The sequence below is a fragment of the Emys orbicularis genome, chromosome 1, assembly GCF_028017835.1.
Source record: "Emys orbicularis isolate rEmyOrb1 chromosome 1, rEmyOrb1.hap1, whole genome shotgun sequence".
Taxonomy (NCBI): domain Eukaryota; kingdom Metazoa; phylum Chordata; order Testudines; family Emydidae; genus Emys; species Emys orbicularis.
In genome coordinates this window covers 246,744,506-247,032,863 of record NC_088683.1, presented here as the reverse complement: position 1 = coordinate 247,032,863, position 288,358 = coordinate 246,744,506, and the positions used below count along the sequence as shown (strand labels likewise).

The following is a 288,358-nucleotide window of genomic DNA, read 5'->3' as shown; positions in this document are numbered from 1 at the left end:
TTTCTAGGTTAATGGAAGAATTCTTCTGCTGACATAGCTTCCGCCACTTGGAGAAGTGGATTACGTACAGCAATGTCAAACCCCCTTCTTTTGCTGTAGGAAGCGTCTACACTATGCTGCTACAGCAAAAGAGCTGCAATGCTGTAGCTGTGCTGCTGTGGAGCCCATAGCATAGACATGGCCTAAGACAAGGTCCCTTCCCAAGGAATGTGCAATGTCATTTATACAAATAACACAACAAATAAGGATAGATTATCAATATCGGTGTGTGGTGGGGGGAAGGAGAGTAGTAAGGTAGGAAGTTTGTATTGTATGTGTTGATTTGTGCATTGTCACTACTATAAACACAACACCTGTAGGATATATAAAAAGGATAACATTAAAGGGCTACATTTTCAGCACAAGTATAAAAATTAATCTCTGCATTCTCTCTTCCAGCAAATGCTTGCTATGAAATATTTGGTAAAATGCTGTTTTATTATAGTTTCCTGGTTATTTCTCCCCAATAAATTCCTGAACTGTTTCTGCTTTGAAGACTCTCTCTCTCTGTTTTGAATGGCCAAACATCACCATAGCATGGGAGTGACTTTCCTGTAAAATAGATTGGCGGTAAGAAAGTCCCTAGTGGAGTTCCTGTCTTTTTTCCTTTTTCAAGGTTAGAGAAAATTCTGCTTGTGGAAGTGTCTTTTTTCAGAATATGGCAAGAGGGGAGTGGTTGATGCTGTGAATGTTATTCTGATTGTGGTGGGAAAAACTTTATCAAATAGCAACATTTTGAAGCATATCCTACAGGTAATACAGATTTTTCTATCTATTTTTTCAGTTGTACATCTCTCTTAAAGAGGAGTCACTGATGCAGCAGTTACTTAGACCAGGAGAAAATTCTCTTTTGGTAGGTGAGGCAACTTCTGAAATACATTTCCCAAAAAGAAATAAAGACAACTCCTCAATTAAATTTGGTCCTCTAGAAACAATAACAGAGTATCATGCTTCAGACCACTGGCAATTGAAGTCCTGCCAAGGTAAAGCATCATATGCAGTAACATGTCAGCTTTCATACTTGAGAAATCCATTTTTTTGTTAGAAAGGAATGCTATATTGCCAGCATTGCAGATGATGTGCTAAGAATGGACAGGAGAGCACTAGCAGCACAGTGCCGATTAGTGTACAATAAAATCTTTTGTTGAGCCATCTCCCTTCAGAAAGTGACCATGCCTATGTATTCTACGCCATGTGCAGCAAGATGTCTCTGTTGTCTTTATGTCTTATGCCCACAGTTTATTGGTATCATAACAGTCCATATGTTTTTAATCTCACCAGTGCATAACAGCATCTGCACAGCCATTTCATATTAATCAACTTATGCCTCACACTTAGAGGGGCCTTCTGTGCTAAACACCATCATGCCTGTTCCTCTGCTACTGCTAAATGCACCCAGTTTGTTTTATTTTCCTATTATAAAGCCTCTATGACTCCCAAAGCACATTTGTTATATCAACAGATTTTCCTAGAGTGATCATTGGTTAAGGTTACGATTTTGTTATGGCTCCAAGCCGTAAGCAGCAGGAGATGCTGGAGCTCGAAGCCGCTGGGGGCCCCCGGAGCTGCCCAGCCACCGCGGGGGGTGGGAGATCCTACAGCCCCAGCAGCAATGGGTGCTGAAGCCTTCTCCCTCTCCATTTTGTCATGGATATTTTTAATAAAAGTTACGGACAGGTCATGGGCTTCCGTAAATTTTTCTTTATTTCCCATGACTTGTCTGTGACTTTTACTAAAAATATCCATAACAAAATCTTAGTACAGGTTGAATCTCGCTAGTCCGGCACCCTCGGGAACTGACTGGTGCCGAACCAGAGAATTTGCTGGACCATGGGAGGTCAATATTGTAGTGAGCAGGTCTCTTGTCATTTTTATCTTGCCGAGGCAAATAAATGGAACAACACTTGCAACACCACCCAGCCAAGGCTTCCCAGCTCTCTTCATAACAAAGTGTTAGTGTTGTTACACAATTGTACTGTATTGGCCCAAGGAAATAAGTAGATAAAGCATAAAAAAACATAAAATAAAATCATGCCGGACCACGGATGTTGCCAGACCAGAGAGTGGCAGACTAGAGAGATTCAATCTGTAACTGGTAATATGTGATAGGGTATGCAAACCCCACACTGGACAACAAAGGGTTAAGGAACTGCTCTGGGCTCAGCCAGCTCCATCCTTCAACACCTGCAAGGCTTGCACAGGCTGGAGGAGGGGCTAAAAGGAGAGCAGAACAGCTCACTTGTGGGCAGCCCAGGGAAGAGAACCCCTAGCTTTTGAGCAAAGGGCTGACTGAAAGCAAGCTATTCCCAACCACCGACTGCCTGAAGGCCTCTCCTGGAGGGAAAGGAGGGCCAGATCCTGATACACCCTGAGAGGCAGGCATTCCCTCTCTCTCTCACTGACTCAGTTTGTTTGTGTTAGTTCCCCCTTTTTTTTTTTTTTTTTTTAAATGGACTACCCTGGATGGGGAAGACACTTTGAACTGAACAGGCTAGACGGCCGAGTCACAGAAAGCGGCAGGCCACCGCAGAGGCAGAGCAGCCCCCAACAGGAAACTCCTGTGAGAGAGAGCTACCACACCAAGTCTCGCCATGAGGAATTGACCCCTTCACATAATGTAGATCTAAAGCGTTTTTTCCCCATGCATGAATGTCAACCTCCATGAGGCTTTCATGGATCAGATATGCAAGTGCCACCACTTAGTTATATTGGGGGGAAAGAAATCCATCTCAGAAGTTGCTATAAAGAGCTCTGAACCTTATTTTCCAGGATTCAAACTCATGCTAGGGCCTTGCTTATCTCTGCAGAAATAATAAATGTAGGGAATCCGATATAGCTGCAGTACACTTTTATCATCAATAAAAATTGACAGCTCTCTTTTGTTAGTACAAACAAACAACGAAGTATAAGCTACTGTTTGTTGTGCTTCAGCTTCATACACTCATTCTCCACCTTCTTATCATTCCCTGACCTCTTTTCCCAATTATTCTTTTACTCTTTCATAGTAGATGGCCTCCTATAGCTTTTCAACATGGCTCCCATCATCTGCGCTATCTTTACTCATGCTGAGTAGTATTTTACGATGCAAATTGCCTAATTGAAATGAATGGGTCCCCTTGTGGAGGAAGGGACTACTCAATGTAAGGTACAGACTAAGGCACACAGAACTGAATTCTGCAAGGTGCTGAGCGCTGTGGTCCCAGTCCAGCAAAACACTTAGGCACATGCTTCAACTGAAATCCATGGGACTACTCAAATGCTTAAGGTTAAGTATGTGGCTAAGTGCTTTGCTGGATCGCACCCAGAGTGCTGAGCGCCTTGCAGGATCTGGCCCAAAAAGAGTGGAGAAAGTGTACTGTGTGCAGCGTCTAATGAAGATATACACTATGCGAAAAAGTGAGTAACACAGCGAAAGGTAAAATAAACCTGGCTGGAAAAGGCACAGCCTGGCTGCTTATGTGGGTGAGCCGGCCGTTTTGATATCAGAGAACAACAGATTAGGCTGCTCCATTCCCACCGTTCGGTTTTAGCAATATTCTGGAGGCAATTCTTTTATACATGATACAGGGAAAATTTGGGAGCAAACAAAGATATTGCTTGGTGCTCGCTATAAATTACGTCATTTGGATTCCAGATATCCCTCATTTGCTTTTAAACCTTAATACCCTCAAGTTTTCATGTTCTTGTGGATTCTGGCACTTTTTTCTTTCAAATGTGAGCGTATTGACCCTGGTGTCTTTATTTCCTCCTCCCCACTTCCACTATACCAGTTATTTTTTAAAAATTTGAAATCAAAGTAGTAGTCTCATTTTCCTACTGCTGTGCACAAAGGGCAACAAATAATGGACATTTTCACCATAATTTTGAGTAGTTTTATGCTCCTTGATTTTCCCTTTCATCAAAACCAAATGAGGCTTGTATTATGGGCCTGATCAGAAACCCACTATAGTCTATGGGAATCAAATATTTAGTAGTGATCAACCTAGGTATACTTCTGAAGTGCTAGTACCAGAAGTCTCTTGCAGGACGGTTATTGTGACTATTTTTATTTTGAGGAGATAGAATCCTTTTCAAACTGAAAAATAAGGAACGTGTATGCTAGGAGTCAGGCTAGACATATGTTTCCTGACTTTTCCAGACAAATGCAGGTATGTATTTGGGAGGAAAACTGGATGTAATGTAAGCCAGGTTGTGTGTCTTGGAACTCAGCTCTTTGAGGTAGGTCTCTTATGTCACCTAAGAAATGTTGGGAAATTTGAATCTCCTAAATTTATCATCTTATTGATTATTTAGTCTTCAAGATTATGTTTAGATACATTTAAAAAGTTTCTGCAGTATAAAAAGCTAAATCAAACATTAGAAACAGATTCATCACCATATGAGAGAACCTGAGCCCAACTTTAAGCAAACCTAGGATGATTTATAGTCTTGTAATGAAATCGTGCAAAATTCACAGTTTTATATGCTTTCAAAGCAAAACCTGGCAAAATTCCAGTTTTGCTTTTGTTATATTTATACATTTAATATTTTAAAAGCCAAAACAGACATTACACAGAGGAAATCTGAGTAATGGAAATGAACAAAAATGATTGTGGATTAAACCACAATCAAAGGGGAAGGTTACAGAAATGTAATATATAATTTTATACATTTGAGATACCACAAATATATAACAGCTAACATTACCTTGACTTGAAGAGTTGCACAAAGGAAAAACCACGACTAATTATATATAAAGAAAAGGAAGAACAATTCTTATCCACGGTCTGATAAACAATAGTTTTAGGAAGAGGCCACCTCAATAGACATAATTTGAAGTTGTTGTTCATCCTTTTGATCCTGAAATAATGGAGTCTTTCCATATAAAAAACCATTTGGCTTCATCAAATTATATTTAGTGCATTAACTACAATACATAATATTGTCAGACATAGCACACATGCTCTTGCTCTATCCTTTAAGTATTCATGACTTAGTCTGACTCAAAGAAAAGTATCATTTTTATTATTTACAATATCCTATATTTAAAAAAAATATTGGGAGATGGTTCTCTTTCCCAGTTTCAGTACCATGAGTTAACTTTTGACTACCAATCGGGAGGAGCATGGGCGGGGAGGGCATGCCGGGCTGTTTGGGGAGGCACAGCCTTCCCCAGCCTATGCGATGCGCTGCCCATGGCACCAGTGAACTTTCCCAACAAACCCTCCAGTGCCCTCTTCTGCCACTCTCTGCAACCTCCCCACTTAACTAGCTAACAGCCTCCTTCCTTATTCCCAGTACTCACAGCCCCATACAGCTCTGGGCAGCAGTGATTATATTCAGACTCTAATATCATGTTCGTCAACATGGTACTTAAACACCAAATTTGGATCCTGCTGTCGATAGTAATGCATTTCCCAAGTCGAAAGAATGCTTAAAGTCAGTGGTAGATTCAGAGAGAATTAACCCCAGCAAACTGAAACCAAACCAAAGAACATATTCACAACTAACCCATACAAAGGGAGACCAACAGTTTTTTTTTTGCATAGCATGCCCAATCAGTCAGTCAACCAAGCAGCCTTGCAATTAGAAAGGAAGAGGGGCCAAATGCAGCCCTGCAGTAAGCATGCATGACTCCTGTAGAAACAAATGGGAGTTCTATCCACTTACAAGGACTTAATTTGATCCAGAGAATGAACAAATGACTAGTTGTATAGCAAATGACTAGTTTTTACAGCAAATGATATTGTCCTTGTTTCAAACATTCTTTCAAAAAAGAACTCCAGGAAATAAAAAGAAATGTCAAAACAATGCACTGTTAGGGAGATTATTTTTAGAGTTATCTGATCTTTTATGTAGAGGGAAATGTACCATCAGAGTGTTATGAGAATTGTCATTTTTCTGCAGTCTTCAGCAAACAGTCTAATAATCAGTTTCTCTCTTCACCTTGGTGCAGTGTGCTGAAACATAGTATTATTGTCACCCAGCAGATGGGAATATTTCTCATCAGGAGATGGGAAAGACAAGTTGCCAATATATTAAGAACAGTTAAAAAAAAGAGTCAGGTTAAAATAGCATCTATCATATTGTATTGGTTTTACAATATCAGGTTAGCAATTTTAGACTGGGATCTATTAATTGTACCAATAACTACTTTTTACAATAATAAAAGTGCAGAAAAGCCTATGCTATGGAATACAGTCTGTACTATGGTATGCAGTATGGAGAATACATAAATACTAGGGATGGAGTGAATTGTATTAATATTGCATTAGTGCCCAGAGGCCCAGTCAGGATCACCACCTTGGTATACTACACGCTGTAGAACAGATGACGGTTCCTGCCAAAGAATTTATCCAATATGGATTCAATTTGGACACAAATCTGATCAAATTCAAATATTTCAGACTTTTTGCAGTTTAATCTAGAATGCAAGGGTCTCAGTTCACCCCTGTAGGTACAGGGGAATGCAATTTCCCCCATATTTTGTCTGTGGGAGCAGCCTAGTCCAAGGGGAGATTTACCTCAGTGATAGGCAAAAGGCAGTTTCTTCCTCATTTTTTCCCAGGAGTTCTGCCACGAGGAGCAGATTACATTTACAGCTGAGGCTCTGTGGGGCCCACTGGCAGAGATTGCCCAGGGATGTGCTGAATCCACATTGGAGTGGCATTAGCTTGGCCCGCAGCCCCTTCTTTCCTAGAATGTCAGAAGTAGCATATGGCCCCCATATCCTCTCAGAGTGGCAGCAGTGCCTTCATTTCCTTTAAAGGTAGGAGGGGCAGTTTCATGGGTTCACCTCCCCTCTTCCTCCCCCACCCCTCCAAAGTGACAGCAGGGGGTGTTCCAGTACTTACACCCTGGCTGCTGGGCTATCTGCTTGGGCAGGGGACCAGGTCTGTGGCATTGTTCTCAGTGCCGGGTTTACAATGGTGCCAATGGCACTGTCGTGCCAGGCCCACACTCAGAAGGGGTCCATTACGCTTGCCAATCAGGAGTGCCGGAAGTTCCCTAGAAGTGTGCGTGTGGGGACATCCGCTCTCCCCTCACCCCGAGGCCCCACTCACACTCCGCCTCTTCCTGCCCCTGCTCCTCCTCTTCCCCCAATGCCCCGCATGACTCTCTCCCCTTTCCACTCCCTCTCTCCCTGTCACTCACCCTTAAGGCAGGAAAAAGGTGGAAGGGCATAGCACTCCCACTTTTAAAAGTTTTGGGGCCATGCCCTCCCCCTGTTCCAGCGCCCCTGTTGCCAGGTGTCCAGTTTTCAACCAGAAAGTCTGGTCGAAAAGTGGGCCTGGCTGTGTCTGGTCAGCACTGCTGACCTGACACTAAAAGTCCAGTTACAGGAGTAACCGCAATCAGCCTCCTCGCTAGGAGGGCAGGAAGAGCAGCTGCTGCTGCCTGGAGGAGCTACAGTTCAGCTGGAGAGAGAGTGAGCTGTCTCCCAAGGACCTGGCTCTGGTGGAGAGAGGTAGGTACTGTCTCCACGCCACCCCGGGGGAGGGGGGATCCTGTCCACTCCCTACCCTACCTGCTGTTCTTGCCCCTGGCACCCTGCCTTGCTCTGGGGAACACCCCTCCCACCCCGCTGTGCTCTTGTCCCTGGCCCCTGCCTCTCTCTCGGGGACCAACCCCCCCTCCTCCCTATGCCAGACCCACAAAAAGTTAATACAGCCCTTATTGTTCTCCTGCCACAGAGTCCTCTGTTGGAGTGTGGTGGCAGGCCTTCCCACAACAGTAGGTCTAGACATTAACATCCTATTGATCTGAATGAGGTGAATCTGTGACAGAATGTACCGGTGTCCACACTCTATACACTATTGTAATAATCTTTGTACAAGGTATGTCTGGTGTATCATTTGAAGACTCATAATTTGCTGGTTGATATTGTCCTGATAAAATATGTGTGGCAACACTGTGAAGTTATAAGATTTCCTTGTATGATGTTATTAACACGTTCCAAGCTGAGATTGGCAAAAAGATCCCTCTCAAACAGAAGAATGTGTGCTCTGCTTCATTTGCATTTAAACAGAGTCTTCAAGCAGGAAGGGAGACAAAGGGAGTTCAAACAGGTGGGAAAACCAGCAGGGAATATCCTTACATATAGACACTCTGTCTCTTGAATCACAGCTTGAAATGTTTTCCAAGGGGGGGACTCACACTACAAAAGGGAGGAATAAATGCCTCTTTTCTCCCTCCCTGCCCATCACATTCATGGCATCTGAAGCCATAGGACAAGGAGGCATTCGCTGGATTCTGGGGAGAAGAGGTCCTGACCTAAGAAGTTTGGTCAGTAAGATTGCTAAAGCATGTGGTGAGAAAAACTTTGTTTTGAATTTAACAATTTGTTAAGTTAGACACCAGCTGCATTTTACCTTTATTTTCCTTGTAATCATTTCTGACTTTTATGCCTCATTACTTGTACTCACTTAAAATCTCTCTTTGTAGTTAATAAGCTTGTTGTACGGTTTTATCTAATCCAGTGTGTTTAAATTGAAGTGTCTGGGAAATTCTATTTGGGGAAACAAAGTGTGCACATTATTTCTATTAAAGAAATACAGGCTATATGGATGTGTATTGTCCAAGAGAGGGCTGGACAGTACAGGACATACATTTTTGGGGGGGTAAATCTTGGATTGGAGGGTGTACTGGGGTCACCCTGCAATATAAACAAGGCTGGTAAGAGCCAAGCTGGGGTTGGCTGGCTAGAGCTCACACATAGACACATGTGGGAGTGACTTACATGCTGGAGTCTGTTTGTGAGCAGTCCAGGCTAGAGGCTACAGCCGCTAGACTGGGTAAGGGGCAACAGGTTAGAAGGCAGGGGTGACACAGCTATTTATTAGTCTGGATTGTCCCCTGGGTATGTCCCAAGATCATTCCTCTCAGAGCTATTACTTCAGGCTGGCTGCAGACTCAGGTAGAAATCATTTTGGTTACACTCCAATTCCATTTTGAAGCTTCCCTTTGTGACCATGTGGCCTAGAAGTGTTAAAAAATATGAAGGGTGAATTTCTGCCCCCATCATGAGACTTTAGCATCTGAGACTGTGGGCCTTAATCCAACCCTGCTGCCCCATTCAGAGGGAATGATGCTGCAGAAGCGCTGTGGTTTTAAAGCCATAAGTTTCTAGTTAACTTTGTTCCCTTCTGTATCTTTTTCTGTGGGAGGCAACAATCTGGCCCTTAGTCAGGAAACTACTTCTCCCAGAGGATTAGCCACATAAATTTGCCTTTTCCTGTTCAGCTCCTTTTGGAACTATTAGCGAGCAAACAAGTCTCAAGCTGAGAAGATTTGATTTTTTTTTGAAGCAGTGTGTTTTAGTCACTGAGATAACTCCAAACCAGCTAAAAGAATTTCCTCTCTCTCCTGAGACCATGCATGGAACATATGAGATTGATGGAGAATATTTCAGCAAGTTAACAGCCTGTGCAAACAGGTGGTTATAATGGAGGTTTCTTAGGTGTGAAATCCAGAAGGGAGCATTAGGATCATATAGTCAGTCTTACCTCCTGCATAATCCAGGCCACAGATTTTCACCCAGCAATTCCTGCATCAAAACTATAGCTTCTGGCTGAGGTAGAACATACCTTTCTAAAAAGGTATCCAGTTTTGATTGAAAGACTTCAAGTGAAGGAGAATCCACCACATCCCTTGTAGAAGCTGTTCCAATGGTTCATTACCCTTACTGTTAAAATTGTGTGTCTTCTTTCTAGTCTGAATTTGTCTAGCTTCAGCTTCTACCCACTGAATCATGTTATGCCTTTGCTAGTTTAAAGCACCCTCTACTATCAGAAGGCTTCTCCCCAGGTAGGTACTTTTAGATTGTGATCAAATCACCTCTTAACCATCTCTTGGAGAAACTCAATCTCTCTGTAAGGTCAAATTTCCAGCCCTCCAATCAGTCTTGAAGCTCTTTTCTGAATCTTCTTCAGTTTGTCAACATCCTTTTCAAAATGTTGATGCCAAAACTAGTCACAGTATTCCAGTAACGGTCTCATTAATGTCATAAATAGAGGTAATACCACCTCCCTACTCCTGAAATCTCAACATGACCTTAGCTATCACTGGCAGTGAATGCTATAGCTATCACTCATCTGTGGTCCAACAGGTGCAAAACAGGGAGCAAGACAAATTCCATTCCTTTCTGAGCCTGACCTCTCAAACTGCTTCATCATGTCAAGTTCTGCCCCATGTCCAGCTACTCAGCAGGAAGCCCATCATCCATACCTTGCATACCACAAACTCCTAATGAAGTCAAGAAGTGCAACAAGATCAAGCTGAAAGAAGGACTTTCCAGGTGTCTCTTATAGACTCTGCAATCACCTATAAACCTACTGATGCTGTGCTATATTCATATTGCACACACCAATTGCAATTATCTGCATTTCTTGGTCTCTCACCAGCAGGTATGAATTTTTCTGGACCACAGAGACATAGTTGCTTATTGATCTTTTCATTATAGGTCAGTGACTGAAATTCAGGTTTACAGGTGGAAGGACTTGGTGGCTGGTCTCCATTAGCTGCTTATGAACTGTGTGTGAAAGCAACTGAATCAGATGCAGAATGTCTTTGGAGTGTCTGTTACTTGGTGCTAATGAATCATTACCTGGTGGAGTCTCTGGTCATACATGAATATTTTAGGTATTTATCAGATGGGCCCAAACTGCAACAAAACCCTCTTTAAAAGTTGGGGAAATTCAGATCTAAAACGTGTGGCTTGTGCTATAGAAGATAGATCCAAAGCCCCTTCAGACTTTGTGGAAGTTTGGATCTAGATTTGAACTTTGCAGCTCAGACCCATTATTAATAATAAGAAGGCTTCTGAACTATTTAAATCATGTATCCTTGATCCTCAGTGACAAAAACCAAAGGCATTGTATTGCATCTCAGACACATTACAATGGCAAGAATTAATTCAGTGATGCATAGAATGCCCAGTGCATATACTATGAAAGTTGAATTTTCAGATGAATCTGTAGCTCATCCCTGTGATGGGTCCCCCCCCGGGTGCCACCTGGAACTGAGGTACAGCTGAGTCCTCTGTCTCACCAATCTGGGTTCCCTCTTGCATTGTGATGTTGTGACAAGCTGCAAAGCCTTCCAAGCTTGCACTCATACCAACATCTACAGGCAGGGACCACAACCAGCTGTGTTCATGAATGCTCTGGCCAGCTACTCATGAACCCAGGATAGAGAGGCTACAGCTAAAATATTCCCAGCTCCCGAGCCAAACACCCTAGAGCTGTACCATCCTGCCCTGGTCAAAGCCCGATCAGTATGAATTTATTACTCAGTCTGCCACTTCTACAAAGGAAAGTGGACGTGCACCAACCCTTGATCATGAGCTGAGATTTATCCCCTTTGCACTTCAAACACCACAGGTAAAATGTTTTAGGTAAAATATGAAATAGATTTATTAACTACAGAAAGATAACTTAAGTGATTATAAGTGATAGCAAACAGATCAAAGTAGATTACCATAAGAAATAAAACAAAACCACAATCTAAGCCTAAAGTACTAGCTAGTATTTGAATCAAGCAGTGTCTCACCAGGTTAGCTTTTGCATACACAGGCAGGCTTCCTTCTTTCCTGCCTGGGACACCACTTTCCCCTCTCCCCCCAGTTCAGCCTTTTTCCTCCAGTACTTTCAGGTGTGTTGTTGTACGGAGAATGCGGTACCATCATGATGGCATTTCCCCTTTTTATACCTTCTTCCAACTTGCTGGAAAGCTCTTTTGCTGTGACCTGGGTCAAACAATTCTCATTGTGCAGTGCTATCTCTGAGAGGTTTCTATTGTACACAGTTCCTGGGGTAATCCTTGTGCTTATTTCCTCAATAAGCCATTAACATTGTTTGGCCTTTTTATTGTTGTACCTGAAAGGCTGCTTGTGGGTGTTCTCAACCTCACAACATGTTTCAGTAGCACATACATAGCCAAACTTCATAACTTCACATACAATGATAGCACATACAATCCAATGAGATATTAATGATTAGCAGATGAAGACTTTTAGAATGATACCTCAGAAGGTACAGTTTGTACAAAACTTATAATTATATGACAATGGTGAATATGGGGGTTCGAAAGTGTCACAATCCCATCTACAGATAAGATAAGCAGTCATGCAGCTGCATCCATTTAATAAAATATGTTTGGAAAGAAAAGGAAAAAAACCCCACCACTACCACCACACCAGCAACGTCCAAGTGCTTCTAATTCATCTTGCATTTTAAGATATGGCCTGTTCCATGTTTCTAGACATTTTCACTGCAAAAATGAACCGAATTAAATTTGCAGGCCTACCATAGTAGCTTGAATAGTTGTTGAGGTGGATTCAGAGAGGGGGGGAAAGTAGCAATGCCTCTAGAACAGGGGTCGGCAACCTCTGGCACGCGGCTTGCCAGGGTAAGCACCCTGGCGGGCCGGGCTAGTTTATTTACCTGCTGACGCAGCAGGTTCGGCCGATCGCGGCCCCCACTGGCTGCGGTTCGCCGTCCCAGGCCAATAGGGGCGGCGGGAAGCGGCGTGGGCGAGGGATGTGCTGGCCGCGGCTTCCCACCGCCCCTATTGGCCTGGGACAGTGAACCACGGCCACTGGGGGCCGCGATCAGCCGAACTTGCCGCGTCAGCAGGTAAATAAACTGGCCCGGCCTGCCAGGGTGCTTATCCTGGCGAGCTGCGTACCAGAGATTGCCGACCCCTGCTCTAGAACCTCATAGAAACTGTCAGCAACAGAATTTTTCCTTTAATTTCAGTAAAGGCACCATAAGAAAGTCAGTTTCCAGTGTTTGGTCAATCTGGATTCCTTACACCATTTGTCTACCTTTGCTTTCCCTCCTCCACCACAGTCTTTTTGCCAGCGACTATTTCAAGGAGACAATATCTAGATAAATGGATAGCTTTTTTTTCCCCCAGGATGAATATTACATAGCAGCTAAGGAAGTACTTCACACAACACAGAGCTATGAACGTCCTCTCACATTCCTTTTCATGCTTCATGTGATTTTGTTTCAGGTGTATCATTTTGTAATGTCAATAAGCAACACTGCTACTATCAATCATATTTAAAGCAACATTTTTTATTACCATTGGGAACATTTTAGCTTTACAGGATGATATTACATTCTGGCTAAGAAATACTATCTTTACTTGGGATGAACAGCACCTTACATAAAAATAATTCCACTGACGTCAGTGGCACCACTTGTGGAGTGAGATGAAAAGGGGGCCAGGGGAGGGGAAAAATAAGCTCCAGATATTTAGCAAACTGTGAATAATGTTTCCCAATAAATCTCATGCACTTTAGTTTCCATTTATCTGTCAGGACCTGTAATGTGGACTGCCTGACCTAGTGGTTGGAGCCAGGAGCAGAGCTGGGGTTGTGGTCATGCCAAGAGTCAAAGCCAGAGTCAGCAACCTGAGTCAGGGCAAGGAACCAGGAACAAGATATAGGAACAGGGATGAGGCAGGGGAACAGGAACCAGGGACTTGGTCTCAGGTTTGGGCAGCAACAGGCCTAGCAACTGCAGGCTCAGACAAGGGTTGAGACAGGAACAGGAAGCTTTATATCCAGTGATGTCCAATCAGCAGTTTCTTGTTAGTCATCTGACCCCACTGTGTCGGTGGGGGTAGCTTCTAGTGGTGGGGTATTAGCAGCAGTTTCCTCATCAGCCCTGACTGTGCAGGTGCAGCAGGTAAGACTCCTGATCAGATGGCACCTATATCATCATACTCAGGGCCGGCTCAGGCTTTTTTGCCGCCCCAAGCGGCGAAGGAAGAAAAAAAAAAAAAAGCCGCGATGGGCAGCACTTCGGCGGCAGCTCAACCACGCCGCTTCATTCCCTTGGTGGCAATTCGGCGGCAGGTCCTTTGCTCCGAGAGGGACTGAGGGACCCGCTGCCGAATTGCTGCCGAAGCCCCGGACGTGCCGCCCCTTCCCATTGGCCGCCCCAAGCACCTGCTTCGTCCGTTGGTGCCTGGAGCCGGCCCTGATCATACTGTGCCTGTAATGATGCGTCTGGGAAGAAAATTAGATGAAGCTTTACTTCATCATCCCATCCAACTGTCATGTGGTCAAGCAGAAATGTGCAGACACGTTAGGTGATTTTTTCAATTACACATACCAGCTGCCTGGAGAGAGAGAGTGAGTGAGTGTGTGTGTGTGTGTGTGTCAAATGATTTAATATATTGGAGGAGGAGGATGAAACACAGAGCAGGGGGAAGTAGTAGTAGAGCACACAGGTTGGCTGGGCACTTGACCACAGCTGTTTTGCTGGATGTGGCACTACATCTTCAGATTGCTTTAGCCCATCTTACAAGAGTGCACATATCAGTTAATACCTTAAACTAGAAGCCTGGTGTCATTGTCTCTAGGTAGGCTTCACCTCCTGAGATCCCTTTCCAGTCCCCCACCTGCAACCTTGTCAACTTCTCTTTGGGCTGGCCCATACCTCAACTTCTCTTTAAGGTGGGACCCTGCAATCCAACCACTCTGCAACTGGGTCTCCTGGTTACACTTCCCAACCATGTTACCTAGAAAGCCCAATTGGCTGGCACCTGCCAGAGTTTCCTTTCGGGAGCTTGTGGGCAGTAACAGTATGCAGAGACACAGAAGCAGCTGCTTCAAAACAAAGTCTGTTTTATTTGCCCAAAAGGTGCATAGAGCTTAGAGAAATGAGTTTGAAACAAGAGCTGCATACTGTCTTACTTGCACTTGGCACTCCCTTCAATCCCCTAGAAAACACAATTTAGCCTTGGCACATTCCACCTCCTTCTCCATTCCTCCCCTGCCCATTCTCTTGGGGACCAAGCTAGAGCCTGCTGATGCAGATCCTGGCTTGCAGTCAGTCTTTGTTAGCCTGCAGCTGCTGACAACTCCACCCCTCTCTCTCCATAGGGTGGATCTCTTAATGGATCAGCCTCTTTTGATCTCCAGATTCTTAGCCGTGGCAAAACAACCATGTCACCAAGGTTGGGTCGGAGGAGTCACCTCTGCACAGCTGTAAATGGAACTATTATGATTGAGTGTTTGCTGGGATGTTTCTTATCTAGGCCATTGTTTTACCTTTCCTGCTTGGTTATTAACAACCCCTTTTGATCTAACTCTGTAGCAAGTAACACATCATAAAACACACACATTCATGCAAAATGATACCAATATTCCTAGTTCTCAACGCCTGGTATCCAGAGTCTGTACCAACACATTTTCCCATCAAGAGTAGGGTGACCATACGTCCCGTTTTGGCTGGGACAGTCCCTTTTTAAAACCCTGTCCTGGCAGTCCTGACTTTTCTTGTAAAAAGAAGGCATTTGTTCCGTTTGCGCTTGCCAACTTGATTAGTTGGCAAGAGCAAACGGGACAAATGCCCACTTTTGTCAAAAAAGTGGGGTGCAGAGGAATGCGCAGGGGGGTGAGTGGTGATGCCAGCCTGGCGTGGGGGTGTGGGAGGGAGGTAGGGCTCGGGCAGGCAGAGCTTGAACGAGCAGCAACACCAGCCCCAGCCTTTGGGAAATACGGTTACCCTATCTAGTATGTGTGTTGCTGCTCGCCTGCAGGGGCGGCTCTATGTTTTTTGCCGCCCCAAGCACGGCAGTCAGGCGGCCTTCGGTCCGCTGGTCACGCGGATTCAGCGGCGTTTCTGTGGGTGATCTGCCGGTCCCGCAGCTTTGGCGTACCCGCCGCCGATTTGCTGCCGAAGCTGCGGGACCGGCGGACTTCCTGCAGGCAAGCCGCCAAAGGCGGCCTGCCTGCCGCCCACACGGCGACCGGCACGCCGCCCCCCGTGGCTTGCTGCCCCAGGCACATGCTTGCTGAGCCATGCCTGCCTCCTGCGCATGGAGAGGAGCTTGGCCAAGCGGCTTGGGCCAGCCTCAGGGGGAGGGAGAGAGAGGGAGTGCGGGTGAGTGTGAGTGTGGCCAGCCCCACGCAGTGTCCCATTTTCCCTTTGGGAAATATGGTCACCCTAATCAAGAGGAAATAACCCACTTCTGCAATTTATGCTTTCCTGACTTCTTGGAAACTCGACAATAGAATTTTAAATAATTTTTTCAAAGTATTCTGAGTAATTTCTCTTTGAATCAGCCCTAAAATATTTTATAGGATGTCTGACACTTTATGAAGGTCAAAAATTTCTGCTGCTATAATTCTACTGAAGTTGATGGTGTTAACCAGCAGAGAATCAGGCTCCAAATTTCTCTCGGTTATCCTATAATGAGATGCCCCACTTGAGAAGGGTCACTATACTCGGTAAGTCCACTTTAGTTCCTTTAAGAGGCTGGAGAGATTAAAAAACCCACCCAACAACCACCACCACCATGCTTTGCCTTCCCCACCCCTTCTTTCCTGGGCTGTGCATGGCATTCCACGTAGTCTGTCACTGATATGTCACTGCTGTGATGATCCAGTCTAGAACCCCAAGATACACGATCCTGCAATCGCAGGGGAAAGAGGCATTTCTCAGAATCCATGGAAATGAAAGTGTGACACTACACCCCATATTCTTCACAGTTATATTATGATGATATGATTATGACATAATCATAATGTATTTTATGCAAGATGGTGATAGGAGATATCATTGGGAAGGTTATGAATATGATTATCCTATTTGTATGCCTGTATCATTTTTGTATCTGAAGTTAGGAATATTGTCTATGTATCTATTACAAATGTATTTACACATGGGGAACTCCCACTAGGCAGAAGACACTCAGTCCAGATGGCTGGCAGGAAAGGGCCCATTCAAGTCAATGGACCATTAGGGAGAATAATAGGTTTTAGTAGAAGCTACTCTCCCACCGGGGAGCCTTCCTGAGGATGCTACAAACAGCCTCCAAGTCATGGCTACTATGACACTACAGGGACACGTGACCAGATTACCTGGTACTGGAACCAAGCTTGGAGACAAAGGGTTCCCGCCATCTGCAAAATCTATTTAAGGCAGGGGAGTGACATCATCGTGGTTCTTCACTGATTCCTCACCCAAAGGAGACTTGGAAACAACTGAGGAACAAGGACTGAACCAGGGGGAAGTGCTGGACCCAGGCTAGAGGGATTTCTAGCTTGTGAAAGGAATACCTGGGATTTTAAGCTGCAAGCAAGTGCAGCTTGCCCCTTAAGAGCCTGCAGCCATCTTAAATCATCATTTAGGGTGAGAATTTGCTATTCATATCCAATCTCTTTAGTATATTGTTTAGATTGCATTTTTATTTATTTGCTAGGTAACTTGCTTTGATCTGTTTGCTATCCCTTATAATAACTTAAAATCTATTCTGTGTAGTTAATAAATTTGTTTTTGCTTTATCAGAAACCAGTGTGTGGGGCAAAAAGCTGTTGTATATTCCTCTCCACATTGAGGGAGGGGGCGAATTTCATGAGCTTATGCTGTACAGATCTCTGTGCAGTGCAAGCCGGTATAATTTTGGGTATACACTCCAGAAAGGGGTGCATGCCTTAGGAAATGGGAGGTTCCCTAGCTGTGCCTCCCCATGCAGAGCTGATCATAGCGTCCATATGTTCTGCAGCTTGGTGTGTCCCTACCTGTATGTGTGCTGGTAAAGTGCAGGCTGGAGCCTGGGAGAGGGCTTGGTAGGCTGCTCACAGCAGCACAGTGTAAAGGGAGCCCAGGCTGGTGGGTCTGGGTGGGCTCAGTGGTACCTCAGTTCTAGGTGGCACCCCAGGGGGAACCTGTCACAGAAAGGTTAAGTATATCTGACTGGTTTATATTCTTCTGGTGTCTTCTTAAAGAAACAATCAGCCTAGAACTCTTGTCCTTACTGCTAGAGGGGTGAAATCCTTACAGAAGCAAACCAATAGCATGTGAGTGAGTTATTCATAATTTCTTTATATATAAGGTAAATAAACCGTGTCCCTGCTCCTGTAGGTGCTTAAGCACAGATGTAACTTTGCAGAGAGGAATGTGTCCTGGGACTACTCATGAACATCAATTCAATCTTTGCAGGACCAGAGTATATATGAAGTGTATATCCAGGAAAAGATGAACCTCTTTGCCAAAAACGGCTTGAGGAATAGCAGTTCTTTTTAACAGGGCTTTGGAGCGGAGCCCGGAACTGGAGCACGGAGCAGCTCCGGAGCAGTGGAGCTGCAGGTTTTTGCCTGGAGCTGGAGCGGAGCTGGAGCACAGCTCCAAAGCCCTGCTTTTTAAACACACCTACTGCACAGACATATGTGCACATCTCTGCAAAGGGAATTTTTGCATAGAATTTAGGATTTTAACTTATTTCTCTTTTAGGAAAATCTGCTTCCCACTTAGGATGATAAAGGGAGATATTTTATTTCTTGACATTTCATTTATTTATGTACTGATTGTTTGCTTAGGCAGACAGTGATGACAGTAGATGGGAAAAGGGAGATAAGGATACCACATAATAAACTGCTCTTTATTGGCTAGCTAAATCTTTGTCCAAAAGGTCATTTTCCATGCCCCTTGAAATGAACATATCAGCTAAACTGCAAATTTAAAATCAATCAAATCAAAATCACCCACAACAAAGAGCATCAGAGCCTGAAATCCTGTGTCATGCTAAAGTTTGATGCTGTTGCTGTCAAAGTCCTCTGCCAGGGCAGTTCATGGTTTTCAGGACTAAATTCATTTAAAAGAAAAATTGTCAGGTATATTTTACTTACACACACACACACACACACACACACACACACACACACACACACACACACACACTTACTTACTTACTTTTAAGTATGAATCAAATTGATGTATGGCAAACTTTAACATGAAAAATTGTCAATTTATGAAACATATTGCCTTAGAGTCATATACAGCTTTTTAGTCCTCACACATCTCTCCTATTGACAGATAAGCAAACCCAGCACTCATTGACATCAAGGGGCCAGAGGATAACAAAAGGCCCTTATCAGTTGAACAGGCATTAAAAAAAAAAATCAAATTGAGGGGTAGTGTGTAGAGTTAACATGTTCCGGCAGATCTCTGGTAGCTGTTAGCAGTCAATCCCAGGCCTGAATTGGAAAAGGCTGAATACTCCCAAGATTTCCTACCTTCAGACTCAAAGCTCTTCATTAAAATATCTCAGCTGCACATCATGCACTTTCAATATACGTTTATGAACTCCAAAAATCTCCTCAACATCTAACTTTTTACCACTCAGGACAATGAAGATCTCTTGTAATGCTCACACTGTTGCTACTGGAAGGAGCGAATAAAAAAATCAAAGGGGGGGGGGTGTCAAAATTCAAAATATTAATGACTCATTTAATTAATTTGAATGTATTTTTCTATTAATCCCTAGCCCAGACACACATGACTGAACCATAGCCTAAATAATTCTTGGATGCTGCCAAAGTTATCGCATCAGCGAGTTACCCTTTTAGGCCAATGCCAGTACAACAAAGGGGACTGATAGACCTTGTAAATGTAAGCAGGCCCCTGGCCATGCTCAAACCAGAAAGATATTCTGCTCCCTCAAACAAAATCTTATTATCAACATTTTTGTCAAGAAACACCCAGTCAGTGTGCCACTGTTCCCTTCCCAGCACCCTGTGTTGCAACTGCTGTAAAAAAGGCAGACACTCCCATGGCACTCAACATCTTGAAAGAAAACCCCCAACTTGTTAGCGTAGATGTCTCGGGGGAAAGGTATGTATGTGAGTGTGTACATAACTGGCATTCTCATTTCATGTACAGTAGAAGAAAATTTTGTGCATGGTGTCAGATCATGGCGGGGGAAGGGGTCATTTGATTTCACTTGTAACCAGTCTATCTGGCTGATGTATATGGTGCCTTTTTCTTTCATTAAAATAATCTAGGTAGAATATAGGCCTCGCTGGATCTGGACACCATAGCAGCATTGAGTAATGCTTTTGTCATATCCTGCATTGATTCTTTTAGTCCTTTTTGTGCCCATCTCAGGTGTGGGCTGCAGGTGCCTTGATCAAAATAACTGTAATCACTATGACATGAACAAAAGTACATGTTTCCCCCATGAACTCTCACCCCCACTAGAAACAGTGACATCCCATTTGAACATGGATAGATCCATGTCTGGCATATCCTCATGATCTCATTCTGGAGTGCTAATCTACCTATGTTCCCATCCTCCAGCAGGCACACTTGGTTGCTGTATTGACAGCACCAATGTGCTATTCATCCACTGTTGACGGGGGTCCTGTTTCTGTAGTGATGTCTCAGTTCTAGAACTGCCTCCTTACTTTTGGGGGGGATTTTTATTGCCTAAGATTACTTAGAACTCATAAAAAGTTAGAATATGCTTTTATATCTTCAGCTTAGCATATATTGCTTTCTTCCTTCATGTGGTATTGAGAGATTTGGTTATGGCACCATAGAAAAAAAAATATATGCAGACAAAGAATATGGCCAGAGTTGGTGCGGGCGGGGGAAGAAAGAGGAGAAAACCAAGCTTCCTACTCATCTAAAATAACCAGGACTTAATTCTGTCCTTGGACATGTATGCAGCTCCCCTGGTTCAACAGATGAGTGTGGCTATATGTACACACATTTATTTGAGGGCATAAGCTGACCCATATTTTGGTATGTCCTTTTATAGATCATACAGGGCTGAACTGCAGCTTTGCCTCCCTCCTGCTCCAAAGGGGGAGTACTCTGCACACAGTGTATTTGCTGGACAGCCCAAGAGCATCGGTACAGATACGCTAGCCAGTGCATTGGAGCAGAGCCAAGGTTCCATTCACCTCCTAAGCCCTCCCACCCACCTATATGGTGCATACCTAAAGTCTTTGCGGTGCCTGTTCTTCTCCCTGCGAGGCAACCTGTGGTACAGGTAGCTGGTACAAAGGAGTAAGTGGGCCCACAGTTTGTCCCAAGACACTGATGATGCATAATAAGCCTTTCAAATAAAACTCATTGAGTATGCTGGGCACACACGGAACCGGATAATTAAGCACAACATAGAAAAAAAAGGATCAATAATGATTAATTATTGTGTGTAATTTTTTTAAAAGAAGCTTAAGCAATATTAGATTTACTCTTCTATATAGCTATCTCCTTTGCCAGTTCTAAAATGAGTTTATATTAGCCAAAAGGTCACTTTCTGGTTAAGAATGTAAAAGCTGTATGTTTATTTTCAATATGAATTATAGCCTTGCCTTAAGGCATAGGAATCATTTTTCACCACTGGCAGAGACTTCCTCTGGTCTAACAAAGATAGCACAACATTTCAATAATATTAAAGCAAGATTGGAACTGTCATAATTAGCAAATCTAATATTAATCAAAGACGTGCATAATGGAAATGATCTACTGGAAACTAAATTGCACATGAGCAGAAATGATAGTGATCATAAACTTTCTCAAAACACTTGTAATTTATCACCTGTGTCCCCTGGATCACATGAATTAAAGAACACTTCTCTTTCTAGAGATGTTGCACTCGCATCAAACGTTGCACAATTTGCCAGCACAAAGTGGTCTGGCGAGTTCTACACTGGAATATCATTTTTTTCTTAATCTCTTGTTGCTCATTGTATCCTGGATGAGTGTTTGACCAAAGTGTCTATGCTGTTGTAATCTTCCATCAGAAGGGTGCTGTGATCGACAATAACACAGTGCTTTATTAAACGATAACCCAAAATACCACAGTAACCGCCAGCAATAGCCCAAGTAATATAGTGTCACAGTTGTAAACTGCAGTATTTTGAACTATTAATGCAGAATACTATATTTGTTTTCATTAAAGATGACATGGACATTTTCCAATCATTGTTGAAGGTTTCCAGAGCAGCGCAGCTATCGGAGTGAAGAATTTTAAAGAGAAAAAAATAGAGTATATTCAGATTTCATGCTTCACGACTCATATATTGTAATTGTCTGTACAGCTCAGCAAACCTGAAGCAAAAGGAGAACAGGAAGTTGGCTATGACTTCATCAATGATAGGTTTCAGAGTAGCAGCCGTGTTAGTCTGTATCCGCAAAAATAACAGGAGTACTTGTGGCACCTTAGAGACTAACAAATTTATTAGAGCATAAGCTTTCGTGGGCTACAACCCACTTCTTCGGATGCATAATATGATATGCATCCGAAGAAGTGGGTTGTAGCCCACGAAAGCTTATGCTCTAATAAATTTGTTAGTCTCTAAGGTGCCACAAGTACTCCTGTTATTTCATCAATGATGAATGAGAAGGCAGCCTTTGGTCATAACAACAGAGAAACTGGTTTGGAAAGGCTTCTGTGTCAGCCAACCATCTTAAGGAAGAATTCTGAGCTCAATTCTGAAAAGGTACTATTAAAACAAACAGTCTTGATATCATGAAATACCTAAAACCTTGATCCTACAAGGAGATCCACTTGCATAGACCCATGTGCCCAGGTGGAATCTGATTCAAATTTCCAGAACAGAGAGATTTGAATAAACATTGAAAAGGAACCAAATCTTTCAACATTTGCCCATCATTAGTTTAGCAACAAATTCTAAAATGCTGAAAAGAAATAATTTTCCAAAAAGGATTAGACCTTTATATGGGTAACAAGAAGATGCAAAATTACATTCAATAGGACGAAATTAGATGGGCTGTAAACTCACATGCTTCAGGGCATAAACTGGCCACTAAACGAGGCGGCTTACTAAAAATTTCTTGTTTGCAGGTTATTTCATAGTTGTCCATTATGGGATTTCTTTCATTTTCCCCTGAAGCACCTGATTACTAATCACCATCAGAGACAGGTAGGGCTGTTCAGAACACTGATTTTTCCCATGAGAAATTTTGGATGAAAAAAAATCTTCATTCTAAGTATTTCAGTTGAAAAACTTCAGTTTTCCCATGGGAAGTGTTGAATGAATTCTAAATAAAAATTCTCATTTTCAATTGACCTTTCAAAATGAAATGACAATATTCATTTTATGTCAGCTTAAAGTATTTTTCCATTCTGAGCAAAGAACTGAAAATAATTCTAAGACATGGTTGTTCTTCTTACTTTGATGGTTACAATTTTATCTTTCATTTACAATTGATTTTTCAGTTCAGCAGCTTAACAAAAAGCTAACAACCCTCCTACCAACCCCAAAAGCCATAATTGATGTTCATGAGTAGTCCCAGGACACATTCCTCTCTGCAAAGTTACATCTGTGCTTAAGCACCTACAGGAGCAGGGACACGGTTTATTTACCTTATATATAAAGAAATTATGAATAACTCACTCACATGCTATTGGTTTGAAATTACATAGTTACTAGACCTAAATGGCTTGAACAACAAATTTACTGCTAATGAATTATCATCTAGATGAATTTTTCTGTCTTTGTGTTTCTTTGGTCTTGAAAAAACAAGTCAAAATTAAAATAATCTGTGTTGAAGTGTTGCAGTGACAGTTACTGCTGAGGAGACATTTTCATAAGAACATAAGAAAGGCCGTACTGGGTCAGACCAAAGGTCCATCTAGCCCAGTATCTGTCTACCGACAGTGGCCAATGCCAGGTGCCCCAGAGGGAGTGAACCTAACAGGCAATGATCAAGTGATCTCTTTCCTGCCATCCATCTCCATCCTCTGACGAACAGAGGCTAGGGACACCATTCTTACCCATCCTGGCTAATAGCCATTTATGGACTTAGCCACCATGAATTTATCCAGTCCCCTTTTAAACATTGTTATAGTCCTAGCCTTCACAACCTCCTCAGGTAAGGAGTTCCACAAGTTGACTGTAGAAAAGGTCTATTGCTACGAAGTCCATTGAAATCTGACACTGAATGAACTGGGAGGGTGGGGTGAGAGCATTTTAAGTAGCATGCTGTATTCTTGGGACAGTGTAACCTATGATGAATACAACACTTTAATTGCATCTTGCCATTTGTATGTGCTCCAAACACAAGTGAGAAGTATGGGATTCTAGCTGCAGGTTAACATTCAAGAATTTAAAACTGGGTTCAGAAATAAGTCGGTCTTCATGGTCCTAAAGATAATTGAGGCACAGTGAAAATATGTAAGGAATATGCAGCACTGATCATGCACATCCTTTAGGGGAATTCGCCCATCAGTGGAGGCACATAGTGTTCATTCGTACTAACTGAAATTATCTATGTGCTCTAAGGGAAGAAGAGACCTCAATATAGATGCACAGCTCTTGAAAAGGTTTAACAGATATACAAGGCCTTTGGCCAACAAATGTTCTTGCATTATCAAATGTCCTGTTTTATAATTATTGGCGCTTTAGAGACCACTCTAAATATATTGTGAGCTTTCCTCTAGTGCCCGCTGGCTTTGTTAGCTACATCAAGGAACTTCTCCAGTCCATCAACTAGTGAAATGCTAGCCTGTCAATGATTCATCCTGAAAGCAGATCTTCTGTTTTCTGGGTTACCATGCCTCCTTCAGTTACATCACTGATTAGCTTTAAAATTATCAGATGGACTGATGTGGGATGTCAAAGCTAGTATCACAAAATTTCTAGCTATGTCAACATTTCAAAGCACAGAAATTAATGTCAGAAACTTCAAAGTGATGGAATGAGTTACCACAAAATTATGGTTTAACCTGCCATTCATGATTTTCTGACATTAAGGAGTAGCCAGTGAAAAATTAGACACCCTTCTATGTTTTGTGATGTATAGCTTTTTTTGGCCTGGATAGAATGCCTGAATCCCATTGCAAGGTCTTTATTGACTTTTTTAAACTATCCTTAATCTTAGCACGTTATGTACATTTTCACATTTCTTCAGTTGCTCTCTCTCTTTTTTTTTTTTTGGCAAGGTTATCTGCTCTGTAATACTATCCTTGTGACCTGCTGCTGTCTTTCAGTGTTAATGTCAGTGATGTTTAGCTTTGTCTCTCTGCATCTGTATTCCCATCTATAAAATACATCTAATAAAGTTGGAAGAACCCAGGAAAAGCCCTACATCCTCATTTTATCTTCACTTACGCAATCCATTAATGATGGGCCAGATTGTGAAGTCTCTGTTCAGGGCCCAGGCTTGTTCTCATTCAAGTCAGAGGCAGAGCTCCCATTGATTTCAGTGGACACAGGCTTCAGTCTTTACTCAGCCCAAAACTCCTATGGGGCAAATCCTCAACTTGTTAATCAATTTTTTAATCCTGCCTTACTCAGTCAAAACGGGGTGAGTAAAAACTAAGTCAGGACTTCAGGTTTTGGCCTCGTATGAATAAGTGAGGCACATATCTTCAGGATTTTCTGAAGTAATTTCAGTTATGGCCCACTGACTTGTGTCATCTTGTACACTGTGCGAAGGGGAGGGATAGCTCAGTGGTTTGAGCATTGGCCTGTTAAACCCAGGGTTGTGAGCTCAATCCTTGAGGGGGCTACTTAGGGATCTGGGGCAAAATCAGTAATTGGTCCTGCTAGTGAAGGCAGGGGGCTGGACTCGATGACCTTTCAAGGTCCCTTCCAGTTCTAGGAGATAGGATATCTCCATATAGGGGGGAGGGATAGCTCAATGGTTTGAGCGTTGGCCTGCTAAACCCAGGGTTGTGAGTTCAATCCTTGAGGGGGCCATTTGGGGATTTAGTTGGGGATTGATCCTGCTTTGAGCAGGGAGTTGGACTAGATGATCTCCTGAGATCCCTTCCAACCCTAATAATCTATGATTCTGGTTTGGTGGTATTTTACATCTGTAAGATACCCAGGTGTAAGTGACTGTACCAAGGGCAAAGCGGTGGGGAAATCAGGCTCCACATCTAAAAGAGGAACAAAGCTGCAGCACGTACCTTTGCAGTTTTACAGAGAAACTGAAGTGCTCTTTGCTCATTTCGTTATTCCAGAACAACTAGTGACAGGCAATGGACCACAATTCATTGCAGCGGAATTTAAGTCATTCCAAACTAAATATGGTTTTGAGTGTATTAATAACAGCCCACATTACCCACAAGCGAACGGAGAGGCTGAGTGGCCTGTACAGACTGCCAAGAGAATCCTACAGCTGCAAGATCCATTCCTTGCTCTACTGAGTTATGGATCAACACCAACAACAACTACTGGATATAGTCCAGCACAACTCACAATGGGGAGACAACTCTGGAGATTGTTCCAACATAGGTTCTTTTCCAGTAGTTCAAAGTGGCCAACCATAGAGAGTAGCCAAATCAAAGAGAAAAAGAGCTTACAAACACTTTTATAAACAGACATCACTCAAATATAAAACTTTGTGACCATGTTTGTGTCAAACTAGATGGAGAAAAGGGATCGTCACAGGGTCCACTCACTACTGGTCTGGCACGTCCTCCTGGTCACTCTGGGAATTAGCTCTTGAGGTTGACGCCCCCAGCCACAGTTTGCACACTGTTGCTCTATTTCTCCCTCTGGCCTGGGCCCCACTCTCACTCCTGGAACTGCAGTATCCTCTTTGTGACTCAGCCTTCTGGCTAGTCCTCTAGCCTTCAGTGTTTCCCCCTTCTGGGGTAGCAAAGTCCCTTCTCCCTAGAAGTTTTAGTCAGTCTTCCCTTTCACTGGCCCTCAGTGCCACTCCCTCAGTGGCTAGTAGGGGAACCTGGGCCTGCCCTCTACTCTGGGCTCCAGTCCAGGGACCCACAGTTCTAGGCTTTCCTTTCTTAGCCCTCACTGCTCCTTCCCAGGACTGCTTCCTACTACACCTTGTTCCCCTCCTCTCTGGTTATACCAGCTACAAAACCCTCCTCCCTCTTCCCAGGGAGTGACTGCTACCTGCCTTCCTGCAGCCCCTGTCTGTTGCCAATTACCTGGCTTTACATAGGCCCTTCTTGTTCCTGCACAGCTGAGCCTGCTCTCAATTAGTTCCCTGGTCCCCGACTCCTACACCAGGTGCAGCCTGTGGAGTTATTTGGCCTGCCTGGCCATCTTAACCCCTTTCAATCCTGTGTGGCATGGACACCCCATCACAAGGATGGAGAACTCCAGCTGTCATAAAGAAACAAAATTAATCAATCAGATCATATGTGATCGAGGCTGATAGTGGAGACTTCGGCAGAAATCAACATTTATCGTTTGTTCCTCAAAAATAACAATCAACGGAGCAGAGTCTACAGATGGTGAATGCAGAACAAGAAGACAATTCAGACTCCAAACCAAGCTTTTACACTTTTGGGTCATGTAATTAGAAAACTAATACAATTCAGAGACACATAATAGACTGATACATACTGAACTTTAAAAATAGCATGATACTGTACCTGTAAAATTTATACCTTATCTGAGCATACCACAGATATACATGGCAGTGCATTAAAAGATGTCACGGAAGATGCATCTCTAGTATCTCTCTTCAGGGAGGAAGCTCTGTAGCCAGTTCATATGTATGACAAGCAATGGATAGTGTAGTTGCTACAAACATGGACAAGCCGGTGTAATCTCTCTGTCAGGTGGGTTTTGTTTATTTTTACAGTAAAAAAGCTAAGCTCATGTGACAACACTATCCCTTTGGCTGCAACTTAGTGGCACTTTTAAAGTAAATAAAGATTTAGCTCAAGCTAAAAATTCAGCCCACCTAGAGCACTGTGCTTTAGGGTGTAATTCAACCAATGTTTATGTTCCATTTAAACCATTTTGAGGACTGAAGTGGTGCAGAGTCCTTGTGCTGACTCTCTGCATGGGAGAAAAGATCACCTTCAGAAAATAAAATGGCTTGGCTTACTAAATTGGTCATTCCCACCTCAGCAAGTGCTGAGAGTCAAGTGTGGTTTGTAAAGAAATCAGAGGGCCACGACTTTTTGACTCAGTTTAACAAACAAAAGGAAAAGCAGGAGGAAGTAGCAGTAACAATGAACAGTAAAAGATGGAGCATAAGGTACACACAAGAAAATAGGGAGGCAGTAAAACATACATTTAGTGATAAGTCTCCAGTCTGTGCCTAGTTGGAGCTTAAAAAAGTCAGTTCCTTGGAACAAGGAAAAGTCACCTCAGCAGGCAGTGTAGATGAGGAGGAGTGCACCTTTGGTTGGAAATGCCAACTCCCCTTGAAGCAGAGAAACAAAGGCCGAGCCACCTCAGATTTCCAGTGGCAGGACAGACCAAGGAGACTCCTTCCCCATCTCCCCATAGGATCCCCTTCTCCTAAGGAGGCCAGGCTCCTCTTCTTACCTTGAGTTATCTTCTGGAGGGGGATTCAGTGTCTCCTTTGGTGTTTTCAAGGTTTGGCTGACTGGCCTTGATTCTGTCTGTTTTCCTCCACTCTTTTCAGAAGCAGCTGTCTGGCTCACTCGCCTTTTCCTGCTTTTGGGGGGAGGTAGTCCAATGAGTGTGAGAGTAAAGTGATCTGGATTTGGCCCTTAGTATGTTGAATTACGATTTCAAGAAGCCACTAATCTCAGTTGTCTGCTTCTGGTTCTTGTAGGACCTGGCCAGAATGTGTGAGAATATGTATGTGTGTGTTTATAATCTGAGGCTGATTTTCAGAAATCCTGAGCACCTGCGACTCTCATAGAATCATAGAAATGTAGGGCTGAAAGACACATTGAGAGGTCATCAAATCCAGCCTTCTGCGCTGTGGCAGGTCCAAGTAAACCTAGACCATCCCTGGCAGGTGTTTGTCCAACCTGTTCTTAAAATCTCCAATAATGGAGATTCCATGACCTCCCATGGAAGTCAATTCCTGAGCTTAACTACTCTGATAGCTAGAAAGTTTATCCTAATATCTAACCTAAATCATCCTTGCTGCAGATTAAGCCCATTACTTCTTGTCCTTCAGTGGACATGGAGAACAATTGATCACCATTCTCTTTGTAACAGCCCTTCTCTTATTTGAAGGCTATTGTCAGGTTCTCTCCTGAGTCTTCTTTTCTCAAGACAAAATATGCCCATTTTTTAAAAAAAAGCTTCTCCTAATAGGCCAGGTTTTCTAAACCTTTTATCATTTTTGCTGCTCTCCTCTGGACTCCAATTTGTGCACAACTTTCCTGAAGTGTGGCACCCAGAATTGGACAAAGTACTACAGCTGAGGCCCCACCAGTACTCAGTAGAGAGGGACAGTTACCACCCATGTCTTACATATGACATTCCTGTTAATACATCCCAGAATGGTTTTAGCCTTTATTGAAATTGCATCACACTGATGACTCATAGTCAATTTCTGATCCATTATAACCCCCAGATCCTTTTCAGAACTACTATCACCTTGCCAATTATTCTCCATTTTGTAGATGTGCATTTGATTTTTCCTTGCGAAGTGTAGCACTTTGCACTTGACTTTATTGAATTTCAACTTGAGTTCAGACCATTTCTCCAATTGGTCAAGGTCATTTTGAATTCTGAGCCTGTCCTCCAAAGTGCTAGCAACCCCTCCCAGCTTGGTGTCATCTGCAAATTTTATAAGCACCCTCTCCACTCCCTTATCCATACCATTAATGAAAATATTGACTAGTACAGGACCCAGGACTGAAATCTGCAGGACCCCACTAGATACAGCCTCCCAGGTTGATGACAAAACATTGATAACTACTTTTTGAGTACAGTCTTTCAACCAGTTTTGCAGCCACCTTACAGTAATTTCATCTAGGCCACATTTCTGTAATTTGCTTATGAGAATGTCATGTGAGACTTGTCAAAAGCCTTATTAAAATAAAGATATATCAAATCTACATCTCCTCCTTTTCCCCATTGACTAGGCCAGTAACCCTGTCAAAGAAAGAAACTAGCTTGGTTTGCCATGATTGGTTTTTGACAAATCCATGCTAGCTATTCCTTATAACCCCATTATCCTTTAGGTGCTTCTAAATGGATTTGCTCCAGTATCTTTCCAGGTATTGAAGTTAGGCTGACTGGTCTATAATTCCTTGGGTTCTCCCTATTTTAAAGGTAGTACTATATTTGCCCTTTTCCACTCCTCTGGGACCTCACCCGTCTTCCAAGATTTCTCAAAGATAATTGCTAACTGTTCCGAGACTGATTCAGCTAGTTCCTTAAGTACTCTAGGATAAATTTCATCAGACCCTTTCACCTTGAACACATCTAATTACTCTTGAATGTGTTCTTTCCCTATGTTGGCTTGCATCCCTTCCTCCTTGTTGTTAATATTAATTGCGTTGAATATCTGGTCACTATTAACCTTTTTAGGTTAACCTTTTAGGCTGAAGCAGTCAGCCTTTTTAATGCCATCAATTATTAGCTCTCCTTTCCCACTAAGTAGAAGAATTACACTTTCCTTCATCTTTCTCTTGCTCCTAATGTATTTAAAGAACCTCTTCTTATTGCCTTAATATGAGAGGCAAAAGTTCAGTATGACTCAAAATCAGGCCTGAGAAAGAGAAGAAAAGGCCTCTTGTGGGGGCAGTGGATTTTCACAAATCTTCTCCTTCTAAGTGGTGGGGTTATGTCATTCCCTAGATTCTTACTCTCTTAGTAGGCTAAGGAAATGACCTGTGGAATTTTCCTGCCATTATGCTGCTTAGGATAGCATGCTAGTGCAGACAACTAAAGCTCCCACCAATCAGTCACCCTGCCCAGACCTTCAAAATGTTTTATTTGTGCAAGTGGAAAGGAGGATCCAACAGTATTCCCCCTCCTCCTCCCCTTAAATTTCACTCATGATTGTTGATCTCAACTAGATCTTGCAGAGCTTTTCTCTCATGCAGGCCCTCAGGCAGGGGCGGCTCTATGTTTTTTGCCGCCCCAAGCACGGCAGTCAGGCGGCCTTCGGTGGCATGCCTGCGGGAGGTCCGCGGTCACATGGATTTGGCGGCGTTTCTGCGGGTGATCTGCCGGTCCTGCGCCTTCGGCCTACCCGCCACCGAATTGCTGCTGAAACCGCGGGACCAGCGGACCTCCTGCAGGCACGCCGCCGAAGGCCGCCTGACTGTCGCCCTCACAGCGGCCGGCAGGCTGCCCCCCGTGGCTTGCCACCCAAGGCAGACACTTGCTGCGCTGGTGCCTGGAGCCGCCCCTGCCCTCAGGGCAGATACAAAAGATTAAGTAAATTAACACGTTTGCTTTTGCAATCCTTCCTCCCAGTCCCTTCTCAACTTTAACCTCAATTTAGATCACAAAACATTCACAAAACAAAAATAAAAAGCAGGAATTTTCCATTTCTCTATTAAAAATAAAGGGCCAAATTCAGCAATAGTAGAATTATGCATGCTTAAACCAGGATTGAGTATGTCTCAAAACAGCCATGTAGCGAAGGGAGGAGCTTTTTAAATTTACTACATTTAAGAAAGTGTAACAAATAGATCATTTCTTTGGCAGTCAGGCAGGAGTCCCAGCAGCAAAAATCCATGAGATATTCAAAAGTTTAAAGAGGAAAATGTCAGCATAATGAAAAAAGGGGGTTCCTGTGCTCACTCTATGCTGCTTAGAAAATACAGTGATCTCAGATAAGATACACTCACTTAGCAAATAAAGACCATCCTTAGCAATGTGAAAACTTACCGGGGCGTTCTCAGAAGCTGCAAGCACTTCAGATTGCAGTATTTCTGAATACTAGCTTGCCAACAGCTTCCTGATGTGTTCAGTTGTGTCACCAGGATTAGACTGTCAGTTCTCCTTTGCCCTGGCTTGAACCAAAATCTTCATAACTTTGTCAGTGGATTATTAGCAGCACTTCAGAGTAATCAGTCTGTTTTGGGAAGTTACCAGGTGACTGTCTCACTTGCCCTTACTAAGGAATACTATAAATCATTGACTTGCCTGGCTGCCTTTGGTAGAGTTGCAAGTATGCCTGTCAAGGCTTGGTGACTGGAGAGGAGGATGGTGGAGGGGATAGGAAATTAGCTTCTCTTGAAGAAGGGGGGGAAACTGTTCAGAATGGTAAAAACAAAAAACATTCTGCCTTTTTATTCCAACTTAAGTAAGTGAGTCTACATAGTTATAATTTCTCTTTATGTTATAATATTTCAGAACTGTAGAAGTATTATTTTTAAATTACTTAAGCCTATATTCTAATATTAGGGACTGCTAGCAGATGAGCTGAAATTAATCTTAAATAAAAGATTTAAATAAACCCTAGATCCTAAGTCAACAGCAGACTGCACAGGCAGGTCTTAAAGTGACAAAGTATTTGAAAATGATTTCCTATTTCTGGCCAGGAATCTAAATTTAGGGTTGTGTATTTCTTATGCAATAAGTAATGACTTCAGAAACACCCGAAGGAGAGCTCTCTGCTTTAGGTGTTTGCGAGGGGCAGCAGAAACACAGAACTAAGCAGAGTTACCAGAAACGGATGGGCCAGATTCACTGGCGTGCTTCAGTGACACAGAGCAGCCATACCCCGAGCTGAAACGAGTGAGACTGGGTTTCTGGCTGTTCTTTAATGTGGAGTGCTGCAGAGCAGCCGGAGTAGAGCATAGATTCCAAGGCCAGAAGGGACTGTGATCATCGAGTTTCACCTCCTCTAGAACACGGGCTAGCGACGTTCCCGGAGCGAAATTCCTCTTTGAGCTAGAGCACGTTGGTTGAATCCCGACCCGTTTGTTGCTACTTTTTTAATGTACACCTCTACCCCGATATAACGTGACCCAATATAACACGAATTCGGATATAATGCGGTAAAGCAGCGCTCTGGGGGGGCGAGGCTGTGCGTCCTGGCGGATCAGTGCGTCAGTGTGTCTGACTCCGATACGCTGCTTTGAGCGGCGTGTTAAGGGTGCAGGGCCGGGGCCGAGGGGTTGGATAAGGGGCAGAGGGTCTTGAGGGGCGGTCAGGGGACAGGGAGCGGGGGGGGAGGGGTTGGATGATTTATAGGTTCTGGGGGCGGGGAGGTCAGGGGACTGGGAACCGGGGCATTGGATAGGGTGTGGGAGTCCCAGGGGGCCTGTCAGGGGGCAGGGGTGTGGATAGGGGTTGGGGCAGTCAGGGGACAGGGGGGGTTGGGTAGGGGGTGGGGTCCTGGGGGTGATTAGGGATGGGGGGGTCTCTGGAGGGGGCAGTCAGGGGACAAGGAGCAGGGGGGCTTAGATAGGGGTGGGGTCTTGGGAGGGGGTAGTCAGGGGAAAAGGAGCGGGGGGGGTTGGATGGGTCGGGGGTTCTGAGAGGTCAGTCAGGGGGCGGGAAGTAGGTGGGGGTTGGATATGGGGCGGGGACAGGCTGTTTGGGGAGGCACAGCCTTCCCTACCTGGCTTGATTTGCTGACTATTAATAACGGAAATGCTCGAGGCCAAAGCAAGTTGGATATAACGCGGTTTCACCTATAACACGGTAAGATTTTTTGGCTCCCAAGGACCGCGTTATATCGGGGTAGAGGTGTGTTTGTTTTATTAAGGCTATATGTGTTTTGTTTTGATATTGTAATTTAAGTTCTTAGAACTATTGCCTGAAGATATGCTCTCCTGACTACCTCTTTCCCAGACTGAGCGCAGCACATGCTTTAGGAGTTTACTCTGTGCTAGGGGAATGTTCTTTAAAAGCCAGATTTTCTAAAGAACTCACCTTGCTGGATGCTGAACATCCAACCATAAGTGTCGCCTTTGGAATTGCTGAGTGCTAGAAAGTCTGCACCTGAGCTTTTGAAAATTTGGCCCATATGGTTCTATTCTGCTCCCATTAAAGGCAATAGAAAGACTCAGATTGATTTAAATACTGTACATGTTGCGTGTACATATTGCAAGACTTCTATTGATTTCACTACATGTACATGTACTGTACATATTGCAAGCACGATCTATAAAAATAATAGTTTATGATCCTCACTATTGAGTCAGAAGGCTTTGATTTAAACATTTTCTAGTAACACGAGATTCACAGGTTTTTTGTGAAAGTATTTCATATCACTGTAACTTTATTATCCCCAACGGTCCTCTCCCTATGATGAATGAGTTATAACTGAATACTCTGGGACCTTTTTATAGCAAAGCTTTTTTCTTTTCTTACTTTTTACTTTACTTACACAAAACATCTTCATGATAGAGATTCACTATAAATGGAATTGCAGCTAGCACACTGCAATTCACTGAAACAATTTTGGACTTTCATCCTGTATGTCTTTGCTATATATGGAGTTTCAAGGTCCTGAATTTTAATGTCATCATTTGCAAAGAGTCAAAGAAAGGTTGAAATTTTAGACCCAGTTATGCTGTAGATAGGTGAAGGCAGAATGTAGCAGTTTATCACCTCACTAAGAAGCACATCCGTCATTTTAGACCCAATTTACCTCCATCCCATGCAAAACATTGTTATCTCACTTCTAATATTGACAACTATTGATAGCTAAAATGCTGAAGACAAAAATAACATTTTTTTTATGTTGAATAAACTATTCCCATCTCACCTTCTATACTTCTCCTACTAGAGATGGAGTCAGATTGCAAAATTTGGATCCAGACTTCAAACACCCAATAGCGTGAGGGTTGTTCAGATGTTTGGTTTGGTTTGTAGTGTTAGTTTCACTTCTATCATTTCTCTATAGAAACTGTACCATACTCGGTGTTCAGCCTGTGGAGAGAGACATTTTTTTCTCTCATATGCCACACACATACTGTAACACGTGGCATCTCCTGTGGATGAAAAGCTAATGACCACAAATTAAGGAGTCTCTAGCCAGTAGCAAAAAGAATCCTTGAGGAAAGCTGTGGGAGAAAAATAACGGTGATGTGGAGGCGTGACAGGAAGAGAAGGAAGAACTCAAGGCTAGGGTGGGGAGGAGGACATTACTTTGCTGTCTGGCTGATTATAACCAACATCTCCTCCAACTCTTGTCTTCTGTTTGGTCATTTAGCCTTTCCCCCTTGAGTTTTGCCTGCTGTGGCCTGATGGCAACACAGCACTGTGAGCAGACACCTCTGCCCATGTCTCTTGACCAAGGCTATGTGGGAGAGAGTCAGAAACTCAACCTTAGGAGAGGTGTGCGGAAGAGTAACAGGATCTGTGATGTTGTGCAGTCTATATGGTTTTATAAAAACATGATAATAAGTGAATATAATGTAACTGGGATAGTTTTAGAAAAATATGGTAATAAGTGAATATAACGTAACTGGAATATGCTTCATGCAAAAGGTCTCTTGTAAGGTATCATTACAAAGTTTATAATCTACTGAGTGTGATCATCCAATTTGTATAAATGTACCACTCTTGTATCTAAAACTAGAAATATAAAATATAACTCTGAGGGCCTATTGTAATTATGTAAAGTGTGGGCCATTAATGATGGTTTGGAATCTTGATGACTCCCATTAACAAGGACCATTATCCGCAGATGGCTGTGTTTACCTGTGAGTCTTCCTGTATGTGTGTGTGCTGGCAAGTGGGCAATGAAGTCTTGCAGTGACATGTGATCATGTCATCTGAACTGGAATCCATCTTTAACCTGGTGCTTTTCCAGTGAGGGGGGGTGGAAACCCAGAGAGACAAAGAGTTCCCGCCTTATGCAAAAGATATATAAAGGGGTGGAACAGAACAAAGTGGAGAGAGGAGCCATCATGAAGAATCCCCTAGCTATCACCTGAGCTGGAACAAGAGCTGTACCAGGGGAAAGAATTGTGCCCAGGCCTGGAAGGTGTCCAGTCTGAGAAAAACTTACTGAAGCATCTCTGAGGGTGAGATTATCTGTATTCAGTTTGATTAGACATAGATTTGCGCATTTTATTTTATTTTGCTTGGTGACTTACTTTGTTCTGTCTGTTACTACTTGGAACCACTTAAATCCTACTTTCTGTATTTAATAAAATCACTTTTTATTTAGTAATTTACTCAGAGTATGTTTTAATACCTGGGGGAGCAAACAACTGTGCATATCTCTCTATCAGTGTTATAGAGGGCGAACAATTTATGAGTTTGCCCTGCATAAGCTTTATGCAGGGTAAAACGGATTTATTTGGGTTTAGACCCCATTGGGAGTTGGGCATCTGAGTGCTAAAGACAAGCACACTTCTGTGAGCTGTTTTCAGGTAAACTTGCAGCTTTGGGGCAAGTGATTCAGACCCTGGGTCTGTGCTGGAGCAGACGGGAGAGTCTGGCTCAGCAAGACAGGGTGCTGGAGTCCTGAGTTTGCAGGGAAAACAGAAGCAGGGGTAGTCTTTGCACTTCGGGTGGCAGCTCCCAAGGGGGTTTCTGTGATCTAACCCGTCACAGGATCCTCTTCTCCGTGGGGCGCCTGCATGAAATCACCCTTATGATTATAACAAAGTTTATTAAAAACAGAGAAAAAGAAATGGAAACAATGATAGTTTGCTTAACATAGCTTGATTTAGACTCCTCATATGCCTTATCTAATTTATCTTTCTCAGCAGGGAAAGGCTCTGCTCTGACATCCCCTTGTCCCTGGAGCCAGAATGTGCTGTTGTGTCCAGAGTGACTCCCTCTCCCTCACTCAAATGAGTTATTAAACCCTGCCTTTGGGTCAGCTTGCACGTCCAGACAGGCTTCTCTTGATCAGGAGCTGCTACCCCTGCTTTCAGAACTAGTTTTCTGACTTCACCCCTTCCTTCTCTCTATCTACACCTAGGCTCGCACCCACACAGGTTTGGATTCACTGCTCTCAGAGGATGTCTCCGCCAGAGACATAACAAACAGTACACTGAAAGGCCAGGTTGTATGCATTTGAGTGCATGGATATCAAGCACATTCTGTGGAGACCAAATCTATTAACACGATTACTATTGTCTAGTCCCCAGCTTCCTTACCTTGGGCATTCCTGAAACCCAGGTAGGAGCTGAAAGGGGGCAGATTCAGAACCAATCCCTTTGATTGTTACTATACACAGCTCCTGACAATGCAAAAAAGCTTTGAAAAATACCGTCTTTTGGGAATCCAATTTCTGCATCCCCCTTTTTTTTTTTACTTTGCAACTGTCTGCAGTGAAGCAAAAATGGTAGAAAAAAAGATGTCCTTGAGAGTATGTTGCATGCTAGGATTCAGCTGCAACACTAGATTTCAATGAGCCAATGAAATAAGACAATAATGCTACATTCCTGAATGCTGTTCAGGTCAGAGTGGGGAAAGTGCACCATTCAGCTATACAGCCTCTGAGTTTCTGAAGCTCTCGTTTGTTTTTGCTGTTATCAGCTACACAATGTGTTGTAAAAAAATGAATCCCCCCACCCTTCCATATACTTGCTATTTTGCTTGCTTCTGCAATTTCATGGAGACACTTATGAAACTGCCACAGATAGGCAGAGTGACCTTGCTATATTAATAGATATGAAGGATTACAAATACGTGGAGAGGGAACCAAGATGTGAAGTTTGGATCTGAACGTCACCACATTTTGTTTGATGCGCACGGAGAAAGGGGCCTGCTGAGGCATTCATATCTGGAATCAAAGTTGACCAAAGTCCAGGGACATTCAGATCCTGGTGCTTGGGTGTTCAAACCCATTCCCAAATCCCCAAATATGTACCTACAAAACATGTGATTAAACACAGCTTTCTGGAATCCTAAGTGGTAACTACACCTGCTGTATGTTATCAGGGGTATTCTTGGCATGAATAGACATGACAAGAAACAAAGGATTTATATCTTTTAGTTTGTTTGTCAATGCTTATACCATACTAAAACCTGGAATATGAACAACATTCCCCCGTTAGGAATGGTTTTGAAAAGCACTGGGTGTAAAAGATTAACTATGTATCGATGTGGCCATTCGATGCAGAAGGGAGGGCTGGCTGGAAAACACTTTAAATTAAAAAAAAAAAGTTTCCAAAATCTGTGTGTTCTCCACACTGGAACACAAACAAGTCCTATTGATATTTTCCCATGAAAACTAGACATCCACTACCCCAGAATAGCCACTTGCCTGGAAGACCTGGGTTTAGGTCCCTACTCCAAATCAGACTGTGCAGGGATTTGAATGTGGGTCTCTTGCACCACAGACTAAAGCCCCAGCCTGCAGGTTGTAGAGTCAGTCTCTCCTTATATGAATGATTAAATGGTCATTGGCCAAGTAAGAGAGAGAGAGAGAGAGTGCCACTGCTCCCAGAATAGCCAATAGCTTAGTGGTTATGGCATTAACTCGGGACATGGTGGAGGGAAATGAACATGGGTCTCCTATAGCCCAGGCTCTTAGCTATTCTAGGGGTGATGTGTCTTTCTCGGACATTTCACCATGGACCTGAAAAATCTTCCTAATGAAAATTTCACCGAAACTTACATCTTTCTGCAAAACATTGTGATTTCAACAACTCACCATTTTTCAATGGAAATAATTTTAATTGACCAGCTCTATCAAAGGGTATGAATGAACCTCCAGAATGAATGAATGTGTTTAAGGAAAACAACTGCTGGGAAAGTCAGTTACCAAATTAGCAGACGATGTTATTAGGGTGAAGAAAGCATTTTTCTCCCCTCCATCAAAATCAGAAGTAGGCCTAATTCACTGACCATGGCTCCAAATTTCTCCAGAATTCCATAGGGCTTTGGACCCATGTCTAGTTAGTATAAAATCAGCTCAGCACACGGTATACTTTCACCTTGTCTCCCCACAGTGTGGATGGGTACAGGAAGCTACTTATTCATGGAGAAGGGGACTAGCTGTTATTATGAAAGAGTGGACAACCCTCTCCCCAAAATACAAACAAAAAACAAAAAATTGGTGTCACTGTATGTGTTATTGCAATTCTCCCCTATGCAGCTAGTTCACATTGACATCAACAACACCTCCCTTCTTCCTGACACTCTCAACCCCCACACCCCCAAATTAAAACAGCGAGGAAGGTTTATTCATGAGTCTGGGTAGCACTATTACTATTAGCTAATAGTGGTACATAAAAGATAAAATGGGGGAAAGAGAGAGAATGTGTTCCTGAGGTATTTTAACTGCAGAAAGCAGCAGCAGCACAAGTGTCAATTCTCACATCTGATGCATGTTTTAGGGGCGTAGTAGGCTGTCTGGGAGCTGCTCCAGGCAGCTGACCTTACTCTCTATTTGTGAGAGAGGGGATAAATCTCTCTCTGTTTGTAAGGCTGGATCCAAGTAGGTGAATTTCCCCTGAAGAAGCTCAGTCTACCAGCCCCCCCTTCTGCTGCATCATGTTTCTACAATTAGATTGAGTATATTATATGGTAATATCCCCTGGATTGGTATTACATCCAGCAGAGAGGCTTTGTATGTCACTACGGCTGGGATGGACACCCTGGGACCTCTGCCAACAAGAACAAGAGTATAATCTCTTGGCAAACAATGCAGCAGGCAAGAAAGAAGAATGAGTTCAGGAAAACACATGACCAGTGCTTACTTTCTCAACTCAAGTTCTTGCTTTTGACCCTTCAGTCAATGACCCATTAATAAAAAGCGTTGGATTAACTGCATTTATGAATTTCCCTTTTCTTGACAAAAAAAAAATATCATCTGTCATTTGCCAGACACTGGGCCTCATTCTGATCTCACTTACATCGGTGTAACTCCATTGACGTCAGTGGAGTTACTCCTGATTTATACCAGTGTAGTTTCTCCCCATCATTCTCGGAAATCCTCAAAGGACTGAATAGTTCTTAAACAATAAAAACTAAGGCCTTGTCTACACTTAAAAGTTGATCTATACCAGTATAAAGTGCCTTACACTACTATACTGCATCTACATTGGGGTTCTTATCAGTATAGCTATGCTGGAAAAAAAAATTACATCTCAGCATTTTAGTTATGCCGGTAAAACATTTTAAGTGTTAGGTATAAAAGGGAATTTTAAAGTGATCTGATTGTTCAGAAGAATCTTCACATTTTTCCTTTACTTTAAAGATGTTCTCCTAGGCTTTGTTCCAGCAGGTTTAACTTCTAACCCCACTTGCTGCAATATTCAACCATAAAACATTTATCTGCCCTGGGTTTGAGCCAATTGGAACCATGAAGAGCAGACAGCCTCTCAAGAATGTGGTGCATTCTGCAGCCTGCCTGCCAATCACATCAAGAGCTGCTGCACAGATCCGATTCTCTTTAAGTATCATCCGTGGCGTGAAAATTCCTCAGAGAGAAGTTTTGAAATTGGCCTAGCACAGGTGGCATTTCAGTGCTGGTGTCATCCTCCCTCAACTCCCACACACTTTGCATTAGATAGAATTTTGTATATACTTTTTCTAACTAATACTGAATAAACGGACATCGCCCCAGAGCTGCTGTATAACTATCAAGACCTCTGGATCCTTGCAGCAAAACAAATGTCTTGAGAAAGGGAGGAAGTGCGTTATTTCCACAACACTAAGGGATTCAGCAATATAGACTGTTTACTTAAGCGGCAATAGTGGTGTTTTATGAGGTAATAATGCAGTTCCCATGTGGACAAACTATGAGGCCAAAGACCAAGTAGTGTATTATGATCAGAGAATTGAATTGGTGCTGTACTAGCTATAATAAAACCTTACAACAATACACTAACATCACTACAGTGCGAGCAGCATTTGGTGCCGAATTTCAGTTTGTTTGTTGTCCCCCATTTTTTAGCTCTTTGTTATTTTCATTTTTCCAAATGTATTACACATGTGTGATACATACAAGTGTTCACATACTATGGGATAGACACGCTGAACTGTTTAACTCGACAACACATCCGACTGGCTCTTTGTTGCCAAGGGTAAAGTCATCAGCTGATTTTCAAGCTAATGGAAAATACTGGCTAGTTTCTCTTGCCAGAAGAGCTCATTTCTGCAACCCTCGCTCACAGTCAGCAGCACTAGCTCCCAGGATTCGTCTCATTGCCTTCAAATTCACTAACAGCATTATTCAGCACTAATGAGGGTAAGGGTAGGAGAATCAGGTTCTGTGAACCTGATCCTGCACCACTGAAGTCAACGAGAGTTTTGCCAATGGGAGCAGAATTGGCACTAGGTGGATAAACACATTAAAGAACTTACCTTTTAAAAATCATATTAGCTCTTTTTCCGGCAAGTGTAGTTTGTTAGCTAGGTTGTGCCCCTAGGCTAACCTGCCACAGAGAGGGGTAAGGGGAGGTAAGACACCCCTGCACACTCCCTTGTGAAGCTGCATTAGCCTTGATTGTGGCTCCAGATGCCCGGGGAGAGGACAGACTGGGCACCTGATACATCCTGTGCGTAACTGTGCAGAGCAGGGCATAGAGAGAGATGGGGAATGGGTAGGGCCATGGCTATGCCCCACCACCCACCAGTTAGCAACACTGGCCAGGCATGAGAAGGGCAGTAAGTGCCCTGAAAAGCAAGTATGCTCCCCGCTTTACACTGGACTAAACTGAATGGCTCCCTCTAGCTCACAGTGACATTGAAACAAACATTCTTATTTATTTTACTAAAAAGCAACAGAGGGTCCTGTGGCACCTTTAAGACTAACAGAAGTATTGGGAGCATAAGCTTTCGTGGGTAAGAACCTCACTTATTTTACTGTTTATATTTTAGACAAATAGTTAATTCAGTGAAGTGAAGCTTGATTATATCGCACATGTATGGGTGTAAAGGGGCATTCAACATAGGGTTTATGCTATGGACACAATGTAAGGCCTATACAGGGTTCCCCATTCTGGTTGTTTGACCCCAGATGGTCCTTCAGATATATCACCTACTGAAAAATCTGCTAGCTTAGTCAGATCTCTCACAACCTGGGAACACCTGTATGCTTTGCTAACAGAGAAAACTGTGTGAGAGCACAACACAGAATGTAGGGCTTAGTACTGCTACTCTTATTCACATTGCGCCAGATCACTGGCTGGTGTAAATGAGATCTTGAAGTCCAGGCAGCTAAGCCCATTGAATAGTCCCTTCTGTGTGAGAAGTCCCACTGAGTCCAACAGGACTGACTGCACAGGAAGCTTGTCACAGGAGTGTCCACCCCACAGCACCTCTTCCGGGGGAACCATGGTGCTGCAGGTGCTCCCTGCTCCAGTTTCCTCCTCCACGGTGGCTCTCCAGCTCAGTCTTTGTAATGTAGCTTGTCCCTCCAGCCAAGTCACTAAACAAATTTAACCACTTCCAAGGTTACAAAAGCCCAAACAACCACCATATTCTTCTGACCCCTTGGACTGTTCTTCAGCCCACCTCCTCAGCTCCATTGTCAGCCCCTTCTGAGCTACCTTTGTTTTCCTCTGTTCTGTTATACAGGGCTAGCTCCCAGGCTGCCCATCTCACATGCTACTACTTATTGGAGCTTCCTGCAGACCAGACTGTAATAATCTTGGGGTTCATTAAATAACAAGCCAGTGAATGAGAATGTTATATTAAAGTTTTATTCCTAACTCAAGAGCATCCCTGGTGAACTGCTGCCCACAGCCATGTGGTGATCCCAACCCCTGACTCCATGGCACATCTCCAAATTCCTATGTTCATAATACTGGCCCTTAAGAGGGAGCATTTCTAAATTATAATCTTCTACAAACATGTCTCTACACTGACCTCACTGCCTGCTACAGGAGCCCAACCTGCTCCCCACAGTCCTCCCCACCTGAATTCTCTCAGCTCTTATGAGATACAGGGGTTCTTCAGTCCCCATTAGTCCCACACCCTCAGGCTGGGAAGCAGCTAATTATGGAACAGGTGAGGTCAACTGAACCAGGTTGACTGGCCTAAATCCTCCTGGCCCTGAAAGGGGCAGGCTGTCCTGTTCCAAAGGTCCTGCTCAAATTAAGGACCACTGGTGTCGTGTGCTTCTGGCATCATTCACCACTTAATCAGTGGGGAGGGAGGGACTGTGTTTTGCAGCAGCTTCAGTTTGCAAGTGGAGTTAAGATGTAGCCTGCACTGAGTGCAATTTGAGAAGACTAAGATACGGATAACTCTAGCAAGCTCTGTAACTGATCCAAAACAGTCAAAGCTTTCTGACCAGACGTAGGCTGAAATAAAACCCTCATCCTGACCATGGTTACAAAGTGGGGATCCTAAGCTGTGGACTCAACACTATCCCTGAATTGTGAACTTGGTGACTAAGGGAATATGAGCACCCTCAGTCAGAGGAGTAGATATTATCACCATAAGCGTGCACACGGGGTGTGCCGGGTGTGCCCAGGCACACCCTAATGCAGGGGTGGGCAAATGGCCCCCCTCTCCCGGCACGGCAAGCCGCGGGGTCTGCGCTCCCGGCCCGGAGCGCCCGGCCGAGAGCAGCAAACCGCCGGCCCCTCCCCCGTCTTCCCCCTCTCCCCTGGAGCCATGCCGCCGCGCGCGCAGCGCTCCAGGGACCGGGGCTGTGCGCTCTCGCGGGGCAGTATTTGGCTCCACGGGGAGGCAGACATGTTCCTCCCTCTCCTGGAGCCATGCCGCCGCACGCGCAGCGCTCTGGGGGCCAGGGCTGTGCGCTCCCGCAGGGCAGTGTTTGGCTCCGTGGGGAGGCTAGGAGCCTCATCTCATGGTAAGTGGTCCGGGGCCAGGGGAGTTGGATAAGGGGTGGGGGCAGTCAGGAGACAGGGAGCAGGGTGGGTTGGATAGGGGGTGGGATCCCGGGGGGTGGTTAGGGGCGGGGAGTGGATAGGGGTCAGGGCAGTCAGGGGACAGGGAGCAAGGAGGGTTCTGGGGGGGCAGTTAGGGTGGGGGGGTCTTTGGAGGAGGTGGTCGGGGACAAGGAGCTGGGGGGGTTGGATGAGTCAGGAGTTCGGGGGGGGGCTGTCAGGAGGCAGGGGTGTGGAGGGGGTTGGAGGAGGCAGGGAGCAAGAGGGGTTGTATGGGTTGGGAGTTCTGGGGGTCCTGTCAGGGGAGCGGTTGGATAGGCATGAGAGTCCCGGGGGTGTGGATAAGGGTCGGGGCAGTCAGGGGACAGGTAGGGGGTAGGGTCCTAGGGGGGCAGTCAGGGGACAAGGAGCAGGGAGGCTTAGATGGGGGTGGGGTCCTGGGGGGAAGTTGGGGGCAGGGGTCACAGGAGGGGGTAGTCAGGGGACAAGGAGCAGGGGGGGTTGGGGGTTCTGAGGGGGGAAGTCAGGGGGCGGGAAGTAGGAGGGAGTGGATGGGGGCAGAGCGGGGGCGGGGCTAGGGCAGGGCTCCCTGGGTGCACACCCTAATGAAATGGGCTGCGCACGCCTATAATTATCGCTGCCAACGCCTACAGTTACTTTCCCCACAGTCTACCATTACCACTTAGTCTTATCTAGAGCGAGCCTAAACCAGATTGCTGACATCTGTTCTTCCCACATTGACTCGGGAAAAAACGTGAATTCAACTTTATGCTTCAACTGATTGCCTTTGGCACAATCAGATTCTTTTACTGGTGCTCTAGCCATCTTCCTCCTCACTTCATTTGTTGCATGTCCTCTTTAAACCAGGTTGGTTTTTGGCCTCATCCTCAAAGCCATTGAAAGAGAGGTCTGCTGAAAGTACAGTATTTTCCTTGAAATCTCTGGAAATGCACTGGTTCTACTATTCTCTGAGGGCAGGCCATCAAAGCATGTCCCTTGCCTCAATGTTGGTCCATGGCATCAGTAGACTTTCCAGTTTTTAGTTTCTATTTTTTCCTCTATATTATTCCTGAAGAGACTTTTCCACAAAGAATGGTCAGAGTAAAAGAAACTGGAACATGCCCATTTCTGGGCATTTTGAACAAACTTCTTAACCTCACATACGTCTTTCAAGTTTTAAGAAACTACGGCCTTGATCCTCAGGTATACTGGGGATGCTTTGTACTGCTCTGCTCTGAGCATGCAGATCCAGTCCCTGGAGGATTCTCCCTGCAAATGGGGGAACTGTGGTTGTCATAGAGCCATCATAGCAACTCCTAAGGCATTCTCCTCCTGGCTGCAAAGTACAGTTGATATGACTGGGGGCGGGGAAGGAGGCCTGGCAGTGGGTCCTTTATGCAATGGCAATTCCAGGCTGTCATGATGGCCCTTTGGGACTGTTGGCTGCTGGCACAAATTAGAATAGCCTTCAGGATGTTCTGCTTACATCGGGTACCAGTCCTCTGCCTTGATGGCCCCAGAATTGGGGGAAGTCAAGGGAGACCTAAAGACATCTCTGCACCACCTCATTGGCACAGGACTCTTCTCAGTCACCCTTGAAGTTCTGATCTCATCACCTGGTTCAACTGGCCCCACATGTGCCATAATTAGTTGCCTCCCAGCCTGAGGGTGTGGAACTAATGGGGCCAGGCGATAGACTGAAGAACCCAGGGCCTCATAAAAGAACTGAGAGAACTGCTCACTGCAACATAACAAGGATTTAATTGGTGTTCGTGGCATTACAAGAATCATACATTTATAAACAGCAGAATCTCTCTTGAGAGTCTCTGACAAGCTGTAAGAGCTGAGACTCTCCAGCCCCGCTGCTGCCATAAAGTTCTGAAGTCATTTCTCAAAGGTTACTTGATTTGATTACTTTCTGTATATTCTTTTCACCCTTAAAGATTATGGCAGAATGAAAACTGCAATAAAATGAAATCTAACTAACAGAATTCACTCTAAGAGCACTGTAGCTGAGAGAAGTCTCTTCGGACCCAAGAGACCCATTCTACTCTATTTTCAGGTCCAGGTTTAATTATTTTCAACCTACGAGAGCAAATATCTCTAGTTTAGCCATGTTAAAAAAAAAAAAAGCCTCCAAATTACTTGTACAAACTGAACAAACAGCAAAAGAAATTCCTGCTGGGCTTTTAAATGAAAACTTTCTTCTACTCACTGCTTGAGGCAATCAACTCTCACCTACTTTGCAGGGCTTGTAACCTCAAAGCTCTCACATCTGAGTAATCTTTTTGTTCCTGGAAGTGTTCATTACTGACAGCTGGTGTCCCACTTGTAACTATTTACCAGCACAAGACTGGGCCTTCAATTCACATTTCAGACCTTTGCTGATGGTCCCTGGACTTCCTTTGTCTGGATTCCTTTCTTCTCCCATTACTCCCCCCCCCTGCTTTTTTTGTATGCTTGTTTTTTCCCAGGTTGGCAGCTCCATCAAATGAATTGAGTGTAATCATAACAGACATCTGTGTTGAGTTAAATGTTACTAAACATTTTAAAGCATTGTTAGAGAAATAAGTGCCTCCTGTGTGAAAATGGAATAGTTAGATATGGATCTCTTCAAGCAGTCAAAACACAATTTGAAGCAGTGTCGTCTCATAGACATTATAGATGTTCAAGCATAATGCACACATTTGCTATCAGAATATTTCTGGATCAATACAACATTCTGAAATCACATGGGGATCATGCTGGAAGGGAACAGTAATGAACATTGCCTGGAGTAAAAATTGGGGTCTCTGTGTCCACTAAATGGGGAAGAGAATTACAGGAGAGTGATGATGTGGGTAATGGGCTACTTGTACAGATGCTTTGGTCTTTGAATTGTGGTGCACCATTGAACTGGATTGAGGTTCTGGGATGAAAGGTGTTATTTAAAGGCTTAGTATCTCCAGTGGGACAGAGAACACTTGCTTGTAGCCCTGGTAGGTACCAAGTCATCAGATGATAAAATCATGATGTTAGTGTGCCTAAGCAATTTCAGGTCATTTTTATAGGTAACGGACAGGATTTTGATGCAATCAAGACCAGTGAGAGGTTATATCACCACTTGCCCTGCAATCCTGGGTGTTTCACAACAATTTGCTGCTGTAGCTCCCAGCCTGGGACACTCACAACCAGCCTACATGCATGCAGGTCACACCCTGAAGTGTCTGTGTGCTAGACAGCATGGTTCAGCAGCTCTGACCGCAGCAGCCTGTCTACAGCCCCACTCTGGCTTCCACCAGCCTTGGTTACAACCAACAAGGTGACCCCAACACAATCAGAGTCCTGAGTTTTCCCAGAAGTGTGTGCTCTGCAATGTCCAGCCCTCTCCTTGACAGTTTAGAAGAACAAATTAACTATATTATTTCTCTGAAGACACAAAAACACATCACAGCCTTATTAACTTAACTGGAAAAAATACACTCTTCCATTTAAACACAGCACTGTTTTGGTTTATAGTAAAACTAAAACAGATTTATTAACAATAGGATATAGCAGGGGTCAGCAACCTTCGGCATGCAGCCCATCAGAGTAATCCGCTGGCGGGCCAGGAGACATTTTGTTTAAGTTGACCGTCCGCAGGCACAGCCCCCCGCAGCTCCCAGTGGCCACGGTTCGCTGTTCCTGGCTAATGGGAGCTGCTTAGTTCAATGACTTTGTTTCAAGGGGCAGGATGACCTCATGCTGTTCTTCCCTTTCTGTGGGCCTCCCATCACCCTTTATATAATGGAACTTCCATTCTTTTGATTCCACCATGTTTCATTTACATAGCAGACAGGTAAATAGCTGCCTTCCCTCCTGTCTTGGAGGGAACCTGTTTCTCCCTGTTTGGCCACAGACTTTAAAACATAATATCATTAAGTATCCATATTTCCTCACAAAGTGTTAATACACACATCACAACGCCAGAGTGTCTTAGCTTTCAGAAAAGACCTCACTCTTTACACTCTTATAAGACAGTAATATGGTGTGCAATCAGTTGATTCAATTGCTTAGCACTTCATTTTCAGACCCCCCCCCCACCCTTTTATAGACCAGTAAACCTTTGAAAGGGATTCTTCTGAGGGTTACCCCTCAAAGTAATGTTTATTCATGCTGTGAGGAAGGTGACACACGGAGTCCTGTGGTGAAGGAAGTTTAATGCTCTTTCTTCCCCCAGTTGTGTTTGCTAAAATGCAAATTGTTCTGTTTCCTGCCATCTCCTGCCCCTGCTGTCTCTTTACTGCTTATCTGTAAATCAAACTAAACACCCATTCCTTTGTTTAGGGCAGACCTGGTTAACAAGTCCCCCTGATGCCTGGTTTACACACACTTCAGTCATAATTCTAGCATATATCCATAACTCAATACCCAGCACGTACATACATCATGCAAGAAAATTATCAGAGTTATTAGTTTTCAAATGATACCTCACAAGGCATGTTTTGTACAAAAAATACTAGACTAGTGCATTGAGTATGACTACAGGAGTTAGTGTTACAGTAACACTTATTAGTTATTATTTTCTTCTTCCTGTGAGATACGTACATTTGTATATATGGCACTGGGACACCTAATTGGCAGAGGGAGATGAAACCTAGTGCAATACACTCATTTAAAGTTCTCCCAAACTTTTTGAAAGTAATTCTTCTGTAATATATCTGGCATGTACAGAATACAGGGTTGGAACATGATGATGTTGGAAGGGAATATATCACCCACAACGTTTTACTATGTTTTCCTCAGTATGCTGTAAGTCTCATGCACTCTCTTAGAGCTTGCCTATAGGGCAAGTAACTCACCGTGTGTCACTGCTACAGTGCAGTGGAAGTCCCAAAGTCCGACTTAGCATGCTGCTGCTTGAAAGCTCACAGTCCCCATGGTGAGTTACTGTGCGGCAAGCTGGTGCGCTGTAAATTCACACCCTGACTTGCTGCGCAATAACTCACCATGTAGACAAACTCTTACCGACCCTCTTCCCTCTGACTCCAAACAGCTAATCTTTGTACACATTGAAACTAAAATGGGCCCTAGTAGGTTACTTCAAGAATCTCCTTGGAAGCCACTTTCTGTACCTGAAAAAGCGACCACTTCTTATATATTTAAGGCCAGATTGTTATAAACTAATATAGCTTCATTGAACTGTCCCATACTCTATGAAACATCCTCTACACCTCTGTGCATAATCATCCTAGCCTTCCAACAGAGATCTCATTGTCATTACAGTGCAAATGTGTATGGTGTCAAATAGTATGAAGAATGAATAAGAACTAGGGCTGTCAAGCGACTAAAAAAATTAATCACAATTAATTAACAATAGAATACCATTTATTTTAAATATTTTTGGATGTTTACTACATTTTCAAATATATTGATTTCAATTACAACACAGAATATAAAGTGTACAATGCTCACTTTATATTTTTGGATTACAAATATTTGCACTGTAAAAAACAAAAAAATTGTATTTTTAATGCACCTCATACAAGTACTATAGTGCAATCTCTTTATTATGAAAGTTGAACTTACAAATGTAGAATTATGTACAAAAAAAACTGCATTCAAAAATAAAAAAATATAAAATTTTAGAGCCTACATGTTCACTCAGTCCTACTTCTTGGTCAACCAATCACTCAGACAAACAAGGTTGGTTACATTGACAGGAGATAATGCTGCCTGCTTCTTGTTTACAATGTCACCTGAAAGTGAGAACAGGCGTTCTCATGGCACTGTTGTAGCTGGCATTGCAAGATATTTATGTCCCAGATGTGCTAAAGATTCATATGTCCCTTTATGCTTCAACCACCATTCCAGAGGACGTGCTTACATGCTGATGATGGGCTCTGCTTGATAACGATCCACAACAGTGCAGACTAACGCATGTTCATTTTCATCATCTGAGTCAGATGCCACCAGCAGAAGGTTGAGTTTCTTTTTTGGTGGTTTGGGTTCTGTAGTTTCCTCATCAGACTGTTGCTCTTTTAATACTTCTGAAAGCATGCTCCACACCTCGTCCCTCTCAGATTTTGGAAGGCACTTCAGATTCTTAAACCTTGGGTCGAGTGCTGTAGCTATTTTTAGAAATCTCACATTGGTACCTTTGCGTTTTGTCAAATCTGCTGTGAAAGTGTTCCTAAAATGAACAACATGTGCTGGGTCATCATCTGAGACTGCTATAACATGAAATATATGGCAGAATGCAGGTAAAACAGAGCAGGAGACATACAATTCTCCCCCCAAGGAGTACAGTCACAAATTTAATTAACACATTTTTTTTTTAAACGAGCATCATCAGCACGGAAGCATGTCCTCTGGAATGGTGGCTGAAACATGGAAGGGGCATATGAATGTTTAGCATATCTGGCACGTAAATACCTTGCAACGCCAGCTACAAAAGTGCCATGCGAACACCTGTTCTCACTTTCAGGTGACATTATAAATAAGAAGCAGGCAGCATTATTTCCTGTCAATGTAAACAAACTTGTTTGTCTTAGCGATTGGCAGAATAAAAAAGTAGGACTGAGTTGACTTGTAGGATCTAAAGTTTTACACTGTTTTGTTTTTGAGTGCAGTTATGTAACCAAAAAAAATCTGCATTTCTAAGTTACACTTTTAGGATAAAGAGATTGCACTTCAGTACTTGTATGAGGTGAACTGAAAAATACTATTTCTTTTATCATTTTTACAGTGCATATATTTGTAATAAAAAATAATAATATAAAGTGAGCACTGTGCACTTTGTATTCTGTGTTGTAATTGAAATCAATATTGAAAATGTAGAAAAACATCCACAAATATTTAATAAATTTCAATTGGTATTCTATTCTTATAAGTGCGATTTATCACGATTAATTTTTTTTAATTGTGATTAATTTTTTTTAGTTAATCGCATGAGTTAACCGTGATGGAAAGCCCTAATAAGAACCTTTAAACCTATTTTTAAGAAAACTAAGCAATTTTCAGAATGCTTATTAATTGGCAAGCTGTGCAGGTATATATATATATATCTCTTGGGGATTAGCCAGTTTCACTGCTGCACTTTCCCAGCCACTCTCAACCTCCAATAGGGAATTCAGAATAATTTGTTTTAACTATAGTGGAGAGAATTGCTTAAACAGCTCATCCACTCTATAGTACATATGAAATATATGCCTTGAAGGCCCTGTATTTAGTTTTTTGGATGTGCTTGTGTTCAGTCTGAAATATAAAACAAAACAAAAACAAACAAAAACCAGCTCTGGCTTTGTGACTTGCTCCTCCAGCCAGGAGGCTGTAGTTTTCCCTCTTCTGGATAGTTAGTGAGTGAGTGAGTGTGTATCAAAGTCTCTTGGGACCTACTGTCCCAGGCAGTATTCCCATTCACTGCCCCTTAACTATGCCACTTCCCCAGTGGCTGGGAGGGGAATGCAGGCCAACCCTTTACACTGGATTCCAGACCAGAGACCCTACAACAAGTAGTCAAGGTCTGCACAGTCTTCAACTTTACTGCTGTATCCCTGGGCTACTTCCTACCTTGCCTTCACTCACCCCGAGAGCAACTGTAGCCTCACTCTCTGCATCCCCCTTCTGCTCAGAGCTACTGGGCTTTATACAGCCCGCTCCTGCTTCTGTCCAGCTGAGCCTCCTCTTTAATTAATCCTCATTGTTCCCTGGATGCTCCTCCAGGTACAGCCTAGGCAGTTAATTGGCCCACCTGCCCACCTTCACCCCTTCAGGGCTTGTATGGGGTGGACAACCTGTCACAGTCTTGCAGTGCCTATTGATATAGTAGACATATCCTATCAATACACCCAGATTTAGTTTGTTCTATCCAATATTCACTATAGAAAAGGGAAGGAGAGTTAAAAATGTACATGATGTGTATATGTACTGTTTCACAGGGAGTGAAAATATATATATATATATATATATAATCGAAACGGACATGAAATGGCTCAAAATCTTGGTGAGCAGTTCAGTTTCCTCACACCAAATGTATTTCAATTCATTTTGCAGTTAGGTTTACATCTGAAGAAAATAGTGTGATATAGAAATCTGACCGCTCTTTGTTTAGACTCCTGGTAAGAACACAGTGTTCCCCTGGGGAAAAAGGTTAATCTGATGTCATTTAAGGTACATTCCTAATACAAAAAATAGCTACAATCCCTGGACAATTATTTTATGGAAAAAAATTCATGCTCCTCCATCACATTCCTCAGCTGCCAACTCTATGCACTAACTCTACCACAGCCTCTTTACCAAGGCACCATTAAATGCTCGGGAAATAAACTAGGGGACATTTATCAGCACAAATGAAAACATATAGGATTCAGTGGGATGTGATTGAGGCAAGCCAGATATTTCCCCTATAGCTGGCTTTATTTTTCAGCAATTCCAAGGCCAGAAGGGCCCATTATGATCATCTAGTCTGTCCTCTTGTATAACACAGGCCATCGAACTTCCCCAAAATAATCCCTAGAGTATATTTTTTTAGAAACCCATCCAAATCTCTATTTAAAAATGGTAAGTGATGGAGAATCCACCACAACCCTTGGTAAATCGTTCCAATGGTTAAATCACTCTCACCCATAAAAATTACACCTTATTTCCAGTCTGCATTTGTCTAGCTTCCACTGCCAGCCATTGGATCATATTTCTCTATTAGACTGAAGAGCCCATTATTAAATATTTATTCCCCATTTAGATACTTATAGTCTGTAATCATCACCTGTTAAAAGTTTATCTAAAACTATTGCAGATTTTAATATTGAAAAAGCACAACAAAAATTAGGACTGAAAAATAATAGCTAATTCTAGTCCCAAAACCTTTGGGGCAAATTCAACTCTGGTATAAACAGAAAACTTCAGTGGCATTTCATTACCTATTATCATGGCTGAACTTGACCCATTGACTAATCCCTGCGGCTCACCTGTTAAGAAAATGATACTTGGCTGCCATTTCTGGAGCATGGTAGGAAAAAAATAATCAGGGACAAATCCTTGCATTACTCAATCAGAAAAAGTGATGGGTGTGAATATCTAATAGGTTCTGACAGTTCTTGCTGTGCCTACTTTGGAGAATGACAGTGACTCAGCTAGAATCTTTCTGTTGGAATGGATGAGCCTTGATACTAAGATGTTTTTCTCTTCAAAAAATTGTGAGTGGATTTAATCTTCATGGAAGCGAGGCACCGATAGCACAATCTTGTTTCAGGCACTCCTTCCCCCCTCCTTCCCAGCCTCAGCTTGGGGGCTGCCGTGGCAGAGGAGAGAGGGCATATCCATCGCACTAGAAAGATAAGACTACTGATATTAAAATATGAGTTGTGTGCTTTTATCTGTAGAACAAAAAAAGTTAATTATTAAGGTTTTTTTTTAATATAGCGCTTTTATCCAAAGCGCTTTACAATAGTTAGCTAACGGTACAAACAACATTTGGAAAGATCATTAAGTGGTCCACCGAGACCCTCAGCAATTTTCAAGTGGTCCGTGGGAAAAAAAAAAAAGTTTGAGAACCACTGTTCTAGTGGATATAGACTCTTATGTTTCTGTTTCCCATCAGCTTCTATTTTCTCCTCCCAGCTCCTGTTCTGTTTCCCCCATCGAGTTCCTGTCTCTGTCCCACTTAGCTATTTGAATTTCCTATTTGGATTTCATGCAAAGTGATCTTCCCAAGATCATGTAGAAAGCCTGTTGCTGAGCGAGGAGCTGAATTCAGGATTCCAGAGTCCTGGTGTATTGCCTTAACCACAAGGCCATCCTCCTTTGAACTCATGTGTAGTGATATGTTGTTCCACCTCTTCTGGTTTCTCCGAGTGCACCCTGTCAGGTATGAGGCCTCTTTCCTTCATCTGTTTAGGAGTGGAATCCCACAATTCTCCTACTCTTGGACTGTTGCTAGGCTACCTACCTGCACGTCTTCCCTTTCGGAGCTGTGATCAGTGGTTAATAAGGTGACCCAAAATAGCCTTTTCAAAACAAAGTATTGTTTAATCACAGCAGTATGAACAAAGCAGAACAAGAGCACAAAGGGTTTACAATAAAAGGTCTACATACATATCTATCTTAGCTAAAGGTTTAGGTAGGCCTACCTTATCCACATCCCTTTGCTTGGGGGGAAAAGGGGGCTCAGTCTCCTTCCAACAGTCTCTGCCTCCTTGGCCCTGTCCATCAGTGAATGAATTTTTATCCACACAAAGTTCTTTGTTCCAGTTTTTCCTACTTGGATCCCCCTGTGGTTAAAAGCGGAACTCTCCAAGCTGGACTGCTGAGATCAGCATGATTGGAGATAAAACTTCAAAGCGAATGACACCTGCATTGTCCTTTAAGTATCAATAAATTGGAGGCTATCTAAAGCTATTGTCCTCTTTCCTACATAGTCAGCTGAATTAACCCCTTGTAATCATGTAGCAAACACCACAATAACAATCAGATAAAATGGACAGAATATATAATATTACAGGCAGCTCCCACGTCCTTCACATAGAAAGTGTGCAGTGCAAGATGGTATATTCCGGAGGTACGAGGCTGGGAGGATTTAGCTGGTGCCTTTCTCTGTATGATTCATGAGTGGCTCTGGGAGAGTCATGCAATGTAGCTGTGTGTGGGGCTCCACATGCAGTTGTGCTGAGTGATCACAGCACCTGGAGGGGTTTGCTGCTTGTCACTAGCAAAGCATTGTGAGACACAGCCCAGGCTGGAGAGATAAGTGGTCCCACAGTCCCAGGCTGCACCCTGGGGATCCCCTCACACAGGGAACTCTCTTTAAAGGGTGTTAAAAGCGCATCTGCAAACACTTTGAAAAATAGTCTATTTTTTAAATTCTGCTTATGTTTCTTATGTTTTCTTTTTTGTTTATTGTTTCCTCTATTATTTATCACTAAAATATGTTTCTCATGTAAATACGGTTGCTCTTTGCAAAACATCCACTTTTCCTTAAGACAGAATTCTTCTCCCTGGGCCTGATCCAACCCCCAATGAAGTCAATGGAAATACTTCCCTGGACTTCAATGGGGCTTGGATCAGGTTGCAGTTTTTGATTTGGAAATGATTACTATATAAACAGAGGATTATGAAGTCAAGTGAAGAATTAGCTGCCAGAGCAGATTAATTAAAGAAGAGATCCATTTTTATACAAACGGCCATATCGAGGAAGAACTAATATGACAAGCAGAATTGTTTCTTAGCAAAAGGTTTTCCCCAAGTTTCCTAGGAAGTCTCAGCAGTATCTGAAGTTTCTTGCTGACTCGCTCACACTGTTGGCAAAGAGAATTGCTGCACCAGAAGTCCCCGAGTGCTCATTTGCAGAGTGCTCCAAGATCTACAGCAGGGGAAACCTGTTGACAGTTTTAACGAATGTGCACTGGAAATTAACAGCGGACAGCCTCCACTGACATCCCCTTTCACACACCAGGAGATAGATGATGCATTTCAAATGTACACTTCTTTTCGTGATAAAACACCCTCTGACAACACACATCCTTAGAAGCGATTAAGACATTTGACCCAGATCCTAAATTCTGCTTCCAACTGCCACTAGGTTCTTTTCTTCCAAAGATATTATACACGGGGACCTGCCCTTAGTGTGAGGAAGCCTTTTCTGCCTGCCAGGGGTTAGCTTCCCAACTCCGCTGGCCACAGGCAACACCAGCACTCCCCTCTAGGCCTTGCAGGCCCCGCTGTCTCTCTCCAGGTTAGCATTAGGTACACTTCAGCCCTTGAGCCCTCCAAGCCTCCCCCGGGAGTGTGCAGCCCCTGATCCACCGGAACCTTGCGGTGTTCACAGATTCGCTGCTTCCAAAGATACAGTGCACCCCAGCTTACCAGTTTTACCTCAGGTCACCATTCCGCTTAACTCACAGCACTTAGATTTATTTATAGTGAAATCAGGTTAACAAAGCCAGAGATGCTAGTAGTAGTAAGTAGTAGTATTGGAAGCAAATGGTCGTATATGGAATAAAATCATAACATTCATTCTAGAGCCTCGCCTTAACTAACAAGATACTCTCATGTCCTGTAGAATATTGCACACCCAAAATCCTTGCAGCATTTTACAGCCAAGCTGGCTGTGATCCGCCTTTCATGGGACAGACATGTTGTCAGTTGCCTCCTAGCTGAAGGATTCTGTCTGTTTCTTTGCCCCCCACAATATACTAATTCCATCCTTTGTCTTTAGTCATAAACAGGGCACCCCTTGTTACTTGGTTCATCCTGTGAATTCCTACTCTGGTAGATTTTGCAATCTCTCCTTTTGCCTGTGAGTCAGTATGCAAATAGGCCTACACCATGAGGCAGACAATGCACAATACCCAAATGTCCAGATGGAATGAACTACCTTAACTCCAAGACCTTAGAACATAAATTTTAGCATAGCCACTCCTTTAATATTATCCGTACACACTTTTTGCAGTGATTATGACTACCGGTGTGTTACTGGCTCTCAGCAGAGACCTCACATACTACACTGTGGTGAACTATTATGCATATATCTGACCTGGAGATCCCTGTAAAACTCTATCCCCTTCCCCATGTCCTTGTCCTGTTGGCACCAAGAGGTCCCTGGGGCCCAGTGGTTTTTCCATGATGGGTAGGCCTGCAAACCATTGGAACAACTAGCCATCTTACTAGCATTATCATACAATTGTCCACAGCCGTTAGACACATCCAAATCTAGGTTATTTCTCATAGCCAGCACAGCCTCAGCCACGTTTGCACCTGTGTGGTTCTCATGTGACTGAAACTCAATGAATCACTCAGTTATTTGCCCATCTGAGTGGAGAAATCAGAAGATGAATGTGAGCTGGTCTGCATGTGCTACAGCAATGCTGAAGAAACAATTACAGAGAAATACTTGGCTTGCTGCAAATCTCTTACTATGATATTTTAAATTTTCTTTCCCATCAATTCAATGACTTTGTCCCCTAGAGTTAAGGACGGGTAGCAGAGCTTACCTTTCCCCTTCAGTCCAGATTTAGAAAGGTGGTCAGCCAGACATGGATCAAACTGTAATAGTTCTGAAATCCATGTGGCAGGGCACTATCTGTAGTATCGTGGTCACTGAAGTGGCTGCACTACTGTGAGGACTACAAGCTTATTAGGTTAATTAGCCAGTTGCTGTGGGGGAATTACAGATGCCTGGGTGGTGATTGCTGAGCTAATGAGACAATTGACTCAGTACCTGGAGGAATATATAACTGGAAGGACAAGGCAGTAAAGGTAGAGCTCACAAGGTAAGCTGGGTGGAGGAAAGCAGCTGTGTTAAAAACCCCTTCTGTTATATACCTGTAGTATGCCCTGCCCTTTGTAGAAACAGAAGATTAAAGGTACTTATGATGGAAAAGAAACTCACTGTGTGTGTTTGTGACTGGGAGTCTAGGAAAACAGGCTAGGCAGTGTTGCTCACTGGGTACCTATTGAAGCACTTTGTGACAATCCCCAAATGTTTTCCACTGTTTCTGGATGCTTACATCTCCTTCTCTCCCTAGAAGCTAAGCCCATGAGCACTTTCTAACTTCTACCACACTCTCGTGAATGTTTCTCTAGTACTGCTGTTCTGAATTAAAGTACCATGCCAGAGCAGAGTCAGCCTTACTAAATGAGGATTTTGTACATTTAATACAAGAAGCCAGCCCACAGTTTCAGTGTGTTCTGTATCTCTCTTATGCTCAGAAAGTCACTTGGGAGGTTTCCAATTGCGGAATCCTTCTGTAAAAGCATGTGATCTACTGGAGAAAATCTTCTATGCAAAGCAGGAAACATAGCCAGTAGCTGGAGAGTAACTAAGCCAATACCACGCAACAGCTTCATTGTTGTGCAGACAAAATGAAGAAAGTTCTTTATGAAACATTTTTCTCTTCACTGCAATTACCCTCACAGAAGTCAGGAGTTTTCTACATCCATCTTTCTACACACAGCTAAACCTTTAGCATCCCCAAACCAAACTGGCTGTCGTTGCATCAAATTTTCTGCATAGTGCAGGATCTGCAGAAACTTGGTCAGTAGTAGACACATTTACCTTTTTTTCTTGCACAGCTACTGTATTTCTATGGCCTTTCCTTCTGCTTGCAAATTTTCAAGGTTACTGGCTCCATGTTGCTCCCCATCACTTGTTTCAGTCAATTCAACTCTCTTGCAGAGGTTTCTCTGGGTTTTTGTAAAACACACTAAGCTTAAACTTCACCATTTTTTTTAACAACACTGCTACTTTCAATTTTTTTTTGTTTCTGTTTAGCATCCCCACTTGAGTAGCGTGGTTGGTCTACAAATCCAAGATTTGCAAATTTGCATCTCAGGAGCAGTTAGAATATGTCCTTAATGCCAGCATGAGCAAACACACAGGGGTATGCCCATTAATTTAAATGCTCATGCTGCAGTTCAAACAAATGGATGTTTGTCTAAAACCAATCAGGCCACGTGTCAAAAACATGCAAGCCATTTTCAAGGTGTGTGTGTGTCAAGTGTGATTAAATAAAAATGGCAAACTATTTTCTACTCTTACAGTGACGTACACAGGATATAAATACGTTTTAGGGCCCCATAAATAAAAGAAAATGGAAGATGAAATATGTAAGATCATAATTAAGGGGATTGTGGTCTCCTGGGGGCTCTAGGCCTGGATACCGTAGGGCAGTCCATTAATGCAGCCCTGTATATGACATTATAATCCTTGAGGCATAGCATCTTGATAGCAATGGCTAGGAAATACCTGGGGGAATATGGCCACCACCGGGCGTTAGTGTAAGGCCTTTGTGATGTGATTTTCATTCATCTAGGGATATTTTTAGAACAGTCTTCTATTAGCAAAATTACATTGGCCAGCTGCTTTGGAGGAGGGGGGAAATGAATTCCTCATGACATATACACTGTTAATTTCCCCTCCCTGTATAAATAAGTGTTTCATGAGCAGCTGGGACTTGCTAGGTGAAGTCTGTGCCCTGGCCTCTGTACACCTAACACAAAAGGAGGGCTCCTGAGATTTTGTATTATTCTAAAGGGCTGATCCTGCCTGATGCTGAGTCAGCTCCCACTAAAATCAACAAGAGTTGACGATGCTCAGCACACCTCACAGGATTGGGCCCGGAAGCAATGATTTTACATGCAGCGCACTCTCGTAACCCATTGATAGAAAACATCATTTAGCTCGGTTTTCATAAATCCAGTGGGGATTAAAATTACACTGAGATGGAAAGATCACAGGCCAAACGAACCAGTTCCAACGCCATTTCGAGGAGTGTTGGGCTTTGGCCAACGAGCTACTTGTAATGTGCAAAACCAACAGTGAGCTAAAAGCATTAAAAATACAGTGTGGTGGATCTCAAGAGAGATCCGTTCTCATTTATACACTGCATAAATAATGGGTCTGACTCTCCCCTGCCTTGTACCTTGTGCAGTCATGTAAAGTAGAACAAAATGCTGCTCTGCTGAGCTGACACCCACTATACAGAGGTGTAAATGACTGCGTACAAGCCCAGTATCAGCATAGTTCCTGCAGAGTAATAATTGTGCATTAAACACCCACGTTCCTAACTGGGTATGAAACATCTACACTGACTACCTGTGGACTTCTTCTTGCAGAACAGCTTTGCTCGAAGTATCTATGCATATACTTGTATGCACAGAGTTTGTGGGGCTTGTTTCGTTACAGTTTACTAGGGTGTGTTTTTCCATGTTTTGACTCAGACATAATATTCTATTTTTTCTTATTGCATTACTACTGATGGAGGTTCAGGCCTAATGCCACATGTCAGGGTACAGATGTCTTCATGAAGGACATTTTGCAGAGGTGGCCTCTGATGTTGGGAGCCCAACTACAGATGGGGAGGTGCTGAGCAATAGGAGTTGTGCACTGGTGAAAATCAAGTTCAAGTTGTCTCAGATAACTGGACACCTATAAAATAAACCACTCGGAATCAGAGGCTACATGGGACACTTTTGGCCTGGAGAGGTGTGAATTTGGGAGTGGAAGGAAGGAATTTAGGATGGGCAGCGGAGCCAGTTCCAGCAGAAAAGTTTAAACTTGCAAAAAGCAGCGTCAGGAAGCAGAAATAGAAAACAGAAGAAGACTGAAAGGACCTCTGAGGAAGTCATCTGCAGGTGCCGATGCACCTGGGCCTCGTTCTTATTTTGTGCATTGTGTCAGTTATTGACTGGAGGGAGAGTTTTGCACGTTCATTCTTTCCAAATAGTGCTTCACGGCACTCAAAAATCTGTTTCACATCACACCTTGCAACCTAATTTAACACAGCACATGTTTCCATGCATAAAATGCTATTTCCCCTAAGCACTTAGTAGAAGCACAGCAATAAAATAAAATAACAAACAATAAAAGCACTTTGCATGGTTCCCGCAAACACTTAGCTATATCCTTACAGTCAAGTAGTCAAGTGCATGTATAGTACTTTTCATCTCAACAGCTCAGACATTAATCTTCACATTACCCGATCCCCATCCAATAAGGTAGGCAAGTACAAAATGATTTGACAGTCATTAGAATAAGGGATCTCTGTGGTAAATAAAGGGGCAAGTTGTGGAAATATCAAATACCATTCCTGATAACCATTAGTAAATGTTCACATTTTAACAGCAAACCCTTTAAATTAAAATTCCCATTTAAGCAAAATAAATTTAGAAACCAACTTAATTTGGTGCTGTTGATTTTTTTTAACCCTGATTTCTTAGTTACTGTAATCTGTCTGTGGAGTTATGGACAGTGGCTGCCATTAAAGAGTCAACATTTGCCAAAAGTGAAAGCCAAAAGCTCTCCCAGGCTTTTCCTGTTCTAAGTAGAAGAAAATATTGTGGCATCTCACTTACCAGTTCAGTAGTAAATGTGGGGAAATGACACTGCAATTGTGACTACTGTATTTCCATGGAAGAAAGCATGCTCATAGGTATGGGGCTGAGAGTGGGAAAGCATATGCTATTCTCACTTGCTAAGTGATAAGTATCTGAAGAACCTTATAGGTGAAACATCTCTATAGTTACTCATGTGATGGCCTACACAAACTCACTCTAATTTATAAAGCTGCTCATGTCAGTACTGGGCATGAGAATTTTCTCTCCCTCCATCTATCTATCTCTATATTGCCTGCATCACCATGGTACCTGAGCCCCTCCCATGAGTTAAAAGATAACAATGCTCTCTCTTTCTCCTTCCTTCCCTGCCACCAAAAAAGCAGTTAGAGCTTTAGATGTGTTTCACTTTTAACGGCTTTGTAAGAACGAGGGGGCTATTGTGGAAATCTAGGGCGAAGAACTGGCATTTTTGGATGTAGCTCTGAATGCAGTGAAGTTTGTGGGTGTTATTTCTGCTAGCAGTTGGTTCCATACTCTTTGTGTGGTTCCTGTGAAGAGTATGTCTCCTGTAGTCATGACCCTACCCCTATTGGTTGACAGTAGCATTGCTCCAGTGGAACAGCTGCCAGGGGAGGCCATTTTGAAGAAAAGCAGAATGCCTGGTGCTCTCATGTACATGGCAACACCCAGCATAGTCTCACATTTCACAAATATTTCACAAAACGGGTGGGGTCCAAGCTCTGGTGAGAACAAATGGGAAGATTTATGTGCACGATATACCCTGGCTTTGGCCCCTTCACACCAGGTAGAAGGGCCAGGGCAGTGTCAAGGTGCCCTAAAAGCTGTGCATCCAGATGTGGGAGAATTCCACCGATCTAGGAACTGAGGGAGATAGTAGAGGACAGTCTGCTGAGGACTCCCTCGCAAGCCTTGGTGTAGGGCGTGGAGCTGCAGCGCATAGTGCTGGGGCGATTCTGGGCAGCTCAGGGCATCTGCCATAATTTAGATAGCCCCACAGGGCTGTCTAATGGTAAGTAACCTCTTCACATCCTGCTGTGTACGAGCCAGGTGTAGTTTTACCATGTATTAGCAGGTTGAGGTAACACTGGGCTCCCCTCTAGTGTTTACCTCAACCTGCTAACTTGTGTTAAAATTACCATTGCATTGTCCATAGTAACATGCTCTCATGTGCTAGCTAACACCATTAAGAGCCCACCTTTTTTCCTAGTGTGGATGCACCCTCAGAGGCACAGCATATGCCGAGCCTCTGTCACCCCATGGTCTTTTCTCTAGAAAACGCATGGAATGAATCAAGAGGGTCTCTGTTATTCTCAGTACATTGGCCTTCATAAACGATTCCAGAAATGGGTTTCTGATTGAAAATTCACAATTGTTTTCTTTTTAAAAAGTCGCTGACCTTGCTGCTAGCTCACACCCTTTGGGCACAGGAACATTTAATTTAACTGGGGGAAGGAGAAGGTGTTGGGTGCAGTGTGAGAACCTAAACAGGATAGAATCCTGTAAGCTGAACTTTATAGGGGTCTTGGTAGGTTAAAAGAAATAGAATCATATCCCCACTGAACTTGAGTGCAAATGGGTTAACTTTCATTAGGCTCAGAAATTTAGCGCAAAACCTTGGTAACTTTAGGGTATATTCTCCCCTTGATATATGCAGTCAACTCACATTAACATTAATGATTTTCATATACACTGAGGGGAGAACCCTTTAGCCTTTAATTAGTGTCTTAATTTAAATTAAGAATCAGTGTAATCATTTTGTCTTGTTTCCAGTGCTTTTATTTCAGTCATCTTTACATGGATTTTAAGATTAATTCCCTTTCAGCTATTGTAATAGCGCTCTGGTTGCAGAACATAAACTAACTAAAAGTTAACCGTATCTACAAAAGCAAACAGTATAAAAAGAAGACAGAAATCTCACAAACCCCCAGTCCATTCAGAAAAACTTAGTTCATGTGTGGATAAAAGTGCTAGCGATAATTAGGGCTACTAGAAAATTTTCTGTTGAAAAAACAAAACAAAACTGGTTTTCTGACTGTTACAGGGCTGCTACCTCCAGAGTGACCATTCATGGGCTGGGGAGGCTCTGCAGCAGGTCTGCCTCAGTTTCCCCTTCTCAGCCTGCTTGGGCAGCTGCAATGACTTGCTGTTGTAACTCAGTGCAGTGATTTGACTCTCCGGCTAAGTCATTAAATAAAAATCCTCCCCCTTCTGGAGTATCTAAGTCCAAAAATAAATTAAAAATAAAGGCTGTCTTACCCAGTCCCCAGCTGGGCCCAGTTCCTCTTACGCCCAACTGCCTCTAGAGAGCATAAGCATGAGAATGACTGTGTAGCCTGTAGCGCACTCACTTGGGAGGGAGGGACCCAGGATCCAGCCCCCCTGCCAAGTGAGTGCACTACAGGCTACACTGATCAAGTTGGTAAGAGCAAATGGGACAAATGCTCACTTTTGCCAAAAAAGTTGGGATGGCCGGGACAGGGCTTAAAAAAGGGACTGCACTGGCCAAAACAGGATGTATGGTCCCCCTACTTAGAGCACGCTCAGGAGAGGTGGCAGAGCCCTGTTGAAATCCCTTCCTCCACCAGGTAGAGGGAGAACTCGAATTGGGGATCTCCCACATCCCAATGCCCTAAGCACTGGGCTAAAAGTTGTGAGGGAGGTCATCGTCCCCCACCCCCAGCTGTTTTGTCTGAGCTTGCCTGAAGGGCCCGATCTGGTAGCTGGGCTCTGAGCACACCTACCAGATCGGCCCCCTCAAGCATGTTAGATGGCTGAACACCTAACTTCTCCAGCTTTGTGAATCACTCTGGGGCTTAGATGGGAGGTACGTGCCCCATTTCCCACAGGAAGGCAGCAGTGCGCATGCCCAGAGGCACAACAAGTGAGCTCAGCAGGAGTTCTGGGTCCCGACACTGAGACTTAAGTGCCTAAACAAGGGACTTAGGCACCGCACTCCTTTTGTGCATTCAGGCCTTAGTGCCTTTTGTCTGTACGGCGCCAGTTCTTTAATTGTTGTTTTAATTATTGTACACACGCTAAGGGATTGTTTTGATTCCGACAGTTTATAAATTGTAGTAAATACATGACTGATGTGGGACTGCAGCCTGAAGTCTTTGCTCAGTTTATGCAAAACTCCCATCAGGCCAAGTTCGTAGGTATTCACTTAGTTTTATTGGAAGCAAACCCCATGTGTCACGGTTACTGGGCTAGCTGCGTAGCTGTCCCGTCTCGGGGTCTCACCGACCACACCCACAGGTGCACCCCCTCAGGCCTTTACCTCTTCTGGGTAAACCTGGGCCCACTCTTCACCACAACCTAGGTTACAACCACCTGGGTATCGACAATGACTTCTTCAGCGGGTACAACAGCATCTGCAGCTGTGAGCCATTTGTTCGCCAGGAACTGTGACAGCAGGTTGTTGCAGTGAGACAGAAACAAACATCTTCAAAACCAAGTGGGATTTATTCATGTCTCAAAAGCACCAAGCAGGGAGAGCAAAGGGTAAAACAATAAACGCCTCCTCACATTGGTAAGCTCCCCTCAGCCCATTGAACTCCACCGCTGGCAGGGAGAAACAGCTTGCAGTGCAGCAGCATGCCCCATGGCTCTGTCTCAGTCGGACTGCGAGCCTTTTTACTGACATATCCTGGCCAGCCTCTCTGGGTATGTCTACACTGTGATTAAAAACCCACGGCTGGCCCGTGCCAGCTGACTCAGGGTCACGGGGCTTGGGCTGCGGGGCTGTTAAATTGCTGTGTAGATGTCCGGGCTCAGGCTGGAGCCTAGGTTCTAGGACGCTGCGAGGTGGGAGGGTACCAGAGCCCAGGCTCCAGCCCATGCTGGAATGTCTACACTGCAATGAAACAGCCCCACAGCCCGAGCCCGGTGCACTCCAGTCAGCTGGCACGGGCCAGCGGCAGGTGGCTAATTGCAGGGTAGACATACCCTCTCAGCTCACCCAAACAATCTCCCTTTTGTAGATCCTTGATCTTTTGGATCTCCTTTGATCCCAGGTTTCAGCCTTGGGAAGAGTAAACAAATCTCACCTGAATGGATCCCAGCCATTTCTCCTCAAGGAGCTTATCTTTGCTATAGTTTTGTTTCCTGTGGGTTTCTCCCTCAGCAGTGTCTTTTGATGTAACTCCTGGCAGTCAGACAGATTACTATCAAACAGATATACTATCAAACATTTATACACATATGTCCCAATATGTCACAAATGGCACTTTAAAATTTGTCCTAATAAGAATTCTCACATCGGCAAAACAGACTTCAAGAATTTGTCGACTTTACCTTCCCTGGGTACAATATGCTAACCCTTCTCTTGGATGGATATAGGTGGTGGTGCACTTTAAATGTCAAAGGGAAAATTCCTGGACAGAGCAAACACCCCTAAAACTACTTGGAAGGCACTGTTCAAGCTGGAGATAAGGCCAAAAGATCAACATATGCCCCAGAATTTAGTCTCTTAATACGTTCTGCTTTCAATGTAACTTATGACCCTTGGAACCTGGCCCACATTTTCAAAAGTGGCCGCTAATTTTGGGTTGCTCGGTTCTTGTGTTGCCAGCTTCAGTCACCTGGGGCTTGATTTTCAGATGTGCTGAGGCCAGGGACTCCAGCTGAAATCAGTTCTGCTCCAACTAAATTTCAACAGGGATGTAGGTGCTCAGCACACCTGAAAAACAGACCCCTACACATTTAAAGCTGGGCATCTAAAATTAGAGGACACTTGAAAATTTGGCCCTGCATGTACCTCTTAGGTTACCAAAAAGGATATTTTGCTGTAATTCCAATTTTATTTTTTGATTGAAGACACACAGGCTGGAACTGTTAAATGGCTTATTCATTAACATTAAGAAATCTTAATTAGCCTCACACATAAGCACTATCAGTTGTTGGAATTCTTTTCACTAATTACGCATCCAGAATCCCCACTGCAGCAATCCCGGAGAGTCGAAGGCAGCCAGTACTTAGCACAGCACATTTTCAATAGTGTCTTGAACTGCAGACAGTGCAGCCACCTGCATAGATTTTTAATCTAAGGGATTGTTATTGGAAAGTAGGGGAGAAAAGTTAGACCCTGCCATGATGTTTGGGGAGCCAGATTGTTTAGGTGATTAGTAATGGAAGAGAGGGTATGTCTACACAGCATTTTGGAGCAAATGGAAGCGGACCTCTGGGCTCACAGACTTGAGCAAGAGCTCAGGCTCTGAAGCTTGGGGAGTTGGGGTGAGTATTTGCTACTATTACACTACAGTACATATTTATCTGGACTGTCTGGCCTACTATACCACCAATGTTTCCCAGAACTCCTACATGGGTCAGGACACAAAGTACACTTCCAAATTTAATTGAGGCTGAATAATGCCTCAGGGGCCGTACAATTTGAACTGAGAAATAGCTGTGGCAAAAGATGTTTTATTTGGTTTGGGTTTTTAATGTGGATTCCAGGATTAGGGCAGAAAATGCGATTCCCAGATGACTGAACCACCAAATGAAGCAACATCCAGGTTTGATGTAATTTATTTAAACCATACTTTAACATATCCATATATTGCAATATAAACAATATAAGTGCAAAATATTTTTTATATAGCACCTTTCATTAATAAAGTTCTGTTCGTTGATAGGGATGACTTAACCCACCACCAAAATTCAGGCAGTGAGAGAACGGAATGAGCTTAGTGGGGCACTGAAACACTACACAGCTGCTTAAGACAGGAAGTGACAAAGTAGCACAACATCATAACCGAGTGAGCAGAGTCTGGGACATCAGTTGTGGAAAGAATGCCATCTTGAGTGGTCATGTAAAACCCAATCCTGTAAGATGTTGAGCATTCTCACCATCCAACCCATAATTTGATATTAGGTGGATGGGAAAGTTGCCCCTTGAAATCGGAAGCAGCCTCTGTAGCTGCGTAACTAGGGAGGCCTGAGGAGCTTTCATTCCCTGGCAGCTATGGAATCAGCTGTTTTCCTCAACAAAGCCCTTAAATCGATGTGGACTGTAATCTGAATTGGGCCAGCATCACGGATCAACTGTATCACCTCTGTGAAAAGGATCAGAGCAGTGGTTCTCAAAGCCGGTCCGTCGCTTGTGCAGGGAAAGCCCCTGGCGGGCCGGGCCGGTTTGTTTACCTGCCGCGTCCGCAGGTTTGGCCGATCGCGGCTTCCACTGGCCGCGGTTCGCCGCTTCAGGCTAACGGGGGCTGCAGGCAGGGCCGGCTGCAGGCACCAGCCCAGCAAGCAGGTGCTTGTGGCGGCCAAGGGAAGGGGCGGCACGTCGGGCTCTTCGGCGGCAATTCAGCGGCAGGTCCCTCAGTCCCTCTCAGAGGGAAGGATCTGCTCCCGAATTGCCGCCTAAGAAGAAAGCGGCGCGGTGGAACTGCCGCCGATCGCGATTGCGGCTTTTTTTTTCTTCTTCTTCGCCACTTGGGGCGGCAAAAACCCTGGAGCCGGCCCTGGCGGCAGGAAGCGGCACGGGCCGAGGGATGTGCTGGCCGCCCTTCCCACAGCCCCCATTGGCCTGGAGCGGCGAACCGCGGCCAGTGGGAGCCGCGATCGGCCGAACCCGTGGACACGGCAGGTAAACAAACCGGCCCGGCCCACCAGGGGCTTTCCCTGAACAAGCGGCGGACCAGCTTTGAGAACCACTGGATCAGAGGACTATCAATAGTCACCAGTGGCCGGGGTCTTGGTTTTACATCTGCATCAAAAATAGAGGCATTATGATCTTGGCACATAGTTAAATACAAGTTAAATACAGCTGAACCAAGTAATAATACTGGGGTACAATTTTGCTTCCATTTCAAGATTTTATATGCCAGGTTTTGCCTCATAGTAAATATTTGCCAGAAATAGAACATCTGAAATCGAGGCAGTAAGATGATAGAGTTCTTTGTTAATATTACTGTACTTATATCTAGCTATTGAAAATCAATGTACATGTCACTAGTATCTGTTTATACAGTGCCTAGCACAACAGGGCTCCAGTGCTGTTACAATGCAGTAATAATGATAGGGAAAGAAGCGAAAGGGCCACATGATCTGTATTTACATGGATCCAGTGGCCCCAACACCCTACATACCTGCTGTGGGGCATCTGGAGCTGTGCTGCAATCGCAGCCACAAGGGCCACACAGAGCCACCTCCTGCCCTGGCCACAGATATTTTTGGGCCAGGGAGTGGATTTCATGGTCCCAGCCTCTCCAAACTCCACCCACTTGGTGTCTGACTATTCTGGCTTTATGTGGGCGGAGTGGATTTCACCCTGACATCCTGTTTTACAATTGAGGAAATGTTTCTCCCAGATGGCAATATTTTCACACTGATATTGCTTTAAAAAGGTGAGCCATTACTTCCTTTGCCATTAAAAAAAAGGTTTCAGAGTAGCAGCCGTGTTAGTCTGTATCCGCAAAAATAACAGGAGTACTTGTGGCACCTTAGAGACTAACAAATTTATTAGAGCATAAGCTTTCGTGGGCTACAACCCATCCGAAGAAGTGGGTTGTAGCCCACGAAAGCTTATGCTCTAATAAATTTGTTAGTCTCTAAGGTGCCACAAGTACTCCTGTTATTTCATTAAAAAAAAGAGATTGTAGTTCCCCCTAGGAGAGTTCTTTGGACTGGCACATGCTGCATAGTCCATGTTAAATGTCTGCAAGATCAATTGGACAAATGAATCCTTCCAACAGGATTCTATGGGATGCATTTGGTGATCTAAGCATGTGTAGAAATCCATTGCCTGATTTCTAAGGTAACCACATAGAATATAGACGCATTACAACACTTTCCGCCAGTAAGAATTTATTAAAAAGAAGAGAGATTTCCTCTATTTTAGACCTAACACATTCTTTTTGGAGGTGAGGAAAAAATGATAAAGCCCTGCTTGAATCACAAGTCCTTCCCCAAGTTAATCTCATGTTTAATGAAAAGCTAGAATATGTGAGTGTTGTGGATACATTTAGCACATTCAATATCTACTTCATAATGAGGATAGAAATATTCTCATCCCAAAATGTAGTTTGGCTGTATGATTGTGTGTCACATTTTATCAGGGCAACATAAATAAAGCCTGATAGTAACCCTTTATTTATATTGCTTTTACTTCTTCCCTTTGTTCAGGTTTCGCATTTTGATATGACCAATTCGGTCTGTGTTTGTGGGAAGAGACCAACATGGAAACCCTTTTAAAAATACCCAGAGAGGCTTAGAAACCAGTGTATGGCAAATATTGGGGCTTAAGGTTGAGGGACTCCATGGGAGCCAATATGACTGGGGATTTCCTGTCAACACACAGAGAATGAGGTGTGCAAGTTTTGAGCTTACACAACTAATAGTAAACAAAAATAGGATGTTCTGAAAACTCAAGCTGCAAAGACAATACGTGACAACTATATCATAGAATCATAGAATATCAGGGTTGGAAGGGACCTCAGGAGGTCATCTAGTCCAACCCCCTGCTCAAAGCAGGACCAATCCCCATATCCTGTGTTAGTTTATGTGTGGAGATGGCACACGCTATGTGATTATGGATGCAAACCCAAAACAGTCTCCCGAGGTAAAGATGGCCACTAATGATTCGGGCTTCAAGTCACTGGACTAGAAGTGAAAGAGGCTGTAATCTATAACAAAGGGCTCTCCATGTATTCTTTAACTGGACCTACATTCTTCAGCAAGTTCTGTGGCATTTCAATGGAGCAGACTGCTGCATGCTGAGAGTGCTCTCAATTCCCACAGACTTATATCATACCGCACATACAACATACAATCACTTCCCCCCCCAACATCTCTTTACAAAGCAAAACGTTTTTTCTTTTTAAAAGGAATGGCCCGACCTGCCAAATGCAAGCTATTTTTACTGACTGCAAGTGAAGCACTGAACTCTTATTAACGCCAGACTGGGCAACCACTTTGTATTATGGATGGTCATTTCTTTATTGTTTTATCATGAGAAATAAAATGCTACTGAGGAGATACTCAATTATGGTGACATTTATAAGATGCTGGTGTATTTATACGGTGGTGAGATACTGTTAATATTTACAAAGAGGTATGATATTTTCAAAGATCTGCCCAGCAGTTTTCCCCTTAAAAACTTGATTGTCAGACCTCACAGAGATTTTTTATTTTAAATCAGATGACAAATTATCCAAACTGCTGGGATGTGGTGTTATCATTATGTTTTTTCCCCTCCATGATTGCTGAACCAACTATAATCATGTCTATAATTGCTCCTGAAATCCAAACCTTTTGGACAAGGTAGGTAGGTCCATTGCTTGCAATACTTGCCAGAATGAAAGAGAAGCAACTGAAAAAGAAACAACCTGCATTTTCTTATAAAATGAGATGAAAAAAATTCAAGTGTATTTTCTTCTTTATATTTAAAGCTCTTATTTCAATATATAGCACTTAAACATTTTTTAAATAATTTTTTTGTACCTTTGATTGCCTGTTTCATCTCTGGAAACAATTAGAGTAATTTCACTATACATCTGTGCAAATAGAAAATATATACATGTACTCAAGGCCCATGTCATAAGAAGGTGGTTTCAAGAGTTTCACTTTTACAGAAATTAGTTGGGGTCCCTTTAAGTTGTTCCTGGAAGTTGTTTGAGTTCTTCCCTGTTAAGCCTTTGAAATCCTGATGCAAAGAAGATATGGAGCCAAGCACACACATGTTGTCCTGTACTTCATTTTGTAAACGATGTGGTGACAGTTGTAAAACTCTCCCAAACCGACTGAACAGGGGAGTTGATGTGATCCAGTTCAATAAACTGAAGCTTGACTGATCGACTGTTGTGTTCCATGGGAACGTTTCTTCTACAGACATTGACTCCATCTCTGAAGTGTTGTGAGTAATTTCATGAAATCCCAGGGATCGTTCTTCACTGTTTGCCACTGAGGAGTGTTTTTTCCCCTCACATAACAGAGATCCAGGAGGAGAAGCAGTAACACTCAGTCCTGTTGTGTGTTCTGCCTTTGTATTTGATGGGAAAGCTGGGTCATTTCCATACTGAGATGATTGCGAAGAGGGGGTTTGGTTGCAGGCCTTAAAACAATCACTATCATTTGACTGAGGATTCTGTGGGGAATGTTCTGCACATGGGGGTTTCTGGGGAATGGTTTCCTTTTTGATATTCAACCTATTCGGAATCTGGTTGCGAGTCTCTGGAGGCAATCTATTCAACTGGCGTCCAAGCTGAAGTTGGGTTGGGAAGACGGTCCCCTGAAGGGTTCTGTACAGAAATCTGAAGGAGGAAAAATGTACATATGAAAAGAAATCAAAGAAAGAGGATCTGCTTGAGATTTTATCAAGAGAAAAATGTCCACAGAACAGAATATACAATTACTTTAACAGAATGAGAGTTTATACAGGCAAGTACCACAGTTAATTCATTTTCTTTAGATTTGACATTTAAAATAAAAAGATTGCCCAAAGAGCTCTGAGTACCCTGACAATAATGTGACCTACAATAACTACCCACCAGTGATAATACTAATACACAAGTAATTGGACTCTGTTAGCCAGCAGCCTTAAATAATCAGATGAAGCTAATAATATACTTCAGCTGGCTGACAATAAAAAAGAAAAAAAATTAGAAACACCCCTCACCCCAAATCATATTCAGGCACATCCCTTCGCCTTTCCTCTCATTCCACCCCAAAGTATACGAGCCACTAACATATACACACACAGGGGGAAGATACTATACCTGGGCAGTAATGCAACAACTGGTGATATAATACAAATCAAGTAAAACACAGGCTCTCCCATCAATTTTTCCATAGTCCAGTAGGGATTGGATGGAGGATAACATATTGGGCAAGAAACATTATAAACCAGAGCCACAATGAAAAATAAAAGGATACTGAAGATACAAGATGACCAGTGGAACAAAGTCTAGAAGAAACAGCAACAAAAACTGATTTTTAATTTTCTGGTACAAAATCCATGCACAGAATGTATTTACATCAGTGTAATTTCACAAATCCTTATTCTACAAACAGGATTACAAAGCTGTTCACTGCTTGCAGTTTCAAACCATTTTCATGTTTGGTTAAAATGCTTGATAAAAATAGACAGTGCTGAGGGAATAAAACACGCTTTTCTTGATTTTAAAGAGTGACACTAAGGAAATAGGTAAAATATCCCAGAAGACTCCTATATAATTTCCATGTGGATGACTTACCCAAGTTTTGGTTTCAATAGCCAAATGTAATATAATGGTGAAAAGAGCTATCGTGGTGATGGGCGTTCCCCAGGAGAATAGATCCACCTCTGAGTCATAGTAAGTCTGAAAAGAAGGAAAGGGGCTTTACTCTAATCTGTATTTTCAGGTCTGCTCCTCACATTGCATGAAATAGGATGTCTGAATGGATAACTTACGAAAAAAGGGATGTAAAAACAAACTAGACTTTGATAGAGCGCATCAATCATGTTCATCCAAAACATGTGTGGTTGGTACTCCTGTGACACAAAAACATACAGTAAGAGTCTAACGAAGAAGCCATTTGTTAGTACTAGACAAAAATCTGAATTGAAATGTATTTCTTCCAGTGCTTGTGCAGACAACCTCATCACTCTTCTCCCTTCCGAGGCCAACAAACCCCACCCTCCTGATGGAGTGATTAGTTGGGATTTCCATGACCTGAATTTCTGCCTCTAAAGCATCCTCTTCTTTGAGTTTTTCCACAAGAGGGTATACTTTAGATCTGAGCTCCTGATCCAGCACCGATTTGTATACATGCCTAACTTTATGCATTATAATTAGTCCTATTGACTTCAGTGGAGTTACATACTTGTGGTATTCAAACTTCAACACATGCTTACATCTTTGCAGGACTGGGGTTTAAGGGCCAGATTGTAAAATGTATTTTGGTGCCTGATTTCAGTGGGGAGTTAGGCACCTAAACTCATTTAAAAATCTGGCCCCAAGTCTTGTACATATAAAATGAAAGACTATATATTAAAGAAAGATTAAATGTGAAAGTATGCAGCTTACTTTGAAAGGAAAATCCACAACAATATTTAATGAATATTTACACAGCAATATAATCAGTCCTTAAGAAACAGTACTGAATTTTACTAACCCATTAGTATAAATAATTTAACCATTTTTTACATTCACATGAATTATCATACAGAACAACTGGGTATAGAGGAAATCATTTTGTAAACATAGATCGGTAAAATGCTCATTTATTTTACTAATGTTCTTATGCAGGTTACACATTTCCTGTGATAATTTTTTTTCATGAATTCATTAAGCTCCTTTTCCCCCTAGCTCATGGTTTCCTAAGCCTAGAAATGAGACTTTCATAAAACTCTTGTGTTCTTTGGTCTAATGAAACAACATGTAGACTGCTCCAATTAAAATCTTTTTCAAAGAGAAGAGTGAGGATATTACTGGCTACCTACAAGCAGGAATGGTTTAGCAATTTTTTTTTATAAGTCTTTTTAGACAGGTATTCAATGAAATTGCTTAATAGCATTCAAAGAACCTCAGAATGGACAATGGACTCAACTTTGAGAAAGAATTCTACTGTGAACATGAAAGATTTCTCTTGTCAATCTGCTGACTGTTTTGCCAAACCAATCATCCTTTAGACTGGTTTGTCAATGAAGAAAACTAAATAAAACCTCCAAATCAGCTTAAACTAAATCAGTGACTAGCTATTTTTGTCCTGTTTTAGTAGGGAAGTAAATAGGGGCATTTATTTTGTGGAACTTTAATTGCAATGTTCTGGAGCAGCAGGCCAAAAGATGGAAATATAAAACCCAGAAACAACAGCTGATTAAAAAAAGAAGATAAAGACAAACACATTGTAAATGAGCAGTTCTGCAATTCCCCACTCTTCTTTCAAGTATAGCATTTAGATAGATTACTAGAAATGTAATGCACCAAGCACTGGGTGCACTGTTGGTTGAGAGAGTCAGTGACTCCCTTCAGAGGCCAAGGTGCCAGTTGTCTTAGAGGAAGCTGTTGTAAGGCTTCTGATCAAGAAGACATCTCTTGACAATGATAGTCTTGCTAACCCGAGAAGCCACCCTTCTCCCCTCATGATAAAATTGCAGTTTCAGTCAGCAAAAGTGGTCTAGCTTGACGGCCTTCTGCCCCTTTCCTTGCAGTTTACACAGAAATGGGCTGCAGCCAACGTGTTTTCCATGAAGGGTTTCTGACTCTGCATATTTAGTTTCTGGCATTTAGATATTTTGGTTAGGATTATTATAGGGTATGTCTACACTGCAATGAAAACACTGAGTCTCAGAGCTTGGGTCAGCTGACTGGGGCTTGTGGGGCTCTGGCTGAAGGCTACAAAATTGCAGTGTAGATGTTTGGGCTTGGACTGGAAGCCAGGCTTTGAGACCCTCCCTCCTTGTGGCCAGCTGTGGGTCTTTTATTCCAGTGTAGACTTACACCTAGAAATGCTAACAAGCAAGAAAAACAGTTTCTCAGACTCCCATTCTTTAGCTTTATTCGGTGCCATTGTGTCCTTTGCCACCAAGATTGGTTTTCATTTAAACTCACGACCATCAGAAAAAATCTTCTGAAAGGCAAAGCTTTTACCTCCATTTTCTGGCCACTTTTGTAGAGGTGAGGTACACCAATTAGCACTTCAGCTGGTATATCCTTATCCAGCACACCAGTGACCAGTTGTGGAAGAGAAGAGAATAATACATTAAAGAAGATCAGGTACCACTGATCAATCATTGAAGAGCCAGAGAACCCGCAATAGAACTGGTACCAGAAGAGAAGGGCCACAAACATCTGCAATCAAAACAGCAGTACAGGAAGCATGATCAGTCAGGAATTTAAAACAAGTAGGAAAAGAAACAGTGTAAATCTCAGTACATCATCTCTCCATGGCTCTGTGAAATCATGTTGACTTTGATTCTGCAAAGACTTGCACATGTGCTTAACCTTAAAGTCATGAGTAGTCCCTACTGAGGACACCTGATCTTCTATTATTTATTATTCCCATTCCCACTACTCATGCTTAAAGTTAAGCATGTGTATAAGTCTTAACAGGATTGTGGTCTTGGATATGACTGGGGTTTTTGCCTCACATGAAATTAATTTTCAATCCAATTATAACTCTCGAATACAAAATGCAGCTAAACATAAATGAATAATGACACCATTTTTTGTGGAATTCCACATATATTTCATGAATGTAGATCTCATTGTGTTGTTTATTACTGTCATAAGAAGGATCCTGTTTCTATTTCAATATCTTGTGTTGGTTTGAGAATTTTCTGGAGACTTAGCTAGCTCACAAAGGCAAAGTAGATAGCACAAGGATAACTGGGCTTTTCAGCTCTTTTCAAGACTGTAATGAGAAGAGCACAGCCAGGAGGATAGAACTATACATTGCAGTGAAGTTGTGTTTGATTTGACCACCACAATATCTTTGATTTTCAATTTCATCAGATTAACAGTGGGTGGAGATGTATCATTCTACAATCCTCACTTTAAAATGAAAAGGTAAATCATTCACACTGAGGGAGTGTGATGACCCTGGTCTTGGGAATGCTGCCTCCAGCTAGGTTGGGGGTCACCCAGGGATGGACAAAACACACAACCCACTTTGCTACCATGTATGTGGGATAGACAACCAGACCAGCAAGGCCGAAGTGTCCGTAGAACAGCTGGGGTTCATTTAAACTACAGAGCCCAGCTGTTAGTGATGTATCTACCTATAAATGGAGGTAAAGTGTGTCTGGAGATGAGGACATGCTTGTTTCAGCTTTGACGGGAGACTGGATGCCACAACCTGAATCCTAGAAAAGGGAGGTGTAAACTGCTGGGCAGGTTTACAGCCAGGGAAGGAAATAAAGCTCCAAGCCTCAGTCCTTCTACATCCCTGTTCTCCAGACTCGTTGATTATCCACCAAAGAATTACAAAAATTTAAAGCAAATCAACTGAAAATACTTGGCTGTAATTCCTGAAAGGTTTCCCCTGCTTTAACTAGCTAGGAGGGGAGAGGCTGTGCCCTCTCCCTTAGCTCCCATTTGACCCAGCTTTCCCTTCCTTTTATACGCCACCCGAAGCAGCCATATGACCAGCTGGGACCTACCCTGCAGCACCTTTGTAAATCCTGCAGCGTGGTTTCTGCAGCAATCCGGGGCTTAAACTATGAGCTAGATAAGTTCTACTGCAGAATGGAAATTGACACCATACAAGCAAATGTAAAAACCCGAGGAGATAGAGATCTAGCAGAATGTATGCAGCACAGTTATCTTGATTCCCTGTAGACAATTCATCAAGAGTGGTCTCCCTGTGAATGAATCCGGTACTTGCATCTGAGAGGAAGTTAGAATTCTCCTTCCCTGAGGGAAGCTACTATATGTCTGACACATTCAGGTCTATAAATTCTATTTCCCACTGTGGTTTCAGGGTTGGTAGCAACTAGGATTGCTCTTACGGGCTCTGAAGGCAGCAGAAGCAGAGCAAACACAAACAGAGATTCTTAAGTTTCATTCAAGCCTGGGGGCAACAGCTTCAGAAAATGTCTGCAGTTGGATGTCTTACTAAATACAGCATGAAAAAATAACACTTGTAATTGGGGGTGGGGAAAGGGGTGTATTGGAATGTAAGATTTTACAAGTATTGAACAAAAATGCAAATGTATAAATTGAATCCTTGCATGCTGATCATTGGAATGTACTTACATATATTTCTTGAGTGTTTTGATTTAAAAATAAAATTGCTCTGAATACACTTCTCTGAAAGTATAATATTCCACTTTCATTGATGAGGTTCAGTATTATCATGGTGATGGGCACAACAGAAATATATAGATAGGAAGGTGCAGATGCTCAGCACATTTCAGGATCAAGCCTAGAACCATGAGCCTGTGTACACCAGCATTTTTCTGTAAGTTTCCTGCCATTGCATTACCACAGGTGCAGCTCCACCAATGGTAGCAGCACTAGGATAGGCCAACTTTTCAAATTTGGCTTGCTTTTGAAGGCTCAGTGAGATCTTTGGAACTTCAGAATTTGGAAGTGTTTACTTTGATTATTTTTTGAAAGCATGCAAGTATGACATTCTTGATCAGAACATGCTTAGAATATTTGTATCGTGCCCATGTTAATGCAAATATAGTTCAACCAATGATTATTTTTATTATTTACCTAGCACACACGGTGTTCCTATCCTGGTCAGCAATTTGAGGAAAAATACAGTCCTGTCCCACGCCAGTTAAAAATTACCTTTGGACTGAGACAGGGATCAGCAACCTTTGGCACACGGCCTGCCAGGGTAAGCCCCCTGGTGGGCTGGGCCGGTTTGTTTACCTGCCGCGTCCGCAGGTTCGGCCGATCGCGGCTCCCACTGGCCGCGGTTTGCCGCTCCAGGCAAATGGGTGCTGCAGGAAGCAGCGCGGGCCAAGGGATGTGCTGGCCGCCACTTCCCACAGCCCCCATTGGCCTGGAGCAGCGAACCGCGGCCAGTGGGAGCCGCGATCGGCTGAACCTGTGGACGAGGCAGGTAACAAACTGGCCCGGCCTGCCAGGGGGCTTTCCCTGGTGGGCCGTGTTCCAAAGGTTGCCGATCCCTGGACTGAGACCTGACACGGCATCTTTAGACTATAAGAAAATTATGAGCAGGGATTATACAGAAGTTGGAAATCAACCTTAACTAGACCAGGTGCTACTTGCCCTCCCAGTTACACACACGAGGCTACATTCTCACTCCCATTATGCTCTGGAGCATCAGGAGTGCTGTGTCTGGCCTGGCCCCACCCCATCCCACTCCTTCATGATCCCTACTCTCAACAGAGTGTGCAGGCGATGCAAATCCACAATATCTTCATGACAGTCAATGATTCTTCTGTGCTAAAGGAATCCTCAGCTGCATCTTCGAGTATTGTGTGAGTGATACAAAGGGACTCAGGCAGGGATGAGGAGGTGGGTTTCTAATAACCCCGTATCTAGTAATGGAGTTATTCATGACTGGCACTGGTGTAACTGGGAGGAGATTCAGGCCCATACTTCGATATGTATTGCAGTGTGCTCCTTTCACAGTGTATTTATTTGGCTGAAGGAAGTCAGGGAAAACAAAAACACTTCCAATATGCTTGGCTGATAAGTATAGATGGCCCAAATTAGCTCAGATCACTGGGGATAATTTACAGTTTGCACAAGGAATTATAAAACAGGATTAGGAAGAGAAAACACATCCACTACTACTTCTGAGCAGCACAGGGTGGACTTGGCATTAAAGGCTCCTATATCTAGCCAGCTAGATTTTTGCGAAAGGTACTGCTCTATAAAGAAACTTTTGTTAAGCAGCACTTCTTATTCATGTTACCTAATTTGCACATTCTGCAGCACACTGTCGCTATCACGGAGTGGGGCCTCTATTCCTGTGAATGGCAGCCAGCTGTCTTTCAACTCTGCAAGCTTCTTTGCAGCTTATTTATAAACCATTTGAAGGCTGACCTCATACTCATTTCACACAAAATAAACCCTGGAAACACGCAGAGCCACAAAACTGTCAAGTCAAACACTTACTGCATTTTTGTAGAAGAAATACAGCACCATATTGGCAAGCCGGGAATAACACCAGTGCCCGTGAACAAGCAAGAGCTTTTCCAAATGCCGAAATCTTGGGACTGCAAAGTCACTCGCCATCACTGCCTTCAATGAAAGAAGAGTTGAAATCATTATTGTAAAGTGTCACCTAAGACACACAGACAGTGCATTTGAGTATCCTGCAAACATCCACAAACGTAAAGCAAGAGTAACTCCATTAAAGTCCAATGGAGTTGGATTAGTTCCACCCTGGTGTAAGTGAAAGAAGAGTCTGGCCCATTGTTTCCTCAATGCTTTCACAAATCGTTATAATTTTATAGTGCCCAAAAGCAAACCAGGTGCTTCAGAGAATACACAAAATGACAGTGTCCTTGCTCCTAGAAGATTACAATCTACACTACTACAGATGGTGACATGAGTGACAAACCATAGGAAGGAAGTGGGGTGAGGAAGGACCAAGAGTTATAGTTGTGTGATTGCATAGATGCTCATAGGTGATGGCTGTGAGCTTTTCTCTTTTTAAGAAATACAAAGAAGACAGTATTATTTTGTGCAGAAGAAGGGAGTTTTCAGGAGGGATTCAAATGACTGAGATAAATAATAATATGCTACATTACAATTAGTGGAGTTAAAAAGGCAAAACACCCAAATAATTTATTTTAATTAATGATCATGATCTTGACTTGCAAAGATTTGCCCAACCCACATTCCCCTGAGATCTCAGTATTCTGAGGAAATTTGTTTTAACTATATTCAAGTTCCCTAAATTGTGAGAAATCATTACAGAAGAGGTTCCCCTGAAATTTTAGAACCTGCCAAATCACATCTATGGTATGAATCACCACCATTTCTTTCTATATCATAGCTACTTTTGACTGGCTAAATTTCAAGGTAAAGTATGCCCAAGATTTAAGACCTCACCATGAATGGAGCAGTATATCAGTTGCTTTAGATCCCTCCAGGGCATTGAGTTGGCCACAGATTCCACCTACAGTTGTATTGCTTTTTAAATTTACATTTTGTTTATTGTCTTATTCATTCACAAGGATGCCTACATCTGTTTCCTTCACCCCTACCCATTTTCTAATTCTATTATGGAATGATAAGGTAAAATTGTTTGCTTTTCTTTATTTTGTGTTTCCACCAAATTATTCCAAAACACATTCTAAGAGTTTTTAAAGGTCTATTTTTGATATGGAGGAAGGAATGGAAAGATAGCTTTATCCAATTACACTTGCATATTTATCTTATCCCAAAATATCAGCTTGGACTTGACATGTTCATTCTCCTCCACCCCCCAGGTTTTGCATAGGAAAGCGTGGTTCATACTCCATGCTGCTCCTTCCATAGCATGTGAAAGAAAAATAAATCAGCCAGTTTGCTGTCTGAGAGATCCAGATGCTTGACTCCTTTGAAGTACTTGCATGTATACAATTTTGACAGCTGCTTATTGTACAAAGGCATGCATGATTTCCTACGGAACCCTCGGATCAAAGGCGGGGGATCCATAAGCCTTCCCACTATGTGTGAACATTCATTAAAAAATAAACATAAAAAGAGAAATAATCCAGGTGGTTTAATGGAATAACAAGCGAAATGACAAGCTTTCAGAGCAGAATGCACTGAAATGGCTAGGGACACTGAAAGACCAGATGTCTCAGAATTACAAGATCAACTGAAAAGAGGAATTGGAAGGAGGAAAAAGAAGAGACAGAGAGAGCGAGAGACGTGGAGTATTATATCTGGGAACTAAAATGATGTTCATGAGAAATCAGGGGTTTGAGTTCACGCAGAGATGCTAGCAGCCGATTCAAAGTGCAATGGAAAGACTCCCACTGACTTCAGTAGGCCTTGGAATGGGCCCTCGTATAACAGCCTGCTCAGGATTCCACGCTTGTTAGGCTCTATTCAACCCAAATGTCCCCCCATGCTTGTAAAGCCTGGGGAAGCTGTGTGAGGCTCCCAGGCTCAGCATCTGCTGAGTTTACTCCTTACTCTCATCCTGATTACAGCAGAAAGCCCTGGTAAAAAAAACCTATTTCAGTCTTAGCCCAAGGTTTCATCTTTTACTGCCCAACTGCCCTGCCATATATAGCAATCAGGCTCTCTGGAATGATGGCCAGAAACACAGACATACTGAGTGAATCCCCAAAAAATCTCAGCAGGGGCAGCTTCTTCCCAGCTGATTGACAGACAAACAGGGAAAAGGTTTTACATGGACTGCATGACAATCAGGGGGGCTGAGCTCCCCTCCCCACCCAAACTAGCACTCCCTTAACTCTCGCTGCAGCTACTCACATTCCAAGGGCTGTAGAGCAAAACTCATATCCGACCTGCATGTGCCAGCAGGGAGAGGAGAGCAGGCCTTGTGCACTACTTAGGCATATTGTCTCAATAAGTTGGCTTGGAGCACAAGTGGGATATGCAGCCTTCTGAGGCTTATACTCTTCAGGGCCACCTATCTTAGCTGCATTAGGTAAATAGATTTGTCCAGCCACACTAGAGGATAATTTTACAGGACCAGTGCAGGAGATCAGAAGAATAAAAGCCAGAGGAGGAAAATGAAAGAGGGGGAAGTCAATTTAATCTTTATTTATTATAGAAATAGGACATAGCTGAGGGCTTTTAAAAATTAATAACTGATTTCTTTAAGAAGTAAATGTGCTGAAAGACCTGTAATTTGAGTTTTATGAGGTGAATGTAAAATGTTTAAGCTCACCACAGATTGGATAAGAAACATATGCTCGAACTCAAGCATAAGTGATTTTTTACAAATCCCAACTGGTACACCTCAGGGCAGCTTGCAACTTGCTCGTTTACTTTTGCTGTCTGTCAAGAGGTAACTTGCTCTCACTGACTGGGAGGCAAGATGCAAGCAGACATACAGAAAACATTTGGTCCAACGTTTTCCTGGGGAAACTTTTCAATAAACAACCCACATTACCTGCATGCCCTCTGGACCAGAGATCCCCACACCCACGTCTGCCACCTGGATCATGCTGACATCATTAGCTCCATCACCTAGTAACAATAGGATGCAACATTGTTTGATATTAATAAAGCAGTGATGATTAATGGCAGAAAAACAAAGGAAAAAATAGGTGACTGTAAAGCGTCAGTGAGAAAGGCTGGCATAGGGACCAGGTTTGAAACACCTGTACTTCATGGAACTACAGTTTCAAAGCCTTAGAAGGGACCACCAGGCCCTTAACGTCTATCTATCTAGGTTTTTGCTATACCATGCCAAGGAAACATAATCTGAGTACTTCTGTATGAGTGGGTCTCTTTAATGGGACCTGGAATACAGAGATCATGTCTGTGTTGCATGGATATTAAGGAGACCATGTGCAACAGGGAAACAAACTCCTGAAAACATTCCTGCTGCAAACTAACTGACTGGAAGTATTAAGGAACCCTAAAATTGGGCATGAGGCTGGGCACAATGGGATAAACTCTATGACATTGGACTCAGAGTGGGGAAAGGAGGGTTGTGTGAGGAATAAGCAGAGCTTTCTCAATTTAAAGTGCGGGAATCTTGTGGGTGCTGCAGGATTCTGAACTGGCTGACTGACAAAGAGTCCCCACTATCAACCACATAATGGAAAATGGTTGTGAAGAACTATGTTAGCTGACATGATGCTGATCACAACTTTACAATCACTGTAGTCCCGGACAACTGGTGTTCAGCACCGTCACCTACTCATGATAAAAAATTGACGGCCTTGGGTTTAATCATGAGTAGCTGAAATGACGCTGAATACAGATTTGTCCTGATCTATACTGCAAAGCAGTGGTCAATGGTGTCAGCTCACTCAATTCTTTACAAAACGTTGCTCTATTCAAGCACCATTGTGGAGTAGACCAGCTCCATTTGGCCAGCTTCTGCAGGAAGTAATCCCAGATGTCACCTTAGAAACTCTATTTTTGTTTGGAATAAATGCTCTTAAGCTCACAGAAGCATTTTCAAACTAAAATTGAAGGTTTTAGGTTTCTAAAGTGTCCAGAAGAAAAGGGAAATCCATAAGGGGTGTGTGCATGTAAATACAGGCTCATTTAAATGGAGATACTTGCCTATTGCCAAGGTCATTGCTTTGAGTTTATCTCGGACTAGTTTTACTACCATGCTTTTTTGCAGTGGGGTAGAGCGACAACACAGAACTGAGCGACATCTTCTGGCTAGTGAAAGAAATTTGTCTTCTAGTGTTTTATCCAGTGCATAAGCCAGAGTCTTTCCATCAATCACTAGGCCCAAGCTGGAATGCACTGAAGATGAAGGTGGAGAGAGAGGGCAAAACCCAACTGTCGTGTTTCCAGCAGTCTTGTCTATTGTGTTGTTTGAAAATTTAGACTCTATATATTGCAGACAGTGGTCCAGCAGAGCAGCACTTGTCTCCTGAAATACAATACAAAAATAAATATGTTTAAGTGAAAGTTGCTGCTCTGGGATCATGTAATCAACTTACTGTGCTTGTTATAAATTTAGAAATGGGGAACATGAGAGTCTGCACTATTGATTCCACTTTGACAATTTTTATTTCTATTATTCTTTCCTCCTTCTTTACCCCATCTAAAAACACTTAATTTTTGTTGCAGAAGAGACTGCCAGCAATGGATAAATAAAGGGCTTAAAAGCAATTCTGTTTACTTTTTAACCTGCAGTGCTGTCTTTTAAACTGATTTCTTTCAGCTTGTCCTCAGAATAGCAGAACTGACATGTGATAGAATGAGAATCCAGTGCTGAGCTAACTATGGTGATGAGCATCACAGAATGCCTATTAATCAAATCATTGATCAGGTATTTGTAAATGCCAATTAAAGGTTATTTAACTTATTTTAAAATCTATATCCTAACCAAACTTAATTAATAGAATGTATTAGTAACATATGAACATTTAAGATAAAATGCTACCAGTCTTGTAGCAAAATATTTTTCAAGTTATCAGAAGTAAAGAAGTGAAATCATAGGAAATCAATTTACCAGCTAACTTGCTACACTAAGAATGGACCATAGTTATCTTTTCCTTCCTTTAGAAAGGAATTGTAGTTGGATAGTGCCAGTCTACCTCCAGTTCTGGATTTGAAAACTGATTTAATCACCACATTCAATTACTTTGGTGCTATCAACATGGTTCCTTCTATGTTTGACCATATCAGCAAACCCCTTGCTATTGTGTATTTAAGACAAGCTGAGCAATGCCTGACTGTATCTCGGGTTATCAGTCCATCATGACTATGAGCACTGAAATTCAAACATTTTCCTTACCATCAAATGAAAAATCAATGTAGCAGAGTATGAATTAGTGAATTATCTAGTATTACTGTCCATTGGTTTTAAAATAATTATTCTCAACAGGCAGTTCATTGTTTTCTCCTTCAAAAACATATGATAGATTGCTTTTGTATTTTCAGAGGGTGCCAATAAGAAATAAGTGAATACTATGTCCTGACATGTACCTTACCATGGTATGCCCCAGTGGCTCTCAACCAGCGGTCTGGGGCCCCCTGTTGGGGGCACGAGCAGGTTTCAGGAGGAGGTCTGCCAAGCAGGACCAGCATTAGACTTGCTAGGGCCCAGGGCAGACAGCTGAAGCCCCACCACATGGGAGTATAAATAATTAATAAATAAATATCCACATACAAATCCTATCCCCAAAATATAGATTGAACAGGAAGAAGAAAGATAAAAAAGAAGACGAAAGCAATCAACCTTTTAACTGCAGCTGCCAAAATCAAAGCAAAACTAGTTCACATTTGGACTTCAACCTAACATTTAACCATCTGACAAGGATCTGTTTACCAGTGATTCAGCATTCAAGGTGATGATTTCCTCATCATGATCTAGTAGCTTGCATGCATAAGCTATATTAATAGCTGTTTCTTGCTTGTCTCCAGTGAGAATCCAAATTTGCAGCCCAGCTTTACGTAAGTTTGCAATGGTTTCTGGGACACCATCTTGTAAACGGTCTTCAATCCCAGTTGCACCTGAACACATGAACAAAGCAAATAAATCAATGTTAAATAAATACTTGGTTACTCAAACTGTTACATCATGAGTTCGTCTTAAAATCTGGTTTTGGAAACACCACCAGTCACCTTCATTGGCAGATAACTCCTCTAATTTAACAAATGTAAATTAAATTCTGACCACCATGATCAATAATGACAACAGTTTTTTTGCAGGCAGCATAGGGGCTGTGAGGAGAGGGGAAGGATGAGGTTGGGGTAAATAACCAATCAGTCAACAGACAACATCATCCAGAGTTCAAATCCTAAAAAGCAGTCTGCTGACATCACCAGTACCAACAGGATTAGAATGTATGGGGAACCTCCATAGTACTCTTGCTGGGTCTCTACCTGCTCTGTTGCCTCCATTACTTCTTCTGGATGTTGCTAGGGAAGACACTGTTGCTCCCAGGGGCTAGCTCCACCCCAGAAGGTCTTGTTCTGCTTCCCTTATGCCACATGGCTAGCAGGCTCACAGGGTCTTGTGCCCTTTAAGAGGATCTCCAAGAGGGGATTTCATCAACTACTGGCTGGATGCATGGTAACAGAGCAGGAAGCCTAGACTGGGCCTCTCCCTGCTCCACTGCTGATTCTGGCTGTCACAGTATGACACTGGGTCCCAAATGAGATATGGCAGAGGATAAATCATAGAATCACAGAAATATGGGGCTGGAAGGGATTTCCAGAGGTCATCTAGGCCAGCCCCCTACACTAAGTCAGGACCAGAGTAAGCCTATTATTTCTAGTCTACCTTCAGTGGACAACGAGAACAATTGATCATCTTCCTCTTTGATAACAGCCCTTAACATATTGAAGACTTATTAGGCCCCCCCTTAGTCTTCTTTTCTCAAGAGAAAACATATCGTTTTCTTATCTTTTCATCATTTTGTTGCTCTCCTGTGGATTCTCTCCAATTTGGCCACATCTTTCCTAAAGTGTGGATCCCAGAACAGGAGACAGTACTTCATCTGAGGCCTCACTAGTGCTGAGTAGAGGGCAATAATTACACCCCGTGACTTACGACACTCCTGTTAATACACCCCAGAATGATATTAGCCTTTTTTACAACTGCATCATATAGCTGACTCTCATTCATTTTGTGATCCACTATAACCCCTAGATCCTTGTCAGCAGTACTACTAGCCAGCCAGTTATTCCCCATTTTGTAGTTGTGCATTTTATTTTCCTTCCTAACTATAATATTTTGCACTTGTCCTTACTGAATTTAATCTTGTTGCTTTCAGATCAATTCTCCAATATGTCAAGGTTATTTTGAATTCTAATCCTGTCCTCCAAAGCGCTAGCAACCCCATCCAGTGTGGTGTCATCTGCAAATTTTATAAGCATACTCTCCACTCCATTATCCAAGTCATTAAGCTGTGGCTTAATGCTATAGACCAAAACATGGGTGATAGGAAGGCACAGAACCTGGCCAGGGCCCGAGCCAATGTCTTGGGCCTAGTCCAATGCCTGCTAAAATCAATGAGGGTCTTTCCATTGACTTTTGTGTGGCACCATTTTATATCAATATAATTCTGTTGATGTCATCAGAGTTTAACTGATTTACACCAGCATAAGCTAGAAGAAAATCAGGCTGATTGTGCCTCAGTTAGGCACAATGTCTCTGGGAGATGAGGGGGAGTTTTAGTTCTGCAGCACCTGTTCATAGGGTACAGCACATCCGCTGGTTTGCTGGCTGGTGCTGAGGTCCTGTTGCCTCTCTGAGTACTCTGGGGAGACTAGTTCCAACAGAGGTGCTAGCCTGGAGCAGTCCATGTGGTTACAAGGAATGCTACTGCCTATGCACAGCTGCAAGGGGAGAGATGTATCTCTCCCAACCTCACTGGTGCAATCCTGCAGTGCTTGCCATAGTGCACCAGTATGTGATTAGACTCAAAGTCTCTTCTACCACAGTTTGAGGTTGTCAGAGGAGAACTGGCAGAACAGATTGTTTATTTCTGGCTGGAGTCTATTTGTACTTATCCAGCTGTGGTTAACTATGTTTTTATTTATTATTAAGATGTGTCTGTACACGCAGAGTCAAGAGAAGCAGCCCAGTCACATTTGCTTGAAATGATTAAAAACATTAGCACTGTTCCAGGTATCTTTGCCAGAGAAAGAAACTAATTGTCTGAAGAAATAATAGATATTTATAATTTATTGAGCTTTTGACATTTTAGTTAAGTAAATAAATAGAACTACTTAGCACTTGTACAGTCCTTTACATTTACAAATGTTAATGACATCACGAGATCCCTAGGAAGTGACTGTTATTATCCCCTTTCTTCGGAGCACGCAGGCCCTGATCGTCCAAACACGAAAGTGCTTAACTTTATGTAGATGGTGTCAGGAATCAGGGCCTGCAGCAGAGCTAATCTCCAGGCAGCCTCATGAGTACAGCTGGCTTGCAGCAGGCTGCCTGATTGGCCACACCACCTGATTGACTGGCGGGACCAGCGGGCCACTCTTAAGCCAGCAGCAACAGCAGCTCGCTGGATGCTCAATGCTCATGCCCACTATTGTGCCTGTTCCAGTGTTAACTTGTTCCTGCTGCTCCTGTCCTGCCCCCAGCCTTGCCTCTGTCCTGCTCCTGCCCTGATCCCCTCCTTGCCTGCTACCCTGCTTGCTCTAGTTCCGGACCTCTGTCTTGACCTATGGCTCTGGCTTCTGACTACTGGTTCAGGCTCTGACCCTAGACCTTGGTTCCTGATGCCCAGGGCTTAAATTCATCCAGAGCTGTCCAGAGCAGAGCTCTGGTAAATAGTTTCAAACCCATGTGGCAGAAGCCCTGAGCCCTGGCGTCCCCCATGGGGCAGAAACCCCAAGGCACTGGTGTCCCCGCAGGGCAGAAGCCCCAAGCTCCGGCGCCCCCCATGGGGTGGAAGCCCCGAGTCCCAGGGCTCTGGGAAATACTCTGTGAGAATTTAAGCCCTGCTCTCATCACCATTGCCTGATGCCCACTCTGATCACTAGGCTAGACAATCCTAGCTCCAGTCGCCTGACACATGGGCCGTCTCAATGAAACCACTTGTGTAAAGCATATGCATAAATCTTTGCAGGATGAGCACCACAGAGAGGTTACAACTTAGACCTTTCAAAGTACTCAGTATGTGACCCTAACTCTGCTCCCATTGAAATCAAGGGAAATTTTACTACTGACTTCAATGGGAGCAGTTAGGCTGATGCACAGTACTTTTTGATAATCCTACCCTAAGTGACTTGCCTGAGGCAACACAACAAGTCAACCAGAGAGTCCAGGATTAAATGAGTTCCTACTTCCCAGACTTGTCAAAGTGTTTGGTGCCCCAGAGGGATGAAAAATCTCAAGTATTTTCAAGATGCACCATCACTGTAACGAAAAACTGCAGACAGATTGGGCCAAATCCTGCTTTTCTTACTCAGGTCAGCCAACTTCATTGAAGATAATGGGTCAGGTTCATCCCCAGTTTTACACCATTGTTTTAATTCAGGGGTTCCCAAACTTGGTTCATGGCTTGTTCAGGGTAAGCCCCTGGCGGGCTGCGAGATGCTTTGTTTACCTGAGTGTCCGCAGATACGGCCGCTCGCAGCTCCCAGTGGCCGTGGTTCGCTGTTCCGGGCCAATGGGAGCTGCAGGAAGCAGTGCAGAGCAGGCCACCGCTTCCCGCAGCCCCTTTTGGCCGGGAACAGCGAACCACGGCCACTGGGAGCTGCGAGCGGCCGTACCAGCGGACGCTCAGGTAAACAAAGCATCTCGCAGCCCACCAGGGGCTTACCCTGAACAAGCCATGAACCAAGGTTGGGAACCCCTGGTTAAGTTGGTATTACATCAGGGATAAAATTGTTACCTAAGCAAGGCAAACAGGATGTGTCTTATGTTAATTATTATCCCATTCTTTTGCGATGATGCAAGAGACTCTTGTGAGAAAGTGTAGTAATAACCAATTTCTGTATGCATAGAAATCATTGAAAAGATAGAGCAGAGTTTTAAAATCGAACTTTGAAAATGTTTAACACATTTTAATTTCATGTCCGGCTCTCATGTAGTTACCGAGTAGATGCAGATTTGTCTCTATACGAAGTGCAGATTGAAATAGCAGCTCTTCGCGGTTTTCAATAGAAGATTCTGCTTCTAAATGACTTTTTAACCAACTAGCATATTCTTCTTTGCTCAGAACCTATTTAAAAGGAGAAGGTAAGAGTACATCCAAAAAGATGCATAAGCATTCATGCATTACTGAGTAAAATGAAAAAAAAAATCCCTAATAAATGTTCTTGCTAATGGACCGCAACAAAAAGATTTGTCAATACTCTCCTTAAAAGCAAACTAAGAGCTTGCATATACTTACTCTCTTGGCAATACACAAGGTCCGCAGCCCATCTACAGCGTACAGATTAAGGTAATTCTGAGTTTTGCTTTGGATTTTTTTTTGATGATTGCCTCTAGGGTCATCTAGTTAAAAATAAAGGAGAAAACTAATGAATGAAAAATAATAGCAATTAAATGGCCTTAGAGAATATAATTGTTTCTTCAGCACTTACTGTACAAAAGCTTAAGAAGCAATACTTTTAAAGAGCTCCTGATGTCTCATGGAAAATTTTGAAAAGCTTTCTATTTAGAAACAATTCTCTTTACATACTATCTATTTTTTAATTCCCTGTTTAAAAGTCACCAAGAACAAACAATAAGATCTTTCCTTATTAAGCATTCATCTGCTCCTCAAGTATTTTGTGACATCATGATAATCTCCATAGCAACCACGTATGTCACGAACAGAGGTATGTTTTCAAACTGGCAATAAACAGAAGCAGATGGGCTATGTATCAAAAATCTCATTATTAACCAAATGTTTCTAAATAAATGTGGGTAGAAAAGATATTTAATTTTATTTAGAAATAATACTAAGTTCTCAAAATGATCTTTTCAAGAGTTGGAAAGGGATGACATTTTTATCCTCCAGGATCAAGACAGACTCAAGTACAATGTACGATCACAGCAATAACCAATATTAAGAATTAATTATAATAACAGTGATAAAGTGAACATAGAAGCAGACAAGAGAAAGCATTTTAGGTTGAAACAACAGAGTGAGGATACTCGAGAAACCTCGATATCTTGAGGCAGCAAGTTTACTATAAACCAAAATAGTTTCTGAAAGTCTACAAGTTTTCTAGGTTTATAAGACCTATGACTTCAGAGGGATAGGCCTATGCAGTGTTCCTCAGGCAATATTGGTGTTACTGGAACTTCTTGCTTTACATGGTTCACAGTTGTGATTGAAACTGGAGATAAGGGGTTGGGAAGGCACAGTTTGGTGGATATAGTGTTAGCAGTTCTTGGTAAGTTTGCTCTCACCCAGCAAGGATATTAGCAGCGGGTCTTGAGAATAGAACTTTCTAATATCAGATCAAATGACGATAGTGATGATTGATATATTTATCCAGGGTATGGACATGTGATGTCTGTCTTATCTATCTTGGAGTTTTATACTGGCACTCAACACCATAGTATCTGAGCACCTGCCAGATAAAATCAACAGCAGCAACAAAGTCCCTAGTGAACTTCATGAAGTCTCTGGCCCTTTTTCCTTGTCATGGTAAATAACTCTGCTTTTCTTTTTGATCTTATTAATTTCCTTTTTTATTTTTATTTTCTGGTAGTTGATTTTTTGGGGTATTATTTTCTTTCAGCATTTCCTTGTTTCAGGGCAGCAGGTTCCTGTCCTAAGTTTCCTAAGCAATGGTAGTGCACATTACTTACAATGGCTTAGCAGACTTATAGTAGAAATGGTTTTTTGTCATTGTTTGCCCAACCTTGCTTAAATCTGGTTTGGCTTCACAACTTCAAGTTTCATGTTTCTTTTAGGAAACAGTTTTGAGGGAATACATATGCATACCAACAACGGAGAGAGTAACTTATCAAAAGATATGTGCTGATACTCAAGTAACTTAAGACAGGTTTCTTTGCTGGCATTCTTGGATTTGGTGTGTATGCAACTCTTTTACAACCATTGGAAAGATAATTCTTTTAAGGATGTCCAGCCTTTAAATCTGGTGTCACTCTTCTGGTAGTGTTCCAATTCTCTTATCTGAAAAATCTGTTATAATAATCTTCAACAATTATATAATCTAAGTTGTTGCACATAAACAGATGGTCTTGTTGGCATTTCAGTAGCATCCTTCTTTGTTTTGTTTCTTAATATGACTCATACACTGAACCTTTCAAGTGTTACTGACATCATTAATGATACTTTTCATTTTGCTGACACATACACAGCCAAATAAGAACATCTTGGGCTTTGTTTACATTTTCCCATGTCCATGAACCCACACAATATTGTGTATTACCACAATGTACGTTCATGTTAGCTGTTTTATATATATAACTATTTTCTCACCTTTAAAGATTGTGCCATCCAAGAGCACAACTCTGTAGTTCCATTAATCTATAATGTTGGGAGTACAACTTTTCTACTGTTTGGCCATTCATCCAATATTACTGGCTTCAGAACCTTTATTTGTTCATTTTCAGTTCCATCTTCAATTTCTGTCATTTTCTGGAGTACCATATGTAGCTGCATGCCCATTCATCCACTAGTGTTATGTGGATATTTTCTTGACAGTGTACCTGCAATAGATTTTATCTTTTCCTGGAAGATGAGCAATTTCAAACTTGTATTTATGCAATCGGAGAGCCATTCCTGGGTGGTTTTGCCAGAGATAGAGATTTCTTCAAGAATTATTCAAACAGTTCACAAGCTGATTCAGCTGTAACACAGGGCTGGAGCACACATTTACTGAACTTGAGGCCAAATACAATTACATATAGTTTCTTTTATACATGTACATAATTATTCTCTGTGGTGTATGAGACTTGCAAAGACATGGCCTTCTGGGAGCAGTCCTGAAACAAGTCCATTTTTAGTTCCATCTAGTTTTAGAGAGTCAGCATTTTTTTAAAGGAACAAAACATGGAAGCACTGAACCTATTTCATTGTGATAAGGTCTTTTGTATTCTAGAAAGCAATGTTGTTTGTTTGCTTATTCTAGATGAAGTATCTCACTGTAGAAGCCATCACAGTGATGCAGTGATTTCGGATAAGTTTGGTGCAATCTTGGACAGGTGGATAAAACACACCAAGAACTGTTTCTGCCACTATAAGCTTAAGTGGCATTAACTGGATCCGGTTTGATACCACCAGCATTAAGAACAGGTTCAGAATATCTTACTTTTTGGAACATAGAAAATGATTTTCTATGGATGGAGACATATACCTTTTTCATGTGATCTCTCATGTACAGCATGATGGATTGCATCACATTCGTTATTTTATTGAACAAATAATAGGGAATCAACAATGATAGCTGTAATTCCTTTTAATCCTTCATATGCCTCATCAGTCTTGCACTGAAATTCACCTTCTGGTCAGATGTAAATAAGTAAATAAAAAGGCAGAGAAAAGGAATCTGCTAAAGTTATCAAAAGATATGTGCTGATACTCAAGTAACTTAAGACAGGTTTCTTTGCTGGCATTCTTGGATTTGATGTGTATGCAACTCTTTTACAACCATTGGAAAGATAATTCTTTCAAGGATGTCCAGCCTTTAAATCTGGTGTCACTCTTCTGGTAGTGTTCCAATTCTCTTATCTGAAAAATCTGTTATAATAATCTTCAACAATTATATAATCTAAGTTGTTGCACATAAACAGATGATAATCAAGTAATTTAAGACAGGTTTCTTTGCCAGAATACTTGGATTTGATCTGTATGCAATTGTTTTACAACAACTGGCAATTATAATTCTTTCAAGGATGTCCAGCACATGTAGCCAAAGGAATCAGACAAAATCTATTTTGAAAGTTGATAGTTGTGGTGTCTATGCAGTTGTCCAGTACCTTGACCTTGCATTCACCCACTCAAACAGTGCACACTCGTAAATGTATATGTGATGTCTTCAACAGCTGGCAAAGGACGACATGTTTGTTTAATTACTCAAAACCAAAGAGAGAGTCAGGTTTGCTTGTTTGGGCTTTTTCCATGACCACAAGTGAGTTAATAGACTCATAGACTCATAGACTTTAAGGTCAGAAGGGACCATTATGATCATCTAGTCTGACCTCCCGCATGATGCAGGCCACAAAAGCTGACCCACCCACTCCTGGAATAATTCTCTCCCTTGACTCAGCTGTTGAAGTCCCCAAATCATGATTTAAAGACTTCAAGTCGCAGAGAATCCTCCAGCCAGCGACCCCTGCCCCATGCTGCGGAGGAAGGCGAAAAACCTCCAGGGCCTCTGCCAAACTACCCTGGAGGAAAATTCCTTCCCGACCCCAAATATGGCGATCAGCAGAACCCCCGAGCATGCGGGCAAGATTCTCCAGCCAGACCCGCATTGACCATTGATACTAATTACCAGCGATGGCACGTTATTGACCTATTGACTAGAATCACGTTATCCCATCAAACTATCCCCTCCATAAACTTATCAAGCTTAATCTTAAAGCCAGAGAGGTCTTTAATCAAACCTGTCATTGCTTTAATAATGAGACCCGTATGTAATCTAATTCCTGCTCAAGTTGATTACTCAGTTTAAACAGTAACTTTCCTCCTATGGACTGTAGGAGTCCCTGTTTGGCAAGGTGAAAGGAATATTATTCTGGGAATAATCCAAGTGCTTTGAAAAATTCTGCATATTGTGTGAGAACACCAGCTTTCATAGTCTCAACTGGAAAAACAAATAGCTCCAATGTAATAAATTCAGAAATCTTACAAGTTTTCAAGCTCATTGGTGGTTTCTGATTATTCACAAGATAACACTCAAGCTATAGCATGGCATTTTTGCATCTGCTTTCTGGCTTGCATGTACATGATACTTTAAAATGTCCTCCTCCGTAGCCAGATAGTTTGTTCTGGTAATGGAACCTGACATTTGGATATTGTAGTGGTCCCTTGGTCTCAGGCTTGGAGGGGGGCCACTCTGTCTTGCTGCATCAGGCACCAAACAACAGTAAATTAGCCATCAATGGCTCTGGCCCTCTGGGTGGGACAGAGCAGTAAGCAGTCTCTAGTCCCAGCTTCCTGGCTAGGGCAGACAACAATCACAGTCTAAGGCCAGAGCACTAAGCATGGTCGCAGGCCTTTGGGCCTAAGGGACGCTTGAAGATAAGGTCCCTGCAGGATGGATCCCCAAGTACAATTCCATGAATGAAGCTGAACAACCAAGATAGCGTTTGTACCCATGGACAGATTAATTGATACTTAAGGTCACTCAGAGCAGTTTACTAAAGACAACCTACTTATGGCAGCTGATCATAGTGCTGGGAAGGAAGGTAAGAGCAATTACTACACTTTGTTATATTTATGAATCCAAAAGTTACCAAACATCATGACTCAATTCTGGATAAGAGTCTTTATAAAAAAAAATATCCCAAATTCTAAAACCAGGGTCAGTTTAGACATCTCCAAGTGCTGTGGTTCAGAGTTGTTCTATTTCCGTGTGCCCATCGGTAGAATTTACCCCTTCCGAACAGCAATTTTCAAAGCTCTCTCCTTATCCTTTTCTGACCAATACCAGAATATTTGTTTTACATTAACAGCAGATTTTTTTTGCAACTGCCTATGTCTGGAAAAAAAAGCAGCCTCTTTTTCTCCTAACTTTAATCTCATGGTGAGTTCTATTAAACTTTCCCAGCATTACAAATTCTTTATTAACACTTTGGAGGGAAACAAGTAACCTCAGATGTGTTATGTGCATTCCTTGATATCAATAACTTTATCAGACATTATTCAAGAATACTTTATCGTGAGCTAAGGACAAGTTCTTGAATTTTTGCCTCTGCTGTGACCTATATAGCTGTAAAGCAGAAAACTAATTGTGACAGCCTGAACTCCTGAAATATCATGGACAAACTTTATTGAATTAAGTTAAACCTTATTGAATTAGGGTTAATACCTCTGTGGTCCACTGTATTAAAAATGCAGTTGTGTATTGTTATTGTGGAATTGTATGTAATTCCTCTAGGAGGATGGGGATGCTGATGTAATTCCTCTGGTTATCAGCCCTTTGAAGCCACCCTCCTGGAGAGGTACACATATACCAAGTCAAACTTGATTTTCGAGGGTCCAATAAAGAGAGGATTTTTGGATAAATAGCCTGGTTTTAAACAGGCTCAGAGCCTTCCTCCTGCTCCTGCAAACAGACAAGATCCCAGGTCCATGGAGGGCCCAATCCTTACGGAAGGGTTGGAAGGACTTGGCCTATTGAGGCCCCATAAGACTGGGTGTTTGTTATGAGCTGATGCTGTGCTGAACTTGAAACCAAAACAAAAACCCTTAGGAGGAGTGTGGAAGGATTGCTCCTGCCAGAGCCCATGTAAGGGGTGGGGTGATCTCTGGTAAGCTTATTAGCAGGTAGGCAGGTTCCTTTATTGTTTTTAATATGTTTTCTCTGTAATGCTTTTTACCTTAAGAACAAAGTAGGCTTTCTTAGAAAGAGCTGTGTGGTAACTTATAACCGTGGGCAGTCACACTGCTAACTCTCTCTGAAGAGGACGCAAGCACATGTGCTTGGCAAGCCTGTCCAAGCACATGTGACAGTTGTTCTGAACTGTGACACTAAATTAACATTTCCTGTAGCTCTTTAATGAAAATTACACAGTATGATCCTTTCACTGGTATTTACTGCAGCAGCCGTCAGTAATGTGAAAGTAACCATAAAGTCAACACACTAGTGAGATACAGGAAATCTCTGTAATACATTAGATTTCTGTCCAGTCACACTGGGTTAACATTTGAATGTTGTACATAATTAAATGTTGAACACAGTAAATCAGACATCACACATATTGAAAAACCTAGGTCTCAAATAAGTGTATAAGAGCTGACCAGGTTGTCTTTAAATCCAATTGATTATAATAAAGAGGCATTAAGATTGCTTCTGGTTCACAGCATGTTCACATATTTGAGACTTTGTAACTGAAAAAACACCTTCCAAAAGATAAGCTTCCTGTTCACAGTTAGAAGTCTATTCATCACTAATCATCTGCATCTTTAAAACTAAGACCACTAGTAATTACCCAAACAACATTTCTCTTAATACAAAAACATCTGAGTAAGCAAGCAATGTTGGGAAAATGTACTCAATGAAAGGTAAATTGATTTGGCAAGGTCTTGAAAAATGTTCACTTAAAATAAGGTTTGCCATTGGGAAAGCTCATACTGAAATCAATATTACTCACATTTCTTTAGGCAAAGTACCAACAATCCATTATAAGAAGTTACTGGTTATTGAGTTTATAAAAGAAGCAGAGAGGTCCTACTATAATATATTTCCGCATACCCGTAAACGATACAGACATGGCTCTGTGCTAGAGAACTGCAATCGGACATGCTGAGATTGAAGTTCTCTAGCACTGTCTAAGAGTTAATTGGAAAAAAAGTAAGCGAGAACTATACCTGAAGAACAGGGCAGAAGAAGATCCATAATAACTGAATCCGCTCCTTTGGTGTAAACATTTATTTCATCTGTAAGGGGATGCCTAACCACCACTGACATTCTTTTTCTGATGGAATCGAAGCCCAGTGTGTGCAAGAGTTCAAAGGTTAACCTTCCCAGATGAGGTAGCTCTACTGATACCTGGTCAGACAGTCTTCCAACCAGAGCACAGTTATATGCCCGAGCTGCATAGACAAGCGCAGCTTCATCTGGACTCTCTGCCTCATAACGGAGTTCTCCTTCTTCAGGTCTACTCCCTATAGCCCTTCTGTCCTGCTGTGAGCTATATCCATTGTTATTCATCTGCGGAGAGTGCGCCAACTTTTCTTCCAGTTTTAATAAAGTGCTCTCAGTGGATGTAGATGAAAGAATACTAGAACCGAGTCTGGGCATTGATTTACTGGTAGTCAGGCTTGATGAACTGCTGCTGTTAGATCCAGAGGTCAGACGGCTGGGAGTGAATCTTCGAATGAAGTCTTCTATGGTCTTTACCGGCGACTTCAGTTCAAATCTAACTCTAACCTTGAGAAATAAAAACCAACCACCAAAAAAAAAAAAAAGGATATATAAGAAATCTGACATTGTCATTTGATAACTCAAAGTAAGAAGCAAATCTCAGTCAGTGGCAAAAAGCTACGACAATCAGAGCTGAACAAGTAAGTGACCAAAAATCCCTAGGCTGACACTGTACCAGAAATGTTACTGGAACCAGTATGTATACACTTCAGAATTTACACTATTGTTGACCCTTCCTTGTGGAACCAATGTTAGAATCGCACCCAAAAATAATGTTAATATAACTAAAACCTTTGCATTCTATGGGTATGTCTAAGTGTGTAAATCCAGCTTGAAGAGACATACCCCTGCTAGCTCTGATCAAGCTAGCACATTAAAAATAGAAGTTACTCCTGGGGGAATTCTGTGCCACTGCGTGTGTGCATAATTAATGAGCCACACATATTTTTAATTTTTTGCTCAGAAAAAAGCTTCTGCTGGAAAGTTGCTGCAGTTCTGCATTTTGCCCATCAGAGGGCACTGTGGTGATAGACTAGAGCAGCAGCTCCCAGCCAGCTAGGGAAGAGAAAGAGGCTGCAGTGCCTTCTCCACAGCACCTGTCGGATCAGGTCATGAGATGGAGACTATGGGGAGACAGACAGCGTGGGGCTGCTGGGGGTCAGACAAGGGATCATAAGGGCTAGTGGGGGAAGACAGTCTTGGGTAGGGGCTGAATGGGAGTGGAAGCGCAGGGCCACGGGGGGGGGAGGGAGGTGCAAGGCCACATGGGGATGGGAAGGGGGTGCAGAGCTACAGTGGGGAGGGGGATGGCTGAGTGGGGGCACAGACACTTGCAGACAGGGGGAGGGGGTGCAGCGCCACATGGAGATGGGGGGAGTGGGTGTCTGAGTGGGGATGGAGGGACACTTGGGGATAGGGGCAGTTGTGCCTGAGTGAATGGGAGAGGCTAGAGGTCAGCCAGGGTCTGCATGGGTCAAGCTCCCTAAAAATCCCTCTCCGCTCCCCACCCCCTGCAAAAAGCTGTTCCATACTTTTCCCACCCATACACAGCAATGCTCCAAGTTCACACCCAGGCTCCTTCCCAGCAATTACTTCCCTCTCCCTCAGCTCCTCCATTACCCCTGACTCCCCCAAGCCTTTGCACTACTTCTGAGGGGTGTGGGAAACATGGTTCTGTATTGTAATTTAAATGAATTATTACTCAGAGTTCTGTATTAACATGCCTAGTAAGGAATTTATTTGTCAGAAAATACATCCTGAATCTTTTTTGTTGTCTGTATTGTTACAGACATACTTACTGATAGGCATTTTGAAATAAATGACCAAAAATAATTGAAACTAGTGTGATTATATCGTGTTATTTTGACAAATAAAATATGCAGAATTTGAAAATATTGAGTGCAGTATCTTAAATATTTTGTTGGAGATTTTTTAATTTTTTGGCGCAGAATTCCCCCGGGAGTAAGAAGTGTAGCCATGTTGGTGTGAGCAGCAGGAGGGGCTACTCACACTGAGTATGATCCCATCTGAGACCATAGGTATGTAGTTGGGGTAGCTAGCTCCTCCTGCCACTTGTGATGCTGTGGCTACACCACTATTTTTAGTGCACTAGCTTGATCAGAGCTAACCAGGCATGTCTCCTCCTACTGGAATTTACACATTCCAGCTCTAGCGTAGACATACCACTTGTGTGTATTCAGTAAAGTTGGTCGAAAAAATGTTTATGGAACACTTCTGTGGGAAAATGCAGTTTTGATGAAACCTAAATGTTTCATGGGAATGTGTCCATTTCAACACCATTTTAGACCAGACGAAGTTGAAACAAATCATTTCAACTTTCTCTTTCATTTTGATAATGTTGAAACATTTTGTTTTGATAAGGTAAAATGTTGTATTCTGATATTATCATTTTAATTCATTTTGTTCAGACTTGTATATTATACTAAAATATTAATTTACAATTATATTATATTCATGATATTTAATGTTATATATTATAATGTTTTAACATCAAAACAAAATGTTTCAATGGTTCCAAATTGAAATTCTTTGGAATTTTCATTTTGTGGGAAATTTTGACATTTCTGCTAAGAGAGAAAACAAATTTAGAAATGTTAGTATTTCCTGTGGAATGGAAACTCCAGCTTCTGACCAGCTCTAATATTAAGTCTAATGATATTTGTGTGATATACATTAGATGGTGAGTGTTTTGTTCCACTTCTCATTAATAAATGATACTACTTTGTAAGTACATAAGTCTTCCAAATCATCAGCTGTCATAATCTTGCCCAATTTATATTATTAATTTTCTTTTACATAATTTGCAACATTTAAGAGGAGATTTTGTCAGCACACCCTCTTTATAATATTTTTAAAAAATAATATAGCCTTCTAAAAATGTAGTTGAAATAAGCAAAATATTTATAAAGAACTGCCTATGTGCCCCTTATTCCAGGGGACTCTGACAAATTAACCTAAAACATGCCCAGAGATGCGAATTATGTTTATTTAAGAAGTTTCAGTATGTGAACTCAGGAAGGAAAACAGTTTTAGAACGGCTTCAAAAATTGCATTACATACAAATAATCTGTTGGGGTTAAGAGAAACAGTTGAAATACACCTTTTAACTAATGCTTGACCTCATCACTAATTTTAAACTTGTATATGTTGTTTTCCTCATTGATGTATGAATTGGTGCCAAGAATTGTATCATAAACATCTCTGTTTCCTTCAAGGAAAGGACAGTTTTATGTCTCCTATTTACACATCTCGGAGATAATCAAATACAACATAATGGAGACTCATGCTCCATTTTGCTGTCTCTCTAACCTACCTTTTGCCGTGGCTGATCTGGAGAGGTAACAACAACTGTATTGCAAATAGTCAATGCTATGAAAAAGTCAAAGATGTCAGAAAGTTCAGGGGTGAGCTGGGATAATGGCTGTTCATGGCTTCTCATAACCTCAAGACTCCTTGCACATTCGTTTACTTTTTCTAACAAATTAGGATCCGGAGTGATGTCTTTTTCCTAGAAATACAACAGGAACAGTGTTAATACTTTGCAGCTTCGTATATTTTAAAGTCTCAGACTGAACTGGTTCTGCCTGATGCATCAGCACCTCTCTGGTGGCACCATATATTTCTGGAGAATTTCAATTTTCCATCAAATGACACTTCCCCTGTCCTCTTTCCCCTAACCAGACATGCAGAAATATGTACAATTTTAGGCCTTATGATTGCAACATTAATTTTGTGAATGTAAACAGATGCAGGGGTGTCTTCCTCTCCCTGGTAGACCACCTAAAATTGCTCTAAAAATGATGTGGACTACCTCCATTAATTTCAATTGATTGTTAATACTGAACCCTAATGATGACAATTACATTGTAAATGAGCTATTGTTAATCCTTTAATTGCTGATCATTGTAACAGAAACATTCAGCTATTTTGGGATTGTGGAATGGAAATTGAGTAGTGTCCTGACATATCTTCCTCTCTTCAGTCTTACCTGCGAGAATTAGTGTAGGCTGCCCCAATATATAGACCTATATCATGAAAAACAAGACAACAAAACTAAGAGCTACTTCTGACATCAAAACAGTAAGCTTACCCATTTTGCACCACTAAGAAATTGTTTAGCTCCACTATATTTTAACCACTTTGAACTTGAGAGAAGCTCATATGCCACTGAAATCAAAATGTGGCATGTTTTCCACTGTGATTAAACAGCTATTACATTCCTTTCAGGGCAAAGATATCAATTTCCTAGGAAGGCATAATGCTGGTTACAGAAAAGATACAAAGTGTGCTTCATAAAGATATGAGCCCTAAAGCGTTGTCTTTATTGGGACTTTACTCCAGTTTCATCAATTGTTGCACAACTAGTGAGGTAGCTGCACCAGTACAAACCCCGTGTGTCAACACAGAAAGCTGTGCAAATGGAGCTTACCATTGACTAAACCTGGGGTTAGCTCCATCAATGCAAATTGCAGCTTTCCTTTTCCACACTTGGGGTTTGCACTAATGCAGCTTCATTGCTGACTGGACATCAACAGCTGGAATTAGGGCAGACTCTCAAAGTATACAGGACCTAATTCTTCACTCCATTAAAGCAATTTAACTTTGGCAAAATTCCATTGGCTTCCATGTAAAAATACGGTAACAGAGTAAAGCAGTATGACCATGCAATATTAATGAGATAGCAATTTGCAGGAGGAAAAACATGCACATGACATGTAAAAACACATGTAGAGATTAGTCATGGAAAAATTATGAGAACATTGTTCCACTTAACTTTTCTGCATATGCAGGACGTTTTTGTTTGTTTGCTTTTTAATGTAACTTGCTCTATTTAATGATAATCTTGAACCACTTACACTTGAAACTATGGAATGACTTACGGTTGCAATTACAGGGTGAATTTGAATATATTAATATCACAGTTCCCAATCCAGTACTTACTATTCATGCATTTGTAAATCACTGCTTCCCAAAAACTAAGATAGCATACATAGGCCAATTAGAACCCTTGGTTTTAATCCTTAATCTAACATCAATTGCTGTAAACAAAGGGATGAAACACATGTTGTTCTTGAAAATCAAGGAATACCCAAAACTAAGGGTATTTGAGTTTATCTTTCTGAACTTGGAGCCTAGAGGGATGACTCTTTATATAAGATCTCTGCATACTTTGTTGTTTTAACAACAACAACAACAAAAAAGCGATGAAAAGGAAAAAGCCAAGAAGATGAAAGCTATGAAAAGTACACAGTGTGGTACAGATTTCTTCATCTTTTCCCTTTAAAGCAATTGATACAAAAGATACAAAGCAAAGCACATTTGTTGCTCACAACTAACCATTGGGCTGCTGAATGCAGTGTGCTTGGAGAGAATGCTTGCTCTTTTTGCTTCAGCCCTGCTGCCGGTGCGTCGGTGGGATTTCATACTCAGGCTTCTGTGGACAACCTTAATGCTCTGATGACTGCTGACACTGTTCCGCTGGGATAATGTTCCTCCTTTAGCTGCTGTTTCTTCCTCCTCAGAATCAGCTTCCTGGTACATGGCTAAACGTCTGGCTATTGACAAAAATACACGAAGTGTAAGATTACACGTTTTGTAGGGAAGAAGAAAGAGAGAGAAGTGGTGGCTAAAACTTTCTCTATGTGGTCTAGTTTTAGTATTATATTGCACTTTACTGTAAGAATGAGTGATGCTATTATTACAATATAACAGGCTAGTCTTAATTGAACACTGATATCTTTTGACTAACGCAGATAAAATAATTAGCAATTTAATTCAGTACACTGCCTGCCTCATCTTCAGCTCAGTGTGACCAGGCTATTAGGTTCTACAGTCGCTCACAAATCAATTGATGCCCATCATAAAATCTCCCTCCATAACATTTTTCTTGCTAAAACTATCCAAAAAATGTGCTTTTCAGTTATGGTTTATGAAAGAAAAACCTAAACTTTACTGTCCTCCAGCAAAGACTGGGAAATTTTGCCTTATGTATTTCTGCCCACAAACATTTCAGAATGAATCTATCTATGGTACTTATAAGGCCCTCATTATCTTAATATCTGGGCACTTCACAAGCTTTCCATGTTATAAAGGGGAACTGAGGCACAAAAAGGCTAAGTAACTTGCTCGAGTTCACATAGAAAGTGTATAGCAGAGCAGGGCCAGGAAGCTAGGTTCGCAAGTTCTAGGCTGATCATTGGCCCATACTCTTTGAATGAAATCCTAAGCAAAACAAACATGACAATGCTAGGGAAAAGTACAGTAAATAATCAACTGCAACAGGTCATCAATAATGATTTTTAAAACCTCACTCTATGTGTAGAGTCATAACGTAGCTTATTAACGCTGTAGGATTGAAAACTGCTATGAATCGGGTTATTGCAATGGCTTGATTCTATTACTTATGTACTGCAGAGCACAAATATTAAGTGTACACAGAATTAAGTTTGCTTCAGAGTTTTCCCAGCAAGTTTTCCCATTTTTTTAAATCAAATCTTTAATCAACTGTGTAACTACAAAAGTTTATGATAACAAGCTACAGTGGCAGTTTAATCAGCATAAGGAAGATATCACTGAACAAAAAAATGTGCAAAGCAGTCTTGATGTAGCGCACATCTATTTCTAGCGGATTTCATTATTTCTAGGGCTGTCAAGCGATTAAAAATTAATTGTGATAAATCGCGAGATTAAAAAAATAATCACACTTAATCACAGTTATAATCACATTGTTAAACAATAACAGAATATCATTTATATAAATATTTTTGGATGTTTTCTACATTTTCAAATATATTGATTTCAATTACAACAGAATACAAAGTGTACAGTGCTCACTTTATATTATTATTTTTTATTACAAATATTTGCACTGTAATAAAGATAAACAAAACAAATAGTATTTTTTTCAATTCACCTCATACAAGTACTGTAGTGTAATCAAGCAGGCAGGATTATCTCCCGTATATGTAAACAAACTTGTTTGTCTGAGTGATTGGCTGAAAAGAAATAGGACAGAGTGGACTTGTAGCCTCCAAAGTTTTACATAGTTTTATTTTTGAATGCAATTATGTAAAAAAAAAATAAAAATCTACATTTGTAAGTTGCACTTTCATGATAAAGAGATTGCACTACAGTACTTGTGTGAGGTGAATTTAAAAGTATTATTTCTTTTGTTTATCTTTTTAACAGTGCAAATATTTATAATAAAAATAATAATATAAAGTGAGCACAGTACACTTTGTATTGTGTTGTAATTGATATCAATATATTTTGAAAATGTTCAAAAACATTTAAAAATATTTATAATAAATTTAAATTGGTATTCTTTTGTTTAACAGTGAGATGAAAACTGCGATTAATTGCAATTAATTTTTTTAATTAAGTTAATTTTTATTAATCACTTGAGTTAAGTGCCATTTATTGACAACCCTATTTATAACTGATGCATATCACATTTATACATTCAACAAGAATCATGATCATTTAGTAGTTGGGCTTTTCTTTCAGTAGATAGGCATTTATCACTAACATTTATCCATTTATCAGGTATTCACTGAAAAGACTTCCATTATACTCAGAGAAACCAAAGTAGAATAATGCACAGTATACTGGATGCAGATGCACAGTATCAGTTATGTACCAAAGTCTTCACTTTCTATCAATTCTCTGGTGTAACCTATCAGGCTTTCCCAATGTCATGTACTAAATCACTAATTGTGGCTTGACATGCAAACAACATAACATTAAATATTTCCATTAAAACATTAATTGGAAAAAAACCCTTGCATTACATTTAACTGAGTTCATTGTGGGGTTTCTTTTAATACAGCTAAAATGTAAAAAAACCCAATCTATAATCCAGTGTAATCTTCATAACAATCTTAATCTCTCAGAAAGTAGCCACAGGAGTTAAAATCAGATAGCACACAATATATAGATACTACTACTGGCACTATTGGCATTGTACGTCAGTAAAGCTGGGCAAGATTTTTCAAAAGAATAGTTTATTTGACAAAATATGCAGTTTCAGGAGACCTAAAACTACTCGCAAAGTTGACAAGAATAGTTTGAGTCATTCACAAAATGACCAGAAGAGACTTTTTCGATTAATCATAAATTCTGAAACATTTCAGATTCAGTTCAACACAAACTGAATTTTTTTATTTTGATTTTTCAGAACTGCCATTAAACCAACCCTCCCCCAAATCAGTTATTTGCCCAGCTCTATATGTGGTACAGTCCTCTGAAAAACTAAATACACAAAAAGAGCCAGATCCAGAGTTACACCAATTTTTCCCTGCGGGTGCTCCAGCCCCGGAGCACCCACGGAGTCGGCGCCTATGCACACACAGAGCAAATACTTTACTGCCTCGGGGATTTTAGCCCTGGGACTCAGGGCTTCAGCTGGGGGAGAGGGGGTTTAGCGCTGCAGCCACCAGGTGAGTGGGGTCAGGGTTCTGGGCAGGGGGTAGGGGTCAGAGCTTCTGACCTTCAGAAGCACCAAGGCTCAGGGCTTCAGCCTCGTGGGGGGTGCCGAGGCTTGGGGCATAAGCTATGAGGGGAGCGCCGGTTTCAGCTCCAGCGCTCCTCCCATTGGTAAAGCTCCAGCATGCTCCCCCACAAGCTGAAACAGGGAATGAAGCTTTGGAAGTCCAAGCCCTGGTGCGCCCCATGGTCAGAAGCCAGGAATGGAGCCGCGGGGCTGAAGCTCTGAGCCGCAGCGTCCCCCCTAGATCTAAAGCCCTGAGCCCTGGTGCTCCCGAGGGTCAGAAGCACTGACCCCGCCCCCCTGCTTGGAGCCCTGACATCCCTCCCCCCCTCATGGCTTCAGCCCCAACTCCTCTCAGTGGCTGAAGTCTGTAACGTCTTGTTCAGAGTTAAGGACATTTCAGAGTTACGGACAACCTCCATTCCTGAGGTGTCCGAAACTCTGAGGTTCTGCTGTACACACCAATGTACTCTGGGAAACGTATGCTTATTTTCATTAGCATGTTTTCATCTCAAAGCCGTATTCCCAATTCACTTTGCTAACCATCAAAGATACACTTTTACAGCTGATCTTGCAAGCTTCGGAGCAGCACCCTCAACTCCCAGCAGAGTCAATGGGAGTTGTGGGCACTCGGCATCTCACAGGAACAGGCCCCAGTGGCCTAAGGTCGCAGACTCAAGTTTGCCACAAGCAATAATCTTTCTTACAGTTGATAATGTGCACTTGAATAGCATACCCAGGGAACGTCATACTGCTCTGTATTATGCACCTTTGCCAGGGAAAAGGACCAAACAAAATGACTACTTTTATCTTTATAAAATGTTCCACACAGCTGGTCAAGCTCTTCTCCAACTATACTGGTTAATAACAGGCCATGGCAGCTTTGGTTGAATGCCTGACTTGCAGTCTTTCCAAATAAATATGAGATCTTATAATCATATTCAGGAAAAGTTTCTGTTTTGAAAACATCTTTCAAAATGCAGGACTTCAAGCACAAACCCTGAGCTAATTATTATTTTATTCTACAGACACACAAATCAGAAGCTAAGTGAAAATGCATTACATGGAAAATGTACCAAAGCTGCCTTTGCATTCCTTCTCTGTATAATTATTCATTGCTTTTGTCTCTTCTATTTAAAAAAAAAATCTTTTGTTTACTGAAGAAGCATACAGTGTTTTCCTCGAATGACGTTCAGCAAGCTTATCAATATTATATGTATACTGTAGTCATCTCTAGTCTGCACATAAGCAAATGAAAATATTCTGTTCCCAAGAGAAATTTTCTTTAGAACTCAATCCTTTCGTCATTATTGCCATTTTAAACCTAAGCTTTACCCCTAAACTGAAGTAGATATAAGATCACAGTCTGAAGCACAGACACCCGAGTCTCATCTCATGAGCATTTGTGTTCAGCATCATTTCAGCTAATCTCTGGTGGTCCTCCAGATTTACACCAGTGTATGTGAGACGAGGCTCAGGCCCACAGAGTGGAATAGGATTTTGGCTGTTTCTGAAACAGTCTTGTATGGTAAGTATTAAGAGGCGTTAGAAACTAGGATATGTGGTTTAATCTATGCACTATGGTTCATAACTCTTCAACTGTGCAAAACATGTTTCTTTAGGAACACTATGTTCTCTCCCTCCTTCTAGCCTCAAATTCAGAACCTTTTCTATGAACTTTACATCATGAAAGACATTGTTTTGGGATGGTTTCCAGTGTCAACAGCTTTTACTCACTGAATACTGATGTCCTTTCCCCATGTAGAGGGTTCTTTATTTGGAGTAAATACGTACATACCTTTCAGAACCACAATAATGTAACCGGGAATATCAAATTACACAATCACATAGCTTATGTTATATAATCTTTCATATTAAACAGAGTAATAAATACCAAAAAATCAATGCTTTTTCTATGAAGTAAGAAGCTCACTTCCGTTACGTTTGTCCTATTCAAATGCAACAATAAAGTGTTTAATATAACTACACTACACTAATAATCAACTAGGGTATTTGGTGAGATTTTTTTTAAAGATTTATTTTTACTTAGCCCTTTGCTTCACTTATTAATACAAAATGACCCTCCATATCATCCTGCGACCTCTACTGGAGTAACATTTTGTAGCTTTCCTATTAGGATAAAGGAGTCATCCTGGCACGTTGGTAGCTAGACACCTGCAAGAGGTAGTCATGACACACCGGGGGAAGCTCCATGAGCGATATCTTCCAGGTAAACTGCAATCAGTATTCCCCCTCCTATACAAGAGATTTTTCAGCTGCTCTATTCTGTGTCAGGAATACAGCATTAAGAACATTGTCCTGCCACCACTAGCTGAAACAAGGGAAAGATCAAAATTAAACTTATTTAAATTAGTAAAAATGGAGTGGTGACAGTGAATCCTAATGTTAAAATGCATATAAATGTGTAATTGTTTATAATGATAAGGATGTAATAATTAATAAAGAGAGTTTCAAGCAGTTACAGCTAGGGATAACAAGATGGTGGTTTTGGAATAATTCGGCCTATAGGAAACAGGCAGGCTAAGATGAAATAAAGGTTACTCCAAAACCTGAAGGGAAGGTTCAATCGAGCATGGCACAGGTTTTCAATCAGGTCCAGCTTTGATTGAGAGATGTGTTCAGCGACTGTGATTGGTTCAGAAGAACAGACCAATCAGGGAAGGCTTAAAATGATTGGTGGAGGGTATGCTAATGATAAGGATTGAGGAAATAACCAATCAGAATAGGCCAAAACCTATATATAAGGCAGAGAGCTGAGAAGCTTGAGTCACTTAATAGAAGAGCAGGTGGACAAGCAGGAGAGGAAGAAGGAAGATCAGAAGAGAGCTGAAATAACTGAAAAGGGAGGAGCCATGGCAGCAATAGCTAAGAAGTAGCTGTGACAGAACTGAAGAACCTTTTGACAGAGCAGAGGGGAAGAAGATGGCAGAGAAATAAGCATGAGGACTATAGTATAAGGAATCAATAGGACATATGAGTGTGTCTGCCTGAGATAATAAAGTTGGATGACTGTGTATGTGTGTATTTATTACTAAGTATGCAGTTTTAATGTTTAAGTAAGAACTTGCTGTCAGCATCCATAAGAATTTCCCAGGGCATAAGCTACGAGAAAACTTCCTCTGTGTATTGAAGGCCTCAGATTACATCCATGCTGAATGCCATTGTGCTTGTGTATTAGACGGGTTAAAAACACACAGTAAAAATACACAATTCTAGCTTTGCTGACCCCCCTCCCTTCCTCAGGGACAAATTAAACTATTATTCTTTTCACAAAGCAAAAGAAAATGAAATAGGAAAAAACAAATCAGCTACATCAGTGTGTTTAAAACACCCCACCCCGTTAGCAGGTGTTGATCCTGTAGGGAAAGGGTTAAAAGGCCCTGACACTGATGACCTGTTACCCTGTATAAACATAAGGGAGGTGAGCAATCATGAGGGAGCAACAGCCACCGTGGGGAAAAGAATTGAGTTGATCTTTATCATCTTTTTAAAAATTTCCTATTAATAAAGTCAAATCCCCAGGATGGATGCAAGGTGAGTTTGGACTGGGCAAATTATGTCTGTAGGTCAAATAGGGAAAGACATCTCTGTTGGGATATGTAAGGGTTAAGTAAAGACCTGGGTAACTGCTAGCATGGTATTTGGGAGGAAGGCACGGGCAGGCACTGTCTCTTCGCTTGATAAAGTGCTATCCCTCTCCCTTCCCTTCTGCTTGTTAAGGATTGATAAGCATTGCAGCTGCATAAGGAATGTGGGTGTCTAAAGAATACCCTTTCTGTAAAGAAGTGTTATCTCCTCCTCCCTTCCTTTCCCAGCTACATAAACGAGCTCAGAATCATGGCCCCTTCCTCCCTTCCCTGTGAACTGCTGATTAAGGGAACCTGTGGCTGCAATTACTGAAAAGAAATGCATCTTCAAGGTAAAAATGTCTGTAAAATATGCTTAATGCTGTAAACAGTAAATAGGGGCGGGGATAATTATATTCAGTATATGGGTATTCATATTACTAAATAAGGGTTTTGGGGGCATTGTAGTAAATGTGGGTATTTCCATACTAACTTAGATAAAAGAGCGTGATGTAATTAATTCAGCGCTTACTCCACAATTGGGTCAAGGGGAACAAGTATCGCAATAAAGAAGCCCATTTACTCCATCTGCCTCTGGGTCAGCCTGCTCTTCTTTTCATTCTCTAACAATCTGCTCACAAGAAAACAACAGTTATGGCGCAAAATTGACATAAAACGGAGAAAGTGATCGTGCTGCATGATGTACACCACCCCAGCCGAATCTTCACCAAGAACAGACAGACAACATGCCAAGAGGGATCTCATTTTCCCAAGACAGTGACTAAGAAATCTGGCTAATCCAAATGGAAAATGATAGGGTTTTCACCATTCCCTTCCCTCTGAGCTTCCCTTTCACTGTTCCACTCTCTGGATTCACGCCCCACCCCGCCCGCCCAAAAAAATTGGAGGGAGGGGAAAATGCAAAGAATGAAAAATTATGGGTTTTCTGCTGTGTGTGACTGAGCTCTTGGGAATTAAACTTGGGTTTGGACAATCATTCCATACACAGTGAAAAACTAAAATTAGAAGGATTGGCGACCACATCCCTGGACAAGTCTACTATAAAGTTAGACTTTGGAAAAACATCTGGGGCAGATGCCAGGCTGATCATCATCTGGCTGTAGCTAAATCATATCATGTGTGTCACAGACACAATCAGGTCATAAACTGCTGCAGGGATCTGAAGGGCCAGTTTTGAGACGTTAGGTGCCAACTAATTGTGTCATTAATTCCATGGATGTTGGAAGAAGAGCATTCCGGAATCATGGCTTTTATTATAAGATGGGGATTACCTTTTCTTTGGTTGTCTATACAGTTATTTTTAGACCACTAGTGTGAACCCCACTAGCCTGAGTCTCTCGACTTGGGCTGGAAGGCTCACTCCAAAATGCTGCGTAGACATACCCACTGAGACTCTGGCTGGATGACGCTGTGAGCCCTATGCTGGCCTATCTCATGCGCCTGCCCCCCAACACTCAGCCCATCATAGACCCAGACAGCAGAAGGTGGAAGTGGCACTAAATTTATCTATTCTTCACACCTCAAATCCAAAAGAGGTGCCTCAGATAAGACATCTTCGTTCAAATTCATTCATCTGACAACAGAAACCAGAGCCAAAGCTCACTGACACCTTGTGCAGACCATCACCTCATTAAGGAGGCATCATAGCTCCCAGGCAACAAGAAAGACCTCTAATCCCGATTCAACCACAAAGACCCATGGACTCCACCAAATTCCCAAGCAAGTTAAAGGACAGAGGCACTCCCCTCTACTTCACTGAAAATATCACACATGTTTGGGATGGCTTTCAAACAGCCTGGATCTATTCCCCCTTTGGGGTGATTTAGCCAACAACGAAGTTGCCTGTATTCCCAGAGATTAGTATATTTAATCCTCAAGAAGTACTGGAAACCCTGAAGGAGTCTTGACCCAAGGTCTGTGAATCCAACCTATGCCTTCACAGTTCAGGCATCTGCATCTGTGTGGTCAGCCCTCAGTGATTCAGCCCAAGTACCCACTCTCAAGCTTCCAGCTTCCCAGCTATTGCCTTTCTTGGGTGTCTCCCTCCCTTCTGACCAGGCTGCAGAGTTCCCTATCTTCACTGTGTTATTCCCAGCCGAGACAGGATGCCTAAGCTCCCCTGCGTGCTTTCTCTTCAGGGAGGGTTAACAGTGTGACTGCCCACACTCATAAGTTGCCACACAGCTCCGGCTATGCAAGCATTACTGAGAAAACATTAAAAACAATAAAAGAACCTATCCTAACATGGGCTCTGGCAGGAACAGTCCTTCAGTACCTCAGCCAAAGGGTTTCCTTGTGGTTTCAAATTCATCACAGTTTCAGCTCAGAACAAGATCCTAGCCTTATAGGGCCTCAGGAGGCCAAGTCCATCCACCTTTCCCTAAGGACTGGGGCCCTCCATTGACCAGGGGTCCTGTCCATTTGCTGGATCAGGAAGAAGGACCTGAGCATGTTTAAAACCAGGTGATTTAACCAAAAACCCTTTCTTTGTCTGGAGAATTCCATTTGAATTAGTACCCTATATGCATACCTCTCCAGGGGATGGCTTCAGATAACTAGAGGAATTTTACATTAGCATTCCCCTCGTCCTAGAGGAGTTATGTACTATTCCACAATAACACGTACACAATTGCCTATGTAATAAAATGGATTCCAAATGGTATCAAACTTAACTCAGTAAGGTTTAACTTAATTCAATAAAGTTCATCTTAATTCCACAAGGTTGGACCACAATGTTGCAGGATATTGTCAGTTTGTCACATCTTTTATGGCTCGTGAAAGGGCGTCATGAGCAACTGGTGTCACTCCTGACTGAAATAGCCAATGCCTTATTCAGGGAAGAAATTTTTCCTTCCTCATTTGAACGCACAATAGCTTGACCAACACTGAAGAAACCCACTTCAGATATCAGTACTAGCTAACTACTGGCCAGAATCCAATCTCCTGTTCCTGACCAAGTACATAGAGAAGCTAGCTAAAGGCCAACTATAAGCTTATCTTATTGAAGCTAGTATCCTAAATCCAGCACAGTTTGGATTCAGCCCAGGATGTGGGATGCAAACAGCTTTAGTGGCACTGACGCATTATCTCCTGCTGTCAATGGATAGAGAGTAGACTTCCATTCTCATCCTCCTGAACCTCTCTGGAGCTTCTGATATTGTCAACCATTAGATACTTCTGTCCCGACTTAGAGAAGTCGAAGGGGACCAGGGAAATGTGCTATAATGGCTTTAAGTCTTTCCTTGTGGAAAGTTCCCAAAGAGCAGTGATGGAAAATTACACCTCACCACTAGACCTCTCATTTGTGGAGTCCCACAAGAATCAATTCTCTCTCCTGTCCTATTCAACATGCAGCACCAGTGAACTGATCAAATGACAGGGACTTAAGTACTAGCAACATGCAGATAACACCAGGGCCGGTGCTACCATTTAGGTAAAGTAGGTGGTTGCCTAGGGCGCCAAGATTTGGGGGTGCCAAAAAGCACTTTTTTTTACATCATTTCTACGCCCCCTCCCCGAGCGCGCGGTTGCTGCTCCACTTCTCCCGCCTCCCAGGCTTGCAGCGCCAATCAGCTGTTTGGCACCACAAGCATGGGAGGGGAGGAGAATTAGAGCGGGGGCGGTGTGCTCGGGGAGGAGGCGGAGCAGAGGTGAGCTGGGGTGGGGAGCTGCCGCACGGCTCCCCGGGGGGGGAGCTGCTGCAGGGGGGGCCTCAGGGCAGGGGGGGAAGCTGCCGCGGGGGGGGGTGCCTCAGGGTGTGGGGGGGGGGGTGGGGAGCTGCCGCAGGGCTGGGGGGGTGCAAGGTGGAAGTTTCACCTAGGGTGCGAAACTTCCTTGCACCGGCCCTGGATGACACACAACTCTGCCTGTCCTTTGCCATCTACAACCACATCATGACCATCAAGATGATTGGACAAAATCAGCTCATGGATAAAGCACAACTGGCTGAAGCTGAATCCAAGCAAGCCAAAGGTGATGCTGATGGGTTGAGAAAAGCAATCTGAAGAGCTCCCAGCCATGGTTCAGTCTTCTTTGATTCAAGATACACACTTGCAATCGATCAATTCAGTCTGTAGTTTAGAAGTGTTCCTGGATTTCCCACTAACCCTAAGCTCTCATATAGCAGCATTTCTGAATAATACTTTCTACCATTTCCAGTTGGCTAGGAGATTCCATCCCGTCCTGGTAGATGATGACCTGGGCTTGGTTATACACAACTTTGTCACCTCCCATCTGGACTACAGCAATGAAATATATCTGGACACATCAGCCCTTAGGACACTCCAACTCAGACAGAATGCTGCAGCAGTTCTCAGCAACACAGGCTACTTGAGAACATCACACCTATCCTCTGCTCCCTATACTGACTTGATATTCTGTGGGAAGCCAAGTTCAAGGTTTTAGTGCTTATCTTCAAGGTTCTCCATAGTCTTTGCCCAGGATATCTAAAAAGGTCTCCTAAAGCTTTGGGATGAAGATTGTGATTGACAGTTCTGCTTCTCAGGCACAATAGAACTTTCTACCATAAGGGTTAAACTGGTCTGTTCTGGAGATAGGACTTTCTCAGGGGCTGGTCGAAACTGTGGAATGAACTCCACACAGGAAATAAGGATCATCACAAATCTCATCATCTTCCAATTCAAATGCAAGGTACATTTCAACCTTGCCTTCCCTAACATAAACACATGGTAGTGTCTACATTAAACCAAAAACAAAATCCTACCAAAACAAAATTCTGCACTGTACATGCAATTTTCACAGTGGGAAGAGGATGAGTGAAAGTACACAAAGCACATGTGACAATCGTTACTTATGCTGCTTAATGCACTGCTGAAAGGTGCTCAGATACTGTGGTGATGAGGGCAGTATAAAAACCTACACAGAACAGAAAAAAAAAACAGAACCTTTGGATGAATTTTCAGGGTGTGAACAAAGTTTGTAACATATCACAGGTCATGGAACAATGCTGGGAATACCATGCCCAATCTGCCAGATGAGTTACCAGGTACCAGCAGATTACATACCTATATAACAAGCTCAAACCAAAACGCTCAGAATAGAATTTCTACTCCAAGTACATTCGCTCCCACAAGGCACCACAACAGAACATGAATTGTGGATTTCAGCATGCAAATCATGACATTGATGTAACAGTTTTAAATCAGATCTTGCCATAAGTTTTACATTTATTTCATCACCTCACAGACTATTCACAGTTTGGTTCCTAGTGTTAAATTACTATGACTGAAAGAAATACTATGATTAACAGAAAAAGGCATACAATTGCTAAGATTATGCAGGGAGGCCAATGGGTTTTGTTTGGTTTTCTGGGTCCTTAGTACTCAATCAGTTTTAAACTTGCATATGTGGCAAGACTGGATCTTTTTATAAGTGGCAGATTTTAGAGTTCTCTAAACCTCATTTTAATCCACAACCAGAACTGACTGGGTCAGCTGGACAGCATCCAGGATCGGCTCTACCATTTTTGCTGCCCCAAGCAAAAAAAAAAAAAAAAAGCCGCTCGGACTGCCGCCCGAACTGCCTAAGCAAAACAAACAAAAAAAGCTGCCTGGACTGTGCCGCCCCAAGAATGGAAGGAATGCCGCCCCTTAGCATGTGCCGCCCCAGGCACGTGCTTCCTCCGCTGGTGCCTGGAGCCGGCCCGGACAGCATCAGTTATTAAATATATCCTAAACAAAACCTGGTGGGATTGCTGGCTTTTGGTATGTATAATGGAAGGGCTTCCTCAAATCCTTTGTATTTAAACACAGGAGCATAAAGTGTTATAGATGTTATTAATGACAGGAAAAACAATTGAAGGAGGGATCTTATGTGACCTGAACTAGTGGGTAGTCATCAGGTGGGAAGACAAGATATCAGTGGAGTAACTTCACAGAAAGAATGGGCCTGGGAATCAGCCTGGAGAATAGACACTAAAAATCTTGAGTGAGAACACTTATTTATTGTGTCATTGATCCTAAAAGTGGAGAATAAAAACAAAGAAAATTATGATCATTTATACACATGCGTCTGACGAAGTGAGTATTCACCCACGAAAGCTTATGCTCCAATACATCTGTTAGTCTTAAAGGTGCCACAGGACTCTCGGTTGCCATTTATACACAGAAAGGCAAAGAATTAGTGCAAGATCACTTTATATAGAGAAGAGATTCAAATACTACGATTAAAGGGAATTGTCAACTTAAAAATCACATTTCAATCTGAAAATTTTGCACCAACTAGAATTACAAGTGAGCATAAAGATGCCTATAAATGAGAGAAGGTAAAGGAAAAACACTACTGTATTTTGTTTGCTTTGTGTTTTTGATAATTTTGTATATTGTCAGTTTCGCTGTTTTGTTTTTATTATTTTCTAACATTTATAGTGTAATCCTAAATCACTTAAAAAAAGTATGGGTAGACTTGACAATGATAATACATGGTAAGATAAAACATTTGACACTTAATTTCTTCTTTACTTACCCATGAAGACCCAAGTGTAGGCTATTGTATTTGCGCTGCATCACCTGATGCAATCTAACCCATAAAATACTGCCCTTCCTGAACTGCTTTAGTTAACTGTAATGTCATTAACTCTTGGAAGGAACACAATATGCCCTGAAATCAGAGGGTGGCAGGTAAACAAGAAGAATGAAGAGAAGCAGTATGGTCTACTATTTAGTGCACAGAACTGGGAGTCAAGAAATGTGCTGTAGATTCTAATTCTACTTCTGTCTCTGACTCACTGTGAACCCTTGGGGAAGTTTCAACTTCTCCTTTTCTCAGTTTTCCCATCTGTAACATAGGGTTAATAATAATACCCTACTATCTCTGTTAGGTGCACTGATTTCGTCTTAGGAAAAGTGGTGCAAGTGCAATATATGATTGCTATTTTAAAATATTTTATTTTAAAAGTAAATTCACTCTGTAATTTAAGCCTCCACAATATTCTGTTACTAACTTGGGATCTCATACAATTTTAAACGTCTTTTTTAAGTTTACAGTTCACCTTTAATAAGTCTCTCTTATTCCATTTCTGATGTGTTAGCTGAACTCTCCAAATGAACTTCAAGGAAAGAATAATGTACTGCAGGTTAAAAAGCTTAATTACTGCATTTAGAAAGCCAGTACAATATCTATCAAGTATGCAAAGAAATTTGAGAATGTAACATCTTTCAAGTCCCAAAGGATACAGCTAAAATGTTAGGGGGAAAATAGCTTAATACAAATTACACAAAATCGGAAGTCACTTAATAATTTTAAGAGGTTGATGAGATGACACATGGGTGACAACTAAAGGGAACCTCATTCCCTTGGGGTAATGAATTACATTTTAATGCTTCAAAAGTCAGCTACTTGAGGATGTTCTGTTCAGTTACAATATTTGTTTGGCAGCAAAAGAATGTTAACTCAGAGATACCCATCACACTGGGGCACTGAAGTGAACAGGATAAAGCTAAAACAGATGAAATATTATTACAACAGACTGTGCTATTGTGTTAACATGAAAGCCACACTAGTAACCTTGTTCACCTTTCGTTCTTGACACTGATTGAGTATCTTGGAGTGAAGTTACACATTAAGGGACAGATGTAGCAATGTAGTCCCATTGATATCAATGGTACTATTCATGTGTTTAAAGTTAAGCACGTTTCTAAATGCTTTGCAGGATCAGAGCGTAAACCTACAGAGAATAGCAACCTTGACAACACACTCAAGATCCCAAAGAATTCTTGATAAGATTATAATTCCGAAATGAACAGACATCAAGTTATAGCTAATTTTACAACCATCATTGTGGTGTCTGATGCACATATCATAAATCCTACACAACTTGTTGTTTGTTTTAAGATCATAGTCACTTTTTTGTGTGATTGAAATCAAACTGAAGTAAAACCCTTGGACAGCAAACAAGGCTCACCATTAGCATCGTGGGAATACTCTATTCCAGAAACAGTGCATCTTCGGAAAACCATCTTATTTTCAGTAAGAGTACCAGTCTTGTCTGAGAATATATATTGCATCTGCCCTAAGTCTTCTGTGATGTTTAAAGCTCGACACTGTAGCTGAGAGTCTGTCTCTTCATCATATAAATCCTTGTCTTGATGAATGAAGAACACTTGGCATGCTTTAACTATTTCAATGGATACATACAAAGAAATCGGAATCAGAACCTAAAACACATGGAAAACACACTAATTAGGAGAAAAGAGGGGCATTGATATTATATTGAATTGATATAATCTAATCAACTTTATGGCAGACTAAAATCACAAAGAGTGTATGTACTATACTTTACCTTAAAGAATTTAATAGGCTTAGATTCAATATTGTAAAATAATTAGAATTTTTGCAAGAAGTTTACTTGGACAGATTAGAAAAGCCTATGGTGCAATTGTAGAGCTGAAATCCATAATTATGTCTGGAAATGTGATTATCAAGGCTTGGAGAGAAGCAAACGTTTTCGGGGTAATAAGATGAGCTTGAAAGAAGCTAGGAAAGGAAAAGAAGGGAGGGGGAGAGGAACATACAGTACAGTCAGAATCCTGCAAATACAAAAGAATATCTTGCATCAAAAAAGGGATGAATAGCTCCCAAATTTTATCTGTGTAAATAACAGGCTCTACTAAATTAGCTTTCCAGGAACAGGAGAGGTAAAATGAATGATTGGTGGAAGGTTCTGCAGAGAAAGCAATGTTGTCAGTTGCAATTTTTGAGCAGCAATTCAGCTGAATGAAGAACATATTTTGTAATTGCTGAACAAAGTGTTAAGCTAAGAGAGTTTTCCTGAAAAAAAAATTCAGCAGTTTTTTGGGGATTTTCAAAAATCCATGCAAGACCTCATTTCTAGTTGACTGTTCCTTGCACATGTTTTTTCAGTGCAGAAATTTCTGGTTATATACAAAATTTAGCTTGGTCAATTAGACTAGTGGGGTGAATCGCAGTACATATACAAGTACCAAGGGTGGTTATTTAAACAAAACCTATAGTAAAGGGTGCATACTTAAGTAGATCTGTTCTGAGTTTTCTTTAATATAAAAAAAACCTCTTAATACATTAAAATCATAATCTAGAAATGGCAAAGGCCATTATTTAATCCATCCCTCTTCAGTGCAAGATCGTTCCCTTCACTAGTATGCTATCTTCTAGTGGTCTGTCAGTTCTAGTTTTACATGTCCCAAAGACAGACATCCACACTTCTCTTGACACACCATAGTATTCAACATTATGGTAGATCTCATCATCAGAAGACTTTCTCCCCCCTGCCTCCCCCCAATATTCTCCTCCTATGTATAGACGCTGAATGATGACAACTCTAGTCATTTACCTCCTGTATAAATTCTAAACAGTTTGGGGCCATTAAAGAGTTAAATCCCAGCATGAACCTTGTCCTGGTAAGGTACCTGCATTCCAACCCCACCAAGGTTCTAGGTATTCCTCCAAGGTAGGCGGGTAACTCAGCTTTTGCAGCCTGGTATCCCACAAAGTGTGAAGTTTGCTGCTCCCCAACAGGCACCCTCCTCATCTTAGCCCATCTTGCTTGTTAAAAAAACAACACACCTAGAATGTTTGGGACAGAACCTCAGCAGGTGTGAATTGTCACAGCTCCACTAAAGTCAATGGAGGGAAGACAATTTGGAGCATCTGTCCATTGATTTTTTTCAGAGCTGTTTTCATTTTGGTCACCATTAGCACATTAATGAGGCTCTTTTATTTTTCTGGCAACATAATATTTTATTCTTCATTTTCATGCTTTAATTGTATTGTATCTAATTGTATTGTATTTTAAACACTTAATTAGCACCTCAAGTTCCTTGGTGGGAGAAGTTGGGCTCTCTTTCTCTATATATAATTATTAGCATCAGTAAACTGTGAACACAGGAACCAGTATGGACAATGTTGTTACCTGAAAAACTATTATCATTGTCAAAAATAAATATACTGCAGCTAGAACTGGGGATAAATAGTTGCCATCAAGCCCGGGAACACTGAAAACTGGTTTCTTCTCACCATATTGCCACACCCATAGGCCATGACCTGCAGAAAAGTTGAAATAGATGGAAACTTAAATTAACATCAAGACATTAAAAACAACACAGCATTGGTTTATTTTGTATGTGTTTGTCTTTAAAAGTGACCAGCAAAGGGGAAAAAAAGGGGAGGGGGAGCTTGTGCCTTTTCCTACTTTGTTATGATTTATGAGATAGGCCTGAAATGTTTTTTTTTTTAATATGCATTTTCTACGTTGGAAACTCAAGTCTTGTCTGCCCTGGAAGACACCATGACAACTGGAGAACTAGTGAAAAGGTGGCCATCACAAAAGTCAAAGGAATAGAAGCTGAGCAACTAAGACGGGAAAAGATTTTAGTCAGACTATTTCAATCTCTTTGTTGTCTTTCTTTGTTAATTCCTATTTAATGCAAGGAAAGTATTAACATTTTGGAGCAATGATGTCTTTACCAAAGATATGGCAATCCCACCCTTTTAATTAGGGTGTGAGAAAAATCAAACATATACTCTGAGATATATAATAGGTTTTCCCATCCCAGCCAGGAAAGACCTGAGATGTTATCTCTGATATTTATATTAAAATCAAGCAGAAAAAACCTAATACCTTACCCCCCCCCCCCCCCCCCCCCGAAACCTGACAATCTTTCAGGCCCTATTCTTTATATGTCATAAAGCAACAAAAAAGGAGTAAAGCCCATTAAAAAAATCCTTTGTAAGGCACCTCTATCAAGTTTCTAAACTGCCCCCTGTCCCACACTGAAATAACAATAAATAAAAATGACATTGTCTCACTAAATATTTTGCAGCAGTTCAAAGCTTTACATTTATGCTCTGATGTGTCTATAGCTATTTTTAATAATCTAGAGTAAAAATGCTAAAAATTCTGCACTTGCAATGGATTATATCTAGTTTCTTTTTACTAAATGTTTTGATTTTCAAATGACCTAGTGATTTTAGATGCTATGAATTTATGAATTCCCAACTTATGGAGATGTCTTAAAAGGGCTTGATTTTCAGAGGGTGGGTACTCAGCACTCTGAAAAAACAGGGCCCTTCTCAAGGTCATTCAAGATGGGCAGCCCAAAATTGAGGACCCCCAGATCTCTAGTCACTTTTTCAAATCTTGGTCTCTCATTTTAGTTCATATTTGATAGACAATATTTATAAGAAAGTTATGGGGATACACAACTCATTTTAACAACTGGCAAAAAAAGAAAAAAAGAACCACTTCTGTTACTAGGATTCTACTCTAAAACAAATTGGAAATCGTTAGGATGAAATGCTGGTTTTGGATATGCGAGTTGCCCATTGAACTCAGTGGAAACAAAGAGCATAATAATAGTTTTGCCCTCAATTTTCATCTTTAAAGAGGATTATCAACAGCTGGAAAAAGACACAATTAAGGGTATTAAAATAACACAGAAGTTTTGGTAAAATACATTTAAAGTTGCCAAGAAAAATTCCAGAACTTATGTACTACACACAACCAAAACAAAACCCAAACATTACAAAATATGGAATTCAAAACAAATAGCTAAAGAAATGTTTTGCACACAAACCTTTATACCAAATTCTCAGTCACAGAGCAATACACACACACACACACACACACACACACTCTAACCAGAACCCAAACAAACTTACCCCTGCCCCTCTATTTTTGTTAAAATTTTCGATGCCAGTTACAATTCCATTGAAGTCAATGGTAGTCTTTTCTTTGACTTGTCCTTTGAATTTGGCCTTTAAATAATTTTTAATATTATACGTTTGGATACTTAAGTATGGTAGGTTAATATTGTATATGATGAGTCCCTGTTTTCATCTAATAGAGCTAGGTGAATGGTATTGTGCTAGTTATGTTTACTCTGTGTTCATATATTACCCTGGCAACTAAGTATGTGCCAAATTCTGCCACCCTTAGTCATGATCAATTGATTTCAAAGACACTACTTTTGAAGTAGGGCACTACTCATTGCTACTGAAGGTGGCAGAGCCTGACCCAATATTTGTCTGATTTGGTCTAGTAATGGTATGCAGTTGATGGTTATTAAAAGATTACTATTTGGATGAGCTTATGTACAAAGCTGAAGTTTCCTACAAAAAACCCAAACTTTACATAGAAAAGGAAGTAGCTACATGAATGAAGAGACAGAAGCTATACATTTTTGAATTTTTAAAGCGAAGCATGTGACTCTTAGGATAGGGTTTGGTCGACTTAACTTTTATTTGTAAAGAGGACTTACCAATGGCTGAAAATAGACACATGACTATAAGTATGAGGACACACCAAAGGACATCAATATTCATCTGTCTTTCAAGCTTACTGCGCTTGTAACGTGGTCCACTGTTATTTAACAAAGCTTTGGTCTCGTGCCCTGCAGAAGCAATTACATTAAACAATATAGATATTTGTTGACAGTCTAAGGAAACTATCAAGTGAACATGTAAATTAAAAAAGAGAAAAGCTGTCTTTTACCTGCATAGATTACTATCCCTGTAACCTCTTCTGTGTTCCTAACAGTACATCCACGCAACAAAAGGTTTTCTTTATATAGTCCATCCCTTTTCCCACTTTTATGTACACTGCAAAAGATTTAATAACAGAACTTGACACAGAGAATCAAAACTTTCAGTTACTGAATCACATCCCCACTGAGTAAAACAAATCTGCGGATTATCCCCAAAGCTTAAATAGTCAGCTACCCATACACTGGCCTAAGGACAAAGGACTCTGGGATTCACAAGCAGTTTTGACACCACAGATATTTCATGGAGGATATATTTGGGTCCAATGAAAGGGAAGTGAAGGGGAAGGATGTACGTGCATGAGTGAGAGCAAGATGACTGCACTACATATTTCTGACTGACTGCTCTTTAAAGAAGAAATGGCATGTACTTTATTATTATGGAGGTTCTAGTTGTGGCTGTACTCCTGAGTTGAGTTTTGCACTTACAGTACTATAAAGATTATTTTTGAAGAATTCTACAAAATATTTTTATAAGTATCCTGTGTGTCTCTGTTTTTTTTTCTATTTTCTAACCAGTAAATGTTTCTTTTTCCCTTTCCAATTCTCAATCTCTTGTATTCCCTGGGTCCTTTTGACCCAATTCTGTCTCTGGGAACTCTGTGATCCCTTTCTCCTTGCTCTTCTCCATTCCCTCCACAGCCTACTCACCCTTACTCTCTTTGGCCCCCTCACTCTGATCTCCTTACTGCCTGCTAAACAGGATCAAATTAAGAATTCTTGGGGTTCTAGGCACAGAATATCCTGAAGTCCCACCCGGTTATAAAATACTTAAACTTTCCTGAGATGATTAAAAACATGTCATTTAAAGAATTAACAGCATATGGGAACAACACAAGCACCATAGCCAGACATTAAGAATTATATGTTTAGCTAAAAATTAAAAATTCACAGCTAACACGTTCCCACTGCTGACTTGATATTGTATGTGAATTTAGACATTAAATGCCCTAGCTATTCCATGCAAGCACTGACAGAGAAAAAAAGATAATGAGTTCACTACAGGGGAACAGAGGTGGGTGAGGTAATTGGTTATTGGACCAACTTCTGCTGGTGAAAGAGACAAGCTTTTAAACAACATAGAGCTCTTCTTCAGTTGAACAGCTGAGAATCAATAATCTCTGGCTCGTGTCAGCATTTAGATCGTGGAAAACAGTTTTCTATCAATATGTGCATCTGAGCAATTGTTAACACTGCTGACTCCAGTTACATTTAGGGAATGTGCAACACATGGCACGTAGTCTTTTGGTGGATTTTCCGTGACAGATGGGCCTGCAGACTATTGGAACGATCAGTCACATCACTAGCATTATCATACAATTGCCCACAGCCGTTAGACTCATCCAAACCTAGGTTATTTATCATAGCCAGCGCAGCTTCAGCTAGGTTTGCCCCTGTGTGGTTCTCAAGTGGCTGAAACCCAATTATCTGGCCCTCTGAATGAGAAATCAGAAAATGAATGTGAGCTGGTCTACAAGTGCTACATCAGGTCGTGAATCAACAATTACAGAGAAATACTTGGCTTGCTGCAATTCTCTTACTATGGTGTTTTTAATTTTTTTCCCCATCAATTCAATGAATTTGTCACCTACAGTTGAGGACAGGTTGGATGGCTTTCCCCTTCTGTCCAAATTTAGCAAAGTGGTCAGCCAGACATGGATCAAACTGTAATATTAGCTCAAAAATCCCCAAATCTCTTCCATAGCTTTTGGATTCATAGATTCATAGATTCTAGGACTGGAAGGGACCTCGAGAGGTCATCGAGTCCAGTCCCCTGCCCGCATGGCAGGACCAAATACTGTCTAGACCATCCCTGATAGACATTTATCTAACCTACTCTTAAATATCTCCAGAGATGGAGATTCCACAACCTCCCTAGGCAATTTATTCCAGTGTTTAACCACCCTGACAGTTAGGAACTTTTTCCTAATGTCCAACCTAGACCTCCCTTGCTGCAGTTTAAGCCCATTGCTTCTTGTTCTATCCTTAGAGGCTAAGGTGAACAAGTTTTTTCCCTCCTCCTGATGACACCCTTTTAGATACCTGAAAACTGCTATCATGTCCCCTCTCAGTCTTCTCTTTTCCAAACTAAACAAACCCAATTCTTTCAGTCTTCCTTCATAGGTCATGTTCTCAAGACCTTTAATCATTCTTGTTGCTCTTCTCTGGACCCTTTCCAATTTCTCCACATCTTTCTTGAAATGCGGTGCCCAAAACTGGACACAATACTCCAGCTGAGGCCTAACCAGAGCAGAGTAGAGCGGAAGAATGACTTCTCGTGTCTTGCTCACAACACACCTGTTAATACATCCCAGAATCATGTTTGCTTTTTTTGCAACAGCATCACACTGTTGACTCATATTTAGCTTGTGGTCCACTATAACCCCTAGATCCATTTCTGCCGTACTCCTTCCTAGACAGTCTCTTCCCATTCTGTATGTGTGAAACTGATTTTTTCTTCCTAAGTGGAGCACTTTGCATTTGTCTTTGTTAAACTTCATCCTGTTTAACTCAGACCATTTCTCCAATTTGTCCAGATCATTTTGAATTATGACCCTGTCCTCCAAAGCAGTTGCAATCCCTCCCAGTTTGGTATCATCCGCAAACTTAATAAGCGTACTTTCTATGCCAATATCTAAGTCGTTAATGAAGATATTGAACAGAGCCGGTCCCAAAACAGACCCCTGCGGAACCCCACTCGTTATGCCTTTCCAGCAGGATTGGGAACAATTAATAACAACTCTCTGAGTACGGTTATCCAGCCAGTTATGCACCCACCTTATAGTAGCCCCATCTAAATTGTATTTGCCTAGTTTATCGATAAGAATATCATGCGAGACCGTATCAAATGCCTTACTAAAGTCTAGGTATACCACATCCACAGCTTCTCCCTTATCCACAAGACTCGTTATCCTATCGAAGAAAGCTATCAGATTGATTTGACATGATTTGTTCTTTACAAATCCATGCTGGCTGTTCCCTATCACCTTACCACCTTCCAAGTGTTTGCAGATGATTTCCTTAATTACTTGCTCCATTATCTTCCCTGGCACAGAAGTTAAACTAACTGGTCTGTAGTTTCCTGGGTTGTTTTTATTTCCCTTTTTATAGATGGGCACTATATTTGCCCTTTTCCAGTCTTCTGGAATCTCTCCCGTCTCCCACGATTTTCCAAAGATAATAGCTAGAGGCTCAGATACCTCCTCTATTAGCTCCTTGAGTATTCTAGGATGCATTTCATCAGGCCCTGGTGACTTGCAGGCAGCTAACTTTTCTAAGTGATTTTTAACTTGTTCTTTTTTTATTTTATCTGCTAAACCTACCCCCTTCCCATTAGCATTCACTATGTTAGGCATTCCTTCATCCTAATATTTCATCCTGACCCTGGAAGACAAGCCCACAAGTACTTAAACTTTGTATCTGTCACCACACACTGAAGAATGTCTCTTAGGTACGGCTGTTCTGAATTAAACTGGTGTGCCATAGCAGAGTCAACTCTACCAGATTGTGATTTTTTTAAAGTTTTAATCGAGTTAGCACACAGGTTCAGTGTTCTGTACCCCTCTCACGTTTGAAAGTTGCTTCAGATGTTTCCAATTCCCAAATCCTTTTGTAAAAGCATACAATGCACCCGAGAAAAGCTTAATTGCAAAGCAGTAAACATTTCCAGTAGATGGAGAGTAAATAATCCAATATCATGCAACAACTTCACCACTGAAGAGACAAAATGAAAAAAGTTCTTCAGTGAACACTCTTTTCTTCTCTGCAATGACCTGCACAGAAATCAGGAAGTTTTCTACCTCTGCATTTCTATGCACAGCTGAACCTTTAGCAATCCCAAACAGTCTATTGTTTTCATTGAATTTTCTCCACAGTGTGGGATATGTGGAAATCTGGATGTTCTTTTTATCCAGGTAAATATAAGAAGTCTAAGATATTTCAAATTAACCACTAAGTGGTAATAAGATCAGCCTCTATAAACAACTGCCTGACCACCGAAGCCAAACAGACAAAAAAGTGGGGCATCAGGATATATGAAAAACTCTTAGTAAACAAAATAACATCTATCCTAGCCGAGTACTTACTGTTTGTTATTTATGTACTGACAAAAACTGCATTTACGTCAGAGAAACAGGGGGAAAATGCCTGGGAGAATGGATTGCCACAAGGGAAATATTAAGAATAAAAAAATAACTTCTTACATCAGTAGCACTAGAACATTGCTAAGGGGGATAAGGGGGGAAGAAAAGTCAAATAACTTTTATAGACCTGCTGTGTATGAATGAAATTCCACATAACAAACTCCAGTATCTTAATGCTGCAGAGCAGATGGTGAAGGAAAATTGGAAATATTTTAACTACTGTGCATTCATATAAACAGCACCGAAAGTAGGATTCTTAATTTTTCAAAACAAATTGGAATGCAGAGCTAATAAATAAAGAGAAATGTTGAGAAACTGAATGCACTAGAATAAAGATATCTAACTGCTGTTGCTGCATAATCCAACTTTATTTTTATGTTTATTTTTCTATATGTTATTTTATATAGTAGATTTTGCCACCCTTAAGTATGGTACAGTTTAACACCATGTATTGCAGATCCTGAGCATTTAAAAAAAACAACACCACCATGAACCAGGACCCCCAATATCATGAAATTGTTAAAACGTCGAGATTTTTTTCATTAAAAAAATTGGGTTCTTTTTATTTGTCTTTGGTTTATGAGCCTTTAAGATGCACTTGGGTCATATGTTCATGCTTTTCTTCACAACCTGAGTGCTAGAAACTTATGCTTTTTAAAAACAAATGCTGAGATTCTAACCTTATCACATGCCTTTAGGAGCTGTGGCTTTAAAAATCACACCAAATATCATGAGACTAGCAGTAAAATCACCAGAATTGGCAACACTTAGTCTGTGAAAACACTGAGACTACTCTCAGAGTAAAGGGCTGCTCATTTGAGTAGCCCTCAGTGTGTGCATAAAGCATTACACAGAAAAAAAGAAAACACACTCCCTGCCTCAAAGAGTTTGCAATCTGATTTAGATGACCAGGTGAGAGAAAGAACCATGGTATTGCCAAGTGTTTTAGCAGTGGGAAGGTGTGGATTTTAGATATGTTATAGATACAGCAGTGATTATATCTGGCAAGAGACCAGAACTGAGGAGAGAAGGAAAAGGAACTGGTAAGATTACCCCGAGTTTGCAACTTTGAAGCACAAATGGTTTCTGTCACTCTAGTAGAGAATACCCCTCAGCAGTTCTAAGATAGCAGAACACATTTTCATTTTATTGATTTCTGAGTTACCAAAATTCTGCTTTTGTCCTCTCTCATCACTGTCCCATCCCTTGATCATGGACTTCCTAAGTTTGTGCTCAGCACAATAAGCAGCAATCATTCACTGCCAGCTTGGAACTCTGAGTATTTGGGATGTATCAAAGATTTATACAATCTAGGGAGAATAATTTGTTAAATTATCCACAATGAAACTCAGTAATCCTACTATTCTGAGTACTATGCCTTCTCTTCTTTTTGAGACCAAATCCTCCTGAAGCTTGACTTGTGAATTAGTAGGATGTTAGCTTAAGTTTCCAGTAAAGTCTCCAAATTGTAGTTACTTCCCTGTTAATAAGTGGACTTGATTTTCACAAATCTACTGGAAAAGTAATAGCTCTGGTTTGTGATTTTATATCCCATAGATGACTGTTAATGACAGCAGAGAGCGATATATATACTGTTCACTATAAAATTGTGTATACAGTTATAACTAGGGCCCTACCAAATTCAGGGTCCAGTTTGGTCAATTTCATGGTCATAGGATTTTAAAAATTGTAAATTTCATTATTTCAGCTATTTAAATCTGAAATTTCTCAGTGTTGTAATTGTAGGGGTCCTGACCCAAAAAGGAGTTGTGGGGGGTGGGTATCGCAAGGTCATTGTAGAGTGGGGGTTGCGGTACTACTACCCTTACTTCTGTGCTGTTGCTGGCGGTGTAGCTGCCTTCAGAGGTGGACAGCTGGCAGAGCTGCCGCCAGCAGCAGCACAGAAGTAAGGGTAGCATGGTATGGTATTGTCACTCTTACTTCTGCACTGCTGCTGGCGAGGCGCTGCCTTCAGAGCTGGGCACCCGGCCAATAATCACCACTCTCCAGCTGCCCAGCTCTGAAGGCAGTGTAGAAATAAGGGTGGCAACAAACACCGCAACTCCCCTAAAATAACCTTGTGACCCCCCTGCAACTCCCTTTTGGGTCAGGCCCCCCAATTTGAGAAATGTTGGTTTCCCCCATGAAATGTGTATAGTATAGGTCAGTGGTGGGCAACCTGCAGCCCATCATGGTAAGCCGCTGGCAGGCCGTGAGACCGTTTGTTTACATTGACCGTCCACAGGCATGGCCGCCTGCAGCTCCCAGTGGCCACGGTTCGCATTAGTAGGAGCATTGCCAGCAGATCGAGGGAAGTGATTGTTCCCCTCTATTCGGCACTGGTGAGGCCACATCTGGAGTATTGCCTCCAGTTTTGGGCCCCCCACTACAGAAAGGATGTGGACAATTTGGAGAGTCTCCAGTGGAGAGCAACAAAAATCATGAGGGGGCTGGAGCACATGACTTATGAGGAGAGGCTGAGGGAACTGGGCTTATTTAATCTGCAGAACAAAAGAGTGAGAGGGGATTTGATAGCAGCCTTCAACTACCTGAAGAGGGATTCCAAAGGGGATGGAGCTAGGCTGTTCTCAGTGGTGGCAGATGACAGAACAAGAAGCAATGGTCTCAAGTTGCAGTGGGGGAGGTCTAGGTTGGATATTAGGAAAAACTATTTCACTAGGAGGGTGGTGAAGCACTGGAACGGGTTACCTACGGAGGTGGTGGAATCTCCATCCTTAGAGGTTTTTAAGGTCAGGCTTGACCAAGTCCTGGCTGGGATGATTTAGTTGGAATTGGTCCTGTTTTGAGCAGGGCGTTGGACTAGATGAACTCCTGAGGTCTCTTCCAACCCTAATCTTCTAGGATTCCATGAATTTGGTAGGGCCCTAGTTATAACATGCTACCGGCACAGGAAAGTAATACAAGGGAATCTCAAGCTTACTTGTCTTGTTATTAAAATATTTCAGTTGCACTCAGCAGCTCTCGCCCACCTCATGCCCAATGTGTTCTTATTCATTTAGCTCAGATAAAACACTGAATTCAAACAGAACACAATCTGTGCCTACTCCACAATAGTGCAGCATTTCAAACTGATCTGTTGATGCTCAAGACCCAAATCTATTTTCTTTCATTCATTGACTGGGCCTTCCCTCAAAAGCGTAAGGAGGAAAAGTTGAAGAATCCTATGGCAACTTTTCCCCATTTTACCCATCACTAAAAAAATAGCATTTGCTACTAATTTTCATTTGTACATAAAGTAAATCACAGTCATCCACTGGTGTTCTACATACTCTTAGAAAATGACATGGAGGAAACTAAGCCATGGGAGAGCGGAGCTGAGGGAAATACAACCAATTTATTTTCCTCCACTTTTCCCTGCCCCGTCCTACAAATGATCCACTAACTAGGTATATAGAAAAATGATGAGCTATTTGGACATGGAAATTTAAGGAAAGAAAATTACACACTAGGGGATGTGCACAGAAAAAATTCAAAACCAGCGCTCTGTAAATTAGATAGGTCTGATAACTACCCTTCCCAGGCTATACACAAAAGCTGTGGGTCCACTGGGGAGATGGCTGAGCTCCCATTTCTGTCTCTGCAGGGTTGAACCTTTAACCTGACACTGGTTCAGCACTGAATTTTCCCCTCCTGGGGCTCATTCCACTATGATTTTCGAGGGAAAGAAGGAAACTTTTCTCTGGGAGTATTTTTTTTTTTAAATGGTAACTTTTTGAAGCTGCTCAGAAATTTGGAATGTTAGAGCTAGACTGCAGGAAAATGGATTAGTGAGCAGAGCGTAGGTAAGATGGTCAAAGGTGCCTGATAAATACAATATGTCTCATGGCTCTGCAATTTCTCACATGGACATCATCCCAAAATATGTGGCATATAAACACCTACTGAACATGCACATACCTATTATGAGAAATGGCTACACTAGCTGCATGTAATTATTGTTTCAATACATAATTGAGAAGGTATTTGCACAGAAAAAGTCTTGTTTAACAGATTAACTTGAAAATGAGCCTGTCTCCAACTAACTTCTTCCTTTTCCTGTTTGTTTGTCTTGTTTCCTATTTGCTAGAGTGGGATCAATAGGGTGATGTATCAATACTGTATCAACTAAAAAAAAAAAAAAAAAAAAGATAGAAAATGCTTCCTCTCACCTCCAACCCCACGTTTTTCAGATATCCTGAAAAATAAATTGTGGGGTTGTCATTATTTTCTTAATAGTTGAAGAGCTATAAACAAATATCCAGCAATCCTGTAAAATATCTGCATGCCTGTGATTCCTGCTGCTACCGCCAGATGAAGCGTTCAATGTGAAATTAAAATCTCCCTGAATTTGTCTGTTTTTAAAATATTAAGTTCCTCCACAAATGTGCAGTGTTTATTGTTGCTTTTTTTTTTTACAAAACTGTTTGTATTGATAAAGATTTCTAAACTGAGCAGGGACGGATTTGTGTTATCTGGATGTCTGAATACTTCAAGCAGCTTTTAATAGTGTATTTCTAATTTTGAACGGGAATTGATTACATGGTAGAAGTCAAACAGATGAAGTCACTTAGCCTAACTGGAATTGATTACATGGTAGAAGTCAAACGGATGAAGTCACTTAGCCCTGGTCTACACTGGGGGGAAAAAGGGGGGAATCGATCTAAGTTACGCAACTTCAGCTACATGAATAATGTAGCTGAAGTCGACGTACTTAGATCGATTTACCGTGGTGTCTTCACCGCGGTGAGTCGACTGCTGCTGCTCCCCTGTCGACTCCGCCTGTGCCTCTCGCGGCGGTGGAGTACAGGAGTTGACGGGAGAGCGCTTGGGGGTTGATTTATCACATCTAGACTAGACGCAATAAATCGATCCCCGCTGGATCAATCGCTGCCCACCGATCCAGCGGGTAGTGAAGACATACCCTTTGTATGTTTTCTGGATCTTTGACTCACTGAGCCTAACCCTTGTGGTTAGGAGGATTAGCACAAGTCAGTTTGACTTATTTACCAGAGAGAGCGTCCAGATAGTGTGTGCTCCTTCTAATTCATCCAAGAGAAAAAAATATAGGAAAATCATGGCATCTCTTACTTTTCCATTGGCTTGAACCTTGAGCTTTCCCTAGCAATTACTCACCAGGGCATATGTGGGTCTGCTTGCCTCAGAGGCCTTTTAAGCAGATTCCCAGATGTCGTATGTGGGGGAGCACTACTAAGCACCTTCTCCACCAGAGACCATGCTGACCTTGGGAGTGGTGACAGAGACCTTCTCTTTGAAAATAACAGAGAGGAGAGTGGGTCTCTGGAGGGGAGTAGCAGACTACTAGTTTATTCTATGCAAGGTGATAACAACAGATAAAGGGGATGGGGATTTGCTCGGAGGAAGATGTGTGGCAGGGCCTGTTGGGGAAGGTTGATTGCAGCAGGCCACAGAGAAAGAGAGGCATCAAAACTTTATTCTGAAATGCACTTTTAACTTTTGGATATCCCCCTATCACTAGCTTTACATTTATTTATTTGATGAATTGCACCATGGTTTTAGATACATTTGTATGTTGTGAGTTAACACCACTCTCTTATACATACACAAGATTACCAACTCTCACTATAATTGGTGTTTCTTAAAGCCCCAAGCTTCTGGAGTCATGTGATTATGTGAGGTTTTCAGCTTTTATTTAAAATTTAAAAATAATTCTAGCCCATATAGCTCCAGAGCAAAGCTGTAAAACCAGAAAGCACATACTGCCCCCATGTATTTTTAAAACAAAACCTCAGTATTTTTAGGCAAATTTCGTAATTTCTGGGGCCCAAATCATGGTTAGCAATACCGTATATAGTTTGGCTATGCTCATGCTGGGTTTTGAATTTTTTTTATTTTATTCTTCTCACAACACTAGAAGCAGGACAAGAACTATTTAAAGGGTGGGGGGAATGAGGAAATGAGTTTGGGATCCACAAAAGAGCAGAAATTGTGGCCATTATTAAATCAAGTTGTTGAGTGGAATAGACCATTTGCTTGCCCCCTCAACATGCATTGGGTATGTTCAGTGCAGTTTATGACTGTGAGTATAAAGGCCAGCTTCAGTAATGCTTCACATTTGCAACATTGAGAAAGCTGGGGGCCAGGCCTGCCTCAATGTATTTTATTGTACTTTTTATGGCTCATTGTGCCGACTAGTATGCTGATCTGCATACAGGGTACTGACCACCAGTATTGGTAATACTTTGGCATTCTGCTAGGGAACAGGCCAGCTTACTTCTTTCTGAATGTGCTGCTGCATGTAGAATTGTTAGTGTTTTAAAAGATGAGTGACGACTTTCTGGCATGCAGCTTACTAGAAGTCTTTCAAGACTGGAGTCTTGGTATCTAGAAGCCTCAGCAGTGCTTGCACGGGGATGCGAGGTTTCCTTGCTCCTTGGTCTTGATGGTGACTTTTCACTCCTCTTGGACTGTCTCTCAGGGGAATGGGGTCTTTAAGTTAAGTCTGAGTGCCCGAAGTTGCACCATGGTCCTGGCTTACCAGAGCTGGAGATGAGGAAGTCACAGGAGTTCTCTGAGTGGCTGAGCCTGAGGTACAGGGGTGAATCGGACCCCAGAGAGCACTCTATGGGGAGCAGTTTCAGTCTGTCTTCTTTCAGCTTCCTAGATCTGCTCTCGAAGCTGGAGCAAGCCTTATATTGCCATAGGATGTGGGATGCCCGCCTGGTCTACACTGGGGGCGGGAAGCAATCTAAGTTACACAACTTCAGCTACGGGAATAACGTGGATAACGTAGCTGAAGTCAACATACTTAGATCTACTTACCGTGGTGTCTTCACTGTGGTAAGTCGACAGCTGACGCTCCCCCGTCGACTCCGCTTCCATTTCTCGCTCCGGTGGAGTACCGGAGTCGACGGGAGAGCGCTCGGCAGTCGATTTATCGCGGCTAAACTAGATGCGATAAATTGACCCCCGCTGGATCAATCGCTGCCCATTGATCTAGCGGGTAACGTAGACAAGCCCTTGGGGGAAAGACCTGTGGCAGGTCTGGCAGGGCTTTAATCTTTGGGGTTTTGGCATAACCTGCTAGGAAAGGCTGCAAGCAAACAGGGGCCAAAGGCAAGAAGGCCCTCACCACAAAGGAAAACTAGAGAGGAACCCACCCCCGAAAACTGTACTATATAAAAAATACTCAAACTGAAAAACAAACAATAAGTAAGTAATACCAGCTCTCATCTTTACATGAAATGTATGTCTTGTGTGACTAGTACAGGGCCGCATTCTCAGCTGGTCTAAACTGATGTAGCTGCAAAGGAGCTATGCTGATTTGCACAAGCTGAAAATCTGTTCCATGCCATTGATAATGTTTATAATGTTTCAAATAATATATGAAGGAGTGTCCATCCTGAACTCACTGTTTGAAGCTAATGTGGATAAACAGTTTATGAAATCGGGGGGGGGGGGGAAGAGTGACAAAAATAACAGTTTGTGAGATGGAAGGTAATATCGATTAAAAGACCCATTTTTCAGTTTTTGCACTATTCATCTAGTTTATTAACAGTGCTCATCACTGCTAATAAGAGAGACAGGAATACATCACTGTCCACTGAACAGAATTATTGTCTTTTTTATTGTTTTTAACTGAAGTTTAGACAAAGATTTAGGTAAAGAAGTCTCTCATATTGTACCTGACTACAGACTGAAGAATGTAAAGTTATTCCAGGACAATATTTCCTAAGCCAACACCACCAAAACTAAGGGTATGTCTACACTACCGTGGTAGTTCGATGGCTGGCAATCGAAGTTCCGGGTTCGATTTATCGCGTCTGGTGTGGACGCGATAAATCGAACCAGGAAGCGCTCGCCGTCGACTGCGGTACTCCAGCTAGACGAGAGGAGTACCGCGGAGTCGACGGGGGAGCCTGCCTGCCGCGTGTGGACCGCGTCTGAACCGCGGTAAGTTCGAAGTAAGGTATGTCGAATTCAGCTACGTTATTCACGTAGCTGAATTTGCGTACCTTACTTCGACTTGGGGGGTAAGTGTAGACCAAGCCTCAGACAACTTTATTCATTTGCTTGAAAGACAGGAAGAAAACATCAATGTGAGTGGAGAAATATCATTTCTACTTCTGAGTTTCCTCCATGAGAATCATTTAAAAAGACAAATCAGCCAGAGACAACTTAACAAAAATAATATGCAACTGATTCCCTCCCACCCCCTTTCCAGGTGGGTTTTTTTTGCTCCTTGAGGGTGGTGGGGGAGGAATCTTTTATCTATTACTTCCCTGCTTCAGGCATTTATAGCCAGGGTATTAGCTGACCAATACTGACAAATAAATTCATCTTCAGGAATGGAAGTGAGAGACTTCTAACTCCATCTGAATGGAGAGGCAGGAGTTTTGAATGACTGTCCCAAGACATGGGGTATTCAACGAATAGATGCACCTTACAAAAGAGAACAATTTTAGCAGTTACTCTTGATAAGCAAGACAAAGCATTCCAAAGTTAAGAAATGCCAGAATTAAAGTTGCCTGTGCAACCTTAATTCAGCTCTCTTGTGTGTATGCATTGTGATACAGTCTTGAATTACATGATCACATACTATTTTTTCCTGTAGAACTGATACCTCTGTAAGAACACAAGATGATCCTGCTCTGGGGATGAATCAGGGTTGTGTAGTGAAGGAGGCTGTTGTCTGTAGGCTTCCTGACTCATTTGTTTCAGAAGTTGGAAGCTGTGTAGGGAATGAGGCAGGGGACCAGAAGAAGAGAGCCTGGAAGTCTCTCATATAAGTGTCTTATAGAGAAGGGGCTGCAGACTGAAGGTAATTATATGAAATACTCACATGTAACCTCGAAACCTACTTAAGTCATTGTTTGGCTTCTCACATTCAATGACACTGGTGAACTTCAAGGGGTCAAATTCAGAGTCCTGGAATCATAAAAGTGTTAAATATTTAATCTTTTCATTAAGCGTTTAATTTATAAGCATAATTGTTTGGGGTTTTTTTGCACAACATCCATAATATATTATGGGTGGGGTTTTTAAAAGCACCTCAATCAAAATGACTTAGCAGCACAAGTGTCACTGAAAGTCAATGAGACTTGTGCTTCAAAATTCCTTGGGTGCTTTTGAAAGTCTCCCCTTAAAAGGATGATTTACCACTCCCCAAAGTAAAGAACACAAGTCTCAAAGGCATGAAATAAACAAAAAGTCAGACTGAGGAGACATGTATTTTGGGTTGGAGAGGAAAGACCAAATTTGTCTGAGTAGGCTGAAAATATTCAAAGCATCATTACTAGGTTTCAAATACTTCAAATTTAAACAAAGCAACTACAAGTCTGGAACACTATAAGTCAATATATTGTGAATTAGGAAAAAGTTAATTTGAACTTTCTGAAATATAAGCAATATTTCTTAATTGCTTTATACCAGCTCAGATATATTAATCCAATAGAATAATTAGACACCTACAGTAGGATCCTTTATTTCTCCTAATTAGCACTCAAAACTCTACTTGATACTCTGGCTAATGAGGCTGAAGTTGGTCATTGGACATTTACCAACAGCTAACAGGATAGGGTGTTGGAGACAGAATGTTCTAGCATAGAGCAATTATTTCATTTCATTAATGAAATGAGATGCTTCCTGTGGATGAGGTATTAAACACAGGGTGGATTGAGTTAAATCAAAGTGATTTAAATACCCTATCTCGATAATTTAAATCAGCAAGCAGCTTGATTTAAATAATTTATTTTAATCTTGTTTTGCATTTGTAGTTTTTTATTTATTTTCCTAAAGAAAAGTTCATTCTCATTGGTTGCCAACCATTATAACATGTTGATTTACAACCAAATACAGCATTTACATAGGCTTGAAAAGATTAGATTTTTATCGGTATATATCAGTAAATATAAATTTCACCGTACCGATGAAAATCTATTTCTACCGATAACAATCACAATTTACAGATAGGCAAAATAAGAAAAATGCTGCTTGAGAACTTAGTAGAGTTTGATTTAGGGATGTTTACTTTGTGATATATTCACATATGATAGTGATTTGTGTTTTAATGGTTATAAAGCTTTAACTTTTTGAATCTCAACATCTGTCATTAAATAATTATTGTCCAACTCCCCTACCCATAATTTATCAGTTAAGTAAAACTACCTTAAATGTGTCATATACGAGGGGAAAAAAGTTTAACAAAACATGTTTTGCATTTAAAACTAACTGATTTCTTAAACAAAGGAAATTATTTATTAGGCTATAATGACTATAAGTAGTGAATGAATGGACTGTTTCTGGTCACCAAGGGCTAGATTTTTCAAAAACATGTAGGTGTCTAAAGATGCAGATTAAGTGCCTTGTGATATTTTCAAAATGCCAGCCCATGACTTTGTTACATTTGTGAGAAGCAAGGCTGAGAAGTTGGGGTAGAGGACTATAATGCATCTCAGACGGCCACAGAATCAGGTGACAGAGAGAGTCACATTTGTATACAGAATTCAACTTCCAACCAAGAAAAACAAATAAGTAACATGAACAATGGGTAACTGTGAGCTGCCAAGAAGAGAGCTAGTTCACATATCCTTGTAAAGCAAGCATCAAAGAACCTAAGACACAATAGGTAATTTGGGCACACATTGGGAGCCAGACAGCCAAAATATAGGCTGAGGAGAATCGTTAGTGTTATCTCAAACAGATTGGGCTTTTGAATTTTTTAAGTGTAGTTCATTTATGAAAAGTGACTGTAAAAGAGCATTATTGGGTTCCATAGTTATTGTGAATCAATGACTTGTACATCAAATTGGTCAGTTTATGAGTAAAAGTGCCAGCCTCTCACATTCACCTGGAATCTAACAGTTAAATCTGGGTTCTTGCCTTCTCTGTCATATCAGTAGAATCATCGTAATATTCGTCCAGAAGAAAGTAATGCAATGTGATATTGTGGAAAAATGTCTTAACCCCACGTTGTAAAATACCCCCTGAATGTTGCGAACACACAATTGAAGAGTTTGTCCTGTTGGACAAATTTAGGTTCCAATCCAGCTATGCACTCGAGCATGTACTTAATTTTACATCACTTCAGAGGAGCTACTCAGGTGCTTAATTACTTAAAATAACTATGTATTACATTTAAATATTTTTTTAAAAAAACATTGTTTTCTGAAGTCAATGGAAGTATTCAGATCTCAAGATTCCAGACCAATGTAAGATGAGAATACTGCATAAATTACTCATTCAACCCTTTGGCCATGTGTTCCTCTACTACTCCCTTTAACCACCTTCAGAGTGGCGTAGACAACTTTTCAGACAGAACTGAGGGTTCACCAGTAAGAATACTCTTAAAAGTCTTCAAACCTTGAAGTCTGAGGTCTGCTTCTAAACACCTCAGTTGTCCCCAACTCAGAGTGGTCTCATTCCTACTTCCAGCGTTCAAGGGTTCACACCACAAACACACTACCTTGGCAACTAGCACTATCTGGGAACTCCCCATTATATGCCTTAGCCACAAATCAGCAGAGTGCATGAGTGGGGACTAGGTGACGTCCCTCCAAGTTAGACTAAGGCACATTATAGGGAGCAGGCTGGAAGTCTTGCACTGCCCATATAACACCTGGTGTGTGGATAAATAGAAAAACCGGTCCACCAGACTGTCAATCCAGCATCATTCACCATAAAAAAAAATGTATAGGAGAAAACTGAGTTAATCTCTCTCTCACACACCAACCCAGCAACATATGAAAATCACTCAAGATATTTCAGTAAGACACATTATTGTCCTAGCTGCATATTATATAAAGGGTTAGTGTCACACCATTTTAAAATCTAGGGATACATCTATACAGCGATAAAAGACCCATGGCACAGCTGCAACTGGTCTGGGTCAGCTGACTTGGGCTTGTGGGGCTTGGGTAGTGGGGCTATAAAATTGCAGTGTAGATGTTCAGATTCTGGGGGGTGGGTCTCAGAGCCTGGGCTCCAGCCTGAGCCCAAACATCAACACTGCAATTTTATAGCCCCGCAGCCCAAGCCCTGCGCCCGAGTCAGCTGACCTGGGCTCTGAGACTCAGCGCCGCAGGTTTTTTCATCATAGTGTAGACATACCTTCTGTGTAAATGGAAGGACAAATAATATTTAGGCTGGGTAAGGAAAGATTTTACCTTTCATTATAGTACACAATGATGTCACTTTTGAGCAGGCTTTAGCTTATTGAGCATACATTTTCATTCAATGCTCTTAAAAAAAAGTCTTAATTCCTTTGATAAATGTCTCTCAGGAAATCCTAGAGACACTTAACACCAAAGGCCAAGCTAATCAAATGAAAGCTCTCTGTGGCTGCTGAACTCAGCAAACAGAGTATGGTTCCAAAGCTGTGTAGCTACATTAACTTTTACAGAAATTGCAAGTTTATGGACTGTATTTCCTTCCTCCCAGGAACACCTGCCAACAAAGCCAACAGCTTTAAAAAAAAATCCATTTTACATCAAGAACAAAGTCTATCTAAACAAAGATCCTGTCAAGATCTGAAAGAAGTAATACTAGCAGACTTCCACATCAGCACCACAAAGCACATTTGTTTGTCCTGCCTGGTGTATAACTTTCCTATTTGACTCCTTTTTGGAGCTAAAATTCTTCCTTTCACTGCGGCTTGTATACTTGAGTTCTCTTACAATTTCCTTAAAAATACGCCACTATAACCTTTAACCAGCTAACATCCGGGATAGGGGAAAATCCAATTACAGTAATAGTCTGAGGTAAGCAATTCTGATTTACTGCTAAAGCTCTTTAGCTCATAAATAAATCAGATGGCTTCTTCCTTTCCTTGTGAAATGAAAGTGTAGATACACTGTATTGTATTACAGATGCTGACAGTTTTGACATGAAATTGCCTTTTTGTAAATGAATGAGCAAATACATTAAATACTGCCTGCATGAGGTTGCTTTGGATGCATATAGAGAAGCTACTAAGTTAACACAAGGTTTCATGCTGATCAAAGTTTTGCTCCTTTTTATGCTGGTCCTAATACATCAGCAAGTGAGAGGCAACTGTGTCTATGTTCTTGTATAAGAACAGCAATCTGAAGGTGTTGCTAGGAGAATGAGGCCAAATGAAGACTGTCATCTACTATCAAAGAGTGTAATTTCTATGCTGTACAAATAAGTATTTTGACTGTATGAGGTTAAATTTATATATTCACATGCAAAAAATCCCCACCAGCCACCCGCTGGTATTTTTCCTCTCCCAATGGATTTTATTTTTCACCCTTAAAAAACTATTTTATCACAAAAAGGGAGAAGTTGTTTAGCAAGGAATTTTATGTATTCAGATTCATTTAAGCCTGAATACATCGCAAGTCTAGGGTCCCTACCGCAGCGTACATCAGTCTTCATGGTAGTACTCAGCAGTGGTGTTATGTTTGCACCTACATGCCTTCAACGGAGACCAGAGTCCCATTGTGTTAGGTGCTGTAATCCACCCCTGCTCTGAAGAGCTTACAACCTAAAAAGACTTGGGAGACAGGAAATATTATTATCCCCATTTTACAGATGGGGAACTAAGACACAGAAGGATCAAATGTCTTACCTAGGATCTTGCAGAAAGTCTGAGGCAAAGCCAGAAATTGAACTCAGTTCTCCTAAGACCAGTTCAGTGCCTTAACCACAGGACCATCCTACAGTTCAATGTCAACCCTCTGGAGGCTACGTCTACACTTTGACTGAGGCATGTGATTCGCAGCTTATCTGCACATACTCGAGGTAGCTCAGGAATAAACAGCAGCATAGCCGTGGCAGCATGGGCAGCGGCAACATTGACCGAGGGCAAGGATGTGTATACAAGCTGGGAATCACACCCCTCACTCAAAGTGTAGACATAGCATGATTCTGATGGCAACCCTCTAAGTCGTCATATCTTAGGAAGCAAAGCCCATTGCCTTGCCAAGTGAGACAGTTTTATATGTTAAATAATGATGTATATTTATTATTAAAATATTCTCGTTCAGTGGTCTGGTCTGCTTTACTCTACCACATACAAAATTTGAGTTTGATTTCTGGTCCTGGTCCAGACCCTCCCCGGAGTGGCATGAGCTGGCAGGATACTGGAAGAATGTACTCAACCCCTTGTACATGAGGATGGGGGGAAAGAATCTCACATTACACAACTGTGACTTTTCTGGCCACTAGCCAGAGCATCTGGTGTTAATTGGTGTTAATTCAGTACTCTCCTTGAAGGATAATAGCTGTGATGGAGGCTTTAAGATTTTTTGGGGGGGGGGCGGGGGGAGGAAGGGAAGATCTGCAAGTAGTCAAAACTCTAATTCAGAAGTTTACAAAAATAACAAAAACATATTCAGTGTTGATATATTTGCCCATGTTATTATTGCCTTATACAGTAAGCTACTTCATATACTGTCTAAAATTAATCTAGCATTTTATTAATGTGCAGTCTGAATTACATAATGATGTTATTTATCCAAAACATGCAGAATGCACTCTTAGCAGTTGTTTATATATTAAAGTAGTGATCATTTTAAAATGTCTAAACAGCATTAGCATCCACAACAGAATTTATCTATGCTGCTAGTTCACAAGGGGAAAAAAAAAGCAGTTTGATCTATGGTATTTGGGGGTGGGGGGGGGGGAGAAAGACCAAAAAGTAAATCAGAATTTAACAGCTTTGTTTTCCTCATTGACTACTACTATAACTAGATTTTTTTTTCAGGCAATGTTTGTTTAAAGAGAACAAGGATGTATAGTTGCACAAGCCAAACACACTTGGGGCCAGATCTAATGGAAAATATTATGAGTGATCTGTGCAATATTCAATATGCAGGAAAACAACTTTGATGTTCCTGAGAAGTACTCCACCATTCTTAAGTAGCAATTTGGTGAAAAGATCTTAGCCAGTCATGGGACAATCCACTAACCAAGAAGTTGACACACGTAGAACGTTTATGAGCATTTTTTTTCATATACTCCTATGCGTCGGTGAGGTCTTGAGCAGAACATTAAATATTACACAGCTGCCAGAGAGATGTGAACAAGACAGATGGCTGAGTACAAACGTATTGTTTTGTATGGCAAGCGAGAGGATAAGCAATGTTCAAATAACCAAGTCCAGAGTAGTGAGCTAGTGAAGAGCTTCTGAAGTGCTTTGGTGTAGTGAGTACTCTATTTATTTAGCGTGTGCATAGTCATCTAGCCAAGTGATGGCATCTTCAGTGGTGTGATGCAGTTCTTCTAGGCCACCGCTGAACCTAGTCAGCAGGTATTCATGGACAATGTGCGTCATCGTCTGTGTTACGCTACCACTGCACAAAGAGCTGTCACGAAGGCCCCAGCGATACTGGTTGGCTGCATAGAGACCTTGCCCAGTCCTGAACCTGTTCAACAGGGACCATTGGAGATGGGGTAGGTCAAAACCAGGCGGGCAAATTGTGGGGTCTGCGACCAGGGACTGGTTGGGGATTATAACAGATATCCATTCTCTCAGCAGAGTGTTTCCGCCCTAACATCCTGGCATGGCGGATGAGACCATAATGGGCGATGTGGTGGCAAATGTGCAGCTGGTGGTTTTAAAAGGTCATTGTGCAGCGGCAGGCTTGAGTTGGCACGTACTTTCTCCGGTAACTTGCCAGTGGCAACCTCTCGTCTGATATGAGGAGGAGCAATATTGCTCAGAACTGGGAGCCCTGGGAGTGGAGTCAGACGCAAGGTGCCGGAGATGATACGCATGGCGGCATGTAACTGCTTATCCACCAGTTTTGTGTGTGACGATCGGCTCCATACTGGTGCGCAGTACTCCGCCACCGAATATGAGGCGGCAAGAGCTGACGTCTGCAGAGTTGGAGCATAAGCACCCCATGATGAACCTGCCAGTTTGCTAAGAAGATTGTTGCACATCTTAACTTTAACTGCTGTCTTCTTCAGGTGGGCATGCTAACTCAGTGGGTGGTCTAAGGTCACACCTAGACAGACTGGTTCTACTTCATGCTTCACCTTCTGACCATTCAGATCAGTTCTCGGGTTGCACTGGCGTGGTGAAGATGGAACAAACTGGAGACTGTTTTTATGACGCGTGGCTGGAGGTGCCAAGTCTTACAGTAGTCAGCTAACTTTGTCATGTCCCAGTTTAAGGTGGCATCAAGCTCGTGGAACGTCTGGGCCTGGGTACCGCAACAGACGTCGTCTGCATAAATGAACTTTCGTGACTCCGTCGTTGGCAGGTCATTGATGTAAAGGTTGAACAGGGTTGGCGAAAGCACAGAGCCCTGGGGTAACACATTGCTCTGTTGTCTCCAAGCACTCATCTTCTCCCCCATATGGACTCTGAACTGCCTATCACGGAGGAACAGTTCGACGCTTGTAACCCAAGGTAGCAGGACCTGTGATACCTTCACGAGCAGCTCAGTGTGCCATACTGTATCGTACACCGCTGTTAGATCAATGAAAACAGCGCCTGTTTTCAAGTTTGTCTGGAAGCCATTTTCAACAAATGTGGTCAGCTTGAGTACTTGGTCATATGTGCTATGGCCTCGGCGAAAACCGGCTTGGTTAGGGCTCAAAATTCTCTCCACATCAGGTAATATGCGCTGTAGAACCAAGCGCTCCAGTGCCTTGAAGCACACTGACAATAAAGATATGGGATGGTAGCTTGATGCTTGACTTGGATTCTTTCCAGGCTTTAGGAGGCCAATGACTTTTGCGGTGCGCCATATCTTTGGTAGCCTCCTTTCACTGATGACCCTGGTGAAGAATTTCACAAGTCAAAGCTGAGCACGGTGGCCAAGGTTTTTCAGGAATTCTGGAGCTATGTTGTCATAGCCCGCAGCTGTTCCACACTTGATGCTACCCGGTGTCTGTTCCAGCTCTGTTATAGTGAATGGTTCTGGGCAGCTTCTGATCTGGTGTACACGTTTAAACATACACCATTTGTTCCTCACTTGTCTTCACACCTGAAGGAGACTAACACTGTAAGGCGGTAGTTATGAGGAAAAAGAGCATTTCATGGTTGAAGTAGCTTCCAAAATATGGATCCAGAACTTGACTGAAGGTTAAGAATGTGGAGACCCATAGCTACCAAAGGCCAGAGAGTGGAATGGATTAACTGGTTTATACTTAACAAGAACGAACCCAAACATTAGCCCAATCTTTGAATAAAAACAGAGACCAAAGTTTTAGTGTTTGAAAAAGTTGTGTGCGCAACATGGGCTGTTACCTTATGAACTCTTACTAGTTTCATCCTCACAACCCCTCCAAGAGGATACACTGATATTCGTCCATATCTTGTCCATGTCCTCATAACTCCCCAGTAGTCCATGCTCTCCTCACCTTTGCTTGATACTGTTGCTCAACACCTCTACCAGTCTTTCTGCTGGCAGTCAAAATTGTTAAATTAAAATCTCACACACTGTGTGTTCTGCAGTACAGAGTGCACAGAATTTTAATTTGACAGCACTAAGGCCTAAGAAAGCTTCTAAAAATAAAGGGGCCTGATGCTGCTGCCGCCACCACAGCCTCCTAGGCAGGGCCAGTGCATCCACTAGGCAAACTAGGCAGCCGCCTAGGGCACCAAGATTTGAGGGCGCCAAAAAGCAGTGCCCAAAATGTCTGGGATGCTCACCCGGCGCCGGCTAAACATGTAACCCTCTTCCCGCCGCTGTGCGAGGTGGCGCTGCGGCTTTGATCAGCTCCGTCCGGCCGGCCGGGAAATGATGTCATTCCTCCTCCGGCCGCCGGGGGCGCTGCGCTGCTCCCTGCTGCTCTGGCTTTTCCCCAGGGCCCCGCCCCTGCTCAGCTCCGTCCTGCCCCCACTCCCCTGAGCTCTGCAGCAGGGCCGGGGCTGCACTCACCGGCGGCGGGAAGTACCGAGACCCGGCCCCAGCCGCGCCACTGGTGAGTGCTGGGGGGTGCTTCCCCTCTGCCCTCCAAGCCAGCCCCCCCCCCCAGGCCTGGCCCCCCATGGAAGCCGCCCCCCCCCGCTCCCGTCTCCCCCACAGAGGCCTGGGGCACCCCCCCCTGCGGGGGGGCTGCGTAGGGCCCCAGAATATCTAGGGACGGACCTGGTACCTGCCACCCTGCACGCAGCCAGCCCCGCACCCCCTGTCTCCAGCCAGCCCCTGCTGCACTCCCTGCCCTGCCCGCAGCCAGCCCCGCACCTGCTGCCTCCAGCCAACCCCGCACCCCCGTACCCAAAGCCAGCCAGCCCCACACCCCGTCTCCAGCCAACCCCGCACCCCATTTCCAACCAGCTCAGCATCCCCTGCTCTGCCTGAAGCCAGCCAGCCCCACACCCCCTGTCTCCAGCCAACCCCGCACCCCCGTACCCAAAGCCAACCAGCCTCACACCCCCAACTCCAGCCAACCCCGCACCCCATCTCCAACCAGCTCCACATCCCCTGCCCTGCCCGAAGCCAGCCAGCCCCACACCCCCTTTCTCCAGCCAGCCCCTGCCGCACCCCCGTACCCAAAGCCAGCCATCCCCACACCCCCCTGTCTCCAGCCAACCCCGCACCCCCGTACCCAAAGCCAGCCAGCCCCACACCCTGTCATTTTATTCATTTATTTTCATTAAATATGTAGTCTAAATAATGAAATTAATAAATTTTCAAGCCGAATATGTATGTATTCTAATGAACAATGCCACATTATGCAGTATTCATTTTTGAATGTTTATAATAAACGATGCTCCGGGGGGGGGGGGGGGGGGAGGGGAGGAGGTGGGAGGCGCAAGGTGGAAGTTTCACCTAAGGCGCAAAATATCCTTGCACCGGCCCTGCTCCTAGGGAGTGTCTACACAGCCTGTGGCAGCAAGCCTCCCAGCCTGGGTCGAGAGACTTGGGCTTGTGGGGCTCACACTAGCGGCTCTAAACGTAACTGCAGACTGCACTTGGAATTTGCAGCTTGAGCTGGCACTCCGGGTCTGTAGCTTCGGGAGATGGGTGGGCTTTAGGGCTCAAGCTACACCCTGAGCCATAGCGTCAAAGCAATGTCTACAGAGCTGTTTTTAGAGTGCTAACTCGAGTATGCTGACTGGGACAGGGAAGCTCCTGCGAGCTGTGTAGACATATCCCCAATAGTCAGGGGTGAGGGCTGCTCAGACTACTCATGAGTAGAACTGTTGCTGGGAAAAGGAAATAAAAGCAGGAAGCAGGGAAAGTGAGTTGTTAAGCCTCCTCCTCATCTCTTAAAAGAAGCTGCTGGCAAGAGGGGAGCCCTTGGGCATACTCTCTCCCCTCCCACAAAGCTCTGCCAAAAGGGAAGGGAAGGAGAGAAAAAAGGGAGGGAGAAGGGTCGCTGCCCTCCCATGAAGAGGATCAGTCAGAGGGTAGGGGTGCAATTCTTCCATGTATTTATGTTTCTCTGCTCTTACATGAGTTCTCTTGGAAATTGTAAGATAGGCGCTTTCATTGGTGCTGGCACACAGCTCTCTTGCTCTCTCTTTGCTGCACAATTTTAAAATGGAACTCCAGAGCCCCAACACCACAAAGCAGTGACTGGTGATGGAAATGTCCTTTATAAATAGTAAATTCTGAGATTAATGGGATACCAGATGTGAATGGTGAAGCCTGATGTACCTATTGCATTTCCATCTCAGAAATGCAATTTAGATAAAAGAGTTGATCTCAGGACATTACACAGAAGAAGTGTTTATATAGGCTGATTCTAATCTTATTTTGCAAATGGGTGAAATCTGTAACCTGCAGGGAGCCTCTGCTTCTGTGAGATTCCAGTTCTCGCTGTTGGAGAAAACAGAACAGTTCTAATATGGATAATGAAAATGGAGCATTAGATTTGACTATTAAAGGATACCATTAGTGATGACACCACTGTTACATTTGTGTCAGTCTTTCCATTATAGTCTCTAATTTCTAGGTTATATAACTAAGTGATAACAATGCTCTCCAAACCAGAAACTGGCATAAAGTCTTAGCCTGGAATCATATATTTTTTTAAACATCATCCATTATCACAGACTTGCTGCACTAGTGTTCCTGATGCTATCATAGTATTAAGAAGACCCCATCCTCACGTAATACCAGAGCCAGGTACCTCTATGATAGCTCTGCTGAGGGAGGAGCAGGGGAAATGAGGGGATTAACAATAAATCTATGATTAATAACTCTGTAGTTGACATACACCATATAGGAGAGAGTTGGGGAACTTGAGAACCACTCTGGGTAAGTTAACATTTCTGTGATGCTGTTGTCCGGACCTAGCTAAGTGTCTGTTTTACCAATTAACATGAGTTCCTTGTTGCGTAAACGTTGACGAGCCCACGAGCCATGCTTTAGAAACATAACCTCTCTGCTGCCACCCCTACCTTTTTGGAGGAGAAATGAAGCCTGTGAAGCCCTGTTGTGGTTCCATGAAATAGAGGTGGTCCCATGCTGCTGACCTTACCTCTGTGGAATGGGAGGAGCCCTTGTCATTGCCCCTCCATGTGAGGGTGTGGCTATGAAATGGGGGTGGGGCACTAGGGGCAGTGCCATGGGGAGCTGTTTGTCATGCTGCTCCAGAGCGCCTTAGGCCATGTCTACACTAGTTAACTTACAGCGGCACAGCTGTACCAATGCAGCTGTGCTGCTGTAAGATTGCTCATGTAGCCACTCTATGCCGACGGGAGAGAGCTCTGCTGTCGACATAATTAAACCACCTCCAATGAGCAGCAGTAGATATCTCGGTGGGAGACTGTCTCCCACTGACATAGCGCTGGGCATACCAACGCTTCTGTCGGTGTAACTTATGACACTTAGGAGGGGTCTTTTCATATCCCGGAGCGACATAAGTTACACCAATAAAAGTGTTAGTGTAGACGTAGCCTTACTCTGGTCCTGAATTCAAAAATGCTCAGTGTTTGATAAGAAAAAATCATATTTGGTAACAGATATTATAAAATGATTTCCCCTTCCCAACAGGCACAGCAATTAGTATCTAGGACTAAGGAATAATCAACCACGACATTTGGTTTTGTTAAAGAAAGCCATATTTAAATGATGCAAAACAGTCACAAAACATTGGAGTTGACAGCTCGAACCAGCAACAACCAGGAAAATTTAAAGGAAAGGACAAAAAACCTGCTCTTAACTTGCTTTAAATTTAAAAATTTACCCCTTTTGTAGCAGAAAATTAGTTTAACATTTTTTCTCCAGATCTGAAATGCTTAATTTTTCCATCTGAAAAATTGTAATGTAGAGGTGCCAAACTAACCTCCTGGAGACTGAAGTCTCCTATTTCTCCACATAGCAGATATATACATGCGCGGTAGCATTACGCATTCCCCCGTCTCCAGCTTTACCCCTGCACCTTGACTCTGGGCTGAAGGGACCACCTTTAGGAACACGAGGGTATTTCAGTCTCCATGAGTAGGATTTTCAACCCTGGATACTTTAAGTTAGGCCCCACAACCCATATTTAGGCACAAAAGTAACTGGAGATGCCAAGTGCTCAGCACCTTTGAAAAAAAAAATCACACCATTTATTTAGGTGCCTCGGGTTAGATGCCCAGGTCTGAAAATTTTGACCAATGCCTACTCAAATCCTTAGCCTCTATAATGAGACTGCCAATAAATCTTGACAGTAAGAATAGCGATGTGGACACCTACACACTGGAAACTAGAATGAGATAATCAACTCATTTCACATCGACCACAGAGGAACTGAACTATTCTTTAATCATTTGCATAACTTCCCCCTGCCACTGCAAAAGTAATCACGAGACAACAACACAAAGGTAGTGACGGAGTGAAAAAGTGCTAAACTATTATATTAACTAAAAATTCTAAAAGTAAACAGATTTATAATCCTTCCACTTGCTAAGGACCCACTTTAAATTTTATACTCAATGAGATGTTCTATTTGTTGCTGTTTTACTTTGTCTTGCTAGTTGCTATATCATCTTGTTAGAAATATATTTTCATAATTAGAGACATCCACAATTTTCTCAGAAGCTGTCTCTGAACATAGCATTACCTGAAAGGATATGGTACATCAATACAAATGGTGTGCTTTTCACCCTGTTTCAACTTTTAAAAAATACATTTGTGTTGCTTTGAAAGGTTTTACTTCTACTGACATGGTGAAAATTAAAAGCCTGCCTTTGATCTGTGGTTTTGAATGGGCTTGACGTGTTAGCATTTTGCGTTGCATAACAAAAAGCCTATATAATACAGTGTGACATGTCAAGTTTGGGAATTCTGAAAAAGACTTGTTTCACTGAAAGCTTCAGCTAAAAAAAAAGTCAGTTTTTAGTTTAACTACATTGCAGTACAAAAGATACAAAATGAGGAAGTTGGTTTCTCTTTTTTGCTTGTTGTGGGATTTTTTTAAACTCTCTTTTCCCTATGGTGAATCTAATTTTGGCAATGTGTGTGGGATAGAGCATTAGTCTGCTATTTTAACATTCACATATCTGGAATTTTAAAGTAACTTTACTTAGCTCCATGAACTTTTTTTTTTTAAAAAAGGAGTGCACGGGGAATTACACCAGAAAGTTGCTAGAAATGTTGTGCAGCCTGCTCATGTCCATCCAAAGTATTTACATCTCTAAATACGACCAAGCATTATGATTAGTCAATCTCCATCTAATTATTCATTATAATTTAGTATTTTTACTAGTCCTTTCAGATAGGTACACACAGAGCTAGATTGAGGCTGGCCCTCTATGGATGGATGGAGTGGGTAGAAAAAGGAAAGGGAAGCAAGGATTCTTCTTTTACCCTCTTTGTCCTTTCATGGGGTTCAGCCACAATCTCTCAGGGCTAGTTTATATTATAAAGGCTATCCCCCTTGTAGAAACACAGCTTATACTAGCAAAAGGAGTTCTTTTGCCAGTACAGTTAAACTTTCTCCCCAAATAACAAGCTATACTGGCAAAAGCACTCCTTGTGCTGGTATAAGCTGTAGCTACATCGGGAGTTTTGCTGGCATAGTTATGTTGGTTGGGGTGTGATTCCCCCCCCCCTCCCCCCCATCCTGACATAGCTACGCTGGCAAAACTTTGTAGTGTAGACCTGACCTCAAGCATACAGCTAGTGGCACCAGCAATGATAGAGTCAGCCTATGGGCTTGTCTTCACTACCCGCCCGGATCGGCAGGTAGAAATCGATCTCTTGGGGATCGATTTATCGCGTCTCGTCGGGACGCGATAATCGATCCCCGAATCGACGCGCGTACTCCACCAGCCCAGGTAGGAGTAAGCGCCGTCGACAGGGGAGCCGCGACGGTCGATTTGCCGCCATCCTCACAGCGGGGTAAGTCGGATCAGATACGTCGAATTCAGCTACGCTATTCCCGTAGCTGAATTTGCGTATCTGAAATCGATCCCCCCCCGTAGTGTAGACTTAGCCTATGTGTGCAGTTGCACTGGTTTAGCTTTAGGAGTTACTTTAAACTGGTTTAGTTAAACCAATGCAGAAGGCTCTGTGTGGATGCTTTTATTTAGGTTTAGACCATGTTTATTTCCAGTTTAGCTTAAGTTGATTAGGACTTGCAAATTGATTTTTTTACTGACTTAAGTTAAATTGAAACAGGAAAGTGTGAATCCAAAGTGTCCAAAATAAACCAAAATAAATGTGCCTCCACACAGGAATTTTCACTGGTTTAGCAGAACCACTTCATCTAAATCTATTTAATCAAACCAGTACATGACTGTGTGTAGACAAGGCCCAGCTCTTCAGAAAGAAAGAGGGCAGGGGTTAAGACTTGATCCTCCACCCGCCAGGTATGAAGAGGAACCCAGTCCAGCTTTTCAAAGGGTGGTGCCGCTGCTGCTCCAATATGCACTCCTCCCAGAGCCTTGTCCCGGGGCTCCTGCTGAATTGATGCTCTCCACCTATGTCCCACAACACGGCCAGTGGTTTTATGAACCATAATCTGGTGAACAATATCTAAAAGAGCCTTTGTGGATTTTGTTAGGAACACACTAAATACAAATATTTGGGTTGTTTCACTCTGCAGTGCATTAAGAATGTAAATGTTTTTCGTGAGTCTAGATTAATACTAGCAAAATATTCTAAATCATCCTTATGAAACCTGAAAGGAAGGATTGATCCCTGTAATGAAGGCTGCATCTGCTTAGCCACTCTCAGAAGAGCGGTTGGACAAAATATTTTAAACACATGTACAACATTCCATAAGCAATTATAGAGGGTGTGGTGGTAAAACAGCCTGCACAGTAATACAGAAAACACATTGATTTTTCTTGCACAATGTGGCTCCTATTAGGTACAGCACACTCAAATGTTTGCTGTGACATAAAGAACAAATAGGGTGGGTTAGAGTTTAACAGGAACTTGGTATATCACCAAGATACACTAAGCTTTTCCAAAAAGAGTCCTGGTTGTTCACAGCTAGAACATTAGGTCACTCAAAACTTGGGTATAGAAAAGTATTCTCAGCTTAACTTTCCAATGTGTCTCAATACACACATTGATCTGATCCATGCCCCAGTATGAAAGAAATCCCCTATATTTTTTCTGATCTAAAGGCAAATTATATGAAAGGAAATTTCTGATTATTTTAAGGTTTTTGAATATACCAATCTCCATAGTATCTAGGTCCGGAGACTACAGTACCTAAATATTAAGGGGGAGAATTTCAAAGGCACAAATGCCTTTGAAAAATCTCTCCCTATATTTTCCTTCCCAGAAGAACCATTTAAAAAAACCCAGCACTGAGCATCATGACAAGCTATAAGAAAAATAAAAAATTCTGAAATATTCCATTTCATGAGCTGCTTTATTCATTTTAAATAGAATTGTTCTCCAAAGATTTGTTTACATAAGATCAGACATACAGGGATACTGAAATAAAAACTACTGGTTAAGTGCAAATCAGTAAATTAAAAAAAAAAAGAAATTGCCTCTTATAAATTTATGGCAAAATGAGGAAAAAAGATTAGTAAACTCAATTACTGTGCAGTAGCACTTCAAATATTGATTGGTTTCAGGAGAATCAGATCTTTAAACTGTAATTACACAAATGAATCTCTCACCTACTTGCTTGAGTGATCGTTTATTTGCTAGCCTACCTGATGTAAATGTATACCAAAGAATCACACATTCAAATTAGATTCTTCAAAAGCCAGAGAAATGGCAATACAGCCCATGAAATTAAAATCGTGTACAGCGTCAAGGATTGATTTCACAGTTTGAGTATCAATGGGACGTATGATCATATACAGAAAGTATAGGTTTTATGTCAGAAGTATCACATTTATTAACATGCAAACAATACTAAGTAACAATAATGTTCCCAACATACTAATTATTATTCAGATAAATCAAGGCAGAATTGAAATAATTTATATTTCTAGTTACTCCATCATAAAAATTAGGTTCTTGGGATTCACCAGCTGAGAAGACCAATAGACGGCCACAAATGCTGCAGAAACAATTCTAGGATCTTCATGCGCCTTCTGCACATTTGTTTAGAGCAGGGATCATAGAATCAGAGAATATCAGGGTTAGAAGGGACCTCAGACGGTCATCTAGTCCAAACCCCTGCCCAAAGCAGGGCCAATCCCCAGACAGATTTTTGCCCCAGATCCCTAAATGGCCCCCTCAAGGATTGAACTCACAACCCAGGGTTTAGCAGGCCAATGCTCAAACCACTGAGTTATCCCTCCCCCCAAAGGACCAGCAACCTTTGGCATGCAGCCCACCACGGTAAGCACCCTGGTGGGCCGAGCCGGTTTGTTTACCTGCCACGTCCGCAGGTTCGGCCAATCGCGACTCCCACTGGCCGTGGTTCACCGCTCCAGGCCAATGGGGGCTGCGGGAAGTGGCGGCCAGCACATCCTTCGTCCCACGCCGCTTCCCACAGCCCCCATTGGCCTGGAGCGGTGAACCACGGCAAGTGGGAGCCGCGATCGGCCGAACCTGCGGACGCAGCAGGTAAACAAACCGGTCTGGCGCGCCAGGGTGCTTACCCTGGCGAGCCACGTGCCAGAGGTTGCCGATCCCTGGTTTAGAGTGTGATAAGGCCTGCAAAGTGCTGCATCCTCAGTCTCAGGACTGCCACTATAATTGCTTGCTGTGATTCAAAGTACTGCTGACAAATGAACCATCCAATCTCTAGTGGACAGATGTTGTTCCGGTAAGAAAACGGTGTTTTCTGAGCACAGGACTGGCAGCCAGGAATACTGACCATCTCTAGTTTTGGGGGAAAGTCACTCTCTGGGCCCTGTATACGCCGTATGGAATGTGTAGAGGCCATAAAGGGGGTATAGACTGCCCTGGAAGATCACCCCTCTTTGCAGGGGAATTCTCAGACCAATATAGAGCTGGCATAACAGCTCTGCATAGGCTCCTCAGTCTGACCCTGACAAATGAGAGTGTGTTGGGGTCTAGAAGAGGCATGCGTGTCAAGCACTGCACTCTGGCTAGTCTGTATTGGTGACATGGCTCTTTATGGCATGCAACTTAGAGCAGACCTGGCATGCTGTAAATTGCATGGGTGGGGACAAGGTAGGGACTCTGAACTGGGACAGAATTAGGGAGTCATAAAAGTGGCTTTCCCATCCCATGTGGCATGCTACCTCCTCTCTTCCTCATGCCCAGCACAGGAAAGGGTGCTAAAGAACTTGTCCCTCTCTCTCAGCTTCCCTGTCTGTAAAATGGAAGTCATAGTACTTCTTGACCTACTTCACACATTTAAGAAAAAAATCATTGATATTAAATCTTTCTCAATGCTTGCTACGGGAATGTTAGCTCAAATCCTGTGATGTGCTGCTGATATTTTAACAACGGGTTCCCACATCTTGCCCTGTGACGTGTGTGTTCTATAAAGAGGAGGGAGGAAGGACTGTACAATCTATTTGTTTGTTTCCCATTTAAACAAGAGTGCTGTGGAATGAGCCAGTGCCACATGGCAACAGACATATTAAGACTAATTTTACTGTACATACTGATAATGTAGCAGCATTCAGCTCCAATGAATTAATGGCGTGGGATGGAGTTCTTATAGGGAATTTGGGGACAGGCTCCCATGGGATTTCTTTTATAACACTTGGTGGAAAAAATATGTTCTTCAGAAACATATTTCTGAGCCCCAAGGATAAACCATCTCTGGTGGGGATGATTCAGCTGGGTCCAGAGAAGGGGTGAACATCATTTTAGGAACAGAGAACCCACCCCAATCTTCCCAGTCATTTGGTTGTCTAAAAAGTGACTCAAAGGAACTGCCTCTGACATATCACTGTTCAACACTCACCAGGGCAAGTTTTTCAAAGGTTGTAAAGACTCTTCATGTATTAGTGAAACACATATAGTGACGTCACATGCCAGGGGTTTTGGCCAGTACTTTAATAAGGACTGCTAGCATATTGCTGAGAGAATTACAGGATGCTGCAGTAGCCCTAGACTTTGAAATTGCAGGTATGCACGCTGCTGACAACTTAATTGACACTGAAACCAGGAATTGGGTATTTAGTGCTTTCTGAGTTATTCTAGGAGGAGGCAGTCATGTGCTGTTTTCTTTGGAACTCTTTTTCAATATTTGACTTTGGGGGGGAGGGGGGGGGCTTTCATTGAAATAAATGCCAGTTTTGTCATTGACTTCAATCTATATTTGGTACTTAAATGGGCCTCATTACTGCAGTATTGGAGTGCCTCACAATCACAGCACCCCTGTGAGTTAGAGAAGTGCTATTATCACTATCTTACATATAATTAATACTCAAGTACGGTTGCTAGATTAAGTAAACCTCAAGCTAGTTTTCCAATCATTTCATACAAAGCACCTCCTATTTCTGACCTCCTGGGTTTGTTTGTTTATTTGCATGCACAATGTTGTCGTGGAGAGATGAATGCCGACAAGAGAGCAGTGAGGCAACTTTTGTAGCTCGTGCTCTCGCCGGCTGAAAATACACCATTAAAATACATGCATGCTGTACCATTAAAGCTAGAGGGACATACTGGGACATGGATTTTTAGGTAGAATTTCCAACTGAAAGTGATTTGGCCCACAGACATGAAAAATAGTTATTTTCTATGTTGAAAACTATCTACAGAAAGAACAGTTAAAAATGTGATACAAAAACCAAAATACAATACAAGTCATTTAAAAAAAGTAACGTTTGCCTGCCCCACACAATTACCAAATATCTCCATTTTCAAAGAATGTGGCAATAACTGCATAATGGTATCTGAGGTAACTGTTGGCATATACTAGCAGTTTAATTCTAATTGCAGGGGAGCACCAGTCCTGCTAGAAGAAGAAAGGTTAATTGATTGGTGTGGTTCTGGATTGGTGAATCACTTATTGAGTTTAAACAAACCATTATCTTAAATAAAAATGAAAGATGTTGACTTACCAACTCTAAGAATCTCCTCACTATCTGTCTTTGTTTTAAATTGGTCTCCCCATCCAGGTTAGCAGTTTCTATATGACACAGCCCATCAGGGTCACTTGAAGAGAGCAGCAATATGTCAGCAGGTATGATTTCATTACAACGAAGCTGAACAAAGTCGCCAACTTCTACTTCTTTCCAATATCTGTTCATATATTTCTTTTCATTCCTGACAAAGAGACATGTACAGGAAATACATCAAAACACTGACCAGGTAGGGATGTCTCAGTCTAGTCTGTTTGGATTTTAGGCTGGACCACAGAGTCTTTGTGAAAAATCACCAAGGTATTCTCAAATTCTCCCTCTTTAGAAAAATCAGATGACCTCTTCATCACCCTTTTTGTGGCTATGTGGCTGGATAACAATTATTAAGGGCTAGACCACAGGCTAGGCTGTGTGGTTTGTTGGTGGCATAAAAGAGAACAAGACACCTTCCTTTCAGCCTCTAAATGGCCTACCTACCTCCTGGGCATGAGTACATTGGGGTAAATAGGTTCTGTACACCCATTACTCCTACCCTTGACAGATGGGTTGGCCGTGGCTCCTCCCCCATCGCAGCGCACCAATCAGTTCAGCTTAACCAGTGCAGGGGAGGGGGTTAGTTACCTGCTATTGATGAAGGCCAGTAATAGATTCGTACCCCACCTCCAGGGGCGAGGGTAGGACAGGAAAGGAATTGGCCAGGCCTCTCCGAGGCACAACTCCTTCCTTGCACTGTTCCTGAGGCACCACAGCTATGTGCCACCCTGTATCAGCCCAGTCTAGCCTTCAAAAGAAGCAATGAAAATATTTGCACACACTGTAATGCAAATATATAAAAAGTCAAACATCTTTGGGAATTACTCTTTAAAGAAATCCAGCATACAAGTGTTTTTCCTCTCCCCACTGACTACTAACAACTACTATGACTTATAAGGATGAACTTTGTGTGGTGCTGCATGTGAAACTTAGACCCAAGAGCCAAAAATACACAACCCAAATGAATTCCAGTAAAAAAATCACTAAGCTAGAGTCACCACAGCATCTCTGCTGAAAAACGCAGCCACAAATAGAGTGTGGGGAGAGGACAGTCTTGTTTCCTTAACGTGAGCTTTTATAGTGATACATTAACTATAGTGACATCTGTTGTATACAGTAGTTCATAGTCTCTCTGCCCAGCCATTGTAAACCTTCTATTTTGCAGCTGAATTTCTTTGTCACTTCAAAGATTTATCTAGTTGAAACATTAACATATATGTTGTTAATCTAAATCTGCTCATTAAACCTCTCTATTTTTTTAAATGAGTTAATTGGTAACTTTTTTTTGTTAGGAGCAGGGGGAAAAAGAACAGGTGCCTGTTTAATTAACTCTAGTTAAAATAAAATGCTTTTAAAAAAGCATTAGTGTAAATTCTTCCCTTTGGTATTTTAAAAGAAATTTATTTTTAAAACAGCCAAGATATTAACTTTGCAAAACACCTACTGCAAATGGGAAATAGCTATTTTTGACACTTTCCTAAACTACCAGTATATTAAAACTTAATGAAATGACACAGCACAGTATCCTAGATGGTTGCCATTGTTGTTACATTGCAATTGGCACTGCCGTTGTTCTTCCTTGACACCACCTATGCCAACAGAACAGGATTCTGAAATGGAAAAAAGTTTGCCATTTTGTGTACTTTACATGTATTCCTTAAAAATATGTTGTGTATATGAAGATCCTGAATAGATTTTTTAACTAGATCAAAACACAGAAGACCTGGTAACTTTTATAATTACTGTTAAAGATTATGACCCAGATTTTGTAAAGGAATCTAGGTATTGCTGCACTCAGGGATTGCAACATCTAACTGGCTCAGGAGCCTAAAATTCATTTTCAAAAGGGATTTAAGCATTAGGTGCCATCCCTTTTTAAAATAAGATTTAGGTTCCTAAATCCTAAGCACAGTGACACCTAAATACTTTAAAAAATCTGGACCTGTGTGTGACGGTACCTCCCATAAGGCTTTATGGAAATATGCTTATAATGTGTTTTATGCTACATATGCCATGTAACATATCTCAAAGGTTATGATCTACTGAATGTATTAATCCTATTTGTATGCATGTATCATTTTTGTATTCGAAGTTGTGAATGTTATGAATGTTGGCTGTGTACTGGCTTGATTTCTAAATAACCTTAGTAGAGCATTTGGTCAGTTCCTGGAGAAAGGAATGTTGAAATTAAGTACCCAATCAAGAAACACTTAAAGGACAATGGATCTTGGAAGGCTCCAATCCACATAAGAAGTCTACTTGAGGACATTCAAGGTAGCATGTAAACAATGGATGCTACCTGTAAAAACTGTGAGTCATGCATGGACATGTGACCTCCCCAGGTGACTCCTAAACTCCATCTTGGTTTAGACCCCATTGGGAGTTGGGCATCTGAGTGTTAAAGACAGGAACACTTCTGTGAGCTGCTTTCAGGTAAACCTGCAGCTTTGGGGTAAGTAATTCAGACCCTGGGTCTTTGTTGGAGCAGACGGGAGTATCTGGCTCAGCAAGACAGGGTGCTGGAGTCCTGAGCTGGCAGGGAAAGCAGGGGTAGAAGTAGTCTGGGCACATCAGGTGGCAGCTCCCAGGGGGTTTCTGTGATCCAAAACCCGTCACACTATGTACCTAATTCATTGTTGTTTTGACTCCACTGGTGTCAGAGGTACACAGCATCTATGTATTTATTTAGCATACACATCAAACAATAAAATGTCAGGTAATGGGGCAGGGATGTATCTTTCTTAGCTGTCCCTTCCCTATGCCCAGTTTATAAGAGGAGGAATGAAAATTATGGTTGTATCCTCTTTTTAAATAAAGATCACTACAGATTAATAAGAGCTCTAAGTGTAAAACATGATAGCCTAACAAGGGCAGATAATTTTCACATTGGCTGTAGATATATTTCTTAGTCCCTCCATGATCAGTCTGAAACTAGCATTTAACTTTTCCTACTAATGAGTATGAATAGCTTTGAAACCAAGAGTGCAGTAATGTAGTACAAATCACTGGATCACAGATCTGAAAGGTTTGTTAGCTATGCAAGCAGTAACTCAGAACACTTTCACATGTGACTGCTACTCTTGATCTTTTTTAATTTAACTGTGGAAGTGAATGAAGTTCAAATGCATTTGTAATCAGTGGTGCTATATAACTGTTACAAGACTAAAAATGAGACAACAGTCCTGCAGGCTATAGTGCCTAACAACTTTTAATTAATTTTTATTGTTTAAAAAGCATTGCACTTCAAGCATTTCCTAATCTCCCACACACTTGGCAACTATCACACAGATAGTGGTATACTATCTGCCACAGGAAGGGAGATCTTGGACTAGAATGCCAAATGCCTTTTTAAAGATGGATGTACTGTAAGAGTGTTTGCACACATGCCAGGGACACAGAGTAGTTCCCCCTTAATTAGGAACAGAGTAACTGCCATATCAGGTCCATATAATTTAGTTCCTGCCTCTGACACCTTGTATTTAGCTGTGATACTCAGAGTACCTTTCCCAGACCTGAAGAGCTCTGTGTAGCTTAAAAGCTTGTCTTTTTCACCAACAGAAGTTGGTTCAATAAAAGATATTACCTCACCCACCTTGTCTCTCTAACATATAGTGTCTACTCATAGCTCCAGTCTTTCTGAGAGCCCCAGTTCAATCCCTCTTTTATATGAAAAACTTTCCATGCCTCTGAGAACACAGTATTCCAGATGAGGGTGTACCATAGATTTCTACAAAGTGGTATTATAATATGTTGACATTGTCTTCCATTCATTTTTATACATTCTACCTTTAAAACAAACAAAAAAAATTACTGCTGCACTTTGAAGGTCTAGTTTTGACTGAGCTGTTCACAATGATGCCCAGGCCTTTTTCTTGAATAGTTACAGTTAATTTAGAACATAGTAAGGTGGAAGTGTAGTTATTATTCCTTCTTATGTGTATTTGCCAACTATGGGTTTTTTTGCCATTGTAGTGCCCATTTGTGAAATGGATAGGTGAAGTGTCTCCCTGTCTTCTCTACTGAATAGTCTAAATTGTGCATCATCTGCAAATTTTGCCACCTCTCTTTTCACTATTTCCCAGCTCATTAATGAATACATTAAATTAATTGTGCTAAAATAGATCTTGGGCAACCCTACTGCGACCTCCCATGTAACCCTCTGCCACACTGAAATCTGTCCGCACATTCCTGATGTGTTCTTATCTCATAGCCAGTTTCTAATCCATGACAATACTTATGCCTGTCACCCCTGACTTTAACAGCCTCTTGTGAACCTTTAACAAATGTCAGATGGCTCTTGTTTAGCCACTATTTTTGACATGCATTATGGTCCTCACCCTCCAGCAACTGACTGACTCTAGCACTGCAGCTTCTTTTATATGGCCCTGCTGGGCCCTGATTGGCTGCTTCCTCCCACAGCCACTCTAGGCAGCCGGGACGATTTCTCTACTGCTCCTTTCTGGGATGGGGTGTAGTAGGACCCTGAAGCCTCCAGCTGGGGCCTCTGGGCCTAGCCCACCACGTCACAAACACTAAGCATCCCCCTACACAGACTTTATGTGGTCTGCAAAGTCTTGTGCAGGCCCTTAACACTTAAATTAATGTCACACCACCCCCATTCCAAGATCACCTGCTGGCTAGCTTTTGAAGCAACATTTGCCTTCACTTCAAAGGAGGTCAGATGCTTTAGGAGGTAGCAAACCAATCCCTAAAGGACAGGATAAAGGAGAGAAACAAAAACAAAAAGCAAACCCACCAAGACACCACTTGGATCAGTGCTGGATACCAACCAATTTCTTCACCCATTCCCTCTCAGAATGACATCAAATGATGTGGGACAGGACTAAAAATATTAGGTCAAGCTCTGCCATAAAAATCATTAAAATCCATTTAAATTAATTTGGCTACAAGAGCAAAACTGGTGACAACATTTGAGATTTTTTTTTTTTTTTTTTAATGTTGTGGTAGAAGTTGTATTGTTACCTAACCAGTAAAAGAGAAGGTGCCAGATATATAAGGTAAGACAATACCACAGAAGACAAGCAATATCAATCATCATTAGAAAATGGAGGAAATATGACAGGTTTAAAACAGTTAAAGAAGTCAAAGCTATCCCTGAGCCTAATGCGTTTATTACTTAAGATTGAACAAGCTAAATAGCTACAGACACATGCTGAAAACCATTTAGGTAAGATTACAATGCGTGGCAGAATTAAGGAAAAACATGTAGTAGAAACTAGAACCAAAGCAGGTTACATAAGGTCCAGAATATGTCTCTGTTCCACCATAAACCATAACATCTGTTTCTACGGTAAGATTCACAAACAGAATCTGAATCTGATACTAATTAGATAGAACAGATGAAGAAAATATACTTCTCTTGAGAAACTTCTAATAAAAAGGGCAGAACCCCTCCATGACAGAAGTTACTAAATGGATTCCTTGTCTTTAATATTATACTGAGAGTCCTTAACATTTTTTCCCTTGTTCATCGTCCTCCAAGAATTTACTATCAATTAGCAATTGGGTAGGTACATAAAATATGTTAAACTTCTCAAAAGAACAAGGAGTGTGTATGAATAATAAGGCATAAATGTGCCTTTTAATGAATTTCAGAGCTTCTATCTTTCTTGTAACAAATCAATCTGATTTCACTTGCTCTGAGAAACCTAGCCCCCTGGAACCTCAGCAGCTCAGGTTTTAGAATCTGAAGCAAATGATGATTTTTTTTTTTTTTTTTTTGGCATGGTGCTATCTTCTGTGCTGAGAGCAATCTTACAATTGTTCACTGTAATGAAACATTTGATACCCGCAATAAATGATTTTTCAGCCAAGAAACTTAGTGTTGAGATAACAAGATTAAACGTAAAAGCAGAACACTTAATGAGATCTGACATAAACAGAAAAAAGAAACACTAGCTTCCAACAACTGACTTTCCACTCAGAGTATTTTTTTTAAGTTACAGGAAGCATAATAATTGGATAATAAAATCACCTCAACGTATATTTAGGGTTTATTGTTTTAAACAATAGAATTTTTTACACTTCTCAATTTATTGCTGCAAATAGAAATAAATGAATATCCTCCTCCCAACAAGCAGACAGATTGTGAAGAAAGAATATCTACTGTATACTTCCATTGTGGCTAGGTGTCATGTTGGCGCTCAAAGGAGTGCCCAATAGATACCATATAGTGTTGTGGGGAAAGTGTAAAAATTGATTGGGGAAATTCGACTGGCTAGGATATTGTGTATGCCCTTTGCGTGTAGGCCCTGGCCATGGAAATCCATGCATTAGTCAACTTCAGGCTCGACTACTGCATTGTACAGTACCTGGTGCTGAAAGTGAATGCCACAAAAAGTTTCAGATGGTATGATACACTGCAGCCCCTCTCCTAAGTAAGGCAGGGCAATGAAAACATTTCACACCATTGCTCTACACACACAGTTCTGGCTCTCTGTCCACTTCTACCTTTTCTGGTGTAAGGCCTTGATCCTGTTCTTCAGGACTCTGAATGGTCTTTGTCCAGGATGTCTTTGGTCTTGTCTACATGGAATAGCAATGCTTACCAGAGGGGTGTGGTTTCTAAAGCACACCAATGTGTTGCACACTAACTGGTCTGTGTAGACCCTGCTGGCATGAACTAAACATTCCATAGTGAACATTAAGGTAGTGCTATTTCAAACAATGCTAGATTAACACACAGTAGGGAACTTTTAGTTGTGCCAGCAGGATCTACACAGGCCATTTAGCATGCAACACACTGGTGCACTTTAGAAATCACTCCCCTCTAGTGCGCACTGCTGCTCTGCATAGACAAGCCCTTAAGAATCACCTCTTTGCAACAATGACATACCATGACAGCTGTGCTCCTCAGGTAGTAATGATACCCAGGATGAAACTCACAGTTGCAGGGGACTGAGCCTCCTCAGCAACAGGCTCATACCCATTGAACTCCCTTATGCTGAATCATAGAGAGACCATACAACTTATTATTAAATGCTTATATTATGGTAGCACCCAAAGGCCCCAATTGGGATTGCGCTGGGGACTGTACAAACACAGAAGAGAGACAATCCCAGCCCTAAGCAAAGCCATGATTCTTCTAGGACACATTAGACCTAAATTATGTAGCAGGCACCCCAGAATTTTAAAGCCCTCCTCCCTTAAGCTCTCTCCCATTTAATGCCCTCTCCTAGTTTAGTCAGTGCAATATAGTTTAGGATGTTTATTTGAATTTAAATCTCAAATTAAATTGCTTTTGGCTGCCTCATCATTGCATATCTTCCTTGCACAGTACCTTTATTATTTATTTTGATCCTATCCAATCACACCTAAACTAATCTAACCAAGTGGGCATTTTTAGTCAAACACTTAGAGAGTTCTTCATACCCGTTCAGAAATGCAGAAAGTATTGGGTTGTTTTCACTTCATATCCTAAACTATAAGCGTAGTATTGCTGTGCCAGGTAGGTGGTGGAAACCACCTTTACTGTTTGGGACATGGACACCTAAATGGGACAAAACAGAGAGCAGTTTGTAAAGAAATGGTAATTTAGGAGAAGAAAGGCACTGCTTAATGCAATATATTATTTTTATTTTAATAATATTCCAAATTTTCCAGTTAAAAAATTAATCATGGAAAGAATTCTATCAGTAAAAGTATTTCCTTGCTAATTACACACACAGACCTGCTGTTGATGTTGATATCCTATTTGCAAGAATATTTCTTCACGTATCCTCCTGCACATAACTGTGCCATGCAAAGATATCCCCTTTAGACACTGCTTTGAAACCCAAACATTATCTAACCACTCGACTTCGTACGCAGAAAGTAAGCCAGAAACTATTGTGGCTCAATAACTCCAGTTCTACGTTAGTGAGCATTATTAAATCATACTGAATTTCATAGCTCATCTTTACTTAGAACAAAAGTTGTCTGTTAATTATGACCTTTTTCTTATAGGAAATTTGGTATCTAATAGGCAAATACCAACCTCTCTATTAAAAGATAAAGCCTTTATTCCTCTTTCCCCACTCTTCTCAAGACAAAGTGAATGAAGTTTCAGGATTTCCCACCCTTCCTGTTCTTTTTGTTATGTTCCTGTTAGGATAAAATGACAGGAGTCCCTGCCCCCATTCCATTCTTTCATTCATCAAAGAGAAAGTGGAAATAGTGTAAACCAAATTTTAGTTCAGGATCTGCAAAAAATTGCCCCTCCAAAGGCCAGGTGCATCTAAGGCATCTCAGCTTGTGAAGTTCAAAGTTTGGTTCAAGTGAGATGAGCTTTGCATGCTGCTATCTGTAAGTCCTCTCAGGTTGGATCTCTATATTAAAGTTCCAAGGGGTAGCCGTGTTAGTCTGTATCAACAAAAACAAGGAGTCCGGTGGCACTTCTTCAGATGCATCTTTTTTTTACCCTTGAAAGCTTAAGCCCAAATAAATCTATTAGTCTTTAAGGTGCCATCGGACTCCTGGTTGTTTATATTAAAGTTGAAGAAAACACTGTCCCGTGCCACACTTTGCTGTATCCAACATCACACCACAATAAATGCCTAGAAGGGATCACCAGTAAAAGAAAGGCAGAAAAGCACCAAGACGACAGTCTTTTAGAAAGTACCTTACATGCGACAGTGAAGCTGCCTACAAGAGGTGCTGCACTACACTTCAATGAGTCTTCCCTTGACCTGAAAGTATTTCTGGTGTTGTTCTCAAACTGAAATATGAATCTGTATAATTCTTGGGTTAGAGATTGCAAAGAACCTATGCCTGAAGCATCTCTCCCTGCACACATTTCTTAATTCTTAACAACTTTTTTTTATTTAAACTCTACCACTAAAGAATTCCACTCCTCCTCCTATGAGATTTCATCAGATGGGAATGTGTAGAAAGAACAAAGCCTCACACTGCCTCTGTCACATCATAGCCATTGTCTACAATGGGAAAATATCACTCCGGATCAGAGCCAAGGTCCTTCTACCTCATTATCCCAGCTCAGAGGCCAGCACCAGTTGCTTCAGAGGTAGGTACAAAAATCTTTGCTGTAGACATTTCTTGGATAACCAGCCCCCAGGAAGTTTCTTCCTAACCTTAGACAGTAAAAAGTTGCCTTACACCCTGAAAAATGAGGGTGTTTATAGTCCTTGCAAAAGCCTGTTTTTGTTTTGTTTTGACTAAACTTAAATCTCCCTCTGTTGTTATTTTGCCATGTAGCTCCATCAGTGCTAGGGACAGTGAGGGCACATCTACACTTAAAACACTGCATCGGCACACGCACCTGTGTTTTAATGAAGACGCTCTAAGCTGATGGAAGAGAGCTCTCCCATTGGCGTAGTTAATCCACCTCCCCAAAAGGTGGAAGCTAAGTTGATGAGAGAAGCTCTCACACCAACTTGGCGCTGTCTACAAGGGGAAGTTTGGTCAGTATGACTACGTCGATCAGGGGTGTGGATTTTTCAGACTTCTATTATAGATGCCACCAGCATTCTTACCACCATTCTGTCTAAATTAGGTCTCAAGTAATTGATGGTTGGTCTATGCTACTGCTTTCACTGTTGCTAGCGCCATTGCCAGGCCAAAGTCAAAAGAATTGCCTAACATTTTCTATTTAGATCCAGTAAGATTTCCATGAGAAGACTTTTCACAGTTTAAATCCCTGGGGAGACCCCGATTTGAAACATGCGCTTCTATTTCCAGCATTTTCACATCCACAAGACTAGAAGGAGCAGTAAATAGCATTGGAACTTGCAAAAATCCTATTTTTCATTGTAGTTGGCAGCAGACTAGGCCTTAACTTGTACTCCAGTGTGGTGGATGTGAGAAGTATAGTTAAAGGCCTGGTCTACATCTAGGTCGAACAATATACATCACTGAGCGTGTGAAAAATTTCAGACACTGTGTGACATAGTTAGGTCAACCTAACTCCCACTGTAAATGAAGCTAGATTGATGGAAGAATTCTCGTCAACCTAGCTACTGCCTCTTGAGGGGATGGATTTATTACAGTGATGGAAAAACCAATCTGTCGCTGTAATAAGTGTCTACAGTACAACACTACAGCAGCGGAGCTGCACTGCTGCAGCTGTAACCCTTGTTGAAATACCCCAAGCTGTATATTTAAAGCAGCAGTGATGTATCGTAGATTATGTGTAGTCCAACTTCTCTATATTTAGCTGCTATCCCAGGTTATGTTGTCTGTCCTTATCTTTCTGGATCACTGCTTTCCCCAACAAGACAAGAATAAGTAATGTGAGGAAAAGGAAACAGCCTCAAGCTATATTTCAAGTACTAAGAGATGCCGAAAGAACCATATTGGTCTCACAACAAAATCATGTTGTAGAAGTCACCTAAGTTTTTTGACTATTTATAAAAGAGTCTCCAATACTTTGGTATAAAACAATAATGAGGTGGTTCCCAAGGAGGGTTTTTTTTGTTAAGGTTGGCAAAATAAAACTTTAACTCAGAGAGTATACAAAGAAGGAATGCCAATGAACCACCTCCTCCCACACCAAATATATATACAGCAGAAAACAGAGGGCAGTCCAAACTTTATGCACATGACTGCATATAATGCTATGATTCTTAAAGAGTTGGTTTATGAAACCAAATCTCCATTTTTATGTGTGCCAGTTTTAAACCCAAAATGAACGGTGGCTTGCAAAGCTATGCCAGAAAATAGAGGTCCTAATTGAAAAAATGAAGAGCTACAAAATTTAATAATTCTATTATTAAAATTAAGTGAGAGTATTAGTAAGTATTACCAATGCCAGTATGCAACTTAAAACCAGAGCCCATATTTTTTACACATTTCGAGTCTGCTGCTGAACTAAAGTCAGTCTTTCTATCTATCTCAATAATGTGTCAGACTTGCTGGAGCAGGTCATTGAGGATAGGTGGATCTGAAGTTCTCTATGCTTGAACAATCTTTTCTTCCCCTCATACAAAGAGAGCTCAGGTTCCTTGTTCTGTCCCATTGATTTACAATCCATATGACTGTCAAAGATCATAAATGGGATAAAGTCAGCTGAAATACTCTATATATTTCTTAATATGCTGACATACCTCTTTTCAAAATAACTTACATTTAGAAGTCTCCGAAGGGATGCAAATCAATGTTGCCATTTGCCCTCAACTATCAATAAAGGAGACATGAATGAAGAATGGAATATTCTCAATATACATATTTGTATGCTCTTACCATCAGTTTACTAGACAATGCGTTGTTTTAGACCAAAGGATATCCTTCCATATCTAATAATGATCCATAATCTTTCTTATCAGTCAGATAGTCATGACCTGCACGTTTGGAAAAGCATCCTGGTTGCCATACATACAAGAATCTTATTCTTATGACTTCTTGAATCTGGATCAGGTAGGTCATTCTACAACATCCTCTAAAATACTTGCCTCTCCACTGAAATCTTTTAAGTTCATTTGAAGATTTGCATTTGTTCAAAGAGGTTGTATATTCTTAAAAATAGAGCTGGTCAAATAACAGTATGAATAATGTATTTTTTCAATATTTGTCCTCCCATGAAATGAATATATTTGTGAATACTTTTTTCCTCATTATTCAGCCGGGTCTATGCATGGTCTGGTCAAATAATTAGTTAGGTAAATTATTTGCAAATTTTCCTCTCACAAATCTCAAAAACATTCAGGAATTACTTCTGGTTATTATTCACTAAGCTCCATTAATAGATCTGAAAACCAAGGCCCTGATTCAGCAAGTTGACTAAGTATGCACCCAACTTCAAGCCAGTGAATAGTCACATTGGCCTAAACCAGTGGTTCTCAAACTTTTGTACTGGTGACCCATTTCACATAGAAAGCCTCTGAGTGCAACCCCCCCTTATAAATTAAAAACACTTTTTTATATATTTAATGGCATTAAAAATGCTGGAGGCAAAGCGGGGTTTGGGGTGGAGGCTGACAGCTCGCGACCCCTCCCCATGTAATAACCTCATGACCCCCTGAGGGGTTCCAACCCCCCAGTTTGAGAACCCCTGGCCTAAACCCAAAAAGAAGACTTAATTTGAGTTAACTTTCATATGTTCTTTGAGAGAAAAGCCTGACAGAACATCAGAATGCAGTATCATAGAAAAAATAATTTTCACCTTAGCCAAAAGAAGAATGAGAACTTTAGACAATCATGTTTTTGAAACACACAGAAACTGAAGTTGAGAGCAGATGATACATAGGAATTATTCACTGGAAGATTTCAAAATCATTAGAGGGAGAACAACCAACCTAAAAGGTTTTGAGATCTGAAATACCTCAGCAGATTGCAGACAACCCAGAAAAGCCAACATTCAGCAGCACTGTGCTTTCACAGAGACCAAAAAGTTACATTTTGCCTTAGAATTTTAACATAAATTTTAAAAGGCCAGAAAATTCAGTGTTAAAACTGACACTTTGACCTCCTCTCTCAATAGATCATTCAGAGCAAAATCTCTCTAATCTGTAGACAGCAACACTATACACTGTACAATAATTGTTTTTCTAAAAAAATTGTAAATGTACGAGAGAAAAAGAAACATTTTTAAAAACTGTAATTCACGTCATATTACAGAATATGAGTCTCATCATCAGATTAAGTTTAACAAGATTAAAGCCAAACTCCTAACTCTCCCTCCCAAACCTTTTCTACCCCCTGTGTTCTTTAGCAATGTCAACACCCCAACCCTTCTCCCTATTATTAAAACCCATAATCTAGTAGATATTTTTTACTCCCTCTCATTTGATCTACACATCCAGGCCATATCCAATACAATATATCTAGCATTTGTGCTTTTCTGTCTAGCCCTACAGCTAAACTCTCAGTCAGGCCCACATTTCTGGTGTCAGCTAGTGCAACATCATACACCCACATTGACCCCTTACAACACATATAAATGCTGCTGCTGAAATCATTTTCATTGCTCTTCAGTGTTTACTGTCACCCCCGCTCTCTGCAGTTGAAGCCAGTGGTTCCCTTTCTGCTACACCAAATTAGCTCTTAAACTGCATTTAAGAAAAAGCAAGGCTGTTATTGTGTTGTGACCACTGCCTAACACTTGTCTAATTGTTATCTTGTGCTCTGTTTGTGTGTTGTTGTATTTACCAGTTGTCTCTCATCATACTCTTAGACTGTAAGATCTTTGGGCAAGGGCCATCTTTTTTCCTCTGTATTAGTACAGCGCCTACCATAACTGGGTCCTGATCCCTGACTGGCATTCCGGTCGAAAACCTGACCCCTGACAACCCTAAATACAAGTAAATGAATGAAAAAATAAATACTTTACTAATGTTACTTTTCCACGTGAACATTTGCTGTAGTCTCCTCGAGGATTTTATTCCATCAGTAGCAGAGGAGGTGGACTGTGTAGTTAAGAAGCATAGAGGAGAAGAGAAGCACTTCTCTAGACTGTGTAATAAGATGCAATCTACACCATGCAAACCTTTGACACTCTCCGACCTCCTGTGCTAATCCAGCTACTATGCATGAGCACCGGGTCGGCATGCTAAAATTCCATATACATTATTGCAGGACTTCAAACAAAATATTTAAATATTTTTCTAAACAATAAAAAATTAATAACACAAACAAATGTGCCAGCCCACATTTTGGATTTGGATCTGAATTTTTTTTTATATAAAAGACAAGGCTGTTTTTGTTTTACAGAAAGCCGTCTTAAATCATTTTTTGTTTTAAGATTTTTTAAAAAGCTGCTACTTGGCCAAGACCTTGTTTGAGAACTTTCTGTCCAAAGCAATTTTTTCTTTTGAAGAGCAGAGTAAGGAGAAAGTTAACAGTGGAAACAATGACACAACCTTAGTCACGGAGGTGGGAATGGTGCTGCCATCGACATCTCAAAATACATTGCCTGACCACAAAGCACTACCATTTTTGTTACTTGACAACTCCTCCAAAATAAACAGAAAACTGCTTACTGGATCCTCCACATGAGCAACCTAATGATCCACACTCATTTCTAATTATAATACAATTGGGCTTGACTGTGGCTTTGCCACAATTCCCAGGGACACAGTCCCGAGCCACAGATTTCTGTGCTCCCTCAAGAGTAGATCGGGAACCAGATTGTGAGTGTTGCAATTTGGTCACTGCTTCCCTCTAGCTCCAGGGCTGAATGAAAGGGCAGGGGCAGTAATCTGTGCCAGCCCTATACATGATGCAGATGACATCCCCTGGCCTGCTTGGTCAGTGCAGCTGAACCAAGTCTCCACCCACAATGCATGGGAGGGGACATAGTGGCCACACAGAGGCTGCTCTTCTCCTTCTGGTTCACAGTTGAACCCAGTGTGTTATTAAAATGAAAGGCCCAGTTTCTTAAATGCAGCGTTTATATATACAGCACTTGCCTATTGTGACGGTTCAGGAGTGAGCTGCATCTGAGCTCTCTCCTCCAGTTATGCAGTAGGGCTAAAAAAAAAAAAAAAGAGCTACAAAACAGAGACCACACTATGAAATCCCTTAATGTTGGATTGAAGCTTAGAAGTTCCCAGAAACCCCAGCATAGGCTGAACTACAGCAGCAGCGACCCTTTGCAGCTAACTGGCTCTCCCATTCTAAATCCCTGCTCACATCAGAGGCTGAATTGCTCTGAATCGCTCTGAATCAGAACTTTTGGTCTCCCGTTGAAGTTAATGGATGACTTCATAGACTCATAGAATATCAGGGTTGGAAGAGACCTCAGGAGGTCATCTAGTCCAACCCCCTGCTCAAAGCAGGAGCAACCCCAACTAAATCATTCCAGCCAGGGCTTTGTCAAGCCGGGCCTTAAAGACCTCTAAGGAAGGAGATTCCACCAGCTCCCTAGGTAACCTGTTCCAGTGCTTCACCACCCTCCTAGTGAAATAGTTTTTCCTAATATCCAACCTAGACCTCCCCCAATGCAACTTGAGACCACTGCTTCTTGTTCTGTCATCTGGTACCACTCAGAACAGCCTAGCTCAGTGGTGGGCAACTACGCGGCCTGTCAGGGCAGCCCGCTGGCAGGCCGCCAGGCAGTTTGTTTATAATTGCAAAGCTGCCCGCAGCTCCGAGTGGCCGCGGTTCACCATTCCCGACCAATGGGAGCTGCAGGAAGCGGCGGCCAGCATGTCTCTGTGGTCCGCGCCGCTTCCTGCAACTCCCATTGGCCAGGAACGGTGAACTGCGGCCACTGGGAGCCGTGAGCAGCCATGCAAATGTAAACAAACTGTTTGGCGGCCCGCCAGCAGATTACCCTGATGGGCTGCATGTGGCCCACGGGCTGCAGGTTGTCCACCATTGGCCTAGTTCCATCCTCTTTGGAACCCCCCCTTCAGGTAGTTGAAGGCTGTTATCAAATCCCTCCTCACTCTTCTCTTCTGCAGACTAAATAAGCCCAGTTCCCTCAGCCTCTCCTCATTAGTCATGTGCCCCAGTCCCCTAATCATTTTTGTTGTCCTCCACTGAACTCTCTCCATTTGTTCACATCCTTTCTGTAGTGGTGGGCCCAAAACTGGACACAATACTCCAGATGTGGCCTCACCAGTGCCGAATAGAGGGGAATAATCACTTCCCTCAATCTGCTGGCAATGCTCCTACTAATGCAGCCCAATATGCCGTTAGCCTTCTTGGCAACAAGGGCACACTGTTGACTCATATCCAGCTTCTCATCCACTGTAATCCCCAGGTCCTTTCTGCAGAACTGCTGCTTAGCCAGTCAGTCCCCAGCCTGTAGCCGTGCATGGGATTCTTCTAAGTGCAGGACTCTGCACTTGTCCTTGTTGAACCTCATCAGATTTCTTTTGGCTCAATCCTCCAATTTGTCTAGGTTACTCTGGACCCTATCGCTACCCTCCAGAGTATCTACCTCTCCCCGCATCTTAGTGTAATCCGCGAACTTGCTGAAGGTGCAATCCATCCCGTCATCCAGATCATTAATGAAGATGTTGAACAAAACTGGCCCCAGGACCAACCCCTGGAGCACTCCGCTTGATACCGGCTGCCAGCTAGACATCGAGCCGTTGAGCCTGACAACCTGAGTTATTTAGCTGAAGTAGCGTAACTTAGGTTGACTTACCCCGGTAGTGAAGATAAGCCCTTACAGAAGTAGATCCCACAGATAGTGACGGTGAGGGGGATCCATATTTTGCTCTGTTAATAGAATTGCACCCATTTAACAGAGCGCAGAATCTGACACAGGTTATATACAAAACACATACTGGATTTCAGTGAAGAAGCTACTGTGTGAAAATGATCAAAAACGAAATATTAGGCTTATATTTTTAATGTGACATAACAGAGACAGAGGAATATAAACAGTAAGAGAGTTACTTGATCTTAATCATCATGGCAGCAGGGTTTCCCTGTTTCTCAACTCCTCCCCAAAAACCCAACCAACAGGGAGGTAAGTTTTTCCATTGAAGACTTTTTCCTGTAGGTAGGACCATAAGCTTCTGTCCTCTACCTGGCCAACATTAGACATGCCACAACATGTAATCATATTTTGAAGGAAATAGTATCACAAGAAAAACACCTGAATAAAATACTGCAACCTGGCTTGCAGAAAAAGCATAGAATAAGATTTAGGTGCAGAAGATTAGGACTTAATATTTGACTTGAATATAGATCAACCCTTCAAAATGTTTATTTTTAATATATGGTTAAATATTAACATTTTTGATTCTCCAGTAGAAACCGAGGATTAAAGTTGCATTAGAATCAATGGGAATTTTATTATTGATTTCACTGGGTCCAGGATTTCACCCCTGGAATGTAGGCCTTATATTTAGCTGGTGTTATATATATTTTTTAATTTAGAAAACAGACATTTGGTTTAAGACATTGCCACTTTTGCATATCCCTATGACATTCAGAGTTATGATTAAGAATAAATCATCATCATAATATTAATAGTAATATGTAGCACTCATATAGTGCTTTCCATCTGTAGCTCTGAAAACACTTTAAAGAGGAAATGTTTATCAATAACTCCATTTTACAAATGGTGAAACAGAGGCAGAGAGCGATGAAGTGACTTGTGCGAGGTCACCACCTGGCCAGTGACAGAGCCAGAAACAAAACCCAGATCTCCTGAGTTGTAGTTCAGTGCCCTACCCACTAGGTCACACTATAAACAAAATACTTGCAATCTGAGAGTCTCTTGAGCCTGTTCTCTGCCAAATTATTTTGACTTCAGTGCAACAGGTATATTTATTCCTCAGAATTAACTCCCTCTCTTCTGTTGATTTTTTGCTCCATTGTGTATTTCTTTGAAAACAATATATGATCAGCTTCAGTCAAAATGGATGACAAAGCATAGAGATTACAGAATACCTACTCACCAGTCATGTGCTACCATGAATTCCTGATTTCTGTCATAGTATATGGAATACCACTAAATATATATTTGCTGATAACAGAAAGCCTTCTGGGTGAATGTGGCTCTGTGTTGCCGCATGCAGCACTTTAAGTGAGATGCAACTTTTAAAGCACTGTAACATTATTTAGTTTGATTACTTTAATGGAAGAGAAGAGGCTATGATCAATTGAGGAATGCATTTATTTTAGCCCTTGATCCCTTATTCATAAATATGCAGCTTTCCAGCCTTCAATTTTTCACTGTGTCAGTCTGGAACAAAGTAGTTTTATCAGAGCATGAAAAATTCATGCACTCAGGGTGAGAAGTTTTTCCCAGGCAAGTGAGCTGAGTGGGGCTGAGTTGTTGCTGTCTCCGTCTTTTACGGGACACCAGAAGGAAAGGAAGAGATTAGTCCAAGTGATGCTGCTCTTTCAACAGGACGAGATAAGGAAGGCAGGGAGCTGAGCTGCCCCCTTAGTTCTCATTTCTTTTTGAGGATGGGAAAAGGGAGGGAGGGAACAGAGCGACTTGAACCTCTATATTTCATAGCCAGGGAAAGATGATTGTAATATGAATTTATGTATTTAGAGCCACATTTTCTCTCTCTCTCTCTCACACACACACACACACACACACACACACACACACACACACACCCCTACTTTCCCCAATACTCCCTGCACTGCAACATATAGAACTCAGCTAACCCCAGTAGCTGTTTTCAATGTTAAAGATAATGGGCTAATTTTAGCAACAATGCACAGGGACACAACTCTACTGACTTTGCTGCTGTGTTACACTAAGAAGGAATTTGACCCAACAATTGTAACACTGACATTTTGTATACACGGTTTGAGCAGTACTGCAATATAAATGTATAAAATTCTACTGTACATGCGCTTATCCTTTATGTTTAAAAATAAAGGTTTAAAACGTTCCTTTCCCCCCCGATACTCGTTTACTAAAAGTCACTTTTAAAACTGCTACTTTTATGCAATCATCACTTGAGCAGTAGATAAAAGAGGCCGGCACAGCGTGAAAGAACTGACCTCACAAAATAGCTTGCTAATGTGAGCAAAAAGCCAGTAAAACACATACTGCATACAGAAGGCCAGATGCTCTTAAGAGGCACAGCACAGAAAGCACAGCACAGGAGGATGGTGGGCCCACAAGGGTTGCTTTATGCCTCCTTTGTATCACTTGGATTCTGGGCTCCTGCAGGAGCTGAAACAGCTGTTGGCATAAGCATCTCTAGGGGCTGCTACAACTGACTCCTACCCAAGGCTGCTCATGAGCTGCCAGGGCCAGCTCCAGGCACCAGCCTTCCAAGCAGGTGCTTGGGGTGGCAATCTGCAAGGGGCGGCAGTCCGTGTGATTTTGCCCCCAAGCAGCGTGCCGAATTGCCGCCGCGGACGGCGGGGGCAGTCCGTGTGCTGTTAGGGTGGCACGCGCGTTTCCGCGGTGGCGGCAATTCGGCGGCAGCTTAAGACAGAAGCTGCCGCCAAATTGCCGCCGCCGCGGAAACGCGGGTGCCACTAACGGCACACACGGACTGCCCCCGCCGTCCGCGGTGGCAATTCGGCATGCTGCTTGGGGCGGCAAAAACAGTAGAGCCGGCCCTGTGAGCTGCAGAGTCTCTGCAGAGCTGAGAAATACAGGCTACTCATGGTAACTCCCAGCCCTGCCCCTTTCACTGGGGTTTGCAAAGGAAGTGTAGATCCATTTTCTCCCCCAATCTCTTGCTCCTTAATTACTATCCCTTATACACTATTGGACCTAGGGATACATTTGGCCTCTTTAACTGCACTCAATTTATATTATTCTAATAACATTCATTAAAAAAAAAAAAGAGACTGTACTTTACGAGCCACTAGGTGTGAGGCTTCCTGGATGTACCCGGGATTGTGTGGCACCTCGCTACCACCTGCCCTGAGCACAAGGAAATCTTGTGTGTGCCTGCTGGTGGTCAGCTCCCTAATTACACCAGTCACAGGCAGCACCTGCACTCCCCCCAAGGCCTGTGCAAGCCCAGCTGTGTCTCTGCAGGTTAGCAATAGGCACACTCCAACACCGCCTCTCCCCCCTTCCCCCCAGCATCTCTGGAATGTCAGCCCCCATTCCATTGGACACTCACAGTATTTAGATTCACTGCTGTGCCTCCCTAGAAATATGAGTCCCATCCTTTGTCTTCATTCATAAACAAGACACCCCCTACCGTTTTGTTCCTTCATGTAGATTTTCTTTCTTATAGATTTTGCAAACTTTCAACTGGCACCTAGGCTCAGTATGGAAATAGGCCTCCCTGGTGAGGCAGACAATACACAGATGACCAGACTGGGAAATAAGTGTCTGTTACCACCTGTTTGAAAGGAAGCTGTCCAAGGCATGTCATCTCCTGGTGACCTGCCTTAACTCCAAGACCTTTAGAACCTAATTTTCAGTATTGATACATAACTTCTTAAATATTATCCATACATACATTCCACAATGATTAGGATGACCAATGGGCTACTAGCTCTCAATAGAGACCTTACCTGCTGCACTTTGGTGCACTATTATGCCTATATCTGACTGAGGGGATCCGTCACCCTATGCACCTTTGCTCTCTGCCAGTTGGCATCAAGAGGTCCCAGGGTCACACTGGGTCATCCTCAAGTTGCCACCACTATTACTGAACAGTTATCCCATATCAAGCACATATCACATATCAAATCTAAAGATTTGAACTTCTGACTCTAACATCCCCAGACAGAGCCAGTGCTGTTTCATTGATTGTAATTTAATGGCTGTTCAATAATAAATTGAGGTACAATCACACAACAACTTTTTAACAAAGCAAATTTTATAATCTCTTTAATTAGATGGCTGCAGCACACAAAACTATGTTGCTTTGAATTTCAGCACACCGAGGCCCCAATCCTGCAGTCTATTCCAAAGCAATGCTCCTACTGATGGCATTAAATAAGGACTGCGTATGGACCATAGGTTTGGCCCTATTAAACTTCCCGTTGATGATATATTACAAAAATTTAGGTTAATGTAACATTCAGATAACAAGTTTATATATTCAAAAGAAGTGAGAATGTTACAAGACAGGCTGCACACAAGAATATTAACTTGGCTATATTGCTCACTCTGTATGCACATCCTATATGTTTTATTGCATGCATTCAGTAACTAATGTAATATTATAGTCAGCTACAATTTTAAAAGAGAAGGCATGGAAGGAAGTTGTCACAACCTGGCCTAGTATTCTTCTGTACTGACACCAGTCTGTTGAGAGGGGACTCAGCAATTGGGTCCCACATGCTTCTGAGCTCCCTGAGGTCTGGGCTAAGTCTAGGCTTGCCAACTTTCTAATCCCTGAACACTGAACACCCTTCCCTGCCCCTTCCCCCGAGGCACTGCCCCTGCCCTGCCTCTTCCTCTGAGGCACTGGCCTCTACCCCATCTGTCCCCCCCATCGCTCGATCTCCATCCCCACCCCTCGCTCCCCCATCCCCTGGGACTCACCTGCTGCCTCCAGAGCCAGGCCCGCAGGAGCCAATGTGGAGCCTACCCACCTGCCGAATCAGGGCACAGCAGGGCATGGCAGGGGTCAGCCCCCAGAGCGAGGGGCTGAGTTGGGGAAATCGGTGCACAGCGGGTGGGGGGGTGTCAGTCCCTGGAACGAGGGGCCAGGGTGGGGAAATTGGGGCACAGCAGGGTGTGTGGGGGGGTCCGTTCCTGGAGCGAGGGGAAATTGGGGCACACTGGGGGGGTTAATCTCTGGAGCGAGGGGACAGGCTGGGGAAATCAGGGCACAGAGAGGTGCGGGGTCGGTCTCTGGAGCGAGGGGCCAGGGTGGGGAAATCAGGGCACAGAGGGGTGGGGGGGTCGGTCTCTGGAGCGAGGGGCCAGGGTGGGGAAATCAGGGCACAGCGGGTTGGGGGTGGGGGGACAGACAGGTTACCCCCCCCCCCAGATTGTGCTGGTACCTACTTTGGAGCCCGGTCTAGGAGCCAACCAGTTCTCTCCATTAAGGTGGGAGCTGAGAAGACCAGTAGCTGCTAAGCAGAGCCGCTCCTCCAGGCTCCAGCAGCAGCTGTTGCTCTTCCCAACCCCCGATGGCGGAGGCCAGTTACTGAAGGTAACTGGACTTTTTGCATCCGGTCAGCACAGCTGCCAGTCTCCTTTTCGACCACACGTTCTGGTCGAAAACCGGACACTTGGCAATCCTAGCTGAGTCTGGTAATTGTTTCTAGCTCAGGATGTATAGGGCACACTTTCAGGCTTAGGCCTCTTACCTGACCTGAGCCTTTCCATGAGACATGGGACTCCAGCTATCCTAGACTCGGAAACCAATGTCTCAAAACTTCTGAGCCACCAGTCACTTCTACACAATCCCCACAGAGCTCCACCTAGCCTGTGGGCTCTGTGAGTTTCAAGTTTAGCTGCTTGAGGGACAATACTGCATGGAAGCAAGGAACATAGGAATTTCTTGACCACAGTCACTGTACTCTTAAAAAGCACTAGAGAGTTACAGATCTGTGCAAAATAACAAAACTTCTGAGACACACTTTCCCCTTGTCTGATCTTCCACTTGTGAGTCTGACATTTCAGGCTAGGCAGAATTTGTCCTGTCTCTCCAGCCAGGCCTTTTTACATGAGGTGATGGTCTGCCCTGCCTAGCACAGTCACACAAAGTCTGTGACAAAGCTGGAAATGGAACCAAGACTCCTAGTCCTAAATTTTAACCCCAGACTGACTCCGAATCCTATACTGTGAATGGCAGAGTAGCATATATACAGTATTTTTTTTTTATTTTAAAATTATATAACAGTTTTAAAGTAGGTCAAATTCTGGGCATCTTTTAGTCCTTGATCCTGCAAGCTGCTGAGTATGTTGGCCTGATGCAGCAAAGCACGTAAGCATGTGAATTGAACTCATTGAACTCAATAAGGCAACAAGTGCTTAAAGTTAAGCATGTGATATTGGATTGGGCCAGAGTGCTCAGTACATCTCCGATCAAAGCCCTTAGGAAAATTGTAACATTTTATCCTGTTAATAAGCCCTGTTGGTATTTATTTCCTGTTTTACCCATCAAGGTTGATTAACAAGATGTATGTGTAAATAAAAAACTCTCTCCTTTCTTAGACATATTTGGAAGCCTCCTTACTAGTTCTCTTCCACCAATCTCCACTCTGCCCTGTTGCAGGTGGGAACAACTGAAGAGCACTATTTGGATTAATTTATAGGTAAAGGGTTAGAATGAAACAATTAGAGATTCCTTTAGTTTTTGCCTTAAAAATTGACCAGTATGTTTATATCAGGGCAAGTTTTGTTCAGTATGGTGTCAATACCATTATCATTCAGAATACAATGGAAATCAAAAACGGAAGAGACTTCTTCATCTTCTAAAAGAGCAACACTAGAAACTAGCATCCAAGGATGCATTTGCCAGATCATAAAACATAGAAATACAAGTTATCTTTTTCTTTAAAAAACTAATCCTTAATTTTTCTGAGTAAAGAAGGGCAAAATGCACCAATGTGAACAAAATAAGATTTATAAGCCGGGATAAATACCTAAAGAAAACTGGATGGAACAAGGGGCAAATCCACACCAGTTATTAAAAAATATTTTGTTTGGGACTGACCCCAATACTAGGAAACATTCTCCACAGTGATATGAATGAGCCTCTCTGTACATGCTAGCTCCAGCAGCCTGAAGGGCTTGCATTATTAATATTGTTTAACTTACAGAGTGTGATATATGACTGAAGAACAATTTTAAGTCAGGTTTCTTCCGATGTCAGTGATCTTGAACAAAAACACATGAACTCCTAAATCTCATTACAGTAGGCATCAGATAAATTAAGCTGAAAATCCCTCTCTCAGGGTGCAACGTACTGAATTATTTTCCAGGTCCTGACAGTAACAATTAATTTTTAAGTTTTAGACATAAATCTTTTCAGGGACTGGTAATAAAAGTGGCCTCAAACTCTTTGGGTGTTGTGATGATCTGTTATATGTCTAGATTTGATGGAACAGTAGCACTTATGATGTAGGTATTGAGATACAGAATATGCTTCCTCAGTGATCTTTTGAATACTCCTTAAGGATCTGAATTTTCCTGTTTCAAAAAATGGAGACATTTTAATAACATGACTGTCATTGGTTTTGTACATAAATTGGGCGCACAGATTTACAGAGAGACGAATTTATTGATTGAGTTGAAATTTAATGATATTTCAATACTTCCTCACATTGACAGCAATCCCCACATCGGGATGGAATTTGAAAGCAATTGTTCCTGATCTAGTTATATTAGCAAGAATCTATTTTGTAAATTTCAGCAATTAAAAAAAAAGTGTTGCTACATAGTTAACCAGTGTATTTGTGTTGGCCTATGAAACTAGTAGTGTCCCAGCAATGATGCCTACAATTTGGGAAGGCTACTTGTCTTCTCTCCTTAGAACAGTGATACTCAGACCTCAGTGGTTTAGGAGCCAAATTAGCGATCAACATTACCCAAAAGAGCCCCTGTAGTGTGAATTCATGCTTTTTTAATATTTAATGTCCTTCATTCAACTTTATGCATAAAGTAGACTACTTAACAAGATCATTGCATGTTTGTTTTAGTATAGAGACATAGTGGCCTTTAAATAAAACTGCTGGTTTTATTTTTATTGGGAATGTTTTGTCATCAGTTTTAAAGCAAAATACCCCAATTGAAATTAATGGAGAAGACTGCCTAACAATTTATGAAACAGTGTGGTCCAATATTATGATTTATTATTTGTACTGCAGTGACCAGGGGCTCTAGTCAGGACTGGGGCACAGTATAAACACAATTATTAAGACCCTGAGTTTATCCAGCAAATATAAAGAGAATGAAACATATTTTTAGTTTTGATCGACAGGGTATATAAATCATATCATCAGCATGTAATGAGACAACATGAGTTTCATTATCTATCACGATTCCTTGAATTTTAGGATAATGGCATAATATGCGAGCCAAGAGTTTAAGTGCCAAGATGAATAACAATGATGAAAAGAGGCAGACTTTTCTGTTGCCACATTTTAAATTAAAACTGTCAGAGTTCCCATTGATCAAAATTGCGGATTTTTGTCTCGCATGCCTGGCAGTAATACAGTGATAAAAATTGTCTATCAAGTCTATTTTTGACAAGACTCTAAACTTGATTACATTTTTTGAAAAGTTAGTAGATGACAGAAACAGAGGATATAATATTTTTGGACTTCAGTAAAGCTATCGATACAGTGCTTCATGAAAGTTTAATTGATATGTTAATTTAAACTGGCTTGTGTATAAAGAGCACTTTTGCATGAATTATAAACTAGTTGGAGGACTGTCAACATAGCTTAATAATAAATGTCAATCTATCAAGTTGGGGGAGGTGCACAATGGAGTGCTGTATTAAATACAGTCTTATTCAACATCCTGACTAATGACCTGGAACACAGGGGTATGTAGCATGCTGATTAAAAACCAGATGAATAAAACTGGGCGGCATTGTAAACACTGCTGAGGAAGATTTGGGTCATTGAGAAGTGTCCTCTGGAATTGCTACTGTAAGTCGAAGTCCAACTGCAGTGTCTCCTGCTCCGGCTATTGTCTCTAAGAACTGTGATCTCTTGGCAATTGAGCTTTCTCCCTAATATGTTGCAATACATTCAGAATGATCTGTGAGGAGGGTAAGTGAGTTTAATGAGTAATTCCATTTTGGGAGACTACAGCAGCCAGTGTATTCCGGGGTGTGTGGTTCATTTCTGAAGCTACAATGTTCTCTAGAAAAAGGAGCAAATTCTTCCATACAGGGTGTGTACAGAAAGGTGGTTTTCAAATAAGCCAGTTCAATCTTTAAATAATTCATCGTCTCCTCATACCCAAGATAAATACTGCTTCCAGATAAGTTTAGGTTTGTGTATCTCACAACAATTTTGATTTCTTTTTTAATTAAGATTCCTGGAGTGATCCTTGACATACCCTATCTCCACAGGGTGGGGATATTGAAATATTTAGTTTTTAATCCTCGCTAAGTGCACTAGTATTCATTTTCCCAGCTGAATACTAGGGCTTTTGCTACACACAGCACACCTTTTAAGTATAGTCAAAGCACACATGCATGCGCGCACACGCGCACACACTTTCAAAATGGGAGCCTAAAGTTAGGTTCCATGGCTAACATTTTCAAAAGTGACTAGGGATTAAAGGTGCATCAGTGTTTTGGTGCCCAGCTTTGGTGATACTTTAAAAAGGCCTGATTTTTCAAAAGTGATGAGCAGCCCACCCTCTGAAGTCAGTCACCTTTACTATGTAACAAGTTGGGCACCCAAAATCATCAGTCACTTTGGAAAATGAAGACCCTGATCCTGGAATTAACCCCACATTGTTGATGGGGCTCGAAAGGGGTTCAAGAATCAGAGAGTTTGTTGATGGATTGGAGCCTAATCCTCATTTAGATGCCAACATACTGTAAATAGCCTGATTTTCTCACTTCTGAAAATCATGCCACTTATTCAGACACCTAATAAAAAATTAGGAGCTTAACTTTAGGCACTTATTTCTGAAACTCTCGGCCATTACATGTACACATGAAGGGTTAAGGACAATCCAAGATATGGAAAGTTAAGGCTGCCACTTCACATTAAATTTTCTCCCTCACATTGGTTTGGAGAATGGAAAGACCAAAAGGCCTGGTATCGATCAACCTTAAAACCAACAAAAACCAGGAAACAGAAACTTACGTCGGGTTAGGTTATCAACAACATTTAAAAGAAGAGTTTTGTATTCAATATAATTTACTCTGGACTAAGTACAAAGCTATATTTGTGTATTCTTTGTGCTCTAGTGTATATGCTGCACTGACTCTGAACAATCAGCTCGAGGAAACACTACTACAAAAATAAATGCATTTTTTTTTAAATTCTAAAGGGGGAAAAACAAACAAAGAATTTAAGTATACACCCAAAAGTTTTTTCCAAGAACATTTGTTATTAGATCAGTAACTATGCTTTGCTGACCACATCAAAGTACCTTCATTTATCTATGATCAATCTATAATAATCTTGTAAGAAAATATCACTTTTTTCCCTTTAACTTAAAAGAGCAAACAGGAAAAAATTATCCAGACTTCAAGCTAGTGCCCTATATCAAGTTACAAATCTTTCTAATCTTGACTAGTCCCCTAAGAGTGGATTTTAAAAACAATGAAGTTCACTTTCTGATTCAAAACCACTTGTAATTACAAGTGTTTGTACTTTCCCTTCTGGAATGATCTAGTGCTTCAACCAAAGCCTGTTGAAGTCAATGGCCGGTTTTGCATTGACTTCTGTGAGATTTTGGAGCAGGCTCCTAGTAAAACTGAGATTTCTGGCACACAAAAGGTCTTAAATAACCTCCAGATTTATAAATAAGATGGAGTGAGGAAGGAGAGCAGGACTGATTCTCACACAATGCTTTGTACCATCAACCACACCATGAACTCCCCTTGAAGTTAACTGGAGTTTTGCAGAAAAATCAATGGCAGTACTGACAAACCAGCCGAGAAAAATCATTTGTTTATGCAATGAAGTTAAACAAAGAGAAGAATTCATCTGGGTCTAAAATAAGCTGAACATACGAACTCTGTCTGATACCCAGCCTCGTCCAAATCACTCACTTCTGATTTTATTTTTTGTACAGTGTGAAACCATGGGACTGATCTTGTGTCCATTAAATTTAATGCCATTGATTTCAAATGGGAGCAAGCCCTATATTTGTTGTTATATTTATAACTCAGGTTGTCAAAAACAAATTAACATTTAAATAAATATACACCTCTACCCCGATATAACGCGACCCGATATAACACAAATTCGGATATAACACAGTAAAGCAGCGCTCCGGGGGGGGCGGGGCTGCACACTCCAGTGGATCAAAGCAAGTTGGATATAACGCGGTTTCACCTATAACGCGGTAAGATTTTTTGGCTCCCGAGGACAGCGTTGTATCGGGGTAGAGGTGTATTTGCCTTGACAGCTAACAGATAATCTAAAAATGCATAGGAAAGAAATCTAAGCAGAGATTGAACTGGCAATACCAACGTATAACAAGGATAATACTGCGTTTCTATGTCATGTGCCAATCTATTTAGTTTAACAGAGAAAGTTGATAGGTGACTTTATCACAGTCTAAAAGTACATACATTGGGGAGAAGATACCTGACAGTAGTGAGCTCTTTCATCTAGCAGACAAAGGCATAACTATCACAAGATCCAGTGGCTAGAAGCTGAAGCTGGACGAATTCAGACTAGAAGGCACAAAATGTTAACAGTGAGGGTCATTAGCCATTGGAACAATTTATCAATGGGTGCAGGGGATTCCCCATCATTTCAATCTTTAAATCAAGACTGCATATCTTTCTAAATGAGATGCTCTAGCTGAACCAGAAGCAATAGACTTGATGCAGGAACCACTTCATGAAGTTCTATGGTCTGTGTTATGCAGAAGTTCAGACTCGATTTTCATAATGGTCCCTTCTCGCTTAAAAATCCATGTATTTATTTTAGTTTTAGTAATGCTGTTATTCTAAAATTGTAAGTCCTACTTTTATAGAGTCATAGAGTTTAAGGCCAGAAGGGACCACCAGGTAATCTAGTTTGATCTCCTGTTTGTCACATACTACCACCACCTGCACACTAAACACAACAACCAAAATTAGACCAAAGTATTGCAGCCCACAGGAGACTAGATTATTATGTGCCACATGCAGAAAATAGGAGGGACCAAGGTGCACCAGTGCTCAATGCCCCCTCAATGACAGGGAAATGATTAAGTGAGATATACCCAGATAATCCTGGCCAGTGATCCACACCCACATGCTGCACAGGAAGGGGAAAACCCCCCAAGGTCACTGCCAATCTGACCTGGAAGAAATTTCATAGTTTCAATAGAATTTCCTGTCCAATCCCACATATAGTATCAATTAGACCCTGAGCATTTTTAAAGTTCACTACCCAGCAACACATTCCCTAGACCACAGTAATTGTAATTATTTAAACCACTATTAATAGTAGGCTAAAAGTACAAGCCACGGGATGCAATCTTATCTCCTCCGGTATAGCCCACCGGGGTGTAATTTAATACTATAAAATTGCTCTGCCTTAAAGCATCCTTTTGTAATTTTAACTTTGCTTTTATTACATTATTAAAAAAAAACTTGTACAAAATATAAAAATCTTTCCATTTATCACCACAGAAATTTAGGTGTGAGACAGAATATAGGGCAATTAAAATAACATTCCCTGGGGTCCATACCAGACACGGTCCTCTTCAGCTACCATAACATACATAACATTTCCTTATTTACTTTCTCCATACCAGTCATGATTTTATAGATGTCTATCATATCCCCCCTTAGTCCTCTCTTTTCCAAGCTTCAAAGTCCCAGTCTTTTTAATCTCTCCTCATATGGAAGCTGTTCCATACCTCTAATATTTGTTGCCCTTTTCTGTACCTTTTCCAATTCAAAATATTTCTTCTTTTAAATGGAGCAACCAGATCTGATACAGTATTCAAGATGTGGGCATACCATGGATTTATACACTGGCATTATATTTTCTGTCTTATTATTTATCCCTTTCCTAATGGTTCCTAACATTCTGTTAGCTTTTTTGACTGCTGCCACACATTGAGTGGGTGTTTTCAGAGAACTATCGACAATGACTCCAAGATCTATTTCTTGAGTGATAACAGCTAATTTAGATGCCATCATTTTGTATGTATAGTTGGGATTATGTTTGCCAATGTGCATTACTTTGCATTAATCAACACTGAATTTCCTCTGCAATTTTTTTGGCTAGTCACCCATTTTTGTGGTGTCCCTTTGTAACTCTTCCCAGTCTGCTTTGGACTTAACTATCCTGAATAATTTTGTATCATTTGCAAATTTTGCAACCTCCCTGTTTACTTCTTTTTCCAGATCATTTATGAATATGTTGAACAGTACTGGTCCCAGTACAGATCCCTGGAGGACACCATTTACCTCTCTCTATTCTGAAAACTGACCATTTATTCCTACCCTTTGTTTCCTGCCTTTTAACCAGTTACTGATCCATGAGAGGACCCTCAGTCAGCAGCCATCACTCTCCGGCTGTCCAGTTCTGAAGGCAGCAATGCAGACGTAAGGGTGGCATGGTATGGTAAGAATGGCCATACTGGATCAGACCAAAGGCCCATCCAGCCCAGTATCCTGTCTACCGACAGTGGCCAATGCCAGGTGCTCCAGAGGGAGTGAACCTAACAGGTAATGATCAAGTGATCTCTCTCCTGCCATCCATCTCCACCCTCTGACAAGCAGAGGCTAGGGACACAATTCCTTACCCGTCCTGGCTAATAGCCATTAATGGACTTAACCTCCATGAATTTATCTAGTTCTCTTTTAAACCCTGTTATAGCCATAGCCTTCACAACCTCCTCAGGCAAGGAGTTCCACAAGTTGACTGTGCGCTGTGTGAAGAAGAACTTCCTTTTATTTGTTTTAAACCTGCTGCCCATTAATTTCATTTGGTGGCCCCTAGTTCTTATATTATGGGAACAAGTAAATAACTTTTCCTTATTCACTTTCTCCACATCACTCATGATTTTATAGTAAGGTATTGCCACCCTTACTTCTGTGCTACTGCTGGTGGGGCGCTGCCTTCAGAGCTGGGCACTTGACCAACAGCCATTGCTCTCCGGCCGCCCAGCTCTGAAGGCAGCGTCGAAATAAGGGTGGCAATACTGTGACCCCCCTGCAACTCCCTTTTGGGTCAGGATCCCCAATTTGAGAAACACTGGTCTCCCCCGTGAAATCTGTATAGTATAGGGTAAAAGCACACAAAAGGCCAGATTTCATCGGAGGAGACCAGATTTCACAGTCCATGAGGCTTTTTTCATGGCTGCGAATTTGGTAGGGTCCTACTCATTTTGCATAAATTACACATCTTCTTAGGTGATCTGGCAATGCTGCCTTAAAATCTTTTCAATCTAAGTGTTCTCACTCAATCAGAAGAGAAGAAGAGAGAATTTAATCATTCCCACAGACAGTAGGCGCAGTATTGAGAGTTACCCTATTAATGTCACTCTTCTTACAGAAGGCAGATTTTTTTTAAACCAGTGGAACTGTGGTTTTCCTATAATTTATCTTTATACATTGTTTAAATTCATTTTGCAATTAGATCACTAATGACTTTATGAATTAAGTTTATGTTTGCAATGTGCTATTACAGAATATAATGGGCTGTTTTCCCTAAAATATGCTGTCTGTTTTCTTGGATCTCCTGGACTGAAAGAACACAGGGTATATGTTAACAGGGGGAGCCTATTCAAAATCTAGAAATGTCCATTTTGATTGGCTGATTAGCTAACAAATGAGATTTCTGCTGCTTTTGGATAAAGATTTACTGAGATTCCTCCCCAACAAAGAGCTCAGTTCATTTCTACACTCACCAACTCTCCTCACCAGAGGTCTCCAAATGACTTATCCTGTAATTGTTTCTAAAACTTGCATTACTGCACAAGTGTCGGGCCATGTTCAAAGGAATGGAAAAGTCTGAATTTAACTACAGTCTGGTCCAGTGTAAGTGCTATATACGACGTCCAGCTGTATATTGCTTCTAATTGTGAGTTTAATTAGTCACTGTCACTATGACAACAGATCTTCATGAGACAGAAAATACTTGACTTTGGAGGATGGTATGAACTGTTGTATGCATGGCCTGGGAGTTTATTAGTACTTCCTATAAGTGGAGTATACATCACACTACAATTAAAAGACTTAGCAGGTTTTATTTGACTGAACCCAGGATTTTGAGACACAAAACTCCCAGGGGCCTTATCATAGGCGCCAACTTTCCCCGGCGCCGGTGGGTGCTCACGCCCCCCTGCCCCCGGCCCCGCTCCGACTCCACCCTTTCCCCTTCCCCAAAGTCCCTGCCCCCTCCCTGCCCCTATTGGACCCCTTCCCTAAATCCCCGCCCCAGTCCCGCCTCTTCCCTGAGCGCGCCGTGTTCCTCCTCTTCTCCCCTCCCTCCCTCCCAGCGCTTGCCATGAGAATCAGCTGTTTCACGGCACAAGCGCTGGGAGCCAGGGGAAAAAGCAGGCATGCGGAGCGCCCAGGGGAGGAGGCGGAGGTGGAGGCGAGCTGGGGCAGGGCGGGGAGCGGCCGGTGGGTGCTAAGCACCCACCAATTTTTCCCCATGGGTGCTCCAGCCCCGGAGCACCTACGGAGTCAGCGCCTATGGGCCTTATTATCTCATTAGTTGACATACATTCCCCTTAAAGTCAGTGGGAATTGTGTGTGAGCAACTGACAGGATAACAGAGCCCCTGAGTTCTAACTCCTGACCTGCCATTGATTCACCGAGGGGACTTGGGAAAGTCACTTAGCCTCACTCAATTTTAGTTCCTCCATCTATAAGAGGGGGGATAAATACTTACCTATTCCACAGAGGTGTTACAAGTAACATTTGAAGATGTAAACTCCTTACGATTCACTGTATTAGCAAATTCCATATGAAGATCTCAAAGTTTGAGGCAAATTTTCCAAAAATGATTAGTGATTTTAGGTGCCTCTATTTCTGGATGCCCAGCAATTGAGATACATTAAAACAGCTTAGTTTTAAAAAGGAAATGAGCACCCAGCCTCTGAAAATCAAACCCATGTAAATAATTAAGGCTGGAATTTCAAAGGAGCCTAAGGAATTAGGAACCCAACTGCCACTGAGTTTCAATGGGAATTAGGCATCTAACTCCTTTAGGTTCCTTTTAAAATTCCAGGTCAAGCTTCAAACACTCTGTGAGACAGCAAGTGTTAGCCCCATTTTACAGATCATGACACTGAAGCACAGAAAGGTTAAGTAACTTGTACAAGATCACAAAGTAAGCCTGTGCTACAGACGTGCTGGCTCCCCATCATGTGTTTAATCTACAAAGCCTGAGTTCCTCTCAAGGGGTCTGAAGCCTCTTAGTAACTTAACAAAATGTTAGCTTAAAAAAATAATAATAATAAAAAAAAATCACAGAATTGGCAACTAACAGAGCTTCGGATGGTCTGGAAGGATATTACGATTCTCCCTTGTTTTCTTCCATTGACACACTGGTGCATAAGAAATCTTCTCCTAGGATCATCTTCAAGAGTCACCTTGGTATAGAGATGAAGAGTTTGAGAAAGAGATCAGAGCTCTACAAGTCAGACAGACTGAGGCAGAGAGTTTTTCCAAATCCCTGTGTTATGGCTATGGATGCGGATTCCTGGCCTAGCATCCAAGAAGTCTTGAACTCTTCCTAATGATTAACACTATGGAGAATTCAAGATCCTTCTGTTTTGAAAAAAAAAAAAAAAGATTTTTCTCTTTGCCAGGTATTTTGCATTTACCACACAGGTATGACTAACTGGCTGCAAATGAGAATTGCTGTTTTCATGGTGATAGTTTCAGGTCCAACGGGAACAAATGCATTATGTATGTTTCAGCTGGTTTTCCTGACTGGGGTTCTAGAGGAGCACCTGCCTATGAAATCTAGGGTTACCATTCGTCCGGATTGCCCCGGACATGTCCGGCTTTTTGAGCTAAAAATAGCGTCCGGGGGGAATTTGTAAATGTCCGGACTTTCCCCCCCCCCCCATGCAGAGCGCGCGCAGCTAACAGGGCAGCCGGCCGGATGGTGCCACTTACCTGGGGCTCCGACAGCCAGAGAGAGCCCCTCCTCCTCTCCCCTGCAGCAGAGATCACTCCCTCCCTCCCTCCCTGCATTCGCAGATCGCCTCCGGCAGTCTGGAGCTCCTCCCCCGCTCCCCAGAGTGCTGGGACGAACGGCTTAGGCCGTTCCTGAGTAAGCTCACAGAGACATTAGGCGAAGGCCAACAACAAGGGGGCCAGGGGGTCGGAGAAGGGACAGGGAGGTTCTGGAGGGGGCAGTCAAGGGACGGGGGGGGGTCGGGAGTTCGGGGGGGGCTTTCTGGGGGTGGGGGTGTGGATAAGGTTTTGGGCAGTCAGGGTGCAGGTAGGGGGTAGGGTGCTGGGGGGCATTTGGGGGGGTCTTAGGAGGGGGCAGTTAGGGGACAAGGAACAGAGAGGCTTAGGTAGGGGGTGGGGTTCTGGAGGGCAGTTAGGAGCAGGGGTCCCAGGAGGGGGCAGTCAGGGGACAAGGAGCGGGGGTGTGTGTGTGTTTGGGAGTTCTGGGGGGGGGGGCTGTCAGGTGGCAGGGGTGGGGAGAGGGATCGGAGCACTCAGGGGACAGGGAGCAGAGGGGTTTAGATGGGTCGGGAGTTCTGGGGGCGGCTGTCAGGGGGTGGAGAGTGGTTGGATGGGGCGTGGGAGTCCCAGGGGTCTGTCTGGGGGTGGGGGTGTGGATAAGGGTTAGGGCAGTCAGGGGACAAGAGGCAGGGAGGCTTAAGAGGCTTGGCTCTCTTAATGGCTCTCCATGCGTCTCTGGACCCTCTCAGCTGTCGGGCTTGGACGGAAACATTGCCTGAGGGTAGTGAGAGAATGGGTTATCGGTGAGGTGGGGGTGGGCGTGAGCCCGGTCAATAGGGGCAACCCCTACCAAGATCTGAGCCTTTTCTCACACGCCCGTTAGAGCTCGACATTATGCTGTTTGGGACCCCTCTTTGAGGAAAGCCTCTGGATTGCAAGTCCAACTGCTACCTCCTCGTGGTGAGAGTCGGTAACTGGCTTGGATAGCCAGGCGGATTGCGGAGGACGAACCCACATCCCACATTCAGTGGAGTGTGGGACGGGGTTGGGCAGCCCCATATGGTGCCACATGGATGCCCCCCTGGTAAGGGTAGCCTCCCCCAGGTACGGGTTGACTCCCCCTGGTAAGGGTTAGATTCCCCCTGGTAAGGGTAGTCTCCCCCAGGCACGGGTTAGTTTCCCCCTGGAAAGGGTAAGTTTCCCCCTGGAAAGGGTTAGTTTCCCCCTGAGAAGGGTAAATCTTTTAGCTATGGAAAAAAGTAATTTATATTTTTATACCGGATTGGCGCTGGACCGGGTTAATAACACCCCCGCTGTTGGCTTTGATGCCCCGGCTGACAGTGTTAAATATATTAGGGGTGTGATTAGGGTCGCTGGACCAATGGATAAAATGGTGTGGACTATAATGAAGTCTCATGAGCATGAGAGTGAGAATCAAGTCCTCCCAGTGGAGCATGGAGAGGAGGTAGAGGAGACTGTTTGTGATGATCATGGTGAGGAGATTTTATCTATCTTACCGATGGTTTTTACAAGGGACACTTTTAATGATTTAACTATGGAAAGTTTTAATCCAGATTTTAAGTATTTAAGTACATTTGATGATCCATATGTTAGCGAATCGGGATATCTTAATGCTCATTTAGTTAATGGGTCTAGCTTATTAAATAGTTTTAGACCAAGTACTGATTTTAATAGGGATCGTAATAAGGATCTTAACAGTACTGGTAGTAATATAAATATATTAGAAAGTAGTTCGTGGAAGGATGGGGTTTTTTATTTAGAGTATCCCGTTGATAGTTTTAATTGTCCAATATGTCCCCAGATATTACCAACATTTGGTAAATGGGCCAAACACATTAATGTGGTTCATAAAAGTAAAGCCATACGAGTTGTATGTAGTAAATGTGGAAAATCTTCTCAATATCATAATATAGCTTGCCACTACCCCAAGTGCATACCCAAGAAGGCGGATACCCCAATGAGGAGCCATACGTGCTCGGTCTGTGGGCTTGGTTTTCATAATAGATCTGGATTGAGCCAACACTGTAGACATAGACACCCTGCTGTGAGGAATGAGCAAAGAAAAGAAGATATGGCTGCTAAAAGTAAGATCAAAGAGGGATCGACTAGATCTCGTATATGGACCAAAGATGAGGTTGCGCAGCTTATACAGTTGGAAAGGAAATATATTGGAAAAAGGAATATAAATAAATGTATTGAGAGCGAGATGAGGACCAAAACGAATAAACAAATATCAGATAAAAGACGAGAATTAGCAAAGAAGAAGTTAGTGGTAACAGGCGATAGGGAGGAAGTGACTGAGGTAGAGGACATTAGAGTAGATATATTAGAAATTCCGCCCCCAAGAGAGAGGATTTTCCCACTAAAAGGACATCCAGAAGTGGATTTAGTGGAGAAAATATGTAAACGGGGAAAACAAAGTAGGGAGGGAAGAGAAATAATAAATAGTTTAGGGGAAATTGAAGGATTATTAAAGGAGGATTTAACAAAAGCTCTCGGATGGGCAATGTTGGAAAAATTATGTTATTCATTAGTAGAGGGAAAGGACCCTAGAAATGAAAGTCAAATAGAGTTGAGGAATAAAGGAAAAGGGAAGATGAGAAAGGAGGGGAGAAGGAAGCAATTTAATGCAATTAGGAGATATGCTACAAAGAAAGCTAAGTATAAATTCTATCAACAATTATTTGATAAGGATAGAAGAAGATTGACTCGCATTATAATGGGAGAGCCAGATAAGGCTAAGTGTGCTATCCCTATGAAAGAAATTGAGGAATACTATGTGAATATTTTGGGAACAATTGGACATGGTAATATGATAGGGTGGCCATCATCCACAGAGAATGCGGATAATGATATATTAATGAGTCCGATCTCTGTGGATGAGATTAGAATAGCTTTAAGAGAAATAAGAAAAGATAGTGCTCCTGGCCCAGATAAAGTAAAAGTGAGCAATTTGTGGGATATTTTTAATTTAGACTCCTTAATACTTACAAAATTTTTTAATATATGGTTTCTAAATAGACAGGTACCAGATGAATTTAAGAAAAATAGAACGATTTTAATACCAAAGACACAAGATGAGGAGGAAATGAAGAAGTTAACATCTTGGAGACCATTGACAATTGGGTCAGTTTGGATTAGAATCTATACCAAAATATTAGCAAAAAGACTGGTGGAAACAGTTAAGATATGTAGTAGACAAAAAGGGTTTATATCCGCCCCTGGGTGTGAGGAAAATATTGCTATATTAGATAATTTGATTAAAGGGGCTAAACGAAATGGGAATGAAATTGCAATAGTGTTCGTAGATCTGGCTAAAGCTTTTGATTCTGTGGGACACGGACATATAATAGCCGGGTTGAGAAGATTTGGTATAGATGAACATTTTATAGATATTATTAGGGACCTTTATGATAATTGCACAACTAGGGTATGGGTGGGTGATGAAGTTACTGAGTCTATTTTAATTAGGAGGGGGGTCAAGCAGGGTGACCCGTTGTCCCCAATTTTGTTTAATATTGCTATGGATCCCCTTTTAACTAGATTAGAAGTAGAAGGAAGTGGTTTTTATGTTAAGGGCAATGGTGTCACGTCATTGGCTTTTGCCGATGATGTGGCAATTTTAAGCAGCTCATATAAAGGAATGATTAAAAATTTGGGTATCTTAGAGGAGTTTTGTAAAAATACTAATCTCTCTGTTAATGTGAAGAAAACGAAAGGCTTTCATATTTTAACTAAGCATAAAACCTATGTAGTTAATCCTAAGGATAATTGGCAGATAGGGTCAGAGGAGATTGAATATGTTCAACCAGGGGATTTTGAAAAATATTTAGGAGCTAGAATAGATCCCTGGATAGGTGTAGGGGGACCGGTACTTAAAGAAAAATTGAAAGATTGGAGTGAGAATTTAATTAAGGCCCCATTAAAACCGGCCCAAAAAATATTAATTTTACAGACATATATTTTACCGAAGCTATTTTATAATCTTCTTTTAATAGAACCCCCTTTTAATCTTTTAAACGATCTTGATGTGTTAGTTAGAAAAATAGTTAAAGAGATTTTACATTTACCTCAGTGTACCACAGATGGGATATTTTATTCTAGAGGTAGGGATGGTGGTTTAGCTCTCACTAAGTTTAGTGTGCAAATCCCAAATATGTTAATTCGTAAATGGAGGAGACATATTGTCTCAAGAGATGATTGGATGGACCTATCTTATCTATATGCAGGAGAAAATCTTGTGGATAAAATATTGTCATTTAGTGCAGTAACATCTCATCCCAAGAAATGGAGGGAAGAGGAATTTTTAAGATGGTCGGAACTGAGATGTCAGGGAATAGGGATAAAATATTTTAAAAATGATTTAATTAGTAATTCGATTTTTAGAAACTCTAGTAAAGTTAAATCGTCAGCGTATATCGCAGCATTGCAGCTTAGGGCAAATATTTATCCTACTAGGGAGACATTAGCAAGAGGAAGAGGAGGTGTGAATGCTCTTTGTAGATGGTGCGGTAAAGTGCGGGAGACTGTTCCCCATATCTCAGGACAATGTTATAAGACTAAGAATGCTAAGATAAAAAGGCATAATAGAGTAGTGTCTGCAGTTGTAGATAAGGTTGGTAAATTAGGGTGGAAGGCAATGATAGAGCCCCATTTGAGAAATAGTAAGGGTGAGTTAAGAAAGCCGGATATTATATTTATAAAAGGAGATACAGCAGTGGTGGTTGATGTTACAGTGCGATGGGAGGATAATGCCGGAAGTTTGGAACAAGCCCACAGTGAGAAGGTGGCTTATTATCTTGAGTTAGAGGAAGAAATTAAAAACTTAACGGGAGGTAAAAATATTCACTTCTTTGGTTTTGTGCTTGGGGCGCGTGGCAAGTGGAGTGAAGGTAATAATGATTTGTTACAATTATTGGGAATGGACAGAAGTAAAAATTTTAAGGAGAGTTTATGTAGACTTGTTTTATATTCCACTATTGGTATGATGGCTATATTCAGTGACAGGTAAAGATCCCGGAGTTTCCATTCCGTGTATCTTGCCAAAACTAAATTTTAGCTATTTTGGTTTCCATGCTCTAAATTTTCAAATTTTTAATATTTTTTTGAACATTAATTTATTTAGTGTTATTTAATATCTGTCCTTCAATAGAATGGTTTTAATTATATAATAAATACTTATTAATGGATGAAATTCCAATTTAAATTATTAGTTTATTTTTTTTTTTTTAATTACTGGATGTGGATGCGGACTGGCCGCGTATAATAACCAGGAAAGGGCAGGTAGTCACGCCTGTACATAAATAGGGGGTGGAGTCCTGGGGGGCAGTTAGGGGCAGGGGTCCCAGGAGGGGGCAGTCAGGGAACAAGGAGCGGGGGGAGGGTTGGGGGTTCTGAGGGGGGGAAGTGGGAGGGGCAGGGGCGGGGCTAGGGCAGGACAGGGGCGGGGCTCCTCCCGTCCTCTTTTTTGCTTGCTGAAATATGGTAACCCTATGAAATCAGTGTTCCTCATGCTTAGTAAAATCAAATGGGGGGATACTGGGTCAATTACTGGTCAATGTAATCTATCAAGTTGGGGGAGGTGCACAATGTAATTCCTCCCTTCAGAAGGGCAGGGTACCAGCCTTTGGTCCATTATCAAAACATCTCTTGGCATCAATGATTCATACCATTTATACTGTCTTTAATTTCCTCTTTTGGGATACGCAGATGACACTATTCAGTCTGGCTGATTAATATCCTTGATGGGCAAGAGGCCTAGAATGGATAACTGTACTTCACTTCCCATGAAAGCCACATGGAAGCTTCAGCAAGCGCAGAATATGGCGGAAGATTGATAATGAAACAAGGACACATCTTATATCAGAAAATGACTTCTTTTCCATGTGAGCATCTGCTACTTTAAAAAGTAACAGTATGAGTTTCTGCCCTGAAATGTTTTCTACCTTAAAATGGTCCTTCTTTGAGAAGTCCTCCAAGTTATCAATTTTTTTGAATTACTTCTCCCATTACTGACATATAAAGTAATAACTAAAAAGCCATCAAGCTTGAAACAACAATATCTTGTCCTCACTAGCTACTAAGAACGCCCATTCTTGAAAATGTGCTGGGGAAAAAATAATGCTTGTGGAAATACAAGTTTGTTTTGCCAAGAGAAGGTTCTTATAAGTCTGTGTGTATGTGTGCATTTGTAAGGTGTTGGTAATGTAGCTTATTTTAACTCCATCCAAATTGCTGCAGAAAAATACCCCTAAAAAACAAAAAAACAAATGTTTGCCAAATGTAAAGGACAACATTGCTAGGAGAAAAAATATTTACTTGCAGGCATCTAAAATTATTACAGACAATGGAAAGCATTTAAGAAAACCCAATTTAAAATTACTCAAGTGTTCCTTTAATATCCATAAATGAAAGAAAACAGAGTCAATTCAATAAATCCATAAAGGTTGCCACTGTTCTTTTTGCTCAGCAGTTTAAATTAAGTTAGCGTCACCTCAGATTGCAACCTTATTGCTTCATCACCTTGGCTTTGTGCCTGTAGAGAGAGTGCACACATCCATAAAAATATTAAGTATTTGAATTACCCTAAAACACATAGTTATGCCAGAGGTTGAGATGGACACAGCCTAAGTGAAATTAGACTACATCCCAAAGGATAGGTTGCAGCTTTCTGTGTTACACAGCATATGCTCTGAGAGGTCGGTGTTCAGTTTGGGGCAACATTGTGATTGTACTATGCATCATTTTCTTCATGATCTCTCTGAGTTCTGTGAAGAAAGTACCTACCACTGCATTTGTACTGATTCATTCTCCATACCTGGTACAAAGTTGTCTACTGGGATGCTTTTTGGAATACAGACCCTGTATTGCATGCCAAACATCTTGAACATTTACAGCTTGAGTAAATTCCCCCCCACCCCGTCTACAATCATCACGCTCAGTGTACAGTGTGCCACCTGCTTCACCATAGCTAGCCATCAATTCACCTGCCTTTGACAAGACAGCTACACCATCACTTTGCCACCAGAGAGAAGAAAATGGTCTTATGGCTAAACCCTGGATTCTGTTCCTGACTTTTCCCACAGATTTCCTGAGTAACTTTAGCCCCTTGATCCTTCTGTGCCTTAATTTCCTCATCCACATATTTTTCTAACACACTAATGTGTTTCAAGACTAAATTAGTGATGTTTGCAAAAAGTGTAATGTGCTCTTTGGATAGAAGGCAGAAATCCATAAAGGTATTAAGTTTCATATGCTCTTTAAAGCCCTAACCAGCTCCCATTTCACCCTCCTCCAGACTTCCCTCACTCCAGACATTGAAAAATTTACAGCCATATTACCCTTTACTACTGACAGTGTTTGGAAGCCTACAATGGCAGACATCTTAAAAATTCTATTCCTTTGTGGTTAGGAATATACTCTGCTGTGTAAAGCACTATGGGCAAGGTTTAAGATATCTTCAGACACAGATGAAATGTCAAAATGAGTGGGGATTGAGATGATGAAAAGGTCTGGGATTAGCTTTCTGTGGGCACTACATAGAATAAGATAAGGTTCACAGTCATCTGGGTTTCTGGGGACTAATGTGTTGAGTAGTTTTCATCCTTGATAAACATGTACCTACCTTTCATGAAGGGTAAAGAGGGCAATAATAATTAGATTAATGTTGTTTGGGGGCATTTTAATGTTGCCTTTTCATCATATTTACTGAAATTTTGAACATTCTGCCTTTCAGCTATTTATGGTTCTTGAAATCATATTGTTCTAGTAAGAGTTTTTCCCTTTGAACTTACAACTGTAACTACATTCCCTCTCCCCCCTCCCCCCCCCCCTCCCAGGAACACTTATCCAACATTCATATTTACAAATGTTACATTGTTGGCTATAAGTAGCACATAAACATTTGTTTTAATTAATATATTGGATAATGAATGTACCATAGTGTACAACTATATTATTATGGTAAAGAAATGTTTTACTAGCAAAGAGTATATTATTTTAAAAATCCAGAAATTAAATCTGGTCTGATTGAAGTCAATGGGAGTTTTGCCATGGACTTTCATGGGGCCAGGATTTCACTACAGAACTTTATACTGTACACATCAAGCTGCTAAGCTATCAAACTTTGTATCTTATGATTACTCTCCTGTATGATTCTGAAAGCTGGTGTGAGCAGCTTCATTGCTGTACAGGAGTTTAGTAGGTGCGTTCTCTTCAGTTTGTTTAAATTCTTCATCGAAGTGGATTTAGAGGACAGACATGCAGAACAATTTATGCAACATTCAGCTTCACTTGTTTACACTGGCATCATTTGAACTTTTAAAACTTAAAATAGCGCTTTTTGCTGCTTTATGACAAATGTGAATCAAGTGGTACTTTTATTAGCACTGATATGGTAAGTCGCATCAGTTTCTTATAAATGTCACATTTTAAAAAAACCAAAACATTTGCACAAATGTTCTATTTATTCTGATTATTTTTTTTGTCATCCAAAATTGCTAAGAAAACATTGGGCCAGCACAGATGACCACATTTTAACATTAGTTTCATTAGGGTAAAACTGGAATAACCCCTAGGAAGTCAGTCAGATTTAGCTATATTACTCCTGTCGACATTAGTGGGTTTCTATGACTAGCTCTTTACAAATTGAAGATGTTCTAGAGCCATTACCGAAGTTCTAAAAATTGACACTCAAGAAATCAGTTCATTGGGAAGTTGCAGTTTTAAAAAATGTATTTCTTTAAGATTTTGCCTATCATTTGACCAACTTTAGGGCTATGTAGTATGAATAAGAGTATAATATTTATATAGGCCTTTTGGGACTTGGACCATATCGGCCTCTGTGTCGCATAGCACAGAGTTCTAACTAACTAAATAAAATATGGTAGAGGCATACAATATAATGTATACTATAGGGAAGTTATATTGTAAGGAATTTTTTTTATCCTATCCCATATGCATTTAAACTGAATTAAAAGTTTATGTTGTATATTATTCTGTGGAACTAATTGCTGCAGGATATTATTGGAATAAATTGCTTAACTAAGATTAGATCACAAAGGAATTAGATATTTATATGAGAAGACATTGCCTACAGATGTTAAACAACAACTATGTGTAAGGCAGGTAAATGGGAATTACAGGAAGTACAATGTCCTCATATTACAGGGCATAGAGGGATCATCAGTAGGATCAGAAAAAGTTTTGACACAATTAAGCTTTTTCCCCTATGGTAAAAGGCTAACAACACAGCACAATTTTCCTCAGTCAGAACTCTTTTTGTAAGGATGTGGCACTATCTTCAAAGGCATTTTTTAAAGTTGAATTTGGAGAGCAATAAAGATGTTCCAGAAGCTGTCAGACAGGACTGCCCAAGGAGCAGTTATGACTAAAAGACTGGGCTTGCTGCAAGAAACAGTAACAGCCAGTGATAAAACACAAAGTTCAAACAACTGGGCCCAAGACTGCCAGATAGAGAAGGGAAAGTTTCCAAGTTAGGAGCAATGGAGCAGAGAGACAGTTTAGTTATCTCAGAACTGAGTAAGGATATAAAAATCCTTAAAGATAAACTAAACGCTACTGAAAATAAACTTACGGACAAAACATTAGAAATTGGGCTTTGAATTCTAAACATTCTTTCAAGATTGAGAATACTTTGAAAATCTCTGGCAAGAACTGGAACACAAACGTTGAGGTCCCTGTGTCCCTTTGTGCTTAGAGACAAATACTGCAGTCCCTGTTTTGCCAGAACTCCCATTGACTTCAACAGCATTTTTATCTGAGGAAGTTCAGACTGGTCCCCTTATAAGAACTGAAATGATCAAAATGATTATCGCAGTTTTGAAATCTTCCTTTTTGATTTATGAATGCTGCAAGGGCTTAAAGCTTAATCATCCTCCCCTCCAAAATACCCACAACAACCAACCATAACCACCACACCTGAACATACACACAGTTATATATATAAACCCTACCTACATTGGTGGTTTTCTTCCTAATACAGATATTAGGTGGCATTAAATATGGTGTAAGGCGGATAGGGCAGGGAACTATGTTTTGATATTTCTTATTAGGTTGCAGGATGCTTGAGGTGGACAAATGTACATCTTCCCTACTCCAACTGCCAAGCCACTTCACTGATATATTATTATAATGGCTTATGATTACATTTTATGGATATTAGAGCTTTAAAGATTAAATCCACTCTTCAGTAACTGCAGTATTATTCAAATTGCTTGTACTGTATGCATTGTTCATTCCATGTTAATAGCTGTTATGGACCATTAGCTGAGCCGCTGGTCCAAGTGCTGAGGAGAACAGTCAGAAGTCATCCCTACTGTATCCCCAGGAGTGATAGCTAGCCCAGCTCTTGCACAGACTTTGCGTTAAAATTGCAGTGTGAAAAGCACACCTGAGGATCAGACAGAAATAAATGCTCCCACTTACAATGATTATTTATCATAGAAGCAACATAGAAAGTAAGAACGGGAAAATGAGTGGAGGAAGAGATATCCAAGACAAAAAAAAAAATCACAATTACTGACAGACAGTAAATAAAATCTGAAATATCACAAGGGGCTGAATGTCAACAGTGCACTACCATTAATATAAATTTAGAAAGTTTAATATAAAAGATATACATTACCATAAGTGGACATGGTGCTATAGACTAGCTACATAAGAACAGCCATACTGGGTCAGACCAATGGTCCATCTAGCCCAGTATTCTGTCTTCCAACTGTTGCCAATGCCAGGTGCTTCAGAGGGAATGAACAGAAGAAGTAATCAATCAAGTGATCATCTCCTGTTGCCCATTCTCAGCATCGGGCAAATAGAGGCTAGGGACACTTCAGAGCATGGTTTTGCATCCCTGCCCATTCTGGCTAATAGCCATTGATGGACCTAACCTTAATGAACCTCTCTAATTTTTTTTTTTTAGCCCTGTTATAGTTTTGGCCTTTACAACATTCTCTGGCAAAGAGTTCCACAGTTTCACTGTGCATTGTATGAAGAAATACTTCCTTTTGCTTGTTTTAAATCTGCTGCCTAGTAATTTCATTTGGTGACCCCCTAGTTCTTGTGTTATGAGAAAGAGTACATAACATTTCCTTATTTACTTTCTCCATACCAGTCATGGTTTTATAGACCTCTGTCATATCCCCCCTTAGTTCTTTCTTTTCCAAGCTGAAAAATCCCAGTCTTTTTAATCTCTCCTCATATGGAAGCTGTTCCGTACCCCTAATAATTTGTTGCCCTTTTCTGTACCTTTTCCAATTCCAATATTTCTTTTTTGAGATGGGGCGACCAGATTTGCATGTAGTATTCAAGACGTGAGCATACCATGGATTTATATAGAGGCAACATGATATTTTCTGTCTTGTTATTTATCCCTTTCCTAATGGTTCCTAACATTCCATTTGCTTTTTTGACTGCTGCTGCACATTGAGTGGATGTTTTCAGAGAACTATCCACAATGACTCCAAGATCTCTTTCTTGAGTGGTAACAGCCAATTTAGACCCATCATTTTATTACTTTGCATTTATCAACATTCAATTTCATCTGCCATTTTGTTGCCCAGTCACCAAGCTTTGTGAAGTCCCTTTGTAACTCTTCACAGTCTGCTTTGGACTTAACTATCTTAGGTAGTTTTGTATCATCTGCAAATTTTGCCACCTCACTGTTTAACCCTTTTTCCAGATCATTTATGAATATGTTGAAAAGGTCCCAATACAGACCCCTGGGGGACACCACTATTTAACTCTCTCCATTCTGAAAACTGATCATTTATTCCTATCCTTTGTTTCCTATCTTTTAACCAGTTCCTGATTCAGGAGAGGACCTTGCCTCTTATCCCATTACAACTTACTTAGCTTAAGAGCCTTTGGTGAGGTACCTTGTCAAAGGCCTTCTGAAAATCTAAGTACACTATAGCCGCAGGATCACGCTTGTTGACCCCGTGAAAAAAGAAATCTTGTAGATTGGTGAGGCATGATTTCCCTTTACAAAAGCCATGTTGACTCTTCCCCAAGAAATCATGTTCATCTATGTGTCTGATAATTCTGTTCTTTACTACAGTTTCAACCAATTTGCCTGGTACTGAAGTTAGGCTTACTGGCATGTAATTGCTGGGATCACCTCTGGAGCATTTGTTAAATATTGGTGTCACATCCTCCAGTCATCTGGTACAGAAGCTGATTTAAATGATAGTGAATACCATCTGGTCCTGGTGACTTATTACGGTTTAATTTATCAATTTGTTCCAAAACCTCATCTAATGGCACCTCAGCCTGGGACAGTTCATCAGTTTTGTCACCTAAAAAGAATGGCTCAGATTTGGGAATCTCCCTCACATCCTCAGCAAAGAATTTGTTTAGTTTCTCCACAATGGCCTTATCGTCCTTGAGTGCTCCTTTAGCATCTTGATTGTCCAGTGGCCCCACTAGTTGTTCAGCAGTCTTCCTGCTTCTGATGTATTTAATTTTTTTTTTTTTTTTGCTGTTACTTTTTAAGTCCTTGTTCTTCAAATTCTTTTTTTGGCTTTCCTAATTACATTTTTACACTTCACTTACCAGAGTTTATGCTCCTTTCTATTTTCCTCAGTAGGATTTAACTTCAACTTTTTAAAGGATGCCTTTTTGCCTATAACTACTTCTTTTACTTTGTAGTTTAGCCAGAGTGGCACTTTTTTGGTCTTCTTACTATGTTTTTTAATTTGGGTTATACATTTAAATTGAGCATCTTTTGTAATGTCTTTAAAAAGTTTCCATGCAGGTTGCAGGGATTTCATTTTTGGCACTGTACCTTTTAATTTCTGTTTAACTAACTTCCTCATTTTTCTGTAGTCCCCCTTTCTGAAATTAAATGCTACTGTGGTGGGTTGCTTTGGTGTCCCCCCTCTCCCCTCCACACACATACAGGGATGTTAAGTTTTATTATGCTATGGTCACTATTACCAAGCGGTTCAGCTATATTCACCTCTTGGACCAGATCCTGTGCGCCACTTAGGACTAAATCAAGAATTGTCTCTCCTCTTGTGCGTTCCAGGACTAGCTGCTCCATGAAGCAGTCATTTAAGGTGTCAAGAAACTTTATCTCCACATCCCATCCTGAGGTGACATGTACCCAGTCAATATGGGGATAGTTGAAATCTCCCATTATTAGTGAGTTTTTTATTTTTACAGCCTCTCTAATCTCCCTGAGCATTTCACAGTCACTATCACTATCCTGGTCAGGTGGTTGGTAGTATATCCCCACTGATATATTCTTATTATTCAAGCACGGAATTACTATCCACAGAGATTCTATGGTACAGTTTCGTTCATTTAAGATTTTTACTTCATTTGACTCTACGCTTTCTTTCACATATAGTGCCACTTCCCCACCAGCATGACCTTCCAATATATTCTGTACCCTGGTATTACTATGTCCCATTGATTTTCTTCATTCTAACACGTTTCTGTGATGCCTATTATATCAATATTCTCATTTAATACGACTCAAGTTCACCCATCTTATTTAGACTTCTAGAATTTGTATATAAGCACTTAAAAAATTGTCACTTTTTAGCTGTCTGCCACAATGTGTTGTAATTGAATGAAACTCTTTCATTTGACTGTTTCTCATCAGATCCTACCCGTGTTTTATCATCTTCCATCCACTCCTCCTTACTAGAATATAGAGACTCTCCATTAACAGATCCTCCCCTAAGGGATGTCTCTGTCTGAGCCACGTGTTCCTCCACACCTGTCAGCTTTCCCCCCAGTTCTTAGTTTAAAAACTGTTCTACAACCTTTTTAATTTTACATGCCAGCAATCTGGTTCCATTTTGGTTTAGGTGGAGCCCATCCTTCCTACATAATACATAATGCAAAGAGAAGAATAGCAATTCAAACATAGAAGTGAAGAGATTTAGGGTAAAATCCTGATTCCAATGAAGTCAATGGGAGTTTTACCCCTGATTTCAGTGGGGCCGGGATTTCATCCTACATCATGTAATTCCAACCCTGTTTGCGTAGCCTCATTATTTGCTGTATATAACATCTATACCTAGAGAGTGAGAAAACTTTACATGTCTATATGTGACACTTTAAAGCTACTTTGCAATGTAAGCTTATTTTCTGTTTTGTAAAACAGCAGTAAGCATGTTGAACACATACACACTTCTGTATTTTTAGTAAATTATAGATATTAAACCCTTTTAGTTGACCTAGTACTTAACCACATAAAGATGAAGTGAAGTGATTAACATAGAATCAGACACACACTACAGTAACTCATGTTTTAAAAACAAAAAACAAAAAAACAAACAAAAAAATAAAACAAGCAAATCGATAGCTATGACTTGAAGGTAAAAGCAAACAGCAAAAGCAGAAAGAATGCCCACTTTATAGACTGACAATTCCACAAAAAGGTCATCAGTTATTCAAGGGAAAAATTTATTTATTAACAACACCTAATCTCTTACACTATTTCTTAGCTTTGATATAAATTATGTAAATAGAATGTGCAAGTGTGAATAATATGTTAATGGATAACGCTGAAAACAGAATGCAATTTGAGATAAGGCATTTGAGACTAAATTAACCACTTCATCTAACAGAACACATTTAATCTATGCTTTTTAAAATCCAGTTGTTAAACAGGCCATTTAGAAAAACAGCAGGACAGACAACACACCCAGGATCCAGAAGTCTTATTGGATATTGATTGAAATGATGCATACATTGGAATTATTAAAATCCAGTTCCTGTCTGTCTCAGCGAGAGAAAAAAAACAAACTAATTACTGCAGGCAACAGTCTGTCAGGTCAATGACACATTAATGGATCAACCTTTGTATATGTGGAAGACGCGTAACTGTATATGCAAAAGAGACCAAACAACCCGTCTACTCAGGGAAGAGTTATTTTATACAATAATGAATAAAATGTGAACATAGAGTAGGTATTAGGGTTCAGAGAAGAGAGGCCACAATGCTCTCAGGTGTGCAAATATCATTCAGATGTCAAAAATAAAGGATCCCTTTTTTCCTGGTATGATGTATACACTCAAGCTTTTATTTCACAGCTCTGCAGGACTATAACAAAGAAGAAGGCAGAAGGAAAAAGCTGACAAAGTAGGCAGCCAAGACACTGGAATCCTGAAAGGGAGAGGCGAGATCCTGATGAAACACAGCAAACATCTGAGCCCTAACAATAAGGAGTAAATTTGTGACAGTGAGGGTAATTAACCATTGGTAGAGCCCTGCGCAGATACAAAATTTGTATCTGCATCCAATTCGCGATCCAGAAACATGGACCATGGATATAAAGCGGACACCAATAGATTTGCAGAGCTCGAGATATAAAATTTGGATCTGCATCCATCCACAATCCACAAACATGCTCCACAAATATACCCACAGATATAAAGCAGATATCTGCAGATTTGCAGGGCTCTAACCATTGGAACAATTTACCAAGGCTAATGGTGGATTCTCCATCACTGACAATTTTTAAATCAAGATTGGGTGTTTTGCTAAAAGATCTGCTGTAGGAACTATTTGGGGGAAGTTCTCTGGCCTGTGTTAATCATGAAGTCAGACTAGATGATCACAATGGTGTCTAGATCAGTGGTTTTCAAACTTTTTTTCTGGGGACCCAGTTGAAGAAAATTGTTAATGCCCACGACCTAACAGAGCTGGGGCAGAGGGGTTTGGGGTGTGGGAGGGGCTCAGGGCTGGGGCAGAGGGTTGGGGTGCCAGGTGAGGCCAGGAATGAGGGGTTCAGAGTGTGGGAGGGGGTTCTGGGCTGGGACAGGGAGTTGGGGTGCGGAAGGGGGTCAGGGTTCTGGACTGGGGGTGCAGGCTCTGGGGTGGGGCCGGAGATGAGGGATTTGGGGTACAGGAAGGGGTTCCAGGTTTGGGGGGGCTCAGGGCTGGGGTAGGGGGCTGGGGCGCGGACTTATCTCTGGCGGCTCCTGGTCAGCGGCGCAGCCGGGGTGCAGAGGCAGTCTTCCCACCTGTTCTGGCACCGCAGACCGCACTGCACCCCAGAAGCAGCCAGGAACAGGTCCGGCTCCTAGGCGGAGACGTGCACAAGTGGCTTCATGAAACTCTCGCCCGCAGGCACCTCCCCCCATCTCCCATTAGCCTGTTTCCAGCCACGAGCGTAGCTAGGGGGGTTCAGGGGAAGCAGTCACTTCCCCTCAGAACATTTTTCAAAAGCGGCACCTGCCGGGCCGGCGCTGGGCTCCTGCAGGCAAGGGGGGGGGGGCGGGCAGCACGGCCGGACTCCGGAGGAACCATTGGGGGGGCGGTGGGCGCGGCCGGAGGAGCAAAGGGGCCAGCTCCTCAGCCATCGTGCCCCACGCTCAGCGCGGCCCCAACATCGCCCCGGCCGCCTCCTGCGGTGGCTCAGGGCTTGGCGGCCGAGCACTCCGCAGCTGGCGGGCAGATCCCCTCTCCCCGGCAGCTTCCTGCTTCCCTCAGCCCGGGCAGCCCGCAGCTTCCTGCTTCCCTCGGCCCGGGCAGCCCAGCATTAGCAAGGGGCGGGGACCCCCAGGGAGAGGGGATCTGCCCCCCCCAATGGCTCCTCCGGAGTCCGGCTGTGCTGCCCGCCCCCCCTTGCCAGCAGGAGCCCAGCGCCAGCCCGGCAGGCCCTGCTTTTGAAAAATGTGCTGGGCTGCCCTGGCCAAGGGAAGCTGGAAGCTGCCGGGGAGAGGGGATCTCGCCAGCTGCTGCCCGCCCCATTGCTCCGCTCCCCCCAGCCCCCGGGAGAAGTGAGCAGCGCCCGCCCGCCACCCCTTCCCCATGCCCGCCCCCCCCCCCCGGACCGAGCCCCTCCGAGGAGGGGCGCAGCATGGCCGCAGCGTGGCCGGAGGAGCCAAGGGGGAGGGCGCGGCGCGAGGAGCCAGCCAAGTGGGGGTGGGGGGGCGTGGAGCGGCCGGAGGAGGAGCCAAGGGGGTCTTGGCCAGAGGAGGAGCCAAGGGGGGGCACCTTTTTTATGTTTGCTCCCCCTGCACTTAGAACCTGGCTGTGACGGGTTGGATCACAGAAACCCCCTTGGGAGCTGCCACCTGACATACCAAGACTACCCCTGCTTTTGTTTTCCCTGTCAGCTCAGGACTCCAGCACCCTGTCTTGCTGAGCCAGACACTCCCGTCTGCTCCAACACAGACCCAGGGTCTGAATCACTTGTCCCAAAGCTGCAAGTTTACCTGAAAACAGCTCACAGAAGTGTGCTTGTCTTTAGCACTCAGATGCCCAACTCCCAATGGGGTCTAAACCCAAATAAATCCGTTTTACCCTGTATAAAGCTTATGCAAGGCAAACTCATAAATTGTTCGCCCTCTATAACACTGATAGAGAGATATGCACAGTTGTTTGCTCCCCCAGGTATTAATACATACTCTGAGTAAATTACTAAATAAAAAATGATTTTATTAAATACAGAAAGTAGGATTTAAGTGGTTCCAAGTAGTAACAGACCGAACAAAGTAAGTCACCAAGCAAAATAAAATAAAATGCGCAAATCTATGTCTAAACAAACTAAATACAGATAATCTCACCCTCAGAGATGCTTCAGTAAGCTTTTTCTCAGACTGGACACCTTCCAGGCCTGGGCACAATTCTTTCCCCTGGTACAGCTCTTGTTGCAGCTCAGGTGGTAGCTGGGGGATTCTTCATGATGGCTCCTCTCCCCCTCTGTTGTCTTCCACCCATTTATATATCTTTTGCATAAGGCGGGAACCCTTTGTCCCTCTGGGTTTCCATCCCCCCTGTAGAGGGAGGTCCGGACTCACCCCTGCGGCGCCTCCTGCTGGTCGTCCAGGGAATTAGCTCACCAGCCTCTGGAGCACCCTCTGCAGGCCGGTGATCCGCCTTGTCCTCTGCACTGGCCCCCCGTGTCCCTCCCAGGACCCCGGTGCCCCTTGCTCTGGGTGCTGCCCCCTGGCAATACCCGCACACTAGGTCTCCCCTCCCAGGGGAACCCCCACCCACTAACCCCACCTCGCCTCAGGATAAGGCCACTGCCAGTCACCAACTAGCCTCCACTCCCTGGGGCAGACTGCAGTATAGGCCACTCATCACTGGCAAGGTTGGGTTTGGACCTGCTGCCTCCGCCTAGCCCTGGGCTGCCCTCTGCAACCCCCAGTACCCCTTCGCCTATTACCAGGCCGCAGCCTGGGGCTATCCAGGCTGGAGCTCCCCAGCTCCTCAGCCTTTCCCCAGCCCTGCTCCACTACAGGTAACCTGTCTAGCTCCCTGCAGCCAGGCCCTTCTCTCTCTGAAGGCAGAAAGAGAGACTCTACTGAGCTCCTGGTTCCTAGCCTCTTATATAGGCCAGCTGAAGCCTGATTGGGGCATGGCCCCAGCTGCAGCCACTTCCCCCAGTCAGCTCAGCCTTCACGCTGCCTGCTCCCTGGGCTATCCCAGGCCCTTCCAGGCAGGAGCAGGTATCCACCCTGCTACACCCCCTCACTGGAAAAGCACCAGGTTAAAGATGGATTCCAGTTCAGGTGACATGATCACATGTCACTGCAAGACTTCATTGCCCACTTGCCAGCACACACATAGACAGGAAGACTCACAGGTAAACACAGCCATCTGCGGATAATGGTCCTTGTTAATGGGAGTCATCAAGATTCCAAACCATCATTAATGGCCCACACTTTACATAATTACAATAGGCCCTCAGAGTTATATTTTATATTTCTAGTTTTAGATACAAGAGTGGTACATTTATACAAATCGGATGATCACACTCAGTAGATTATAAGCTTTGTAATGATACCTTACAAGAGACCTTTTGCATAAAGCATATCCCAGTTACGTTATATTCACTTATTACTATATTTTTCTAAAACTATCCCAGTTACATTATATTCACTTATTATCATGTTTTTATAAAACCCTATAGACTGCACAACGTCACACTGGCTACGCCACTGTTTCCAGCCAATGGGAGTGTGGAGCCGGTGCCTGGGGCTGGGGCAGTGCACGGAGCCTCGTGGCACCCCTGCCTAGAAGCCGGACCCACTGCTGGCTGCTTCCGGGGTACAGCATGATGTCTGAAAAGGTAGGCACTAGCCTGCCTTAGCTGGGCAGCACTGCTGATGGGATTTTTAATGTCCCAGTCAGTGGTGCTGATCAGAGCAAGGTGACCCAGTGCCTGACATGCTGTGACCCAGTACTGGGTCGCAACCCACGGTTTGAAAAACACTGGTCTAGATGATCACAATGAAATCTATGAAAACATGTAAGTGAAGACCCTCTGTAATCACTGTGCTATAACTGCAAGATTATCTGTTAGCTGACTTGATTTCAAATCATTTATTTTTGATCTGAATTGATTTCTCTTACTTTTTCAAATCATCTTCTAGTTAAATTCCTTTTGCATGAAGGAGACCTGGAGCTAAGCCCCAAAATCCACCCATAAGAGCCTAAATAGATGGCCCGATTGTCAACGATGCTGAGCACACTTAAATCCCATTGACTTCAATTTAGGAACCTAACTTTAGTCATCCTACTTTGAAAATGTTGGCTTAAGTGTTTTGGGGAAATTCAAGACAGCCCATCCTGAGGAGAGGCAAACAAACACACACAGCAAATATAGGCATGCCTAAGCCACTCAGGTTCTCAGCCAGAGAACAGAATAAGGGCTTGTCTTCACTACCCGCCGATCCGGCGGGTAGCAATCGGTCTATCGGGGATCGACTTACCGCATCTAGTGAAGACGCGATAAAATCGATCCCTGATCGCTCTGCCGTCGACTCCGGAAATCCACCACGGCAAGAGGCGGCAGCAGAGTCGGCGGCAGCGCGGCAGCGGTCGACTTTCCCCCGTCCTCACAGCCAGGTAAGCCGACCTAAAATACGCAACTTCAGCTACGGTATTCACGTAGCTGAAGTTGCGTATCTTAGGTCGGACCCCCGCTGTAGTGTAGACCTAGCCTAAGAGGGCCAGCAGCACAGATATTGTTATCCTACAGAATGACTAAAGCCTAAGACATCAGACAAAAGACAAGTCTAAGGCCTGGTCTACACTGGGGGGGGGGGGGTGTTGTCGATCTAAGATACGCAACTTCAGCTACGAGAATAGCGTAGTTGAAGTCGACGTATCTAAGGGTATGTCTACACTACGAGAGTAGTTCGATTTTACTTAAATCGAATATGTGGAATCGATATTACAAAGTCGAACGTGTGTGTCCACACTAAGGACAGTAATTCGACTTTGTGAGTCCACACTAATGGGGCAAGCGTCGACATTGGAAGCGGTGCACTGTGGGCAGCTATCCCACAGTTCCCGCAGTCCCCGCTGCCCATTGGAATTCTGGGTCGAGCCCCCAATGCCTTCTGGGGAAAAAAATGTGTCGAGGGTGCTTTTGGGTAACTGTCGTCATCCAACCGTCACTCCCGCCCTCCCTCCCTGAAAGCGCCGGCGGGAAATCAGTTCGCGCACTTTTCTGGTCAGTGACAGCACGGACGCCACAGCACTGCGAGCATGGAGCCCGCTGCGACCATCGCTGCAGTTATGGCCATTGTCAACACCTCGCACCTTATCATCCACCTTTCCCAGAGGCAGATGCTGAGAAATCGGGCGAGGAGGCTACGGCAGCGCGGTGAGGACCTGAAGTCTGAGAGTGGCACAGACCTGTCACAAAGCACGGGAGCCTGCGCCGAGGACATCATGGTGGCAATGGGTCATGTTGATGTTCTGGAACGGCGATTCTGGGCCTGGGAAACAAGCACGGACTGGTGGGACCGCATAGTGCTGCAGGTCTGGGATGAATCACAGTGGCTGCGAAACTTTTGCATGCGGAAGGGGACTTTCATGGAACTTTGTGAGTTGCTGTCCCCTGCCCTGAAGCGCAATGACACCCGGATGCGAGCAGCCCTGAGTGTCCAGAAGCGAGTGGCCATAGCCCTCCGGAAGCTTGCAACGCCGGACAGCTACCGGTCAGTCGCGAACCACTTTGGCGTGGGCAAATCTACCGTGGGGGTTGTTGTGATGCAAGTAGCCAACACAATCGTTGAGCTACTGCTCTCAAAGGTAGTGACCCTGGGAAACGTGGAGGTCATCATAGATGGCTTCGCCGCGATGGGATTCCCAAACTGCGGTGGGGCTATAGATGGAACTCACATCCCTATCCTGGGACCGGACCACCAGGCCAGCCAGTACATTAACCGAAAGGGCTACTTTTCAATGGTGCTGCAAGCAGTGGTGGACCATAGGGGACGTTTTACAAACATCAACGTCGGATGGCCGGGCAAGGTTCATGACGCTCGTGTGTTCAGGAACTCTGGTCTGTTTAGACGGCTGCAGGAAGGTATTTACTTCCCAGACCACAAAATAACTCTTGGGGATGTGGAGATGCCTATAGTGATCCTCGGGGACCCAGCCTACCCGCTAATGCCCTGGCTCATGAAGCCCTATACTGGCGCCCTGGACACTGAAAAAGAACTCTTCAACTACCGGCTGAGCAAGTGCAGAATGGTGGTGGAGTGTGCTTTTGGACGTCTCAAGGGGAGATGGAGAAGCTTACTGACTCGCTGTGATCTCAGCGAAACCAATATCCCCATTGTTATTGCAGCTTGCTGTGTGCTCCACAATCTGTGTGAGAGCAAGGGGGAGACCTTTATGGCAGGGTGGGAGGTTGAGGCAAATAGCCTGGCTGCTGATTACGCCCAGCCAGACAGCTGGGCGATTAGAAGAGCCCAGCGGGACGCGCTGTGCATCCGGGAGGCTTTGAAAGCTAGGTTCCTGAGTGAGCAGGGTAACCTGTGACTATTAAGTTTGTTTACAGAGAAGCTGAACCTGCCCCCGTTTCTTTAGCCAGTAAATGTTCACTATCCTCTCCAGTTACATACCCCGTTCACCCCGTTCCCCCCCTTCTAACACACGTTTAAAAATAAAATCACTTGAATTTTGTTAATGAACACCGTTTTCTTTATTACTGTTTTCTCGGTAAAGTGTTGAACCTGGGACGCAGACTGTGGTGGGGAGCGGGTGTAGTGTAGTGATGCAAAGGACGCTTCTAAACTCCAGGAATGACAGGCTCCGCACTGGTGGACTGGTTGTTTCAACGGAGCCTGCCACCCCTCCTGTTTGGGACTCTGTGTGTGGGGGCTATGTGACTTTGTGGCAGGGGGAGGACGGTTACAGATCCCCTGCTGCGTGGCTCTGTGATCCAGGATAAGGACCGCTGCATAAGATCTCTAACCGCCCTCCCCCGCCACAAAGTCACATAGCCCCCCCTCCCCCCCCCGAACATGAAAACCACCTCCCAGACTGACCAGGGTAACTAGTGACTGCAATGTGTGTGTGCCCTGCTGCTGAACCTGCCCCCGCGTCTGTACCCTGGTAAAGGTGACTGTCCTGTCCAATTACCAACCCCCTTCCCCCCCTTCAAACAGACTCTCCTCTAAAAGAACATGATGGAAAAAGTAATTAACAGAAACGTATTTTTTATTAGCAACTACACATGAAATTGGGGGATGAAACTGGGACGGGGGCTTGGGTGAGGCAGGAAGGAAAGGACTTATCAAATTTTTGGGAATGAGAGCCTTCTGGTACTTGAGCAGTCTGCAGGGGTGGAGTGAGAGTTTTCACGGACTCTGCCGCCCCTCCTTCTTGGGACTTTGGGTGAGGGGGGTATGGGACTTTGTGGCGGGGGAGGGCGGTTAGATATAGACTGCAGCGGGGCTCTGTCCTCCTGCCTCCGGTCCTGCAGAACATCCACAAGGCGCCGGAGCGTGTCCGTTTGCTCCCTCATTAGTCCAAGCAGCGTTTGAGTCGCCTGCTGGTCTTCCTGCCGCCACCTCTCCTCCCTGCCGCCACAAGTTCTCCCTCCACTGGGTCTGCTGGGCTGCCTGGGCTCGGGAGCAGCCCATAAGTTCCGAGAACATGTCCTCCCGTGTCCTCTTCTTCCTACGCCTAATCTGCGCTAGCCTCTGGGAGTGTGATGCCAGGGGAGGTTGGGAGACAGTCGCAGCTGTGGGATGGGAAAAAGGGAGTGAATTCCTCAGAAAGATAAATTTTTGGGTGAACAAAGAACATAGTCTTTCTCTGTGAACAAGACCATGCACAGCACCTATCACATGCGCACTCAGGACAAGGTCGAATTTTCGGCCTTCGCATTCAGTGCCTGGGGTCTTGCAGTGCAGATCAGACAAGCGGGACAGGACAGCGGAATTTGGGTAACAGGCTGACATGGTAAGCCGTACACTTGTGGCTGCTTAAAACTTTAATAATAGCACTGGCCTCCTTTCACGTTCAAAGCAATGCCAGTCCCTGCTGCCAGCAATCCGGCAAGCATGAACTCTGCCCCTGTCCCACCCCCTCGCGGCTATCTCAGGGAAAGATCCCTGTATGCTGCTCCTCTCCCGCCTCCACCGCGTGGCTCTAAACCGCCGGTTACAGTTCTGTAAAGGAACAGGCAAGCAGTCCCAATACTAACATTCCCCTACCTAATTCAAAGCAGGTCACCATGAGCGACATCACTCTGATGAGGATTTCAGAGACGGAGAAAGAACGGATGCTTCGGGAAAGCCTGCAAAGACCAGGGCCGTATGCCGCCATGCTCTGCAAGGCAATGATACCCGAGTACTTGATTGTCTCCTGGTGCGGAAACGTTTCCTACCACGGAGGACCCAATAAGGCCGCTCTCCCCAGGAACCTGATGCAAAGGCTTTCCAATTACCTCCAGGAGAGCTTCGTGGAGATGTCCCAGGAGGATTTCTGCTCTATCCCCGGACATATAGACCGGATTTTACTGTAGCTGCACTGGCAGGGACTAAACAGTAGAGCGCCTAGGGCACAACAATCATGCTAAACTGGACATTGTTAGATTTTTTTTCAGTAGTTGCACTGCCAAGGACTGAAACGTTAAGCACCTAGGGCAAACTAATCATGAAAAACCCATTGTTAATATTGTTAATATTCCTGTTCTGTTAAAAATAAATGTTTACATGTTTAAAACACTTACTGACTGATCCTTCCCCTGATTCTGTGTCCGGGTTAACGCCTGGGGACGGTTGGTAGGGGATCTCTGTAAGGGTGATGAAGAGATCCTGGCTGTCGGGGAAATCAGCGTTGTAAGCGCTGTCGACTGCCTCGTCCTCCTCATGTCCTTCCTCATCTTCCCCGTCCGCTAACATGTCCGAGGAACCGGCCGTCGACAATATCCCATCCTCAGAGTCCACGGTCAGTGGTGGGATAGTGGTGGCGGCCGCACCTAGGATGGAATGCAGTGCCTTGTAGAAACGGGATGTCTGGGGCTGGGATCCGGAGCGTCCGTTTGCCTCTTTGGTCTTCTGGTAGCCTTGTCTCAGCTCCTTGATTTTCACGCGGCACTGCGTTGCATCCCGGCTGTATCCTCTCTCTGCCATGGCTTTAGAGATCTTCTCGTAGATCTTTGCATTCCGTCTTTTTGATCGCATCTCGGAAAGCACGGACTCATCGCCCCACACAGCGATCAGATCCAAGACTTCCCGATCAGTCCATGCTGGGGCCCTCTTTCTATTCTGAGATTGCATGGCCATCTCTGCTGGAGAGCTCTGCATCGTTGCCAGTGCTGCTGAGCTCGCCACGATGTCCAAACAGGAAATGAGATTCAAACTGCCCAGACAGGAAAAGGAATTCAAATTTTCCCGGGCCTTTTCCTGTGTGGCTCGTCAGAGCATCCGAGCTCGGACTGCTGTCCAGAGCGTCAACAGAGTGGTGCACTGTGGGATAGCTCCCGGAGATATTACCGTCGATTTCCATCCACGCCTAGCCTAATTCGACATGGCCATGTTGAATTTAGCGCTACTCCCCTCGTTGTGGAGGAGTACAGAAGTCGAATTTAAGAGACCTCTATGTCGAACTAAATAGCTTCGTGGTGTGGACGGGTGCAGAGTTAATTCGATGTAACGGTGCTAAATTCGACATAAACTCCTAGTGTAGACCAGGCCTTAGATCGACTTAGAATCACTTACTTCGCGTCCTCGCGGCGCGGGATCGACGGCCGCCGTTCCCCCGTCAACTTTGCTTCCGCCTCTCGCCGAGCTGGAGTTCAGCAGTCGACGGGAGAGCGATCGGAGATCGATTTATCGCATCTACACTACACGCGATAAATTGATCCCTGATAGATCGATTCCTACCCGCCAAGCCGGTGGGTAGTGTAGATGTACCCTTAGGGACCAAGGTGGCAGTTTTCCAGTAGTTAGAAAAAGGGGAGGATGGGGAAATAAAAGCACCAATTATTTTGCAATGTTGCTCACATGCTAAGTGTTAAAATAGCAGCATGGACACATCACAGCCAAAAAGCACAACTGTCTAGACTGCAAGCATTTAAACTCTTCCTGAAAGTGGGCCTTTACTTCTAGGCAACCAGAACATAAAACAAAACAAATGATCTCTGTACTCTCCAACAGAGTGTGTTTATGCAATGACTCTTCATGATGCAAAAGCTGGCTGTTGTTCCTGAGAGACCTGCCCATTTGTAGCACCACATTACAGGAAGAAAACATGACCAGGCAGTGAAAGAATTTTAATAAAATACTCAAGAGGACCATAACTCCTTCCCATCTCTAGATACTATTAAGTAATCTCCTGCTATGCAGGATTGTTCTTAAGGATTATTCTTAAGGGTGGGGGTGCACTAGGTATTAGACGAAGGTTTCTAACCATTAGAGGAGTGAAGTTCTGGAACAGCCTTCCAAGGGGAGTAGTGGGGGCAAAAGACATATCTGGCTTCAAGACTAAGCTTGATAAGTTTATGGAGGGGATGGTATGATGGGATAGCCTAATTTTGGCAATTAATTGATCTTTGATTATTAGCAGGTAAATATGCCCAATGGTCTGTGATGGGATGTTAGATGGGGTGGGATCTGAGTTACTACAGAGAATTCTTTCCTGGCTGCTGGCTGGTGAGTCTTGCCCACATGCTCAGGGTTTAACTGATCGCCATATTTGGGGTTGGGAAGGAATTTTCCTCCAGGGCAGATTGGCAGAGGCCCTGGAGGTTTTTCACCTTCCTCTGCAGTGTGGGGCACGGGTCACTTGCTGGAGGATTCTCTGCACCTTGAGGTCTTTAAACCACGATTTGAGGACTTCAATAACTCAGACATAGGTTAGGGGTTTGTTACAGGAGTGGGTGGGTGAGATTCTGTGGCCTGCATTGTGCAGGAGGTCAGACTAGATGATCATAATGGTCCCTTCTGACCTTAAAGTCTATGAATCTATGAGTCTATGAGGTAAAGATCTGCATCTGCTTTCCTTTAGACATGGGGAAAAAGCAACAACCAGTGAGAGCAGAGGGCATACAGTAGTCTGGCAAGGTCAAGTGGCTTAAACAGACATCTAGCAATGATCCACAAGACCGGATTTATTTTCAGTTGGGTGGTTGGTTGGTTTCTGTGGGCACCATGTATTTCTGTGATCCCTGAAACAGTAAGACGAACGCTTTTGAAAAGTTGTCTTCTGTGCAATTTAGAACTCTCGGTTTGAAAAACAGAATCACGTTATTTATTGAAAGACACAGTTGGAGGGATACTCTCCCTTCCCGCCCCCCAACTCTGGCCCCTGTGTCAACACTACCATACCGCCTCCACAAACCCAGGGAGGAGATGGGTGGGGACACAATTTAGAGTACAACAGGGTGGTTCTGAGCTGCTCCACACCTGTAGGTAGCCCTGAGGAGACTGCTGTAAATTGAAGGAGTCTAATTTATGCTAGACACTGATCCTCAGAAAAGCCCAGATTCAGGAGAGCACAAAGGTGGCTGACAGGCACCTCGTCCCTATCTCCATTCCCCAGGCGTTGTGCCTCTTGGAAACGCAGCAAAGGAACTCTGCCAATGTGTTTTAAAATGTCCATGTCGCCTTCCTCAAACTGGATTTTGGGTTTGTTTTATTCCTTTCAGGCACATATGCAAAGATTTCATTAAAAATGCTTCTACATTATACTTTTTCTAACTCCCTATTATGAACATTAATTACATCTGTCCACGATCCACATACAAAAACAGCCCTAACTATAAAAGGACTTGAGATAACGGTACTCTTAGGAATGGGATTTGTAACTCTAGTGCCAATTTCAGTGTGAAAAATTGACTTCATAAGCAATTCAGACAGATTTTTTTTGGGGGGGGGTTGTTTGTTTTTGTTTTTAAGCCACCTTAACTTGTCTGTGTGAAAGCTGGAAAACTTTCCCAACCCTCAAGGATGATAGGGGATGAGAAGAAAGATCCTTTGAAGGACAATAAAGATATCACAATCAACTTCTATTGCTGGAGATAGGTGGTAAAAGAGGGAGGCTTTCTTTACTATTCGGTGTGTGTTTGTGCTCACAAAAAGCTGAGATTAGAGTCTTAACTATGCCAGTAATGATGTATCAATGAGAAGCTTCCTGAACAGTGGTCTACAGAGTTCTTTCTGGTAGTCTGCAAAGAGCATGGTCACATGGTGTTGTGTCTCCTTGCTAGATCACATTAAGTACTTTCCGCGTATTACTTTTCCAAATAAACAACTGCTGTGGAATGTTATTTGATCAACATTGGGACGGAATGTGGTATACACAATTATGGATGGGCACACAACAATCTTTCTGAAGATGTGGCTATGATGATGTTCGTCCATCGTTATCGATGAAGACCTCAACAACTCATTCTTTCGATGACCGGGCTTTGTGCGTCCGAAGATGACTGATCAGTCCGATTCGGGCGTGGAACGTCCTGTCACACGTCGGGCAAACATGTAATGGCACTGTCGATGATGTACGAGCAGCTCTGGACTTGCGCAGCTCACGCTTTTTTTCAGCCTCAGCAATACGCCTCGCCTCAGAGGTATTACTGCCTGTGTGAATGAGGCTGTGCCATGCTGAACGGTTCAGTGCAAAGGTTTCCCATGTGGCGGTGTTGATCTCGAAGGACTTCAAAGAGGTCTTCAGCGTGTCCTTGAATCGCTTCTTTTGTCCTCCATGGGAGCGCTTTCCCTGAGTGAGTTCTCCGTAGAAGAGCTGTTTAGGAATGCGTTCATCTGACATTCTCACAACATGTCCGGCCCACCTGGTCTGGGCTCTCATCAGCAATGTGTGAACTGACGGCAGACTGGCTCTAGTAAGGACATCAGTATCGGGCACTTTGTCCTGCCATCTGATTTTTAGAAGCTTTCGCAGACAGGAAATGTGGAAGTGATTGAGCCTTCGTGCATGACTCTGATAGACAGTCCACATCTCGCAGGCATACAGCAGAGTTGGAAGCACCACTGCTCGGTAGACCTTCAGCTTCGTTGATAGGCTGATCCCTCGACGTTCCCAAACATTGAAGCGCAATCGGCCAAATGCAGAGCTGGCTTTAGCAATTCTGCAGTTTACTTCATCATCGATTGACACTGCTCGGGAAAGAGTACTGCCCAGGTACGTGAAGTGGTCCACTGTCTGAAGTCTCTGTCCATTTACAGTGATGGACGGTTCTGAGTACAGAGCGTGGGGAGCTGGCTGGTGCATGACCTTAGTCTTCTTGATGTTAATAGTGAGACCGAAGTTATTGTATGCAGTTGAAAACTTGTCCATACTGGCTTGCATTTCTGGCTCAGTACTAGCATTCAGAGCACAATCATCGGCAAAGAGAAAGTCTCGAAGTACAGTTTCCTTCACCTTGGTGATGGCACGCAGTCGCCTCAGATTGAATAATTTCCCATCAGTTCTATACTTCAGGCCTACTCCTTTAGTGCAGTGTTGAAAGGCATCAGTCAGAGTGGCAGAGAATATCATGCTGAACAAAGTGGGTGCTAAAACACACCCTTGCTTGACGCCGTTGGTGACTGGTAAGGCCTCAGATGTTTCACTGTCATCCAGGACACGAGCCATCATACCGTGATGAAACTGACGTACCATTCGTATAAATCTGTCTGGACAGCCAAATTTCGACATGATCCTCCACAGGCCCTGGCGACTGACAGAGTCAAATGCTTTCGTGAGGTCCACAAAAGTTGTGTAGAGTTCACGATTCTGCTCTTGACATTTCTCCTGTAGCTGACGCACAGCAAAGATCATGTCAATAGTCTCACGACCTTTGCGGAAGCCACACTGTGATTCTGGCAGTAAGCCCTTCTCCAGGTGAGTAATCAATCGGTTCAACAGAACCCGTGCAAGAACTTTCCCCGCTGTAGAAAGCAGCGAGATTCCACGGTGATTGTCGCATACCTGGCGATTGCCCTTCCTCTTATAGAGGTGCAAGATGGACGCGTCTCTAAATTCCTGTGGAATGATTCCCTGCCCCCAGAAGGACTGAAACAGCTCAGTGAGTTTCCGTAGCAGCACGGGTCCATCGACTTTGTACACCTCTGCTGGTATGGCATCTGACCCTGGGGCTTTGCCACTTGACAGCTGATTGATAGCTTTCTTCACTTCGTCCTCTTCTGGTGAAGCATCCATGGAGTCATTGACTGCAACTTGGGGCATCTTGTCAATGGCCTCATCATTGATGACTGAGGGGCGATTGAGAATTGCTTCAAAGTGTTCAGCCCATCTCTGGAGAATCTGCGTCTTCTCTGTAAGGAGCACAGTACCATCAGAGTTCAGGAGGGGAAAGCTCCCAGAAGACTGTGGACCATAGAGTGCGTTAAGGGCTTCATAAAACTGCTTAAAGTCGTTCCTGTCCGCATATGCCTGTATTTCATCTGCTTTGGCGCTCAGCCACAAGTCCAGCATTTTGCGCAATCGGTTCTGTACTGTTCTGCGAACGTTGATAAAGGCGGTCTTCTTTGCCGCCGAGGATGGATCGTTTTGATATGCACGATGCAGGCGGTGCTTCTCAGCAAGTAAGGCCTGGATTTCTGCATCATTTTCATCAAACCAGTCTTGCCGCCTGCATGTGGAGGGCCCCAATACCTTCGATGCAGCTGTATGGACAGTGTTGCGGAATCGCTCCCAGTCTTTCTCAGCGTCATCCTCAATACGAAGATCAGCAAGCTCATTCTCTAGGTCTTCCGCTAGATTTTCAGTGATGCGGCTGTTCTTCAGCTTCGACACGTTGATCCTTTTGAGAGCCTTACAGCCTTGTGGTCGTCTCTTCGGCATGATACGGAGCTTCATTTTGGATGTGGCTATACTATGAATCTGAGACACCCCTCCCCCAATCTTATTGCTGGAGTATGGTGCAAATCTGGACCATAGTTCTGAGAGGTTTTAGTTCTGATGGTCCTGCCTCCCAGAGGAGAACTGATACATGGCTCCTGTTTGTTGGGATGTTAGAGCTATCCATGTGCCTGAGGGTGATCTGTGAAGCAAAATCAGGTTTTTGGACACAGTAAGTCCACCAGTGCATAGTGCCCAAGGAGTGAGACGACAGGGCTAACGATGCAGTCTTCATGAAGGGAGTGGCCAGCAGAAGCCTTTGAGATCAGGACTAAGTGTACAGTTCCCTTTGAAAACTCAAGAACTCTTAAGCTTGGTTGCCACCAAACATGGAAATAAGTGTCCCACTGCAATTCTTATAAAAGAACCCAGGCAGACATGCCAGCTTGGATTTCTGATCTTACACTTCAGGCATGGTCTAGCTTTAGGCCTACTTTCCTGAGACTCTGTGCATTAATGATGATGTGCTGTCCACAGACCAACACAGGAACAGTAGAGTTTTTTGCCAGGCCTATTCTGCCTCTGAGTGTTTATTGTACTCACCACTTTTTAACTACACCACCACTTTAAAAGCCTCGGATAGGTCAATTAAAAGTAGACTTCACCTGGAGCTTGTTTTTAAAAACAAAAGTTTGATGGCCTAGCTCTTGCTTCCACATCCTGGCTGGGGAGACAGGCTGAAGGCATTACTCCAACATCATCAGCAGAACTTGTTGACACTGGGGATTTGCCGCAGTTACAACCACTGGTGGCTAGCCACCAGCATAGCTGCACCACTTCCAGTGTGGAAAGGCAAAATAGTTCTAAGCCATGATGAGCACTACAGAAGGTAACTCCTCCAGCCTGCAGCAATGGTAAATTACAGGAGTGCACGGCATGGCTTATAGCAGCTTTGCCAGTTTACAATAGGAGTTACAATGGGGAGCAATAGGAGATAGCTGAAATCCACTGTTTGGCCAGGCCTCTGCCTGTCAGTTCCCTTGGGTCTCTGAATCTCTGCCGAGAGACCAGAAATACGACCCGATACCTTATGAAGTATGCCTAGATCATTTCTATAGGGCTCTCCTATGCATCATAAGGGGCTAAGATATTCATTTTTTTTAAATGGGGAAACGGAGGTAGTTGAGGAAATTTGCCCAAAGTCACACAGCAAGTCAGTGGAAGATCTGGGAACAGAACCCAGCTCTCCTGATGCTTGGCTTGGTTTCCACCCGACCACATGATTGCCACAAAACACTTGTATGTGGCAAGTCGACATAGTGAGTAACTGGTGCCATCATGCTTCCCAATTAGTTATTCACAGTCAGTCTGGACAGAACATAGAAGACAGACAAAAAGAGAGTAACATTAAGAGGAATGTTCCCCTTGCCAGCTGAAAAAGGATACTGACCCCAGTCACACAACCCTACTCCCTTATTCTCCGCAGTCAATTTCTAGTGTAAAGAGCTCCCTGCAGAGGAAACAGACTAATCCTAAGTCGTTTCCTTTTGAATCAGATGCAGGAATGCTTTATTTCTGGAAAGGATGCAGAGAAGCGATTCCAGCCACCACATGGATGTCTTAGGATCCCAAGGGACGTAACTTGCTTTGCCCCGTTCCTCAGATTGTGTGGGGGAGTTACCCTGTGTTTCTTCTGGAGGGCTGAAAACCTGTTAATTAGGTGAACATATTTTGGAAATTCCATGAAGCAAGTTCCTCATGCTCTCTTTTCTCTTTCCCTTGGGTTTTACTGAGGGAGGATAAGCTTGATTTTCTAAGGCAAGAAGCACCTGCAGCTCCCATTACAATCAGTAGGAGCTGAACAGTAGGAGCGCAACACCACTGAAAAAAAACAATCAGGTCAGAAGTTTTGATTTGATAAATCTAAGTTTCCATGTCCACAAAAGAAACAGTATGGCCTTCTGATCTGTAAACAGAGAAGCTTACACACTGCAGCAATACTTTTTCTGGACCTTAAAGACATTAGAGTAGGCACTAAAACTGAAGCCTTTCATTTTGAAAATAATACTCCCTGAAAAATGTTAACTGACAGTGTTTCAGCAACGTTGCATGAAATCACTTACAAAATAGAAGTCCATACAGCGGTGTTTCCCAAACTTGGGACGCTGCTTGTGTAGGGAAAGCCCCTGGCGGGCCAGGCCGGTTTGTTTACCTGCCGTCCGCAGGACCAGCCGATCACGGCTCCCACTGGCCGCGTTTCGCTGCTCCAGCCCAATGGGAGCTGCTGGAAGCGGCGGCCAGTACGTCCCTCGGCCCGCGCCGCTTCCAGCAGCTCCCATTGGCCTGGAGCAGCAAAACGCAGCCAGTGGGAGCTGCAATCGGCCGAACCTGCGGACGGGGCAGGTAAACAAACCGGCCCGGCCTGGCCTGCCAGGGGCTTTCCTGATGTAAGCAGAGTCAGGATGAGCTCTACCCTGACATCTGGTGGTGAATTATGGCGAGTGTGGAAAAGAACTCCAGGGGCTGATCTTGTTTGCATAGGCACACCCACCCACCTGGCATGAGACAACAGCAACTGATAGTGGTTACTTTGGATGGGGTGGGATCCCCAGTTTCTCTGTTATTGGGGCAGGAGGAATAAAGTGTTGTTACCCTGATTATGTGAATCAAGGACAATGAAACTGTTTTATTACAGAGTGTCTCACCATCACCTAAGTAACACTCGCTAGACAAGGGACATGGGTTCCACAACCCAGTGAATTGAGAGAGGATGGGGATAGGTATTTGTACCTGATGATATGGGCCCCCTTTGAGGGCTTGAAACACCAATTGCACCATCTCCTCTCTCCACTGTTGAATGTCAGAGCTAACTTTGAACATAAGAACATAAGAACATAAGAAAGGCCGTACTGGGTCAGACCAAAGGTCCATCTAGCCCAGTATCTGTCTACCGACAGTGGCCAATGCCAGGTGCCCCAGAGGGAATGAACCTAACAGGCAATGATCAAGTGATCTCTCTCCTGCCATCCATCTCCATCCTCTGACGAACAGAGGCTAGGGACACCATTCTTACCCAACTTTGATTCCATTAGGAGTCTAGTTACAGACTGCTGAGCTGAATTCACTTTGGGCCAATGGTGCACCAGCACTGGGGCTCCCCTACTATGAGCTGAAATCACAAAACAGCTAAAGTTATTAAGAGCTGAGATCACTGAGTGCTGTGTTAAATAGTGGGGGAGCCTGAAGATATATTGCTAAACGGCTGGCAGAGTAGTTTGCGGGGACGGCTGGAGGAGCAGCGAGCCGCACAGAGCCTTGCGGGGATGGTTGGAGCGGCCCAAGGAACGGCGAGCGGCTCACAGGTCGGTGAGCGGAGCCATTTGCGGAGACAGCTGGAGCGGCTCGTAGAGCAGAGCAGTTCATGGGATGGCAGGAAGTGGACTGGCTCGTGGTGAAGGCTGCGGCGGAACCCCACGGAGAGATGGCCGGCCGGCCTCGGATCACGTAAGATGCCCCTTAACACCCTGCGTGCCCCCCTTTTACTCTGGGGCTGCACTGACCAGGGACAAAGACTTTGGGGGTTGTTGGACTTTTGGGACTTTGGGTGGTTGCTGGACCCAAGAGACTTTGGGGGTGTTGGACTTTGGGGACTCTGGGTGATTTTTGGGTTGCTGGATTCAAGAACCAAAGGGAAAGGACACAGCCCAATTTGCTGGGGTGGGTCTTTTGCTCATGGTTTGTGTTATGAATCCTGTTTGTGGTGTTTTTCCAATTTAATGCTGATGTCGTTTACCTCATGTTATTAAATATTTTCTGCTACACTCCGTGCTTTCAGACTCCGTGCTTGCGAGAGGGGAAGTATTGCCTCTTAGAGGTGCCCAGGGGGTGGTATGTAATTGTCCCAGGTCACTGGGTGGGGGCTCGAGCCGGTTTTGCATTGCATTATTGAAACGGAACCCCTAGACACAGAACCCGACCCTTATTGCTGCCAACTTAGATGGGCAGAAGGGTTACATTTTCACAAGCAGCATCCCAAGTTTGGGAAACACTGCCATACAGGATGAGTGCCAATGTTATTCATATTAATTTTCTATTTATACAGCATGTGAATACATATCGTGCTTTGCAAGAATATACTGAAAACAAGACCTCTGCCTAGAAGAGCTTTTAAGACATGCACTCCCAGCCCACACTTGGTGTTGCCAAATATTTAAAAACAGCAGCAATGTGTGTATCTTGGAATCAGTCTGAGAAAACGTTTCAGTGTGCAATCTGCATTTTTTTCTATTGCTACAGGGCATTGCCAAACGTCATTCGACTGATGTCTGAATTCACACTGCAATAATAATTTTATAAGGAGTGGTCATCAGAGTTCCCATTGTTGTGGGGAGGTAGGAGGAGAAAGGCATAGCCCCTACCACAACTTTTTTCGCATCCTGCTTGTTGGTGTAATATCAACCCTTCCTATCCTATTCTGTGATGTACAGATACGGGAAAGGTCTATTTGTATATTTATTACTGAAAGCCTCTTACTGAGGTTACTACTTTTGTCAATATCCTGTTGGGGCCTTATCCTGATTAGCTGACACTGACAGCAGCAGGCTCTGCCTATCATTAAATTTCAGTTTTGCAATTTATGCTCAAATAAGGAATCCATACTGTAGCCATGAGTAAAACAACACAGTGACCATAGATGAACGAGTAGGTAATGTAAGAACTGACTTCCATCTTCATCTGAAAAGAAATGTTAAACAATTAGAAAGCAAGGGCCAGTCTGTTCTGCATGGACATTAAGGGGCCTATGGTACTTAGCAGAAAATAAATGGTTTTCCCTACAACTCCTGGGGGGGAAATCCCGGCCTCTGGCTCTTGAATATTTTGGGAGCTAGTTGTCTGCTGCTGTCCCCCCCAAAGGTGGCTCCATTTCGACAGTATGGTCAGGGGCAGGGGGAAAGCCGGTACAAATTACCGGGCCCGGCGGTCGGGAAGGGGGCCCGGGGCCCAGCTTCCCCCCCCCCCCGTCAGCCCTGTTTAGCCGGTCCGCCCTTGCTGGGGGGCCTGAAAAAATTCCGGGCCCGGTTTCCCCCCACACCCTGTCGGCCCTGTTTAGCCGGTCCGCCCTTGCTGGGGGGCCCGAAACAAATTTTTCACCAGGGCCCGAACCCACTCTCGGCGGCCCTGAGTATGGTACATAGATGCAGTAGTCTGTGAAGCACTTTAGGATCTTTTTGGGAGTACAGACATTACCATACATTTAAATTACTTAGGCCCAATGCATATGCTAATATAGGGAGGGTGTTGAGAACAGCATTCAATTCCACACAACTATCCACCCAGTTAGGAGTAGATCACGCAGCTGAAAACTGCCCCTTCCCAGCACAGCCACTTTTCTTCTCCAGAAGTGTGAAGTCCTGGCCTTCAAGGGAAAGAGCCCACTTGGGCTTTGCTCCTGGATGCAGTTCTAACTAAGCAGCATTCAACTTCCATCCCAATTCAGAAATTTTTTTAGTTGAGTAGCTGGACCTACAGTTTTATGCTTTCAAGTTTACTACACTACTGGGAATAGATTGATTCAAAATCAGAAGGGTACCCAAGTTATTCTCCACTAAACAATAAAACTGTAACTCTAAAGTAATGTAGTCCACAAAATACTAGGACGCTAATTTTGAGTTTAATCACAACATAAATGCTAAGCATAACGAACTAGAACAAAGTACAACACATTAAACGCTTAGCTGTGAATCTCAACGAGCTTCAATATCAATTTGAAAGCGACAGTGAAAGTACACATTTTCTAATGGTCACTTTTAACCATTTAGTTGCAGTTCAAAAAGAAAAGTTTTGGTGGGGAAAGCCAGCCCAGAATTATTATTAAGGCTTTTGAATGGCTTCTACAACATGTAGTTTTTTAATTTTTAACTTTGGGGTCTAGATTACATGTTTCTATTTTATTCCTATTTACTAGCAGATAGATTTTGGAACTGCTCAGAATAAGGTACAGGAAAATAACTTAAATACTTTCCTCATGGATTGTATTTTCTAAATGGACAACCTACCTAATTCTCAATTACTGAGGGACAATCTCCACTCATTGTTATATTTTGCTTTCCACAATCAAATCTCTGTACAACTTTTCATGTGTGATGTAACCAAGTATTCGGATTCTAATATCTAAACCAGGGATCGGCAACCTTCGGCCTGCGGCCCACCAGGGTAAGCCCCCTGGCGGGCTGGGCCAGTTTGTTAACCTGCCGCGTCCACAGGTTCGGCCGATCGTGGCTCCCACTGGCCGTGGTTTGCCGTCCCAGGCCAATGGGGGCTGCGGGAAGTGGCGCGGGCCGAGGGATGTGCTGGCCGTGGCTTCTTGCAACCCACATTGGCCTGGAACGGCGAACTGCGGCCAGTGGGAGCCGCGAACGGCCGAACCTGCGGACGCGGCAGGTAAACAAACCGGCCCGGCCCACCAGGGGGCTTATCCTGGTGGGCCGCGGGCCAAAGGTTGCTGATCCCTGATCTAAACTGCATTGTTAAATCTATTCACCTTAAATTGGGATATTGCTGATTATGTACTCTATGTATCATATGACTTTAAAAACAAACTTTGTATTTGTGGATAATCTAAGCACTATACCCAGCTGTACAGACACTCTTTTCTCAACCTATGTATTATATAATTTTTTTAACATTAGCTTTAATAAAAAAATTTAATCTGTTCCACATGAGTTGGGGTGTCAGAATGTGGTCCTAAATAAGTGTTACTTGTTTGCATGTGCTTTGCCTTGGTTTAGTTATTACAGTTTTAGCCAACTGAAATAAAACCCTTTTACTATCTTTCCCACACAAGCATAACTATAGGAGGGGAAAAAATTAGGCTGAGATTTCTTGATGTGATATGAGACTGGGAAATGAAAGACAGAATTTGATGAAGACTAAAAATAAAGCCTCCTGCAAGTATTTCTGACTTAGTCTGTTCTGACTTGTAATGAGAGAGTTGCTGCTGTCTGCTGGAATGCCTGTCTCAGTCAGGACCACCACACCCCCCAACCAGGAAGCGACAACATAAACTTCTTAACACGTTTCACATTCCTGCCTCACTTTACTGCCTGTACTGTAATAGCAGCAGAAGGATCAGCAAAACCAGCTCTCTTGGAAACTGGTGCATAAGACCACCCTCCCGCCCCCCACCCCTGGCTTCCCAAAAAATCTCAGCCTCAGCTAGGATTGGGTAAATAACCAATGATGCTTTAAAAAGGAACTGTTAAAAACTCTAAGGGCTAGAGCCTCAGTTGGTGTAAATCAGTGTAGCTCTGAAATGAATTTTTACATGTGATCAAAGAGAGAAGAAACAAATGGACGAAAACTCCTCTCTCAGCACCAGGAGGTAGCAAATTCACAGTGCATGATGACACTTCTGATGATAAATGATGGGCTTTTGAAAAGCAAATGTTCAATGATGCCCCCACCTCACATTCTTTAGAAAAGCAAACACAGCAGAACCCCACCAATTCACACTTCACTAACCCCCCCCCATAATTCAAACAGAGAAACCTGAGGCCTCTGCCTCTGCTCAGCAAAGATTTAATAGCACATTGCTTGAGTGTGGTTTCATGTTACTAAAACTAAATCCCTGTTAGCAAGTATACTGCAGTAGAATTGACCATTTACACGATGAAGTATTCTTACAAATGCTTACAAATCAAATAATACTTGTCCAGTAAATGAATGAAGTTCATTTTGTGATGCTGCACAAGCCTTTTAAAAAAAAACAACAACTTTGCTTACTCACTAACTCTCACAAGTCCATAATTCACTGTGGGATTCCCAGTCATCCGAATGAATTAGAATTTTTCTGTTTGCAAGCACAGGTTATCTCAAATGCTTTGGGAATGTCAAAACTTCTGGATAAGAGGACAGCAAACTGGGTTCATGGGATAAATACCAAAGATGTGGATAACAGAGTGTTTTCATTAAACACTGAGTTTAGTGTTGTAAATGGAAACACTTCAGAGCATGTCACCTGCTCACTCCACAACTCTCATTAGAATACTGTAGCACCTAGGAGCCTTAATTATGGGCTGGGAGGGACCCCATTGTGCTAGGCGCTGTACAAACATGGTCAAAAATACAATCCCTCTAGACCCTCTCCCACATTTCATAGCAGCAAGCACATGGGGGAAGAGACAAATCCCTGTTTGGTGATATCAACCCCTCAACATGCCCCCGCCCGTCTTATGTGCCCCCATCTCAGTCTTTCCATTGAAACCAGGTGCCATAATGCTCCCCCCATGTCTCTGCCAGTCTCCCACCCTCCACCCCATGCACACAGCATGCTCCCTCACCTGCAGTAGACCAGACACTCCATGTGGTTAATCTCATTGTCAGAGCGGTAGCGGCTGTAATCCTCCCACAAGTCCTTGATGGCAGTGACAGCCAGGATGAAGAGCACAGGGGCCAAGGCCAGCTCAGGCTGGAAGGCATTCACCGCCGGCACGAAGTTGAGCAGCGCAATGAAGACGAAATAGACATTGGCCAGGCGGTGAAACTGTTCAAAGAGGTTCTTGGGCAGGAAGGACAGAGCCGTGTACTTGGTGGTCTTGAGGCGATTGTTGGCCAGGGGGCTCCTTTGGGGCTTCTCCGCCTCAGGCCCAGGTAGCAGCAGGTTAGAGCACACAGTCCGTGTCTTGCTCTCCTTCTTCCTCTTTCTTCGCCTCCTGTTCTTCCTCTCCTTCTCCTCTTTCTTCGGCACCTGGGGCACATCCTCACCCCCTTCAGCATCCTGTGCCATCTCTCCTGTCCTCCTTTCCAAACACACCAGACAGACGTGAGCACTTCTGCAATGGGGGCACTTGGCAGAGCCTGGGAGAGAAAGGACTGGCTGCCCCTCCCTGCTCTGCACTAAGTTATCATCCTCAAAGCCTACTCACTCTTCACTTTCCTTTTCCCAGAAGGGGAGGAGGTTTCCTTCAACTCTCTCACTGTTTTGTTTGGCCTCTGGCTCTCTTCCTCCTCCTCCTGTGTTTGGGAGGAGAGAGCTCTTTTTTTTCTGATTCTCTCACCCTCCCTGGCTCAGTCTCCTCTCCTCCTTGCTAAGGCTAAGCTAACTAATGCTCCAGGAGGAAGGGAGGGTGGACTGAATGACTGTCCCGTTGTCTGTCTCTCCAGGAGAGGAGACGTACAAAGTAACCCTTGTCCTGTACGTCATTTCAGCCACACCACTCGTTTCCGCTACAAAAAAGGGGGCTCACAGAGACGCCAGCAGCAGCACGTCAGTAGTGGAAACACGAGAGAATCACACACACAAGACCGGGGTTGGGGGAAGAGACTGATGCATTTTTTAAGAGCGAGAGAAGGGGGAGAGAGGGAGACAGAAAAGCAGCCACACTGGGAACTTTAAAAGCAGGAGAACTTTTGACTCCACAAAGTTAGTAAGTTGAAGTGCGATCCAGTGCCTGGTGTGTGTGTTAAACGTCTGGTCTTTGGCATTGCTGGAAGCTGCTCCTTCATTCCATCCTCTCAGTCTTTATTTACACAATCAACCAAGGGCAGGCACTTCCTTCCCCCCGGATGTAAACCCACAGGTTACACTTTATGTGCTGCCTTTGACTTTCCATTACACATAAGGAGTGGGAGGGTTTGGTTTGGTTGTCCCCCCCCACCCCCGCATTTGATAGTTGCAGTTCTGTACTGCTTTCCATCCAAGGGGATCTAAAGAGTGCTATATAAATCTGCACTTAACCTTGTCAATTTAGGAATATTTTGAAATAAATCAATTTATAAAGACTGTTTGATAGAGTACTCTTTAAAAACAGTATGTCATTATTTATTTTTACACACACACACACACACACACACACACACACGCACACTTATATTTAACATGGGCAAAACATATTTTCCCCTAACTTTGTTCTCAAAAACGGCGTAATCATTTTTGCTCCAAAAATAATTGAGCCTAAGGCAGACACCTGACATGGAAAAGTTCAGCTTCAATGGTTAAAGTTCAACCTTATGAGCAACTGAAAATATGGTCGTATAGTGGACTGGGTTGGCAACCTCAACTAGAATGACTACCAGCAGCACCTCTAATACATTATTTAATTTCACACGGATTTTTCAGGTCCTCCCCTGAGGAGGGAGAGTGGGAAGGGCACTCTACACTGATCTGGTCTCCACTTTTTAAACTGGGAAATATTAAAAACTCAAACTTCAGGGAAAGACAACCAGAGTGATACAGGCACTTGAAACTGAAGAAAAATTAATTTAAGTTGATGTATTTAGCTCAAAGACATGAGCTCAAGGGCATTTAGCTCAAGGGGAACACAACTATGAAAATCTCTAAAGAGAAATAATATTAGAGGAGTAAAGACTATTGATACCAGTCAGCTCTGTGTTCTTGGGGAACCAGGGCACAGTATCCAGCCTCTCTGACTAATGAAGGGACCCCGCCCCTCCCAGCCTCTGCTTGAACCAAAACCGATCAGAGAAAAGACTTGCAGAGAGCAGTGAAGGACAGTGGGAGACACACCTAGACCCCTCCTGACAAGGGTGATAGGATTAACGCAACTCCCCTAGCCTCATTTGCACCAAAGATGGGACAGGGAGGCATCTCCATTAGCATACAGAATGGAGAGCAGAGATTCCAAGGCAAGAACCGCACTGAACTCTGGGAACAGGGAAGCACTGCATCCTGGGGGATCTCGGCTCCAGATGTTAATGAACCTACACCTGCACACACCCAGCTCAGCAGTTAGCAGATCAATTCTAGTAATGAATCCTTGATTGCAGAGCTGGCTCCAGGCACCAGCCGACCAAGCATGTGCTTGGGGCAGCACCTTGTAAAGGGCGGCGAATCTTGGCATGGCGGGAGGTGCTCGGGGTGGGTTTTTTTTTTTTTTTTGGTTCGGCGGGGCAGCATTAGAGGTTTTTGTTGTTGTTGTTTTTGTTTCGACCGGGCGGCGCTCGGGGGGTGGGTGGGTTGTTTTTGTTTTGGTTGCGTGGCGCGGTGCTCGGAGGGTGTGTGTTTCAGCGGCGCAGTGCTCGGGGGGGGAGTGTTTCGGTGGCGCAGCACTCGGGGGGGGGTGTTTCGGTGGCGCAGCGTGGCGCTCGGGGGGGGTGTTATGGCGGGGTGGCACTCTTGATTGTTAGAGCCGGCCCTGCTTGATTGATATCCAAAATACTGACGCTGCCTAATTGCATTGTGAGCTCCCTGGAAGGAACAGTACCCATAGCCAAGAGTGATCAGCTTCTATTGTCTAGCCTAAAGAAAACCCTTGAGTCATCAGTTTACCCATAAGCAAATCTAGTGTTCTCCCTTGAACCATTGTTGTTTCCCTACAAAAATCTCTACCCACGCTCAAGGAAGTGCTCTAATGCCTGGATCCAAACTCTGGATCAGTCCCACTGGGATTTCATCTTCTCCTGACTGATCGTGCTAGGGGGCTCTGCCTGTCTCCTGCACTCAGGACCCTGAGCTACCACCATCACTTGGGAACCCCGACCAGTTCAAGCTTCATGGATTGGTGAGATCCCAGCTCTCTCTCTCTCTCTCTCTCTCTCTGTTTTCTTTTCTACCTCAGGCAGGTATAGTTTTCTATATATGACTTTTGTAACCTTTAATAATGTAACTGTTATGGTTGTTTAGGCTCTCCTTGTGTGGTTATCACTATTATTCAATTAATAACTTTTATGATTAGCTGGTTGCTTCCCTCACTGAGCTTTACTCTTTTGTGGTTTTAGCTTCCCCATTCACTCTGCAGCAACGCTTCTCTTACCTAAGCTAAAGATCTCTGTAGTGCCCAAAAATCCTGTGGGGTTTGCTCATCAAGTGAGTTACTACCAGAACAATTGTGATGTGAAAGTGAGGATAGGGACGCCCGGACATGCTGAACCTGTGGCATATAAGGGAGGCAGCTTGGAAGTGCTGCTTGACCCAGCCTATTGAGCCAAGGGATATATAAGGGGTCAGCTTGAAAGTGCTGATTGACCCGGTCCACTCAGACTTGCTCTTAATATATATATATTATGTGTATGTATATGTGTATGTGTGTGTGTGTGTGTGTGTTTGTGTTCATCTGATTCTGGGGCTGGAGGAACCCAGCCCTAGGGAACCTAGGTCCTGCAAGATAGCTCCATTGAGAGGGAACTTGCAGAAGGGAAAAGTAGAGCGCCATATGAAAACACAAGTGACACAAGCAGCACATTGATAGAATTACAGACCCTCCCCCCCCAAGAAGAGTAACCCTAATAAATGAGCATACCCCAAAGTAACGGGAAAATCTGGCAACACTATTTACATCAGACGTGCAATAAACACAAGACTTTGCAACTATCAAGTATAGCACCCCACATCTAAGGATCTCAAAAGCACAAAGCTGCTCAGGCTTCTCTTCCTACTCTTTGCACATATGACTGCCTGCCTGTCTTTTCACTTTCAGTTTGAACTGAAAGAAGCCAGAAATGTACAGATGGGGAAACTGAAGTGTAAAGAAGCTAAAAGGTGTCCCCAAGATTGCACAATAAGATCAATGCAGACCCAGGAATAAAGTCCACTTTACATGGATTGCCATACCTATGCCTTAAACCACAATAATATCTTTCCTCTCATCCCCTCTGTATCTTCATTTTCTCCATTTGGGAAGTGGTAATAATCACCCAAATGTCTTGGACGGCTGTTTTTTGGATGATGAATATGAAACATGTCCAAGATATAAAGCACTATACAAGTGCTAATTAATGCATGTCTTCTCAGAACAAAGCTCAATAGTGGTATAGCATGCCTTGCAAAGTTACAGTATGAACTCTAGCCTTGTGTGCGTGTGGAGATGGGCACATCTATGCTAACCCAAGTAAAAATAGATGTTCAGATTAGTAAACTTGCTGTAAATCTGAATGTTTAAGAATGGCTTTTACACAACATTTTGATGGTAATACTTTCTTTAAAAATGAGGTTATGAAATACGCCAGCTAAACAGTGCCTTTCCTGCGTTGCCAACTTTTGATGTTTTACCATGAGTCTAGCAATATTTAGTGTTTTCCAGAAAGCCCCAGCTCCTGGAATCCTGTGATTAGGGGGGAATTTCAGCTTTCATTTCTGTGTTAACATTACACATCTAACCTACATGGTTGCAGAGAAAAGCTTGAAAATGTGACCCCCTACAGGTTCAAAAACTAGAAGACACAAAAAAATTCCAAAAGTTATTATTTTTAAAGATCTCATGATTTTAAGCCAGTCTCGTGATTTTTGGGCACTTGGGGTTAGCAATATACTTGTATTTGGCATGAACTTGAGAATCCCAGTATTGGATATGAAAAAAAAAATTGTGCTCCTTTTGAGTGCAACACAGGTGCTGAATTGGGGGTAGGGAGAAAACAGTGGCACTTTTTCAAACTCCAGCACATGAGATATCAAAATGAGAATCAGCTTCCAAGAGGTTAGGCAGATGTTCATAATACTTCTTGGACTTGGCGCACCACCCATAGGGTTCAAAGAGCTGATGGGCTCTGTTTGGCTTCTCAAGCCTGTCTCCCCCTCATGGAGGCTCAGATATCATCCTGGTTTTCAGCTCTCCCTGGGCAGGACTTGGGTGCTCCTTTGGCTTGTTGATTCAACAGGTCAGATTAAGGGGGAAGCATAAGTGGCTGCAGTTACCGAAGCATCACTCACTTGTGGTGCCATAACATGATGTCAAAGTAGACTGTGCAGATCCTCATGATATGATCACCCATTCTTATATGCTTTGATCAGTGAAATAGTTAACCATGTTGGCATGGAATCATTCTCCTTAGGCTTCTGAGTTAACACTTCACTGAGAAGAATGAGCTTTTGTTTCAGACTCTGCGGCCATCACCACTTCATTGATACTATTTACACAATTTTCTTCACAACCATAAAGGCTAGAGATTTAGGGCCAGCTTTTCAAAAGGACTCAGCACATTAGCTACTGAGTTCCTCAGAAAAATCTAGTCAGTGTCACAATAGGAGCTGCTGGGTGGAAAGCATTTCTGAAAAACCTGAGATGAATGAAAACCTGGACCCATAGAAGTCAATGGCAAAACTCCTATTAACTTCAAAATGGTCAGGATTTCACTCCAGTGCCTAAATTAGAGTGGAGCTTTTCTGAAAATCTGGCTCCAATTGTGGTTGCTGAGAATTTACAAATCCAGCCTTGAGCTCTTTTGAAAAATTGGGCCTCACCTTTTATTTTTTTTAATGCAAGCTGACAGCCTGGAGCACATGGAAACCGCAAAAATAAGACGTACTGACTTGCTGAGCTGCTGCTAGCCAGGTCAGTCTGAGCCTTGGTGCCATGCATCAGTCTTTCCTCCAGGCTTTGCATTGTGTGTGTTTGGTGAAGAGTGACAAAAAGTAAGTTCTGTACTAGGTATGGAATAGAACCAAGAACTGGTTTTCCCTCACAAAGTTGAACACAAGCCGAGAAAAATCTAAAGCTGACACCATCCATAACCCACACCTCTAGGGAAAACAAGTGTATGGCAGTTAAGGATGGGGAGCCTGATTGTGAGAGGAGTTGAGCACCCTCTTCTTCCAAAGACATTGGTTACACTTTTCAGGAGCAGAACTGCTAACCTCAAGCATTCAAAAATCATGAGCCAGGCCCCCCCAAATCATGAAACTGGCTAAAACAGCATAAAAAAACAGCTGTTTTTTTAAATTGGTGTCTTTTTATTGGCTTTCTGGTTTTGAGCCTTTAGGGTTCTTGTTATGAGCTTTTCTCCACAAACACGAGGGTTAGAAACTTACTTCTATTTAAAAGAAATAAAGAAATCAAAAAGAAAAAAAAGAAAGCTAAAAGTCTCATGACTCCAAGAGCTGGAGCTTGATAAAAAAAACCCACCAAAATCATGAGACTCAATCTGAGCACTGTAAAGTGGTTACAGATTTTGTATGACTTAATTTGAGACTGTTTTAGTGTCTTTTGTCAAGCACCCACAAAATCAGTGGCCAGTTTTGAACAGCTTGTCCTTAAATAAATGAAGAGGGTGATCAGCATCCCACAGGATCGGGGTTTTAAAACTCTCATTGAGAACTCACTGATTTTACCCGTCTGTGTTGCTGCTGTGTTGCCACTCAACTCCTGCTCTCACACAGGCGAGAGTTTAACTTGGCTGTTTCATTTGAAGATTTTTCAACTGTTAATATATCCTCTCACTCAGTCATATGAGTATCCCCAAGTGTCAAAAACAAGAGTTAATACACCATGAATCAACCCTCCCCCCCAAACCATGTGATTGGCCTAAAAATTATGCAAAGGTTTAAAAAGAATAAATACTGGGGTCATGTGTCTATGCTACGGGCACTACAGTGAGCCAGCTACAACACTGCAGCTCTAGCGCTGAAGTGCTTTGTTACTGCAATAGAAAGGGTTTTTCCCATCACTATTAACAATCCACTCTCAGAGCAGCGGTAGCTAAGTTGATAGAAGAATTCTTCCATTGACCTAGCTGCCTCTATACCGGGGCGGTTGTGTTGGCATAGCTTTCACATGCGTGGGTGCCATAGCTACGTTGACCTAACTTTTAAGTGTAGACCAGGGGTTTTGCTCTCTCATCTGTTTTTTTATCCACTGCCCACCTTGTGCATGTGTATGAGTGATATGACAACTACAGGTTGAAAATATATACAAAGTACGCACACAAAAATGCAGGCCCCCTGGCTCCCCTGTGTACTGCTCCCTCACTCCCCTCCCTGCTATTGCCCAGAGGGCTTTGCATTTCCCTGGGCCCCTTTTCCCTGACTGCCCTGACTCTCCCCTCTCCCACTATCCAGAGTCCACCTTGAACTCCCCCCCTCCACACACACTGCCCAGACCCCTCCCTTGTTGTGGGAGCAGGTTTATATTCTGATTTCTCAGGGCTAGCACACAGCATGGCTGAACAAAGAAGGGGTTTATAAACATAAGTTACCTACACTGCAGAGTGAATGAATGAAGTTTCATGGAGTCATCACACCACAAGATAGTTCTTAAGGAGGGACATGCCAGTGTTCAATTTTGTCATTGATCTTAAATAAGATTTCACCTGAAGCAATTTCTATGTCAACACACCAGTCTTTTGGAAGTGGGACACAAGATCTTTCTCACCTTCTCAGTGCTGCCAGATCTTGCGATATTTGAAGTATTACTTAAAGCCTCAGCTCCTAGAATCATGTGAATACATAAGAATCCCTATATTCATTAAAAAGGAGTGTAAGTGCTTAGTCCTCATCGCTGTTAAGAAATGCTTGAAACTGACCTGCATGCAACTTAAAGGTAAAAATCCCCAAGGCAAATAAACGATTTCTAGGATATGGCCAATCATGTGTCAAATTACCCCAGATTCCCACACCCTCAGCCCCATCTTTGTCTATATGGCCACATTTTAAACTATTAATACTCTTCATCTTATGGGAATGCCCTAAGGCCTTAAATCAGATTCTAGGGTCCATGGAGTCAGTCATGGGACAAACAGTTAGAGAGTGGCACTGCTCATTGTGTAGAATCTGTCTGTCTGTTTGCAGGTCAGGCTCTTTCCATTTGGCTCTCATTAAGGCTGAGAACTACCTGTATTCACTTTTAAGCTAGACATACATTTTTAAATTGCAAAATTGAGGCTAGATCATGTCTACAATTTTTCAGTGTGGAGCTTTAAATAAGTGGATAACCCACTAAAATGCCCTACATTTAATCAAAGGAGAGGGATTAGAGCTGGTCAGGAATCTGAGGCACAGAGAAATGCCAGAATAGCGAATAGGCTGCTGGTTAGGGAAGTGAGAACCCAGATTCAAGTCCCTACTCCAAATCAGAGAACCCGGGTCTCCCGCACTCCAGCTGCCTGTCCTAGCCAAAGAGCTAATGAGTATTCAGGGTTGGGTCTCCCTCTTTTTCTGAACATTTCAAAGGTCTTGTTTTTGTTCTGATGTGGAATGTAAACAAATGTCAAAACCTCAATATTTTTCACAAAATGGAATTCTGGTTTTCTAGCCAGCCCGAGAGGGGAAAGAGCCAACACAGTCTCATTCCCTTTCCACTCTGCAGAACCAATATTCTGAGAAGGAGGCCTGAGGGGAGGGGGAAGAAAGAAGTGAAAGCTGTGTTCTCTGTTCATCCTTTGCCTCCTCCAAAGCATTGGGAAATTTTTCCATTCCTTAGTTTCAGACTCCCACTGAAGGGAAATTCTGACCTGGACACGAGCTGGATGCCATGTTTAAAAGAGAAAAAGAGAGGCCAGTTAAGTTCTGTATTAAATAAGAGAGAGAAAGGAGGGGTTATATTACAACAGGGATTCTCAACCTGGGGGTTGTGAGGTTATGATGTCAGCCTCCACCCCAAACCCTGCTTCACCTCCAGCATTTATAATAGTGTTTAATATAAAAAATTGTGTTTTTAATTTATAAGGGGGGGGGAGGTTGCACTCAGATGCTCACTGTGTGAAAGGAGTCATCAAGACAAAAGTTTGAGAACCCCTTGATTAGAACTTTTTAATGCGTTGGTGAGACTATACCTTGGGCACTTTACACAAATCAGGCCTCCACACTTTTTAAAAGGGAGATGTGTATAAATAAAATAAAAATGAAACTTCAGGGTATTAGGAATGAGGACCTGCAGTTGAGCCTGGGAATGGCTAACTAAGACACCAGGCCAACAGTTCCTTAGTCCTGACTCTGGTGCCTGGCTCCTTACTCTGTCTCTGTCCCCTGACTCTGGCTCTACCCCTGGGCTCTGGATTACAGCTCTGACCCTCAGCTCTGGTTCCTGGTCCTGATTCACTTTGACTCTAACCATTAAGCCAGACTGCCCATACTTTAGTCTCGACACAGGGAAAGGCAACCAAAGTGATACAGGAACTTGAAAATGAAGACAAAATAATTCAAGTAGATGTATTTAGTCTAAAGACATGAGTCTCAAGGGGAACACCACTATGTAAATACTTAAAGAGAACTAATATCAGAGGTGTGATGACTTTTCACATTGGACACACAGAAGATCACATTAAGACTTTGCAGCTATGAAGTATGATAACCTTCATCTAATGGTCGCAGGCAACTTTGCAAAAAGATAAGTACTATATTTATTAGACAAATGTACCAAAATTAACTGAGTTTCCTAAAGCCACATAAGTGAGCTAGTGACTGAGTCAGGAATAGAGGCCTTGTAACATCTAGTCCTCTGCTCTAATCATTAGATAATGCTGACTCAGAACTATGGCATGCTTTCAAAGCATCTTTTATCTCAGTCAGCTTTACCAGGGAACTAACTTACCCATTACTTTAGTCCAGCAGCTGTTTAACAGCTCACAGGGACATTACAGAACAATTTAGAACAGGAAATGAAGGCTAAGATCACATGCAATTAAACTGCAAGAAGAGTCTAAGGAGGCAGAATCTAGATATTCAAGTTGGAATTTGGTAGGACACAGGGATTAACAACCCTATTTCAACATTGCCAACTATCACAATTTTATCATGAGTCTCATAATACTTGGTGTTTTTCTTAAAGCCTCTGCTTCTGGAGTCATATGATTACTTGAGAATCTCAGCCTTTAAAGGAAATAAGTATTTCGCCCTCATGGTTGCAAAGAGAAGCTTCAAAACACAAACCCTAAAGGCTCAGACAGCAGAAAGCAAATAAAGAGATGCAAAGTCTTTTATTTTTTAAAAATCTTGTGATTTTTAAGCCAATCGTGTGATTTTGGGAGGCCTGACTCAATTTTCAAACAGGTAGGGTTGGAAATCCTGCTACTCTTACGAAGCATGCCATGGGATTTTAAATGGCCACAAGGGGTTAGGACTGCCTCGAATCCCAAACTGGGGCATCAGTGCCTCAGATATCGGAGTGACCGCTCTAAAGATCCCTTTTTGCTGTACATCTCCCATTCCCGACAAAGAACTGACTTTTGCTGATTAAAATGTCCTTTGCAAATAATTTATCCGAGGAGTGTAGCCCTGTCTTTGTTTGAGAGTTAGGGAAGAACTGTTTGTTTCTTTTAACCGTTTGCTCGTTATCAAAAAAATTGTGTGACAAAAAATTTGTGCAAACAAATTTTAGCCTGTGCATTGTTTGCTAACTAGTCACTCTGATCTAGATTCTGACTTGGGTTGTGTGACCACATAAGAGCACAGAGGGAAGTAAGAACAACACCCCTGGTATCCCAGTGCAGGCTACTGAGTTCCTGGGGCTGGTTAGGCAATAGTAAGTAGCTGCTGTATGCTTAATGCTTCTTCCCCTCCTGGAGCAGCTAGTGCAACACAGCTTGCACAGGGGGTGTCTTCATTTGTAGCTGGTATACGCCAGCAGCAATGAGTTCACACAAAGGTGGAGTAGTAAATTAAGAGTAACAGAAGAAAAAAAGTGATCTTTGATACTAGGAAAATTTTTAAAAATAATACAGGAAAAAATGTGACAGCAAGAACCGTCAGGAGGGGCTTCCTGCCTGCGGAAAAGTGGCTTGTAATGTTTGTACCCTGGCCATCTAAAATCATCAGTGCTTGACTCATGGATCCAACCCAATTGTCAGTCAGTGGCTAGTCCTTTTAAAACAGCGGAGTATAGATAGCCACAAGACCACATACACAGAATATACGCTGTTGTCATTCAGAGAACTTACTATCTGTTTTTACCTTATATGCCATTGACTATTGATCAGTTCTGCACTGAATTAAATTCACAAAATAGAGAGAGAAAAATTTTGGCCCCATAGATGTCAATGGGGCCAAGATTTCACCGAGAGTGTATCAAGAAAGGTTTTCCTAAGGTGCCAAAATGGGGCTTGATCCAGCTCCCATTGAAATCAATGGTAAAATTCTCATGAATGTAAATGGGAGCAGAATGAGGCCTATAATTATTTAATGTTTTAAATGCCCCTTTAAAGATACAAGTTCTAATATTATTATTTCCTGGCTAAGTAGCTAGCAATAGAACAGAGATTGGCAACCTTTGGCACGCGGCCCATCAGGAAATCCGCTGGTGGGCCGGGACGGTTTGTTTACCTGCAGGGTCCACAGGTGTGGCTGATCACAGCTCCCACTGGCTGTGGTTCGCCGCTCCAGGCCAATGGGGTCTGCGGGAAGCGGCGGCCAGCACATCCCTCGGCCCACGCCGCTTGCTGCAGCTCCCATTGGCATGGAACGGCGAACCGCGGCCAGTGGGAGCTGCAATTGGCCGAACCTGCGGACACTGCAGGAAAACAAACCGTCCCAGCCCACCAGCGGATTTCCCTGATGGGCCGCGTGCCAAAGGTTGCCGATCCCTGCAATAGAAGGTGAAGTGTATATGGCAAGTGAAGCAAAATTTCCTTGAATGTTCAACGCCATGGAACCACAGATTACTTAGGCTGAAATTCCTAGAAGATGAGCACTTATATAGTATGTTTACCAACATGATGGATAATAGAACCCATTTACTCATGCAGAATATGGAGCTTTCTAATGTTTAGTTAATTAGCTTTTGCTGGCTTTGAAAGAATAGAAAATAAAATATCGACATTCTTCTATTCCACACAGGCTTTTCTATCACACTCATTACCGTAGTATCTGAGTGCCTTCTAGTAATCCACTATGTTAGCTACATTAATAGTGATAACTTTAAAAACAATACCACACTCAGAAATTCAAAACCCATTATTCTGTATTTGAATAGGCAAGCACAACATTGGGTCTGAGAGGCGCGTACCTTCAATTAAAATAGGTTAATATGTGGGAAACTGGGGAGAATGGCAGTGGAAGGGTGATGTTTTGAATGCAGTCAGAAGAAACCTGGAGGGCAGGTAAAAGGCGGAGAAGAACTGTGATAGTAACACCGTGTTTTCATAAAATAGAAAACTTTCATATAGGTAGCAAAGCAAAAGCCCTAGACCTGTAGGCCCTGAGTATTCCACAAGCAGAAGATGCTGTAATTATAAGAATTAATACAGTTCTGTTTTGATTTAAGAATAATTCTATGTGTAATTCTCACATAATAAATACATGCTATTCTCCAGTTGTACCTGACTTTATGAACCACTACAGAAAAAATATAGATATATATAACCAAGTGGAGAGGCCTGTAACATAATAAGGAGGAAAGAGTGAGCTCATATTTTTAAAAAGTGTGTGGTCTGAGTAAAAGTCCAGTCATAAGCACTGGGGACTACTATTTATTTTTAGCACTCTTATTTTCTTTGGAATAGACAGCCATACCACTGTAAACTATGTTTTTATTAGATTTTAAGCAGAGACTGCCTGCATTAACATATCAACCTCCCACTCCCCGCTAATCTGGCACTCTGTGCTGCTTGACCCTGATGCCTTCTCTCACTGATCTTCCCCAGATTTTGTCCTCACTGTGGAATTCAATGTGAATGTAATGTTTCTCACCCTAACCCTCATCTGCCCTACCCAGGCCCTACCCATCTTTCCTCTCTATGCTTGACTCCAACTGCCTTACCTCATCTGTCATTCCCGTGCCTTTCAATCCCCCTTTTTATCTTTCCTATTCTATTCCTGATTTTACTACCATACCTTCGTTATGTTTGGACATATTTGCCAAAGCCTCATGCTGTCCCACCAAAAATTGCTTTCTGATTGCAGCACCATGATACCATGATAATACACCTCTACCCCGATATAACGTGACCCGACATAACACGAATTCAGATATAACGCGGTAAAGCAGCGCTCCGGGGGGACGGGACTGCACACTCCGGCGGATCAAAGCAAGTTCGATATAACACGGTTTCACCTATAACGCGGTAAGATTTTTTGGCTTCCGAGGACAGCGTTCTATCAGGGTAGAGGTGTACATCCTGATGCAGTGTTACCAACAGCAAGCATTTAAAAATAATGAATCAGCCTCCCAAATCATGAGATTTTACAAATAATAAATGTTGGGATCATTTTCTGTGCCTTCTGGTGCTGGAAACTTTAGGGTTCACACGTTCTAGCTTTTCTCTGGCACCATCAGGGCAGGAACTTACTTTTTATTCTATAAGAAAAGCTGGGATTCTCAGGTAATAACAAGAAGATTCCAATAGCTGGGGCTTTAAGAAAAAGCACAAAAATATCATGACACTGACAATAAAGAGAAAATCATATGTTGGCAACACTTTGATGTGCTCTCTTAATCCTGCTTTTGATGAACCATGCTCCCCCCTCTTCTGTTACTACCTTTAGTGCTGCCTTGTCCTCTGTCTTTAACCAGTTAGTCCCGTTTAGCACTCACTGTTTCTCAAGGTTCAGCTTAGGGAGGCTGGGGAGTGAAGGAAGTACACAAACTCCACCCATTGATATAGTTAATAACGTTAGCATTATAAATAGTCCTCATTAAGCTTCAGTGTTCACTCCATTAAAATGAATGTAGAGAATTCACAAATCTTTTGAGGAAAGGCTCCTTCAGGCTCTAGAGGGGATATAGAAGGCCCCAAATGCAGCAAAACCACTGTGGTTTTGCTATGCACACAGACTGGGCAGTGAAGAGGCTGGACAGGAGTTTGCATTCTCCTGTGCATTGTAGCACCAACCAGTACGCTGCTCACTCCTCACGAAAATGTTGAGGGCATAAGGATTAGGCCAAGCAATGTTTGAGGTCTACCCCAGTGCATCTGAGAACTGTACAGTTCCAGCAGCCGCAGACTAAGATTCACATTTTCAGACTCACAGAAAATCAAACTGTGGCCTGGAGCAGTGGTTACAGACCAGCTGCACAGGTGCCTGATGCCAGGTTGTGGGAGGTTTCTCTGACAACCAAAAGAGCTAAAATATATATATATTTAAATAACAAAAGGTTAAATTTGACTGACAAAATTGAAGGGGTCATCACAGAAATGGAATCTAACTCAGTCAAGCCCCTGCTGTTATCCATTCCTCTGGTTTCCTTTTGTATAAATGCCCTCAAGCGCCTCGATCTTGAGTCTAGTTCCCAAAAATGCTGGTAATCCTTGCCTTCGATTCCATACCTTTACATTACCTTTTCAACCTAACTAGCTTACTCTTCCCCCAACATGAAGCAAGGAATTTGTTTCCTCTTTCTTTCAACCTAAGAACACCTCATTTCATAACAACATAGTGTACAACAGAGCAAAACATGGTAGTGCAGTAGGCAGCAGACAGATAAACACAGATCAAAGGATTAAGGAAATACACCTTTTTGTGTTTTATAAGACCCCGCAGTTACTGGATCCCTTCACAGATGGCATTTTTCCTGTACCTCATTTATCACCACAAGAAAAAGTTGCTGTTTTGCTTCATTTCCAAATCATCAACAAACTGATGGCACACCAGGGAACTGTCATAATCCAGCTATTCCAGATGCTCCCGCCCTCTTTCCACCATATCTCCTCCATTCCAGGTCTTATACATTTTTATGTAATGAGTACATTGGGCAATGTTTGAGAAATTCCTTTCCCCCCAGAATTAAACATTAAGAAAGAGTAAAAATGCTTCTGGTTTGGATTTTAAATGAATGTTTATCACAAAAGAGCCACCAGAACGGACAGGTTTAACAGCGACAATTGGTATATAATAAGGAATGCAAAAGTTTGTACGATGCTCCTCCTTCACTCCCATTCAGTTTCACGCTGGGGTGTTGCCTGGATTTGGTTAGCGGGAAAAGGAGGCGCGAGGGAGGGAGTGCTGCTCAGACTGTAGCATGAAAAATGTGGAGGAAAATAGTTTCTTCAACTCTTAGTCAACAAAAAAAATCTCCATGTGTAAATAGAATTTTTAAGCACATATTGTAAATGCCCAAACTCATTCCTTTTTCGATTTGAACAGTGAGCAGCATCAAAAGCATTTATAAAGACACATTGTTTTGGTGTTCCTCAAAGGCTATTTTTTTTGGTTTGTAAGCACAGCGTGGCTATCATGTGAGGGTTCAATAGACTGGCTGTCCTTGTTCAGAGCAATATGTAGAGTCAGAGAGCGAGAAAGGAAAAACAACTGAAGGAAGAGATTAGAAGGACAAAAGTCAGATCAGCGGAGTGGGTGGGGGTATAGATTAAAGAAAGATTTTGAGAGAATTACACACATGAAAAGGATGCAGTGTTAATCTGAGGGGAAATAGACCTGAAAAAGGGTGAGGGAATGATGCATTATAGTAGAGACAAAAATGTAGGGAAAAAAATAATGTGGGATTGTAGTAAATGACTTTTTTTAGTTGTATAGAAAGTTTACTTTATTCAGTATTTTAAATTCCAGATTTAATGGTGTCTGGGTTACTTCTAGTCCCAATACAATTAAAAACCTCTGCAAATTTTCCCATCCTTTGCCTGCAGAGGGTGTGATGGCCTGGGCTGGTGGATTGTACGCTCTATGCTGTATGGACTGTAGTGATTCTGAGAGGTGGTGGGTATAGATATTGCTACAGCCAGGAGAAATAGCCCCTTTACAGAAGAGGAAAGCACACATAAGCTGCCCTTGGGCAGGGCAGAGAACAGGAGAGTGCAGTCCAGCGAGGAGGCAGCAGTGTTGCTACATAGTGAGGCCAGGGGATTGCTGTGATCAGTGTTGGAGGACAGGCCGGAGGAATTGCCTGGCTCCATGGGCCAGCAGGGGCTGAAGAAGGTTTGTGGGAGGAGTTTCACACAGAGATTGGGGGAGTTCTGTAGTCTGTCGTTCACAGGAGCCAAAGCTGGATGGAGCTGGGCAGGAAATGGCGTCCACCCCCAAAAAATGAACAAATCATTTCTGTTATTTTTTTCTTTCTAGAATAAAAAGCACTGTCTAACACCCCCCCCCCCCACACACACACACTGTTGAAAACATGGCCACTAGATTCACATCTAACAGCCACGTCCTTATCCTAATCCCAACCTCACATCTCTCTTAGCAACGGTCATTCTACCTCATTACCCACCAATGACAAGCAATGGGGAAAATGGGGTGTAGGCGGCAGGGTAAGTAACCTACTGACTGTACTAGAGGTAATGCTTGGTCCTGATACACTGACTAAACCGGAAGATAGAAACAGCCTGTAATAACCAATCCCGCCATCTAGTGGTGAAATGGGAGCCTAACATGACACTAGCTAATCAAACACTGGAGCACTCCAGTCATAAAAAATAATAATAATAATCTTATTGACATATAACGTACAGAATAAATACTGTTTATAATCCTCCTCCACTGAACTGCTGTATTGCACTGAAGTCTTTTGCAAGGGAGTTATAGCCGCTTAGTAATAACCTGGTGTCCCTGAAGCACTAACAGAGATATTCTGTGCATTCCATTTTCACTGTACATTTATTCTAAGGGAAGTCAAGTCCATTGCAATTAACATGTGTTTTTTACTATATTTCCAAATAGTTAATTTTGTGTCCCATTTTGGACCCTTCCCTAAACTCTTGGTGGAAACCCTGAGTATCTGACAAAATAGTGTTCTGCCTTGTCAGCCCTGGGCCAAAACATCAGAGTGTGAAGGGGCTGCAGTGACAAGGGGAGAGGCAGCATAAAGCTGTCTTTTCCTCCCTCCTCACTCTCCTAGAGTCTTAAGAAACTGAGCTGGAGGCCTACACACAGGTCCCTAACACCAAGGTTTAGATTCTAAACTGCTCAGCTGCTTTTTCATCTCAACACCTGGGCTTGGAGAGGGAAGTGGGGGCTCCTGTTAGAGGGCCTGCTATTCATGCCCTCATTCTTTAGAAACATGCTGATTTTTGCCTTCTTCCCAAACCCAGCCTCTGTGGAAGCACCCTTGTCAGCGCTAATTGCAGCAGCAAGAATTTATTTCCCCATGAACCCCCAGTCTTGCATCCCTCCAACCAGCTGCAGGGAACTCAGTTCATCTCTCCCTCCACTCCTTCCTGTGATGCAGGAACACCCTGAAGCCCTCAAACTTCTCCCAACCTCCCACCCACAAATATCCCTCCCCACTGTCTCTCTATTTCCCCCTTCCCTTTACCTGCCCCCACCCTAAAAGCAGTTTCTCTCTCCATCCAAATTAGGTAAGTCAGTTAATTAGGCCCCACCTTCCTAAAATAAACTGCAGAGAGGGCACCCTACAGCTAACATCAGCAGCTGCCATCTCTTGACCTCTTTTTGTGGGACTTTTGCTGCTGCTGCTCCTGCTCCTCTTCCTAGTGCTCTCCCTTCTGAGTGCCCTGCCTCCCCCTGAACAAGCTGCTTTGCTCCCCCTGTGAAGGGGACGAGCTCCAACCCTCTGCTCTTTCACTGTCCCCTGTCCCCTGTGATTAAAGCAGCAGCCACAGCTGCTGCTCCCCGGAGGCTACTTTGCCCCTCCCTTCCTGAAGAGAAAGCTATCAAGAACTCATTTTCAATTTGTAAACAATTAGAAACATTTTCTTCTTAACACAATTGCCTCAATTAACCCCCCTTTTCTAATAGATGTGGGGCCAAAAGGGGTAAGCAGTTGCAAATACCTGCAAAGTCATTGCAGTTATACCAGTCAAAATCGGCCTATGTAATTTACTTTCTGCTCTGAGCAATTGGATGTATGTGCTGGATGCACACACAATGGTTGTATAGACTGAGACAGGATCAAAATGTGTCTAAATGTGTTTTTTCAAAGGCTATGTAATTAAAATGCTTACATTTGTATCACGCCTAGCATGCATATATGGACAACTCAATTAGCATATCTACGACAGATTCTTTACCATCACCTTGCAGATACTGTAGCATTGTTTATTTTAGCACAAGAGAGACTGGCCACGTATCCGTGTTAAATTACATTCACATTCTCTGGAGTCATTTGCAAGAAATAAATCACCGCAAATTAATTTTTCCCTGATTTTTCATACCCACAGATCTAAGGAGCAGTAATTAACCACACATTTTAAGTTCTGCTCTAGTTTGCGGTCTAAGGAATATTATTGAGTACTTACAGTATTTGGGGCTGATTTAGAAACTTATGTTAAGAAGAGGAGTGACAGGACAGCTTCCATTCTACTCCTTTACTATCTTATTTGGGAGATCCTCATCTCAGGATGAGATACCAGTTTTCTGAGGTTTCCTTTCAAGATGAATTGTCAAGTCGCACGTGCAAAGAGATAGAATTTGGCATTCTCTTCTTTTAATGTAGAGTCTTTCCTTTCCTGCAAGCCCCTTCATTTGACAGATAATTTAAAAAAATGTATTTAAGTTAGTGCTCATGTATAATTATAGATTCACAGTTTAGGTCCAGAGTAATTGGCATCCAATAGTTTTGGTTTGCTGGTTGCAGCTTTGGTTCCCTCTAAAGGGTAATCACAGGGTACACTACACAGCAAGAGCTTAGTTGCATTGCCATCAATAAAGAGTGGTGCCAATACAAGCAATCTCCACTGCATGACCAAGATGAAAACTTCCAACCATTTTCGAGGGAAGAAATAAAAAAGTGACTGAAATCAGTGAAAACGGGGAGAGCCTGCAGTTCTGACAATGTATCACCAAAACTACTACAACATCTTAGGAAGAAAAGCCAGCACTGGTTGTCCATCTCATGTCCCGTGTTGAACAGGAGAACATGATACCCAATATATGGTGAAAATATAAGGTGATCGTTTTTACCAAAGCCAGGTAAAGACCACTCATCTGCAGCAAGCTATTGCCCAATATCATTCCTCAATTGTAGCTACAAACTCCTGGAGCAGATATCCTTGGGATAATTATGCCCATGGCAGAACAACTTTTGAGTGATGATCAGCCAGGTTTCTGACCAAATCAAAGCATCTGTGGCCAAGTACTCATTATGTACAAAAATGGATTTTGGACCTTACAACAGCTTCTGATACCATTTGGCACAATGGTTTGTTCTACAATGTATCAAGAGTTCTTCCTAGATGGGTGGTCATGGCAACTGAGCTTATGCTCCAAGATAAAGGTTTTAAGGTGGCTCTGGGCCACAAAACCAGCACCTGGAGATTCCAGAAGAATGGATTCCTACAAGGCCTGGTACTGGCACTAACTTTATATAATGTATTCACCAGTGACCTACCTACTAAACACCATCTCCAGGCAGATCATTTAAGCTGACAATATCTGCTTGGCCTCCAGAAATCATGACTTCCAAAAAAATTGAAGAGAACCTGAATAGCAATATGGCTAACATAAAAATATAAGAGCTGCCATACGGGGTCAGACGATGGTCCATCTTGCCCAGCAGTCTGTCTACAACAGTGTCCCAAATCAGAGTTTTAGGGGGAGTGTACAGTACAGGGCAGTTATGGAATGATCTATCCCGGTCTTCCACTCCTGGCTTCTGGTAGTCAGAGATTTAGGCTCACCCCGAGCGTGGGGTTGGGTCCCTGACCATCTTGGCTAATAGCCATTGATAGACCTGTCCTCCATGAACTTATCCAGTTCTTTTTTGAGCTAGGGTGACCATATGTCCTGATTTTATAGGGACAGTCCCGGTATTTGGAGCTTTTTCTTGTATAGGTGCCAATTACCTCCCACCCTCGTCCCGATTTTTCACACTTACTATCTGGTCACCCTATTTTTGAGCCCAGTTATACTTTTGGCCTTTACAACATCCCATGTCAATGAATTCCCCTGGTTAGTTATGCATTGTGTGAAAACGTACTTCCTATTGTTTCTATTAAATCGTCTATTAATTTCATCAGGTAACTCCTGGATTTTGTATTGTGTGAAAGGCTAAATAACACTTCCTTATTCCCTTTCCCCACACCATTCATGATTTTATAGACTTCTATTATATCCCACCTCCCTTAATCATCTCTTTTCTAAGATGAACAGCCCTAATTTTTGTAGTCTCTCTTCACACAGCATCCATTCTATATCCATGATCATCTTTGATGCCTTTCTCTGACCCTTTTCCAGTTCCACTACAACCTTTTTGATATGGGACAACCAGAACTGAACACAGTATTCCAGGTGCGCACACACCATTAATTTATATAGTGGCATTATTAAATGTTCTGTCTTTTTTTATTTCAGTCCTAATAGTTCCTTTGACCACTGCTGTGCATTCAGCAGAAGTTTTCAGAGAACTATCCATGGTGACTCCAAGAGCTCTTTCTTAAGTGGCAACAGCTAATTTAGAACCAATCGTTGTATACTTATAGTTGGGATTATTTTTTCCAACTTGCATTATTTTGCACTTATGAACAATGACTTTCATCAGCCATTTCGTTGCCCAGTCACCCACTTTTGTGAGCTTCCTCTGTAACTCCTAGCAGTCTGCTTTGAATTTAAGTATCTTGCATAGTTTTGTATCATCTGCAAACTTTGCCACCTTACCATTTGCACCCTATTCCAGATAATTTATGAATGTGTTAAACAGGTCCCAGTACAGATCCTTGGGGGACCCTGCTGCTTACATCTCTTCATTGTGAAAACTGATAATCGTTCCTGCTCTCTGTTTCCTATCTTTTAACCAATTACTGATCCATGAGAGGAACTTCCCTCTTATCCCATGGCTATTTAGTGGCCCCACTGCCTGTTTGGCAGGTTTCCTGCTTCTGATGTAACTTAAAAAAATTATTGTTAGTTTTAGCATCTTTAGCAAGTTGTTTCTCCAATTCTTTTTTGGCCTGCCTTATATATACACTCCTTATTTTCCTCATTAGGATTTAACTTCCAAATTTTAAAGGATTCCTTTTGTGCCTCTAATGGTCTCCATTACTCTGCTGTTTAACCATGGTGGCATTCTTTTGGTCTTTCTACTCTCTTTTTTATTTGGGTATACATTTAGTCTGAGCCTATATTATGGTGTTTTTAAACAGTCTCCATGCTGCTTGCAGACCTTTTACTGCTTGTTACTTGTTTGCTTGTTACTGCTTTTTTAAATTTGTGTCTAAGTAGTGTCCTCATTCTTCTGTAGTTCCCCTTTTTAAAGTAAATGTTACTGTGGTGTTTTTTTGTTTTTGTTTGTATTTCCCCCCTGGAACAAGGATACTAAATGTAATTACATTATAGTCACTATTACCAACTGGTTCAGATGTAGTGACCTCTTGGCCCAGATCCAGTGCTCCACCTAGGACTAAATCAAGAATTGCCTCACCCCTTGTGGATTCCAGGACTAGCTGTTCCAAGAAGTCTTCTAAAATTTTTATCTCCGCAACATGCCCTGAGGTGACATTAAATCAGTCAACATGGGGATCGTTGAAATTACCCATTACTATCAAGTTTTCTGGTTTTGTAGCCTCTTTAACCTCCTTAGCATTTCACAGTCACTATCACCATTCTGGTCAGGTGGTCAGTAGTATATCATACTATGGCAAGGAACAGACACCGAAGCCAAGTACATCAAAGATCATGTCAACATGTTTCCAATTACGCCATCCACCGAGCCAGGTTGAGCTTAACATATTTTTGAATGGTCAGTGGCTGGCACACAATACAAAACCAGTATATTTAGGGGTTACCCTAGATCACACACTCACATACAAATGCCATCTCACTAAAGTAGCTGAAAAGATCAAGAGCAGAAATACTTCTGAACAAATTGGTAGGGAGCCAATGTGCAAACACTGCACAGTTCAGGGCTTGTGCTCTGCTACTCAGTTGGAGAATACTATGTCCCACTTTGGTTAAACTCTGCACCATTATACTAGTAGACACACAGCCTAATCATACCATGAGAATTATCTCGGGCATACCAAAGCTAACAAAACTTGCATGGTCACCAGTCCTTGCCAATGTTCCGCTGTCTAACATCTGGCATCAGAATGCAGACGATGGTGTAGGGAGGAGGGGGTTTAGATTTATTAGGAACTGGGGAAACTTTTGGGAAAGGTGGAGCCTATACAGGAAGGATGGGCTCCACCTAAACCAAAATGGAACCAGATTGCTGGCACTTAACATTAAAAAGGTCGTAGAGCGGTTTTTAAACTAAAGGCTGTGGGAAAGCCGACAGGTGCAAAGGAGCACATAGTTCAGACATGCCTTAGGGGAGGATCTATTAATAGAGAATCTCTATGTCCTAGTAAGGATGAGAGGATGGAAAATGATAAAATAAAGGCAGGATCTGATCAGAAACAGTCAAATAAAGAAGAGTCCCATTCAATTACATCTTGTAATGGCAGACAGCTAAAAGGAGACAAGTTTTTAAAGTGCAGGAAAAACACCACAGTGGCCCAACACTGTAGCATTTAATTTCAAAAAGGAGAACTACACAAAAATGAGGAGGTTAGTTAAACAGAAATTAAAGGGTACAGTGCCAAAAGTGAAATCTCTGCAAGCTGTGTGGAAACTTTTTAAAGACACCATAATAGAGGCTCAACTTAAATGTATTCCCCAAATTAAAAAACATAGTAAGAGAACCAAAAAAGAACCACTGTGGGTAAACAACAAAGTAAAAGAAGCAGTGAGAGACAAAAAAGCATCCTTTAAAAAGTGTAAGTTAAATCCTAGTGAGGAAAACAGAAAGGAGCATAAACACTGGCAAATAAAGTGTAAAAATACAATTAGGAAGGCCAAAAAAGAATTTGAGGAACAGTTAGCCAAAGACTCAAAAAGTAATAGAATTTTTTTTTAAAATACATCAAAAGCAGGAAGCCTGCTAAACAACCAGTGGGGCCATTGGACGATCGAGGTGCTAGAGGAGCACTCAAGGAAGATAAGGCCATTGTGGAGAAACTAAATGAATTCTTTGCATTAGTCTTCACTGCTGAGGATGTGAGGGAGATTCCCAAACCTGAGACATTCTTTTTAGGTGACAGATCTGAGGAACTGTTCCAGATTGAGGTATCATTAGAGGAGGTTTTGGAACAAATTGATAAATTAAATAGCAATAAGTCACCAGGACCAGATGGTATTCAACCAAGAGTTCCGAAGGAACTCAAATATGAAATTGCAGAACTACTAACTGTAGTCTGTAACCTATCATTTAAATCAGCTTCTGTACCAGATGACTGGAGGATAGCTAATGTGACGCCAGTTTTTAAAAAGGGCTCCAGAGGTGATCCCAACAATTACAGGCCTGTAAACCTGACTTCAATACTGGGCAAACTGGTTGAAACTATAATAAAGAACAATATTGTCAAACATATAGATGAACATAATTTGTTGAGGAAGAGTCGGGAAATCATGCCTCACCAATCTACTACAATTCTTTGAGGGAGTCAACAAACATGTGTACTGTGGGGAAATAGAGGAGGGGGGCCTTCTTTTTAATAGCCAGAGCTGTGAATCTGAAGGCCCCTAAATAAACCCTCCAACAGAGATCTGTTATGCTAGCTGCCCTTGCACAAAGCAGTGCAGGCCAGGGTGCAGGCCTAAGCCTGAGCAAGACTGAACAACACAGTTTTCTGCCAAACTCGGTCAAGGGTCATGTCCAGAGGAGGGGGGAGGGGCAAGGAGGGAAAAAATAAAAAGCCCCAGCAGCAGCACTAATAAAATATGTTCATGGCTGATGAAATATAATAACCGCTTGTGTGAAGCAATAGGTAATTTTAGCTAAATGCAAACTGACTCATGCAGCTTCTCCTTTGGGTGATCTGTGACCCACTCCGTGATTCCAGCTATCTGCAAAAATAGCCAATCATAGATCCTCTTTAGGCGTCCCATGGAAAACCCCCCCTAATCTTTAACCAAAAGACCCCGGAAAATAACGTGTCTTGAGAAATGTACCCAAACTGGTGCCAAGTACCACCCCTGGGGAAAACCACCAAGCGCCCCTCTACCCAAATAAACACCCAACCCATGCGAAAAATAATGAGGAAGGTACCAGGGGAGAAGGGGGAGGGGGGACTGACCCCGACCCTAGTTTCTTAACTCGCGGTTTAGGGGAGGGACTGACCCCAACCCTAATTTCTTAACTCATGACGTATTGTTTGTGCTTTGCTTGCGGTTTAACGCAATAAAGCCGCCTGCGAGCGGTACTCGGGGTATCAGTCTTCGGACTGCACCCCAGTGCACTGGTATGTATGTCAATAAACTGGCCTCAGGCTTGAGTCTTTGAACTAAAATCACTGCGTGGGTGTCTTTGACCACAACAGTACCAAGGGGATCCAGTGGATATAGTGCACTTAGATTTTCAGAAAGCCTTTGACAAGGTCCCTCACTAAAGGATCTTATGCAAATTAAGCTGCCATGGGATAAGAGGGAAGGTGCTCTCATGGACTGGTAACTGGTTAAAAGATAGGAGACAAAGGGTAGGTATAAATGCTCAGTTTTCAGAATGGAGAGAGGTAAATAGTGGTGTCCCCAGGGGTCTGTTCTGGGACCAGTCCTAGTTAAGATATTCATAAATGACCTGGAAAAAGGGGTAAACAGTGAGGTGGCAAAATTGGCAGATGATACAACATTACTAAAGATAGTTAAGACTCAGGCAGACTATGAAGAGCTACAAAAGCATCTCTCAAAACTGGGTGACAGGGCAACAAAATGGCAGATGAAATTTAATGTTGATAAATGCACATTGGAAAGCATAATCCCAACTATACATATAAAATGATGGGGTCTAAATTAGCTGTTACCACTCAACAAAGAGATCTTGGAGTAATTATGGATAGTTCTCTGAAAACATCCACTCAATGTGCAGCAGCAGTCAAAAAAGCGAACAGAATGCTGGGAATAATTAAGAAAGGGATAGATAAGAAGACAGAAAATATCATATCGCCCCTATATAAATCCATGGTACACCCACATTTTGAATACTGCGTGCAGATGTGGTCGCCCCATCTCAAAAAAGATATATTGGAATTGGAAAAGGTTCAGAAAAGGGGTATGGAATGGCTTCCGTATCAGGAGAGATTAATAAGACTGGGACTTTTCAGCTTGGAAAAGAGATGGCTAAGGGGAGATATGATTGAGGTCTATAAAATCATGACTGGTGTAGAGAAAGTAGATAAGGAAGTGTTGTTTACTGCTTCTCATAACACAAGAGCTAGGGGTCACCAAATGAAATTAATAGGCAACAGGTTTAAAACAAATAAAAGGAAGTATTTCTTCTCACAACACACAGTCAACCTGTGGAACTCATTTCCAGGGGATGTTGTGAAAGCCAAGACCATAACAGGGTTCAAAAAAGAACTAGATAAATTCATGGAGGATAGGTCCATCAATGGGTATTAGTCAGGATGAGAAGGAATGGTGTCCCTAGCCTCTATTTGCCAGAAGCTGGGAGTGGGTGACAGGGGATGGATCACTTGATGATTACCTGTTCTGTTCTTTCCCTGTGGGGCACCTGGCACTGGCCACTGTCGGAAGACAGGATACTGGGCTAGATGGACCTTTGGTCTGACCCAGTAGGGCCATTCTTATGTTCCAACTAGTAGGATTGCAGTTTGTGCCCAAACTGAGGAAGAGGAGGACAAACAGGGAAAGGGAGAAGAAAGTCAAAATTAAAGATGGTCAACGACTACGCTTTTTTGTTTTATAAAATTAAAGCCAGGTTTGGTTGAGACTCAGGACCCATTTGACCAGAAACCATAAAGCTCAAGGAGATGGAGTAGGGTTTGGATAAATGATTCACTTTTAGTTCTTTCCTCGTTACAATCCTACTACACAGATGTACTATTCACTGGGTGGTGGCAGCAGATGAAGAGGGATAAAAGAACAGAGAAAAAGAAGGGTTGAAATCACCTTTATTATTAATTCCCTCAGAAGCAGAATAGTTCAGTGGCTCAGGCACTGGACTGGGAGTCAGGAGACCTGCATTCTATTCCTGGCTCTGTCACAGACCTCCTGTGAAACTTTAGGTAAGACACTTCCGATCTCAGTCACTATTTCCCCATTTGTAAAATGTTGATACTGACACCAGACCCACCTTGTAAAAGAACTTTCTGATCTATGGAAAAGAAGCACTGTGTAAAAGCTACGTGTTATTTAAAAGTGTGGATTGATTTGAGTTCTAGAAACTGATGGGGGAAGGAGTGTCATGGCTCTCCCCCCTTTCCCCGAATTGGAGGGGAGGGGGGGGGGTCAAGTTTTGTAGCAACAAGTTTCTAATATCAATGTTTGCACTTAAAAAGCCCTAGTTCTTGTATTCATGTGGGACATTTAGTGCATGGGGATTATTTTCTCTTTTGTCCCAGTGTTTTCAACACATGGGAGGTGCAGTAGCTTCACCAAAACACACTCTTGTTTTTGTCAGACCCCTCTACCAAAGTCAATGGATGCCGACACAAACTATTTCGGTATTTAAAATCCATATAGCTTTGCCAGCTAGGCAATGGGCTGTGATTTAGCATGCTAAGTAGGCTGGAGCTCACTAATATTTAACAGCCTCAGCACAGTAGCTATTTCCCTTTAATTACAGAATCACCATGGCTACATTAAACACCAGATGCTTCTTGTTATATTTCAGTTCCAGTTCACTTTAGTTAACGCTCTGACTAGCACATCTGGACTGTAACTATTTTTTCCTTGTAACCTTTTTTCAGCACAGTACTAAGGCCCAGATCTTCAAAGGTATTTAGGCTCCTAACTTCCACTGAGATCAGTGGACGTTAGGACATTAAGTACTTTTGAGGATCTGGGCCCAACTCCTTATCCAGCCAAATGGAAAGCAAAATGCCCAGCCAGACAGGCAAGTCTATTTGACTACCATTGACTTTAATAGAAACACCCAGAACGTTCTAAGTCCTTTCCAAACTGAAAAGAAGGCCCAGTTTCTGCCCCAAGGAGCTCACAGTATGTGTAGAACTCGGGAAGCAGTTGCTTACTTTACCATGCTCAGACTCATATCACATTTAGTGATACTTATTCAACCACTACAACAAGTAAGTGCAGTTTGGTAATGAGCTTCAGGAATGAAGGGGAAGGTTCTCATGTCTGCTATGGTTACTTAGTGCTGTTGGACAATGCAAATGGGCTGTAAAGCTCATTTAAATGGCTACATGGGAATTCTTTCAGTAAAAGGCACCCCTGAATGGCACAGAGCTGGATTACAACTCTGTGCCATCCTTGTCATTGCTCCTGGGCTAGGCAGCATGGCTGGGAAGAAAAGGAGTATGGTCAGAGTGTTTCTATGCTCTGACTATTCCTGATGACTGCAATGGGTCATTGGGGCCATAGGCAGCCTGGCATAAATTAGAGCTCTCTTAAGGCTGCTGTAACTTACACCAGGAAACAAACTCACTTCTGCCTAGCCTCAAGATTTGGTAGCCAGTAAAGTTGCTTTAAACTACCTTTGTCCACTTCTGCCCAGATCCTGTGTTGACTGGCTGGATCTGAATTGGGGGATGCCATTTGTTTTAATTGTGATTTATTTACCAGGTAAAAGTCATTCATCTCAAAAAGATGCATTGACTGTTGTGGAGCTTACAAAAAATATTTCATACCTATTAATAAAATGTCTTTCAAGGCAAGTTTGTGAGATGTAGTGTCTCTGGAACTATTTAATTTCTGTTAATATACACTGTGCGCTTGCATCTAATTCAATTTATAAAAACATCAAGTGCTGTTTAAGAGGAACTCATGGATTGTTAGACGGATGCGTAACCCAGATGCCTGTATAATTCCCTTCAATGTCATTAATTGGATTGATTGAATTATTATTTACATGAGGCTTCTGAATAATCTTCCGAAATGACAGTATAATGAGTACTCGTAGGGTTTTTGTTGTTGTTTTTGGCGCAATAGCAGATAGGAATCTCTTCATACATTAATATTAAATATCACAGTATTTAAAAGAGAGAAAGAGGGGAAGGATGACTTTTTTACTCCCTTAGGTATCAATACAGTTCAATGAGTGTCAGAGTCAACAATACTGAAACCAGGATAATTTAGGTTCCACTACATCACAAGTGTAACATCAAACAGCAGCAGCAGTATTGGAGTTTGGCTCACTCACGGTCTGTTTTTAATTAAATCTGTGAAACCTACTCCCCTCAGTAATCATCTCAGTTGCATGAAAAAAAATAAGTGAACCAAAACCAACTGAACAACAAACCCTTAGTGCAGTAAGCAAGTTTGATTTATAGGACAAGGTAAAATGTGTACATTCCCCTACAGTAGACCTGCAAATTCTTTTATTGGGGTATGCTAATCTCAGTTCTGAAATCTTTGCTATGCTTCTGTTTTTCATTCCTCCAGGGGCAAAGCCACTTCAGCACTCCTAGCTTGAATGGATCAAATTCAATTGGGCTAATGTCAGGTCTAACTGTTATTAATGAACCTGAACTGGGAAAGTTATTTATTTGAAAAATGGGCTCAAATATCAATAAAGTCAGTCCCCTAGACAATAAACAAGTCTGATAAATGGAAACAAAAATGTATAGGCTGCATTTATGTTAGCTCTAAACTATTTATTTATTAATAAAGGCACACCAATACCGTACACACATTAGATTAAGGAATAGGTTCTCTTCTCATTTACAGTGCTTGAACTCAGGTCCCCAGATAGTGTAGTGAGGAGCATAATATAAAAATCAAGATTATTATTGGTATTACAGTAGCACATATAGGGCCCCATGAGCTAGATGCTGTATACACACTTAGTAACAGACAGTCCTGCCTCAAAGAGTTTACAGTTGTATGCCGTGATCCTGTACCGAACTCCCTACAGGCTCAGGTGTCTGCCATCTGTCTCCAGGCCTGCCGACAGGTGGGGCCCGGGTGATTTAAAAGGGCCCGGGGGCCCCTGGTTGCTGCCAGGGGTGGCTCTAGCTTTTTTGCCGCCCCAAGCACGGCAGGCAGGCTGCCTTTGGCCGCATGCCTGCGGGAAGTCCCCGGTCCCGCGGATTCGGTGGCATGCCTGCAGGAGGTCCGCCGGTCCCGTGGCTTCGGCATACCCGCCACCGAATTGCCGCCGAATCTGCGGGACTGGCGGACCTCCCGCAGGCATGCCGCCGAAGGCAGCCTGACTGCCGCCCTCGCTGGGACCGGCAGGGCGCCCCCCGCGGCTTGCCACCCCAGGCACACACTTGGAGCGCTGGTACCTGGAGCCGCCACTGGTTGCTGCTGCAGCCGGCAGCACAGCAGAGCTAAGGCAGGCTTCCTGCCTGCCTTCGCTCCGCGCTGCTCCCGGAAGTGGCTGGAACAGCCTTCCGGCCCCTGGGGGGGGGCAAGGGCTCTCCGCACGCTGCCCCCACCACCAGAGCTGACTCTGCAGTTCCCCTTGGCCAGGAACTGCAGCCAATGGGAGCTGCAGGGGTGGTACCTGCGGGCAGTGGTGGGCAGAGACCCTGTAGCCCCCCCTGCCAGAAGAGTGTGTCGGTCACTTTCGGGAGCCACTTGAGGTAAATGCTGAGCCCCTGACCCCCTCCTGCACTCCAACCCTCTGCCCAAGCCTAGAGCCTGCACCCAAACTCCCTCCCAAAACCTGCACCCCACACCCCCTCCTACACCCCAACCCTCTGCCCCACCCTGGTGACAGTGAGTGAGGGTGGGGGAGAGGAGCGACAGAGAGAGGGGGGATGGAGTGAGCAGGGGGCGTGGCCTCAGAGAAGGGGCTGGACAGGGGCATGGCCACAGGGTAGGGGCAGGGCAAGGCAAGGTTATTTGGGTTTGTGCAATTAGACAGTTGGCAATCCTACCGGGTGGGCATGTGGAAGCCCTGGCCGTGCTGGAAGAGAACGCCCAGCAGCGCAGCTGGCAGCTTGCTGGGCACCAGCCAGTGCAGGCACAGCACTGCCCAAATGTTAGGCGGACCGTGTCCGTGTGGGAGCAGCTTGTGTGTGTGTGGGGGCCCATTGACTGTTCTGCCCTGGGGCCCGGAATTGCTGCCAGCAGGCCTATCTGTCTCTCAATGCAGGATGAAGCAGTAGTTAAAAAAAAATGGAAGAAGGTAGCAGGTGGCAAAGCAAACAAGCAGTGTATAAGGAGATCTATTGATGGGGAGAAGACAGGGGAATAGTGATACAAGTATTGGAGCTGGGTCTCAGAGCTCAGGCTCCAGCCCGAGCCCAGAAGTCTACACAGCAATGAAACAGCCCAACAGCCCAAACCCAAGTCGGCTGGCACAGGCCAGCTGTGGGTGTCTAGTTGCTATGTAGACACACCCTGAGTGTCACAGCTAGAAACAAGGTGGGATACAGAAAAATTATTAAAGACAAACACCTTATCACCTGTGGGTGAATACTTTTCTTAGAGTGATCACTCTATATCTGACATCTCTGTCCTCACTGTCAAAGGACAATTGAACAACACCTTCAAAAGACAAACGTGGGAGACTAAATTAATAACTTTGTTAGAAACTGAAGACCTCTGTGTAAGCCTAAAAGCTTAGTGCCCTCACCTGCAGAAGTTGGTCCAATAAAAGATATTACTTCACCCACCTTGTGTCTTTAATATCCTGGGACCAATGTGGCTACAAAAACATTGCATACAATGATTGCCATGTCAATTTCTTCCTCAACTACCAGTCCTGCAAATTCAGCATTATATCATCTTGGAATCAATCTAAGCTCTTTCCCTCTGATACTTCAATCACCAGCAATAAAGTTTCTGAAGGTTATATTAGATCATCAGCGTTACCTGGTTAAGCCCTACTGCCTCCAATAGATTTGCATAGGTGTAGTTGCTTGGTAGTAAACAATTCCACTGATGGTGCACAGGAGTAAGAACAAATCCAGTTTCCCTCCCTCTGACATGTGTTGTTTCTGCCGAGCTAACAGGAATAAAAAGTGGTGACTTGGCTTAGTAGTTCTGAATCAATACAGACAGGAACAGATCTTCTGAGTAAGAAGCTGCCCCTTTTACATTGTTCCTTTTCAGTGTAGGAGTGGATTTAAATACTTTTTATACAGGATGTTAAGCATGGTAGAATGCCTCAACTATAAACACTATTACTCTTTGTGAGTTTTAACTGATGCAGTATTTTAGTGTAATTTTTCATGTGTGACTTAAGACTTGGATCCAACACCTTTATATATAAACTTGGCATCAAGCTGCTAATTGCCAACCTATCGCATTTGGGGGTGTGATGCCAGAGAAGGAAACTTTAACTTCTGTTTAGGTGTTTTGAGATTTCACCCAGGTGAAAAACTCTGGAAGTTGTTTGCTTCATTTTCCCTGACTACCTCAGCAGCTGACTGGTGCTCTCCCAGGCTTTCAAAGTAGACCACAGACAGCAGCCCCCAGGCCTTGGAAATAAAATCTAAGCAATTCATTTGATTATCAACAATTCTATACCTTTTGTACATGTGCCCTACCAACTTCAAAAATCTTCTTTTACAAACCCTTAAAGACTATTCACATCTGATGGCCTTTTGGGGTAAGAGAAATGCAAACCTTTAATTCTGGATTTCATGGAAACACTGTGATCTATTTGGTTATAGCAGTGGTCTGGGAACCAGGGAAGTACTGAGTTCAAATTTGTGATTTAAAACAGTGACTCATTTTGTGACCTCCGGTCAGTTCCTTGCTCTCCTTATGTCTGGTTATCTACAATAGCTATAAAATTGAGTAAAACACAGGAACTTAATGAAAAACAGATGCTGCTTTTGAGCTGTGCTACCTTGGGAAAACAAAATAGAGAATACATATTCCATTATTGTTTCAGATAATATATAGTTAGTGATGAATCAATAATTCTTAGACCACCGCTCGTGGAAGTTCAAAACAGAATTCTGGGTTTGACTTTTCTCCCATATTCTGGTAGAACTCAGGAACAATCCTATTTAAAGAACTGGAGACACACTGGTACAAAGATGTTATGAGATCACAATCAGACCCACTTTTTTTTTTAAATGGCAGAAAACAGTTTTTCTTTACTCATAATAGGACATATGTAGTGTTTGTATGTCCAGAGCAAGAGAGTTATGCTGTTTAATACACATAGCAGCACCACCACCTTTGTTACTAGAAGACTATGCACAGCCCTCCATGATAAACTTTCAAATGCATTTCATAGCCAAAGTGCACCTGAGCCTGATGTTATGGGGACTTTAGCTCCCAATGACACTCTTGAAGCTACTGCTGCTGGTTAGAGATGGGTCCAAAGATCTGGGGGAGGATCTAAATCCCATCCCTGCACTGAATAAGATATCCAGCATATCCCCTGAACTTTGGGGAAGTTCATTCTGGGTTTAAACACTGTAGGTTAGGGTTATCCCTACTTCTATCAGCTTTTGCTGCCATCATCACCATCAAAAACTAGTCGATTCCTAGTGACTAATGTTAATTATGCCTTTTTTGATCTACACCTTTATACAGGAGCTCACTCTCCCAGATTCCCCACACCACATACAAGTGCCTAGCTCTGCCACCCTTAATCCCTCACCTGTAATACCATCCAACTTCAGCAGGCTGTGGCAGAAATTGAATACCTAACTGTCCTGCCCTACTCTTTGCTTGGGCAAGTTGAGTTTTACCTTCACCCTCTGGCTTCTTGGTTCACCTAAGGATATTCCAGAGCCTCCAAGATGGGTGAGGCTTCTTCTTTTAGTTTTGTTTTTAAAACTACAGCCTAATGATGTCATGTGACTCCTATCTCAGACAACCGTGTTGTGATTCATAATCCCTCTCCTTCTAACCTCTTATTTTCTCCTCCTTTCTATTTTTGATATTGATAACATGCTATTGTCCAGGCCCAGCTCTCACCCATGAAAATCGGGAACTTTTCTCTTGCTGTAGAATGGCAACTATCACCTTAGGGTCTTTGATTTGCTCCAGAATCCGCTTCAGTGGCTGGTGGCACATACAGTGTCTCTTTGGAAATGTTCCATTAATCACTGAAGAGGGTTTTGGGTGTATCTTGGCACTGATGCACATTTCTTTTGAAGCCTCGGGGCTTGTCTTCACTGCCAAATAGGTGAGTTTTCTACCTCTGAGTAACAGGTGTGAGTTATTCTGAGGTACAAACACAGTGAAGATGAGGCACTGTAGTTTTAGCTGGAGCTAAACTCACTGAGGTCAATGTCAGGAACTCAGCTGGCTCCAGGCACAGTTGCCTAGCTGCCCAATGAGCTCAGCTGGGCCCAATCAGCCTTCACTAAGTGACTGTACTCCTTGATTGGACAGAAGGGCCAACAGATCCCTATTTAAGCCTGGTAGCCGCAGTAACTGCTTAATGGGTTTTATGCCTGTAACTACACCAGAGATGTTTTTTGGTTAGTTCTTGCTCCTGTCTGTCTCTGATTCCTGGCTCTGACTATTGGCTTGTCTTCTAGCTATGACTCTGCTCGGTGATTCTGTTCTTGACTCCTAGCTATGACCAAGGGCTTGCTCCTGAGTATGCCTCTGGTTCTGACTGCTGCCTACACCTTGATGTGTGATAGTCAAACCCTGGAGGAGGAATGAGACTGTTTACCTCATGGTAAAATTAAAGTACCTGTGCTTCACTGAATGAAGGTGGATAAAGGAGCACTTAATATCATTCTTAAGTGAGAGGGGAAAAGGGGATGACTGAACCATACTAACTGGTATGTGGGAAAAGGGCTGGAATCATTAAAATCCTGATCTGCAGATTTTAGTTAAATACCATTCAGTTCAAGTTCTAGTCATTACTTTACTTTTTTTTTTTTTTTTAAAGACACTCTAAGTTAATATGTAATTAGTTCTTTTGTTTGGGCTAGATTTAGGATGGAAGGATTGTGGCTGGGTAGATAGTAAAAATAGTTCCTGTTAGTTCTTCCAGACAAAGATAAATGTCTCTAATTAGTTTAGTTTTAACAGTCGGGAAAAATGTCCACCTGCTGAGTAGGTATGTGTACATGAATTTACCATTAATTTACATACTTTGTGCTGGCATTTCTCCTTTACATTCTGATTTTAAAAATCAAAGAACAACGTACAGTTATCTTTAAAGTATGAACACAACTCAAGTTTCTAGTCTTGCTGTTATCAACTGCAGCTATTAAGTCTTGACTTGTGAAAGTTAGCATCATCTGATCTCTGCAGTCTCTGTACAATTCATTTGTATAGCTAAGCCTATTTAGAGCCCACTTTTTTATGGTATCCGTGTTTTAGATTAGGTTTAAGTAAGGCACTGTCATGTTTCTATGATCAACCCTTTTTGCAAGGGTTGATACTTTAAATTACATTGGGGTGAAATATAACATGAGTTTGGAAGCAATATATTTTTCAACACAATTATTTGAATATGTTATCATCTATTATAGTTACAAAGCAGCAACACAACTCACTTTAAGTGTGGCAGGTGAAATAAATTTTTCAGTTATACAGATAGAATTTTTCAAAGAGGATGTGGGGATTTAGTGACAACTGCCATTGACATGAATGGGCATTTTGTGGCCAAATACCTTTGTCTGCTTTGAAAATCTTAACCAGATTGTTGGATTTCTGTATGGTCTGGAGATGGCTCTGAGAACAGACCAAAGCCAGTGTAAGGCAACTCCTCTCAAATCTGTAAGTGAGACTGCAGCACCTCTTGATCAATGATAGCAAAGGCAGCTGAGAGATCGAATAAGGTCAGCTTTGGTAGCTGAGATTCACACACAGCCAGGAGCAGGTCATAATTCAGTGCCATCTGTAACTCAGAGACAGGACCAGGTCTGAAGCCAGCAAGACATGTTTATTTTAGACATCTAGATGCTCTGAGTCATCTCAGCACAGTCTTAGCCATAACCTTAACCAAACATGGAAAATGGCCATGAAGACTGTAGTTGACGAGATTGACAATATCAAGTGATGGTTGCCTAAGCAAAGGTTGTATGCACACTTTAAGGTAACTTTAATGGGCCCTTTGTGGAGCAGGTCATTTTTTTCCACTGGCCTTCACCAGCCAGGAAGGTCATGGGTTCAAAACACAGGTAATGGAATTAAGTTCTCTCAGCACATCCAAAACCTCGGTGAGCATTGCTAGCCTGAACTCAACATTTTCTGTTCTGCTATCACGATGTGTGCTGTTTGGTCCAAAACTGAGCGCATGTTTTCTCTCCCTCCAAACCAACAAGAAATTCCCTTTTAAGGTGGTACCTGAATGAGGTCTCCCACCTTAAAGCTATATTTGCTATAGTGTTCCCTTTGGTATGGGAGTCCTGGGATAAATGACACTGGGCTGCTGTACAGCATGTACTGCAAAAGCCTTGTATTCACTTTTTTCAGAATTCTGCCCATTGTGGAAATACCAGTAAACAAGGTACAGTACTGCCCTGCTACAATAATGACAAGCACTAGTTATATCTGCTTTGAAGTGCATTCTGCTTTGAACTGTAACTGAAGGCTATTGAATGAATTTATAATACATTAACACAGCCACATAAAGTGAGGACCTAGCTGAACGATTGATACAGAATGTGTTGCTTAGTATAAAAGATCTTTGCTAGGCTGTCCCAAAATTCACACAGCCTCTCAGGACTTTTCTCCACTGCAAAATTAACTTTGGTTCTTAGCCAGGTTAGGGACAACACCCGAATACCATCCACACACAAAACACCTCTCATTCAGGTGGTACTTTTCACCTGGGCTAGCCAGTCCATCCTGGGGTAAAAGCTAAAGCCCGAGTGATGCTTACACTCAGGCTGGTAACCTGCCCATTTTGCAGTGGGTGTGCATGGTAAACTACTTGAGTGGTGCTAATTCTTCAACGTCTTACCATATTTCCTCCCCCCCACCCCCGTGTCCAGAAGATCAGACAAGTTCTCCCATAATTCACTGGGAAAGAATCATAGAATGATTCAGTTTACTAACGCACCAAAAACATAGGCTATGCTCCAAGCAACCCCAGTGACACATGCAGTTTAGTGCAGCACCAATATAATTGCAGTAACTTGAGTGTGGCTTTGCAGTGTGGATGCTCACAACCAACTAGGCCAACTTGGTTGCTCAGACTCTGGTGTCACTCACCCAAGTTAACTATGTAGTGAAGATGTTGTCTCACTTCAGAATGAACTGAAGATAAAGTTCTCCACTGAATCCCCAGTGTTCTAAAGTGCACTGAATTTTTATAACAATCAAAAATCTATAATCAGATCTCTTGAATCTCTCTTGAAATCTTTATGAACTGCAGACATATACATAAAGACTTTGGGTGCAGAAAGGTTTTTTTAAAGGAATGTGAAGTAAGGCATATTGAGTGAGAAACAGCAGTACAATGAGCATGCAAAGTTCTCAGAGTAGAAAATCGCAGTACTAAAACCTGGTCTGCACTACACAATTAGGTCATTGCAAGGCAGCTTATATTGACCTAGATGTGAATGTGTCAACAGTCAAATTGGTCTCCCACCACTTTAAGTGCTCCGTTATGCTGACATAGTAACGCCACTTCCCTGAGCGGCGTAGAGCCACAGTCAATGTACTTAAGTCATAAGAATGGCCATACTGGGTCAGACCAATGGTCCATCAAGCCCAGTATCCTGTCTTCTGACAGTGGCCAATGCCTGGCGTGTCAGAAGGAATGAATAGAACAGGGCAATTATTGAGTGATCCATCCTCTGTCATGTCCAACCTCTGGCAGTCAAAGGCTAGGGACACCCAGTGCATGGGGTTGAATCCCTAACTGTCTTGATTAATAGCCATTGATGGACCTGTCCTCCAGGAACTTATCTTTTTTTGAACGCTGTTATAGCTTTGGCCTTCACTACAACCCCTGACAATGCGTTCCACAGGTTGACTGTGCGTTGTGTGAAGAAATACTTCCTTTTGTTTGTTTTAAATCTGCTGCCTAGTAATTTCATTGGGTGACCCCTGGTTCTTGTGTTATGTGAAGGAGTAAATAACACTTCCTTACTCACTTTCTCCATACTATTCATGGTTTTATAGACTTCTATTATATTCCCTCTTAGTCATCTCTTTTCCAAGCTGTAAAGTCCTAGTCTTTTTAATCTCTCCTTGTATGAAAGCTGTTCCATATTCTTAATAATTTTGTTGCCCTTTTCTGTACCTTTTCCAATTCCAATATTTCTTTTTTGAGATGGGGCGACCAGAACTGCACACATTATTCAAGATGTGGGCATATCATGGATTTGTATAGTGGCATTATGATACATTCTGTCTTATTAGCTATCCCTTTCCTAATGGTCCTAACCTTCTGTTAGCTTTTTTTGACTGCTGCTGCACATTGAGAGGATGTTTTCAGAGAACTACCCACAATGACTCTCAGATCTCTTAGATTTACACCATTTTTGTCTTGTTTTTCTTCCAACAGTTTTAGTTATTGTAAGTTAGGAGAGTTGTCTTTATTTGTGACCTTCCTGCTAGCTTTGTGGTTCTAGTTGTTGGTGTACTATTTGTTTGTTCTTCGTAATAATGTATGTTACTATAACTGCCAGTTTCTTTTTTAACTGCCAAGTTCTTGCTATTATTGTGGTTTTATTCCCCTTTCAATAATGTTTATAGTACATAGAAATGATGAGCTAAAGGTTGGATACTGGAGCACTCCGGTGCCCCCAAGAAGGCTTTTCATATCTTTATACCATATTCTATGTGTAAAATGATGTTATGGATACAGCCTCCACACTTTCACCCAGAGATGTTGTGGAAAGAAAGGGAGAAAAGAGAACTTAAAATGGGCATCATAATATAAAAGATAAAATACAAGAAGAAAACCTTTCTCTTCATGACTACAGGTGTCGTCAATTGCAGAATGTGTGTGCTACAGGCACATTGCAAAGCATAATAAAATAAAGGAGGAGATAAACATATGCTTATCTGCTTGTGATGTTTTTTTCTAAAATGGTGAGCTCTGATCCTGCACACACTTGTGCATATGAGTGACTTAAGCATTTGCATCTAACCATTGAAACTGCTTACTGATGTAAAGTTCTCTCATGTGCAAGTAGATGCAGGATCAGGGCCTTATTTATATATGCCTGCCTGTCTCTTCCATATATGTAGTAGATTGTGAAATCTTTAGGCATTGCAGCTTCCCTATTCTCCCCACTAATGTTGCAAGACAGGAGATCCAGTCTCCCTCTGCTGGCTATTTGGCAGCTCTCCCAAGAAACCCCACTCGCCACAATGGAGGTTCTCTTCCTCCATCTCTTTTCTCTTCCAGTGTACTACGGTAGGGCAGTGAGAGGGGCAATGGGTTAAAATTCTATGCTGACAAATTCCAACTCGTAAGGAATTAATTTGCAGGAGCTTATCTGGCACAGGCACAACTGCTCTATGGCCAGAGAGGAAATAATGAAAAGAGAGTTCTCCCCTTCCCTGAAATATGTCCTTTTCCTGCTGTTAATCTCCATTTAATGCCCCCTGAATCAAACCTCTCTCTGTCTCCCCCCGCCCTAGTTCCTGCTGGTGTCAGCTGGCTTCTGTTGCTGCAGCTGTTTGTTTAGATTGCAAGCTCTTTGTGGCAGGGACAGCCTGCTACTCTGTGTTTGTATAGCGCCTACCACAAGGGCCAACCAAGAATGGGGCCTTATTAGGTGCTACCGTAAAACATTATTATTATTATTAATAATAATAGCTGATCCTGTAGGTGAGAGATGTGGTTGGGGAGAACAAATGCTACAGTTCATTCTCTTCCCGGTGGGTCAGGGAGAGAGTGTGCAAGCAAGAGCACAAGAGACCCAGAGCATGGGGGCAAGAGGAAAGAGACAGCAGTTGGGGGTGGCCATAATTCAATTCAATGAGACTTTATCGGCATGACAAATTACACAAGCATTGCCAATGTATGAAAAAGAGACTGACCCCTTGGCTGTCTGTCAGAGGCAGGTCTGACTTGCCCAGAAGTTGAATGCATCCTGTGTTTGGGCTCTGTTCCCCTCTAGTCATTACTGTCAACTCCTGATCAGGTAGCTACATAGCATGATGCCTTCTCTGCTGTCTCTCCTTTTGCCCAGGGCTGGGTGCAGCTGTTTCTCCTCTCTTTTTGATTAGATGTTTAAAAAATGATTCCCGATCATTTGAAGAAGTCTTTCACACTCCCTTGCATTTCTGACATTGAAGTGGAAAGTGTCTCTTTCTCACCTCTAATTTGTGACGGCGGATGCTGTATGTGGGTGAGAGTCTGCCTTAGTTTTGCCCATTTCCTTATTGTGAGGTAACCTGCTAGTATTATAGCTCTGTGCAAGGGTCTAGAGTAGTCAGCACAGTTTGTTGGTGGTTTTAATTTGCTCTTCCCAGTGACTCAGCTCATGGGGTTTTAGGTGCTGATCTAGCATTTTGAGATTTTGGGTGGGGTTGTTTGCTCCACTGGTTGGGAGATTGGAGTTGCTGAGAGTGGTGGGGCAGGAATGATGATATAGAGAAAGGGATCACGTTTTCATGTAGCTTTTTTTTGTCCTCCTAAATTCTGCATCATGAAAGAAGCTGCTTTGGTTGAGATAGCACTGAAGTCTATTGTTCTTTACTGTAGATTAACAGAGGAAGATTGGCCCAGTTCTACTCTGCAGCCATTTTTGCTGGAGTTCCCATGCAAGTAGAGTATCAGGGGGTAGCCGTGTTAGTCTGTATCTACAAAAACAACAAGGAGTCTGGTGGCACCTTAAAGACTAACAGATTTATTTGGGCACAAGCTTTCGTGGGTAAAAACCTCACTTCTTCGAATGCGAAGAAGTGAGGTTTTTACCTTACATGCATCCGAAGAAGTGAGGTTTTTACCCACGAAAGCTTATGCCCAAATAAATCTGTTAGTCTTGAAGGTGCCACCAGACTCCTTGTTGTTCATGCAAGTAGAGTATTTGTTTACAGAACTGCAGCTATGGGGTTTCTATTGGGGTTTTATCCTAATCAGCTCAGTTGTTAAAGTTGAGCCCCAGATATAACTCCACTATTGTAGAATGGGTTGGATTATTACTGTCAAATAGTTGTACTGGGGTGTTGTAGCTATCTAATGGTTTCTTTATGGTATAGAAGGTCTGCAGTGATTTACCTTGTAATATTTTTATAGCCAGTATGTGACTCCATGATACATTTATTATGAGGCCTGGTATGTAAATAGGGTGCATTCAATTTCCATGTCTCTGTAGTGGAATTTTCCTCTGCTCTGGTTGATCTGAAGAACCGCTCTGTGTAGCTTGAAAGCTTGTCTCTCTCACCAACAGAAGTCGGGCCACTAAAAGATATCACCTCACCTACCTTGTCTCACTCATATCCTGGGACCGACTTAGCTACAACAACACTGCATACACGATTGGTTTGGGACTTTTTCTGAACTAGCGTGACTTTAGGGTTTTCTTCCAGGTTGACCTGTAGGGTCTATGTACTGCAGCACGCTTCTCAAAGGGATACGTTTCTTTGGAGACCATTCTGGGTAGGTAATGATATGACACTGAGCATTTGGTGAGTGACAGGCAGGCACGGAATACTGGGGTAGGGTGGACACAGAGCACTATACACATATACATAGAGGTATGGTCCATGCACATGTAAAGACATACATACTTCTATGCTATAAATGGAGAACATTGTGCTACTGGGGTATTGTGGAAGAAGGAGCTTCTTGTCCTCCTCTCCTTTCTTCTCCCTCCCCCACAATTTCTTTGAGTGATTGCTCTTATGCTAGCTGGTTGTTTTGATGATCAGTCAGTAATAGTCTATGCACTGTAAACGTGTATTGTTTCAAACATCTCAATGTAGCCAGAAATTTAAAAGGGAATTCTTTTTTTAAGCTATACACTAGGTCTGTAAACTTAGTTACTAAGGTATAATTTTGGCTTAGTGGAGCCCAGATCAGCCATCCCTCTCTGACGAGATTACCTAAAATACATAGGGCTCCTAGGAAAAGTGAAACCTCCAAACCAAGTGAATTCTTTTGATAACACTATAAAAAATCTCTTAAATCTGGGTGCTCGAATAGCCCATATAGTAGAGCATTCATCTGCACTTCCATAGGTTGGTTTGTGGGTCACCCATTTGTCCATTTAGTTCAATCATTTTCAATTTGTTTGCTCCACTCCTGCTTATCTACTGTTACTCCTCCCTAATTACATAGAATTCAGTAAAGCTAATTCCCTTCTGAAACCATTTGCTTCACAGCATAGCTGTAGGAACCTATTCACTTAATAGGGCTATAGAATTCTACCAATAGGTCGGTTTATTTCTTACAAACTGGTAACATACTCCCTACATGTAAGCCTCACCAGATGTTTAGTAGTTCCTAAGACTGTAAGCCATTAAATATTGACATTTGCACCTCATTATTTGATAATTTCACCCCAAGCTGATTCCTTTAAACAGCACTTTCCCTAAGCCAAAATGTCACCAATTTGATCTAAATATTGGAGATGTATGCTGTATGTGGAGGAGGGGATGGAGGGAGAGCTATTACAGTGAAACTGATAGTCTCTGCTATTCCACGTTTACTTACCTACCCATTGAAAAATGTTGTCAAAGAACTGAAATAATTTGAGAAGCACAATCTTTTATAAAGATGAGCCATAAGCAGCTATATTAAATGATTCCATGGTTTTATAATGTTATCTGTTCTCCATATTTCCAACATTATTCATAAAAAATAACTGACCCTGGTCCAGAGATCCATTTATTTTTGTGCCTTATTGGAATGTTACAGTTGAATATTTAAATACCATTATCTGGGAATTGGAAAGAACAAAGCAAATTTGGGGTGAGAAAGCTAATTTTTTTTAATCTATTTGATGTGCACTTTCCTACTTTGTAGAATAAAGCCATTTAGTTACCTTCCCCGTTCTGTCCTTGTTCAAACAAAGGCTTCAAGGGGAGTCTTGCCGGAGGAAGGGCTTCTGAGTTTTAACTGATCATAAAAAAACTATTCCTTGTGTCAGATCGGAAAAGCATGCAGTTATGCATGCAGCAATTAAATATCTATTTCATTGTGTGAGAAACACTCCAACATTTTAGATCTAGGTTTTTTTTTATCCCTCTCCTATTACAGTAATTTAACCTTATCACCGCCTTGGGATCTGTGATGTACTCTCTACAAAGGAAAGGAATATGCGTGTGCTCATTGAATATGTCTTCTATAGTACCCTGTCATAGAATAAGTGGGGAATGCCTTTATGCAAACTGTGGTCCTTGCTTTGCCAGTAGAGGCAGCGTGTGTGTGTGTATCTATGAAATGTGATTTTACAGCTGTCAGAGTACATGCACATTTTTTGTGCTAGTCTGCTTATTTTTCTTGAATAAAATGGCTACATAGCCTGGGGAAGCATTCTTGAGGTACAGAAAGAGAACCCACATTTGCATTCATGTCATCATTACACCCAAATTGTATGTCCTATAAAAGTGCAAAGATACAATATATAAAGGAGGAGGGCTAAACAGTGAGCCAACGAAGTACAGAGTCCAAATATTATCAATTTAGACTCCTACATTGTGTCTGTCAATAGCTATCTAGGCTGATTCAAAATGAAAAATCTCAAAAGAAATATATAATTCAATTAGGAAACAATGTCACATGACTTAAGTCTTTAAAACATGCCTTCCATTTTGAAAGTATTACTCGTTCCACTGGCATTCTCCCTTTTGGGCTATGACTTGGGGGTTGCCCGTAACCCCCTCCTGTCCATGTACAAAAACCTCTCACTTGAATTTAGTGGTGCTTCCGTCAGAGCTAACTGGCCTGGCTGGGGGTATGGGTTAGAGCCTAGGTCCTATTTTCACTTGGGCTGATCACTACCAAGAGGGCAGGTTAAGACACAGGCTAAACCACTCGAGTGCCGATAGTCCTCCAGTCCAGTGCCTTCCCACAATACACCCCTCTGTGTACCAGAAGGACAGAAGTTCTTCCACAATTCACTGGGAAACAAGCACAGAGCAACTCAGCTTATTGTAGCACAAGAACCATGGGATATGTCCACAGAAGGCTAATGATACTCCCCTCCGGTGAATGCTGCACCAGTAAGCACATCGTAACTCAAGTGTGATTTAAGTGTGAGGAGCCACATTACAGAACTAATCCAGGTGCTGATCTCTTGAGTTAACTCTGCAGTGAAAAAAAATGCCCTAAGAGAAACAGACACTGTCTTCTTCCCTCCTGTCCCCTGCTTGAATTCCAGTTATGGCCCCAACACCTCCCTACTAGCTTTCATCAGCAAGGAGGCAATCTGACTGACAGATTGTACAACATCCATTACAGCGCAAGTATCATAACCTAAGGCACTAGCAGACAAGACTTTGTTTTTGTTCCAACAAGAAACTCTGCTACCATGAAGACAGAGATTTCCATGTTATCAAATCAGTCTTACCGGAAAAATAATCTGAAAAACTGTCAAAATGAGAAACGCTTGCGGAGTTGGTTAGCTTTTGCTAATCTGATTTTTCAATTTTTGTAGTTCAAGGATGGCATCAAGCTATGGAAAGTTCTTTTGACTTCTCACACAGGTGATTTTCTTCATTGGTAGCACATTCCACACTCTAGATATAGTAACCAATTGAAGAGTGTGAATCTGGTATCTTCTAACCAAATCCCTCATATTTGCCAATGAATATGTTATTAGACTATATCCTTTCAATCTAACTATTGTTTTTGTTGGCTTGATTTAGTAAAAAAACAAAAAGAAAGCAGAGCCCAAGGGTTCTTTCTTCAAGACAGTTAGTTTTGTGCATTTTCCTGTTACAGGGCATGTTACCATCCACTGTGTAGCATTGTTCTGCATTGGTAGACAGTTGCTATGTTTCACCCCAGCAGCAGCTGGATCTGAGGTGGTCCATACAGAGAGAGAGCCTAATCCTCCAACACTTATTCAGTTGTGAATTCAATGGGATTACTCACAGGAGTATGAGTTGTAGGGTTGGATCCATAGTTTATTAGAATTTATAGGCTTGAATGTCTGACTAATGGTATGAAAGTCTACATTATTGTTAATCACCATTAATGGATGGAGGATTTCCCCCAGTCATATCCCTTCCAGCATTTATTATCCCTAACATTAAATACTCATTCTATTTATTGGTTTGAAGTCTATGGATGTAATAGTTTATCATTAATATCACTTAATCACTTTGGGAAACAGACTATGCCTTCCTGTGTATTTTATATAGCACCTAACTCAATGGGGCACAAACCTGATTAGGGTCCTATGGGTACTAGTATACTACAAATAATAATAGATGGGAAAACCATGGTGCTACTTTGCTTGCCTGGTTCTGACAGAGCAAGCTATCAGAAAGGAGATGAGTTATAGTGATAGCTTCCAAGGCCACTAGGGACCATCAGATCATCTACTCCGATTGCCTGTATAACACAGGCCCTACATTCCACCCAGTTACCCCTGTACCAAACCCATATCATAGCATCATAGTCATCTTGGGAGTTTTATTCTCACGGCCATAAAACTTGGAGGGGCCTAAAGGAAGGGGAGATGAGTGTGGATTTCCCTTGTGACAGACAGAGCCGGGTTTGGGTGCGAAGGTGTTGTTGTCAATGGAACATGGAAAAGAGCTGCTTGGGAGTTTCCCCCCACAAACACAGCCAAGTTTTGAACTGGGGTATATGTTCTGAAGTATGTGGCTTCTTTCCACGCCTGTGAACACAGCTTGTTTGGGTTTGATGATGGAGGCATCATAGTTGAGGGCAGAGGATTCTGCTCCTCATGTGTAGAGTTGGAAATGGAAGTGGAGGATGTGAGTATCTTTCTCTGTGTGCCAAAGAAGTGGCTGTATCACTCCTTCTCAGTAGCTCTCAGTCTTAAGCAAACACAGCATTAATATAACATTCTGAGGAAAGCGTATTTGAATACACATCCACCAACCCTCTATTTGCTGATGTCAGAGGCCATTCATTATATTAAGGACTCTTGTGGTGAGTGCACAGTTAAGGTTGTGACTCACAACTGCTGAAAATATTCTAGTTTTGACACTCTTTGTAACTTCCTCAAAGATCTTCCTTTTCACCTCAAAATTTCTCATGTCTGCTTTCTTGCCAGATAACTATTTTTGGTAAATTTGAGTTCAGTTACCCAAGCTTTTTTTTTTCAAAAGATATGAGAAAATTTGAAAAAGAAAGTTGGCCCTAAAAAAATCTTTTAAAACTTTAATTTGTCTGTCTCAATCGAACTAGTGCCATTGATGCCTGGGTGGTTAATTTGGCCATTATTTGTTACAAATATTTGTATTTTTCAGAACTTTACCTGATGGTCTACTGAAACATAGATAATCTGCTGGCACATGGGTGCGTTGCTAGAGTTTCTGAAGCTCTATCAGACAAACTGCTCAGGCTCAAAGAGGTTACACACTACTGGCATAGCTGGCAGAGTCTGTCAGTGTCACTGGCCATTGTCATCCATCTTGGATTCAAGGAGGTTTACATACCTTGGCTTGATAGATCTGTCCTATAGAATTTAATGGGGATGAAAGAAGCATAGAAAGTACTCCAAAACTTACTGAATGTGATAGGGAAGTATATCCTTTCTACAGAATTTAAGACAATTTATAGAATTTAATAGAGAATTATATCCAACCATAGAATCCAATAGGTTGGCTTAAAAATTTTATAGAAAGTCATCCATCTCTCTCTTGAATTCTACAGGCCTTTTCCATGAGGGTTTAGAGGGCACTGCCACAGCCTGTAGACTTTTTAAGCACCTCAGATTAATCATTCAGGTTTAAGAAGGTTAAGACTCCTCCCGTGCAGTCTATGATAAATATAATCTGTCAACTGAACCATTCAAATGCAAGAAGGCTGCAAACTCTGCTGCTGAAGTGTTTGCCTCGGACAACTCGTCTGTTTCACTGAACTCCACTTAGATTATATTTTGCTATATTAATACTCTGAGAAGAAAACAAAGTACAGCTAGAGCTCACATATCTGTGGCAGGAGTGTTCTTCCTCCTAACTCCCACACCATTTCTTCTTGAAGAGGGAATAATCCACATACAAATCTGCACATACAGAAAGGTGAGTGGGGAGCCACCTGCACAGCTCTGTCACAGGACCCACAGACAGCCCTCCAGTGGGCACGAGATCTGAACACAGGGCAAGGACTAGGGATGGTGGAGGAGGGAAGAGTTGGAGATGTAGTTGGATGGATTGGTTCTGATAAAACACACCCCATACAAAAAATGTAATTGGTGCTTATCAAATAAACACTGGAAATAGTTACTTGTATCTAAGGGCTTGTCTACACAGAGCAGTAATGTGAACTACATGGGTACGATTTCCGAAGCATTCTTTGGTCTATGTAGAACCTGCTGGTGAGCACTAAATGTTCCCTAGTACACTTTAATGTACTGATGTTTGAAAGTGTACTCATTAAAGAGCACTATGAAACATTACAAAGAGATTACTCATTACGGTATATAGGTAATGTATATTATATACATTACTCATTATAATTTATATAAAGAGAGAAAATCCCAGATTTTTGGACATTGACAAACTCAATAATTGCTAAAAATAAACCCTGAAAAATGAAATTAATAAATCCTGAAAGAGAAGCCCTATCTATAAATCCATTCCTTTCCCCCATATATGGGGGCACCCACACTAACAGCAAACCTGTCACTGAAAAAGAAATGCCAACATCTTTCCTCCTGTCCTTCCATATACAGTCCAGAAACCACACTGTCATATTTCTAACCTCCTGATGTAACTGAGATACTGCATAATGAAATAGGTTGATAGAGGTGGGGGATACAGGATTAAGAATTCAGGGTTAGGAGTTTAATTGGATATGTCCAAGACCTAACCAAAAGACAATCCATTTCTCTACTCATGGTGGCTCCTCTCTTCCCCATATTATATATACCATTCAGCTGCATGTTAGTATCCAACTCATCTCGAATACATACAGATGAACAACAATCTTGGGACATTGTCATTTTGTGTAAAAATATCAGCTTTGTGAATCATATCAAATACATGCAGCTGATGTTAATCACGTTGCTTTATGTACTACTTGAAGGCATTAAGATACTACGGTGTGCAGGGCAGTATAAGAACAGAATACACCAGTTGTAATGGACAGAATAGTATTATTCTTCTGGGAGATTGCTTGGTTTTTCTTCTATAGCACTGATCACATCATCATTGCTTCTTCCGTTATACGGAAATATACAGTAGAACCTCAGAGTTATGAACACCAGAGTTAGAAACTGATCGGTCAACCACATACCTCATTTGGAACCAGAAGTACGCAATCAGGCAGCAGACACACACACACACACACACACACACACACACACACACACACACACAAAAGAAAATACAGAACTAAAGGAAAGCTTAAAAAAAGATTTGACATGGTAAGGAAACTGTTTCTGTACTTGTTTCATTTAAATTAAAATGGTTAAAAGTAGCTCTTTTCTTCTGCACAGTAAAGTTTCAAAGCTGTATTAAGTCAATGTTCAATTGTAAACTTTTGAAAGAACAATCATAACGTTTTGTTCAGAGTTACGAACATTCCAGAGTTACGAACAACCTCCATTCCCGAGGTGCTCGTAACTCTGAGGTTCTACTATATATTCTACCCCTTTTATGCTATAGACTATGGAGGATAGATGCTTATATTTTATTCCTGTCTTATCCCTGTTCCTATTCTATTACTTTCCTCCATTTTCCTCTCATCCTTCAAGCAGTCAAGCCGGTGTACAGCATTAGCCACAGAGTATTTTTTTTTGATTTATGTAGAGCCACTCACAAGCTTCAAAGTCCTTTCCAGAATGCTGCACACATGGAGGGAGCACTTCATTTACAAGTAAAATACAGAGGTTGGAACATGACATCCATGTAATGATTCCAGCAACACTACTCGACAGCTTTGGGAGAGGGACTGAAGAAGAATACCTTATCTATTTGAAGCAACAGGGATTTTAAACTATTGTAGGCAATTACCTTCTTCACCCTAACACCAGGGTTAACATCCTGACTCTTACAAAAAGCACTCTACATGACTATGGTTAATTATACTTACCCCAGGTAACATTGCTTACACCAGCTTTAACGATCACACTCTTAATTCTTTAGTATTTATCTATCTATCATATTGCTTTTCTATTTTACATTACACAACAAAATAATTCACCGAACTTTCAAATAATAAAGCTGTATTCCAGATACCATTGTTATTAACAGCATGCTGGCGGCGTTGTGCTCAGACAGCCTATATACATCTATGTATCCTGCGACACACTCATCTGTATGGGTGTAATGTTTCATGCCATTTTAATGGGCAGTTGCTTTCATCCCAGCAGTGCCCATCTCCTCTCCACAATCCCTGTGAGGTAGGGAAGTGCTATTATCCCCATTTTACAGATGAGGAACAGAGGACAAGGACACACAGGAATCCATGCCGGAGCAGGAAACCTGGGTCTCCCACATCCTATGCTTGTGCCCTCCATGCCATCTGTCCTCTCTGCTCATACAGCAGAAGGAAAAAAAAGTATTTGATCCCAGTTTCAGATTATTTTTGGTTGTTGTTAAATCCTAGACAACATCTGTCCCACACTCTGATTGAAAAGCCAAATTTTAAAAATTGTAAGCAGTTAGATGGGTATTGTCATGAGGAATTGTCCCTAAATTGTTGGATAGATGTAGAGAAGGGAAGTAGGAAGAAATCCTTCCCCCACTGGGATGCAGAGTGACTGAAATATCCTTTCACTCCCTTTGTATGCCCCTACTCTCCAGAGTGCCACCGTGGAGAAAAGCAACCCACTGCACATTCATTCAAAATGTGTCCATTCCTTCATGCTCCTTCCCACCTACATTTCACATTATAATTAGGATATCTCCATTAATTTAATTTATCTCCTAGAACTGGAAGGGACCTTGAAAGGTCATTGAGTCCAGCCCCCTGCCTTCACTAGCAGGACCAAGTACTGATTTTGCCCCAGATCCCTAAGTGGCCCCCTCAAGGATTGAACTCACAACCCTGGGTTTAGCAGGCCAATGCTCAAAGCAGAATGGGTCTGCGAGGGAAATAGCTGAAGTCAGACAAGGATTTGCCCCTTATTCCTTAAAATTGGACAGGAATTTTGGTAATATTTAAAACCTACAGGATAAAATTCATTCTTGGTGTAATTCAATTAACTGCAACAGTGTTAAATGAGGGACAAATTTGACCTAGAGAATTAAAGTCTGAAAAGAGCTACTGAATGTGAGTAATTGCTGCTTTTTGCAAGTTGTGCTATGTCCCCATTAATTCTGATTTGACTTTGTACTTCTCTGTGACTCTATATTCCCATCTGTAAAATGGGGGGTAATGATACTCATCTACTTTGTGTAATTAGAGCTACATGGAGGTTGGAAATTCTGTTTCACAAAGGATTTGGGGATTTTGAAATTTGGCTTGATTTTGAATAGGAATGAAAACTGAATTTCAAAATTCTCTATGAAGGAAAATTAAGCGAGGAAACAATAGTTTAGGGTCTATTGAAACATTTCATTTTGACAAAATTGACACGTTTTGTTTCACTTCTGAATTTTTAAATTTTGTATTGTAATATATTACAATTTTTTTAAATTAAAATGAAAAGCCAATTCAAAACAAATAATTGAAAAGTTTAGCTCCAAAAATGCCATATTTCCCCGTTTTCTTCTGGAAAGAAATCTTGGTGAAAATGACCTGAATTTGTGAAGTATTTCTGTTTCATTGGAACTACATATTCTGACAGAATATGGTTCACTGAAGTTTCTCCAACTAGCTCTGCTGCTACTGGTACATGAGCCAGAAAAAAAAACCTCAGTCCAAAACCCACAACTATATTTCAGAACTCCAGGCTGAGTTTGCAGGGCTGGCAGGCAATACATGTAACACTGCTCTACAGCCAAAATGCTTCTGAAATAAATGTAGTCAAACTTTACTAATTCTGGGTCACTGAGAAGGAAAATGATGCTTAAAATTGTTGATTGGCTCTAGTTTTCAAGATATGCTATTGGGTCAGTATATATGACCCTTGACTTGGGACTGGCGGAGGATAAGTGAGTTATAAAGGGAAGGGATCTCACTTTAAACCAGAAATGACTAAAATACATCTTTGACTGGATCTATGAATAAATCTATGACTGGGTTTGGACAGTACTTGCTTTTTAGGCAAAACAATGAATGATGCAATCTGAAGCTGGTATTGCGTCATATATGATATGAATTGCATCATGTTATTCCTAGAAGTCATGGATGATGCAATCATAGCGAAGCTTACATCTCTCTGCTGAACAAATTGCCCTATATCAGCTCTAGAAATCATACAGTGTCATGCTCTCTTATTTGTCAGTGTTTGATTTTGCAAAGGGACACATTTCTGTTTAGCCAAAGTGAGCAGAGATGCCTCATACTTGTGTGAACAGTGCAGATAACTTCTGCTATGTTTGTGGTGAAGTGACTTTTGCATCACAAAAGCGCAGTATAACCACTATGGTTAAGAAAGCCTATCACCTTTATTTTGGCTGCAAAATTGGAGATCAGGACAAGAGGTGGGCCCCACACATATGCTGCAACACTTGTGCAACAAATCTTCGCCAGTGGTTGAACAGGAAAAGGAAATCTATGCCTTTTGCAGTGCCAATGATTTGGAGAGAGCCAACAAATCATACCAGCAATTGTTACTTCTGCATGGTGCCTCCAGTTGGGAAAGGTGTGTCAAAGAAGAAAAAGTGGACTGTGCATTATCCAAACATTCCATCAGCTATACGCCCAGTACCCCATGGAGAAGGACTGCCGGTTCCTGATGCACCAGAATCATTCTCACTTGAGTCAGACGAGGAAGAGGAAGAGGATGAAACTTCTGGTCCTGAACCATCAATGTCACAGGACCCACATTTTCTCCCATCCTCCTCCTCTGAACCACACCTCATAACACAAGGTGAACTGAATGACCTTGTCAGGGATTTGGAACTACCCAAGAGTAAGGCAGAGCTGTTGGGCTCCAGACTACAGCAGTGGAATCTCCTGGCAGGTGATGTTAGGGTTTCCATGTTCCATGACCATCAAAAGGAACTTGTCCCATTCTTCTTCATGGAAGGTGATCTTGTAGCCTGCAACAACATCGATGGTGTGATGGCAGCCCTCAACATCGTTCACGATCCAGATGAGTGGAGACTGTTCATTGATTCATCGAAGACGAGTCTTAAAGCTGTTTTACTGCATAATGGCAATGTTTTGCCATCAATTCCAGTTGGTCATGCAGTCCATATGAAGGAAACCTAGGACAACATGAAACAATTTTTGAGGTGCATAAACTATGACCAACATCAGTGGCAGCTTTGTGGCGATTTGAAGGTTGTTGCTCTCTTGCTTGGTCTGCAGACTGGATACACAAAGTACTGCTGTTTTCTCTGCGAATGGGATAGTCGTGCAAGCGATTCCCACTACATCAAGAAAGATTGGCCACTCCGACAGTCATTGGAGTCTGGGAGGAAAAGTGTTCAGCATCCACCACTTGTTGAATCAAGGAAGATTTTGTTACCAGCCTTACACATCAAGCTGGGTCTGATGAAGAACTTTGTCAAGGCCATTGACAAAACACAAGCAGCTTTCAAGTACCTCCGTGGAAAATTTCCAAGGTTAAGTGAAGCTAAGATAAAGGAAGGTGTCTTTGTTGGTCCTCAGATTCGTGAACTTCTTCGAGATGATGCATTTGACCATGCACTGCGTGGCAAGGAAAAGACGGCATGGAAAGCCTTCCAGTTAGTGGCAATAAATTTTCTCGGAAACAACAAGGCAGACAACTACAGGTTGTTGGTGGAAAACCTCCTCAAGGCATACAAAAGCCTTGGTTGCAACATGTCACTAAAGATACATTTTTTTGCACTCTCATCTAGATTTTTTCCCACCGAACTGCGGAGCAGTGAGCGACGAGCACGGCGAGCGATTTCACCAGGACATTGCAACAATGGAGAAACACTATCAGGGCAAATGGAGCCCATCAATGCTTGCAGACTATTGCTGGACAGTGACAAGAGATGCTCCATTTAATGAATACAAGAGACAAGCCAAGAAGCCCTGAGTAGACACTGAATAGGACTAAACTATGTACATAATAGTTTTTTGCCTTTTGTTTCATAATAAATTTGATTTATATAACCCTTTTGCTGATTTTTAAAGTGTTACATAAACAGGACAGGTGAAATATTATCATTTAAAGCAACCATAAACACATGAAAAGACCTAGGTTTACAATTTATGATTAAAACTCTACTATCTACACAATATACATAGACATAAAATGTAAAAAAAATTAAATATCTTAGAAACAGTAGCCAATCAGTTGTTTTAATTGTCATATTTGAATTCAGCACATCAAAATACATAATAAATAGCACATTTTATCTCTGAAGCAGACGACTTCTCAAAAATTGTAGACCAGTGTAATTTGTGAACTGAGCAAATTTGACTTAGAAGATACTGAGACACAACATGAAATCCCTTACAGAACTGATCTTAGAGAATCAATTTCCAGAGTTTAACCATACTTCAACTCTCTCAAAGATGGCACAACATTGAGAAATACTACACAATAACCATGGAGTAGTCCCACTAGGAGTTTACTCTTTGTGTGCCTGGGTAGAGTGTACACTCACTGACTACGGTGATTACTGTGATGCCTACTGCAAAATGACAAACTTCTGTAGAATGCAACAACATGAAATGTGCATTTTATAGACCATGTAGCTGACATCTTGAAATCTACATTGCACATCACGTCTCAGAAAGGTTTAAGTTTATAGTGGAATGAGAATATTTTGCTACCCATTTGGACTATCACATATAGGTAAAATACTCTTGGAAGGAGCGTGACGATTTGGTGTTATGATCCATGAGCACCATGCCAAGTTACCACATGGACTAGCTGAAAGAACGGTGGTGACTAACTCACAATGCCCTTGCTCTTTGGAGCTTGTCTTTTCTCCTATATATTAGTCATTGCATACTGCTTTTCAATTAGATTTGTCTGGTATTAGGAATTTATGCTGAAAATGTTTGTGCAAACATATAACACAGAGTAGAATCATGGCACAATGAGGTCTCTAAAATGTGGATTGTGGATATAATAGGTACAAAAACATAGGTACAATAACATATAAGGTTATTGCTAAGAGGTTAATTTATATTATTCTGGGTAGATTTTGCTATATTAAAAGTAGTATACAGTATCAGAAACAGTTCACTCTGTATTAAGACAAACCCCATAAACTCACCGCAGAAAGGAAAAGGAAGAAAAAAATCAGCATACACAAGTATATGTGTATAGTACTTAGGAATGGGGGTGGATATCAACTACTCCTCTTAATTAACAATTGAGTAGTTAATGAATAAAAAAAATCATATGTGCTAGGGCTAATTCTGGATTCCTCATTGTAACATCAGCTGCAGAAATAAGGCCAGGAGAACACCAGATTCATTAGTGCCTCTAAAATTCAGTATCTGTGGTAGACTTCCCTAGCTGTATATGAATCATTAACCTGAACCTTCCACTGATAAAAAATTAAAATGTATAGCACAATCCCATTTTTTTAAAGCTATTTACAGCACAAGCCTCTCTTGTCTCCTGGGTTTTATTCATTTTTATCAAGTGTTGGAAGGCACATGCACACCCAATCAGATTACACGGCAAGGAGGCAACATTCCAGCACCTTTTTTCTAAATGAGATGGTGCCTCAAGCTAAGGAATCCCGGTAAGTGAATTAGCATAATACTGTAGTTCAGAACCTCCACGCCTTGGATTTCTTTCAAAACATAAAATTGCTGTGCTTGTAAGTTTTGGCAGGCCGGATATTCACATGAACAAAAATCAGAACTCCAAGAAACAGCAATTAAAAATCAGATCCTCCACATCAAGATTTCTGTTCTCAAACAATACAATCACACTTAAGTACCAACCGCAGATTTCAAACAGTGGGGCCAGATTTTGTAACCCTCACCCTAAATTGTAATCTGAGACCAATCCCACTGAAATCAATGAGTCTTTTCGAAAAGTAGGATACTACTCAGTGTGAATAAGGGTAGCAGAATCTGTATAATTAGTATAATTAACATAATTATAACATAATTATACTGTATAATCAGTATATTAACATTTTCCTTGAGATTGCATTTAAATTTTGGGAACATCATAATTTAATAAAATCTGTACAAAATAAGTTAAAACACAAATTAATAAAACAGCCATTTTAACCTCTTAGGTAGGCAAGAGGTGATTCTGATATGGGGAATGTGATCCAAAACAACATAAAAAGCCAAGGCCCAGCTTATGAACTCATTATTAATACTGGTGAGCAGTAACTTACCTGAATAATTCTGTTGATTTCAGTAGGGCTATTTGTTTAAGTAACTGTTCACTGATGTGACCACGTAATTCACAATCTGGCCCCAAGTTAGAAGGAGAATAGGTTAGACTTTGTCTATATACAAAAGTTGTACCATTTTAGCTATACCAATAGTCCCTTATTGTGGACAAAGTTATACTGGTATAGCTATTCCTCTATAGGGAAGAATAAGCTATACCGCTATAAGCACTTATATACTAGTATAGGAATTACTAGTATTGATAGGAATATAACTGCATCCACCCTAGAGGTTGCACTGTTATAACTATTTTGATTTTTTTTAAAATCACACCCCTAAATGAGCTAGTTATATTAGTACAAATTCTGTGTTGACTAGGCTATATGAAGATATCCATCTAACTGCGAAAGTTAAAGAAGATACAGATAGGGCTAACTTGACCTCCATCCTGAGCCTACATATTAGGAGCTTTTTACTGGGATGAGACGATCCTTCAGACATAAAGCACTTATACAGTCTTCAAACTCTGGTAGACTAGTCTATCCTACAGCACTTCTACTTTTCTTCTGATACCAGTTGTAAAAATGGAAGCATTCCCTCATCCAACATGGTTCAGGAGAAAAGATTTTATAGCACCCCTATGATCTCAGAGCAAGAGCTGCCATCTGCTTTATCCCTGGTCATCAAGCTGCAAAATAAATTATGAATATCTGCTCCCATCACATTCAACGGTACTTTTCCTGTCAGGAAAGATTAGCCTGAAGTTCATTTCTGGTGTAGAGGTTATCTGGTCTCATATTAAGGTGTTAGCTGGTTTATTCTAAGGTACCTATCTCCCCAATATTACGCTCTCTCTCATATTACTTAAAGATAACATCTTCACTGCCAAACAGGTTTCAGAGGGGTAGCCGTGTTAATCTGTATCAGCAAAAACAACGAGGAGTCCTTGTGGCACCTTAGAGACTAACAAATTTATTTGGGCATAACCTTTTGTGGGCTAAACCCCACTTCATCAGATGCATGGAGTGGAAAATACAGTAAGCAAAATATATATTATAGCACATGAAAAGATGGGAGTTGCCTTATGGCTCATTAGCACTGACCCCTCCCCTCCCCCACACACACTTGGTAAGGCAACTCCCATCTTTTCATGTGCTATAATATATATTCTGCTTACTGTATTTTTCACTCCATGCATCTGATGAAGTGGGGTTTAGCCCACAAAAGGTTATGCCCAAATAAATTTGTTAGTCTCTAAGGTGCCACAAGGACTCCTCGTTGTTTTCACTGCCAAAGAAAGTCTGTTTTTACATGGTGAGAATTATCTCTCTGTAAAAATCCTAGTGGAGACCAGGCACTGTAGTGTTTACCTTGATGTAGCTAGTTGAGGTCTACCCTGTGGAGATGGGCTGTATAGCATTACCTCATCTCCATCAGGATTTTACAGAGAAATAGCCAATTCAAGTTAGGTATCTTACTGTAGAAACACACCTTTTGGGGAAGCGAAGACATAGCCATAGTTCCAGTTATTTAATCCCCTGAGCATGCAGTAGCCGCAGTTGTTGTCAGTCACTCATCTATAAAGTCTCTGGGTGTTTATTTCTATCCACTTTTTCCTTTGTGGAAGAATGATCCACGTACCCTTCCTACTGTTTGTCACCACCCACTTATTGAGTCACATCTGAATGTAGATTTTAAGCCCTTTTGGGCATGCATTGGGTCTTCTCCATGCCTTCTGTGAATCACCCAGCACACTTTTGGGTAGTAAAAAAATGTTTTCGGCTATTAATTCATAAATTCATTCTGCTCCATTGTAACATAGTGGAGAGCAAGATATTGTTATAGAAGAGATGTTAATGGCCTGCCATTTGAGGTCCTGGAAGCAACGATCACAAAGCTTATTAAAGTAAATGGACTCCATTAAGCATGCAGCTGAAGCTCCTTTGTGTATTAAAAAATAGTTGCAAAGGACAGGGCTGGCACCTGGAGCTACCTGGCAAGACCATGTGTCGTGGGGGGAGCGTGGAGCTAATGAGGTTTTCTACATTTTACACTCAGGAGCAAGGGGCTGGAAAAACTGTTGTGGGCAGTCAGCCGAAAAGTCTGCATTTTTCCTTGGGTTAGCGTGGGTCCCTGGAGAGAAACAGAGACAGAAGATTGTATTTTGGGATAGGGCAGAGATGGCTGGGCTTAGGCTTTTGCAGAAAGAGAACTGCCTGTATGTAGTTTTGTTCCCATCGCTGGTCAGGGAAACAGGATGTGTGAAAAGAAATCAATTACATAAAGAAAATCACCTGACTGTCACAGATTTCTCATCTGAACAGAAATCACACTGCAAGGCTCTGAATTTCAGCTATTGCTCAGCTAAAGGAGGACCAGTATAAATATAATAATACCTAGCTCTTATATAACACTTTTCCTCAGTATATCTCAAATAACTTCACCATCATTCATCCTCATAACACCTTTGGTAGTCAAGTGCTGTTATCATCATTTTACAGATACGGAACTGAGACACAGAGGCTAAATGACCTGCCCAAGCTCACACAGGAAATCTGTGGCAGAGCAGGGAATTAAATTCATGTCTCCCAAGTCCTAATTTAGTATCCTAACCAGTGGATAATGCTCTCACATGGGATTTTTATAGCTTAAGATAGACTAAAGCATGCCAATTAATTCAGGCTATATTTTACATCAGGGTATGCAAACTGTGCTACAGTAATGCCACCCTAAGATTCTTTGGATAGGAAACTCCATAGCTCTGTGGGAACAGTGGGCACTAATTAGCATGGACCCTGCTTTCTTGGGACCAGTTAAAGTTTGCAAGTGCAATAACTTCACCATCCCCAAACTGGCTAGTACATGTAAAGTTAGGTCAAGAATTTCTTCCAGGTTTATTGGAGGATTATTTAATGAAGGAAGTGCACCTATGAGGATTAGTTCGTCCAGCCACAAGATTTTATATTTGGCTAATTAGTTTGGATTTCAAATATCCACATCCAACTTTTTTTCATAGAACTAGCAGGATACGTTACCTGCTTGTGCTGCAAGGATACCTACAGCTCCTGTTTCACAGAGTCATAGATTTGAAGGCCAGAAGGAACAATTATCATTATCTACTCTGACCTTCTGCATAACACTGGTTGCAGAACCTCACCCTGTGATTTCTGCATCAAGCCCCTAACTTCTGGTTGAGCTCTAGCATCTCTTTTACAAAGATCTTCAGTTTTGATTTAAAGATTTCAAGTGCTGGAGAATCCACCACAACCCTTGGTAAGTTATTCCTATGGTTAATTACTCTCACTGTGTAAAATGTGCCTTTTTTCCCATCTGAATTAGCCTAGCTTCAGCTTTAACCATTGTGTCTTTTCCTGTTCGATTAAAGAGCTGTCTGCTATAAGAAATCTCTTTCCCATGTAGGTACTTGTACATTGTGATCAAGTCACCTCTTAACCGTCTCTGCAGATTTTGCTGCTTAAGTCTCTTACTATAAGGCGTGTTTTCCAGACCTCAGATTACTTGTGGAGCTCTTTTCTGAGTCCATTTCAATATTCCATGATCATCTTTCCAGTGTGGACATCAGAACTGGGTACAGTATTCCCATGGTGGTCTGACTAATGCCATATACAGAGGTAAAACAACCTCTATACTCTTATTTGATATTTTCTTGCTTATGCATCTAAAGATCATGTTCATCTTCTATATTAGCTACAGCACGCACTGGAAGGAAATGTTCAGTTGGTTATCCACCATCACCAACTAAGGCCAGTTCTGCACTATTGCTTAAGTCAGTGGTTCCCAAACTTGTTCCACCGCTTGTACAGGGAAAGCCCCTGGCGGGCTGGGCCGGTTTGTTTACCTGCCGCGTCCGCAGGTTCGGCCGATCGCGGCTTCCAGTGGCTGCAGTTCGCTGCTCCAGGCCAATGGGAGCTGCTGGAAGTGGCGGCCAGTACGTCCCTCAGCCCGCGCTGCTTCCAGCAGCTCCCATTGGCCTGGAGCAGCGAACCGCGGCCACTGGGAGCCGCGATCGGCCAGACCACTGGATGCGGCAGGTACACAAACTGGCCCGGGGCCTGCACAAGCGGCGGAACAAGTTTGGGAACCACTGGCTTAAGTCAATGTAAGTTACATCACTCAGGAGTGTAAAAAAATCACCTCCCTGAGCGATGTAACTTACATCAATTTAACGTGGTGTCTACACTGCACTATGACAGTTGGAGATGCTCTCATTGAGGTAGATTAATTACGTTGAAGAGTGTGCTCCTGTTGACATAGTGTGTCTTCACCAGATGTGCTAAACCGACACCGCTGCATTGATTGCAGTGGTGCGATTCAGCGGGGTAGTGAAGACAAGCCCTAAGTCATTTTCAGCCTCCCTGCATCCCTGGACACTGTCTCCCATCTTTTAAGTGTGGCCCACATTCTTTGTTCCTAAGTGTATGACCTTGCATTTGCTTGTATTAAAATGCATGTTATTTAAAGGATTGGTCTGTATAATTGACATGTCTCCAAAATTATTTACCACTCCACCGATTTTTGTCATCTGTAAGTTTTGCTAGCAATGCTTTTTATTTTTTTCCAGATCATTAATAAATGTATGAATAACATTGGAACAAGAACAGATCACTGAGGGACCTCACTAGATATACCCTCATATGATGATGAATCCCCTTTTATAATTATTTTGAGATCTATCGGTATCCCATTTTTTATGCATTTATCAACATCTACATTAATTTTGTATGTGCTAATTTTTAATCAGAATGTTCTGCAAATGTCTTATAAAATTGAGTATATTATGTCACTATATTAATCTACCAAACTTGTAATCTCATAAAACAAAAACCAGCTTTGTTTGACGAGACATACTATTTTGCATATCACCATGTTGATTGGTTTTAATTATGCTCCCATCCTTCAATTTTGTACTGATTGTTTCCCATATCAGCCTTTCCATGATTTTTCCTGGGATCAATGTCAGGCTCAATGACCTATGGTAAACTGAATGACCCAGGTAACTCTCTTAAAATATTAACACACTAGGTGTTTTTCAGTCCCCTCGGCCTTCCCCAGCATTCTAAGATTTGTTAAAAAATAATGTTAATAGTTCAGATAACTTGCACTCAAGAGTATTAAAAAAATTGGCTGGGGAGTTATCTGATCCTGCCTATTGCAAAATATTTAACTGTAATAGTTGCTGTTTGCCTTCCTCTTGGAATAGAAACTATTTTCTTATCACTGTAAGATATGAATACATCACCTTGGTTATTTCCAAATACCGAACATAAATATTTATTGAATACTTCTGTCTTATCTACGTCATGACTGACAATTTTACCATCCTTATATAGTATCACACCCTATCATATTGGTAGGATTTTGTTTGTTTCCTGATATACTTAAATAATTCCTTCTCATTGCCCTTAACCATATTGGCCATAGGTTTTTTTTCCTCTGATACTTGTAGCTTCACTTAGCAACTGTCTGCATTTCTTAACTACCTATTTGTTCTCATTGCTATCAACATCCCCATTTTCACATGTTATACATTGGATTTTTTTTTTAAATTCTCACTCCATCCTGACCAGAATAATTTTTTTAACTGAAGAAGTCTTTTTACATGGTTTCAGTATTGTTTTGGGAACATTTAATACATTCTTAAGTCCCAATTATCATTTTTTCCCTGGGAGAGATTATAATTATTAATATATAGCTACAAGCAATACAGGCTCTGGAACAGCTCAGGGTTTCAGTTTCTGGCACACTTTTTAATCTTTTCTAAGGCCTGGTCTACACAAAAAATTATGTCAATGTAACTATGTCACTCAGGGGTGTGAAAAATCTGTTGACCTAGGTACTACCTCTCAGGGAGGTAGATTACCTACCCTGATGGGAGAACCCCTCCACTTAGCGTAGATGCTGTTTAAACTGAAGCGCTACAGTGGTGCAGCTGTGCCACTGTAGCATTTCAAGTGTAGACAGGCTCTAAACATCTGTCTGGAGTGAACCTTCACTGCTATCTGTTATTGCCTTAACACACACAGCATGAAGCACCTCTGGTCTAAACCTGTTGTTCACCAATGGAGACTGGCCATTTCCCTGTTCAATAATTCCTTTTGGATAAAGGGAACATATATGAATTATGCACTGGTTAGAAAAGTCATAGAAGAAAGTATTCTCTGAGCTTGAACCCCAAGAATACCTAGGACTAATACCCAAGTTGCTCTTATTGCTTCTATAATTTAAGAGTATGCTAGTTGTCACTTTAATCAATGTGATTACTGAGTGCATGGTCACAGGCCCCAATTTTCAGTCAGGGTAGGGCTTTCCTTATTGTGGAATGTATTATAACCTACTAATTGTGCTGTTGTCCTATGAAAGAAATTCACTTTATGGACATTGCTGTTGGTCCAAAATAGTTTGCCATTTTTCTCTTTCCATCTGTCTTGAGTAGTGCATTTAAGAAATCCAAGTTACGTTGTCAGTTGTCTTTTTGACTTCATCCATTTCTAACAAGGACACTTGATTTTTCTTTAAAAAAGTCATTTTTGGAGAGAGTTGAAAGAATCTACAAGTGAACTGGGTGAAAACCTCTGCTTTATTAAAGAAGTTTAATTCAACTACACGACCAGAAGAGTGGAAATAAATAACTGTCTGGCTCACTGTTTACAGAATTCCACCAACCCAGCTTGATACTGTAACACCAAATATAATAAATGCAACACAGAAGAACACATTATCAAAACAATCTCATGAGTTGGTCAGTGACTTGGCCACTTACTCCCTACTGTACCAATTTCCACAAGCTGATTAACTTGTCATGTACACCCCTATATCAGTGAAATTGCTCTGATTCCTTATAAAAAGGAGGGGAGAACCCCTGAATAAGGAACAAGGAAATGAAGTTGTCAGTGATGTTTTTTGTTGCGCTATATAAATATGGGAACCGGCTGCTTATTCTCAGCTTTTAACTCCATTTTGCTTACATTCTAAATAATTGATTGGGGAACAGCTTGCATTTTATAAGCAGAAAGAAAAGTTGAGAGTTGGAAAAAGCCAAGTTCACGGAATGTGGAGTGGAGCAGTTTAAAAAAGAAGAAGTCTACATTCAGCATAACTTCTTGTGCTAAAGTAACACAACACCCCTGGGATGGGTTGTTGGCAGTGGGGACTGGATCTTGGCCTCTGGATCTAAAAGCAGGAACTTCTGTTGACTCTGCTAAAGAACTAGTCTCCATCAAAACCTGCAGTTTACTCAAATTTGTATATGTAGACTGTCCACAGAGGGACACAATGCCTCACTGTGTAAGCATGTCTCCCTGGCTGCAGGAGCTCAACCTGCGTTTCAGAGGATCACCTAGCTCACATCCCAGTATGGGCCACCATTTTAATATGGTGCCTTTGGCTAGGCTGTTGGCTGCAGGATTTGAACCCAGGAGCTCTGGAACTAGGAAAGTGTTGTATCCACCAGGCAAGGTATTAACAAACTTCAACAGAACTTTATTTACGGTGGAAATCTCTTTACCAAGCTGTAGGTGCACACTCTGTAACTCTCCCAGCCTCCTCAACTCCTCCCCCCTCCTTCCTGTTTCCTATCCTTTCAGACTCCCAACAGCCAGTGCTCCCAATTCTAATAATCACTTGCAGCATCTAAACACCACAGAAAGGCACCCAGCTAAATACAAAATTGAACATATTGTGTAATATAAGTAGTTAACATGAGTCTCCACTGCCTGAGTCACCACCTTAGGCTTTCTACGCTGGGAGGGCAGAATGAAACCCTATTAGGAACTGCCACAGAAGCCAACTGGCAAAAGCAGCTGAAGAAACGTGCTGAATCCCCCCATCACCACCCATTCTTCTGGAAGTTTGCCCTAGGGCCAAGAGCCTCTCCTGAGTGTCTATTGATGGAAATTAGTGTACCCTGCAGAAGTGAATTGAGCTCCCAGAATGTGAACTAAAAGCCCTGCCTCAGTGCCAGTATAATTTCTGCCATCATAAACAGGCAGTGTTTGGCTCTGCCAATGACTGAAGAGTTACCATCTCAGTCTGAAGGAAGACTTTTTCTCCTGGTATTTGCAAGCTTTTACATGTATGCTGTGCTTTCAGCATTTCTGGAACAGGAAGTGCTTATATTTGAGACTCACAGGGTGGTTTAACAGATTAAGCCAGTGCACATTTTACATGCACAGTATTGTCTTGTTTTCTAGCTGGGGGGGAGAGGGGGATTGGGTCACAGAAGCATTGCTTTGTGTGACTCTTGATGGCTGTCAAATTTGTTTACATCAGCAGTTAGTTAAGAGACTCAGCAATGGGCTTACATGTTTCTATTAATACTAGACCAGGGGTCTCAAACTCAAATGACCACGAGGACCACATGATGGCTAGTTCATTGGCCCGAGGGCCGCATCACTGACACACACCCCCTCGCTGCCCCCGGCCCTGCCCCCACTCCACCCCTTCCATGAGGCCCTGCCCCCCTGCCTCTTCCCACCCCTTCCCTGCCCCCATTCCAACCCCTTCCCCGAAGTCCCCACCCCAACTTCGCCCTCTCCCTGCCCCCAGAGGGTGCGTGAGGGGTGTGGCAGGGGCTCAGGGCAGGGAGTTGAGGTGCAGCAGGGGGTTGGGGTGCAGGCAGGGGGCTCAGGGTGCAGAAGGGGTGTGGGATGCAGCAGGGGGCTCAGGGCAGGGGGTTGGGGTGTGGGGTGCAGCAGGGGGCTCAGGGCAGGGAGTTGGGGTGCAGGAGGGGTGTGGGATGTGGCAGGGGGCTCAGGGCAGGGAGTTGGGGTGCAGCAGGGGTGTGGGATGCAGCAGGGGGCTCAGGGCAGGGGGTTGGGGTGCAGGCAGGGGGCTCAGGGCACAGAGTTGGGGTGCAGAAGGGGTGTGGGATGCAGCAGGGGGCTCAGGGCAGGGGGTTGGGGTGCAGGCACGGGGTTGGGGTGCAGGCAGGGGGCTCAGGGCAGGGGATTGGGGTGCAGAAGGGGTGTGGGATGCAGCAGGGGGCTCAGGGCAGGGGGTTGGGGTGCAGAAGGGGTGTGGGATGCAGCAGGGGGCTCAAGGCAGGGGGTTGGGGTGCAGGCAGGGGGCTCAGGGCAGGGAGTTGTGGTGCAGAAGGGGTGTGGGATGCAGCACGGGGCTCAGGGCAGGGGGTTGGTGTGTGGGGTGCAGCAGGGGGCTCAGGGCAGGGAGTGGGGTTCTGTGGTGGCAGCGGCGCACACCGGAGCCGGGGCCAGGGCACCTAGTGGGATTTTCCATAGGAATCAGTGGGAGTTAGACACCCATACGGATCTTTAGGTGTCTAAATACCTTTACAAATCTGGCTTATACAGCTTTTATTTAACCCAGAGCTGTGCCCTCAGCCACCCTGCCCTTAGCAGCATCTCCCTAATGAAAGCCTACTCACCAGTTAGTGGAATACCCCCCTCCCCACACAATCAGGACTCATTGTGCATATCTATTAACACACACTACTGCAACTAAGCCTCCAGCCAGGAATCTTATAGTCTGCAAGGATGCATTCCTCCCCTAGCTGAGCCACTGGCAGTCCTGCTAACACTATTCTCAGGAAAAGATGATGCTGGCAAACTTTCCACTTTTTTTTTTTTTTGGTCCCTTTCAGGGAGATGTAAGAGGAAATTATGTTGTCACACTGAATGATTAACCACCAATTGTGCTGTGCACTGAACAATTAAGAAATGGAGCCGAGAATTCTGAAGGCACTTTCTTTTACCCTCACACTGTCAGGAATACAGCCACCGGTTGCTGCAACTCAACACTGCCCACTAATTGTCTTCCCTGTTAAAAACAAATTGAGCAGGAGTGGCTTGTATTTTTAAGGGGTGGGGTTAACTTGGCAATTAAATAGCACCATCTCCTGGCTAAAGAACTCACGTAAGAGTTCCCCTTCTCCATCAGCTGAGTTATGAAACAAAGCCATCCTGCAACAAATGCCCTGGCCACTGCAGTCCCTTTGTCTCATAGAAACCCGATGAGTAGGTTTGTGTGACTCTCCTCAAGTAGCGCAGGTAGGCATAGCCCCTACAGCAGGAATTAAGCTCCTTCTTTAGTCTGTGACAATGGTTTCTCTCTGGGACCCACTTCCTCCCTTGCTAGAAATATCACTTCTGGTGTGCTCCAGACTGGTCATTCCTGCGATCTTAACAATTAAGACTTTCCCTCTAAATCAGAAACTTTTTACTGTAAAACCTTCTGCTGCTAACACATTAAAACGTTTGCTAAATCCTTGACTTCTTTTAAATCACCAGCACTGGGT

At 42.5% G+C, this 288,358-nt stretch overlaps 1 protein-coding gene across 1 annotated transcript; it reads right to left on the bottom strand.

Moving 5' to 3' along the window:
• Positions 1-69,520: 69,520 nt before the first annotated feature.
• Positions 69,521-224,066, bottom strand: ATP10A (ATPase phospholipid transporting 10A (putative)). Its single transcript, XM_065423472.1, has 21 exons — positions 223,621-224,066; positions 152,114-152,318; positions 132,638-132,723; positions 119,626-119,732; positions 119,393-119,524; positions 117,046-117,176; positions 115,060-115,312; positions 100,380-100,597; positions 98,356-98,550; positions 94,967-95,528; positions 87,860-87,963; positions 87,562-87,688; positions 83,326-83,510; positions 81,600-81,921; positions 80,473-80,549; positions 77,508-77,633; positions 73,557-73,757; positions 71,375-71,455; positions 71,178-71,282; positions 70,701-70,888; positions 69,521-70,235 (listed from the first exon to the last, which is right to left on the bottom strand). Exons 1-21 carry the CDS (start codon positions 224,064-224,066, stop codon positions 69,521-69,523), a joined length of 4,566 nt encoding a protein of 1,521 aa, XP_065279544.1.
• Between the last annotated feature and the right edge of the window lie 64,292 nt (positions 224,067-288,358).

Excerpts from the sequence above, each read along its gene's own strand:
- ATP10A (XM_065423472.1), bottom strand. The coding sequence starts at position 224,066 with ATGGCACAGGATGCTGAAGGGGGTGAGGATGTGCCCCAGGTGCCGAAG. Across the intron at positions 83,511-87,561 it reads GACAAATCTGCATCTACTCG|GTGCAACTGGGATTGAAGAC; the intron begins GTAACTACATGA and ends TCATGTGTTCAG. Across the intron at positions 70,889-71,177 it reads CTATTGAAACCAAAACTTGG|ACTTTGTTCCACTGGTCATC; the intron begins GTAAGTCATCCA and ends TGTTTCTTCTAG.